This window comes from Paroedura picta, chromosome 8 (genome assembly GCF_049243985.1).
Source record: "Paroedura picta isolate Pp20150507F chromosome 8, Ppicta_v3.0, whole genome shotgun sequence".
In the NCBI taxonomy this organism is placed as follows: Eukaryota; Metazoa; Chordata; class Lepidosauria; order Squamata; family Gekkonidae; genus Paroedura; species Paroedura picta.
The window spans coordinates 764,462-1,041,671 of NC_135376.1; the positions used below are offsets into that span (position 1 = coordinate 764,462).

The window sequence follows — 277,210 nt, forward strand, 5'->3', positions numbered from 1 at the left end:
CTGGCGGGGAAGGGAGTGGCTCAGAGGGCAGATGCATCTGCATGCCAAGAAGCACAGCCACCTGAGGGGTCAGCGCATGGCCAAGGAGTGCCCTGTGCTCGTTGAGGTCTGCCTCTTGCCATATACATGACATCCCTTTGCTCTTCTCTCCTGACGGCTACCCTAATCCCAGCTTCCTAAAATAACTGTCCCGCTTGGTCATGAGTGGGCAGAATGTGCTCCTCCACACTGCCGCCCCCTTTGTGTTTGGGCCCTGCCTTCCCTTCCATTGGCCCAGCGGAGTCGGTCTCCCATGGTTGTCTTCTTCCACCAGCACACCCCCACTCAGCCCAAAGGGCCATGCCAGTTCCACAAAGAGTTGCGCTGTGGCAGCTTTGCCAAGACGGGGCCGAACCATGCAAGCATTTGTGGTCAGCAGTTTGAGGAGGGCCCCACAGGTGCTTAGCCCCCCTCTAGCCAGCAGAAACGCAGGAGGGGACTGGTTTGGCATAGCTCCAGATGTTGGGTGGCCCAGGCCCAGGAAGGGGTGGGCATACCTTGCTGTGGGCAACAAAACACCTGCTCTGAACATTCCCTGCTCAAAGCACAATACTCTCCGCATTTCATGTTTAACTCTCCTTCCCCCCCGGGTCTTTCCCACGCACCTGAGGAATTGCTGCCTACAGCAATACGTACAAAATCCGGTACAGACTGGCCTGTCCATAATAGGAGCATTCAGAAGAACAAATTCCGTTGGACAGCTGAGTCCCGAGAAGCAAAACATGGTGCAGGACTGTGAAATCCACGGAACACGAGATCGAGAGGCCTAAGCCAGGCGGATAAGAGACCTTTCCTCTATCCCTCCCTGCGGAGCCTGTGAGAGATTCGGGGTCTGCTCTCCACGTATTCTTGGGGCCGATTTAGAATCTGGATCCTGCTGGGATCAGAGCAATCCCCAGTCTCAGCGGGGATACAGAACAGAAGGGAGATGGGACACCCCCCCCCGGCTCCTTAAAGGCGCAGTGGGAGACACAGAAAAGCCCCCTGTGCTGGAGGCACCGCAGGGCCCCATTCTGCGTGGATGAGCCCCAGGCCTGTCCTGCTGCCTGCTGCAGAAGGGGAACCTTGGCAAGCCGCGGACGAGGGAGGGCGGTGAAAGCGGCAGGGGTGGAGCAGAGCCAGCCGTAAAAACGCACCTGCCCAGGTGGGGACGGCCCATTTCCATTCCGCAGCCACCTGCTTTTGTCCCTGTGATCCCAGAGTGAGGGTCCAAATACGGAGCGGATGGGGAGCTAGATCTCAAGGGCCCCCTCGCGCCTTGGCTGAAGGCCTCCAGCTGGGCTTCTTGCAAGAGTCCAAGTCCTGAAGGGCTTTTGGGTCAAGTAAAATTACTTTTTAAAAAACAGCCTTTTTACTTTGCTGACTGAGGAGTTTCAGGGCCAGTTACTGAATTGACATACTGTCCTAACCGGCAAACCAACTCAGGATGGTGAACATCATGTTATCCAGCAACAACCGTTAAAATTCGGCTATAAAATCTGAAATAAATGGATTTAAAAGCCAAATGGCAGTTTAATTTAACATGCAGTGTCAAAAACAGAATAGCTGCATCAACAGTCTCGGTTTACTTTCTGTTCTTCTGGAACTAGAGTTTGGGGCTCCTGCCGCCACCTGCTTGGGGGGCTTGGGAGGGCCCTTTGCAGCCCACCTGGCTCTGCTCCTCGTGGTTCTTGTTGTCTCTGAGCCCTCGTGCAAGGGGGTCCTTGGCACACGCTCAGTGGAATCAGGCAGGCAGGAACTAGCTCCACCTTCCTCACCCTTTTTACATCAAGCAACCTCTGAAACATTCTCCAGGCCTCAAGAAACCCAGCAGTGGCACCATCATGCAGAAGATGGTTGGGAAGCAGAGCTGTGGACACGCCCACTAGGGCCCCTCCCCTTCCCACCCCCTTAAAGGCCACTGGCCATTTGGGGGGGAGGTCAACATGACCACATATGGTCATATCACCCAACAGATGTTTAAAGGTAAAGGTATCCCCTGTGCAAGCACCGAGTCATGCCTGACCCTTGGGGTGACGCCCTCCAGCGTTTTCAGGGTGGTTTGCCAGGGCCTTCCCCAGTCATTACCGTTTACCCCCCAGCAAGCAAGCTGGGTTCTCATTTTACCAACCTCGGGAGGATGGAAGGCTGAGTCAACCTTGAGCCGGCTGCTGGGATTGAACTCCCAGGCTCATGGGCAGAGCTTTCAGACTGCATGTCTGCTGCCTTACCACTCTGCGCCACAAGAGGCTCTTAATAGATGTGTAACCAGTTTTAAATATATATTACAAATTAATGTACTCCCACCCATTCAGGAAAGCCTTCCAGGGCCATCAGGAAACCCTGGTTAGGAAAGGAAGATCCTTGTTTTGTTTAAAGGCTGTTTGTACTGTGGCTGCATTTGCTCCTGGAAGTGCCCTTGGATCTCTTCAAGCAGAAAAGAGGTGCATAAGCAGCCTACGCATGTTGTTGTTGTTAGGGGCGAAGTCGTGTCCGACCCATTGCGACCCCATGGACAATAATCCTCCAGCCCTTCCTGTCCTCTGCCATTCCCCGGAGTCCATTTAAGTTTGCACCGACTGCTTCAGTGACTCCATCCAGCCACCTCATTCTCTGTCGTCCCCTTCTTCTTTTGCCCTCGATCGCTCCCAGCATTAGGCTCTTCTCCAGGGAGTCCTTCCTTCTCACGAGGTGGCCAAAGTATTTGAGTTTCATCTTCCTGAAGATGCAACTCAAATCCTAAGTTAGAGGGTGACAATTTTGCCCCTCAAATGCTGCGAAGGTCACGCCACACATGCTCACGGGGACAGCTCCACAGTTAGTCTGGTGGTTCTCTTCTTGGTCCATCCGGCTGTTCTCTTTGCATCCAGGAAAGCCCACTCTGCAGATCCAGGAGGGCCCCCTCGGGGAGAGAAGATCTGAAGAAAGACGGAATGTGCAGCGAAGAAATCACCCAGTTGCTGCCTGCACCCATTAGGGCTGGAACAGGACAGGAAGGCCGGGTTGTGTCCCACTGGAGTTAGGACGGGACGGACAGAGCCGTTGGTGGGAGGTGCAGCAGCCCCCTCACAGAAGAATGGGGTGGGGGCGGGGGTTGAAACAGAGCGTGACTGAATGTCCACCCTCCCCCCCCCCCACGCAACGCAGTGCATGCTCCAGCTGCAAAACGGATCCACGACAAGTCTGCCAACGTCACCTAAGAATCTCCGCCAGGTCCTGATTGGGCTGTCAAACCAGTCTGTAAACCAACCCGAGCCGGCTTAGCTGGGAGGGGGGAGTATAAAAATCAATCAATCAATCAATCAATCAATCAATCAATCAATCAATCAATCAATCAAGAGAAAGGATGCTTTGATTGACTTTTTGCATCCGCTGTATACAGCAGCTCAGGCTAACAGAGGTTCCTTTTTGCATTGGGGGAGCACAGATTACCCACTGCTGTGCAGCTGTCGAAGGGATCTCTTTGGTGTGGATCCCACCCAGCCCAGCTGTGATCCAGGCCTTGAGAAATGATGGACGGTGTGCCCGGGTGCCCCATGACAGGCTCCCTGGGACTACCTCTCCGGCAGGGGTCTGCGTGGACCAGGCCCCCTTCTTGGAAGGCAGACCCAAGTGCCCCCTCCCCCGTCATGCTGGCCCCATGCAGCTCCCTTTGATCACAACCCCCCACCCCAGTCTTGTGAGCAGTGAAGGACTAGAAGGAGGGGAGTGAATAGAAACTGACTCCAGACAAGATAGGTCAAGTTGGCATGGAGATGGGGGCCTAACCTTTCCGAGAGGGGGAGGGGGCACCCACCCTGAAAGCGCCGATCCACCGCATGGGGAAGGGGGTGGTGGGCTGCACCCTGGTTGCCTTGGCTGGAGAACCACGCAGAGTGGGACCCCAAAGGCGACCCCCTGAAGGGCACTTCTCCACACCGGCCTCCTCCAGCCCACTCCTGGGCAGGGGTCTCCTGGGGGTCCGCCGGGACAGGGGTTGTCAGGGAGGCGAGGGCAGAGGGGGGGGTGCTCTTTGGGGGCTTCTGCCATCAGTGTGACCCAACCTGGGCATGGGGGGGGGGCTGCCGGGAGGGCATGTGACTTCTGGGCCTGAACCGCAGACTGCAGCTCAATACTTCCCTTCCTTTGGTGGCCGGGGGTCTTCCCACCGTCTCAGTGCTTCAGTTAGTGGCTGAGCAGAGCGGCCGTCCTCTTTTGAGGTGCCATAGCTTTCTGTTGCAAGACAAAAGCCCGAGAATAAATAATTCTGTGGGGTTCTTCATTATTCTAGGATCAGCCTCGAGGTTGCCATGGCAGCCGAGAAGTCCTGGCCTGCTCCCATTTCGGCAGGGCTCCAAGACCGAAGGGAAGACCCCCCTCCCAGCAGCAGCCATTCCGCAGGGACCCTCAAGCTCCACGGAGCTGCCCCCCCCCGTAGGCAGAGGCTGCCTGTGCCGCCTCCCCGGCCGCTCGTGCTCTGCCCCACTGGCTCACCCCTGAAGCATTTCCTGCCCTGCAGCGCTCTCTAATGGGGGCTCAGGGGGCCACACCGTGTGCCGCCTTGGCTGGCTGCCAGAGCTGCGTGGCCAGAGGAGAGGCTTGCTGGCCATTGGGCCTTCTCCGCAGCGCAAGGGGGCAGGCGGGCCAGGACTGAGGCTCAGTGGCTGGTTCACCTGGAGGCACCTGGGAGGGCTGCAGGCACATCCCAGCATCTCGCCCCCTGCAGGCGGCTCCTGCAAACACTTGCTGCTGCTTCCTGGTTTCCCAGTGCCTGTCTTATAGGAACAGACCGGGCCAGAAACGGGTATCCGTTACTCCTGCCGTGCCCAAAGGTGAGCGTCCTGTCCCCAGGTCCCTCTGTTGCTCTCCTCTCGCCTTTGCAGGATCCCAGCCAGGCCAACCCCCCCCCCCAGCCCCTCCCCTCCAGGCTGAGACCGCCCCTGCCTTAGGAAAGGCTCTCGTTTTTCATGCAGAAGTCAGAGGCAGGATCTGCTCTTGGGGCTTTCCCAAGCCAAGATGGAAGGGAGGCAGCCAGGTCAGGTGACTGATTGAAGACACCGGGCTCCAGGTGCGGCATGACATTTCTGAGCAGGTGAGAATCCCCCCTCCCCCACCAGCCTCCCCAAAATCCTGGGATGACCGGAGGAACGGTACACCTCCTTTCCTCTTGCAGACCCTGCCGCACATCAGCACAGGCCCCAGCAGAACCATCGAGGTCAGTCTAGTCTACTGACTGGGCCAAAGGGGCCTTTCCCGTCCCTGGAGGTGCCGGAGACGCTGCGGGGGATTGAACCAGAGACCTTCTGCCTGCCAAGCTACTGACTCATAGCCCAGCAGGCTTGGTCTAAGGTGCCCCCTTCTGGGCTGCCACCAGAGTCCATCCAGGGACAGTGGTTGCTGGCTCATGACTGTAGCTCCTGGCTCCCTCCGGGGGCAGGCAAGAGCAGCTGTGGGTGTGATTCTTGTGTGTGTGGGGGGGGGGAGTGGGATGACGCCACGGAGGGTCCTTCACCTGCAGGGGGAGCCCCTCTTCAGCGCTGGCTTTAGATACCACTTGGCTAAGGAGTAGGACAAGGGTAGTCAAACTGCGGCCCACCAGATGTCCATGGACTACAATTCCCATGAGCCCCTGCCAGCGAATGCTGGCAGGGGCTCATGGGAATTGTAGTCCATGGGCATCTGGAGGGCCGCAGTTTGACTACCCCTGGAGTAGTAGGACTTCGGACTTTACGCTTCAGGAGGCTAGTCCAAGAATTCAGAAAAAGCAAGATGTACCCTCACCCTTCAGTTAACAAATAAAATTAATTTTTAAAAGTTGCAAAGATGTCTTAAGAATGGGGGGATGGAGGAGTGCACAGATAGCATGAAGGACAGGAGCTAATAGACGCCATGCATGGCCAGCTTCCCCCCCTCCCTTCAAACCATGCAAAGAAAACAGAGAGAAGGCTCTTTTCGACTGTCCCCAAAATGTCACTCCTGTTTCTTCACTTAAACCAAGGACGGAACTGAAAATGTGGATCTGGACAGTATGAATATAGACAAAGAGTAAAACGTAGCTCTCAGCTGTCTTTCGACCCGTCCTGGAAGAGCTGGAGAAGTAGGGAAGAGAAGCAGCTGGGCTCTCCCACCCCAAGAGCCTTCAGTGATGGCAAGAAAGCTTTGCTCTGTTTTAAGGGAGCCGGCTTGGCCTTGTGGTTAAGAGCTGAGGCTCCTAATCCGGGGAGCCAAGGCTGGTTCCCTGCTCCTCCATATGAAGCCAGCTGGGTGACCTGCCAGAGCTCTCTCAGCCTCCCCTCCCTCCCAGGGTGTCTGTTGTGGGGAGAGGAAGGGAAGGCGACTGGAAACCTCTTTGAGACTCCTTTGGGTACTGAAAAGTGAGGTACAAAAAACAACTCTTCTTGTTCTTCTTCAATGTTCAGGGCAAAACAAAACCCTTCATTTGTAAAAGCTGCTCCCTAGGCAGGCTGGGTGTTACGGCACAGTACACTTTGCACATGGCCAGGGACACTTGGATAATGGCGACCTTGGATGTCCACACATAATGACGAGGGTGGCCCAGGGATGGATCGGGCTGTCCTTGGCCAGGCAGGCTCCATCTTGTTTTGTCTGCAACAGAGAAGCCACACAGATGGTGCCCCTCCCCTCCCACCTGCAAGAGCCACCTGGCACAGGAATGGTTGCCAGAAGGAGGTGCCAAGGGGGACAGGGACTCATCTGCAGGGCTTCACGCTGCCTCAGACCCCTGCCTGCCGAGGGACCCTTGTTATCCCAGGCACAGCTGGGGCAAAGGAGGTTTTCATGGTCTCTTGCGACATAAAAGAGGTTAAAGCCCCCCACCCCCACCCCGCATTTGAGGAAAGCCGAAAACTGATTCTGTCTCCACAAGCCGGCAGGAGGACTGGCTAAGCAGCCCCTTTTCCTCCTTTCCAGCCTGAGGGGCCCCAGCCCTTTTGAGGCCCCAGGTCCCTCTGGAATTTTTAAACAAGCTGGTGGCTTCAACTGCAAAATGGCTGCTAGAAGAGGCAGAGCCAAACACAAAATGGCTCCAGCAGGAGGTGGAGCCAATCAGAAAACAGCTCTGACGGCACCCCTTTGACGTTTCAGGCCGACACTCCCTTAAGAGGACACCTTTTAGAACGGTTCTTTCAGCCACACACAGGACTGGCATAAAAAGGGTTGTTGTTACCCCCTCCGACTCTGCAGGGGGGGTCTACAAGAAGAAAGTTTATTATTAAGATTCTGGGTTAATCTTCCTTCCTTCCTTCCTTTCAGTCTTTTCCTTCCTTCCTTCCTTCCCCCCCATCCCCCCACCGCCTTTCTGACCGGCCCGTTTCAGGGCATGAGGACAACTGACTGGCCTGGAGACAGACAGACAGACCCTGTGCAGAGGCTCTTCTGATGGGTTCCATTCTGTCACGTTTGCGGCTCCATCACTCCGTGCTCCCCAGCCCAGGAAGCTTCCTTGTGGGGGGGGGCGACCTCCTTTGTGGGTCTCCTCAATGAAGAGACTTCGCAGTCTACTGGCCAGCTCCAAAGCTGATCTTGCACCTGGTGGCCAAGAAGACACCACTGGGTGGAACTGGAGTTACCTGGGGCAAAGGTAGAAGAATTGATTTTTTATACCCTGCTTTTCTCTACCTGAAGAAGACTCAAAGCGGCTTCCAATTGCCTTCCCTTTCTTCCCGGTGAGGTGGGTGAGGCTGAGAGAGCCCTGAGATTCTTGCTCGGTCACACCAGCTCTATCAGGGCTGTGGCGAGCCCAAGGTCACACTGCTGGCTGCATGTGGAGGAGAAGCCGGAAATCCAACCTGGCTTGCCAGATTAGAAACCACCAGTGTAAACCACTATACCAAGCTGGCTCTTTGGGTGTGTGTCCATGGGATTTGATTCCTCTTCCACGTGCAGGCAGCTGGGTGACCCTGAACTAGTCCCAGGGCTATTCTCACAGAGCAGTTCTTTCCGAGCTCCCTCAACCCCATCTACCTCACAGGGTGCCTGTCGTGAGAAGGCAAGGTGATTGTAAGCCACTTTGCAACACTTTTGTGTGGTGAAAAGCAGGGTACAAAGCAAACTCTTCTGTGTGTGAGCCTTTTCCAGTAAACACACATAGGATCAGGTTCCAATCAAAATGTGTTTGCCGACAGATTGTAGAAACCATTTCCCACTGTTAGCGCACTGCATGCATTTTCCCATGGAAACAAGGCAGGAGCAGCTGCACACCCTCCCCTCCCATCCGATTAATGTGGGATTAAGAAAATTACCAGCCGGAGTGGAGACCATCTTATCACATCTTTGGACAAGCTGTTTCTAGTGCCCTGACGAGAATTTGGGACATGGGTTTCAGAAGCCACAATAGCAGGTGGATGCTGATGAGGGAACACTATTGATGTACCTTACATCAGTGGCCCCCAACCCCCAGTCTGGGGACCGGGACCGGTCCGTAGATCAGTTGGTACCGGGCCGTGCCTCATCCTCCTCCCCGGCTGCTGCCCTGCCACTCTGCCACCGGCTCACCTTTGGTGCTCTGCAGCGGCCGCCATGGCTGGGGCTCCCCCTCGGCCTGGCACTGCGCAGCTGCTTCTGGCAGCACCCCCCCCCCAGTGGGCGGCGGGAAGTCAGGGGTGCTGGCAGGAAAGAAAGCGGAGCAGGGGCTCAGGCGGCAGCAACATCCCTCGGAAAAAGAATACCCCCCCCCTCCGGGCCTCAGTAAAATTGTCAAGCGTTGACCAGTCCCTGGTGATAAAAAGGTTGGGGACCACTGCCTTACATGGCCAAGCCCTGCCTGCCTACCCTGGGGGTGGGGGGGACCCACCTCTGCCCATTCTGGCTTTTCAGGAGACACGGCCTGACCCAGAATTTCTTGACCAGGGTTTTGTGAAGCCTTAGGGCTTTTTGACAGCCCTGGAAGGGTTTCCTGAATGGGTGGATGTTAATTAATTTTTAATATATTTTTAACTTTGTTAAAACATTTATTGGGTGATATGACCATAAATGCTCAGATTAACTCCTCCCTCTCTCCCAAAATGGCCCATGATGGGCCTGGAGGGGGTGGGCAAGGGAGGGGCCCCGGGTGGGCGTGTCCACAGCTCTGCTTCCCAGCCACATTCTGCAGGGGCTTCTCGAAGCTGAAGGAGGGTTCAGGGAGGTCTCCACGGTCAAAAGTGGGGAAAGGCCGGTCCGAGCACAGGAGAGGCGCTTTTCGTCCGGCTAGGCCCGCTCCAGCCCTGTCTGTAAGGAGGGGCCGCCCCCTGTGCTCAACGATCTTTCTCTGTTCATTCCGAGGAGCATTTTACCTTTGGAGATGGGGGGGGGGGTGATGTGTCACCCTGGTTGGAGTGGGTTTAATACGGCTGCACATGGCTCTCATGGTAGTTGGAGGAGACAGGACTGAGCTGGCTGGGCCCAGAGCACGGTGCAGTGGAAGACCCTTGCAGGCCTGCGGGCATCAGAGTCCTTGGAGGGCCCTTAACTATGAGAAACAGGGAGGGAGCCAGACTACCTGTGGGGCCCTGGGGCTGCCTGGCGCCCTCTGGATGGGTCGTCTCTTGCTAGCAGAAGGGGCCTCCCTGTGTGGAGCCAGTCCCCCTCGCCCATGCCAGTCACTGCCAGGCACAGCCTGCTTTAGGCCCAGCGGCAGAGGTCTGGGGAAGGGGCTCCAGAGGCAGCCGAGCCGCTGGGTGGGGGTGGGCCACCCCATGGGCAGGCCCAGCTCCCGGTGTGGTGGCCAGAGCTGCTTGGGCGCCTCTCCTGCCCATTCCAGGCTGGGGAAACCCCGGAGGTTGGGAGCAATGCCTGGGCAGGGCAGGGCTTAAGGGCTGCAGGGGGGCCCCAGAATCCCCTCTCCACTAGGACGGGGGTGGGGGTGGGTCAGAATGCAGGCCCTGCGGTTCCCAGGGCGGGAGGGCGGGGGAAGTGAGATGGCCAAGAGGGGCCAGGTAGCTACGGCTGCCAGCTTCCCGGGGGAGGTGGGGCGGGGGAACGCCTGCCTCCAGCGCAGAGATCCATTTCCCCGGAGCAAAGGGCGGCATCGGGGGGGGGGGCGCTGTAACGCCCAAAGCCCTCCCTCCCGAGCGGGCGATGGTTGTCATTCCGGGAGATGTCCCGGCTCTACCCTGGTGCCAGCGCCCTCGTCCTGCTGCGCCCCGCGGCCTCCTTTCCGCAGCGGCCCGGCCGGCGGGGCGGGGTCGGGGGCGCGGCCGTACCTGGCGCGGGGAGGGAGGGAGGGAAGGAAGGGAGGGGGGCGGCGCGGCGCGGGGGGCGGCCTGTGCGGGCGCGCGCCGGGCTGGTCGTGCGCGGTCCGGGCGAGGCGGGCGGGTCGGCCGCTTGTTGCTGGCTGGCTGGCGGGCCGGGCGGCGGCGGCGGGGGCCGGGCGGGGCGCGGAGGAAGATGGCCGCGCCGCCGCTGGGCAGCAAGGGCGGGGTGGGCGGCGGGGGGGCTCCTGGCGTCGGGGGGGTCCCTGGCGCCGCTCGCCCGCCGCCCTCCTCCTCCTCGTCGTCGTCGTCGGCCGCCTGCTTGCCGGAGCTGGACTTCCGCTCGGGCGCGCGCGTCGAGGAGCTCAACCGGCTCATCCACGAGTTCGGCCGCCACGACCAGCGCGAGTACGACGACCAGCGCGCCCTCGAGATCCACACCGCCAAGGACTTCATCTTCTCCATGCTCGGTGCGGCCGCAGGGCAGGGCACGGGAGGGCCGGACGCCACAAAGGCCGCGGGGGCGGGGGCGGGGGCGGGGGCGGGGGCGGGGGCCTGCTCGCCGGGGGAGGGGAGGGGCGGGGAGGGGGAGACGCGGGACTTAAGCCCCCTGCCGCCCCCTCTCCTGCCTGCCCGGGGCTCTTGCCGGCCCCCCGCCCCGCCGGGCCTAGGGCGCTCCTCTCCAGCGGCGCTCCCCTGGGCCCCAACCGGGGGGGGGGCGCCCTGGGGAGGCGGGGCCTGGGCCCGGCGGGGCTGTCCTGGGGCGCCACACCCCTTCCCCTCCCCTCCCCTCCCCCGCCCGGTTGGGCAAGCGCGAGGGCCGGCCTGGTGCGCGTGGCCGTCCGCGGGGTCCCCCATCCGCGCTCCCTCCTCGCACCCCGGGGGGGCCCCTGCTGCTCCCAGCGCCTGAGGGCGCCCAGCACGCTCGGCTCCCGGCCTTCCGGCGGCCCTGCTCGGGGCCTCCCCGCTGGAGAGCATGGAGGGCCGGGGCCCGTGGGGACACTTTGGCCTTGCTGGGGCTTCTTGCCTCTCTTGCGCACGGAGAAAGGAGCTTATGGAGAAAAGAGCTTACAGAGGTGACCTACTTAGGACAAATAATCTGCGTGTGCTTGAGAGGGGAGGGGAGGGGAGGGGGAGTCCCGGGGGAGTCCCGGCAGAGCCTCTCAGACGCTGGCCAAGCCCCATGCCGCCTCTGGGCTCCTGTTGGGCGCCTGGTCCTCGCCATCCCGGAGCCCCAGCTGACCCAAACGTGGCCCCCCCTTTGACTGCAGTCCAGAAGTCGGGGTCCTTGGTCCCCCCCACGCTGCCTGCCCACCTTCCCCATCCCCCCCTCTTGCTTAAGTGCTTAGTTAAGTGCAGAAGCCTTTGATCTAGAGAACCGGCTTTGATTCCCCACTCCTCCTCCACACACAGTTCTGTTAGAGCCATTCTGACAGAGGAGTTCTGTCAGAGCTCTTTCAGCCCCACCTCGCTCACAGAGTGGTTGTTGCAGAGAGGGGAGGGGAAGGGAAGGTAATTGTAAGCCGCTCTGAGACTCCTCAGGGGAGTGAAAGGGGGGTATAAAGCCCACCTCTTCTTCTTGCCAGCCCTTTTGCCTCCCTCCGGCATTTCTTGATATCCGCTGGTGCCAGCCAGGGCTTGCCTCCGGTGGGGATGGCAGGGAGGCTTCTGGGAGGGTGGGGGGAGAACAACAGGGGCCAGGAGCAGTGACCCCGTGGAAACCCTGGGCCTTGGCAGCTGCCACCTTTTGCCCTGTTGGTTTCTCGTGCCCCCCGTCTTCTCACGGGGTACCCTCCTGTATGTCCGGATGGCTCCTTCCTTCCTCTCCTACTTGGCAATCAATCAGGTTCCCTGAAAGAGCAGCCCCCCCCCCCAGTGAGTGAGTTTGGCACAGCAGCTCCTGCTGGGGTCCCCGTGTGGGTCTTTGTGGGGCTGGAGGGCCTTGCCTTGCATCGCACAGTGAGACCCAGCCCCCCCTTCCCCAGAGGGCTCTCCAGCCGCTGAGGCTTGATGGTGGGAAGGAGCCAGTCGATAAGTGAGGAGCTGCTTGACCGTCTTCTTCAGGCCATCCCTGCACACTCCTGGGCGAGTGGAGGGGCAGAGGGGGGGGCAGGGATGAGGCAGCCTGGCCCTTCTCTGTAGGGAGGGGTGGCTTGGGAGAAGATTTGGGAGACCTGTCTTCCTGTCCCGTCATTATGCTCTCCACTAGGGCCTGCCTCATAGGGCTGGCTTGGGGAAGGGCCACATGCGCTGCCACGAACGCCTTGGCAGGAGGCGCAAGAAGGCAGAGGGGCTGCACGTTCCCTCTGTGAGGCCTTGGAATTGCTGCAGGCCTCAGAGGGCAGGGGGGTCCTGGGGGGGGTGGAGGGGCCGGATTCCAGGGAGGGCTGCAGCTCCCCAGAGCAAGAAACAGGCCTGTCCTTTTGCAAGAGGCTTTCTGGAACTCTGTTTGAGCAGCTCTTTGGTGCGGGCTGATGCTTCTGAGAGCCAGTGATTCTGCTGCATCCCCGCCCTGGAACTCTCCTCTACCCAGAAACTCCTGCAGAGAGGCAGCGATTCTGCCATCCCAAGGAGTGTGGGGTCTTGTTGAACCCGCTGACCCCAGTGGGATTAGAAGGGGGCAGCTCTGTTGTTGTTTTTTTTGGGGGGGGGCACAGTGAATATTTGCTTCCGCACCGGTGACCTGCAGTGACGCCTTGTGCAAGCTTGACCCTTTGGAGTGCCGGTGTGCCTTGGAAGCGGCCGAGAGGCTGGTGCTGGCGGAAGAAGTGCGGCTCTTTTTGTGCTCCTTGGTCTTGTGGAGGCCTGTGAAGGCAGGCAGGCTGGCCGGCTGCTCCTGCAGGCAACCTCTGCTCTTGGTTCCGCTTCTGGCTTTCCTTCCCGTGGAAGGAGGGACTTTTGATCTGCCTCTCTCTCCCCTGCGCACAAAGGCACATCGGGAGTCTGTCTGTGGGGGTGGGGGTGGGGGCTGTGGCACCAGGGCTTTGCAGTGTCCTGGAGAAATACGACTTAAGCCCTGCTGGGGGGGGGGGCTGGGGTGGGGTGGGGCGAGCATGGGACATGCTGCCTGGAATTCTCTTGCATGGGGGCAGATGCTGATGTTAACGGCCAAAGCAGAACCAAAGAAAGCCTCAAATGTTTCCTCCTGGAAAAGCAAAAACACTTGCTTGTTGGTAACATATTAGCTGGATTTAGTGTGACTACAAAGTTACCTGGGTTTTCTTCTCTGACTTATAGCTCCCCACCCCCACTGCAGGCAGGGCGCCTGGGGCGCTGACAGTAAGATATCAACAACAAACCATCATTTAAAAACATTATAGTTTGACATTAGTGCATCACCAGTGTATTATATTCTACATACCACCCCTGATTCCTTGGGGAATGCACGGGAATGCTATGCAGGGTCACCCCTGGCTAGATGTTGGTGGAAGACCAAGGAAGACCACCTAGGAAGTTTCTGTTCCTAGAGGAGACACAGGAGGGGCCTTCAGGTCAGACTGGGGGAAGAGGGGCTGCTTTGCAAGGGGCCTGGTGCCTCCCAGTGATTCAGTCGCCTTTGACTCTGCGGGGAGGAGAGGATACTTGGCTTGTGCCCGCCCCTCCCAAGAGCGTGCCAGCGCCTGTGCCCTCGGCCACTTGACGTCAAGGGTCTGTGGAGCCCCAGGACGGGATTAGCCCTGCCGTTGTGTTGTGGTTTTGCACCACACAGAGTAAACACCGGCGGCCACCCATTCAGGGCTTCTCCTCCTCGGCTTTGTGTCGAGGGGCAAACGGGGCCAGGTCCATTCAGTGACTTTGGCAGGCTGACTGGGCAGGGGAGGGTGCCAAGATGGAACAGGAATGGGCCTCTGGCAGCGTGGCAGGAGTGGGGTTGTCGCCTCGCTCGGGCCTTGCCAGGCGAGGGTCTGGTGTCAGTCCTCCCCTTCGGGTGCTTGAAAACCTCCTTGGCCAGAAATGGGGGATGCGGCCACACTCCAGCATGGGGGAAGCTTGATTGGTCACAGCTGTGATGCTCCAAAGACGCCCAAGTCGTCTTGGTCTCTGAGGTGCCAGTGGATGCCGGTTCAGCTGTTCTGCAGCAGATCAGGCCAGTACCCAATGGCACCGCCTGGCACCGTAGATGGGGCTGGGTTGGAGATCTCTGGCCGGATGCCAGCGCGTTGCACTCCCTGTCTGTGAATGCAAGGAAGTCATTGCAAAGCGGCCAAGGCAGGCCAAGTGGCCAAATGGGGCACAGTCAGGGGCTGGCCACAGGCACGGACTGTGCTCCTGGCCGAAAAAGGAACGCCCGCAGCTGTGGGCAGAGCAGGGAGACAATAGCCGTGCCTGCTGCTCAGGGGCATGCCTGTGTCTTTGTGGCGCATGCACAGTTGGAGGAGAGGCAGCAGCAGCTGGCAGGGTTTTGCTCTGGCGTGTCCAGCATTCACGGCCTGCCTCTCCTACGCTTCTGTGTGTGTGTGTGTGTGGGGGGGGGGATTCTCACCTGGCTTGCTCAACTCAGGTGCAGCAGGTCTGTGGGAGTGCTTACTTCCAGGAATCTAGCCTCAGGCAACAATACAAGAGAAGAACCCTACGGTTGGATGGGGTCATACCGGCCACCTAGTTTGACCCCCTGTTCAGTGCAGGACCAGCCTCAAGCATCCAGGATAGAGATCTGTCCAGCAGCTGCTTGAAGACCCCCAGTGAGGGGGGGCTGCCAATCTCCAGGCGTAGTCCATTCCCTGGGTCCAATAGCTTCCGCAGGCCCTGCCCTGGCTCTGGGCTGGGAAACCCTGGCTGTCAGGATGGAGCCTGTGGGGGGCCGGAGGGGCAGGAGGTGCTCAGGGAAGCTCGGGTCAGACTTGTGGTCCGTCTTGTCTGCTCAGACTGGCCGCAGGTCTCACTGCCACGGGGAGGGAGGCCCTTCACATCCCTCGTGACCCGATGCCTTCTCACTGGTGCTGCCTGGAATTGAACTTTCTTCCTGCTGCACACAAAGCAGAGGCAGGAACGCTCTGAGATGCCGCAGCAGCTGCTCCTGGCAGTCTAGAGTTCACACGTCGTTCTGGGAGATCTCCAGACCCAACCTGGAGGCTGGCAACCCTACAGTGGGCCCGGGGCAGTGAAGAGAGGGTGATACGGGATGGGCCCCTTAGCCAGCCCAGCTCCCGGCAGCTCTATGGCCCCCTTCGGCGTCCCGCCCCTCTTGTGCCCGGGGCCCCTGCTGGCTAAGGAGAGCACAGGGACCCCTTTCTGGGGAGCACAGGGATTGCCCCATGGAGCCCCCCAAGAGGAAGGGGAAGGCCTCACTGGACCAGAGCGTCTCATTCTCCGGTTTCTGCGGTGGGAGGGGGATGCCTGGTGGGAGCAAGACGATGAATATTTGGAGGTCACCTAAGATGGCGGCCCCCCTCCCTGCCTGTGCCCTGGGACATGTCCCGCCATGTGGAGCCCCCACCAGGCAGAGGGATTAGAGATGGCATCCGGCTGGCTGGCTGGCTGGCTGGCTGGCTGGCTGGCTGGCTGGCTGGCTGGCACTGGGGCCCCGTCCTGGGAGGGGGGGGGTCACTGAATGTGCCCTGCTTGCGGGGAAGACTGTCTTGGTTCATTGGGAAAGGGAAAGGGGGAAAGGCCTCTTTTTTTGGTCTGCCTTCTCAAGGGGGAAACAGGAGTCTGTATGGGACATTATTCCAGCATTTGGATAAGGAACTGTTTGCTGTACCCTGACCCTCACTTTTGCAGGAGGGCCAGCCCAGTTGCCGGATGTAGGTTGCAGGAGGGGTTGAGCTGCCCCTGTGATTCCGTCTGGCCTTTTGGTGCGTTCCTTTTAATCTTCTTCTCCTTCTTCCAATCACCTTTAATCCACTCCTAAGTCCTGCCGCGTTCAGAGGCAGCTTTGGGACTGCGGGGGGGGGGGGGGGGAGACGGACAAGCCGCTGGGGCATTGGGGGATTCTGTTCTGGGGTTGTGAGGAGAGGAGCAGCTGGGGGCTCTGGAGAGGTGACGTAGACAAAAAATCACTCCACTGCCTTTGGTAGCACAAGATTTGTTCTGCTTTCTCTTTAGGTGGGGGCAAAATTAGAAGTGGTTCCCACTAGCATAAAATTAACGGCCACTTGGAAGTCTTCCCCAGGAGTCACAGGAGCCTGAACAGAGCATCGTCTGCACATGCTGCAGGGTTGGCCCCATGAGCTGTAGCCCCCTCTGATCATTGCCCCTTTTCCCACCCCGTTCTGGGGCAGATGGAGACCCGGCCTTGTTTCTCAGAGACGCTCGAATGATCAGTGCTTTTCATTGGTGGTCTAAAATACCCCTGGCCCTTCTTGACCTTCAATTCAGTTGACTGTAATGTAATATTTAGCAACGTTAACCAGCTGGTTCACTGACTCACCAGTTGCACCTCTTCGGTGAGGAGAAAGGCCTGGCCAAAGCCATTATCTCCAGGCTTGGTTACTGTTGGACACCCTACATGGGCCTGCCCTTGAAGACAGTTCTGATTTATTTAGATGGCATCTGCAAAGCTAGCTGGGTAGACCACAAACCCTTTCCACCAGGGGACCCACTGGCCCATGTATGGTCCTCCGTAGATGTGGGGTCCTTACCCACTGCCCTGCCTTTGGGTTTCTGCCAGTGGGTGGCCATGGAGGGTCCCGCATCTCAGCTTTGGAATACCCTTGCCCCACCCCCAGTGTTGTGAGATCAGTCAGCTGTTAATTAGGCGATAATTTATCCACTCTTTCTGGGGACTTTTGCCTGGGGCGTTCCTTGGTTGTGGTTTCCAGGACTTCTGTCCTGTTGTGTTCTCGGTTATTAATTTGCTCTGTGTCATGGTAGAGTGAGCCCCACTGGTTGAGAATGCAGAAAGGAGAGTTATTGAAAATTCCTTTGGACAATTTTTCTTTTAAACGTAGGCTTGTTAAAAATACTTGGTCTGCCTTTTATTGAGACCAGAACTCTCTAGAACTTCTGTCAGGCTTCAAAATGTTAGCGAAGATTGGGGAGTGGGGGTGGGAAGCGAATGTTTCAGGCAGAGCTGTTGTGGCCTGAGGGCCAATTCCTGTCTCTGCCCACCTGGCTTTGTCACTCTTGCTCTGCCTTTCACCTCCTCTGGCAAATTCCCTGCAGTGAAGATGCTTTTACAGGCCCCGCAGTTGGAGCAGATGCAGCTTCCCTGGGCCTGGATGAGTCAGCAAATTCGGCTGCCCCCAGAATGTCCCTCACCCGCTGGCCAGGAAGGAGCTGGTGCCAGGGGCGGGGGGTCTCATTGCAGTAGCAGAATTTGCAGCTTCCCTATTAAAAATGTGCGTTCTTCTCTGCCTTCTTCCCATCCCCTCCAAAATCTGAGCAATGCTATCTTCAAGTGGTGCGCCTATTAGCTTTGCTGTGTTGCTCTGGCAACCAGAAGGCAGACCCCTTGGTGAAGGAGCAGGCAAAAAGTGAGTTGGGTGGAGGCACTTTTGCTTGGGTTTTCCCCCAGGAGGTGTGCTGCCCTGCTGGGCTGCGCCTGCACGGCTGGGTGGTTGTGCCAGAGCAGAGAACTTGTCAAAGTTCAGAGTCCAGTCTGGAAGCTGAGAGTCAAGCCAGTCAGAGGTCACAGCAAGCGGGGCGGGGAGCGAAGTCAAGTGAGCCAGGGTCAAGAGCCAGAGAAACAGTCAAAGCCAACCCGTAGTCAGAAGCCAAGCCGCAGGTCTAGAGCTGGGAGTGTAGTCAGGAACCAAAGCCAAGGGAGTCAGGCCGAAGTCAGGAACTGGGAGTCAGTCAAGCAGAGCTCGTCCAAAGTGAACTGGAACAAGGAGTTGTCTGGGAAGACAGGCAGGTAACGCACGCGTTGCACCCACCTTGCCTCAAGGCCCTTCTGAAAGGCAGCCAAGCCGCGCGGGGCAGCCTCAGCCAGGGGGCTTGCAGCTGATCCTTCCCCTCATCCGAAGAAGCAGGTACAGGTGAGCCCCGTCTACTCTGACAGCTGTCAGAGTGGATCACCTCCTGATGCTGCAGTGAGGGCCTTGCTGGGGTCTTCGCCTGGGGCCCGTGGTGCCGTTCCCCTGGCCTACGCGGGCACGTCCGGGCTGGGTGCTGGTCTGGCTGGGACCAGGTGGTTCAGCCTCTGGGCATCGGGCTGGTTTTCACTGGCCAGATCTCCAGGTGGAGCCAAGAGTGGTGGACCCAGGCAATGGATCAGGACCAGCCGCAGCCCCTGCAGCGCCCTCTGGAGGCTCAGCCGGTGGTGCAGCAGGGGGCCGGGCACGTGGGGAGCATGCCAGCTCAGCTGGGCCTTTCACCGCACAAATCAGGGGGGTGAATGGCCTGGTGCTTGTGGCACAGGCTGAGATCTGCCCTTCTCCCTTACAAGCCCCAGAGCCAGATGCTCCCATCTTCAGCATCTTCCTTTCATGCCTTTTTTGGAAGGTGGGGCGGGGCGGCAGGTGTGCATGGAATCTGTGCAAAAACATGGCACTGTGGAATCAAAGGCAAATACAGCGCGGGATCAATCTGCAAGTGGGGGGGGGGGAATCTCACTTCCAAATTCAATTCAGGTGATCCCCTTGTTTGTGTAAAGTACAGCTAAACAACAGCCAACTTGTGGCAAACCGAGCAAGGGGCTCTCAAGGCAGAGGTGGTTCCCCCATTCATTTATTTGAAGATAGATTTATTGGCTGCCCCTCCCTAGAATAGAAGAGCCTCTTGTGGCGCAGAGTGGTAAGGCAGCCGTCTGAAAGCTTTGCCCATGAGGTTGGGAGTTCAATCCCAGCAGCCGGCTCAAGGTTGACTCATCCTTCCATCCTTCCGAGGTCGGTAAAATGAGTACCCAGCTTGCTGGGGGGTAAACGGTAATGACTGGGGAAGGCACTGGCAAACCACCCCGTATTGAGTCTGCCATGAAAACGCTAGAGGGCGTCACCCCAAGGGTCAGACATGACTTGGTGCTTGCACAGGGGATACCTTTACCTTTACCCTAGAATAGGCTTGGTTAGCATCAAGAAAATGCATATACCAAGTAAGTAGAAAAATGTTCAACAATAGTTCTAAAAATTCTAACCTAAAAGCACCTGCCAATTACCATGAGCCCCTGCTAGTTGTAGTCCTTGGACATCTGGACAGCCCTGCTAACCTTATTCAGCTACAGTTTAGCCTCCTGAATAGTGAGATAAAAAACCAATATCCCTGTTGAGGCCCGGGGGTTCCATTTTTTTTTTTTAGTATTGTAATAACTTTCAGTTCCGCCGTTTCCCTTTCTAGTCTGTTCTTGAAGTTCCTTTGTGATAAAACTTTTGTGAAGTTCCTTTGAAGTCCCCTGTTTTATGCTGGCAGTGCTCTGCCATGTGTGCCCCAGGCGTGTGTTTTTTCTTGCTGTTTGCCAGCAAGCAAGGCCAGGCATGTCTGGGAGCCGCTTATGCTGCCTGAATCCCTTTCCACCCCCCCCCCCACCCCCTGCCTTCTGCACATCAGCTGGCTGAGCCTGTTGCCGGCAGGCAGGTTGGGCTGGGCTCCCTTGCCCTGCCTGAGCACTTGGTGAGTGGCCTCCAGCCTCATGTTGACAGAGACCAGCTGGAGGGAGCGCCTGCCGACCCTGAGCAAGCGCAGATGGCCCTAGACACTCTCCGGAAGGGAGGGAGGGAGGGAATAGGGAGAGGAGAGGAGAGGAGGAGCCAGCGGGCAGCTGCCTTGTGGGGAGGGGGGGGGGGCGTGCTTCCTCCTTGGCTCTTACAGCTCAAGCTATAAATGGACTTTGGGACTGGCTCTAGGGAAACGTCTGCTGGCGTGCAGCCTTCTTTCTCTTCTTGTTCTGGCCAGGGAAGCAGCCCACAGCCTGGGCAGCTCAAGCAGAGCGAAAGAAAGAAAGGACAAGCTAACAAACTGGGCAATGGCTGGGGAGGGGGGGGTCCAAGGTCTTGGAGCAGATCAGACTTCAGCTTTCAGTGGCGAGGCCAGCGCTTCCTGGTGGCTTTTCTTGGCCTGGCGGGCCAGCTCGGCCTTCTTGCAGACCCCTTTTGGCAGAGCACTGCCCTGGGCTGGGGCCAGGCCAAAGGGGTTCTGCCCCTGGCTGAGGCCCATCTTAGTTCCCGTGGGCTGGGGATCCTGAGCCAACGTTGACCTGAGAAAGAACGTTAAGTTCTTTAGGGGGGGCACAAGGGAAGTTGTTGCAAGTGTCTAGGGCAGGGGTAGTCAAACTGCGGCCCTCCAGATGTCCATGGACTACAATTCCCAGGAGCCCCTGCCAGCGAATGCTGGCAGGGGCTCCTGGGAATTGTAGTCCATGGACATCTGGAGGGCCGCAGTTTGACTACCCCTGGTCTAGGGCCTGGGCCTGCCCCCAGATTCCTGTAATCAGAGTCCTGGTTAATTGCTTCTTAGCTGCACTGAGTCTCAGTGCAAAAGGCAAACGACCAAGGATGTGCCTCTTCCGGGGGGGGGGGGTCTTGTGAAACCCCCGCACTTCCTTCCCCGGGTTCCTTCCCCGGGTGCTGCAGTACCCAGGAATCGATTTCACAAGTGGAAATGCAAAGGGGGTTGGGGGGTGGGGTGGGATCCCGTAGAACTAGCTCGGCAGGAGCAGCGACCCCAATCGCCCGCCGGCTTGTAGTTCCCCTTTGGGAGGAGCCCTGAAGCAAGGGGACATTCTGCTGGGCCTCCATCTTGCTGCCTGGAGTGGTGGCAGGAGTGGGCTCACCTGCAAAATGGGTTGCTTTCCCCAGCAGGCAGCTCGAGGATCGGTGCAACATGATGAGCACTTTATAAATGCTGGGCGTGAAGGGAAGGGAGGGATTTCATTTGTGGCCCTGCAGCCACCCTCCTTGGCTTGGGCCCCAGAGTCGCCTTTCTGCCCAAGTTCCCCTTCCCGATGCCCTCACTTCCCCCCTGTTGGCCGTCTCCCTCATCTGTCTCCATGCTTGCCCTGCTTGACATCCCTGCAGGAAGCAGCTCTCCCCCTGCGAGCCCTGCTTGCTGAGCCCCTGCTGCTGCTTGGGTGGGGCGGGGAAGCGTGGCATCCCGGACGGCGACACCATGTAACGTGGTGCTGGTTTGAGGAGGCCCGGCTTCAAATTGCTGCTCATTGTGAATCTTTCTGAGTGACTTTGGGCCGGCCTCTCTCACTTCTCCTTTCTCTTTCCGCCCTTCCTTCCTCTCCCTAGCCTGCCTCACAGGGTTGTTGTGAAGATAAAAGTGTTGACACGTGGTGAATGAGGCAAAAGTTACACAGTAGGATCCTAGTTTCAGCAAAGGCCACCAGTAGCCACCGGGCATGTAGCTGGCCCCCAGGTGTGTGTGCTACGGTAGCTGAGGATACATTGGCATATTGCAATTTTGTTTGTACACAACTAAGGCATGCATAATTTTGAAGTCCCATAAATGTGTCAGATATTGCAGTTGTATAGGCTAAATGAGTTTGAAATGATGCATTTTGTGTTGCTAAAAAGCTGTAAAATTAGTTCATGCTTGATAGGATGGTAAATGTTGCCTTTAGTTCAATTTTCTCTGAGATTTCAATTTTTCCCTGGGGGAAAAACTCCCCCCCCCAAAAAAAAATGACTGGCTGTTGTCTCTGTCCTGGGTGTATCTGGGGGAGGGAGGCCCGTGGCGAGGACGGAGCTTGTGCTGTCCCTCTGGTCGAGAATTCAGGTTGGTGACGGTCCCTTTTGGGTGGAGCCCTGCTGCCTCCTGGCTCCAGAGCCCCCCGCTGGCCTGTGGCCTTCCCTGCCGGCAGAGTCAGTGCGTTTGTGTCCCGATGGGGAGACCGGGCTGGATGCCGCAGCGTCAGGCTACAGGGGCTCTTCTTCGGGGAGGGGGGCAGCACAGGGAAAGGGGGAGCTGCCTGGAACGCCCCCAGACAGAGAGGTTTGGCGGGCGGCCCTCCCAGACGGATGCTTCTGGCCGCCTGCTGCCTCCCTGCCCCCCAGGGCTGGATGGGAGAGGCCCATGGCTCTAGGGCTGCCCAGTCCACGCTGGGGAACTCCTTCGGAAGAGCATTCGGTTCTGGCTGCTGCCTTCCAAGGAGGTTGCTGAAGAGCTGCGGGGAGGTGCAACCAGCAGCAGCCAAAATGATCACTGTGTGTGTGTGTGTGTGTGTGTGTGTGTGTGTGTGTGTGTGTGTAAGCAAGCCAAGAGCATTTAGGGATGCCAGCCTCCAGGGGGAACCTGGGGATCCTCCAGCATCATCCTCTCCAGGCAACAGAGACCAGTTCCCCTGAGGAAATGGGTGTTTTGCAGGGTGGGGGCTCCGTGGCCCTGGGCCCCACTGTCCTCCCGCAAGCCATTCTGTCCCCTGCCTTGTTCCAGGGTCTGACTTGACTCCCCCACAAGCGTTCTTGCTGAACCTCATTTTGTGGCCGCGATCCCTGGAGTTTCCCAGCCTGGATCTGCCCACCTCCCCAATCTCCTGCTGGGGGCCAGGGTGGGGGTGGGGTGGCTGTCAGTTAGGATTGCCAACCCATCTGGAGATTTGGAGGGGGAGCGGGGGGGGGGCTTCAGCTCAGCACCCCGGCAATGTCCACCCGGCAAAGCGGCCGTTTTCTCCCAAGGAGCCGATCTCCGTTGCCTGGAGAGACCGGTCCTGATTCTGGAAGGTCTCCAGTCTCTGCGATAGCCTTTTGTGAAATAAATAGCCTTTTTTGAGAAGCCCAGGATGGCTGCAGCGTTCAGGGAGGCCCGCACTCGCTTTGGGGAAGGCCGGGACTGATCCGCTTCCATAGCGGCACTTAATGAAGACCTTGGGGGAGGGTGGATGGGGAGGGGAGGGGAGCCGGAGGAGAAAACGTTCCCTCCGAGCAGCTCCGGACTCCTCCTCTGCAGGCCACAAGTCTTCTGTGCGGGAAGAGAGAGGCCTTGAACCCCGGGAGTGTCCCAACGAAGCCAGGCTCCTTCTGCAGCGAAGTGACCCTCCTGCAAGGTGGGCTGGGGGGGGGGAGGAGTGTGGGCTTTCCGCAGGGGACCCTGCTGCTTCGGGTCCGTCTGGTGTGCGTTTGCAGGAGCAACTGCCGAAGTGTGAGCCACTGGGCTTAATGAAGACGTTTCCCTTTAAACTGGCGTGCAAACCGCTTGCAAAGAGCTCTCACGCTTGCCTGGCAGATAATGGTGCAGCTTAACAACTCAATGTGGCTGTTAACACGTATAGATTTCACCGGGAGGGAAGGCTGCCACTCATCTGTCAGTCAGCAGTTCTGCTGGCCGCTTGGTCGGGGGCCTTTGCCCGGCAGACTGGCCGGATCTCCTCTGTTCCGTAGTTCAAGGGCCTTTGAGAGGCCGGGAGGGGCAGGGTGCCCGGCGGCCAGAACTGGCTCTGTGCCCGCCTTGGAGACTAGCGGCCAGCATCTGACTTGAAGCCTGCCGGGGGGGGGGGGGGGGGGCAGCGAACCAGATGGGGCCCTGCCTGTGCTTGGGTGGTGCTTTGCTCTCATCACGGTGAATGTGTGGCAGCTTCAGGCATCCTGCCTCACTGCGCTTGATGACGTTCCAGATGGGGGGCTGGGGGCTGGTCTGCAGGAGAGCAGGGAGATGCCAGGGATTCTGCCTTTGGCAGGGGGGGGGCATCCTCTGGGCATGAAATTGGGGTCAGTGTGGGTGGCCAGGGGGTTGTGGTTTCCCTGCACCAGCATGTCAGGGAAGGAGCTTCGGAGAGGCTAAGCAGGTTGGTCTCGAAGGTGCTCCTGGACGTGAATCCCGCTGCCCTTGATTAAGTTCTTGCAGCCTCTGTCAGGGGAGGGAGAGTGCAGGACAGAAGCCACCAGCCGGGCTCCCTTGCGCGGATCGCAGTTCAAGGAGATGTTTGCAGCTCCCCAGCATCTGCTCTCGAGCCCTGGAGTTCGGGTGGTGGGGAGAGGCGTGGAGGTTTTGGCCAGTCCACAGTGGTGCCTCTGTGCTCCGGTGGTGTTGCTGAGGGCTGCGGTGGGACTGAGCCTGGACTTCTGCCCTCGGGCGTCACGACCAGCCTGAATGAGGCAAGTCGTGCCTCTGGTTTGCCTTCCTAGCCAGGGTGGGCTGGGGAGGGGGCAGCATTCCACCATGACCCCCCCCCCCATGACCCTGGGTTGGAGGTGAATCAAACTGCGGCCTGTAAATTGAGGCTGAAGGCAGCTGAAATAAGTCAGTTGGGACTGCAAATCTAAAACGTGGCTTTATTTCCAAACCTGCTCTGGGCTAAGGCAGATGCCCTGTCCTGAAATGGGCGTGTTGTGGAGAGAGGGGGAGGCTGTCAAACTGTCAATAGAACAGAGTTGGATTCCAGGGGCACCTTTAGGCCAACTAGGGTTTGATTCAAGGAATGAGCTTTCAGGTGAACACAGATCCCCAGAGGCCCACCTGGATCTGTAGGTTGAGCTGTTAGTGCCACCACATGACTGGCCTGGGAATGGCAGGGGCTGGGGATGCTGTGGGCAGGAGGTCCTGGTTCATGCCGTTAAAAGGGCAGTGGCTGGATGGTTGCAGAGGGAAAGTGCAGGGAGTGATGTGTTTCAACTACCTGTAGAACAGGAGCAGCTGGGCCTCAGGAAAACCTTTTTCACAGTCTGAGTATTTCAGCACTGGAATGGGCTCCCTGAGGAGGTGGGGAGCTCCCCCTCACTGGCCGTCTTCAGGCAGAGGCTGGACAGATCCTTCTCCTGGATGCTTGAGGCTGATCCTGCACTGAGCAGGGGGTGGGACTAGATGGCCTGCATGGCCCCTTCCCACTCTAGGATTCTAGGAGTCTAGTTCAGCAGTGGAAGGGGCTGCCTAAGGAGGTGGGGAGCTCCCCCTCACTGGCCGTCTTCAGGCAGAGGCTGGACAGATCCTTCTCCTGGATGCTTGAGGCTGATCCTGCACTGAGCAGGGGGTGGGACTGGATGGCCTGCATGGCCCCTTCCCACTCTAGGAATCTAGGAGTCTAGTTCAGCAGAGGAAGGGGCTACCTAAGGAGGTGGGGAGCTCCTCCTCACTGGCCCTCTTCAAGCAGCGGCTGGACAGATCCTTCTCCTGGATGCTGGAGGCTGATCCTGCACTGATCAGGGGGTGGGACTGGGTGGCCTGCATGGACCCTTCCCACTCTAGGATTCTAGGAGTCTAGTTCAGCAGGGGAAGGGGCTGCCTGAGGAGGTGGGGAGCTCCCCCTCACTGGCCGTCTTCAAGCAGAGGCTGGACAGATCCTTCTCCTGGATGCTTGAGGCTGAACCTGCACTGAGCAGGGGGTGGAGCTAGATGGCCTGCATGGCCCCTTCCCACTCTGGGATTCTAGGAATCCAGTTCAGCAGTGGAAGGGGCTGCCTCAGGAGGTGGGGAGCTCCCCCTCACTGGCCTTCTTCAAGCAGCGGCTGGACAGATCCTTCTCCTGGATGCCTGAGGCTGAACCTGCACTGAGCAGGGGGTGGAGCTAGATGGCCTGCATGGCCCCTTCCCATTCTAGGAGTCTAGTTCAGCAGTGGAATGGGCTGCCTAAGGAGGTGGGGAGCTCCCCCTCACTGGCTGGACAGATCCTTCCCCTGGATGCTTGAGGCTGATCCTGCCCTGAGCAGGGGGTGGGACTAGATGGCCTGCATGGCCCCTTCCCACTCTGGGATTCTAGGAGTCTAGTTCAGCAGGGGAAGGGGCTGCCTCAGGAGGTGGGGAGCTCCCCCTCACTTGAAGCAGCGGCTGGACAGATCCTTCTCCTGGATGCTTGAGGCTGGTTCTGCACTGAGCAGGGGGTGGGACTAGATGGCCTGCATGGCCCCTTCCCACTCTAGGATTCTAGGAGTCTAGTTCAACCGTGGAAGGGGCTGCCTAAGGAGGTGGGGAGCTCCCCCTCACTGGTGGTCTCCAAGCGGCGGCTGGACAGATCCTTCTCCTGGATGCTGGAGGCTGATCCTGCACTGAGCAGGAGGTGGGACCAAAGGGGGCAGAAGGGGGGTGGTTGTGCCTGGCCGGTGGCAAACAGGAGCCCTTCTCCTCCACAAAATCCCCTCCGCACCAGCTTTGAAATCTTCCTGGCATCCTGGAGCCCCCCAAGAGGCATAAAGGCATAAATGTAGGTGTGGGGGGGAGGGGGAGGGATCGGTGGACATCCCTTCCATGTCCTCACCTCAGCTTCTCTGAGAGCCAGGGGGAGTCCAAACCGGCTCCCTCAGAGCAAGCAAAGAGGAGGCATCGGCCTTCCTCAGAGTGGGCCGGGGGCAGTTCTCCCCCCCCCCCCGTCTTGCAGGCTCTGGGGTATGCGATTGAATTTCTTAAATGAAATAAATATCCCCCCCCCAAAGTGAAATGTCCTCAAGGTGAGGCCCCACCTCCCAAGACAGGTCATTCAGTTTGGGACTCCCCCCTCCCAATTGCAGCTTCTTCTGATATCGAACAGAAAAATGGTTTCAGAGTTTTGGAGAACTCTCCTCCTGGACCCCTGGCACAGGGCCTGTTGGGAAGAGACGGGTTGCCCTGGACCGAAAGTGCCCCCTGGGGAGCCCTGGGGCACGCTGCTGCAGGAGGGTCTGGTGCCCGTTGGTGCAGTAATATCCCCCTGCCCTTGGAGGAAAGGTGGCCGCCCTCTTCTTCCCCTCCTGGGGCATGTTCTGCCCAGGGGGTTGGGGGAGGGAGACAGACCCCAGCCTCTTGCACAAGGGCCCTGGGAGCCCGCAGCCCGGCAGGGCCTGTTCCCCGTAATGAGGCTTCCTAAAGCTGCTCATCAGGCAGCCCTCAGGCCGCTTTTGCTATTTTAGGAAGAATTACTGCGGAGCCTTGCGGGGCACAATGTGGAGGGAGTTGGGTCGGGGTGGGGGGTGGGAGGATTTATTTTCCTCCCTCAAGACATTTCTGTTCCTCCTCGGAAGGCCTCACCTTCACGCAGCATGCGATTTTAAAAATAGTTTCCCCAAAATAACTCCGACCCTCCCTTCCCGTTGGGCTCTTTCTCCCAGGCAGGCTATTGAGCGATCCAGTTCTAAAAGGGAAGCAGGATCCTGGGGGGGGGGCACCTTCCCCTCTCCCCCCCTCCTTGCTCAGCCACACATCCTCCGGGGGCGCCTTTTCATCTGGGGCTCGTGGGGGGAAAGTCTCCTCCGTGGGAAGTGCTGACAAGGCGGATGCCCAGACGTCCCTTTGCTTGTCTTGTGGGCGACGCTGCTGACGGTTGACTCCAGACTGGTTCACTGCAGAGGGGGGGGGGGGGGGTCAGTCCGCAGTAGAAGAATCCAGAGAACAACCAGGTTTCTTGGGGGGGGGGGAGATGAGCTTTGGGAGTCAGCCCCTTCCTTATCGTGCTGGCCCCCCACCCTCCCGGCACACCTCCTCCCCCGCTGAGAAGGGTGATGAGCTTCCTGCCCCTTTGCAGAGGGCAGCTCCGGACTCCGCTGCAGTCCGGCACAGAACACAGTCCAGGCTCCTGGGCTGGAGAATTTGAAGTGTCCATGCTGCCTGGCCCTGACCTCTCAAGTTAGACGCCGCCCATCTGTCTTGGGCACAGGAGCCTCAAATCGCTCCAGTGTCGGAGATGAAATTCCCTACAAATTGGTGAAGTGGGGGGGGAAGCCTTCCTTGGGGACCCGTTGACTGCCTTTGCCCAGAAGTTTCCATTTCCAGTGGCTCACCAGTCATGCCCCAGTGGTGGCTTCCGAGTCCAACCGTGGTCCGGCTGTTCTGGGCATCCTCCCTCCTTTCTCTCTGGCAAACGGAGTCTTTGCGTTGACTTGTGTGCACAGAGTTCTCCTGTTCCCCTCCCAGCTGTCCTGAACTTCCCTTTCTTTGTCTCTGCAGGCATGGTTCAGAAGCTTGACCAAAAACTGCCCGTAGCCAATGAGTACCTGCTGCTTTCCGGTGGGGTCCGAGAAGGCGTGGTGGACCTGGACCTGGACGAGCTGAACATCTATGCTCGGGGGACCGACTACGACATGGACTTCACCCTCCTGGTGCCGGCCCTGAAGCTCCACGACCGGAACCAGCCCGTCACGCTGGACATGCGCCACTCGGCCTTGTGCCACTCGTGGCTGAGCTTGCGGCTCTTTGACGAAGGGACCATCAGCAAGTGGAAGGACTGCTGCACCATCGTGGACCATATCAACGGGGCCACCAATTACTTCTTTTCCCCCACAAAAGTGGCAGACTGGTTCTACGACTCCATCAGCGTGGTCCTCTCCGAGATCCAGAAGAAGCCTCAGCGGGGGATGCCGAAGGTGGAGAAGGTGGAGAAGAACGGGACGATCATCTCCATCATCTTGGGGGTGGGCAGCAGCCGCATGCTGTATGACATTGTGCCGGTGGTGTCTTTCAAGGGCTGGCCAGCAGTAGCCCAGAGCTGGCTGATGGAGAACCACTTCTGGGACGGGAAGATCACGGAGGAAGAGGTCATCAGCGGGTTCTACCTGGTCCCCGCCTGCTCCTACAAAGGCCGGAAGGACAACGAGTGGCGTCTCTCCTTTGCCCGGAGCGAAGTGCAGCTGAAGAAGTGCATCTCGGGCAGCCTCATGCAGGCCTACCAGGCCTGCAAAGCCATCATCATCAAGCTGCTCTCGCGGCCCAAGGCCATCAGCCCCTACCACTTGCGCAGCATGATGCTCTGGGCCTGCGACCGGCTGCCCGCCGGCTACCTGGCCCAGGAGGACTACGCCGCCCACTTCCTCCTGGGCCTCATCGACGACCTGCAGCACTGCCTGGTCAACAAGATGTGCCCCAACTACTTCATCCCCCAGTGCAACATGCTGGAGCACCTGTCGGAGGAGACCGCCCTGCTCCACGCGCGGAAGCTCTCCTCTGTGCGCTCCGACCCCGCCGAGCACCTCCGGACCGCCATCGAGCACGTCAAGGCGGCCAACCGGCTGACGCTCGAGCTTCAGAGGAGGGGCAGCACCACGAGCATCCCATCCCCCCAGTCGGATGGGGGGGACGTCAGCCAGCCCGATGACCGGCTGGCCAAGAAGCTGCAGCAGCTGGTGACGGAGAACCCGGGGAAGTCCATCTCGGTCTTCATTAACCCCGACGACGTCACCCGGCCCCACTTCAGGATCGATGACAAATTCTTCTGAAAGCGGACCCTCCCTCGGACTCTGCCAACGGCTCCCCTCGGCCCACCTCTCAGGCGGTTTCGACCTCTCTGCCTTTCTGCTGGACGGGCCGAGAAGGACCCAAAGGGCCCCCAGGCTCAGACGGGTCAGGCGCGCTTGGAAACGGGGAATCCCCGGGGTTCTTGGCTGCTTGTACCCTCCCACCGGAATTTTTGGTGAGCCTGAACTTTTGGGTGATGACCTGGACACCGACACAGGTGCCTCCTCGCCCCCCCCCCCCCGGTATTTTCCACACTTCCTTGATGCCGGTCTTTTCCCAGCCCCCCCCCCGCCCCTCCCCCTCACCGGATGTCCTTCTGCTTTTCTCCTCTTGGTCGGAGAGGGCGAGAAAGGCCAGCCGAGAACGTTGACCGGTGCCCGTTTCCTTGGCCGTCACGCCTTCTCTTTTCTCTTTCACTTTCCTCTTCTGGACGACCACGTTGGCATTAAAAGGAGGCAGCCAGCTTCTTTAAAGCCCCCCCTCCCCCCCCCAGTCACCTCTTCTTGAATGTAATTTTGTACCATGCAGAGGAGGCTCTTTCTGCCGCCCTTCCCTGCAGAAGAAGGTTCTGGAATGTTAGTTTTTAGTGTGTGTAATTATTCAAAGCCTTATTTAAATGCGATTAAAGACCATGCTGTTATAAACGTTAATTTGCACTAATCAAACCTTCTGCCGCTCTGGCCTCTCCTTTGGCTTTGTGCTTCTTGTCAGGAGGGGTGCGGGCGAGGCCCCCGGCGCTGCCCCCCCTGTGTCCCTGGGGCTGCCCCTGAGCACATGTGCTGGTGGGGGTTTCTGCCTTGGGGGAGAAGCAGCCCTTTCTCTGGCTTCATTTTGCCAGGGCAGAAGGCCTGTCGCCACCAGCGCGAGAGACTCATCTGAGACAACATCAGTCCAGCAGCCTGAGTGGTCAGCCGAGGGCTCCTCTGGCCCTCCTGCACTGATCCTGGCCCCCCACCCTGCCCTCCTTTCCAGTGAGGCTTGTGCTGGGCCACCTTCTAGGCTCTCCCTTCTGGCTCCCAGTGGGGGATGCAGAGAGAGCCGGCTGCACAGCTGGGGGGGGGGGGGACAGTCTGTTTGGTAGGGTGGTTAGCATACTGGTTAAAATCTGGGGGATCCCCAGTTAGAATCCCTGCTCTGCCCTGAGACTCACTTGGTGATCTGCATCCGGCCACACGCTCTCAGCCCAGCCTACCTCACAGGGAGGTTGTCGGGAGGATATAACGGAGGACAGGAGATTGATGTATACCCAGTTGGTATTTCCACTGGGGAGAAAAGCAGGGTCTCTGTCTATGAAGCACGTAAATCCCACCCCCAGCCTGGTAACATTTGTCTTTTCACTTCTCTGGCTAAGAGGGGAGGGAATTTGGAACTCCCGGGCACCATCCCCTGCCGTCTCTTTCCGTGGGCAAAAACTGGCTCCCCCTGCAGCCTTGGGGAGATGAAGAAGAAGAAGAAGAGTTGGTTCTTATGCTGCTTTTCTCTCCCTGAAGGAGTCTCACAGTGGCTTTCAATCGGCTTCCCTTCCTCTCCCCACAACAGACACCCTGTGAGGGAGCTTATGGCCGAGGGGCAGGAGTCGGTTCCCAAATGTGGAAGGAGGTGCTTTGTAGGTGGGGGGTGGGGGTGGGGGTGGGGGGTGGGGGTGGAGAGCTCATAAGTATCAAGAAGAAGGAGGGGGAAGAGGGCAGTTTCTATACCTGCTTTTCTCTCCCTGGAGGAGTCTCAAAGCAGCTTCCAGTCACCTTCCCTTCCTTCCCCCAGACAGACACCCGGGGAGGGAGGGGAGAGCTCTGACAGAACTGCTCTGTGAGAACAGCTCTCACAGGATTGTGACTGGCCTAAGGTCACCCGGCCGGCTGCCTGTCAGGGAGTGGTGGGTGAAATGTGGCTCTCCAGAGTGGAGGCTGCTGCTCCTGACAAGCTGGCTCCTCATAAGCATTGTTCTGAAAAGGGGGAGGAAGGCAGCTGGGGAGATTGCCCCCCCACACACACACCCATGACCAAAGCCCACCTTTTCCCATCCTCCGAGGCAGAAGCCGTTGGTACACGAAGGTGCCAGCAGGGGGCAGCACAGATTCTGCCTGGGAACCAATAAGGGACGTCCTTCTCAATTTCTGAACCTCATTAATGACAGGTCTTTCAGCTTTGCTCTTTTTATTCTCATTTTAATTGGGGAGAGCTCTTCTGGACACTTCTGGATTTTTCCTCTCCGAAGTCTTCAGTGATTGGATTCGGCTTAATTAACGTGCTTAGCGGGAGGGGCTGGGACCAGGAATGGTCCTGGCTGGGTCTGGCGGTTCCAGCCAATTCGCCCAGGCGAGGGCAGCCCAGAGCTGCCCCCTCGATCCTGCCCACTGCAGGCTGCCGGTCCGTGTCTTTCTCCGTCCCGGACATCCCCGAGGGTGGCCAAGGCTGCCGGGCAGCACCAGGAAGCAGCGTGGGGAGACTGGCCGGCCCGGCCAGCGGAAGAGCCTGTGAGATGCGAGGAGGCGACGGGCCCGTGGCCAGCTGGCTAGTCACACGGCGGGAGAGTCATTATTTCCATCTACCGGTTTTGGTCAAATGTATTTTGAAGCATTAACTTTATTAGAACAACAGAAAAGATAAATTTAAGCATCAACAGTGTTGTTAGTGCCAATTAAAAGTGTTCACGGTGGCTAAATAATGGAATGGATTTTTCTGGCTGAGCAGCGAGGCAAAGGGGCTCTGCCTGGCTGCTCAGCTGACCCCTCATTGCGGTAGGACTTGGCAGGGCAGGCACCCCCCTCCCCCCGGTCACAAAATGGGAGCAGGGCCTGCCACCTTCCAGGGCAATCTACTCCAGGCAGGGGGGCCGCATTGCAGAACTGGAGAGCTGGGGGGTGGAAATGCTGAACGGCACACGGTGAGCAGCCGAGAAGCAGTGCAGCAGGCTAAGGCAACACAACCTCTGCCACACGGGAGGCTTTCAAAGCCGCAGAGATTGACAGCAGCCCTGCTTAACGGATGCCCATGCCCTCCTGGGCATCTTGTGCTGCCCAATGCCACCCTGCTTCAGGTGGGCTCCTGAGTCTGCGCCCAGTGCTCCCAGGAAGACCAGCAGCCGTTCATTCTGGGGAGAAGCTTTTGGGTGGGCATAGAAGCGTACTCCTTGGGTGAGACTCTGGGGGTCGTAAAGGGGCCCCTGGACTCAAACTCTGTCCTGCAATTTAACACAGGCAGTTTGTTTTAAAGCATATTTTATTCTGCTTGGCCATAATTGACCCAGTTGCTGCAGCTCAGGGGCAGAAAGCAAGCAAAATGTTCAGAGAAGTGAAAATTCTCCCATTTATTTGGGGGGGGGGAGTCAGTTTTTTTCCTGCTTGACCCATCACTAGATCCACATGGCTTTCCAGCTGCTGAGCCAAGCGGCCAGTTCTTCAGCCTCAGAAGAAGCAAAAGCGGTCAAATATACTCACAACAGCACAGGGAAGCTTCCGGAGAGTTGGTGGAGATGCTGGGCCCCAATCCGATGGCAAAGCCAGGGAAAGGAGCAGGAGTCTTGTAAAGATGCTTCCAGTTCAACCCAATTGGATAGAAACAGCAGCATGTCTTTTGGCAAGTCTGTCTCCCCTCCTTCAGGAGCCGTTCAAGACCTAGAAATAATATCAGGAAGGAAAAGAGCTGGTTTTTGTACCCTGCTTTTCAAAGGAGTCTCAAAGGAGCTTACAAACACCTTTCCATTCCTCTCCCCACAACAGACACCCTGGGAGGTAGGAGAGGTGGAGGGAGCTCTGAGAGAACTGTGACTGGCCCCAGGCCACCCATGTGGAGGAATCATAGAATCCTAGAGTTGGAAGGGTCCATACAGGCCATCTAGTCCAACCCCCTGCTCTACGCAGGATCATAGAATCATAGAATCATAGAGTTGGAAGGGGCCATGCAGGCCATCTAGTCCAACCCCCTGCTCAACGCAGGATCAGCCCAAAGCATCCTAAAGCATCCAAGAAAAGTGTGTATCCAACCTTTGCGTGAAGACTGCCAGTGAGGGGGAGCTCACCACCTCCTTAGGCAGCCTATTCCACTGCTGAACTACTCTGACTGTGAAAAATATTTTCCTGATATCTAGCCTATATCGTTGTACTTGTAGTTCAAACCCATTACTGCGCATCCTCTCCTCTGCAGCCAATGGGAACAGCATCCTTTCCATATGGCCCCCTCAGTTTACTAGTCGAAGTTGGTGATTATATTCCACCGAGAGAGCTCTGACAGAACTGCTCTGTGAGAACAGCTTTTAACGACTGTGACTCGTCCGAGGTCATACAGCTGGCTGCATGTGGAGGAGGAGCGGGGAATCAAGCCTGACTGTCCGGATTAGAAGCGGCACCAGCTGGCTCCAAAGTTCCTCTTAAAGAGGAGGCCTCCATAAGCCCGGCACAAAGTGGATTACTTTTTAAACTCTTATAATTAATTTTAACATTTAAAGGCATCAGTGAATACTTATTAAGTATTTTAAACTTTTCTGTCAGCGGCCCCGAGCCTCCCAGGAAGGGCAGGGTAGAAACGAATCCCAAATTGAAAGAAATCCTCGGGGATCTGTGTTTGCAGCATCCGAGCCGGCCGCCAGAGGGAGCCAGAGCTGTCCGCTTTCTTCCCTCGCCAGCGGGAGGCAACAGGTAGGCTCAGGCCGGCCCAGTCCCCGCCCATCTCGGAAGCGAGGTCAGGAGGCCGCCCAGGAGGGAGGCCAGGCACCCGGAGGGCTCTCTCCAGGCTCCGGACGGGAGGAAGGCAGGCCGTGGCAGAGCACCCCTCGCCACCAGGGGCATCTGAGGTCTTTGGTTGCCCACTGCAGTGTGTGCTTATCCCATCCCTGGTCCCAGCTGCTCTCGATGGGGGCCCCGGGGTGGCAGATCCTCCCCTTCATGTGGCCTTCGCCTCTTCCTTGCTCAAGGCACCCCTTGTGTATTCTGACACATGCCTTGCAGTTAGCAGAGCCCTGTCCCCTGTCCTCCTGGGGACTAGGGGAAGGGGATGAAGAAAGCAGTCGGCCCAAAGTGCAGGAAGGTTTGGGACCGGTCCGTCTGCCTCAGATGCAACTGCAGGGGACATTCCTGGACTTCTTGGAAGAGAAAGTTCTTGCAAAACAGTGAAGATGCTCCAGCTCCAGGTTTTCCGGATGCCCTGATCTGCCCTCCCAGGGAGCACTGACCTGGCATGTTCAGACGGTTGGCTTGTACTGCTAAAACACAGGATGGCCCAGACCTGGCGTCCTCCATGGACACACTGGGCAAGTTGCAGTCGGTCCTGCAGGGGTGGATGCAGATCTGATGGCAACCAAGCCCAGCCCATGGTCAGACCACTTTGCCCTGAGGGCCCAGCTTCATACAGTGCCCACTCCTGGTGGAGGCAGAGGGCACATTCTGGATCTGGATAGTTTCCTGAATGCTCCCAGGGACCTCCTGGTGACTTATTAGATGATCTGGTGGATCACTGGAACACCTGGAGGTTGATCACCATCTATGAGATTGCACCTCAAGGCCCTCCCCACCCCATGTGAACCCCCTGGGATGCTGAGGAGCTGCATGGGAGGGTGCGGGAGCTGAGGTGCTTGGAGTGAGTCTGGAGGGAGACTCACAACGAAGGTCCAGGAACATCTCAGAGACGCTTGTGAGAGCCCCCGAGATGCCTGGTGGACGTGGTTCAGCATTCGCTTCATGCAGCTTCCATAGAGTTTGTGACTTTATGCCTAGAACAATACTCCAAGGTAATTTGGTCTGTTACCACCCTTCTGTGGGTAAATTCTCATTGCTCTGCCCTGACCTCCCACTAGTCCTTGATGCACTAAAAGAAAAGGAGGGTACCTTAGATGGCTCCAGCCAGCTCTCACTGAGCAGAGGTCAGGGTGCCAACTTCAGTGAGGCCGACCACTTGGCCACTAGACCCTGCCCTTCTTGACTGCTCAGACAGAGTGCCCAGAGGACAGGAGGTTCCCTCTGGGGGGCCATAAGCCTCTCCCTGTCCACAGGGATGTTTCCAGAGGCAATGGAAGAGGCAGTGGCAAGACTTCTGCTGAAGAAGCTACCACCGGATCCCACCAATAGGCTGCCTGGGGAGGTGGTGAGCTCCCCCTCACTGGCAGTCTTTAAGCAAAGGTTGGATACACACTTTTCTTGGATGCTTTAGGATGCTCTGGGCTGATCCTGCATTGAGCAGGGGGTTGGAGTAGATGGCCTGCATGGCCCCTTCCAACTCTATGATTCTATGATTCTATAGAATCACAGAATCCTAGAGTTGGAAGGGGTCATATAGGCCATCTAGTCCAACCCCCTGCTCAACGCAGGATCAGCCCAGAGCATCCTAAAGCCTGCTAGGTCCCAGCCACCTACCTCCCCCTCTCGCATCTGGCCTTTCTGGGGAGGGCTGCTGCGGACCATCTTCCGGCATCCCTAGATGAGGTTTGGTCCTCAGCCCATCCCAGTCTGGTTTCCAGTCTGGCCATGAGGTAGAAATGGTTCTGGTTGTCCTGACGCCAACCAGATTTCTGACGCCGTTGGACGGAGGCAAGTCGGCATTAGGGTTGTGTGCTCTGGCACGCTCCGCCCGCTTCAGCAAGCACCGAGGCCTGAGGCACCATTGACTTGAATGGGCCGAACTGAAGCCGAATCGGTCCGGACCGGGTCCTGGTGCACGAGCCAACTGGCCTCCTTGTGCAAAGTCAGGGGCAACTGAACACTTTGCAAGGGGGAGATGCACGTCTGACGGGCTGTGGGCCTTTTTAGAGGAAAGGCCCTGGTTTTGGTCCAGCACCAGAAGACAACAGGCGGCTCAGGCGATGTGGGGCTGGAGAAGGTAGGCTCCGGAAAGTTCAGGCACACAGGAAGCTGCTCCTTGGCCTGCCACGGTTGGCATTGTCTACTCTGACTGGTAGCAACTCTCCCATCCCGGATCTCAAGCAGAGGTTTTTGCCATCACCCCATAGTTGGTCCTTCTCCCTGGAGATGCCCCTGGGGATTGAACCCGGGACCTTCTGCCTGCCACGCAGAGTCTCTGCCACTGAACGATGTGCAAGTGACAGATTACTTCCAGAGGTTCGCACATGCTAGGCTAGGGGGGGAAATGGCAAAGAACAACCTTGACCTGCAGGCAGATTCAAAAATAAAGTCATGCACTAGGTTTTCTTTGTACCAAGAACAAGATCACAGTATAACAAAGACGGAGCCCAGTGGCACCTTTAAGACCAACAAAGTGGTTTCAGTGTTGGGCAGAGGGTGCCTGCCCAGGGAGGCTTCTACCTGGAATAAAGCTCTGTTGGCCTTCTGCCGCTTCAGACCCACCCACCTGAATCTAACATCCCAGGACACGGTGGGAGGCGGGCACACCTGCAGCGCCTGAAGCACAAGATAACCCGGTGAGCCCAAACAAATTAAATTAAGAAAGGACAAAAATATTTTCCAGAACAACAATGTTTACAACTGGTTTCAGAGTAATTGGCTTAAAATACAATACTTAGCAATGATTAAATAAGCCACCAGTTTTCTGCTTGTTTTTGGCAGAAAGCCTTCTTCTAAGAATCCTTTAGAAGATGTAACAGGACTAGGCTGGAGACTCCAAGAGGCTCAGCTAGGCCTCCCAGGTGTAAGGAGGTCACCAGGAGGGTTGCTTGTTTGCACCTTCTAATCAAAGGGGATTGTAAACACCTGGACAGGAGGAAGGGGCCGGGAGCCTGGGAGGGAATGCCCAACACCTGAGGGCAGATCGAGGAGGACTGAAGGGGACAGATGCATCCTCTTGAGGAGGAGCTGCGCCTTGGGAAGAGGGTCTGCTCGGCATGCAGAAGGTCCCAGATTCCATCCCTGGCTGTGTCTCCAGTTAAAAGGACCTGGTGGGAGGGGAGGGGAGGGGAGGGGAAAGACCTAGGCAGGACTGACCAGGATCCAGGATTTGATTATAGGAAGGGTGAGACTTATCTTGACAGTAGGACACATGAAAAGGATCTGGGGGCATTTAAAAAGCTGCCATGTAGAAGATGGAACAGAGTTGTTCTCTCTTGCCCTGGTGGGACGGACCAGAACCAACGGGATAAAATTAATTCAAAAGAATTTTTGGCAAAACATCAGTAGGCAGTGGGTTCCTCTTCCTTGGGAGTTTTTAAGCAGAGGCTGGACAGTCATCTGACAGAAATGCTGATTTCTATAGATGGGGAGTGGGTGGGCAGGGAGGGATGTGCCCGTGTTTGTCTCTTGTGGCCATTTCCTGCATTCTGCAGGGGGCTGGACTAGATGACCCCGGAGGGCCCCTCCAACTCTATGATTCTGTGATTCTACGTGTTTGTTTGAGGGGAATCCTTAACTTGGTGCCACATCCAGGGAGACAGGTTGTGGCCCGGTGGCAGGGCAGTCAAAGCAGGGCCTCCGAAGATGCCTGTTTGGGTCATGTTGGCTCATAGGGAAGCAGGTGGCCCTTCAGGTATGCAGCTGGCAAGCCACGGAGAGCTTTGGAGGTCGATAACGCCAGCTTGAATTCAGCTTGGAAGGCATTTGTGTGCTGGGGCCCTTTTGTGGCTGTTAAAGAGCGGGTTGGCCATCAGGTGAAACAGGTGCCAGGTGCCCCCCCTACCCCCCCTCCCAACTAGGCCTGGCTGCCCTGGGAGGTTTGCCTCCCACCTGCTCCCACCCTTTGCCATGGAAATGTCCTCCTGCTGTCTTGCTAGAGGCTTGTCTTGCATCTGGGCCCTTCCCTCTCCCCTCTTTGTTCTCACCTGCCAAAGGAAGAGATAAAAGGGTGGAAATTCCTGGCAGCTGTTCCAAACACCTGTTCCCTTGATGCGCAGCCTGTGTTTTTGCCTCTGCCTTCCTGCTGAGCGGCTGCTGCTGCTGAGGTTTTTTTTTGGGGGGGGGAGTGTTATTTACACTGAATCTGCCTTTCCTGCCGAGACTCAGGCTGGGCTGTGGAATGGAGCCAAGCTTCTCGCCCAGCACAAGACAGCCGGTGAGCAAGGCTCCAGCCCTGAGCCACAGGACAAGGCGGGCCACAAGGCGCTGGAGGCCGGGGGAGGGGGCTAGGCCAGGGGTCCCAGAGGTGGGATTCCCAGGGGAGAAGACGATGCAGCCTGCACCAGCTGGGATGGTCTTGCAGAGGACTGCATTCCTAGTGCTCCTCGCCTCGTCCTCTGATCCCTCCCAAAAAGGGCCCCCTCCTGGACATTTCTGCAGAATGGCCCAAGTGGGGGAGGTCCTTGTGACCTCATGGGGCAGGCCAGCCCACCCACGGGTTGACTCTTCTGATGGGTGGCACCCCCCACCCCCCCGGAGGCCCCGGCTGGCCTGATCTTGCCCAATCTGGGAAGCGGAGCAGACTCAGCCCGGGTCGGGGAAGGCCAGAGGTGCTGTGCAGAGGCAGCCGAGGGAACGTTCCCTGCAGGGTTGCTGTGCGTTGGCTGCAACTTCATGGCCCTGTGCACTCTCTCTCTCAGACTCTCTCTCAGACTCTCTCTCGGACTCTCACGCACACACCCCCCCTCCTACTTTCAGGAGGTTTTGTCCAGCCAGCCCAGCAGGGAAGGTCCCCTTGGTGGGATTTATGGCACCCGGCCTGCAGGACGGGTGCCATAAACATCCTCTGCCGCTGGTTGCTTTTGATAGACAGTGATTTCAGGGGGGGGGGGGCTTCCCCATGGCTGGTCTGTGCATTGGGGTGTAGGCTGCAGACACCCTTCCTCCGAGGAGACCTCCCACGAGGGGCTAGTTTGAGGTTGCGTGGCAGTCCAAGCAAGGCCCCCCCCACATACCCCTCCCACCCCCTGCCCCCTGCGCTGTCTCCCTGGCTGGGAATGCCTCCCTGGCCGGTGGCCCTGCTGGCTGTAGGGAGAGGCCATGCTCATCCCCCCCTCTGGGTTGGTCAGGAGGGAGCTGAGCCCCTGAAGGAGGTCACCTGCACGCCACCCTCTATGAAACCCCTGCTTTTTTCACCGCAGATCCTCCGGCCTTCCAAAGGTGGCCGAATCCATCTGTCTTTGATTTTGCGTCTGGGAGTCTCCCTTGAGGCAGGCAGGGTGGCTCTTTTTAAGCATTCAGAGGTGGGAAAGGCTCTTTACTGGGGATGGTGGGGGGAGACTCACACCGGTGGGTTTACTTTATGGGTGAGGAGATATCGGTGGGATACTAGGAATTTTTTGAGGCATTTAAGCGGAGACCTGGTGATCATTTGCCAGGGGTGGTCACAAATGGAGAAAATTTGAATGCAAAATGCAAATCAATATTCAAGAGGGTAGCCATGTTGGTCTGAAGCAGCAGAACAAATTTTGACTCCAAATAACTTTGTTGGTCTTAAAGGTGCCACTGGACTCAAATCAAAGAGTTATGTAGAAGCTCAAATTCAAATGAATTCTCGGCTAAACACCTGGAAGTTCTTTCTTGGTGGGTTCTCCATCTTTGGGAGTTTTTAAGTAGAGGCTACAGAGTCATCTGGCAGAAATGCTGATTTCATGAACTTAGGCAGAGGGTGAGTGGGTGGGCAGGGAGGGATGTGCCCGTGTTTGTCTCTTGTGGCCCTTCCTGGCAGACCCAGGGAACTGCTGATCGAGGCCAGGCTGGATTCTGGAGATTTTAGGTGGTGGTGGGGATCACTTGGGTTTGAAATTGGGGTCACCATGGTTGGGCAGTTAGGTGTTTCCTGCATTGTGCAAGGGGTTGGACTAGATGACCACAGAGGTGCCTTCCAACTCTATGATTCTACAACAACCTTTCTCAACCTTTTTACTGTTGAGAAACCCCTGAAACGTTCTTCAGCTCTGAGAAACCCAAGAAGTGGTCTGGTCAGGCAGGAACATGCCCACATGGCCCCTCCCCTCCCCTCCCCCCTCCCCTCCCCTCCCATCCCGGCATTGGGGGGTGGGGGGTGGGCTGGGTCAACATGTTGTAAGCCGCCACAGGGTAGCTGGGTAGCATAAAAGCTTAATGACTGAATTAATTATCATTCAATACATGTTTGGCATGTTTAAAAAATATATACAAAATTAATTAACTGCCACCCATTCAGGCCGCCCTTCCAGGGCAAGTTCCTGTTATCCTCACAACGGATATTCCTTTGTGTGTCTGGGCTTCCCTATGGAAGTGCTTTCCTGGCGCATGCAATGTTGCATCAAGAGGAGTGCAGCAATGCCTTTAAAAGCCTGTATTAACTGCAAGCACCTGCCTGGTGTCCTCCTCTTGGACCTGCTGCAGCCTGCGGGTGCCCAACAGCTCCTGCTTGCTCTTCAAGGGACAGCGGGACGTGGCCTTTGTTCTCTCTCTCTCTCTCCCCCCCCCATCTTGGTGGGCTGCGGGCCCACATCTGCCCTTTGTCACATCCCACAGCCTTGTCAGATGGACCCGGAGAGGACAAGATTCATTCCCTCCTGCTCTTATCGTGCCTCCGGTCCCTGTGAGGCTCATTCTTGTTTCTCTCCTGTGTCTGCCACGAAGTCCCTGGGCCTTGAACAAAGGGAGGCCTGCGCATCTGCTGTCTGCTCTGCCATTATTTGGAGAATGCGTCTGCCGGGGATCCATCCTTTCATGGTGGGTTTTCTATTCCCTCCCCTCCTCCCTCTGGCATTGTCTTTCTGTGATTAGCTGTTACAGGGTTAACTCAGGCCACCTGTGCCTGCCCCCCCCTCCCTAGACATGCCCCCCTCCCTCCAGACATTTGTTGCACAGGGGCTTGCCTGTAGGAGACTGATCCCTTTTCCTGCACGGCCTCTCCCAACCAAATGCTCAGCCAGACCCTAATATTTGCATGGGTCTTTTTGTGCAAACTTATGTATGGTGGTTGGCATAAGAAAACTGGAACTGCTTGGATAAGATGAATTGCATCTCTCTCTCTCTCTCTCTCTCTCTCTCTCTCTCTCTCTCTCTCTCTCTCTCTCTCTCTCTCTCTCTCTCTCTCTCTCTCTCTCTCTCGCACATGCGCACGCACACACGCACACACACTCACAGCCCCTTGGCTCAGAAGAACGCCCAGACATAAAGCAGTACCCAGCTCAATAGCCAGAGTCCCAACATGTTGAGAGGAAAAGACATCTCCCCCCCCCCCACACACACACACACATCCTGCAGCCCTGACACTTGGGTTTTGTCTGTATTGTTGTGTGTGAGTGTGTGAAGTGCTGCCCAGTAGCTTCTGACGTACAGTGACCCAACGGACTGATTCGGGGTTCAGCTGTGTTGGCCTGAAGCAACAGAACAAAGTTCGGACCCAATCAGCCACCTGGAAGACCAGCGAAATGTCAGCCTTTGTGTATGTCGGCATCCGAAGGAGAAGAAGGCCATGCGCACGAAAGCTTATTAGACTTGGTTGGACTTCAAAATGCCTGTCTGGATTCAAACTTTGTGCCCATGAGTTAATGTTCTCCAGATGCCGGATTGGTGGCATCCAGCCTCGGGTCTTGCAGACAGGAGCCCCCTCGAGGTTTCTTTGAGGGAGTCCCCCACTGCCAGGTGGATCTTCCTCTTCTCTGGCGGCCCTCAGCTCTCTTGTCTTCCCAGGATGAGGCCAAAGTACCATAAACTCAGTTTTGGCATCTGAGCATTTCTAGGGAGGGGTCAGGCTTGATTTGGTCTAGAAACAAGAAAAAAGAAGGGAAAAAGGAAAACCCAGCCTGAAAAACAGGTGAGAACCAAAGAGGTTGAGGGACAAAAATGTGTACAGAGGTATTAAATCAACAGTTTAATTGACAGAACTCAAAGTAGTTTAGAAATAGTAAAGAACATAAAAAGGGACCACTTCTTTTCTCTATGGGTCACATGCCTATCAGTCTAACATGTCCATCATACAGCCTTCAGGGAGAGGGGAGTAAGAAATCCAAATAATAAATAAAATAAATAAGTACAAGCAACTTTGACCTAACCCGTTTCATTCTGTAAGATCTTCGGCAGAGGTCAGTACAATCACATACAGCAACAAATATAAATATAAAAATACTTTCTTTTCAACTGGGGTGTCTGTATAAAAATCTGTCCATGGTAGACTGGTCTGCATTTGACCCAGAGGGAAAAGACCTGTTTCCTCTTTATGGTTTTAAAAAATATGTTTGAATGCCCTTGAGTAATTCTGATTGGTCTTTTTGATGGTCTGCGGGATCCTTAAACCCTCCTCCGACAGGATGTTCCCAACGACTCCGTCTTCTTCCTGTCAGCTGACTTCCCTGCCCAGTTTTCATGCCCAGGCATAGTAAGGGCACCAGCAACACATTTAAGGATCTCTCCTAGCTCGTCCCGGGCTCCCTGCCCGCCCCAGCCTCAGCCCCCTCCTGGTTCTCAGCTGCAGCCTCCCATTGCTGAGGGCGATTTACCTTCATGGGACAGGGAGCTCTGGCCAGCTTTTCCACAGGGGCCTCCAGGGGCAAAGAGAAGCCAGTTTGGGATGAGGCCAGCTGGAATCTGTATGATGAGGGGCAGGCCATGCCGTTGATCCTTGTCACTGTCTGCTGCCTTGGGCAGGAGGGGGAAAGACCAGGAAGCGCCTTTACCCAGCCTGGCTGGGGTGCGACTTCACATTGCCCCCCTCCGCCTGGAATGTGGGTGTGGTCTTGGATACCTCCTTATCGATGGAGGCCCAGGTCACAAAAGCAGTCGGACAACTATGCCAAGTCAGGCTACTTGAGCCCTGCCTGTCCTCGGAGCACCTGGCCACGGTGATCCATGCAACGGTCACTTCCAGGCTAGACTTCTGTAACTCGCTCTACATGGGCCTACCCTTTTCCTTGACACGGATATTGCAGCTGGTGCAAAATGCAGCTGTGAGGGTCCTCATGGGGACCCATGCCTGAGAGAGTGGAAGAAGACGATGGGCGTGCTGCTACCCGAGAACTGCTAACCCCTCCCTCCCTCCCTCCCTCCGGAGGGGTGCCCATGAGATTGCTTTCATTGATGCGGATTTGGGGGGCACCCGAAGGCCAGCAGTAACGGGAGCCTGCTGTGGCCACTCACCCAGCATTGTGTTCCAGGCCCAATCTAAATTGGGAGAGAAAACGGAAGCCTGGAGTCACAACGAATGCCATCTGATACTCGTCTGGTGTGCCTCAGAAGGTGACCTGCCCTCCACAAAGGCAAGGGGGTCATTTCTCTGGATCAAGGATCATTGCGATGCACAGCGATTCAGGATCACTGGTGGGGCTGGTTGTGTAAAAAAAAAAAAAGATAAAACCTGATTAAAATCAGATTGTCAGGAAGGTACCCTTGGGGGTTCATAAGAGGTCCATTTGATGCCCTTTCTCCATCTCTGTCTCTCGTGAGGACTCTCTGGCGGTGTCAACACTGGGTCTACGCAAGGGGGCTACGGACAGGAGGCCAGAAAGGGCTTTGCACTTAAGGCCAGAAGGCAATTTCCATCTCAGAATCAGGGGGACTATCTGAGAAGACGATTGGGGCGAATATATAAGTACCTGTTAAAATTGGAGACAGAAACCAAGCAGGGCTGATTCTGCACTTCCTTTATTTTTTCCGTTGTGGATCCTGCTGAATTCAGATCGATTTGAACTCAGGTCTTCCTCTACCCCCCCCCCCCCCACCCATTGAAACAGAAAGTGTTCTGCACTTGATTGGGGGAGCTCAGAGTGGGGAGGGGGAGCCAAGCGCAGCAGGAGTCTCTTTCTTCTCTTGAACAAGGGGCGAGGGGAGAGGATTGAAGACTGCAGGGGAGGGAGAATAAATCCAAGAGGCCAATTTCTGCTGAGAGAAGTTAGCACTTCTGGAGCACAGTCACTTTAAGATAAGCCTTGCAGTTGGGAACCAGGAAGTCTTTGAACTGACACCCTGGCCAATCAGGGAAGACTGCTTTGCTCCTGTGAGTTAATTTGAAAAAAGCAAAAAATCTGCTCATTTACTTATGTCATTTACTTATGGCAGTTTTTGAAATATCGAGACTTATAATGTGGGAGAGAGGCAGGGTAACCACGAATTAATCATGCTTGTTGCAGAGAGGGAATTGAAAGTGCCCAAAATCAAAATGGAAATTGAATTCAGTGTAGATGGGAGGGATTTAGTCGATCTGGGAGTGGGTAAAAAGCCCCTAGCAGACTACACCCAGGAGAAGTCCTGCAAGGTAAAATGGATGCAAAATATTAGTGTGAATATTTTATTTGATGAGTAGGAACAATTATGGGGTAAGGAGGACAAAATGTCAAATATTGTATGAAAACTGGAATAAAATGTCTTATAGCTGTGCAGGTCATAGAATCATAGAATCAAAGAGTTGGAAGGGGCCATACAGGCCATCTAGTCCAACCCCCTGATCAATGCAGGATCAGCCCTAAGCATCCTAAAGCATCAAGAATCAACAGTGAGAACCGGGCATGGAATCACTGATAGGTTCAAAATTGAGAAAGGAGTTCGGCAAAGCTGCATACTGTCGCCTTGCCTATTTAACTTGTATGCGGAGCACATAATGAAAAAGGTGGGATTACAGGAGTCACAAATTGGGGTCATGATTGCAGGGAGAAATATCAACAACCTCAGTTGGCTTGAAACTCAACATCAAGAAAACAAAGATCATGGCATCCGGCCCTCTCAATTCCTGGCAAATAGATGTGGAAGAAATGGAGGTAGTGACAGAATTTATTTTCCTGGGCTCCAAGATCACTGCAGATGGGGACTGCAGCAAAGAAATTAAAAGACGCTTGCTCCTGGGGAGGAAAGCTATGGAAAATCTAGACAGCATCCTCAAAAGCAGAAACATCACCCTGCCAAAGAAGGTGCGTCTAGTCAAGGCTATGGTCTTCCCAGTTGCAATGTATGGCTGCGAAAATTGGACCATAAGGAAGGCCGAACGTCAAAGAATTGAGGCTTTTGAACCCTGGTGCTGGAGAAGACTCTTGCGAGTCCCTTGGACTGCAAGGAGAACAAACCGGTCAGTCCTAGAGGAGATCAGCCCTGACTGCTCCTTAGAAGGCCAGATCCTGAAGATGAAACTCAAATACTTTGGCCACCTCATGAGGAGGAAGGACTCCCTGGAGAAGAGCCTAATGCTGGGAGCGATCGAGGGCAAAAGAAGAAGGGGACGACAGAGAATGAGGTGGCTGGATGGAGTCACTGAAGCAGTAGGTGCAAACTTAAACAGACTCCAGGGAATGGTAGAGGACAGGAAGGCCTGGAGGATCCTTGTCCATGGGGTCCCCTCTGGGGAATTTGGCCTGGGTGGACCAGGAGAGATTAGCACGAGGGTGGTGCCCTCTCCCTTCCCTAGGCATACTTTGAGCTTGCAGTCTCCGGGAGTTCTGAGCCTTCCTGCCCTTTCTGGGGTGGGCTCCAGCCATTTCCTCCCCTTGTGGGGTCAGCTGCCCCTGCAGGCAGAGCTGGAAGGCCACCTCCCCCTGCAAGCTACCTCAGTCCAGTCCTGCGCCCCCCCCCCCCCACGCCGTTTCCTGGAGGAAGGGGGGGAATCCACTCCCGGCTTTCCCTCCGGCGCTCCCCCGGCTTGGCTTTGGCTGCGGGGTAAGTCCGGCGGCGGGGATTCGGCCGCGCATGCGTCCTGCCGGCCCCCGTGCGAATGCAAATCCGCCGCCCGTACAACAGAGGCAGCCGAGGCGCCGAGCGGCCACTTCCACCTTCAGCACCGGCGCCGCTGGACAGCTCCCGCCCGCCCAGGTAAGTGGGCGCCTCCTCCCCCGCCCCCGCCCCCGCCCCCGCGCATCGCCCCCGGCCTGACCGCGGCCCTCTCCCCCTGCAGCCTCCGGCGCCCCCGCGGGAGGGAGCGAGCGAGCGAGCGAGAGAAGCAAGCAAGCAAGGAGGCGGCGGCGGCGGCGGCGAAGGAGGCGGAGGCGGCCCAGCTGCCCCGAGGCCGCGCTCTCGCTCCCGGGCTGGAGAGGGCCAGGCGACGACGCAGCCGCGCGGGACTTCGCTGCAACTTGCCGGCGCTCGGCGGAGGCGGCCATGGAAGGTAAAGGTAGGTGGCGCGGGAGGGAGGGCGGCTCCGGGCGCCGCAGTGCTCCGGCAGGGAGCCGGGTCGACGGCTGGGGCGCCGGGCGGGCAGAGGCCCCGCGCTCCGGGGTTGGCTGCTGGCTCGCCCCCGCAGAGGGCGCAGAGAGCAAGGCGGGCGCCTCCGCGGCTCTCGTGGGAGGGCGGCCTCGGCGGCGGCGATTAGGACCAGGGCCGGAGGTGCGGGCCTGCCTCGGGGAGGGGGCGCCTGGCACGGGGCTCTGGGCTTGCCCTCCCGGGGTGCCGGGCCCGAGCGGCGGGCGCTCTAGCGGGGAGGGGGTGGCGGTGCGTCTCCTGGCCCCGGACCCGCCGCGTCTCTCTCCCTCTCGCCGCCGTCCCCGCCGTCCCCGCCGTCCGTCCGTGGGCATCCGCGCCTGGCCCCGCACACGCGTCCCCCGCCCCGCCAGGCCGGCTGCGTCTCCACGCCCGAGCCCAGCCCAGCGCAGCGCAGCCGGCGCGCCCTTCCATCGCCTTGCGCCGCCGCCGACCTCGGGGGACGCGGCGCCCCTTCCGCCCGCCGGGCCGTCTGGGCAGGGGCTGGGCTCCCAGGGCGGGAGCGGGACGAGGCGGCGGGCCCGAGCGCTGCGGTGGCGGCCAGGGCCGAGCCGGGCCGGCTGTTGTCGCTGGGGCTGCGAGGCAAAGGAGCGGGGGAGCCGCGCCAGCCAGGCACGCTCCGCGCAGAGCCCGCCCGATCTGCACCGTCATGCCTCCCCGGAGCCGCGCCGGCGGGGCGAGGCACGGGCCCAGGACCTGGACTGCGGGCCGGGCCGCCCGAGGCCCTTCTCTCCTGCGGCGAAGGTCTTGTGGGGGCGGCTGGAGCCTTGCGGAACGGAGACGCCGCCGGCTGCTGACGGGCTGGCTCGCCCGTCCTCCCCCCCCCCCCCCGCAAAGCATGTCCGGAGGGACCTTCTCCGAGGCGACCCCGAGAGCCCCCCCCCCCCGGGAAGCAGGGCTGGTTCTGCAAACGACTCTCTGCCGGGACCCGGGGCACTGCCCCCCCCCCCCCCCCCGTTCCCCAGAGGCGCCGTGCCCTTAGGAGAGGCCAGTTGTGTGGAGCAGCCTGCGCGGCTTGGCCAGGGACGGGAGAAGGCGGCCTGCTGCTGCTGCTGCTGCTGCTGCTGTGAGGGTTTTCTGCTGCGCAGCCCCCTCCAGGAACGCAACCGGGGGGGAGGGGCTGGCTGCTCTAGATTCGAGTCCCCCCCCCCCCCGGGCAGAACCTGGGTGGCAGCTCCCCAGAGCCAAAGGCCGTCCCTGAGGAAGGGGGCGTCCACCGCGGGCAGCTCACAGCCCCCGAGACCTTGTTAGTCTGGGAGGGGCTCCTGGGCTCGAATCCAGCTCCTCCCAAGGAAGTGCTCTGAGTCGGCCACGCTAGGCAGGACTGCCCAGATGTCTCTCTACACAGCCCTGAGTGCTAGCGACTTGAAAAGCACAGAATGCCTTAGCGGGACCTGAGGACTCTCTGGTGAGGACCTTGGCATTGCCTCTGGGGGCTGCTGCTGCTGCTGCTTCTGAGATACCAAATCTCTGGGAAGTGTCCCCGTGGATCTGAGCAGTGGCCCAAGCGCTGTCTCTAAAATGTTAGGGCCACCGTAATGTGGAGGGGTGGGCGATTTTATGGTGCATCGATGAAAGCCCCCCCCCGGATCTGGGCCCAGCAGTGTCCTGTGAACGGCCACTTTTGTGACCAACCCCTCCCAGTCTCCAGGCTGCCCCAACTGGCCGGGCCTCCTTCACTGAGTCAAGTTGCCTTTGGCCGCCCCGTGAATGGCTGACCCCCCTGCAACCCTCCCCTTTGCCCCTGGCTCAGGTCCTGCCAGTTTCCTGATGGAGTCTGTCCCCCCCCCTCCCAGAGGGTCTCCCCCCCCCCGCCTTCCCCTTTGTCTGGCTGCCTTTTTGAGTGAGTCTCTTTCCATTCTTAGTGGAGGCAAATAATTCTCATTTGTCATCATGATTGTTGTTTAAGTGAAACAAGCAGCCCCAGATCTAAGCTGGGGATCCTTCTCCACCCGGCATCGGCACTGGCTGGTTTGGGGCAGAGGGGGGCTGCCCCACTGATTTCACTAGCTGGGGTGAATGTTGAGCTGGTGGGGTGACAGAAGACATAGCTGGTCTCCTATGGGTCAGGCCAACGGTGGAGACATAGGGCAATTTGGGCAGCTGGCAGTGTAGGGAGGAGGTGCTGGATCCTCCCCATGAGCTGGGCAGAGAGATTTTCCCTTGGGGGACCTTTACCGCTCTTAAAGTGGTTCTTTGCATTAGGCGATTGTGCTTTAGAGATGCCCTTGTCTTTTACAGGATGTAGTTGCTGGAAAGGCAGTTGAAAAGAAAAGGCAGGGGAGGGGAGGGGAGGGGAGGGGGGAAGCCTTTCACCCTCTGCTCCCCAGAGAGTTCCCTGCTGAACATGGCCTCTGACTCCCCCACCCCCTGGTTTAGTGTTGACATTTTCCCTTGTCTCTCCTTGAAGGAGCTCAGAGCAGCAGGCCAGCCCCCACCCCCATTTTGTTCCTCTTGGGTCGACAACATCATAATCATCTCCTTTTTTCTGGAAGTGAGGATTATCAGCAGACAATTGCCTTAATAATATGAATAATAATCTAAAGAATAAAGCACAGCACTTATCTCCTTAGTACAGATTCACAAAACAGATATGTCCAATCACAACAAACAGCTCTGCAATTATCAGTGATCCATAAGTGCGAAAGGAAGGATCCGTGGAGGGCCTCGGGATCTGTCCTGGGCTCTGGGGTGCTCAGCATGTTTATAAATGGTTTGGATGAAGGCCTGGGGGGGGGGCTTATTAAATTTGCAGATGACACTAAACTGGGAGGGGCAGCAAACACAGCAGAAGACTGAATCAGGATACAGGATGGTCTTGACAGGCTGGAAAACTGGGCTAAAATGGATTTCAATAGTGAAAAATGTAATGTTCTGTATTTAGGTAGGAAAAGGGACAAGCATCATTATAGGATGGGCGAGACTTGTCTTGGCAGCAGTACATGTGAAAAGGATCTGGGGGTCTTAGTAGACCAGATACTGAACAGGAGTCAGCAGTGTGACTCGGTGGCTAAAAAGGCAAATGGGATTTGGGGCTGTATCAAACGGAGTATCGTGTCCAGATCATGGGAGGTGATGGTACCACTTTACTCTGCTCTCGTAAGGCCTCAGTTGTTCAGTTTAGGGCACCACATTTGAAGATGGATGCTGAAGTGACCAGTGGAGGGCAACCAAGATGGTGAGGGGTTTGGAGACCAAGTGATATGAGGAAAGGTTGGAGAGCTTGGTCCGTTTAGCCTGGAGAGAAGGTGACTAAGAGATGACATGATAATCATTTTCAAATACTTGAAGGGCTGTTAAACAGAAGATGGAGCAGAGTTGTTTTCTGTTGCCCCAATGGATTGAAATGAATTCAAAAGAATTTTTGGCTGAACATCCAGAAGAAGTTCGTGACGGTCAGAGCGGTTTCTCAGTGGGACAGGCTTCCTTGGGAGGTGGGGGGTTCTCCTTCTTTGGAGATTTTTAAACAGAGGCTGGAGAGCCATCTGACAGAGAGGCTGATTCTGTGAAGGTTCAAGGGGGGTGGCAGGTGACGGTGGGTGAGTGAGAGGGTTGTGAGTGTCCTGCATAGTGCAGGGGTGCGGGGGTTGGACTACCTTCCAACTCTATGATTCTATGACTCTATGATTCTGTGACCCTCAAGATCCCTTCCAGCTCTCTGATTCTATGATATTCAGAGGGTTCTGCAGCCTGTGAGTTGCCTTGCGCTTGGGGCTGTCTTTTGAGCAACAATGGTCTACACTCCGAAGCTTCACAAGAGTTGTATTCACCCTCTGCAATGTGAGTGACCAGTCCAGGGAAGAGGTGAGAGTCACAGCCCTGATGAGCTCTCCGGACCATATTTGGAACTGGTGAACCAAATCCAGGTCCTTCCTCTCTAGTGACAGAGGGTGTGCAACATTCTGGGCTAGTTTTGGTGACATCTGCTCAACCCCTGCACAGCAGGGCACACTCAGCACCCTGGGCCACCCAGGGCCAAATCTGCCATGAAGGCTGGCTGGGTAACCCTGGCCTTATCAGAAACTCTCCACCTGGCCTACCCCACAGGATTGTTGTTATGAGGAAATAGAGGAGCAGGAGAGCAATGCTTTGGGTAGTCTCAAATGGGGAGAAAAGTGGGACAGAAATGCAAATGGAATAGGGAATTGGTTAGAGAACCGCACTCAAAGAGTTGTTGTCAATGGTGTTTCATCAGACTGGAGAGAGGTGAGTAGCGGGGTACCTCAGGGCTCGGTGCTCGGCCCGGTACTTTTTAACATATTTATTAATGATCTAGATGAGGGGGTGGAGGGACTACTCATCAAGTTTGCAGATGACACCAAATTGGGAGGACTGGCAAATACTCCGGAAGATAGAGACAGAGTTCAACGAGATCTGAACACAATGGAAAAATGGGCAAATGAGAACAAGATGCAATTTAATAAAGATAAGTGTAAAGTTCTGCATCTGGGTCAGAAAAATGAAAAGCATGCCTACTGGATGGGGGATACGCTTCTAGGTAGCACTGTGTGTGAACGAGACCTTGGGGTACTTGTGGATTGTAAACTAAACATGAGCAGGCAGTGTGATGCAGCGGTAAAAAAGGCAAATGCCATTTTGGGCTGTATCAACAGAGGCATCACATCAAAATCACAAGATGTCATAGTCCCATTGTATACGGCACTGGTCAGACCACACCTGGAGTACTGTGTGCAGTTCTGGAGGCCTCACTTCAAGAAGGACGTAGATAAAATTGAAAGGGTACAGAGGAGAGCGACGAAGATGATCTGGGGCCAAGGGACCAAGCCCTATGAAGATAGGTTGAGGAACTTGGGAATGTTCAGCCTGGAGAAAAGGAGGTTGAGAGGGGACATGATAGCCCTCTTTAAGTATTTGAAAGGTTGTCACTTGGAGGAGGGCAGGATGCTGTTTCTGCTGGCTGCAGAGGAGAGGACACGCAGTAATGGGTTTAAACTTCAAGTACAACGATATAGGCTAGATATCAGGAAAAAGTTTTTCACAGTCAGAGTAGTTCAGCAGTGGAATAGACTGCCTAAGGAGGTGGTGAGCTCCCTCTCACTGGAAGTCTTCAAGCAAAGGCTGGATACACACTTTTCTTGGATGCTTTAGGATGCTTAGGGCTAATCCTGCGTTGAGCAGGGGGTTGGACTAGATGGCCTGTATGGCCCCTTCCAACTCTATGATTCTATGATTCTATGAAGTTGGATGGATTGGATGCTGACCCCACACTGCCTCGGTGTGGGAGACCATGGGGTAGTGTTGCCCCCCCCAACCAGGCAAAATGGCCGTGACAGAGGAGCCGGCCTTCTCTGCAGGAGCCGTCTGGCCTGTCATTGGCTCAGGATTCCTTGGTCAGCTTCATGCGCTTCCCTTGGCTGAGCCTCATTTCCCTCCTCCTCCTCCTCTTTTTTAGCCTACGTTCCCCCTTTCTCCGGTGTGGTGGGGGTGGGGGTGGGGGTGGGGGTGCAGCCCTGCCTGCAGGACTTTGCTCTTGGCCCAGTGTGCAGGTGCCGAGCCCAACGCATGAGGGACCCGGTCCCTGCCAAGAAGGTGTCCATGCTGGACTAAGATGGACAAGAACAGGGTAGAATTGGGGCCCTGCTTTGCTGGCAGCCTGCTGGGATGAGTTGGCTGATTTTTGTAAAGGTTCCTGTGGACTGTGCAGATAGGCCTTGTCCTGCCCCCTCCCCCGGCCGAGGCTGTGGGGTGGAAAGTCGCATCAAGTCACAACCGACTTCATGGCGCTTCCAGGCAAGCGACCCCCAGAGGTGGCCCACCTTTACTCCCCCCCCCACAGAGGTGCCGAGTTGTGATGAGGGGGGCTAGCTGGGCCATTCAGTTCAGGGCAGGTGAGCAGAGGTGGTTGGCCACTGCTGGCCTTTGGCTTTCTTGGGGCCTCCCATCCACATACGTACCAGGGCTGGTCCTGCTGGACTGAGAGCAGCCTGGGCCATGAGGTACATCTGGGCCAGCATCCCAGCCACAATCCCCTGATAGGCCAGTGGCCCTTCCAGAACCTGGCCAAAGGTCCAACTTCAGCCTCTCCAAGAGAGGCAGCAGATGAATTGGAGTGTGTGTGTGAGTGAGAGGGAAAGAGAGAGAGAGGGCCAGAGCTGAGCAGGGAAGGAAGCAAGGGGGAGAGGAGAGATGCATCCTAGAATCATAGAATAATAGAGTTGGAAGGGACCTCCTGGGTCATCTAGTCCAGCCCCCTGCACTATGCAGGACACTCACATCCCAATCGCTCATCTACTGTCACCTGCCACCCCCTTGAGCCTTCACAGAATTAGCCTCTCTGTCAGATGGCTATCTAGCCTCTGTTTAAAGATTTCCAAAGATGGAGAACCTACCACCTCCCGAGGAAGCCTGTTCCACTGAGAAACCACTCTCACTGTCAGGAACTTCTTCTGGGTGTTTAGACAGAATTTCTTTTGAATTAATTTCATCCCATTCGTTCTGGTCTGTCCCTCTGGGACAAGAGAGAACAATTCTGCTCCATCCTCCATATGGCACCCTTTTAAATACTTAAAGATGGTTGTCAGATCCCCTCTCAGTCGCCTCCTTTCCAGACCAAGCTCCCCCAACCTTTCCTCATACGTCTTGGTCTCCTAACCCCTCACCATCTTCGTTGCCCTCCTCTGGACACGCTCCAGTTTCTCAACATCCCTCTTCAATTGGGGTGCCCAAAACTGAACTCCAAGTGAGGCCGAACCGGAGCAGAGTACAGCGGTACCATCACCTCCCGGGATCTGGACACGATACTCTGTTTGATGCAGCCCCAAATCCTGTTCACCTTCTTAGCCACTGAGTCACACTGCTGACTCATGTTCAATGTACGGTCTACCAAGACCCCCAGCTCCTTTTCACACGTACTACTGCCAAGACAGGTTTCTCCCATCCTTAGTGATGCACATCATTTTCCCACCTAGATGCAGAACTTTACATTTTTTTGGTATTAAAATTCATTTTTTTCATTGTAGCCCAGCTTTGCAGCCTGTCAAGATCATCCTGTATTCTGACTCTGTCTTCTGGCATGTTTGCTACCCCTCCCAGTTTAGCATCATCTGCAAATGTAATAAGCACCCCCTCTTGGCCTTTCTCGAAATCATTTATGAATGTGTTGAATAACACAGTCCATGTGTGGTGGGGCTTGGCGAGGTCCCCGTGGTTCTCCTCTCTCCCCACAGAGCTTTGTGTGGGGAAAAGGGGCTGCGTCTTCCTCTCTCCCCCTTTTGTCGGCACTTCTCGGGCCCTTTATCCCCGTCTCCCTTGCCACGGATTTGATAGATGGAGCTAATTTTCGGGATACCTCAGCCCAAAGGATTTATGAGGAACCTTCCACACAGCCCCGAAGGTTCTCTTGCCATAACCGCGCAGTGGGTCCTGGGCAAGGGTGTTCCTTCTCCGTCTAAATCATTACGAATACATTATTAATGCAAAACGTTTTCCCAGACGTCATGACTGTGAGGGGGAGGAGGAGCAGCAGGATGCCGCTTGGTCTCCTCCGTGCACATTTGGAAACGGGCAAGCCAGCTGCCTGCGCTGTTTGGGGCTTCTGGGGTCAGACCCAAGGGCCGCATGCCACAAACCACCTTTAGATATCAGGATTGTTATTATACTTGTTACCTGCCCTTCCTCCACAGACTCGGGGCGGGGTCCATCCAAATAACATATAACAAGATGAAATGTATACAAATATAATCGACAATCAGTAATTAAGATCTTAACGGCAGAATCTGTTCTGCCCTCGTTGTCCTCCGGTGGCTGGTGGGGAGAGGCAGAGACGTTTTGTCAGCCCCAGAGGGAGAGAAGGGCCCATGAGGAGCACCGTCATCCCTGGCAGGGACGGAGCTACCCTTGCATTCAGGTGAGCTTGCACCTGCTGGCCAGTTAGGCTTCCCAACCTCCAGGCAGTGACTGGAGGTCTCCTGGGATTGCAACTGATGTCCAGGTGACGGAGGTGAGGTCCCCTGGAGAAAATGATTGCCTCGGAAGGGGGACTCTTTAGCATAGTAACCCCCCTGTAGTCCTTTCCAAACCCAGATTTTTCTCCACCCCCCAGATGTCCAGGTATTTTTCAGCCTGGAGCTGGCAAGCCAATTGCCAGGGGCTCAGTGGAGCCGAGGATGACCAGAAATCCCCCCCCTGCAGTCAAGGATCTGCCCTGTGCCTGCTCTTGAGCTCTGTGCACTGGAGTCGTCAGGACAAAGCCCACCTCCTCTAGGGCTGGCTGCAGTCTGGCAATTTAGGGAGGGCAGAGCTTGGGCAGAAGAGGAGCTTTCTTTCTTTCTTTCTTTCTTTCTTCCTTTCTTCCTTTCTTCCTTTCTTCCTTTCTTCCTTTCTTCCTTTCTTCCTTTCTCCCTTCCCTACCCTACCCTACCCTACCCTACCCTACCCTACCCTACCCTACCCTACCCTACCCTACCCTACCCTACCCTACCCTACCCTACCCTACCCTACCCGAAAGAATGATAGATCTGTCTTCTGGTGCTAGAAAGAAGGAATTAAAGAGAGAGAGAGAAATGGGAGAGCGCATGGAAAATTCCTGAATAAGCAGCCCAGAAATCAGTGTGCAAAAGAGGGGATCGTGCTTAGCCTCCCACCATAGTTGCATGAGCTGCAAAACCCACGCCAGAACCCACGCCTGGCCTGGCCCTGCATTGTCTCCATCGGCCCCTGCAGCACCCCGCTGGTCTCCACAGGCCACCCTCCTTAGTGGGCTCCCCGGAGTCCTTTTTGGCGGATCCGTCGGTCCCTGACTTGAGAGTGCAGAGCTGAGGAAGCCTCCCAGGGCTCTTCTTGCTGGATCATCACCCTCTCTCTTCCTGCAGCAGAACTCTTGAGCTCGCTGGCTGGCATTTTTTCTAACCCTTTTCTTAGGTTGAGCAAAGCCTGACTTGTCATTTGAAGGAGGAGCTGCATCCCACGGTCTGCTCATGTTTGGCTTGCAGGCCACAAGTACCCCAAGATCACGTTCACACACAGGGCTCCCCAGGAGAGTGTCTCCCCTCCGGTATGCCTGCTGCTCTTTTCTGTGACCCAGGTGTAGAGCTCTGCACTTCTCCTTATGCAGTTGCATCTTGTTCTCGTTGGCCCACTTTCCAGCGTGTTCAGATCCCATTGAACTCTGTCCCTGCCTTCTGGGGGTGTTTGCCACTCCTCCCAGTTTAGTGTCATCTGCAGATTTAATAAGGAGTCCCCCCACCCCCCTATCCATCACTGATAGAAATGCTGAAAAGTACCGGACCCAATCCCGACTCCTCTGGAGCTTCACTGTTCACCTCCCTCCACTGATAAAATCCCACTGGCCGCCCATCCTTGGGTGCAGTTTTGAAGCCACACCACCCTCTGAGAATCTAGTCTGCACTCCTCCAGTTTACTTATCAGATCAGCCCTTCACTCAGGCAAAGAAGGAAAGGAGGTTGGTCTGGCAGGACCCTTGCGGGCAAATCCATGCTGGCTGATACCAGAAGACTGTTTTAAAGTGTAGAATTCCTGACATGCTCCCGCATTCCACTCCTCTGCCATGTTGCTCTGATATCCACTGGGGGTAGTAGGCAGCGGGTGCAGAGTCTGCAGCGAGGGGAAAGATCAGGCCAGGGGAAGAGAATTAAAAAAAGGGGGGTGTTCTGATGTCGTTCTTAGGAACTAGAAGGCCCCTGGGTTCACATCCCCACCTCCAAACTGGGCTTTGGAACTCCCTCCCTGCTTTGCTTCTCCTGGCCCCTGCGCTTCTGAAATTCGGAAAAGGCCTTTCCCTCCTCGGAGACCTTCCTTTGTCAGCTTCTCTCCACTCCTGTGGGCTTCCAGGGCTCCATCCCCCCTCTCTCGCCCGCTCTGTCCTCCTCCTCCTCCTCCTCCTGGCTGTGCTGCTGATGCTGCAGGGTCCTTCCCCTCTTTTCACTTCCTGCAGCAAGATGCCCAGACAGCTTTTAGCAGAGCAGGTGAGACAGAAATGTTTGCAATAGAGAGGGGCATTACAGTGCAGCGTCTTGCCAAGGCCTGAGCCAAGGTGTGGGAGGCAGGCCTTGGCAGGAGACTGCTGGGTGCGGAGACCACTGGGTGGGCAAAGGTATGGGGGGGGCTCTGCAGGGAGTGTGCCCCACCCCACAACTTCAGAGCCTTTGAGGGCATTCCTGCCAAAGCATTCGGGCCCAAAATGAGTGTTTATAATTGGGGAGGGGTTCTTAGCCAGCTGACGTGTCACTGATTTCCCTGCCCTGGCCACAGGGCTTGGGCTTTTCTGGTCCTGAAGTCAGTACTAGAGAGATCTGCATGACGCATAGGGCAGATGTGGGGAGTGTCTTTGGGAAGGCCATTTGGACAAGCTGCTAGAGCCAGAACTCCTCCAGCTGGACGGCGGCTCAGCAATCGAGTGAAGAGGCTGTGCTTGAAGGCAGCTGCCCTTAGTAGCATCCCACCACCAGGTGTGTTCCCCAACGTGGTGCACCTGGGCACCATGACACCCGGGTACATGTCTCCTGGCACCCACCAAGTGCCTTAAGACAGTGTGTGGGGGCAGATGGGGCTTCTACTTAGCCGGGCTTCTGACTGCCTGAGCAGGGTACAATGGCCCAGGGCTGGCTTCGTTCTCCCTCGCTCTTTCCCAGTGTGTTTTGAACATGGCTCCTCTTGTTCCCTGTGGCTGCATTGCCCGTGTGTGTGTGGTTCTTCTTCCTGTGGAGGCTGCTGTGGGGCTGTGCATAGGCCCACGGTGCTCTTCTTGCACCAGCAGTGCTGGAAGACCTGACTGAGTTTGGAGCCCCTTTTCTTCTGGGCCTGTGAATGTGGCGAAGGGAGCCAGGGAAGCTGGGGTCAGCCGATTTAATTCGAGGGGCCCAGAGGGCGGGGGGTGCCTTTCCCTTGGGTCTGCGCACGGGGTGGCCAGGCGGCAGGACCCCTGGCTGGGCAAGGGGACCTCCAGGGAGCCATGGGCAGTGAAATGGGGGCCAGAGCAGGGGGTGCAGGGGCTGGCGAGGGCGGGGCTCCTCTGGGTCCAGCATTTTGTAGCAGCCAAGGTGACAGAGGAGAGCTCAGCAGGAGGGCGGGTCCAGCCAGGGGCAGGAAGAGTGTGTGTATGTGTGTGTGTGGAGGGGGGGGGGGCTCTGAATCCACTCCAGAAAGTTGGCTTCGTAGTTTCGGGGGATGCAAAACAGTCGGAAGAGACTCTGGCAGGCTTTGTGGGCAGAGGGAGCGGCATGGCTGAAGGCGGGTGAGGGAGGGGGGGGAGAGGCAATGGGGCGGGGGGGGGAGCTAGCGGGCGGCAAATGGGGTGTGTGCCAACGAAGCGCGTGGCAAAGATGTGAGCGATGTTCAGGGGGCCAGCCGCAAGGCCAAGGGCAGATGGGTGGGGAGGCAGCGTCTGGAAAGGGGGGGGGGTGGCCAGAGCTTTCCTGGGCACAGGGGAGGGGGAGGGCAGGAAAGCAGCTCCTGGAGGCAGGGGGGGGAGGGCATTGCTGCACCTTGGCCTGAGTCATTCTTTGGGGCAGGGCTCCAATGATCTGCGGTGTGTGTGTGTGTGTGTGTGGGGGGGTCCTACTGCTGTGGACTTGGGGGCTCCACAATGTCCAGGGATGGCTCCCCTCTGTGCGAAGCCCTTGGGAGCAACCCTTCGTGGGTCAGGACTGGGGTGGCCTCAATATGCCAATGACGACCAGCCCTACATTCTGAAATCCCAATTCCCTTGAAATGCTCTAGAGCAGGGGTAGGCAAACTGTGGCCCTCCAGATGTCCATTGACTACAATTCCCATGAGCCCCTGCCAGTATTTGCTGGCAGGTGCTCATGGGAATTGTCGTTCATGGACATCTGGAGGGCCGCAGTTTGGCCACCCCTGCTCTAGAGTCTCTGGGCCAGTGATGGAAGTGACAGATCTGCCACCCAAGCCACAAGCAGGGTGGTATTTCCTGTCCCCTGGGAAAGGGGTCTGGGGTCATACCTAGGTGGCGTTGGGGTCCTAGGTAAGACGAAGAAGAAGAGTGGGTTTTCATACCCTGCTTTTCACTGCCTGAAGGAGTCTCCAAGCGGCTGACAGTCTCAAAGCAGATCCAATCACCTTCCCTTCCTCTCCCTACAACAGACACGCTGGGAAGGAAGTTAAGCTGAGAGAGCTCAGAGAGAACTGCTCTGTGAGACTAGCTCTAACAGGACTGTGACTGGCTGTAGGTCACCCAGCTGGCTGCATGCAGCGGAAGAGATGGGGAATCCAGCCTGGCCCTCCAGAGTAGAGCCTGCCACTCTAAACCTACACCATGCTGACTCGCTTGGGCCAAGGGATCCCACCAAGCCCTTCCCCTGGCCACGTCTATCCAGAAGACAGGCAGATGGAAGCCCAGCCCTTTCTCCCTCTGCACCTGTCCTGGTCCCCCAAGCCTACGTCGTTCCTGATGATGCACCCACAGCTCAAGACGGGGCGTCCCAAAGACCCACAACCACCGCAGGCCCATCACAAGGGGGTGGGTGGGGCCCCTGGAGGGCTGGGTGAGGCTGCAGCCTCTGGGTGAGTCCCGTCCTGTGTGGTTCCTTTTGGCACAGACTGCGGCGATTCCTGGCTCCCTCTTCCCCCACTTGTAAAACTCTTGTTTGGACAGGCAAATGCGACTCCTGCAAAAGCCAGTGCAAGCCTTGGCTGGGGCTGTGCTGGTTGCTGCTGGCCAAGGAGGGAGTGGCCGTCTCTCGCGTGGAAAAGGCATGGGGCTGGGGGCGGGGCAGAGCCAGGGGAGAGGGGGATTTGGGGATGGGAAGGAACCCAGCGAGGGTAGGACGTCATCGCATCCCCCTCTGAAGGCACCTTTTCTCTCCAGGGAAACTGTAGTCTGGAGATTAGTTGTCATTCCAGGATCTCCAGGTCCCTCCTGGAGGCTGGCATCGCTAAATGATCCAGATTTGGAGATCAGCTTTTGCTCAGAGCTTTCAAAGGGGGTCAGTAGAGAGAGTCGTTCTCTACCTTTCTGCATGAAATTTTAAAAAGGCAGATCTGAAGAAGGGCCCTGAGTGGCCCCAAGTCATTGGCCAGCATCTTCAGGCAATTCATAAACGCAGAGACCCCGCCGTGTCTCTGATGGGTTTCCGGAGCAGGCAGCCTCCTGCCTTCAGCCTGGCCCTTTCTCCATTGGCAGCCCTTCTCATCACAGCAGGCCCAAACACTGAAGCAACCCACAGCCCCGCATGCAAGGCTCCCTCTTGGTTGGCCTCCCAGGGCATTTGGTTTGGGATTGTTCTGTGCAATCAGCACAACTACCTGAGACATTTCTGGCTGTGGCTTCTTGGCTTCCTGTCCGATTTGGAGGAGGGGGCTTGACTTTGTACCCCTCAGCCAAGTAATCATCTCTGTCAGATTTCCAGAGAATAGGGGCTGTGGTTTCAAGGCAAGACCGAAGGAGAGAAGCGGAATGAGTGGCCTTGTCCTCTCCCTTTTGCCCATTCAAATGAGTATCAGGTGAACCCCCAGAAGACTACTGAGAAAGCCTCCATCTCGGAGGCTGGTTGTGGATCAGAAGAGGCTGCTGGAGAGGATTCGGCCGGGATGATCAGGGATGCAGTTGTGGGGCTTGATGTCTTTAATGTTTTGTTGTTGCTGGGAGAGGCGGCCTAAAAGCACGACAAACAAACAAACACTAATGAAGGAATTGAAATTGGTCAGGAATTCCTGTTCCTTGGCAGCAAACTCAACCCAAAGGGAGGGAGGTTGCAGCCAAGAATCCAGAGGCAGACGGAGCCCTGGAGCAGCTAGAAAAGGGCCTCAAGTATAAGGAGCAGATCCATCGAGATCTGGCCATCGAGATCTGTCCCGCTAGAACAGGGATTCCCAAACAGGGGCCCAGGGGCCCCTGGGGGTCTGCCGGCACTCCAGAGGGAGTCCACAGCTTCCCCCCCCACCTTAATGGACTCAGCCACAAGCTAGAATACCATCTGCTTCCTTTGCTCCCCCTTTCACCCCCTCCTTAGTGTGAGGGAGTTCTCTTGTGCTTCCCGTGCGTGGGAGGGGGCAGAGTCTGCACTTATACTACCTTAAACCCCCTGCTCCCCCCCCCAAAGTACTCCTTGAGTCTGCCTATTAACATGGGTGTTTCTGGGGGTGTGGTAGGGTGGTGTGGCCAGTTGACCACTTCTGGGGCTCCTCAAAACCTGAGACATTATTTTAGGGGCTCCTCCATGGTCAAAGGGCTGAAAAGGGCTGTGCTGGGGATTCCTCATTACTAGGCAGGCGTGTGGAAGTTGGACAGTGAAGAAGGCTAACAGGAAGAAAGGTGTCCCTTTGGAAATGTGCTGCTGGCGGAGGGTCCTTGGCCAAACCCAGCCCGCCTCTCCCTGGAAGCTCAAATGGCTAAACTGAGGCTCCTGTACTTGGTCACATGACGAGAGCACAAGGGTCATCAGAAAAGACAACCATACTAGGAGAAGTGGAAGGCAGCAGGAGAAGAGGGAGACCCAGCAGGAGGTGGATGTCAAGGAAGCCATGAAGGAAGGCTCTCCCTTTGCAAGACCTGGGCAAGGGGGTTAACAGTCGAATGTTTGGGAGGTCCTTAATCCATATGGTTGGAAGCGACATGATGGCACTCTAACACACACACACACACACACAATGGGCATTACACATGGTGTAATGGAAGTCAGCATGGATTTGTCTCCAACAGGTCCTGCCAGACCAACCTGGTTTCCTTTTTTGACCAAGTAACAGGTTTGCTGGATCGGGGAAATTCGGTTGATGTCATTTACTTGGATTTTAGTAAAGCTTTTGACAAGGTTCCCCATGATGTTCTGATGGATAAATTGAAGGACTGCAATCTGGATTTTCAGATCGTTAGGTGGATAGGGAATTGGTTAGAGAACCGCACTTAAAGAGTTGTTGTCAATGGTGTTTCATCAGACTGGAGGGAGGTGAGTAGCGGGGTACCTCAGGGCTCGGCCCGGTACTTTTTAACATATTTATTAATGATCTAGATGAGGGGGTGGAGGGACTACTCATCAAGTTTGCAGATGACACCAAATGGGGAGGACTGGCAAATACTCCGGAAGATAGAGACAGAGTTCAACGAGATCTGAACACAATGGAAAAATGGGCAAATGAGAACAAGATGCAATTTAATAAAGATAAGTGTAAAGTTCTGCATCTGGGTCAGAAAAATGAAAAGCATGCCTACTGGATGGGGGATACGAGACCTTGGGGTCCTTGTGGATTGTAAACTAAACATGAGCAGGCAGTGTGATGCAGCGGTAAAAAGGGCAAATGCCATTTTGGGCTGTATCAACAGGGGCATCACATCAAAATCACAAGATGTCATAGTCCCATTGTATACGGCACTGGTCAGACCACACCTGGAGTACTGTGTGCAGTTCTGGAGGCCTCACTTCAAGAAGGACGTAGATAAAATTGAAAGGGTACAGAGGAGAGCGACGAAGATGATCAGAGCAAGCAAGGTTCCTCGACAACACCTTGTCTAAACTAAGGCACAGGCAAACAGGTCTAGCCTACAACCCCTCAGCCAACACACACCCTCTCCACAAGAACCCGTGGTACGTGGGAAGACTTCAGACAGTCACAACAGCCAGGGAGGCTGAGCCAGGTGAAGGGAGATGGATGGGGGAAAGGTGGGAAAGGGAAAACCTGGACCGGACCAAAGCAATGAAGCATGGCCAAATGGCCTGCTAGCAGATCTAAAAGGCTACTACCAACCAGGGCAGAAGCAAAGCATCCTGACACCTGGGTAGCAGTGGGCAGATCTAGGGGAACTGGACTCCCCAACGTGGGGGGGGGGGGAGCAAGTGCAAAGTGTAGGGCTGGGGAAATTATGGACATTTGGGGGTGGAGCTAGAGAAAGGCGGGGCTTGTGCTGTCCTTTTCTCCAGGGGAACCGATGTCTGTAGTGCAGAGATGAGCTGCCACTCTGGGAGCTCTCCAGGCCCCGCCTAATTTGTGGCTTTGTAATGTCCACAGGCAAGGCATGAAGAGCTGTGTAAGTGTGTGTGTGTGTGTGTGTGGCATTGTGCCGAGGATGCATGGGCTTAATCTCTGCCTGGCCAGGCTGAAATGGCTCCTGCTGCAGAAATCCCTGACTCATGGGGAGTGAACCTGATAATGCTGTGTCCGGGGCTGCCACGGGGTGAATCGTAGCTGGCCACCACACCGAAGGGTGGAAGGGCAGCGTCTAAGTGCAGGTCCTCCCAGGGAGACTCTGAGGACCTCTGGAGTGAAGAAAGTAAGTGGCCAGGTGCTTGGGCATACCTTCATGCGCATCATGAATTACAGATCGTGCTTTCTGGTGCTAGAGCTTGTGCCGGGTTGAGACCATGCCTGTATCTGCTGTCTCTTGATCTGGATAGCCCAGATCAGGGGCAGTCAAACTGCGGCCCTCCAGATGTCCATGGACTACAATTCCCATGAGCCCCTTGTGGCTCCCCCACAAGTGGCACAGAGCCTGCGTTTGCTGGGACCTAGAGAAGAGCTATCTCCCGTGGAAAACTCCTCCTTTCTCTTCCTTCACTGTTTCAGGCATTCTCGCAGGTGTTCAGTTCCCCCCCCCCATCCCGCCCCACGGGCAAAGATTTTTGCACAACTGAGAGCCTGCGCCTGTCAACAGAGGCCCAAACTGGCCTAAAAAACCCTCCTGGCTCTCCTGAGGGACTAACAAGGCAACAAGGATTGACCCCACCCCTCGTTGCAGAAATGCATTTTGAGCAAACTCTGACCGCCCAGGGAGCGGGAAAAGGGTTTCCGGGCCTTCTTCTTGCCATCCTGCCTGATTTTCCGGCTCGCTGCCCGCTGTGTAATTAGAGAGCTTCGTCATGAAAGCCATTCCTTTTAATGGGCCAATTTTTAATTGGGCTTTTGTTGCGAACTCCCTGTGGTTCTCCTCGTCGGAATGTGAGCTGACACAGGGCTGGGATTCCACAAGAGCTTTGCCCCATCAGGCCGGGCAGGTGGGGGATGGACAGGATGGGCGGGGAAGGCCAAAGTGGCTTCCTTGGGCACTTATGGGGGTGCGATCCCCCCCCAGCTGAGTCTCCTGAACTTGCTTTGACTAGAAAGACAAATCAACGCTTTTCTGACCCTCTGCAGAGAAAGGGGGGCTCCGAAGGGACTTTAGGAGAGTTGAGGATGTCGGGCACTATCGGATGCCCCTGGTCAGAAAGTTGCCTGGCTGCAGCTCAGGGGCAGAGCATCTCCATGGCACAAGGGGGCTCCAAGCTGAATCCTGGGCACCCCCAGGCAAAGGGATCATGTGACACAGAATGGGGGAGCCGTCTGCCCCACCCAGTCAGGGATGACAAGATCCTGGCCCAGCAGGACAATGTGAACGGGACACGGAGGCACCAAGGTCACCTCCCCATTCAGTGGGGCGGGGCCACAGCTCAGGGGGAGAGCTCTTGCTCAGCATGTGAAGGAGGAGTCAGATTAGAAGGCCGCACTGCTAACCACCACACCAAGCTGGCACCAAGATGGGAAAGGCCCCAACCGGAGACCCCGTTGAAGAGCTGCCAGTCTGAGTACATGAGACTGACTCTTGATGGGCACAGGGTCCGAGTCAGTAAAAGGGGGCTTCATGGGTTCAGTCCCGTCTTTGGAGGAGGGGCTGTGGCTGAGCGGCAGAGCCTCCACTTGCTGTACAGAAGGCCTCCGGCTCAGTCCCCAACAACTTGAGTTGAAAATATCTGGCAGCTGGTGATGAGAGCAACCTCAGCCGTGGCCCCTGGAGAGCGGCTGAGCAGACAGGACTGACCTGCATGGGCTTCCAGGGGCTTCCTGAGTCCTGCTCAAATTGCCCTGCTGAGTCAGATCCCTTGGTCCATCAAGGTCAGTCTTGACTGGGGGAGGGGGATGAGGACTTCCCCAATCCATGTCACATGATCACTTTGACTAGAGGGGCCCAGGGTGGGTCACTGTGGGTGGGCAGGTAGTTGTGAGTGTCCTGCATGGTGCAGGGGGCTGGACTAGATGACCTGTGAGGTCCTTTCCTTCCAATCCCATGACTCTGTGCTTCAGTGAAAGTATTGCTGGAAACGTCTGTGGGCCACGAGGGACAGAGAGCTCCTGGACTCTGGGCCCCAAAGGGGTGAGAAAAGCAAATACTGCTGACCCCCAATTCACTTCGACCACAAAGGATTACATTTTCCAGCTCCCAGTTTTAATGAGAAGTATTTATCTCAAACTGGCTGGGCTGGGCGAACCCCCAATGGCAAGACAAATATGGCAAAAAGGAAACACCGAGAAACTTCGTCTCAGGGGAGCCCCACATTGTACTGAGTAATCTGCTTCTGTTTTGCTGTAAAAATGTTTGCTTCAGGAAAACGGCTTCGTAGTTGAGTGACATTCCTGCCATTCATTTAATTGTAATTCTGCCATGAACATTGTTTATGTGAACACAGTTGACTTCTGCTCCTTATGCAGCGGGGCGGGGCGGGGCGGGGCGGGGCGGGGCAGGCTGGCTCAGCTACCCCAGCATAGAACTTCATAACCCAGCAGAAACCGGAACACGAGTCTCTGGCGTCGCCCTGGCTCTTCTTGGACAGGGGCTTTGAGATGTCGATTTGAGGCCTTCTTGAGACGCTTCTGGGGATTCCTCAGTGAAGAGACCAGTGACCAGGGACAGATCTGCTTGTCACAATCCATCGTCCCCCTCACTCCACAGCTTCAGCCAAGCGAAATTATTATTTTATGGATTTTAATATCCGGGTATTCAGGACACGAGGGAAAGAACCAGAGCTAGAAAAACTGTATTGCTTATTAGGACCTTTTGAAGGGGGCAGCCCTTCTTCTTAACCTGGGAGGGAGGGAGATACCTGCCTTCCCCCAGGGCAGCCGCTCTGCTGCTGCTGTCCTGCCCGCCGGTGCTGAAGTAAGGCTGCCTGGAAGGGGTTGGGATTGTGCTGTCTGCCTAGAGGTCCTGTAAGCAGGAGGCCCCCTCCCCTCCCCCCCCCGCTTGGGGGTCAGGGTCTGGGAAATGCTCGGTGTGGAGCGCCTGCTCTACTCTGGGGGCGGCTGGGCCCTCTGGCTCTCCTGAGGCCTGGCTGGGCTTCTGCCATCCAGAATCGCTCTCATCTTTTCTGGCAGCGGCGCTCTGGCTGGCTGCTGATGCATCTCCAGGCAAATGCAGCCCTGGCAGCAGGGAAGGGACTCTTAGCAGGCCCACGGCTGTCTGCTGAAAGGCCCCGCTTAATATTTCATGCCGCAGCATCTCCCGGCACGGCGGAGGAACCGGAGGCCTCACCGAGGCAGGGAAGACACTGCCGGCCCTCAGATCCTGTGCGGGAAATGGAGGCTTCCTAATGATGCTCTTGAGAGGGACCCTGGGATCACAGGGCCAAGCCTGCCGCTGGAGGACTGGGACACCAATCAGACAGACACCCAGTTCTCCTTTGGCATGTCAAAGGGCTCATACGGGAGCAGGTCTGCTAAGCCAGCTCCAAGTGTGAACGGGCAACTTTCCCCTGTAGGCCTTTTTTCGTGCTCCCATTCCCTCCCCCCCCACCCCCACGGCCTCAGAGGCGGGGTTTACAGTCTACGCACCCACCTGGGGGGGAGGGGGGAGGGGGTTGATGCCTACGTGAAAAAAAAGGACATCGTTTTTACTTTGCACCTCCCTGGTTGTGGTTTTGCTTCCAGAGCACTTGTGGTGAGCCTGTTTCTAGCTTATCATCTTCTTGAACTTTTAAACTCGTATTTCTAAGAAACATCTGAGTCCTCCGACTTGCAGTTTGGGCAGGTACCCGGGGGGGGGGGGAGAAGGGGGCCCCTTAGCAAAAAGGCAGGCATGGCGAAGCTTGCCTCGCCCACCTGCCCCAATACGAGCCGGGCCTCGGAGTAACACGTGGTTTCCTCTCCGGGAGCCTTTTGCTTGTATGGAGACAGTAAACGGTGTGTGTGTGTGTGGGGGGGGGGGGGAGGGAGCCATTGACAGTTTTATTTCTCATGTGTTTTTATGAACTACAACTGAATTCAAGGAGTCTGATGGGCTAGTTTAGCAAAGAATTATCCTATGGCTGTATATGGATGTTGTGACACAGTTTACGAATTTAACAGGATTAACTTTTGCTTATATATTCCCACTGCCATGATGGTAGTTCATCGTCTGACGAAGAGTGCTTGCCCTGGAAGCCTCCCGCCCTGAATAAATCTTTGTTGGTCTTCAAGGTGCCCCTGCTGGACTCTGATTTCGTTTTGCTTGTCTTGTTTGTCTAGACTATGTCAGATTATCCACTGGTTATTTCTTCATGGTTATCACAAGCAAAGTGAATTTCATTTGTTCTGATCGAGGCTGCTGAGCCTTCAGCCTGCTGGTCGTGGTAGGGCAGGCAGCAAAGCCAGTCAGAGTAGTTCAGCAGTGGAATAGGCTGCCCAAGGAGGTGGTGAGCTCCCCCTCACTGGCAGTCTTCAAGCAAAGGTTGGATACACACTTTTCTTGGATGCTTTAGGATGCTTCGGGCTGATCCTGCGTTGAGCAGGGGGTTGGACTAGATGGCCTGTATGGCCCCTTCCAACTCTATGATTCTATGATTCTATCCTGTGTAGAGCAGGGGGTTGGACTAGATGGCCTGTATGGCTCCTTCCAACTCTATGATTCTATGATTCTGGGCTTCTATGAAAGCTCAGCAAAGCAAAGCTTCTGGCTCCGGCAGGCAGGAGGGGACTCTTCGGCCTGAGCAGGGGGGAGGGGGCAAGGGAGCCTCTCACTGTGGCTAGAAGGAGGCCGATGGTGAGACAGGAGCCCAGGCAGAGAGGCGGCACAGGGAGAAACAACCTTGCAACCTCCAGCACTGTGGCCCACCAGGGGAGACCAGGGCTCTGTGTGGCCTGCTGTGTGTGGAGGGCCACCCTCAGGCTGTCCCTGGAGATTGCCTGGACTCACAACTGATCGCATCGGCCAGGACCAGGTGGCCCCTAGAGCCATCAAGGCTGCAGACCCAGGCGGGAAGTGTGAGTCATTCTGGCTGCAGCACCCCCCCCACCCCTTTCTTTTGCCCTCCATGCCACTGAGGAGCCTGCCCTGGCCTACAGGCAGGAGCAGGAGAGGAGACAGGGGAGGGAAGCGTAACTGCGTGGAAAATTAGGAATTATTTGGCAAGTAGAGAGGGATATTTTACTGAGATAAAATTTCAAATGTATGTGAAATTAATAAAATAGGTTTGCATTTTAACAGGCTGTAAACCACCTCAAGCTCCAAAGAAATACTTTCTGTTTCTCAAAGTCAATTGAGGCACGTCCTCAAACGCTCAAAGGTTTTCTTAAAATGGGTCCAGCTTATTATTTTTGTGATTTTTTTAAAAGTGTGGACAGCTGTAGACAGCCTTGCGTTAGAGCCATTTGGAGGGTTCCTACAGCTCATATAACTGGACAATTATCATTCTTGCCTTCTAGAACCAAACAGCCCAATTGCTCTGAGGTCCTTGATGACACACCGCCTGACCCTCAGGCATCTTTCCCTCTTGCTCCATTGTGCCCTGTTCCGTGGCTTCGGTGGGGAAGAACTGATCTACGGCCTCTCTGTGGGTGCAGCACTTGCTTACTGGTGGGGCTGGTTTTCATGGTTCTTAAAGATGGAGTTTTATAATGTATGGCTTTGTTGGCCACTTTGATGACCCATGTGAGAGCTTAGAATCCTAGAGTTGGCAGGGTCCATAGAGACCATCTAGTCCCACCCCTGCTCAATGCAGGTTCAGCCAAAAGCATCCAGGAGAAGGATCTGAGAGAGAGAGAGAAATGGGAGAGCACATGGAAAATTCCTGAATAAGCAGCCCAGAAATCAGTGTGCAAAAGAGGGGATCGTGCTTAGCCTCCCACCATAGTTGCATGAGCCACAAAACCCACGCCAGAACCCACGCCTGGCCTGGCCCTGCATTGTCTCCATCGGCCCCTGCAGCACCCCGCTGGTCTCCACAGGCCACCCTCCTTAGTGGGCTCCCCGGAGTCCTTTTTGGCGGATCCGTCGGTCCCTGACTTGAGAGTGCAGAGCTGAGGAAGCCTCCCAGGGCTCTTCTTGCTGGATCATCACCCTCTCTCTTCCTGCAGCAGAACTCTTGAGCTCGCTGGCTGGCATTTTTTCTAACCCTTTTCTTAGGTCGAGCAAAACCTGACTTGTCATTTGAAGGATGAGGCACTATGGATATTGATTATCCTTGATGGGCTTTTGAAGTCCCCTCACTTTGGTCTCCTTTTGTCCCTTGCTGATTATTCAGTAGAGATGATGATCAAATTCATTCCTCCTATTTGTTAGTCTCTCTTTCCCAAACTCAAGACTGCAAAGTTTAGCCCCGCTGAAGGCTTCCGTCCAAAGAACTGGAACCGGGAACAAGCTCTTCTTTGAACTCTCAAGTCTTGGGCGTTTCCGCACGGGCGGGGGCCTTGGCCATCCTAACAGCAGGAAGAGATCAAGCAGAAATCGCTTTTTGAGCATGAGAATTCGCCTACCTGCCTGTATTTCAGCCTGGCTCATCATCTGCACTTCCTTGTATGGCTGTTGTCAGATTTGTACTTGCTAGTACAATGACCTGGGGCGAGTCCCAGTTCTCTCAGGGCTCTCTCAATCCCACCTGCCTCACAAGGTGTCTGTGGTGACAGAAGGAAGGGGAAGGGCCTTATAAGCTGCTTTGGGCCGGGAAGAACCAACGCTCCTTCGGTAGGACACATCGGCTCCCTCAGTGGCTTGCAAATCTTGTCCCTTCATGCCAAGCGTCCCTGGGTGCTCTTTGTTTGCAAACCGCAGGATCCTTCCCGATTCAAAGGAGCCCCAGTGTGGGACCTCCAGGTGAGGCCCAGGGACACTGCAGTTCCAGGCCTCACTCGGAAGTGGAGCAGTCCAAGAGTCCTCAGGCCGAGCCTGCGGGGGAGGGAGGCGGTAAGGGCAAACGTGGAGGAGGAGAGCTGCTTTTTCTCTGCTCAAAGGAGTCTCAGAGCGGCTGACAATCGAGACACCTGTGAGGTGGGGTGCTGAGAGAGCCCTAAGAGAACTGCTCTACAAGAACAGCTTTAAGGGAGTTGTGACTGGCCCAAGGTCCCCCAGCTGGCTGCCTGTGGGGGATCAACCCCTGTTCTCCAGGTGAGAGGACACCACAAGCAGGTCCCCAGGGCTGAGCTGCCGTGAGGGAGGGAAGGTCACTGCCTTGACTTAGAGAGGCTCTGCTAGCTTGGGGGTCTCGCTGTCAGCCTCAAGGAATGGTGCGGGGGGGGAGGGGGAGAATGGGGCCTCCCCACCTGGCCGTGTGCAGAGATATCTCAGGGCTGAAGCATAACTGGTAGACAAACAAGGGCCTCTTTATTGCCTTAATTTGCTCTCCTGCTGAGACAGGCAAAGCGTCCCACCCCCTCCCTGCGTTCTTTCCCTCCTCAGATTCCTTCACTGAAGGTTCCCCCGAGCAGAGCAAGCAGGGGGGAAAGGCTTGCTGACATATTGTTGTTTTCTGCAAACCACACAGAATCAGCTGGCAAAGTTAACCCTCAGTTTTTCATATTACAATGTTTGCACATTATTAGCCAGCACTGCAAATTGAAAGAGGCAGTGCAGAAAATATTTGGGGAAGAAACTTTCCTTCTGCTCTTCCTTCGCTCCCGCTGGGCAAAGCACAAGAAGGCAGGAAGCTGAATCAGACGAGGGTCCAGCAAAGTCCCTCTTGTGTTCTCCGGCCTCCTCTGACTGGCAGCCGCTCCGCAGGGTCTCAGGGACACCCTTTCACACCCTCTTCTGCCTTGTTCTGCTCACTGGGGCTGAAGTGGCTGGGGATGGAACCAGGGCCTTCTGTGTGCCAAGCAGAGGCTCCTTCACGCAGCCCCAGTGAGGAGGTTTCGTCATTTTGCGCAGGAAAACCCGCTGGCCGAGTGCCTGGAGGGTGGGTTGGAAGTGCGTTGTTCAGTGCAGCTCTCTTTGACTCCCCTGGGAGCCTGGCCCCTTCCCGAGAGCTGTAAAGAACTGTCCTCCAACTCTCTGGCCCTGAAAGCAGCCAGCCTCCTGGCCCACCGGGCAACTCCCACGGCCTGGCACTCACAGAGCTGCCCACAGCGAGAGGGCATCGCCGAGGCCCCCAGGATACGCTGCTCTCTTGGCTGGGGCTGAGCCTGAGACCCTGGATAGCCCTGGAGACCCTCTGGAGCACGATGGACCCACCCTGAGGGCGTTCTGGCCCCGGGGCTGGAAAGGAGCCCTTGCGGTCTGCGACTCCAAATCCGAATCGGCCCTGCTGGGCCCAACGGGTCAGTTGTCCGGCTGAGTTCCACTTCGTGCACTTAGTTTTATTACTTTATCATTTCTGTGTCTAGACGGCCCCGTTGAGTCTTTTCTCACCAGGACTCAAGGCGGATTGCACAGAGTGAGTTGATCCAAAAGAGAGAACCGATGCGTAGCATGTGAAGGCAGGAGAGCCAACAGGGCAGGGTGGTTAAGAGACCCATTGCAGAGAGCAAACGTGCCTTCAGAGTCTATGTACCAGCAGCCGTGCATGGCCTGCAGCCCCTCTCCTCGAGCCAAGTAATTCGGGGAACCAGGCTGTGCAGTGCGACCGGGGTGACCTGTGCAGAAAAGCCCACCTGAATCGTTCGGTTTTGCACCCTTTGCAGCAGGCCAGGTGGGTGGGAGCCTTCCCAACCGCCTTGGGGGTGGGGGACAGAAACACCGCCAGGGAAGCAAAAGCAGGGTGTTAGAAGCCTCGCCACGCCCCCATCTCGCCGTGGTTTCTGTGGCGCTTTGGAGAAGCCATGAATGGGTGCCCAGTTAGCATTAGCTGCCTGCCTGTCTGCTTGCCCACATTCGTCTGTGAGCGATGGGGAAGACTGCTGGGCCACAGTTCTGGGCAGGGACGGGCCCCAAGAGGGGCGGGCTCTTTTCGAACGATCCATCTGGCAGAGACATGCCAGAGACCAGGAACACCTTAGTGACCAAAGGAGTTTTGGGGAATGAGGCTTGGAAAATCTAGCTGGGTGACCTTGGGCTCATTGCAGCCTTGATAGAGCTGTTCTCACAAAGCAGTTTTCTCAGAGCTCTCTCTGAGGTGTCTGTTGTGGGGAGAGGAAGGGAAGGCGATTGGATCTGCTTCGAGACTCCTTCGTGCAGTGAACTGCTGGGCATAAAAACAAACTCCTCTTCCTCCTCCTCCTCCTCCTCTCCTTGAAGGTGAGGCTGGGAGGCTGAGCTGCCTTCCGATGGGCAGCGGGGCCAGAATGACGAGGCTTCGTTTCCCGCTGGCTTTCATGGGCCTGGCCTCTTGGCTCTCTGCCTCTGAAGGGGAGGCATCTGTCCCTTGTTTGCTTTTTACAAAATGCTGCTGTTACAAACTTGACCTACAAATTGAGCTGTCTTTAAATGCCTCCCCCCCCACTCCAGTGTGCCATGAGAGGCTCTTCCTAAATTAGCATGATATGTTTTTTCATTATTCTAATTACTGTTACAATCCTGTGAAAAAAGGGTTTCCAGAGCCAGGCGCTTGCTGAAGATGCAGGACGTCTTGGGTCAGAGCGGGAGGGGCTCGCTTCTTGTGGGGCTCAGTTCCACTTACCACGGGGGGGGGGGAGTGGGGGGGTAGAGCCACGGAGGGCTCTGGGAAGGCAGGTGATGGGGCGGCTTTCACCTTCCGGGGAGGGTAAGAGGAGCAAGATCTCTGCCCGTTTGCGGCCTTTCTAGGAGACACAAAGAGGTGGGGTGGGAGTGGCTGGAATGGTCCCATCCGTTACCCCAAAAGGATGTTTGGCAGCTGCAGATGTGCCCTCCCCTTCCCTCCCTCCCTCCCGCCTGCTGGCCTGGGCAGCGCTGCCAGTGTCCTCTGCCCTTGAGTCAGAGCCCCTGCTGCTCAGGCTGGGCAGGGAGGGGGTTGTGTCCTTCTGGCTGTCCTCTGCAGCCATTAGCCCCCTCCCCCCATACCAGTTTGGGAGCTGGGTCTCCTCAATCCTTCAAAGAAGAAGAAAAAGAAGAAATTGCTTTTTATACCCCCGCCCCTTTCACTACCTGCCCGCCAACCCTTTTCACTACAGTCTCAAAGCAGCTCCCAATCACCTTCCTTTCCTCTCCCCACCATAAATGGCCCGTGAGGGAGGTGGGGCTGAGAGAACAGAGAATGGCTCTGTGAGAACAGCCCTAACAGAACTGTGACTGGTCCCACGTGGCCCAGCTGGCTGCATGTGGAGGAGCGAGGAATCAAACCCAGCCCTCCAGGTGAGAAGCCGCCGCTCCTTCCGCTCCACCCTGCTGGCGCTCCTAAACTCCGGATGGGGACGGGGCAGGCGGGCAGCCTCAGCCGGGAGGGGCTCTGCGGTCCCTGCTCCTTCCAGCCAGGCCTGCTGAGTTCACTGACTTTGGAGAGGCTGCAGGGCTTCAGCGCCTGCCTTCTGCTGGAGGGGCCAAACTAATTAATAGCGACACGGAGGGAGAAAAGACAGAATCTAAGCTGCCACATTGATTAGCGGGAACAAGCAAAAGAAATCGGACTAATTAGGCCTCTTGACATGGAGGATCTTGCCCTGGGTTTCCACTCCAGGTTCGTCTGCCTAATGGGGGGTGGGAAGTGCCGGGGGCCTGATCCTGCCCCCCACTTAGAGGAAGCAGGGCTTGGGCAGAGGGGGGGGAGGGAGGGAGGGAGGGAGGGGGCCGCTGTCTTTGGTCCCTGACCCCCGTAGCCCCATCAGGCCTCGGAGGCTCAGCAGGGTCAGCCTTCCGTTCCCTCCCCCTGGGCGAGAGAGCATCAGGGACGTCCTGGCTGCCGCGTGGAGGGAGACAATGGATGAGCCCAGTACCCTGGCTTGGGAGAGCACTCAGAGAGCTCTCTGGACAGCTTGCAAAGCTCTTCTGGAGACACTGGAGGAGCTGCCCAGAAGTAGTTCCTGACCAGAGGCTGTGCAATGGACCAGAGGCCGGCACGGGGGGGGGGGGAGAGGCTGCGACTGGGACGGAGGAGGAGAGAGCCCTGCTTCTTTCTGCCTCCTGCCTCAGCCCTGTGGGAGCAGCCCCTGACACGGAGCCATGGCTGAGACCAGGAGAGATCCCACGTGCCCCTCTGCCCCCTCCTTTCCCCAGAGGGCAGGCAGGGCGGATGTGGGCAGCCTCAGGCAGAGACGGGCAAGAAGCTTCTGCTTCTCCAGGCTGGACCTTCCCAGGTTCCTCAGCCTTTCCTCACAGGGCTTGGTCCCCTTGCTTTGGATTATCCCACCCGCTGTCCTCGGCCCGTCTCCGCTTTGTCCACGTCCTTTTTGTAGGGAGGCCTGCAGAACTGCCCCCAGGACTCCCGGTGGGGTCTGACCAACTAGTATACAGGACAGGGCCGATGACATCCTGTGAGTTGGATACGATGCCTCCGTAGACACAGCCCAGGACTGCATTTTCCTTCCTTCCTACCTGCCGCACCGTCTGCTCCCATGCTGAGCTTGCAGTCCCCCCAGATGCTACAAGAGTGTGTCACCCCCTGGTCACTTCCAGAGCACCATTTTTTCCCCTGGAGATGAGGTGTAATTCTGGGAGAGCTCCCAGTCCCACCAGGCGGCTGGCATCTCCATTGTGATGGGGGGGGGGGGAGATGTTAACTTCCTGCTGTGTAAAGGGGTTTGGCTTAGAAAGTGATTGGGGTCCCTTTCAGCCCCTCAGCCTCTCCTCACAGGGCTTGGCCCCCAGGTCCTGGATCATCCTTGTTGCTCTCCTCGGCCCCCTCTCCATTTCCCCCCACTCCTTTTTCACAGCAGCCAGTCGGGTGACCTTGGGCTATTCATAGTTCTTTTAGACCTATTCGTTGACAGCAGTTCCCTTAGAGCTCTCTCGGTCCCACCTCCCTCACAGGGTGTCTGTTGTGGGGAGAGGGGAAGAGTGGGGTGTAAAGAACCAGCTTTTCTTTGAATTCTTTGCCCCTCCCAAGGGGAGAGCTCTGCAGTTTGTTTCCACTTTGCAGAAATGTCCCTCTGGGTGTATGTTGGGGGGGGGGGGGACCCATGGAAAGAGATCCGCTGATTTCCTTTCCTTTCCCATAGTTCTAGATGACGGTGAGGTCTCCGGATTGAGGGTGTTCTATTTTGGGTTCTGAGGCGGCTGGTGCTGACTGGGGCTGAGTGAGGGAACCGGGCGGCTGGAGGGGCGGAGCGTCATCGCCTTGCCCCAAAAGTGCCATTTCAGCATCGCCGTGCAGTGGAGTCAGGCGGCTTGCCCTCTGCTCGGGCCAAGGGTATGCGACTGCCGGCGCAGTTCCAGGCTGTGCAAGCACATGAGTAGCGCAGGATGTGGCGCCAGAGGGAAGATCCGCTGTGGCAGCTTCCTTCATCCCAAGGGCCGAGTTTCCAGATTTGCGGCTGCTCTTGAGGTTTGTGGCAGAAATCCCAGAGAGAGGAGGAGTTACAGCATAGGGTCTTCATTGCAGGGCCGGTTTTCCAAACAAGCCACCAAATTCCTTGGCTGAGGCACGCCATGAAGAATAAGAACACCCCCCCCCCCCGCTTTTCTCTACCCAAAGGAGTGCCAAAGTGTTTGGCAACCGCCTTTCCTTCCTCTCCCCACAACAGACACCCTGCGTAGTGCCTACAACAGCAAGGGGGCGTTTATAAAATGGATATGCGACGCCCAGCCTGGACCCCGCCTGGACAATCAGATCTGGGGGGGCCGAGAGAGTTCTGTCTCCCGCCAGATCGAATTAACGTCCCCTTATGTGGCCTGCAAAGGGAAGGGGGAAAGTTCTCTTACTGCTCTGATAAATCAGGAGGGACATTAACTCCCCTCAGTCTAAGCCAACTGGAGAGGGGAGACCAAGATGGACAAATAAAGGGGGAGGGGAGAAATGCTATAGCTTGAAAGAAAACAAATGGAGAGAAGTGAATAAGAGTTGTTTTTATGCCCCACTTTACCAGCAGGAGTCTCCGGGTGGGTTACTGTCATCTTCCTCGCCCCACAACAGACGCCCTGTGGGGGAGGTGGGGCTCAGAGAGGTCATCTGGCTGGCTGCCTGTGGAGGAGGGGGAGAATTAGAGGCAGCCTCTCTTAATCACTACAGGCTGGGTGTTTAATGTCCTACAACACGTTAGCAGGGAAGATTTGGCTGAGCAGACCAAGCCTAAGGAGGCAGGAAACTGCTGAGAGCAGGAGTACTGTGTGCAGTTCTGGAGGCCTCACTTCAAGAAGGACGTCGATAAAATTGAAAGGGTACAGAGGAGAACGACGAAGATGATCTGGGGCCAAGGGACCAAGCCCTATGAAGATAGGTTGAGGGACTTGGGAATGTTCAGCCTGGAGAAAAGGAGGTTGAGAGGGGACATGATAGCCCTCTTTAAGTATTTGAAAGGTTGTCACGTGGAGGAGGGCAGGATGCTGTTTCTGCTGGCTGCAGAGGAGAGGACACGCAGTAATGGGTTTAAACTACAAGTACAACGATATAGGCTAGATATCAGGAAAAAGTTTTTCACAGTCAGAGTAGTTCAGCAGTGGAATAGGCTGCCTAAGGAGGTGGTGAGCTCCCCCTCACTGGCAGTCTTCAAGCAAAGGCTGGATACACACTTTTCTTGGATGCTTTAGGATGCTTAGGGCTGATCCTGCGTTGAGCAGGGGGTTGGACTAGATGGCCTCTATGGCCCCTTCCAACTCTGATTCTAGGATTCTAGGATTCTAGGATTCTAGGATTCTAGGAACCTTGGTAGGAGGCTACAGCCTGGCCCTGATTGCAGCAGCCGGGGGCCGCAGCGTCTGGTGTTGCCCTGGGGGATGGGTACAGCAGGACAAGCCAGCATGTGCCCCCTTGTAGTAACCTCTGCAAAAAGGGTTAGGGTTGGGGTTGGGATTTACTATGCTCTGCCTCCCTTGCGCCCCTAGTGCCTGCTGTGCAGAACTGCATGAGGCGTAAAATAAATCGGATGAACAGCAGGAGCTTCCCAAAACAGGATGAGACCCTTGGAGGGGTGGGGGGGGGGGTCCCTCAAAGTCAGACTCCTCTCTTCAGACTGGCAGCAGCTCTCCAGGGTCCCAGGCAGAGCTCTTTCACAGTCCCTGTCTGCCTGGTCTGGGGATTGAACTCGGGACCTTCTGCATGCCAAGCGAGGGTCTGCCGCATGCCTTCTGGACGCTGGCTTAAGGGGCCCCGTGGCTGACATGGGCCCCCGTGGGGTTTTGTCCTCCCAGGTCCCCCTTCCCGGTGGCCTTTCCTGCAGCTGCCCTGCCTGCGTCCCTCTGTGTCCTCCCACATCCCAGCGGCCTGGAGCCTTTTGAGGGGGCCTGAGAAATGCTGTGCCCTGGGCCAGGCGGAGGTGCTGGGAGCGTTTCCCACAGTGCATCAACGCAGGAGGGGGAGGTGGGCCATAGGAAGGCCCGGCGGTGGTTGCTGAGGGTGAGGTCTCTTTGCTTTACATGGTTTGTGTGTTTGATAGAACTGCTCTGGGGACAGTGTAGCCCTTAAGTGCCATGACATTTGCGGGGTGGGGGAAAGCGAACTGAAAACCTCTCCCCACCCCTTCCCCATTGGCATTGTGCCTGTCAATCCTGCAAGTGAAGATTTGGAATCTTTTTCTTTATGACGTAGCTAAAGACTCCATGCAGCGTTAGCATATTGAATCCTACCGGGAAACAACATCTTACAGACAAAGCCATTGTGCAGGCGTCACATTGGGCTCTTCCTCGGGTGGGGGGTGGGGTGAGGGTCTAGGCAGAGGCGTCCCAGGCCCCACACACGGAAGGCAGCCCCCAAAAGGCGTCCGCCTGAATCTCCCACAGACGCTCAAATGCGGCTTCTGCTCAAGGAAGGTGTGTGATAACCAAGCCTTTTTTTTAACGGGCAAGCAGCCTGTTTACCAACAGATGCAAAAAGCGTGGAGATCATTTGAGCGGGACAAGAGGCAACCGGCGTGAGGGATGGGAGGGCCTTCCGTTGGCCTCAGGAGGCCCCACTCTCTCTTTAGATCATGAAAGGCCCGGCCTTGAGGTCTGCTGTGGCTCTGGAGGGTCCTGCAGACCTCTCCTGCTAGCGGAGCTGGGGTCCTCTGGGGCAGGGGTAGCCAACCTGTGCTCTTCCAGATGTCCATGGACTACAATTCTCATGGGGATTGTAGTCCATGGACATCTGGAGGACCACAGATTGACTACCCCTGCTGTGTGGGACCACGCCTTCCCCTGAGGTTTCTGCAGGAAATCTGCCTTTGGCGGCAACGTCTCAGGAGTGGGGTGGGGGTGGCAAGAAGATCCCTGTGAGGTGGTTTGTCCCAGAAGGACACACAGTAGACAACTGAATTCTCGCTATAAATAGGTTTTCTGCTATTTATAATTTTCCTAAGGTTGGATTTTTTAAATTCTATTTATACAATTGTTATTTCATCCATCCATCCCGTGAGCTTTCGAGAGCAAGGTCTGAGGAAGAGTGGTTGCCCTTGAAAGCTCCCTCCTTGAATAAATCTTTGTTGGCCTTAAAGGTGCTACTGGACTCTGACTTTATTATTCCACATTTAAAACCATTTATACTTTCACATTTACAGCATAATTTACAATTATTACAGTCAAAACCAGCTAGCGTTAAAACCTTTTGAATGAATTGTTGTGCGTGTACATTTATATCAGCTCCTTCTTCTTTGTCTTCTTCAAATTAATATTTTTGAACTCTCTTCTGGGCTAAAGGAGCCTCTTGACTCAAGCGTTGTAGGCAGTTTCTTTTAGAGAGGGCCCGTAAGTGGGGAAGAGCCCCTGTGTGGCCTGCAGAAGGCTCCAAGTTCAGCCTCTGGGCTCTCCAGCCAAAGGGTGGGGTGGGGTGGGGCCCTCTGCCTGGGGCCCTGGAGGGCAGCTGCCGGTCAGAGCAGGGAAGACCAGCCTTGCACACTCCAGGGCCTGGCTCTGTGACCCCCAGAGGGGCTGGGGCAGAGGGCAGGCAGAGGGGGCGGAGGGATGGCCCTTGCTCGTAGCTCCTGAGGCTCAAGGCCCAGGCCCGCCCTCTCAGCAGGTAATCACAAATCCATGAAATCAGTACTGCCCGCTTCTTCCTGCCTGGCGCAGGCGGGTGGATTTCTGGGAGTCTGAGATGGAGCCAAGTGCCCCTCTGCTCCGCAGGGTAGCCAGACTGCTCAGGCTCCCTTGAGCTTCCTTTGGAGGGGGGGGGATGCCTCCTACAGCACCTGGATGAGAAGGGAAGTTCAGGGGCAGGGCAGAGACTACGGGTCTCCCCCTCCCCCCCGCCCCAGCCCCCCAGACTGGGAGAGATTCGGTGGGGAATGACCAAGCTGCCAGTTCGGCTCACTGCCTGGGGTAATTAATTACGTCTAATGACAATTAATCCTCCCGACCACATCCAGGTTGCTTGCAGGGGGCTGGAGGAAGGTGATGAAGGTCTCTGGCCAAAGTCAGCAGGGCGGGATCTTTCCTGCCCGGAGCCTGGGTTGCCACCCTGCCCTGGATATCCTGATGGGACGGGGGGGGGAGTGCCTTTTTCAGTCCAGGAGGCTCGAGCTGCAAATGGCCCTACTGACCCCTTTAAAGTCCAGAACGAACAACCGGCCCCGTGGGTCACGTTTTCTTAGCTTCTGAATGCATCAGAGCCTTTCCCCTGGAGATGCTACCAACTTTTTGAATGGAGGGAGAAGGAAGACTCTCGTGCCCGCTGTGCAGGTTTAGGGTGCTGACGGGCACATATGTCAGTTCAGGTGCTGTGGGGGGCGATTCCAGGACCTAGAATTGCAGAATCATGGAGTCAGAAGGGGTCGCAGAGGCCATCCAGTTCAACCCCTTGCTCAGTGCAGGATCAGTTGAGAGCATTTCTGTCAAGTCTTTGTCCAACTGCTGCTTGAAGACTACCAGTGTGTGTGGGGGGAACTCACCCCCCCCCAGGCAGCCGATCCACTGCTGACCTACCCATCGACCAAATTGGTGTAGTGGCTAAGAGGGGTGGCCTCTAACCAGGAGAACCGGGTTTGATTCCCCATTCCTCCTCCACACACAGCCAGCTGGGTGACCTTGGGCCAGTCGCAGTTCTCTCAGAGCTCTCTTAGCTCCACCTACCTCACAGGGGGTCTGTTGTGGGGAGAGGAAAGGAAAGGCAAATGGAAGCTGCTTTGAGACTCCTTCGGGTAGAGAAATGTGGCATCTAAGAACCAACTCTTCTTCAGTTCTCTCAGAGCTCTCTCAGCTCCACCTACCTCACAGGGGGTTCTGCTCTTGGGAATCATCTCCCTGTTTAAAGAAGAGACACAAAGTGCCTCAACAGTCTGCCCTGCACTCAGGTGTCTCTTAGGGAGGCTTCGTTGCTTCTTAAAAGACCTGGAGGAGGAGACGCAGAACGCTTCTGCCACAGGCTGTCTAGGGTTGTCAGCTCTGGGTTGGGCAGAACCTGGAGAATTTAGGGTGTTATTCCCTGATAAGGTCCCATCTGGAGACCCCCAGCCCCACCTTCCTCCAGCTCTGCCTCGAGAATCCCCAGCCATTTCCTGACCTTGAGTTGGCAACCCTGGCATGGCCCTTAAAGCCTTGTGCCCGTGCACCTGCCAAGGAGGGGCGGAGGGAGGGAGGGGGGAGGAGGGCTCCTGCCCAGGTGCGCTTTTGGAATTCAGCATTTATCAAGGAAAAAAATTAAAAGCACAAGCTTGCAATTCCAGGAGGAGGAGGTCTGTGTGCTCGGAAATGTGCGAGGCGGCAGATGGGATGTCAGGGTCAGCCATCGAGGGCTGAGGCAAAAACCCCACTCGGCTTTGTCCGTCTGCTGATGAGCGGGGACTGGCCGGGAGGAAGATCTGGGGTCAGAGCGGACAGCAGCCCGGTGCAAGCCCTGCCGGCTCAGGGGGCAGGAGGGGGGGGAGAAGACAAATGCCAGGCGGGGGGAGGAGTCATGGGAAGGGAGCGGAACATAAAGAAGCAGCTACTGCAAAGCCCACTCGTTCCAGGGACGTGCATAAATGGACCCAGGGTCACAGGGAGGGCTTAGTGGAGCCCTCTGTCTGGGGAAGGGAAGCTCTGTCTTCTTGGTGCTTGGGGGGCCCCCAGAGGGCGGGCTCCTGGGGTTCTGCCTCTGCTGGTGGACCTCATGATGACCCTTGGGTTTTGTCCCCTGTGTGTCTCAGAGAGGTGGACCACCTCCGTAGGCAGCCTATTCCACTGCTGAACTACTCTGACTGTGAATTTCCCCCCCCCCCCTGATATTTAGCCTATATGGACAGATCCTTCTCCTGGACACTTGAGGCTGATCCTGCATTGAGCAGGGGGTGCCATGAGATGTGGGGAAGCCCCTTCCCCTGTTCGACTACTTTGAGTTGGGTTCGGACTCATTCCTGGAAGAGAGGCCTGTTAAGGATTGCACAGGGGCCCCTCCCTGCCCCAGATCCTGCCCGCTGCCAGCTCCACCCCACCCCCCACGGTCTCCATCTGCCTCCCCCCCTGAGAGAAGCTGCCCACTCCTCTGGGGGTGGATACCTTCCCTGGGCCGGCCTGGAGGCTGGCTGCAGAGGAAAGGACACGCAGTAATGGGTTTAAACTTCAAGTACAACGATATAGGCTAGATATCAGGAAAAAGTTTTTCTCAGTCAGAGTAGTTCAGCAGTGGAATAGGCTGCCTAAGGAGGTGGTGAGCTCCCCCTCACTGGCAGTCTTCAAGCAAAGGTTGGATACACACTTTTCTTGGATGCTTTAGGATGCTTAGGGCTAATCCTGCGTTGAGCAGGGGGTTGGACTAGATGGCCTGTATGGCCCCTTCCAACTCTATGATTCTATGATTCTATGATTCTATGATTCTATTCTTTTGGCGAGGCCATTCTGCTGTGGGGAGGGGTGAGTGTGGGTGGGGGGGACCAAGGGTGCTGTGGACCGGGACTGGATCGGGCCAGTGGGGATGGCTTCCAGAGCGGCCCTTCTGACTGTGGCTGCATTCCCCCCCCCCCAGTTGACCGCCGGCCGCTGCCACGGAGCTGCAGTCCAAGAGCCGTCCATTTTCTGGAGCCAAACAGAATCAATTTGAGGGAAATCGTAAAATCAAACCTCGCTTATAAATAAAATCCAGGCCAGCTCCAGGCTTGGCGTTTGCCTTACAAATAAATTCCCATCGACTCCACTCCGTGCTTGGCTGTTTCGGTTTGTCATTGAGACGAAGGGAGAGTTCAAAAATGTTCCCGCCTGCCCAGCTCTGTGGAAAGATCCTGAATAGGGTTGCCAGCTCTGAGTGGAGCAGCACCTGGAGACCTTGGGGGTGGGTCTGGGGGGGGTCCTCAGGGGTGTCTAACACTATGGGGGGCACCCTCCCAAGCAGCCATTTTCTTTAGGGGACCTGACCTATGTTGTCTGGAGAGGAGCTATAATCCCAGGAGATCCTCAGATCACACCTGGAGGTTGGCATCCTTAAGGCTTCCGTCTTTGCCGTGTCCTGGTTGGGCCCTCACTGGGGAGAAAAGCGGGACATAAATAAAGAGGAGACAGAAATGCGGACTGAGGTCCTGAATGCGCTTGTGCAGCCCTCTTCCTAAGCAAAGTTGTGCCACTTGGAGGAGGGCCTAACTAGGTTTAGGACTGCACCACTGAGCATTCCCTTCTCAGATTCCCCATCAACCTTTCCAGGGAATTCACTTGGCCTCTATTAGCAAGAGCAGTTTGTTGAAGTGGCGAAGTGAAGCTCATGGTTATTCTTGCTGAAACTGACTCGATGGGCAATACATTGATCAATATATCCCCGGCACGGCCTGCCCTGGGCTCAGTGCTGCTCAACATATTCATAAATGAGTTGGGTGAAGGAATAGAGGGGGCGCTTATTAAACCTGCAGACGATACTAAACTGGGAAGGGTGGCAAACAGTCCAGAAGACAGCAGCAGAATACAGGATGATCTTGAGAGGCTCGAGAAGTGAGCTAAACTGAATAAAATGAAGTTCAATAGGGACAAATGTAAAGTTCTGCATTTAGGTAGGAAAAACCAAATACACCAATATAAGATGGGGGAGACTTGTCTTGGCAGTAGCATGTGCAAAAAGGATCTAGGAGTCTTAGTAGACCATACATTGAACATGAGTCAGCAGTGTGACTCAGTGGCTAAAAAGGCAAACGGGATTTGGGGCTATTTTAAAAGAAGTATCGTGTCCAGATCGCGTGTGATGATATTAACACTTTACTCCCCTCTGGGAAGCCTCCGTTTTGGGCACCACAATTGAAGACTGATGTAGATGAACTGGAGTGACTCTAGAGGAGGACTACAAAGATGCTGATGTGTTTGGAGACCAAGTCGTATGAGGGAAGGTTGAGGGAGCTTGGTCTGTTCAGCCTGGAGAGGAGGGGACTAAGTGCTGATATGATATTTAGGCTCAGGGTGGTTATATGAAACAGCAAAATGGTACAGATAACATAATTCTGTTAACAGTAAGGGGTAACAACAATAAAATTAACATAATAACGATATCGATTAAAGGATGGTGAAACTGCAAAGAGCTTTAGCTCACCTTGTCCTGAGCCCCAGGGGTTGGGTGGGGGTTGGGTGGGTTTGTTAACAGTCCTGGTAGGAGGGGAGGGCTTGGGGGGCCGATGGGGAGCGGTGATTCAGGTCGACCTCAACCCAATGCCTGCTGGAGGAGCTCCCTTTGGCAGGCCCGGTGGAACTGCTTCAGATATCCATCTTCAAATACTTGAGCCAGGCTCACCCAGTCTTTTCAGCAGCCAAGCAGGGATGGCCCTGGGGTGTGTTTGGCGCGAGACCCCCCAAGGAGGTCCAGGGTCACCACGCCAAGGCAGGGGAGGCACCTTGGGACGTCTGTTGCTGTGACACCCGTAGGAGGACTGCCCTGAGAGAAGAGTGAGGGGCAGGCACCTAAAATTCACCTTCAACCCACCGTCAGGAATCCTGCTTCACTCAAGGGCCTTTACTGGGGGGGGGGGCTGAAGAGTTGGAGAGCGCTCTGCTGACTGACAGTCCGCCCAGAAGGCCTCCGGGGGTGGGCACTTGCAGACTGAGTGGCAGAGGGGCTAGGGAGGGGCACGCCAGTTTCCGGCTCTAATGAGCTCCCCTGCAGCTGCCAGCTCCGCTCTCCGTGGCTGGCGTGGCTCTCTGCCACCAAAGCCATTTGAGCTGCTTTCCTGCAAACGGGCTCTGCTCCGTCCCCCGACCTCATGCAGACCCAGGCAGGAGAGAGGCCGAGGGGCAGGGAGTCCTTTCCCACCATTTCTTAAACCCAGCTTCTCTCCTGCCTTGTGTGGGGGTGGGGGCCACAGGCTGTCCAGAGCTTCACGCAAGCAGGGCCTTCCTCATGGCCTGTGGGGGACGGTTCTAGGCAGGCAGGCAGGCATCTGCGGCAGTGAAGTGGCACATTGCATTAGTACTACTTATAAAACTGCAAAAGCAGCTGGGCAGGGAGAAGGAGAAAGTGCCAGCTCAGGAGCTACTGGTGACCGTTGCTTTCTTCCTTACAGTGTGTGAGGGTTGCAAGGGAGTGGGGGCTGTTTGAGAGTGTTTTGTGTGTTGGTCTGTTCTTTGGGTGGTGGGGATCCGCATCTGATTGCATTAGCCGATTTGCATTATTGGCAGTTTTGCCTGGGGCTGACTGCTAGCTCCACCCTCTACTGGGTGGGCCTTTGTGCTATAAATTTTATAGTATAAAAGGCTCTTTGTTGCCAAAGCTGCACACCAAAGTACAAAAGCTAAAGGACATTTGGCTTGTGGATCTAGCCAGAAGGCTCTAAAAGTGTTCCAGAGTTTTCAGAAGGGGCCTGCATCTTCCAGAAATGGATTGAAACAGGATAGCGGGTGATGGGCCTCAGGCTGTGCCTTGCTCTGTCTGTGGCCTGTTTGTATTTTTACCTCAGGGTAACTTTAAATACACCTGCACCAAGGGCAAGTTAGCAGGGCTTCTGGAGGAGAAGGTACAGAAGCTAGAAGAACACCTGTCCAAGGGAGTGGGGGCCAGTTTGGTGTAGTGGTTAGGAGTGCAGACTTCTAATCTGGCAGGCCGGGTTCGATTCTGTGCTCCCCCACATGCAGCCAGCTGGGTGACCTTGGGCTCGCCACGGCACTGATAAAACTACTACTACTACTACTACTACTTCTAAAAGGGAGAATGAAGAGTTCTTGGAAAGAACTCATGGAGCACTTTTGGAATGGCAATTGGGAGAGGTGGGAAAGGTGTCCCACCAATCAGAGGAGAACCCAAGACAAGAGGACAGCAGATGGAAGAGGAGAGGGAGTCGAAAGATCAGGAGATATTCTGCCCCTCTGACGCTCAGAACTTGTTTCCAGGATCTGCCTGTCGTCTCTGGGCCACAGTGACAAGGGCTATTCCCCCAGCTCCCCCAAAGCTCAGAAGATGTTTCTCAGGCCCCTGTGGATGAGAGGACGACCTCTTCTGCTCCCCGATGAGTTAGGACAAGGAGATGCCTGCTGGTAATGGGGGATTCCCTGTTGAGAGGAGTAGAGGCCAAAGTGTGTCATTCAGAGTGCTGTCTACCTGGCGTGAGAATCAAGGATTCAGGAGCCCAGGTTGTGTTTTCATTAGTTCTTCCTCTTAACAGCTGAGGCTTAGGAAGGGAGAGACAAATAATGCAGATGAATGGCTGGCTACGCCATTGGTGTCATCTGGAAAGGATTGGGTTTTTGGACCAAGGGCCATGCTACTGTGACTCCTCAGTATCGGGAGATGGCTTCTATCTTCTATCGGGAGATGGCTTGCACCTCACGAAGGTGGGGAAAATGTCTTTGCAAAGAGTCTTGCAGATCTGGGCCGGTTCTGCACTTACCTTGTGTTTTCGTTGTCGATCCTGCTGAATTCAGATCAATTTGAAACCGGGTCTTCCTCCTTCCTACCCCCCCCCCCCACAAATTGAAACAGAGTTCTGCACTTGGTTGGGGAAGCTCAGAGGGGGGAGGAGAGTGGTGGTCATGAGGCTACTTGTTTACTTTTCTTTTCCTGAACAAGTATGTGTGTATAGGGGGGGGGGGTGAAGTCCCGCCGTTAAAGACTGCTTGATTAGCCAGAGCAATCCGGGGGAGGAGCCAAGTGCAGCCGAGGCTGTTTGTTCTTTCTTTTCACGAAGGGGCGGGGTGGGGTGGGGGAGCCAGCAGCGGCCTCACAGAGAAGGAGGCTAATCTCTGCTGAGAGAAGTGTGGGCTTCTGAAGCACAGTCACTTTAAAACAGGGCAAAAATAAGTCTTTGGAAGTGAAGTCTTGCTACCGGAAAGAAGGAAGTCTTTGAACTGATGCCCAGCCAATCAGGGACAGTCTGCTTCTCTATGTCGGCACTGCAGGAAGTTAATCTGGCAAAACATAGAAGATCTATACTATACTGGGGGATTTCAAAGGTGGTTTTCAAAATACTGCAACTTATATCCACTCCTGGATATTGCGGGGGAAAGGGAGGGTCACTGCAGATCAATCATGGATGTTGCAGAGGGAAAATTTAAATCCCGAATTCATGCTTGCATGTGAGTTTGGCGGATTCAGTCCCCAATCCCGTCTCCAAGAGAAGCCTTTTGGGTGGGCATCAGCGGGAAAAGTAGCCTCACGATCTGCCCGGGCAGGCCCTTTCTCCTGCCAGCCGCCATTTTTCTCCCTCCCTCCATTTCCAAAAGCTGCCGTGATGTGGCTGGAAAGGATAATGACTGACTTGGCTTGTAGCCCGGTGGGCTGCTTCAAATATTTATGCCCATTTTGGTCTCCTGGCCAACTCAGGGCACGAGGTCTGGAACACTATAAAATACCATGAGGCTGTCTCAAAACCACATAATTACAACATTTAAACAAACACATTACATCTGAAATTACAAGAAAGTTTCCTTTCTCAAAAAAAAAGACAAGACAAGAAAAGACAAGACAAGAAAAAGCACAAGAACGGTGCAGGGCTCAGGCTGCCCCTAAAGCTCCTCATGGAATCCTTCTATTTAAAAGCTGGACTGGAAAGCCAGGAGGATGGAAGTGTGCCCCCCCCATCCCCTCCCCTCCCCTCGGGAGGCTTTCCACAACCATTTCCTTTGAAAAACCCAAACCTGGACAGTTGGGGAGCGCACCCCAGGCAAAGAGGGGCAGGCAGGATCCTGGGAAGGTGCAGGGAGGGAAGTGTTTGGGCCCCAGACTGGAACATAAGAGCAGGAGAGAAGCTGCATTGGATCAGGCCGGCGGCTCATCCAGTCAGACACTCTGTGCCATGCAGTGGCCAAGACTCGGGTGCCACCAGGAGGTCCCTCAGCTGGGCCAGAACTCCAGAGACCTGCCCAATGTGCCCCCCCCTCCCCAAGTACCAAGAAGCCGGAGCATCAATGCCCTGGAAAGAGCGTTCCCTCCACCCCTTGTGGCTGAGAGCCACAGACGGAGCCCTGCTCCAGAGGTTTGTCCAATGCCCGCTTGATGCTGACACTTCCTGTGGCAGGCAGTTCCAGGTGTGAATAACTCTTTGGGTGAAGGAGGACTTCCTTTTCTCTGTTCTAAGCCTCCTGCTCATCAATTTGATGGAGCACCCATGGATTCTTGTGCTGTGAAAAACAGCAAAGAAGTTCTTTCTCTGCCATGCGCCATTTTATAGCCTCAGCTGTCCTTTCTCCATGCCTGAGAGCCCCAGCCTCTTTGGCCTTCCCCGGCATAGCAGCCCTGGGCTTTCCTGGTGGCCTCCCGTCCACACGTGGGCCAGGCCCCCCGGGGAGCATCAGGACAGGAGAAGCCTTCTTGTAGGATAGCCCACGCATCCCCCCACTCATCCTTTCCCACCACTGCTCTTTCGTGAGTGGTCTGGGGGTGCATCCTGAAGGTGCTTGGCCTGCCCCCTTTCTGGGGGGTCCTCCTGTGCCAGCTGGTCCTAAATATGGGGGCAATTCTTCTTGTCTATATCCACTCCCCACCGTTCCTGTTCCATCCCTCCTCCCTCTCAAAACCAGAACGGACAGGGGTGAGACAGGACAAGCAACAAATTCCAAGCCCCCTTTTGAAGAAAGGGTCCTTTTCAGCCTAAAATGCTGGTTGCCGAACGGCCGTCTGGTTGGGGGGGGGGCCTCGGCAGAGTCTGAGAAGCAAGGCATTGTGGAAGGACGCCCCCCCCCCCCCCCGGGGTTGTGTCGGAGTCCAAGGGCCACCTTCAGGCACCGATTTCCATGCGGTGAGATGCAGAGAGGAGCGACCGAGGGGCTCCAAAAGGCCCCCTAGAAAGTTTCTTGCCGCTTTTCACCGTTCCCGGGGCTGGCAGGCGGGTTGGCTTAGCAGCCGGCTGGAAACGCTTTGCTGCCCTCTGGCGGCTCCATGGGGGCTGAGCCGCCCACTTGGAGCCACGTGGAGCGAAAGGGCCAGGCGTGCTGCCGCCTTCCGGAGAGCGGGGAGGGGGGGGGGGCGCGGAGGGGCAAAAGAGCGATGCTGTCAGCCTCACCCCACCCGCAGTTATTGGGGGGAGCAGCCACGGAAACGTGGCCGCTGTCCTGTCAGTCAGCATGAAGGCAACATGCAAATGGCGAATGGCTGATGATGGCGATCTGTCCCACAACCCACGTGCCACGCAGGCAGGGGACCTGAGGATGGCCGGGCAGCCAGGCAAGGGCTGCTGGAGGTGGCCTGGCGTTGCCTGCCTCCTAGTGGTCCTTGCAGGTCTCCCATCCAAATACTAGTTAAAGGTGGCCTTGCTTAGCTGCCGGGAGCCAGCCAGGTGCAGCGTGGCAATTCGGGTTGGGACGGCTCCTTGGCTTGGGATATCTTTATTTAGGCACACCGATGTCCATGGCTCTTTGCCAAAAGATGTTCTTGCCCTGAGAAATTTACAGTATCAGGAACCTGAAGGGAATCTATTTATTTATGGTATGGCAGAGAAGCATATAATGATATCAAATATGTAGCCAGGTAGGTACAAGGGGGGGTGTGCAGTTGGGGCGATCCCCCTAAATACTCATGTCTAAGTTTTCCATCCACTGTATTGCAGCTGGGGAGATTGCAAAGAGCTCTGTCACATCTCCCGGGAAAGCATGACTCTCACATTCCTGAGGCCGATGGGAAACAGTTTGGCAGGCTGCAGCATCTCCTTTAGGGGCCCACACCCCAGAGAAGGAATGCTCGGCCTTGCTCTTGAGAGGCCTTCTCCTGCTGTTGCCTCCTGGCTCTAGGATTCAAGGGCTCAGTGCTTCTGAATGTGGAGGCTCATTTATTTATTTATTTTATTAGGTTTATATACTGCCACTCTTGGCCCAGCTGGCTCATGGAGGTTTACATTAAAATAAAATTGACCTTAAAACCCCCATTCAATCTATAATTTATGGCTCCAACCATCCATACTCTGCTCTCCCCTGCGGACCCCCGACTCTTCTGCTCAGTCGTGGTGCCCCACTAGGTGACCCCCGGGGATGTGAGCCTGAGGGGGGTACAGATCAAAAAAAGAGGGAGGGAGGCTTTGGGGAAGGGGAGGGCCGTGCCAGTGTCGAGTGCCAGGGAAACTGACCCCATGGTCTGGAGATCCCTTCCAATTCTGCAGAATACCCAGGCCCCACCTGGAGGTTGGGAACCTGGGGAAATGCTTCTGCTTGTGCTCAAGGCATGGGCCTTCCCTCCATGGTGGGTGTGGACGAGCTGCGGGGGCCACGGGGTGGGCCTCCAGCTGACCTGTGGCACTCAGGACAGGAACGGCCTGCAGTGTCCCCTCTTGACCCGTGCGCTGCTGCTGGGGGACCCTGGCTGAGGGGCAGGGGCCAGTGGGGATGGCTGTGCTGAGCCACGGAGGGCCGGGGGAGGGCGGGGGGCTCAATGACCAGGATGCTGCCCGCCCAGGAGAAGCTGGAGTTTGCACCGGGCTGGATGCCCCCAACGCCCGGCACCAGAAGGGGGTGGCCGGAGGGGCCATCGCTGCTCCCAGGTGGGCTCTGCGCAGGGCCTCTCGGGCTCGGGGTGCGGAGCGGCCAGGGTCGCTTGGAGGAGCCGCTTCGGGAGGGGAAAGCGGCGGTCCGCTGAGCCCCCCTGCCCTACTCGGCGTTGAAGACGCGCTGGCCACGACAAGGGACCCCGAGGAGACCGGGATCCCCCGGGGCGGGGCGGGGCGGGGGGGGGTCGCTTAAGCTCCTTAGTCCCCTGCCGGGGACAGTTGCGAAAGACGCCCCCCTCCTCCCCCCCCCCGCCCGCGGGCTAATCCGCCCAGAGGAGGCGGGAAGGGCAGCAGGCAGCGGAGGGACCGGCTCAAGGGCGCGCCCTCCTCTGGGGCGGGGCGGGGCGTGGCGGGCGGCGCTCTGCCCGAGCTCAGAGGCTTTGCGCTGAGGGCGGCTCTCGCGGGGGAGAGGCTGGAGGCGTCGAGGCGGGCGGGGGAGGGTCTGCGCGCGGAGCCGGAGAGCGCCGCTTCTCCCGCGCGCCTCTCTGGGCGTGGCCGGCAGGGGGCAGCACTCCCGCCTCGGGCGCCGCCTCCTCGCTGCCTGGCTGCCTGGGCCGAGCGCGCCCGGCCAAGTGCCCCAAGCGGCGGCGGCGGTGGGTGCGGGGCTCGGGGGCTTCGTTCCCGATGCGGATCGCGGGGCTGCTGCGGACCAAAGGCTCGCATATGCTGCACTGCCTCTGCGGGAGGCGCCTCAGCTCCAGCCACAGTCCAGGTGGGCAGCGCGCGCGGCGGCACCAGGGGCCAGCAGGGGCCAGGCCGGGCCAGGGGACACGGGGCCACCACGGGCTCTGCTCGCCCGCCCGCCCGCCCGCCCGCGCTCTGGCTGCGGGAGACCGGGCGGCCGGGCGCTGTCCGGGGTGCCGGCGGGACAGCTGGGGCTGCGGCCTCGTGGCTGGCAGGTGGATCTTGCGGGGCTCAGAGGCAGCTCCCCAGTGGGTGCCCCCCCCAGGGCCTCCTGGCCTCCCCAGGGCCCCCCTCCCTCCCCAGGGGCGTGCTCCTCTGACCCTCCAAGTACTGGGGGGGGGGGAGTCTGCCCATGCTCATGCACACAGCCCTTCATTCCTCATTGTCCAGGGGAGAAATCCGGACTCCACTTGCAGATTCTTTGCCCTCGGAGAAGTGCCCCGGATGAGCACGCTGTCAAGTGACACGGCAGCCTGTCAGGAACCAGTTTTGCTCCGGGCTTCGTGTAACCGAGTGGAAGCTGGTTCAGTGAAAATAGTTCCCCTGCTTGTTTTGGTCTCTTCTTCCTAAGCAGGAAGCAGCTCCTTCCTGGGCCCGGCTTCCTCAGTGAGGGGTCTCGAGGCTCTGGGGCTGAGGCCAGCCTCAGGGAACAAGGGGTCTTGGCTTACCCGGCTGGAGGGAGGGGGCCTGGGCCGGCAGGCAGGGAGAGAGGCTGCCCCTGAGGCATACGGCCTCCGCAGCGCACCCATCGCCTCAACATGCTTGTCTGTGAGACCACGTGAAGCAGCGCATTGCCCGCCTGAGTTCCACTTGGTTTCCTTTGGGGGCACCCTGGAGAAGGGGGGGGATATGTGCGCATGGGAGGATCCAGGCCAGGCCTCTCTGCAGCATTTGCTGTCCTGTTTATTTACATGAGTTCTATCCCACTTGTGTGCGGAGAACAAGCAAGGAACAGCCACTCCACAGCACAAAACAGCAGCAAGGAAGCCCAATAAAATCAGAGTCCAGGAGCACCTTTAAGAAGGTGTGAATAGATCTTTGTTGGCCTTAAAGGTGCTCCTGGACTCCGATTTTATTGTGCTACTTCAGACCAACACGGCAACCCAGCTGAATCTAGCAGCAAGGAAAGTTATTTAAGTGACAGTTTTGCCCAGCTGCAGGTGGAGAGATCAAGTCATTGAAAATATTTCCAAATATAGAGCAACTAATATGGACAGAAACAAATCAGGAAAGAAAGAAGTCACCATAATGTAACACAAAGATACCGAAGGGTGGCCTGGGCAAAATCCAATCACAAAATGTTTGTTTTCTTCTGGCCCCTAAAACTGAGCCAAGGGAGTGCTGGGGGCCTTCTAGGGCGGAAGGATTTCTAGGTGCAGAAAAGTGAACGGAGGCAGGGGCCAAGAGGTCTTTGTGGGAAGGCTTGTGGGGAGCCCCCCAAGGCCTTTCCATAGCACAGATCCCAAAAAAGAACACCACTTTGGCTTCGCGATGCCTGGGGCGTTCAAATAACCAAATCCTTGCATATCAACTGCCCTGGCCATCTGCAGCTGGTGGTCATGTAAGTCCGTGAATAAGAGGAGCAAACAGTCAGGAATATTTGGCCAACTCATAGAATCCTAGAATGGGAAGGGGCCATACAGGCCGTCTAGTCCAACCCCCTGCTCAACGCAGGATCAGCCCATAGAATCACAGAATCCTAGAGTGGGAAGGGGCCATGAAGGCCATCTAGTCCCACCCCCTGCTCAACGCAGGATCAGCCCATAGAATCACAGAATCCTAGAGTGGGAAGGGGCCATGCAGGCCATCTAGTCCAACCCCCTGCTCAACGCAGGATCAGCCCATAGAATCACAGAATCCTAGAGCTGGAAGGGGCCACACAGGCCATCTAGTCCAACCCCCTGCTCAACGCAGGATCAGCCCATAGAATCACAGAATCCTAGAGCTGGAAGGGGCCACACAGGCCATCTAGTCCAACCCCCTGCTCTACGCAGGATCAGCCCATAGAATCACAGAATCCTAGAGTGGGAAGGGGCCATGCAGGCCATCTAGTCCAACCCCCTGCTCAACGCAGGATCAGCCCATAGAATCACAGAATCCTAGAGCCGGAAGGGGCCACACAGGCCATCTAGTCCAACCCCCTGCTCAACGCAGGATCAGCCCATAGAATCACAGAATCCTAGAGCTGGAAGGGGCCACACAGGCCATCTAGTCCAACCCCCTGCTCAACACAGGATCAGCCCTAAGCTCCTCTTCAGCTTCAGAGTTTTCAAGCTGCAGAGCTTCTCCCTCTGCCAGACGAGGCGTTCTGAGCCACACCAAGGCCTGTGGGATGTCGCACAAGTAGCATTTTTGCTTCAGAGGACCCAGCACAATCTTGTTGCAAAAGGTTAAGGGCCAAATAATGGGTTAACTTTAAAGGCCCAATTACGCATGGAGCGTTACACGGCTAAAACACCAACACGTGTCCTTTCCCCCTACACAGCTATGAGCAGTGTGTTTGTGTCCGTTCCTGTATGTGTGGTTGGAACCACATTGCCAGAGAAGGCTTCGTTTATTGAATGGAAGTATTTATCCCCACCCGCAGGCTCAGTGGTGGCTTTTGGTGGCCAATTTGGGTTGGTGGCCCCAGGAGCATCTTCTTCACAGGAATAAGAGGGACAGCCCACCCAAGGCTTCTTGCCCTGCAGATCTTACTTGTGGCATTTGGACGGTCTTGCATTTCTTCCCCAGGCTAGGCAAATATTGATCAGGAAGACGGGGGGGGGGGTATAAAAGATGCTTGTAAAGCTGCGTCTGCTGTTTCCACAGGCCCCCTAAGGGAGCATGGGGTGTCCTTGTGCTTGGACAGGATCCAGTGGATCTCAGAGTCCGACCACTCAAGGAGGGGCTGTCAGTCATTTCCTAAGTAGCTATAAGCTTTTTCTTCTTTAACAGCCAGTGAAACAGCTGAAATCTACGTCTGAAAAAAATGCCCGGGGGGGGGGGGGCTAGGAATGGAAAGATGGTCATCCTCCCTGCCCCCCATTCTGCCTTCTTTTACTCCTTCAATCCGTGGGGGAAAGCATGGGATATGAACAGGGGTGAACCGGCCCCTTCAGCTGCTGGGCTTGGAGGGTGGCCAGGAGCCTGGCCTCGGGCTCTCTCGGGCCGGGCTGGGCTGGACTCTGAGGCTCCCTGCGGGTGTCCTCGCAGCACCCTTCTGGTGCATCACATGGACTTCTGTAGGGCCCCGTGGCTGGCCTCTCTGACCATCGCTGGGCTTTCAATTACGTGCCTGCTCCCCCCACCCCACCCCACCCCACCCCCCGCAAAGAGGGGGGCAGACCCGGCTTTGCTGGCCTGGCCGCTTGACTTGCTGCACAGGGAAATGGGCTCCATCTCTGGCAGCAGCTCCAGTTCGCAGCTCTCTGAAGGCAAATGTTGAGGAAGGCGGTGCTCTGCTGGAGGCCCGGGGGAGATCCTGCTGGGCCGAGGAGCCATACGGAGCAGCCGTCGGACTGGGGGGGAAGGGCAGCAAAGAGACAGGCAGGCAGAAGGCGGGGGGGGGGGCCTGAGTGGGCAAAGCGTGGGTGTGTGTGGGAGTGGGTGTGTGGAACAGACAGGAGGAGGGGAGGTTAGTGGTCCTCAGCGGGGAGGAGGAATGGGTTTTAAAGTGGTGGGGGGGGATGACCTCGGAGGTCCCTTCCAACTGTATGATTCTGTGAAGTCACTAGTCCCACCCACCCTTTTGTAAAGGCAAACCGAAATGCTGGGGGAACCTGTTTGCTGCTTCAGCAACCTCTTGTGCTCCATGGTTCTCAGAGCTGATCCAGCTGGGCCAAAGGATCCAGGTTCACACTCAGGGCAAGAGAGCTCCGGAGATTTGGGGCCCTGTTTTCAGGTATCTCCAAGGCTAGGGGGGCTGCAGCAGGCCGTGGGAAGGCCCCTTTTTAACTTTGCAAGACTGGCTTTGACACTGCCTCCAAAAGTGAAGATTCAAGGGGGTGGCAGGTGACAGTGGGTGAGCAAGAGGGTGGTGGGTGTCCTGCATGGTGCAGGGGGTTGGACTAGATGACCCAGGAGGTCCCTTCCAGCTCTGTGATTCTAGGATTCTGTGCTGCGAAACTTGGTGTAGATTGGCCCCTTTAGGTAGGAGGTACATCCTGTAGGGCGCAGCAGTTAGATCAGGAGCAGGACAGCTGAGGTTTGAACTGCTGCTCGGTCATGGCAGCTAGCTGGGTGAGCTTTGGGCTCATCACACAGTCTCTGCCTTTCCTACCTCGCAGGGTCATTGTGAGGATATCAGCAGGGCAGAGGAGAGCAATGTGAGCCCCTCCATTTTGGGGAAAGGCAGGAGATACATAGAGAAATGTGAGGATCCCTTCCAGCTGGTGGCAGGGAAAAAGCATTTTGTGGCCAGCCTTTGTTGCTCTGGTAGCCACTGGGAAGGGATTTCGCTGGGGGGTGAGCAGTGGCAGAGCGTCCGCCTTGTGGCCTGGCAACAGTGGCCCCGGGGCCCAAACACGAGGCTCTGGAGGGAGGGCTCCTTGTCCCTCGACAGCAAACTCCTCCTGGTTTTCCACAGGAAGAAAAAGGTGCGCTTGGCTGCAAAAGGCGCCCTGGGGGGTTTCCTTGGCAGAGAAGGAGAGCTCGTTAGGCAGAGGCACTCGCTCAATTAGATGCTGCTGCTGCTGCCGCTGCTGCTGCTGCTGACGCAGGTGGAGAGGCCATTGGCAGGAGCATCGCTGGAAAACAGGAGGCATGCGCTCTGCGCAGGCCCCTCCTTTCCCCTCCTGATGGAGCAGGTGCTGCCAGGATGGGACCACCGTGGCCATGCAGACTTGGTGGGGGTGGGTGGGCGGGCGGGCAGGGAGGCCCGCACCCTGCCAGGAGCACAGGCTTCTGGTTATGCCGGTTGCCTTCAGCTGGGAACAGACCACGGGAGGGAGCACTCAGATATGCCCCAGGGAGCTTCTTGTGCTCTCGCCCAGCCGTTTGCTCAAGACGGCTTCTGCCGGTGCAGCTACAGCCGCCTGCTCTCGAGCAACCTCTCGGCTGGACCGCTGTGACCTCCTGGGTCTGGGACACCTTGGAAGACGGCTGGGGGTGGGGTGGGGGCTGGAGACGCAGGGTCTGCCTCCTGCAGTCATCGGTGCAGCACCCACTGCCTGGGTGCCGCTTGCACTGTGCGTCTCTGGCCGAGTGCTGCTGGGTTTGTCTTTCCATTCCGTTCTCTCTAAAGCTTTTGTTCAGGTTGTTAACATGCAGCGTAGCTAAGAAAAAGACAGGAGACCTGCTTTCTAGCTCCGTCTCTCCCACCAAGGTCAGGTGGGTGGCAACCAGGGGCGCAGGGGCTTTTCCGTGGTGGCCCCTGGCTTGTGTTACGCCAACCCCCCAAGGCTCACCTGGGGCTACCTCACTTCCCTTTTGGCACCAGGCTAAAACACTCCTGTTTTAAAACTCTGGCTTCTAATGGAGGGTTTTTAAGCATCGTCTTTTTGAAAGGTTCTTTTACGGTCTGTTTCTGGCCTGATGACGGTTTTAGCAATGTTTGTTTAGGGGGCTCACCATGTCTGTTGTGTGTTTTGGTTTTGCTCTGATTTCCTTTCAGGGCTTTGGTGTGTCTTTTGTCTTTGTTGCCTGGCCTGTATTCCTGGCTCTGCCTCTGACCCTTTCGGAGCAGAAATGGAGCAAGGCCAAATGTCCCTGGAAGGCAGAGTCACGGTGGCGAAAAGGACAACCCTCAGGAGCTAGGTTGAAGACCCCAGGCAGAGGCCGACAGATTCCCTCTCTCTGAGGGTGGCCAATCACCAGGCAGGGCCTGGAGATCTCCTGGCATCACAGCTGATCTCCAGGTGGCACAGATCCCTCCATTCCCCTGGAGAAACGGGCTGCTTCAGAGGGTGGACCTCTCAGGCTCTGTGCCCCACTGAGGTCCCCAGGCCCACCCTCAAATCTCTAAGCATTTCCCCGCCTGGATCCGGCAGCCTGCCTCACTCGGAGGCCGAGGGCTGATGATGTGGGTCAAACTGGGTCTTACGGGGAACACCAGGGACCCCACTGTGCCCCCAGAAGAGGTCCAGAAGTCTAGATTCTGCAAGCAGCCAAGCTTCCTGTCTCTGCAGGTGAAGGCCTATAAATAAGCTGTCCCTCAGGAGATGCGTAAGGTTCAGTGATCCAAGCCATCTCCTCTCTGCAGCCTCAAATCCACAGAGAGCCCGTTTCCTTGGCGGTCCAGGCCTGCAATTGGCCACCAGTCCTGCTGGAGATGGGGAAACGCAGGCTGCTCCGGGGGTGTGAGGAAACCCCCTCCAGGATGAAGGCTGGCCTCTGCTGGGAGCTGGGGAGGGGCTGCTAATTTGAGGCTAGCTCCCCCACCCTGCAAGACATGCAGAGGCCTGTGCTCTTCCAATAGCTGAGGTTCCTCTAGGAAGGGTGTGTGTGTGTGTGGGGGGGGATGTTGCTTGCCAGCCTCTCTGCCACGTGCCTGGAAGGAAGCTCTTGAGGTTGTCGGTGATTTGGGGACCTGCACCCTCTCCCCCCAGGCTCGGCAGGCCATCCTGAGTCAGAGGGGCCACCTAAAGGCCAGGCATTACTGGGGGGCTCAGCCCCAGCTCCTGGCTGTTTCTTTGGGGCTTCCATCTCCCGGTGTGGCTGGAGAGAACTGCGGCCTCCGGGGAAGACTGCCAGGCCCTTGGCTTCCCTGCCGGCATCGTCCTGCGACCGGGTGAGACGTCCAGCATGGTTGGTAGCCGTTGGCAGCCCGCTCCTCCAGGAATTTGGCCACCCCCCTTGGGGCATCTAAGGGCAGTCTGGGATATTTGGAAGCAGCCCCCAGGCAGCCCTTTCCCGTGGCAGCTTCCAAAAGGTGGGGAGAGAGATCTTGACTTTGCCACCTCAGCAAGCTGTGCAAGGACCAGAAGTCAGCAAGGGCTGTTGGATCCTGCCCATTTCTCCAGGGAGAATAAATTCCACCTGTGCATATTGCCCCAGAAGCCAGAGGGTATCTTTGTGCTGCGTGTCCCGTTCCAGACATGTTGAAAGAAATCTATATTAATTTTATTTCAGTTTATTACCCACCACTCCCCATTACTTACTGGCTCGAGGCGGGTTAAGAAGCTGACAATAAAATACAGAAAAAATCCCCTCCCTTGAAACCCTGGCAGCATTTGATCTAGCCCACCCCCGCCCACGCCCACTTCCCATAGCTTGAGCCCCCCTCCCACCCACCCACCCCGTGCGCCTCAAGGGAAAGACAGTATATATGGGGGTCAGCACGTTGTCCCAGCGGAGACAAGGAGGGGCCGTGGATCTTAATCGCCCCAGCCTCAACCAAACACCTGGCGGAAGAGCTCCGTCTTACAGGCCTTGCGGAACTGACAGCTCCTGCAGAGCCCTTAGCTCTTTGGGGAGCTCCTTCTACCAGGTCGGGCCGGGGCCTCAGGCACGCTTCCCTTGGGCTGGGAACCGACAACAGATTTGCACCCGCAGAGCAAAGGGCCTTGTGGCGGGGGGGGGGGGGGCATAAGGTATGTGGGGCCCAGACCGCGGATGACCTTGAAGGTCAAGACCAAAACCTTAAACCTGATCTGGGCTGCAGCCGGCAATCAATGCAGCTGCCTCAGCACAGGCTGGATGTGGGCCCTCCAAGATGTGCCTGCGAGGACCCTGGGAGCTGCATTCTGCACCAGCTGCAGTTTCCGGATCAAGGCTAAGGGCAGGCCTGTGTAGAGCGAGTTACAGAAGTCCAGCCTAGAGGTGACCGTCGCCTGCATCGCTGTGGCCAGGTGTTCAGCGGACAGAGAGGGCACCAGTGGACATGAGGGGGAAGGGTGGGGCTTCCCTTGCTGTCTAATCCGGAAGGCACGAGAAGCTGGCTTCATTCTGGAGAGTGTCAGGGGGAGGATGAGCTTCCCTAACCCCAAATTTAGCAGCTGTCTGCATCTTTGTTTTTTTTAATCTCTGCATTTTTTAAATCTCTGTGCCCTTATTTTGTTAATGGACTCTTGCATATGTGTGTCCTTGTGGCATGCTGTGACTTGTGATGCCATTAGCCTCCTCTGGGCAGAGTAAGGAGGGGAAGAGATAAACAAAGCCCCTTGGGGAACCGGCAGGAAGAAAGGAAGGGAAGAGGGGAAGCGCAGGGGGGAAGGGACGGTCTGCAGGGCCCTCGCAGAGGGAGGGGACAGGAGGGGCCTTAGCAGAGGGCCAACCAGAGGGAGCCCCAGCTGGGAGTTGCAGTCTGCAGCTCAGTACCCCCCCCCCTTCCTGGGCCCACCTACTGAATGAGTGCTGAATGAGTAGCAGCCATGGGGGATTTCCAGTGGAAGCCAGCCCCAGAGATTCACCCCTGGGGGTGTGGGGGATGTGTGTTTTCTCCACGGGGAGCAACTGGGCCCAACGTGTCCCCTCCTCCCCTCGGACTGCAGCCCTCCCCTCACAGCTGCTTTTGGAAACCCCACCTCTGCTTGGGCCTGAGCCCCATATCAACCTGAGCTGGGGCTGGGGTCTGCAGGCCCATCCCAGCCGCCACCTTCCTTGGGGACGATCCCAGCTCCTGATCACTTATAGAAGGGGGGGTATTTTTTTTGGGGGGGGGGAGATCTTTCCTTGGCTCTTAGGGTCAGAGAGAAAGAGAAGAGGGAGCACAGAAGTGGGAGGGGATTGGTCAGAGCTAGAAAGATGAACCAGTTGGGCTCTGTCCGTGCAAACATTTCCCTAATTTTGAAGTAAACTGTTCCTTACAGACCCAAGACACCTGTTTCCGTGCTGCTTTCTCCACAGCCTGAAAGCTAAATTTTTCCAACAGAATGCCCCTTGGAACAATTCCGTTTTGCATAGCTGGCAGGAAGCCGGAGGTGGGGGAGCCCCTCCCTGGGGCCACAGTGGAGAAGGTTCTGGTTGCAGGGCGGCACCCCCAGAGCGCTCTGCTGTGATTTGTGTCCCTGGCATTCCTGCCTCTGGGAAGGCATGTGCTTAGTATAGATTTAAATAATGGGGGTCAAGCCACCCTGGAGCGGTCAGCCACCTCCCTCCCCCATTGTCTGTGACCCTCTTAGCCATATCACATCCGGGGTGTCCCAGGACATCAAGAGGCAAGCTCCTTTTGAATGGAAGTGGGGGGGGGGCACCCCACACATCACCCCCAGATGTCCCAGGTGACTGGTCCCCCACCCAGCATCAAAAGGCCCCTTGCTGGAGGCGCATTTGTCACATGCTGTCTGTGAAGATACTAAGGTTACCAACTCCAGGCAGGGAAATCCCTGGAGAGCAGGGGGCGGGACCTAACTGGGGTACGATTTCATAGCGCCCCCCCGAGAAATTGGTCTCTGCAGTCTGGAGAGGAACTGCAATAGTTGGCCATCTCCTGGTGTCCCATGGAGGTTGGCAACCTGCCTCTCAGCTCAAAGCAGAGGATAGCGGCTCCACTTCCCAGGGCTTCCTCCTGGCGCCTGAAGGGCTGCAGAAAAGCCGGGGTGGAAAAGCCGAGGCGGCTCCTCGTCCTCCTGGCTCTGGGCTCCGGTTGGCAAGGAAGGAGGGGCCCCCAGCCTCCCCCCCCCCCCCGAGAGCCGGGAGAAGCTGCGCATGGCTTTGGTGCCCCCCTGAGGCCAGCCTGGAGCACTGCTGGCGACTTCTGTGCTGTGCATCCCTCCGGCCAGACACCCCCCCCCCCCCCCGGTCGCCAGAATCCCTCCATGCAGCGGAGGAGCCCCTGTGGTCCCCACCCCCAGGAGAGGCCCAAGAGCCTCCTGCAGTCTCATCGGACTTCCTTTTGCTCGAACGGCAGGCTGATCCAGGGCGCCTCTAAGACCAACCCAGTTTCATTCGAGGCCTGATCCTGGACACAATGAAATGGGCATTCTGACCAGGCCGTGCATAGATGGGGGGGCAGGGAATTAAGGCACACTCAGAAAAGAGGCGGTCAGGCCTTCGTAGCTTCAAGGACGTTCCTTGTTGTTACTTGTTTAATTCTTGCTTATTTTTTGTTCACTATTTATTTATTATATATTTCTATATGGCCGTCCCATGAACAGCAGCTGTGTTTGCATTTTCATTTCGGGTATATGTTGCAGCATATTTGCAGAGCAGGTAACTTAGTAGTTGTAAACAGTCACCATGCAGGGATGACAATAGAACTGGGTGCTGGAACAGAAGAACCATGGTGAGAAGAGTAGTTTAACCACCGCCAAATGCCTGACGAGGAGCTTCCTTTAGCAGGCCCTGAGGAATTGGTCAAGCTCCCTTTGGACGTAATCTTGGTTGCCAACCCCCCCCCCCTTTGCAAGAACTTTTTGTTGCCAGTTTTTCATGCTTTCAGCTTGTATATGAGCTTTGTATGAGTTTCAGTGATTTATGTCATCTTTATTCCTTCAGATCATCATCATATCATATCATCATCACCATCACCATCACCAAAACTAAAGTTGGAGTTGCCTGCAGACAACTCACTCCCTACCTGACTGGTCCTGGGGGCTGCTGCCCATAGGGAGATTCCACTCTGCCAAATAGAGCCAAGCAGTGCAAATTGCACTCTATCAGTGAGGGCCAATCAGTTCAAATTGCATACAGACAACTCAATAGCTACCGGATTGGCCCTTCCTGGGAGTGTGCAGCCAATAGGGAAAGAACACTCTGCCAACGAGGGCCAATCAGTGCAAATTGCCTGCAGACAACTCAATCCTACCTGATTGGCCCTCTCTGGGGGTGTGCCACCAATAATCACTCCTCAAATGAGGGCCCATTGTGGGGCTTATTTGTCCTTTTCTTCCACTTCCTGCTCTTTGCCGGATGGAAGAGGTGCTGGCCTTTCTGAAAGGTGCTGCTGCTGGTAAGTTGCTCCATTCTTAGCCTCCTCTTCCCACCCTCCATCTCCCAAGGGCAAGGCAAGGAAGCCAGGTGCTTCTTTTACCTGCTGTGTTGGTCTCACAGGTATCCACTCTCTGTTGGAAGGAAGCACAGATGAGTTACAATAACCAGTATTTCAAAAACAGGATGTCAAGGGGCAGACAGAATGCAATGAATGTCTTAACTCAGTCCAGTGAGTCAAGGGTTCCTTCAGACAGTCCAAGGGCATCAGCAGAAGAAGCAGGTCACAGGTTATACCCACAGCCCAGGCCTCCCAGCCTCCAGTTAATATAGGTTGTCAACAGCCTCAGTCCTCATTCTGTGATGACTCACAGTTGTCTGCAGTCAGCAAATGTCTTGCTAACATGAGGTGGTCCCTTTTAGACTGGAGCTCTCTTCCAGCACATAGCAGGCCTTGCTTAATTGGTTTAGCCAGCTGGGCTGACAAAGCAGGGAACTACAGCTGGAGGCTGGGCAGAGGAATGAAGAGCTCCTGCAACAACTTTGGAATTTAAGCCCTGATTTGTTTGTAGCTCCATTCCCTCCTTCAGATCAGTGCTCTGTCTGTTGAATATCTGACTGGACTAAGCTCTCATATACCTGAGGCTCAGGTGAAGCTGGGAGCTCCTGGCAAGGCTTTTCCTCTGTGGAATCCTCCCTAACAGGACCTGGGCTCACAACATCTTCCCATGGCCCTGCAGCTGGCCATTGCTTTCCCCCACCCTCCTGCTCCTCAGAGGGGCTGGTGGGACCCAGCGGCCTTCCCTACCCATCCTGGCCCTTGAGAGATGAGGGGGGATGGGAAGGAGGCAGCCCCCCCCCAAAGCCTTACCTATCCAACCTGTCCTTTGGGGAATGGGAGGGGTGGGAAGGAGGCAGCCCACCCTAGATGGCCAGGCCCAGCCTTTGTGAGATGTGGGGTTGGATGAGACGGTGGGGAGAGTGGTGACCTATATCGACCCTGTTGTTTGGGGTGGAGGTGTGAGAGCCAGTGCCCCTCCAAAGCAGCTGTTTTCCTCAGGAGAACTGATTCCTCCCTCCTTCCCTCTTCTCTCTCTGTCTTCCTCTCTCCTTTGCTCATCTTCCTGAAGGTTTCCAGGCCATGCCTGGAATTTGGCAACTCAGGTGGCTGCCTATGGAGGAGACAGGAATCAAGCCCAGCTCTTGAGCTCTCAATACGCATGTGGAGCAGGGGGGGGGAGGGCCAGAACCCAGGAAGTTCACAGGGCAGGGGTATGCGTGAGTGCCTCTTGTGTTTCCGGGTAAAACGGACTTTGCCCCTAGTCATTTCAATATTTTTGGAAACATCGTTTGAATGGGCATCTCTTTTCTTTGTTTGGCTTGATTCTGCATTGAGGTTCCCTTTCCCCCTGGATTGGTCTATTTTGAGCAGTTAATTAGCATGTAGCATAACAAGGATGTGCAACAGATGCAAGGAACAAGCTGTCATGAACCCCGATTTCTGACCCAGGTTTTGGAGGTTGTTTCCCGGGCACTCCCTGGATGTTGGTCCCCTTTTTGACCTCATGGCCATAAAACCATCAACCCCCCCTGTTGCCTTCCCCCCTCCCTTTGCATTCCAGAGCATCCCCTTCCTGACCTTGCAGGGCTCTGCGAAGAAGTCTCAACACTTGTAAGTTTTAGATCAAAGTGTACTCCCGGTTGCTCCCTTGAGAACTGTTGCTTTTCGCACCTTGAGAATCCATCTGTACCCCCCCCCCCAATCTTCCCAGGTATAAAACCCCTTAGGTAATATTGGTCCTTTGTCTCTGCCAAAGAGTTTGTCCATCAAATTGTTCCTGTTGATGCATGTTTGCCTTAGTCTCCTGAATAAATATTCCTTTTCAATTTCACTACAACATGATCGTGAGGAAGTGATTCTTCTAGTGACCTTGCAGGGGTGTCTTCTGCCTGGTTCATGACAGAAACAGGAATAACCACCTTTAGAAGCTGGTCGTTTGTTTGGGTTTAATTCTGCGGGAAAGTGTAGTGAAGGGAATTGGAGATTAGGGCAGGATGCTGTTTCTGTTGGCTGCAGAGGAGAGGACACGCAGTAATGGGTTTAAACTACAAGTACAACGATATAGGCTAGATATCAGGAAAAAGTTTTTCTCAGTCAGAGTAGTTCAGCAGTGGAATAGGCTGCCTAAGGAGGTGGTGAGCTCCCCCTCACTGGCAGTCTTCAAGCAAAGGTTGGATACACACTTTTCTTGGATGCTTTAGGATGCTTAGGGCTGATCCTGCGTTGAGCAGGGGGTTGGACTAGATGGCCCCTACGGCCCCTTCCCACTCTAGGATTCTAATATTCGGCTGGGTCCGGCCTGTGTTTGGGCATCTCCCTGTCATGCAGGGTTTTTACGACCCGTTGCTTAGTTTGCCTTTGAAGCTGAGCAGGGGATTTAAGTGCTGAGAAATAAAAGACTCCTACGGGGGCTTTAAAAATTAATATCTCTTTACCTCTTTGGCCCCTTCCAACTCTATGATTCTATGATTAATGGGCAGATGTATCCTTAACTGTGAAATGCTGACAGTGATTGTCTGAGACCCGGCCATGATGCCCCTCGCAAGCATGGAGGCCCTCTTACAGCACCTTCTTCCTGGATGCAGGGGTGACTGGCCGCACAGGGTCCTCTCCCCTGTCCTCTGACCAGAGAAATACATCCCAGTCTACCATTCCAAATTTCATGGCAATAGCCTGTTCTAGTGTATTATTCCAATTAAGAGAGAAAATAAAGTGGCTGAATGGGGTTGTTTGGAATGAGGTATGAGAGCTGGCTGAGGTGAGCATATGAAGTGAGGTAAGAGACCAATCTCTCTGTTCAGAACAGAGGAAGAGGGGCTTATTGCTAGCTCCAGTGACTGTGTTGTCGGGGTGGATGTGGCAAAGAACAAGCCCAGAGCCGTGGTAGGTAGACAACGGAAATATACACAGCACAGCGGCTGTGTTTGCATGTTCGTTTTGGGTGGATGTGGCAGCAGAGTTGGCATCTGGGTTTATTGCAAGCTCTGGTTCCAGTGCCCTTGTTTGTATTAGATGTTGCATTGTGGTGGGTGTGGAGTTGTTGGCGCTTGGGAGACTGTCTGTGGGCAAGAAAAGGTTCCCCCCCCCAGTGCTTGTGCAAGAGAACTGCCAATATCCAGTCGCAGCTGTAAGTTGCTGAGGATGCACTAAACTGTTTTGAGATAGGAGTCGTAATAGAGGAAGGGGGCTGTGACCTCATAGGAATCCCAGAAACAGATCAGGTGTAACAATGTATGTTAAGAATCTTTATACTTGTGAAGAAATTCAGGTACCCGAGCATGGAAGTTCGGTTGAGTGTATTTGGGTAAATATAAAAGGAGTAGGAAATGAGAGGGGTATTATTGTGGGGGTCTGCTGTAGACCACCAAGCCAGTCAGAGGACTTGAATGAGATCCTGCAAGACCAAATTACACAATTTTCAAAAAAGGGGGAAACCGTGGTCATGGGTGACTTCAGTTACCCAGATATCTGTTGGAAGACCAACTCTGCTAAAAATGCAAACTCCGTTAAATTCTTAACTTGTCTTGCCGACGGCTTTATTTCCCAGAAAGTAGAAAGGGGAACCAGGGGCTCTGCTATTTTAGACATGATCCTCATCATTAGGGAAGAACTGGTAGATGAGGTGGAAGTAGTGGGCACACTTGGTAGCAGTGACCATGTGCTTTTGGAATTTTCAGTCGTGGGAAAGAGAAAACCTTTACGTAGTCGTACGTATAGACTGGACTTCACAGACTTAAAGGTATGTTGTGTAGAGTCCCGTGGTCAGAAAGACTTAAAGAGATGGGCGTCCAAGAGGGCTGGGAGTTTCTTAAAAGTGAAATACTGAAGGCTCAATCACAATCAATTCCCTTGAGAAGAAAAGATGGAAGGAGCCTAAGGAAGCCAAGTTGGCTCCATAAGCCGTTGTCAAAAGATTTGAGGAATAAAAAAAGAGTCATTTAGGAATTGGAAGGAAGGCCTTATTACCAAGGATGAGTATAAACAAATAACCAATAATTTTAGGGGGAGTGTTAGAAAAGCTAAAGCTCAATATGAGCTTAGGCTAGCAAGAAGTGCTAAACATAGCAAAAAAAGGCTTCTTTAGTTATATTTCAAGCAAGAAAAAAGATCACTGCGAGGACAAGTGGTCCAATTATAACATGATGAAGAGAGGGCTGAACTGCTTAACTCCTATTTCTCCTCGGTCTTCTCTTGTGAGGGAAATAGTGATCAATGTGGCAAAAACGTAACACAACATGGGGGACGGGAATGCTGGCCTGGGGTCCCTGTTGGAGCAGGCCACAAACACCCAGTTTCTACTGCGCCTGATTCGGGTCACCCGGTCTGGTCTTTGGTCCTTTCCGGCCACCAGATGGCGCAGCTGCACCTCCCGGGAAGCACCGAACTGGCTCTGGGCAGGGCCTTCCCAAAGAGCAAGGAATCCTTGGGATTTCTGCACAGTCCCAGGGGTAATCAAACTGCGGCCCTCCAGATGTCCGTGGACTACAATTCCCAGAAGCCCCTGCCAGCGAATGCTGGCAGGGGCTCATGGGAATTGTAGTCCACGGACATCTGGAGGGCCGCAGTTTGACTACCTCTGGTCCAGAGCAAGCCTCATTCTCCCAGAAATGCACGCTCATTTCTCTGAGATCTTATTTCCGGGGGGGGGGGGGTGTCAGTTTGTTGCCTGGGAAGGAGGGGTGTGCGGTGGGACCTTTCCCTACCCAACAGCTCCTTCCGTTCAACTCAATCTCTAGCGAGAATTTGGTGGTGGCATCACTTGGGCATGGAATTAGGGTCACCCTGGGTGGGCAGGTAGTTGTGAGTTCCTGTATTGCGCTGCGGGTTGGACTAGATGACCCTGGGTGTCCCTTCAAACTCCATGATTCTATGGGGCAATCTGTGCCTGTGCACAGACTGGGGGGGCCCTGACTCAAGCAGCAGAGGTCTGCTCTGAAGGAGGGGGAGCTGAATGCGGAGCTGGCTGGCCAACTTCCAGGTGGGGCCTGGAGATCTCTCTCTAGGCGGCAGAGGTCTGGCCCTCCCGGAGGAAAGAGTGCTGTAGGGCAGGGAGTGCCCGGCATCACACCCTCCGGAGGGCCCTCCCTTCTAGAAGGGGCAGACACCAAATGTGCCCGGAGGCCCCCTGCCCATCCTGGCTCCTGCTCTTGAGCTTGGGTCCAGCTGTTCAGGAGGGTTCCAGCAATATAAATCCACAGTCTGTGAATCCTTTCCAAGCAGAACTCAGCAGCAGCACCCTCTGAAGACACCCGTGGGCCCTTCCGTGTGTCGGGGTGGCAAGTCTGCCTTCTGGCCTTTAGCAGAAGAGCTCTTGAAAGCAGCCTCTCTGCCGACACAAGGGAGGGGCCAGGTGGCTTCCTTGAACTTCTGCCGGCCGGCCTGCCATGGTCCTCCTGGCCTCTAGGGCCGGAGCCGCAGGGAGGCACAGTGGCACCCACCCTCCAAAGCATCCCTCCCCCCAGGGGACAGGCTGGAGGTGAGCTGTAATGCAGGGGGATCCCCAGGTCCCCCCTGGAGGCTGGCACCCCTTGCCTGGTGGGAAGGCCTTTTCGATGGGCCACAAAGTAGGCCTGGATTGTGAACACAGATGACGCTGCTTGCTATTGAATCAGGCCCCAGGTCCAGCCAGGGCAGGTGCTCTCCAGGGCCTTTGGGATGGAGATGTCTGGGAAGGAACCGGTGGCCTTCCGCATGCTAGGCCAATGCTCCCCCCCCCCCGAGCCACACCCCCGACCCTGCCCTGCGCTGGCTGGCTTCAAGGGCCCGCTTGCACAGAAGCTGACGCACTGCAGGAATCGGATTCCTTTCCAGAGGGAACAGCCTGTGTCATTCAACAGGCACAAACACAAAGGACTTGTTGAGTCACTGAGCCCAAAACAGAGGAGCCGAAGGCAGCAGAGAGGGGTGGCTGGCAGGAACCACACAGGGGGGGGGGGCGGCTGTGGAACTGCCACTGAAAGTTGCACAGGAACCAACTCAAGGGGCACAAATGTTTCCAGAAAGCACAAAGAAAGGCCCAAGAAGCTGTCTAAAGGCCAATCAAGGTACAATGAAGGGTGGGCAGTGCAGGGGTTGGATCACAGAATCCCAGAGTGGGAAGGGTCCATGGAGGCCATCTAGTCCCACCCCCTGCTCAGTGCAGGATCAGCCTCCAGCATCCAGGAGAAGGATCTGTCCAGCCGCTGCTTGAAGACGGCCAGTGAGGGGGAGCTCCCCACCTCCTTAGGTAGCCCATTCCACTGCTGAACTAGACTCACAGAATCCTAGAGTGGGAAGGGTCCATGGAGGCCATCTAGTCCCACCCCCTGCTCAGTGCAGGATCAGCCTCCAGCATCCAGGAGAAGGATCTGTCCAGCCACTGCTTGAAGACCACCAGTGAGGGGGAGCCCTCTTTGACTGTGAAAATGTTTTTCCTGCTATCTAGCTGGTTCTGTTTTCCATGTAGTTTAAGCCTGTTCCTGTGGGTCCCCCTGTCCTCTGCTGCCAAGAGGAACCTTTCCCTGCCCTCCCCTAACTGGTAACCTTTCAGCTTCTTCCAGAGAGCCCCCCTGCCCCGAATCCCTCAGCGTTCCCTCCTAGGGCTTGTTCCCCTGGCCCCGAATCATTCTCGTCCCTCTCCTCTGCCTCCCCCCCCCCGTTTTGTCCACGTCATCACTGAGGGGGGGGGGACAGGGCCTTCTCCCCTGGGGTTGGGCTCTTGAACCCTGCTCAAGCCGCCGTGAGGGAAGCACAGAGTCTTTCATAGGACCTCTACACCCCCAGCCCCCGCCCGGCCATGCCCTGGTCCCGTCCACATGGCCCCCCCGGCCACGCAAAGCCCAGGGCCAGTCAGCCTGTGCAGAAAGTGGGGCCTGAGTTCGCTTAGCAAAGGACCCAAAGCTCTTCTCCTCCGCTCAGTCAGGAGGGCGCCCTGTGCATGGCCCCGCACTCCCTCCAAAGGGCAAGCGGGTCGCCCAGCAGGACCCCCCTGTCTACACCCCCCCACCCCCCCGCGGTGTGTTCTCTGCTCTTTGAGCGATCCCGAGCCCGGGGGGGGGGGGCTTCTGCTGCCTCCGGGCCCGCCGTGGGCGCCTTCAGATGTGGCCGGAGAATCTCCGTCCGAGGCTGGGGCGGATTTCTCGGGGAAGCCTGCGCAGTCCCTCCCTTGGCCACGCGAGGGCAGCACGGCCCTTCCTCTCGCGCTTTCGCTCCTGCTTTCCCGGCCGGGGCTGCCTGCAGGAGGGGCCGCCGACGCCCTCCGGGAGCCCTGCTGGGCCTTGGGGGCCGGAGACGCGGGGCTGGCGGGGGCTGCTCCGCACTTGCACAGCGAGCTTCTCCCAGGATGGGACGGGCGCGTGGCCGCCCGGGGCCAAGGCAGAGGCGGGCCGAGGGGGCTGGCCTCCGTCTGGTCCTTTTGGGGTCTCCCAGCCTAGTCTCAACCCGGGCCGTCCGGCTTCTCCTCTGCGGCTGGATCCGGGCAGTCCAGCCTGGGCCAGGCAGCGCAGGAGGCATCCAGCAGACCGGACTGGCTCTTTATGCACTTCGCCTTAAAGCAGGGCGGCAGGGGGGGGGGGGCAGTGGCACAGAGTTAATCCGAAATCAAGCGAACTTCCATGTCCCGAGGTCTTCAGACTTCGAATCCCAGAGCCGGGATCTGGCTGGCCTGATCCAGCAAGGCCAAACTGCTCTTCTTATCTCAAATGGCTCACCTGCTGAATTCCCTCCAGGCCAGGCTGGATTCTGGAGGTCTCTGGATTCTGGGCATGGAATTCGGATCACCCTGCATGGGCAGGCCCTTGTGAGTGTCCTGCCTAGTGCAGGGGGTAGGACTAGATGACCCTGGAGGTCTCTTCCAACACTAGGATTCTGTGATTCTAAATTCCATCTCAACCTCCGGAAGAAGTTCCTGACGGTCAGAGCAGTTTCTCAGTGGAACAGGCTTCCTCGGGAGGCGGTGGGTTCTCCATCTTTGGAGGTTTTTAAACAGAGGCTGGAGAGCCATCTGACGGAGAGGCTGATTCTGTGAAGGCTCAAGGGGGTGGCAGGTGGCAGTGGAGGAGTGAGAGGGTGGTGAGTGTCCTGCATAGTGCAGGGGGTTGGACTAGATGACCCAGGAGGGGCCTTCCAGCTATAGGATTCTGATTCACTGAATGTACTGAGGGCCGCAGGCATAGAAAGTCTTAAAAGGGGATTAAACAGATACAGGGGGAGAGTTCCATCCGCAGCTACCACCAGGGTGACTGAGGGGAAGTTCCATGTTCAGAAGTTGGCAAAATCAGGGGAGCTCTTGGCCTCTCTCTGCCCTCCTTGTTGGCTCTCTGGAGGAACTGGCTGGCCCCTGTGTGGGACAGGATGCTGGACTGGAGGGACCCTCCCTGGTCTGACCCAACAGGGCTCTTCTGAGGGTCTTCTCAGGGGAAGGCCTCGGCCTCTCTGCCCTGTGGCTGGCCCTGCAGAGGAACTGGCTGGCCCCTGGGTGAGACGGGAGGCTGGACTGGAGGGACCCTCCCTGGCCTGACCCAGCAGGGCTCTTCTGAGGTCCTTATCAGGGGAAGGCCTCGGCCTCTCTGCCCTGTGGCTGGCCCTGCAGAGGAACTGGCTGGCCCCTGGGTGAGACGGGAGGCTGGACTGGAGGGACCCTCCCTGGCCTGACCCAGCAGGGCTCTTCTGAGGGTCTTCTCAGGGGAAGGCCTCGGCCTCTCTGCCCTGTGCCTGGCCCTGCAGAGGAACTGGCTGGCCCCTGGGTGAGACGGGAGGCTGGACTGGAGGGACCCTCCCTGGCCTGACCCAGCAGGGCTCTTCTGAGGGTCTTCTCAGGGGACGGCCTCGGCCTCTCTGCCCTGTGGCTGGCCCTGCAGAGGAACTGGCTGGCCCCTGGGTGAGAAGGGAGGCTGGACTGGAGGGACCCTCCCTGGCCTGACCCAGCAGGGCTCTTCTGAGGGTCTTCTCAGGGGAAGGCCTTGGCCTCTCTGCCCTGTGCCTGGCCCTGCAGAGGAACTGGCTGGCCCCTGGGTGAGACGGGAGGCTGGACTGGAGGGACCCTCCCTGGCCTGACCCAGCAGGGCTCTTCTGAGGGTCTTCTCAGGGGAGGCCTCGGCCTCCCTGCCCTGTGGCTGGCCCTGCAGAGGAACTGGCTGGCCCCTGGGTGAGACGGGAGGCTGGACTGGAGGGACCCTCCCTGGCCTGACCCAGCAGGGCTCTTCTGAGGGTCTTCTCAGGGGACGGCCACGGCCTCCCTGCCCTGTGACTGGCCCTGCAGAGGAACTGGCTGGCCCCTGGGTGAGACGGGAGGCTGGACTGGAGGGACCCTCCCTGGCCTGACCCAGCAGGGCTCTTCTGAGGGTCTTCTCAGGGGACGGCCTCGGCCTCTCTGCCCTGTGGCTGGCCCTGCAGAGGAACTGACTGGCGCCTGGGTGAGACGGGAGGCTGGACTGGAGGGACCCTCCCTGGCCTGACCCAGCAGGGCTCCTCTGAGGATCTTCTAAGGGGAAGGCCTCGGCCTCTCTGCCCTGTGGCTGGCCCTGCAGAGGAACTGGCTGGCCCCTGGGTGAGACGGGAGGCTGGACTGGAGGGACCCTCCCTGGCCTGACCCAGCAGGGCTCTTCTGAGGGTCTTCTCAGGGGAAGGCCTCGGCCTCTCTGCCCTGTGGCTGGCCCTGCAGAGGAACTGGCTGGCCCCTGGGTGAGACGGGAGGCTGGACTGGAGGACCCTCTGTGATCTGACCCAGCAGGGCTCTTCTGAGGGTCTTCTCAGGGGAAGGCCTCGGCCTCTCTGCCCTGTGGCTGGCCCTGCAGAGGAACTGGCTGGCCCCTGGCTGAGACGGGGGACTGGACTAGAAGGATCCAGCTGGGCTCTTCTGAGGTTCTTATGTTCTTATGAATGAGACTCCATTGGATCAGCTCCACTCCTGGAGTTCTCAGTAAGCGGACCTTGATGTATGAAGCCTCAGAAATGCAGAGTTCAAGGGACTGTGATCTGGAGCCAGCTGTGAGACGTAATGGAGTGAAATCCTGATGTGGTGAATTAAGGGCAGAGAGGAGCAGGGCTAATGGGCTGCCAGGGTCGCTTTGGGAAGCTCTTTCCCTGAGCTGCTGCCCATTTTGTCCCCGGATTGCCCACCTCTTGTCCTTCCCCTCTCTGGCCGCCACCTTTCTAGAAAGGTCACAGCCAAAGGAGGGTGGGGGGTTGCGGAGTGGCTTGCAGTGTGGTGTTTGCAGCCACCTCCCTCCCTCCCCCCCCCCCCCCGTGGGCCCAGGGCGCTGCTTTGGCCAGCTGGGGGCTCCAATGCTGAGTGGTTTTGTTAAGCTGGAAGGAAGCTTTCCGTGTGTGTGTGTGTGTGTGTGTGGGGGAGGGTTTCAGGCTGGGGGTCGCAGTGCACAGAGGGACGAGGACCCAAGAAGTCCCACATGGAGGCTCTACAGCCCCTCCCGCTGCCTTTGCATTTGCAGGGCCACAAATCTTTGTGCCACGTGAAGTGGGCTATGTCAGAGCGGCCCCCGTGGACACTGTCACGACTGAAGACCCCAAAATGCTTCTTACGCCTTTGAGGAGAGGGTGTCAGAGGCCTTGATGAATTCCTGTGTTCTGGCTTCATGCTGGAAAAAGTTGTTGAGGGGCCCCTTCAGAATTCCCTCTAGGGCTGGCCCAGTGCAAATTGCGGTTTTGATTTCTGCAGCCCCAAATCTCCCTTCCTAAAGTCAGCCTTTCAGGGCAGCTCCTGGATAAAAGAATCCGGAGATCTGGAGGTCTTGGGATCGATCGATGCTGGAGGAACAGCTTTGTGGCCTGGGCCGGCTTGTGCATGTCTTGTGAGCCCCCAAAGCCTCCCTGCTGACTCCCCCCCCCACCCCCAAGGGGCTCCTTCCAGCCCCCCCAGCCCCCCTTGGCGCCGATGGCCCTTGTTGGCAGAGACACGGCCCCTCTCCTGGCAAGGCGGGTAGTTTCCAGGCCAAGGCTCCTGCAGGCAGGAGAAAGCGAGACCTCCAGGAGCAGCTGGGATCACTTGAGTCATGGGTTTAAACTACGATATAGGCTAGATATCAGGGGAAAAATTTCACAGTCAGAGTAGTTCAGCAGTGGAATAGGCTGCCTAAGGAGGTGGTGAGCTCCCCCTCACTGGCAGTCTTCAAGCAAAGGTTGGATACACACTTTTCTTGGATGCTTTAGGATGCTTAGGGCTGATCCTGCGTTGAGCAGGGGGTTGGACTAGATGGCCTGTATGGCCCCTTCCAACTCTAGGATTCTTTGACAGCACCAAGATGGGGGGCATGTTTCATTTGGGCAGACACGTCCTCTGGAAGGAAATATCTCCTGAAGGGATGGATGGTGGTATGTGAGTGCTCTTCAACTCCCCCCCCCCCCCAAGTGGGTGCTTGAAGTGCAGGCTGGGAGGGGGAGGGGAGTGCTGCCGTTTCCTCTGCTCAGGGGTCTCTCAAGGGTCAGGCACAACTTTGGCCTATTTAGGGTCCCAGAACCCCTGAGCCGTTTTTCTTCAGCTGGCAAAGGGCTCCTGCAAAGCCCAAGTGAGGGTGCTCAAGGGCAGGGGGACCCAGTTGAGATGCCGGGAAGTCAGGGCTCACCCCGGCCTGGGCCTGCTTGCAAACCCACGGCCCCTGGAGCACCCTGGCAGCCTGCCTGTGGCTTGCACCCTGAGATGTGCGAGAGGACGAAAGATCCAGAGAGCATCATGCCCTGGCCTTCTTCCCGCTTAATACGCCTCCGTGGCGTGGCGGAGGGGCTCCCACACAAGCAGAGCAAGCAGGGCCAGGGAGGAGGGGAGCACGGGCTGCCCCTCTGCAGAAACCCGCCTGTGGAGAGAAAGGCTGGATCGATGCCTGCCGCTGCTGCGTGACACACGGGTGGGGGTGGGGGCTCCTTTTCTGCTTTCGTGGCCACGGCCATTTATTGCTGAACTGGTGCTGAAACCCCTCCGGCTGTTTGGGAGGGCTGAGTTGACTCAGTGGCCCGGCTGGGAGCTCGTTCTTGGGCCTCTATCCGGAGCCCATTTCTGGCTTGCATCCTCCCCCCTTCCCGGGTAGAAGCAAGTTCAGGGGCGAACGTAGGGTGGATGGAGACTTTCCAGTTTGCAAGAAGAGACTCTGCTGACAAACCAGAGCAAGTCCCTGGGACTGAAAGATGGAGGCTGATCTTGGCCCCCAGCAGGAGAGAATGGGGGGCTTTCCAGGGACTGAGCCCCAGCGCAGGAGGGGCTGCACAAAACCTGCAGGGCTGTCTGGTCGCTCTAGAGTTGGGGTCCTGGCCAGTAGTCTAGCTGCAGCTTCTGTGGTTAAGGAACAAGGTGGGGCAACAGAACAGATCCAGAGTCCAGGAGCACATTCACGACTAACTAAATTTGGGGACAGGGGAGGGGCTTTCGGGAGTCCCGGCTCACTTCTTCAGAGACCTGGATTCCTGTTCTATTTGGCTGAATGTGGTGCCTTCCATGGGGAAATAGAGGGGGTGCTTATTAAATTTGCAGATGACACTAAAGTGGAAAGGGTAGCACACACCCCAGGGGACAGAATCAGGATACAGGATGATCTTGACAGGCTGGAAAACTGGGCTAAATTGAGTAAAATGAATTTTAATAATGAAAATGTAAAGTTTTGCGTTTTGGTAGGAAAATTCAAATGCATCACTATAGGGTGGGGGAGACTTGTCTTGGCAGTAGTTGGGCTGTATGAAAAGAAGTATCACGTCCAGATTACGGGAGGTGATGGTACCGCTTTGCTCTGCTCTGGTTCGGCCTCACAGATTTGGGCAGCCCAGTTGAAGAGGGATGTTGAGAAACTGGAGCGTGTCCAGAGGGGGCAACGAAGATGGGGAGGGGTTTGGAGACCGACATATGAGGAAAGGTTGGGGGAGCTTGTTCTGTTTAGCCTGGAGAGAAGATGACCAAGAGGTTATATGATAACCATCTTTAAATACTGGAAGGGCTGTCATAGAGAAGACGGGGCAGAATTGTTCTCTCTTGCCCCAGAGGGATGAACCAGAACCACTGGGATGAAATGAATTCAAAAGAAATTCTGTCTCAACATCCGGAAGAAGTTCCGGACAGTCAGAGTGGTTTCTCAGTGGAAAAGGCTTCCTCGGGAGTTCTTGAGCAGAGGCTGGACAGACATCTGACAGAAATGCTGGTTCTGTGGACTTAGGCAGAGCAGCTGGGCAGGGAGGGGGGTTGAACTAGGTGATCCTGGAGGTCCCTTCCAGCTCTAGGATTCTGTGATTCCGCCTGGGTGGGGGGCCCTGGGAGTCTGTCTGCAGCCGCAGAAGAGAGCCACAGTGCAGGAGCACCTGAAAGATTCACCTAACTGTTGGCGGGGATGGAGCTTTCCGGAGCAGGGATTCCCCAAATTTGGTGCCCCTTGTATGTAGATGGTCTGATGGCCTGTCTGCTGGGTCTCCCTATGGCGTGTAATTTCCATGTCAGATGCAGGCAACACATGAAGCGGATCTCACTTGTGGAGGGGGCCGGGGGGGGGGGGAGCCACTCGGTTTTTGCTCATGCCTAAACTGCACCCAGGTCCCAACAGTTGAGCGGGAAGGGTGAGGCTACTTTGCCTTTAGTCACCACCCTCTCCTCCCTGTGAGGGATGCAGTTTGGCTCACTTTCTTGAGCCATCTGGAATGCTTAGCTCCAAAGCATTTTCTGTTTCTGCACCATTTTGCTCCTCTTGAACACTGCTGGGGGGGGGAAGGGAAGGGGTCGTGCTGGGCCACTTGGTTGTTTGACCTTTGCCATAGCTTCTCCTGCCCCCGGGAAAGAATGGCACAGGCTCTGGCCCCACGGCTTCATCTGTTGCTGGGCGACGACCCAGCAGAGGAGAACGAAGTAAGCCATTCCTTTATTAACAGTGGGCAGAAGTTGCCTGTGATTTGGAGGGAAAGGGGGCACCAACCGGGCCGGGCCGTGGCTCAGGAAGGAGCAGCCGCCCTGAGGAGGCTGTGCTGAAGGGTCACGTCCCCAGGGGAAGGCTTGTCCTTCAGCATCAAGAGGGGCCTCTCTGCCTTCTCCGGGGTCTCGGGCCAGATGGGCCGGGGGTCTCTGTTTCCAGATGGGTTTAGAAGGCTGGGGGGGGGAGGTCAGAGTGTGGGTGCTCAAAGGGAGGTGTCCCAGGCACATCACCAGAAGCCGACAACCTCCCTCCCCCCCCCAGGCACCTTGACTTAGAGCACAAGTCCTGGCCAGAGTCTGGCAGGAGGCCCCATATCCCTCCCCCCACACTGCCTCTCAGTTCCCCAAGGGGTCTGGACCTGTTTGTGGGTCTGTGTGCCCTCAGGGTGGGAGGGGGGGCTTTCAAGGTGGTGGGCTTCCTGGACCGCATCCCCCAGGGTGGTCTCCGCCCTGAGTTCGGAGCCTGCTTGCTCCCAGGCCTGCCAAGATGGGGCGACGCCTTGCCCCCTTCCCTGGGACACGGTTGACCCCCCCTCTTGAAGGGGAGATGCTGAGGACGCAGGTAATGCAAACATCTGCTTATTACATTGGGGGAGAGGGCTGATTTGCAAGCGCCCCGTGGGAAGCCGGGCTGCCTCCTCTCTCTGCCGTGAACCTTAATTATTGGAAAGTGGATGGGGAAGTTGTCAGCATGGGAGCACTGTGCCCCCCCCCCACCATCCGCTCGCTTTGTGTTTGGGCCAGCAGGGCAGGTTGAGAGGGAGGGGGGAGGGGGGAGGGGGGTGTCTAAATGGGCTCTGCTTATTCCTATCCTTCGTGATACCCCCCCGTGAGAACCCCCCCGCCTTCTCCTCCCTTTGGGCTGCAGGGAGCGAGAATGCCCTGCCTGTGGCACGGGGTTGGACTGGATGACCCTTCCGCGCCCAGGGGCTGCAGCCGAGCCGAATGCGGAGCGCCGGAGCGTTGCTTCCTGGGCTGCCAAGGGGGTGGTCGCCGCCCGGACTCCCCCTCCGGCGCGGCAGGACGCCCCGCTCTGCACCTCCTCAGAGGCACCGTCTTCCGGCGCCCCCTTGGCCCGGAGCGCCGTCTCCAGCGGGGCCTGCAGCTCTCCGGCCGCCCCTGCCGCCGCCGCCGCCGCCTCTCATCCGCACCTCGGTCACGTAGGATTGCGTAGAGGCGGGAGGGAGCGCGGGAGGCGAGGCGAGGCGGCCGGCTCGGTGGCTGCACAATCCCGGCCACGGGCCCGCCGCCGCCTCCTCCTCCGACGGCACCCCAGCCGAGCCGCAGCCGGGCGGCGCCACTCCTCCTCCTCCTCCTCCGCGGGCGGCGCACCCGGGAAGGGAAGGCCGTGGCGGGAGGGGGCGGCCGCCGGGCGGGGAGGCGGCGCCGCTGAGGCCGGCGCGGGACGATGTGGCGGGGGCCGCCTCTGGGCGGGGGCCGCCAGGCAGCAGCAGCACCAGCACCAGCAGCCGCAGCAGCGCCGGAGGAGGAGGAGGCGGCGGCGGCGAAGGGCGCGCATGTGAGCCCCAGCCCCAGCCAGAGCCCCCGCCAGAGCCCGGCCGCGTGCAGACGGCGCCGGGAGCAGGGAGCGCGGCGGGAGGGGCCCGGGCGGGAGGCCATGAGGCCTGGCCTCACCGCGCTCCTCCGGCCCGGCACCTCGCCCCGCCGGACACCGCTGCGCCCAGCCCGCGCCCACCGGCCCACCCACACGACGCCGCCGCCGCCGCCGCCGCCGCCGGGCCCCGCTGCGCCCCGGGCGGGCATCGCCGCCGCCTTCTGCTGCTGAGGCTCGTGCGAAAGCCCTGCCCTGCCCTGCCCTGCCCGCCTGGGATCTGCCCGCCGGGGATCTGCCGACAGCCCTGCGCGGCGCTCGGCGGCGACGCTTCTCTCCCCCCCCCCCCCAGCCTGCGGGCTCCGGACTCTGGGCTGGGGGGGCCGGGCGGGCGGGCCGTGGCCGATGGGGTCCCTCCGCGGGGCGCCGCCGCCGCCTCCTCCTCCTCCTCCTCCTCCGCCTGGCGGTGCTGCGGCTAGGGGCCAGTGAGCGGGCCCGGGCCCGGGGCCGGGGGGGCCATGGCGGCGGCCATCGCGAGCTCGCTGATCCGGCAGAAGCGGCAGGCGCGCGAGTCCAACAGCGAGCGCGTCTCGGCCTCCAAGCGCCGCACGAGCCCCAGCAAGGACGGCCGCTCCCTGTGCGAGAGACACGTCCTGGGCGTCTTCAGCAAGGTGCGCTTCTGCAGCGGCAGGAAGAGGCACGTCCGGCGGAGACCAGGTCAGTGGACGCCCCACGCCCGGCCCGGCTGGCGGACCTCTTGGGGACCCCTAAGCTCCCGCCGCCCCAAGCGGGCTGCCTTTGTCACGCTCGGTGTGCTTGGTGCTTGGGGCCCACCGACGGGCCTCCCGACGGCTCCTGGGGATGGACCATTGGCTTCTCCTATGTCCTTATGCCTGCGGCACGGATGCTCTGTGTAGTGCATAAGAGCCCACGTGGCTTCTACCCTGGATGGCCAGATTGATTCCCCACTCCTCCACATGCAGCTGGCCGGGTGACCTGGGGCCAATCACAGTCCTGATAGTGCTGTTCTCACAAAGCAGTCCTGTCAGAGTTCTCTCACTCCTACCGCCCTCACAGGGTGCATGTTGTGGGGAGAGGAAGGGAAGGTGACTGGAAGCCGCGTTGAGACTCCTTCGGGCAGAGAAAAGCGGCATCTAAGAACCAACTCTTTTTCTTTATTGTTGGGTGGGGAGGCACAGTAGGGGGCTTCTGGAATTCTGTCCCCGCTGGTACACCTCCTGAGGGGCCTGGGTTTTTGGCCACTGTGTGTTGCATGCTGTTGTGGTGTGGCAGGCACTGGCCTGATCCACCCTGGCTTCTCTTGTGTTCCTGCGTCCGTGGGCCAAGGATCTGACAGGGCACCCTTGCAGAGTTTGGGTTGGGGGATAGAGAGGGGCAGAACCCCCCCCCCCCCCCGCCCCAGTTGCCTTTGCATGTGAACCATGGAGCCGGTCCATCGGCCACCTCCGTGTGCCTCGTCTGAGAGGGAGTTAGAGGCGATTCTTGCTGTGATTTTGTTTGCAGTTCCAGCATGGAATAGATGGCACCACCAGTAATGTTCCTGAGCACATGCAGAGTGTTTCTAAGAAACCACTGGAGAGAGCTTAACCCTCTTTTTGGAGCGCCTGCGTGGTAGTGGTGTAGTGGTTAGGAGGGAGGACTTCTAATCTGGCAACTCGGGTTTGAATCTGTGCTCCCCCACATGCAGCCAGCTGGGTGACCGTGAGCTCGCCATGGCACTGATAAAACTGTTCTGACCGAGCAGGAATCTCAGGGCTCTCTCAGCCTCCCCTCCCTCACAGGGTGTCTGTTGTGGGGAGAGGAAAGGGAAGACGACTGTAAGCTGCTTTGAGCCTCCTTTGGGTAGAGAAAAGCGGCATATAAGAACCAACTCTTCTTCTTCTCCAGTAATCTCAGGGCTCTCTCAGCCTCCCGTCCCTCACAGGGTGCTTGTTGTGGGGAGAGGAAAGCCGCTTGGAGACTCCTTCAGGTAGAGAAAAACGGCATATAAGAACCAACTCCTCCTCTTCCTCCTCGGATAGTGTAGTGTGTGACTCTCAGGTGTGGATTAGGGTCACTTCGGTTGCACCTTTTCGTTGTTTGCAGTATTTCAGGGGTCTGCCCCCAAACGTAATGTGGGGATGTGGTTTGCCTGCTGGCGGGGGCATGCCCCCCAGGAGCCGGGGAGGGTGGCAGGCTCAGGGCAGGGGGTTGCGGGATGGGTGCCACCCTGGAGCTGCCCCTCCGAGTCAGGCTCCTGCCCTGGGCAACGAAGGAAAATGTGGGGCCACTTTCCAGCGGGCCGCCCTGTGTCTCTGCGCCATTTCCAAACAAACATATCAGTGGGAGAGATCCAGGTGGAGCACCAGAAACGAGGCCAAGTCCAGGAGCCCCTGGAAGACCCACAGAATCTGGCAGGAGCCCCCGGGAGTCACCGCTCAGTTCTTCAGAGGAAGCAAGACGGGTGGCCGGGGGGGGGGGGTCTGTCTGGCACAGACAAGAAGAGCCGGAGCCCAGGAGGCCCTGGAAGAGGGACAAAACGGGTGGCAGCTCACACCCGGACGCCCGAGAGCTCCTCCCTGTTCCAAATGTTGTCAGTCTTAAGACACTCCTGGACTGTGGCCCTTTGCTTTCTTGAAATCCCTGTTGCTCCACTCATTGCCCTGACTCTGCGGGGCCAGTCTGGTGGGCTTCTTTGGGGGTCCCATCCGGCTACTTGCTCAGCAGGGCCGAGATGAGGCTGGCCTGGCCCACACAGGCCAGGGCGTGGGGTGACTTTAAGCCGCCTGGAGAGGGCCTGTGCTGCTGGGCCAGTCCTCCAGTCGAGCCACGGAGGGGAGGGGGCTGCCATGCACAGCCCCGTTCCTTGACTGGCCCCGTTGGGCCTGGGCTCTGCCCTCTGGGCCTCAGGGCCGGTGCTTTAGTGCTGGTTCTCCCCCACTGTCTGCAGACAGTCAGGCCAGGCACAGATAGGGAGGGGGGGGACACCCACCGGAGGGCCGTGGCTGTCCGCAGGCTGTTGAAGGGCTTCCGTGAGGCGTTTCCTGCATTACAGATCCAGATCTAGAAGCCGCTTTGTCTCCCCGGAGCCCGGGTGCTCCTGTTGGCATAAGAACAGAGGACTCTGTGTTGGGAGGGCAGACGGGGGGGGGGCTGGGGGGGCACACAAAGGACTCCCACATCTGCAGGCCGGGCAAGAGCATTAGGGCTGCCGGGGTCGGCCTCTCTTCTGCAGCGAGACGGTCAGGCCCATTCGATGGCTCTTCCGGAGCACGAATTGGGAAAGCCCCGCCTGTGCCCAGGGGCCGGATCCAGCCCGCGTGGAGCACAGGGGCGAGGTTGACCGCGGTTGACCGAGGATCGGGGCCCGTACCAGGCAGCATCAGACAGTCATGTTTACATCCTCAGCAGCCTTGTGGTGGCTCCCGGGCCCCTGAGCCAAAGCACGGCTTTCTTGTCCTATGGAAGTTGGCCAGCTTCTCTCTGCGTGTGTGTGTGTGTGGGGGGGGGGGTGCCATCCTTGAGGGCTGCCCCTTTGCAACCAACCAGGCCCAGGCTCCTGCCAAGCGAAGGACACCCTGCCTGCCTCAGCTGCCGGGCACACCCCGGGGCTCTCCCCATAGCTCTCTGCCCATGCCCAGGACCTTTCCCCAGGTTTGAAGGGGTCGTGGCACCGGCTGCCCCCAAGCCCTGCTCCTGGGCCGGCCCTCAGCCCTCTCTTCGAGGCACAGCTGTGGCCATCGATATCCCAGAGGCAGGAATCTCTCTTGGCTCCACCGGCATCAGTAGTCGGGCGTGGCGGCAGCAGTGAGAAAGCAGCTCGATCGGCCCCCGAAGGCTGGGCTTCCTCTGGGCAGCATTGCCTGTCTCCGTGTGGCATCCATGCACAGTGCTGCGGGGCTGCTCCTCTCATTTCATGTATTTCCCCTCCACGGGGGTGGGTGGGGGGGGGCATGTTTCAGCAGCCATGCTGCTGGCCCTCCTATCGGAAAGGGCAGATTCAAGTGGGCGGCCGTGTGGGTCTGAAGGAGCACAACGAAACCAGAGTCCAAGAGCACCTTTAAGGCCAACAAAGGTTTATTCAGGGCGGGAGCTTTCGAGGGCAAGCACTCTACGTCTGAGGAAGCACTCAGTCTGAGGAAGCACTCGGAAGCCCCCGCCTTGAATAAACCTTTGTTGGCCTCAAAGGTGCCTGACTGGACTCTGGTTTTATTGGAAAGGGTGCATATTGTGCCCCTGTCCGGAGGCACGCTCCGTTCTGCACACACGCACAAAGGGGCTGTGTGCTATAGGCAGCCGTCCTGTCTCTCCGTGGCTGGCCCCCCTCCCCTCACTGCTAACCCCCCAGGGGCAGTGCTCTGATGCTGGGAAGGGGGAAGTGAGAGGGGAGGGGCTTCTCCTCTGCCCTGGCATGGCTGGCCCAGACTAGCCTCATCTCGTTGCTTCTCAGGAGTCCGGGGGAGGGGGGGGGGTTACGCGGAGGCCGGCAAGGGCACCCCCACCCTTGGAAACCTTACGCGGTCGCCAGAAGGGGCCGAGGACAGGGCAGCCCTTTCCCCTGACCCGGAAGGGCCAGGCTAGCCCCAACTTCTCAGATTCTGGACGCTAAGCGCCCTGGTCAGTCCTCGGAAGGGAGGGTCCAGGTGCAAAGGCAGGAAGGACAAGCCCCTCCCCACAGCTCTTGCCTTGAACAGTCCCCTGAGGTCTGGCAACCCCAGACTGCCTTTTCCACCTCCCCCCCCCCTTTGGTTTCCACCGTCCACTCAGTGCTCGGCCAGGAAGATGGCTGGGGGTGGGCCAGTGTGGGCTGAGGGGCGCAAATAATACAGCACCCATACATGGCCCCCTGGAAGGGACCGAACCAGCGGAAGGCCACTCCCCTGGCTGTGAGGTTGTGTGGAGTGGGAACCTGGCCGTGGATGCTGCAGTGGGGGGGGGGCTTGCCTACCCCATGGTGGGTTGGGGGGTCAGGTGGCTAGAGGTGCAATGCCTGACAGGGCTGGGTGGGCCACAGAGAATGGGGCTTTGGAGCAACACCCTCTGTGACCTTGGGGGGGGGGAGGGAGGAGAAGTGTGAACAGGATGTGGACAAAATGGAGAGGGTGCAGAGGAGAATGACGAGGAAGACCCGGGGCCTGTGAGGAAAGGCTGAGGGACCTGGGCAGGTTCTGTCTGGAGAAGAGGAGGCTGAGAGGGGACAGGAGGGCTGAAAGGCTGACCCTTGGAGGAGGGCAGGGAGCAGTTCCTGTGGGCAGCAGAGGAGGGGACACGCAGTCATGGGATTAAACTGTGTGGAGAATGATATTGGCTAGAGATTAGGAAAAGGTACCTGCACTGCTCCTTCCCCCTCTAGGATTCTGTGGGGCCAGTTGGTCCTTGCCGCTGCCTGCCCTTCTCCTTCGTGTGGATGGCCTGCTGGGGAGCGCCAGGTGCCCTTCAGAGCTGCCCACTGCTGTGACCTTAGCTGCAGGGCTTGTGCTTCAAGGGGGGGGGGGGCAGGGCGAATACGTGGAGCTGCCTCCTGTTGAATCGGGCCCTCGGTCCAAACGGATCAGTCGTGTCTACCCAGGCTGGGGCCTTCCACATGGCCTCCTCCCCGCTCCAGCTGGACCTGCTGGGGATTGAACCGGGGGCCTTCCGCGTGCCTTGGAGAGTGGGGAGGGAGACGGGGGCTCCGTGGGTTCTGTGGCCGGCCCTGCGGAGGGGGCGGTTTCACCGCCAGGCCCTGCTGTGCAGAGTGAGCCTTGTGCCGCTCGGTTTATGGCCTGCGGTTTATGGCCTGCGATGACTGGAGTGAGGCTTCCAATTTGCAAAGTGCTTCTGGCAGCCTGGCTAATGGATTGGGCCCTCCCCGGCCAAGGCGGCGGCTGCCGGTGCCGCAGGGCAGATGGGCCGCGGGGCGGAGGGCCCGATTCGCTCGCGGTGGAGGGCGGCCCCCGGCCCGCAGGGGCCCCCTTCAAGGGGAACCTGCCGGAGCTCTTGGAGAGTTGCTGCCAGTCCCAGGACACAGGTGTGGGGCCGGGGGGCCGCGGAGGGCCTGGCTCGGTGGCGGGCGGGCTTCCTTGGCAAGAGGCTGGGGGCTTATTGCCTCACTCCCCCCCCCCCTTGTGCTCTGGGGCTCAAATGGCCGGCCTGCTCAGCTTCCTTTTGGTTGACTGGCCCACCTGAAATGGCCCAAGGCACAGAGGCAGGAGAGGAGGAAAGGGAGGGGCGAGTCCTTTGGCGGTGCCAAACGGAGAGACTGCCCCCCCCCCCGGCATGCAGCCCTGATCGTGGGGGGCGGGGATCGGGGATCGGCAGACTCCAGGGGTGCAGGCAGGCTCCAGACTGAATCTCTCCTTGCAGCATTGCACAGATGGTGCTGACTCCAGGCCAACTTGAGTTGCCAGCTCCAGGTTTGGAAATTCCTGGAGGTTTGGGGGGTGGAGTCTGGGAGGTGTTGGGTTTGGGGGTGGGTGGGAGGGGAGGGAGGGAGGGAGGGAGGGAGGGAGGGAGGTCAACGGGCATGTGATGCCAGAGAGGCACCCCTCTGAAGCTGCCCTTTTCTCCAAGGGAAATGGTTTCTGTCACCTGGAGATTGGTTAGGATCCACAGAGTTCTTCGGATCCCACCTGGAGGTTGGCAGCCTCATAACCCGCCCTAGCTCTGGTTCTCCAAAAAGAGCAAGAGAGAGAAAGAGAGCTGTTATGAGGAGCCTAGACAGTGAGTCAAAAGGACAGGCTCTGCAGGGAGCAGAATTAGAACCTGCGTCTTCTGTTTCACAAGGTGGTCCTCTAAGATGCTAGGTTTAGAGCATGTCTTTTGGCCTCCCTGAAAATGCAGGTTTGTTGACCATTTGTTCTGTTAAATATTTATCTCCTCCGGTCCTTTGTGTCCCGCGATTTCAAAGCGTTTGGACTGACTGATCTTATAAAGTGGTCAACCAAACAGTTGAGACTCCCTGGAAGGAGAACATTTTCTTTCCAGAAGTGTTATGTCATCAGGTTCTTTTGCCTTTCAGGGGGGTGGGTTGCATGGTGAAGGATACTTTGCCCCCCCCCTGCAGCTGCCTGGACGGTTGGGTTGACCGTGGCCCCTCCACCTGTCCCTCTGCGCAGAGCCCCTCCTTTTGGGGAGCCTGCTTTGGGAGTGGCCCCAGCTTCCCCATGCGCCTTGGGTGGGGCCAGGGCCAGGCTCTCTGTGCATGTGGAGCAGCTCAGCCCCCCCCCACCCCACCCCCCCCCTGCCCATCAGCCTTTCTCTGCACTCTCCTTTGGCAGGTCTGGAGAGGAAGATTTGACTCCAAACATCTCGGAAAGGGCTCAGAAGTTCCGTGGAAACGGTTCCCTTTCATCTCAGGCTTGAATTTTTAGCAGGCTGCTTTGTGCATCCCATGTTGGGCATGAGGGCCTGGGGCGGATGAAGAAATCCTTGTGCGGAAAGTGGGGGTTCTGTTTGTAGCCAGGCTTCCCTCTGTCAGAGAGCCTTTCCCTGCAGGAGAGAAAAGCTGCCTGCTGGGCTCGTGGGGAGGGCGCCCCATACGAAGGCACGCCAGATTTGGGCCGGGGGGAGGGGGTAGATGCAGTTTTTGTAGAGCTCTTTCCGTGAGCCTCTGCAGTTTCCTCTCCGTGCACTTTTGGAGTTGTGGGAACAGGTCATGAGAGTAAAGGCTGGAGAGGGAAATATTTACGGCTGGAAACAGCACATTTCTGGATCCGTAGCGTACCTTTGCATGCTAAAGTATCTCTGCCACCATCACTAGCGCATTTCCTACGAGGAGGACGGCTCCCCATTCCATGTACACGTGGAGTGTCTTTTGCTGCATTTACGGAGCACTTGGGTGTTCTCTTCCAGTTGCCACTGTGCCCGGGCTGGCATTTGGTGTCATCAACGGCAGGGGGTGTGGAGTGGTGAAGAGGGGAGAAGGGAAGGCAGGTGGGAAGGGACCACCACAGTAGCTCAGAGGCAAAGCATCCCCTTGGCCTGCAGAAGGTGCCTGGTTCAGTCCCCGGCATCTTTGAGTTTTCTAAACATTCTGCTAGTAGGTGATGGAGAACAGCTTTCTCTGAGAGATGGGGAGACACGGCCAGTCTGAGGAAAGGCCTGCGTGGACCAAGGGTCTGCTTTTGTATCGGGCAGCTTCACGTGTGTGGGCCTGTGGGGGAGGGGCTGTGGCTCAGTGGCAGAGCCTCTGCTTGGCACGCACAAGGTCCCCGGTTCAATCCCCAACAGTTGTCGCCATGAAAGACTTCCGTCCCGGAGAGCCGCAGCAGATCTGAGTAGACAGAACTGACTTGGATGGACGGAGGGTCGGATGCGGCACCAGGCAGCTTTGTGCGTTCCTGTGCTTTCTTTGTTCAGCCCTGGATCCTGCAGCGGCCCCTTCTCTTTCTGAGCCCTGTCTATACCTCCACAGTCTCAAAATGGTAGGAGAATAAGTTGGAGGGTTTTTCCTAGTGGAGAAAAAAAATCCAGATTTCCCCTTTTGTTTGCTGCCTTGACTTTCTCTGGTGGGGGTGGGAGGAGAGGTGGGCATGAGCTAGCCCTTGGCTGCCTGGCAGCTGACCTTGGGAAGGCCTCGCCCACGGGCCATACAGCAGTTTCTCCCCCCCCCCCACAGGTGGGTAACAGCAGCTCATGAGAGCCAGTATGGTCTAGTAGTTGGCATATCAGACTAGAATCTGGGAGACTCGGATTCAAATCCTGCTCCTCCATGGACACTCTGTAGGTGACCTTAGGCCAATCTAGGGAGCCCTGTGCTCATGAGTGGGCTGGTCTTGCTTTTGGTTGCCAGCTGTGTGCAGAGGCATCCATATTAGGGATGAGCATGAACGGTTCAAAATCCACCATGGATTTGGCCCAGCTTGTGTCCCCCAAACTGAGGCACCTTCCTGGGACGTTTCCCAGACTTTACGTGGAATCCTAGTGTTGGAAGGGGCCTCCAAGGTCATCCAGTCCGGTTCTGTTCAGGGGTTTGGGCCATTTAAACCAGGCAGCTAGGCGGGGGGTGGGGGGGTGACCACCCATCAGCTGTTAGGTTTCAATGGCTTGTAGCCCTTTCAGTGGTCAGTTTTCCTTCTCCTTCCTTCTAAGCAGCCCGTTCATTTGGGGGCTTTCGGTACATTCTCGTTTGGGGGTTCAGTTTGAGAATATCCTGAACAGGAAGTTTCTGGTTTGTGCCCATCCCAGTCTCTTTATATGCCCCTTCCCAGGGCTCAGCAATGTTCTTAAACGGTGTTCTTGGACGTGGGTGGGGAGCGCAGGGGTGGACATGTCTCCCATCTGTTTGTGCCTTGTAGGCGACCGGGGGGCTGCCTGGGGGCCAGGGCTGGGTGGGAGAGCACTGAAAGCTGCGGACTCTTTCCACTGGCAGGCTGGCACCTGCAAAGCCCCTGCTGGGAGGAGCTGCCGCGGTGGAGCAAGGCCTGGGGGGGGGGGCGGTCCACAGATAAGTGGGGCCGAGACTGTGAAGGACATCGCTTGTGATACCTGCCATTCAAATTTTCAAATTGGTGCCTCCTGTGTATTGGTGCAGGGGAAATGCACATGTGCCGTATTAATGGCAATACACGCCTCACTTGTCTGCGCATTCATGCTCACAGTCAGCCGCACAGGAGCCTCTTGAAAAACCCGGCTCTCGGAGGTTGCTGTCCTCAGCGCCCCCGTCGGCCTCAGGGACACAGCAGGGGCCATTCTGTGGCAGGGATCGCACGGAGGTTGCTCCCGATGGGCATTGCGGCCGCCCATTCAGCAGGTTGTCCCGTTGCCGTTCATCCCGAGGAGCCCTGTGATGTCTCTGGCAGGAAATGCACCTTCCTCCCCTCCCGTGCTGCCCTGTGGCTGCTTTCTCCCTCCCAGGGGTGTGGTGGGTGAAGGTTTCCCTGCTTCTGGGAACAGATGTTGAAATGCAAATTGCACAAGAAGTCTACTTGTGCCCAAAATGCTGCCCAGGTGGAGGAACACCAAAAGCTGTCGGGTAGTGAATCCGGCCCCTGGCCCCTCAGAGCCAGTCTGGCCCACCCAGCAAGGCAGCGGAGCTCCAGGGCCTCCGGCAGAGGTCTGTCCCAGCACCAGAGCCAGCGTGGCTAAGAGCGGCAGCTTCTAATCTGGGCCCCTCCTCCACACACAGCCAGCTGGGGGGCCTTGGGCTAGTCACAGTCACCTTAGAGCTCTCTCAGCTCTTCCTATCTCACAAGGTGTCTGTTGCGAGGAGAGGAAGGGAAAGGGGTGCGTGAGTTGCTTTGGGACTCCTTTGGGTAGAGAAAAGCAGAGTGTAAAACCCTGATCCTCTTCATCATCAGCAAAAACCTACTCTTTGTTCTTCTTGTAACACAGGACTAGTATTATATTTTACTGTGATTGTGGGGTTTTAATATATCCCTTGGTGAGAGCCAGCATGTTGAGAGCGGTGGGGAACAAATCTATGTGTGTAAACAAACTAATAAAATCAACTTCAGCTCTGATCCTTACTGGAGATGTTGGGAATTGAACCTGGGACAGGCTGCCTGCCAAGCAGAGGCTCTGCCACTGAGCCAGGGCCTCAGGTCGAGATCTTTCCCATCCCCTCCTGCCTGGTCCTTTTAACTAATGGGGATTGAACCTGGGACCTTCTGCCTGCCAAGCAGAGGCTCTGCCACTGAGCCAGGGTCTCAGGTCGAGGTCTTTCCCATCCCCTCCTGCCTGGTCCTTTTCACTGGAGATGCCACTGGGGATTGAACCGGGGACCTCCTGCATGCCAAGTGGAGGCTCTGCCACTGAGTCATGGCCCATTGTGCATCTCTTGAAGGCATCCCTTGAAAGCCAAGCCAGTGAATTTTGAAAGTAGGGGAAGGGGAACAGAGGAAGAAGGGGGAATGTTTTTTTTTACCTTGCTTTTCTCTACCCAAAGAAGTCCCAAAGTAGATGACAAACACTTTTCCCTTCCTCTCCCCACAACAGACACTCTGTGAGATAGGTGGGGCTGAAAGAGCTCTGAGAGAACTGCTTTGCGAGAACATGCCTGAGAGGACTGTGACTAGCCGAAGGTCACCCAGCTAGCTGCATGTGGAGAAGGGAAAAAAACAACCAAAACCATGAGGCACACAAAGGATGGATTACGATGTCTCTACACTAATGCACAGAGTATGGGAAACAAGCAGGAGGAACTAGTAGTCATAATAGAGGATGGGGGCTATGACCTAATAGGAATCACAGAAACTTGGTGGGATAATACTCACAATTGGAACACTAGAATTGAGGGGTACAATCTATTCAAAAGGGACAGAAAAGAAAAGAAGGGGGGAGGTGTAGCAATATATGTTAGGAATCTTTATACTTGTGAAGTCAGAAGACTTGAATGAGATACTGCTAGATCAAATTACGCAATTTTCAAAAAAGGGGGAAACAGTGGTCATGGGTGACTTCAGTTACCCAGATATCTGTTGGAGGCCCAACTCTGCTAAAAATGCAAACTCCGTTAAATTCTTGTCTTGCCGACGGCTTTATTTCCCAGAAAGTAGAGAGGGGAACCAGGGGCTCTGCTATTTTAGACTTGATCCTCATCATTAGGGAAGAACTGGTAGAAGGTGGAAGTAGTGGGCACACTTGGTAGCAGTGACCATGTGCTTTTGGAATTTTCAGTCGTGGGAAAGAGAAAACCTTTACGTAGTCAGACGTATAGACTGGACTTCACAGACTTAAAGGTATGCTGCGTAGAGTCCCGTGGTCAGAAAGACTTAAAGAGATGAGAGTCCAAGAGGGCTGGGAGTTTCTTAAAAGTGAAATACTGAAGGCTCAGTCACAATCAATTCCCTTGAGTAGAAAAGATGGAAGGAGCCTAAGGAAGCCAAGTTGGCTCCATAAGCAGTTGTCAAAAGATTTGAGGAATAAAAAAAAGTCATTTAGGAATTGGAAGGAAGGCCTTATTACCAAGGATGAGTATAAACAAATAACCAATAATTGTAGGGGGAGTGTTAGAAAAGCTAAAGCTCAATATGAGCTTAGGCTAGTAAGAAATGCTAAACATAGCAAAAAAAGGCTTCTTTAGTTATATTTCAAGCAAGAAAAAGAGTAGGGATACCGTAGGACCACTGCGAGGCCAAGAAAGTGAAATGATAAAAGCTGATGATGAAGAGAGGGCTGAACTGCTTAACTCCTATTTCTCCTTGGTCTTCTCTTGTGAGGGAAATAGTGACCAATGTGGCAAAATCCTAACGCAGTTGTCTAGAAGATTGGCCGATTGTGCCTGAAACCACAGCTGCCTTGCTGTCAGCCAGCCGCTAAAATTAAAAGGGACGGCCAAGCTCAAAGCAAATAATCATATCAGCAATAAACTCCTCTGTCAGAAGAAGCCAAGGTGGAGAGTGGACTGTTAACTGATTCCGCAAATCCTGGGACCAACCCTGTCTGGGGGAAGCCGCCTTCTTCCCCGGGGCCTGCCTGGCTTCCATGGAGAGCTGAGCCAGAGTCCAAGGCTGGGCCCTCAGCCTGCGAGTGGCATGCCAGTCTCGTGCCTGCCCGCGGTCCCTGTCTGAGCGGTGAGGCGTTGACCTTGGCCCTGTTTGGAGCCTGGCCTGGAGGACGGTGGGAGGCCCGTAGCTGAGCCTTCCTTGCAGGGCTCCCCAGGCAGCCTTTATGTCCAGGTTCCTCCCCTTGGACCGAGCGGGATCCCAACACAGTAAGAAGGTCCAAGGACAGGAAAACAACAAAGGGGTCCACGTAGGAGACCCAAATGCTGCATAACCCACCCAAATCCCCTGGTGAGTGATCCTGGAGAGCTGGGGAGGGAGGGGATTCAGTGACCCCCCTCCCTGTATTTGACACAAAGGAACTGCTCTTTCTCGCTTTCGGGGAGGGGGGGGGTCTTTGGAACAGGCTCTGCAGCTGCTGGCAGCCCCGTCTGGTGCATGGGCTGCCCCTGCAGGCATATCCCATTCCTGTTCCCCCTTGCAACCAAAAGTGGGGCGGGTCCCCTCTGCCCGCTGCAGCAGAGGCCTTGCACTAGTGAACAGCGTGGCTCCTGCCGTTGCAGCTGTCAGCTGGCCTCTCTGCTGCCTCTGGTGACGCACCGGACTGGAGCTGCCAGTGGGGGTGGAGGAAATGGGGCTTCTCCGGGCAAGCGCAGGAGAGCGCTTCCCTGCTTGGGGGGAGGGGAGGGAGATGAGGCTGCCCGCCCCCCAGCCCCGGGGCTGGCTGAGCTTTTGGAGAGGCCAATGTTGGGGATACTGTAGGTTCCCAATCTGGCCCCCTTTGACAAGCCACAGGGAGCTGTTTTTGCACTTGGGGGCCTCGGAAAACCATCATTGGCAAAATGGTGCCGTAGAGATGGCGGTCAGGGTGGGGCACTGAGGAGCATGTGGAGACTTCTGAGCAGGGGGCCAGGAGGGACATTGGTGTTGCAGGCCGGAGGAAGAGGACTTCCCATCTGCCGTGTCCTTGGGCAGGATGGGCACAGGGGCCCCTTTCGTCTCCAGTGCTATTTGTCAAGGAGAAAGGTGGGGGGGGGGATGTGCAGTCAGATGGCAGCTGGCACCCAGTGACCTCCCCTCCCTCCCCCACTGGGTTTCCAAGGTGAGAGACGTTGAGGGAGGGTCTGCCCTGCCCTGCCTGCTCTGCATAGGGCTTCCTTGGGGGTCTCCCACCCAAGCACTCGCCAGGGCTGTCCCTGCTTGGCTTCTGGGATCGGATGAGGCCGGGGCCACCCAGGGCAGGGCTCAGGGGACGTGGGAGCCCTCAAAGGAAGGGCGTGCCCCTCTTGGATGGGAGGGAAGCCTCAGCCTGGGGAGGCCCTGAGGGTGCCCCCCCCCCGTTTCCAAGGCCTGAGAGGGGCAGAGGGGGCTTGCCGTTGCTACTGCGGGGTGGAAAGGATTTCAGGGGTCACCCGTCCAGCATTCCCTCCCAAGCCAGCGGGCCTCAAGGTTGTCCAACAGCAGCGAGGGAGGCCGATGGCCGGTCCCTTCCGCAGAGATTCCAGATGCCGGACTGGGCAGAGCGGACTCCTTGAGTCACCTGATGGCTGCTGCAGATCAGACTCCTAATCAGGAGACCCCGCAGGGACCGGCGTAAAAGCCAGAGACTCTTTGAAGATGGCAGCCTCTCCCCCTCCCCCCCCCCACTGACAGAAAAAACGGGTTTTACGAATCTGCTGTGGAGATCAAATCCGACTGCAAAGTCGCAGCGTGGGGGGAGGGGGTAGAACTGAGCAGGTGGCCCCCGAGGTCCTCAGGATCCCCCTGAGTTCCCAAAGCAACAGAGAAGCAGCCAAGGATCTTAGGGCTGATCCTGCACTGAGCAGGGGGTGGGACTAGATGGCCTGTATGGCCCCTTCCCACTCTAGGATCCATCTGCAAACAGGGGATTCTGCCCATTTCAACACCCCGGAAGCCACAGGGATGTCAAGAAGGTAGAGGAATAGGAGGAGGAGTACACTGGAGGGGACGGAAACCAGTCCTTTGCGCATCCGCCCCCTGGCCGCCCCTTCCCCACCCCCTTTGTGGGGCCAGGGGGCCCTGATGGACAAATGGAGCCAGATGCTGCAGGCCCCAAGCAGCGCCCTCTCCCCTCGCAGCCACCCAAATGGGGCTGCTGCATGAACTTGGAGTGGGGGGGGGCTCTCTTTCACCCACTTTGGATGCGGCTGTGCCCCTCTGGAGACCTTCCCCGCCCCGAGCCAATTCCGAGTAAACGAGAAGCCATTTGCCCTCCGGTTTGGATGGCGGCTTTGGTGCCTTCCTGGTTGCCCGGCTGAGTCATAAATCAACTCCCCCCGTCTGACAGCTTCAGTTTGAACGTGGAGAAAGGAGAGGAATCAACAGCGACAAATATTGCAACCTCATTTTGGCAGCGCCTTCCCTTCCTGGCAGCGGACGCGCCACCCATGAGCCAGGGGGAGCTCTGCCTTCAGGAAAATGCATGCCTGGCAGGCCCTCTTGGCCAATTCGTGCCGCTGCTGGGGGGAGACGGGGGTGCTGCTTGTCCGTCCCGGGTTCAGAGGCCCGCTGTCCATCCCCTGACTGGCCCAGGTGCCGTTCTGCAGGTCTCACTCCCAAATGACCAGCAGGGAACGTGGGCTGGGACCCAGAATGCCAGCTCGTGGCTGGGAAGGGTCAATCCAGGGGCTTCCCTCTGGGAAATGCCAGGGAAACCAGAGAAGTCACGGAGCTGGACTGGAGGGGCAGAGACGCAAACAGGCCTGCCGTGGGCTGAGCTTGGGCACTGACTGCCTCGTGGGGCAATGAAGTTCAACAGGGACAAATGTAAAGTTCTGAATTTAGGTAGGAAAAGCCAAATACACCAATATAAGATGGGGGAGACTGGTCTTGGCAGAAGCATGTGCAAAAAGGATCTAGGAGTCTTAGTAGACCATCCATTGAACATGAGTCAGCAGTGTGACTCAGTGGCTAAAAAGGCAAATGGGATTTGGGGCTGTATCAAACGGAGTATCGTGTCCAGATCATGGGAGGTGATGGTACCGCTTTGCTCTGCTCTGGTTCGGCCTCGCTTGGAGTCCTGTGTTCAGTTTTGGTCACCCCAATTGAAGAGGGGTGTTGACAAACTGGAGTGTGTCCAGAGGAGGGCAACAAAGATGGGGAGGGGTTTGGAGACCAAGACGTATGAAGAAAGTTTGGGGGAGCTTGGTCTGTTTAGCCTGGAGAGGAGACGCCTGAGAGGGGATCTGATAACCATCTTCAAGTATTTAAAAGGGTGCCACATGGAGGATGCAGCAGAGTTGTTCTCTCTTGCACCAGAGGGACAGATCAGAACAAATGGGATGAAATTAATTCAAAAGAAATTCCGTCTGAACATCCGGAAGAAGTTCCTGACAGAGCGGTTTCTCAGTGGAACAGGCTTCCTCGGGAGGTGGTGGGTTCTCCATCTTTGGAGATTTTTAAGCAGAGGCTAGATATCCATCTGATTCTGTGAAGGCTCAAGGGGGTGGCAGGTGACAGAGGGGATCTGATAGCCATCTCCAGGTACTTGGAGGGCTGTCGCAAAGAGCAGTGGTCTCCAGTCCTCTCAGATCTCGGAAGTTAAGTCCTGGCTCGTATTTGGATGGGACACCTCCAAGGAACATGAGGGTCTCAGTGCCAGGCAGGTAGCCCTGTCGATCTCAAGCCACAGAGCAAAGTTTGAGTCGGATAGAAGAACAGCTGCTAAAAATGGTTGAACCGACAGAGATGGCCAAGCGGACCTCTCTCACTAGAGAAAGGCAATTGCAGTATTTGTTGCGACTGGAAACCTTCGGTGGGCTTTTTGCAGGATACAAACAAAACCAAAACCATCATGTATGGTGGGAAAACATGAGTGTACAGAAGAAAGAGGGGTTTTAATTCTTTTGAGCCAGTTTGGTGTAGTGGTTAGGAGTGTGGACTTCTAATCTGGCATGCCGGGTTCGATTCTGCACTCCCCCACATGCAGCCAGCTGGGTGACCTTGGGCTCACCATGGCACTCATAAAACTCTTCTGACTGGGCAGTGATATCAGGGCTCTCTCAGCCTCACCCACCCCACAGGGTGTCTGTTGTGGGGAGAGGAAGAAATGGTGATTTTAACCCTGACCAAGTTAGGCGTAGGGCAGGTGCGGAGAGCAGGCTGCAGGTGTATGAAGCATAAGAAGGTCGAACAGATAAACAGGCAAGAAAAGGGCCATTTCCCCTGAACAATGATAAAAAGAAACGGTGGTAATAATGCAGACCTCTAAACCCAGACTCATCCCAGATGATGTTAGATTCAATCTTAAATCTCTTGTGCCAGGAGAAGGCGGAGGGCCCAGCGTCAGATGGAGGGGCTCAGGCAGTGAAGCCAGGCCCTTCACTTGCAAACCCTGAGTGTGGGGGGGGGGGAAATGAACCGGTCTGAAGCAAATTGGGCCACATCTGATTCGTCCAGATCATCCTTGGGTTTCTTGGATTTGGATGAATCGGTTTGGTAGATCATCACTGTTCATTCTACGAATGGCTGCATAGATTTCCGGGGCTCTGGCAGGATTAGAACACAAGACCAGGGGTTTCTTGATAACCCTGGAAGGGTTTCCCAAGTAGGTGGGGGGGGTAGGTAATTTTTAATATGGCCTTTACATTTGTTAAACATTTATGTGGGGATACGACCATTTATGGTCATGTCAGCCTCCCCCCCCCTCCCCAAATGGCCCATGATGGGCCTGGAGGGGGTGGGAAGGGGAGGGGCTCCGCGGGGGGGTCATGGACACAGCTCTGCTTCCCAACCATGTTCTACACCAGGGGTAGTCAAACTGCGGCCCTCCAGATGTCCATGGACTACAATTCCCAGGAGTCCCCTGCCAGCGAATGCTGGCAGGGGCTCCTGGGAATTGTAGTCCACGGACATCTGGAGGGCCGCAGTTTGACTACCCCATTGTACATGATGGTGCCACTGCTGGGGTTTCTGGAAGCCGGAAGGGTGTTCGGGGGGGCTCTCAAGGGTAACAAAGTTGACAAAGGCTAGGGGAGACATAAGAAGCAGCTGGAAAACAGAAGCAGCCCATTGCAAAGCTGGTGAAAGGCGAGGCCGGGCAATTGCCCTCCCCATTCAAGAAGGTTGCCCACCACTGGCTTAGAGACTCCTTGTGAGTGGGTGGGCAGGAAGGGAGGTGCTAGGGCTTGTCCCTTGTGGCCCTTCCGGGCAGACCCAGGGAATTACTGATTGCCACAGTGGGATGGAAGGGGAATTTCCTCCAGGCCAGGCTGCAGTCTGGAGACTTTTGGTGGGGGGGGGGGGGGAGGATCACTTGGGCATGAAATTGGGGTCACTGTGGGTGGGTTGGTAGTTGTAAGGGTCCTGCATAGTGCAGGGCGTTGGACTAGATGACCCTGGAGATCCCTCCCAACTCGGTGATTCTGCGATTCCTTTCGATAAAGAGGAGCAGCGAAGGAAAACTTCCTCTTTGCAGCAATACCAGCCAATGATTTCAGAGGAAGAGCTGCCTTAGATCTGTGGCCCACCAAGTCCCCCGTCCGAAGCCCACCCCAGTCCCTGATCTCAGCCTTGGGGAGATGACCCTGCAGGGCCCTCATGTGACCTAAGCCCCTCCGTGCCCAGAGGTTGCAGCTGCCTGAGGGTGCCCCACAGCAAGGGGCCTTCAGGGCTATTGAGAAGCAGATGTGGTTGGCCGTGGCCTTCCTTGCAAGACTTCTGTCCAAGGACTGACCTTGCGTAGCTGGTGATGCCATCAGGCTGCACCCTCCAGAGAGCCAGCGTGGTGTGGTGGTTAAGAGTGGCAGTTTCTAATCTGGCAGGTGGGTTTGATTCCCCGCTCTTCCACATGCAGCCAGCTGGGTGACCTTGGGCCAGACACAGTCCTGATAGCACTGTTCTCAGAGTAGTCCTGACAGAGCTCTCTCAGCCTCCCCTCCCCTCCCTCCCTTGTGGGGAGAGGAAAGGAAAGGCGATTGGAAGCCTCCTTCGGGTAGAGAAAAGCGGCATCTAAGAACCAGCTCTTCTTTGTCCATCTTGAATAAGGGGGAAATGCATACCGTCTTGACCATTACTCAGATGATGTCTGATGCAGCTTCCTACAGAGGCCAGGAGGCCGTAAATAAGCCATGGCTACGTTCTGGTTCTTGCTGTGTGCGAAAGCCGCCGTGAGCCCCTGTCGTGACGCTTCCGTGGACTCTGGTCTCTCAGTCTTGTTCCGGCTCCGTCCACTGGTGCCTCCTGTGCAGTCCATGTGCCGTGGGCATTTCCCCCGTGGGAGGGCCCTGCCTGGGCAGGCTGTTGGGCTCTCCGGCGGCTGACCCAGGGGTGGATTGCTGTGGGCGAGACCTTGTGCCTGGGCGTGAGGGAGGAAGGGGGAGCGGACTCCCAGGGTCCTGGCGGTGTCAACACAGAGACACGGGTCCATGTTTCCCAGTCCATGTTTCCAAGCACTGCATGAATGTCCTCCGAAGGAGAAACGTCCGGGGCTCAGCTCGGGGCCTACTTGGGGGGCCAAGTGCAAGTGGGTGGGGCCTGGGGAGGACGTGGGCTCCACCCTCAAGAGCAGCCATTTTCTCCAAGAGAACCCCCAACTGGAGATGGCGAGGGATTCCAGCCGATCTCCAGGCTCCCGGGGGTGGGGGGTGGGGGGGGGACTCTCTGGGCACGGCCTGCCCCAGCCGCCTTGTGGGCGGAGACGTCCATGCCGGTGTGTCTGTTCTTCCTTTGCAGAGCCCCAGCTCAAAGGGATTGTGACTCGGTTATTCAGCCAGCAGGATTTCTTCCTGCAGATGCACCCGGATGGGACCATTGATGGGACCAAGGACGAAAACAGCGACTACAGTGAGTGTGGCCCTCCCTCCCTCCCTCCCTCCCTCCCTCCTCCTCGCTGCCTGGAGATCCGTCCGGCTCTTCGCCTCGGCTGGGCTGGGCGGGGCTGGGCTGCTTCTTTTGGGCAGGGAAGGTGCTGAGATTCAGCCCAGGCGGGGCCGGCCCCCCTGCTGCCGCTGCACCCCCTTGGCTGCACATCCCTTCCTGTCGCTTTCGCACTCCCACTGCCGCCGCTGCCATCTGGATACAGCTCTCACCTCCCAGGGAGGGGCTCTGAGACAGCGGAGGTGCGATTGAGCCCAGCGGAGGTTTGTCTGGGCTGGCGCAGAGCAGAGGAGGCTGGCTGGCAGGCGGCGGGTGGCATGGCAGTGGCAAAAGTTGCAAGAGCTCAGGGGCAGAGCCTCTGCTCAGCATGCAGAGGGACCCCGGTTCAATCCCAGGCAGCATCTCCAGCTAAAAGGACCAGGCAGGAGGGGCTGGGAAAGACCTTGGCCTGAGACCCTGGCTCAGTGGCAGAGCCTGTGCTGGGCAGGCAGAATGTCCCAGGTTCAACTCCCGGCATCTCCAGTTAAAAGGGCCAGGCAGGAGGGGCTGGGAAAGACCTTGGCCTGAGACCCTGGCTCAGTGGCAGAGCCTCTGCTGGGCAGGCAGAATGTCCCAGGTTCAACTCCCGGCATCTCCAGTTAAAAGGACCAGGCAGGAGGGGCTGGGAAAGACCTTGGCCTGAGACCCTGGCTCAGCGGCATGCAGGAGGTCCCAGGTTCAATCCCCGGCAGCATCTCCAGTGAAAAGGGCCAGGCGGGAGGGGAGGGGAAAGGCCTCTACGTGAGACCCTCAAGAACCCTGCAGAGGGGCTGTGGCTCAGTAGAAAAACCTCTGCCCTGGTTCCACCCCCAGCAGCATGTCCAGTTGAAAGGGCCAAGCGGGAGGCCTGGTGAAGGGCCCCTGCCTGGAGGTGCTGCTGCCAGTGGGCAGGGCTGACCTTGATGGGTCAGAATTAGGCGGCTTCACGTGAGCCCTGGAACCAGATTGTTTGTATCGCTTTGCCGAGCAACGAGATCGGTGCCGCTTCCTGCTTTGAGGAGCAAGGGTGCTGTTGGGGCTGGATCACGCCGGCCAGCCCTGCTGGGGCCCAGTTCCTTGGGCTTCATCCCTGGTGCTCAGCACTCAGCGCTTGGGGCCGAATCAGGCCGTGTTCCGGTTGCTCGCCATTTTCCAGAGTGGTCGGAGGCAGGAAGGGGAGGCAGGCAGAGGCGCATGCTCATCTCTAAAGTGGGACCTGCCTCGATTTAGAAGCCTCCTCTGCCCCCCCTGCCGGCCCAGGTTCAGTTCCCATCATCTCCATTCAAGGGCCCTGGTAGGCAGGGGCCTGGCCTTGGCACCATTTTCATTTGCTCTCCAGGCTCCTGCTTGGCCATTTTGGGGGGCAGGCTCCTGGACACGTCTGGTCCAGCCTGGCATTCGGCCCCTTTAGTTTCTTCTGCCGACAGGATCCTCCGAGAAGGGTGCCCAGTGGCCCAGCCAGCAGCCCTCAGACTCTCTCTGTTTCCCCGCAGAGATTGACTGAAGGGAGACTTTGGACTTTGGGCTGATCCTGCACTGAGCAGGGGGCTGGACTAGATGGCCTTTGTGGCCCCTTCCCACTCTAGGATTCCCTGATTCTATGAGACGTGTGTGTCCTTGACAGGGACCCCCTCCACGAGTGTTTCTGGGGCCTCCCTTTCTCCGGGAAGGGCAGCTGCCGGTTGACTCTGCCTGCGCGGCCGCAGGATCCGGCCCCTTGGATGAGGTGCAGACTTTAAATGAAAAGGCCATCCTTCCAAGAGGGGAACCGCTGATACTTAAGTGGCTGGGAAATCAATCAGAGGCCGGGTGTGCCCGGGAACGCTTCTCCTCTTCAGAGGCTTGTGGGATCCGTCCGGGAAATAAGGCCCGGGCCCAGAGCTGCACATCCCTGATGCCTTTTGCTCTTGAAGTGACCGGGGGGGGGGGGTGGGGGGAGCGGATCGGCTGAGCCTGCAAAGGCATTATCTGCCGTAAGTCTCCCATAATTGGTGTTCTGCTGGGAGAAGCCGCTGGCTGCCTGGGCTGGAGGCGGTCGCTTCCCTGGAAAGCAGAAACCAGGACTAGGGCCTGCCCAGAGACAGTTGGCATCCTGGCCCTTCTGGCTTTGCAGGAGGCAGAAGGTGCTTGGGCAGACCTGCCCCGTTCCTGGCGATTCTCTCTGGACTCTTTGCAGAGCTCCTGTCCTTCCTGGCTTGCGGATTCAGTCTGCCTTGCCTCTGGAGAGGTCTCCCTTTGCTCTGCGCTGACGTCGCCATGGCCAGTTTTTTTAAAAAGCCAGAAAAAAAAGCAGGGGGGGGGCTGGAGAAGGAAGGTGGGGCCCGCGAAAGGCGGCCATGAAAGGAGACCTCCCCTCCCTTCCACACCCCCTGCGGAGGCCCTTCCTGAGCAGATTGTCTCCAACCGGGTGTGGGAAGGGCTGCCCCCCTGGGAGGGGATGCTTCGGAGTGGAGGCTTTGGGGTGGCTGCAAACGGCCCCCTCCCCTCTCCCCAGTTTTGCATGCGCCAAACCCGAGGAGAACCTCCGTGGGAGGCGAGGGCTGAGCTGAGCGGGGGCCGCTCCTGGCTCTCGGGTGCCGTGGGGAGTCGTGCAGCAAACAGGCCTCGTTAGCTGTCAAACGAACGAGGAGTCCCGCGTTGCTGAGTTGAGGCAGGCGAGATCTATTTCGGTAGCCCCCCGAAGAATTAGCTGAACCCCTCGGCTTGAAGCAGCGGCAGCCAGACAGGCCCCGCCTGACGCTCAGGGTCTTGCTTGAACCTGGGGAGGAAGAGATCTGGACGGGAACGACCCATTCGCACGGAAACTGGGCACACGTGGAGCGGCCTTCTACTAAATCAGACCCTCCCCCCCCTCCCCCCGGTCCATCTGAATCAGCCCTGTCTGCTCAGACTGGCAGAGGCTCTCCGGCGACTTGGGTGGAAGGACTTCCACATCACCTGGTCACGCTGGGGATTGAACCGGAGACCTCCCACCTGCCGAGCAGAGGTTCTTCTGCCAAGCCACAGCCTGAGCCACGAAGAAGTTCTGTTTGCTGATCTTGAGTCGCTGTGCCCTTCCCTCTTTTCCGCACCCCCCACAGCTTTCCGCCAGAAGACAGATGAGTGGTGGAGGCTGACATGGATGGCAGACATTTGCCTCCATTATCTCTCGCGAGGGGCTCCACCCCCCCCCCTCAAAAGTGCTTATAAATAGACCTGTTAATTGCCGGGTTTTGCACACAGGAGTGGCCTGGGCTGACCGGGGAAGAAGACGGCTGCTCTTCCAGGGGTCCATATCAGGCTCTTACTCCTGCACAGCCCCCTAACCCCCAATTAGACATTGTTTGGAATCTCCCAGGGACCCCAGGAGCCAGAATTTATTTATTGGCTTCATTTATACCTGGCTTGTCTCCCAACGGAAACCCGTAGTGGCTTATGCCCACCATAGCCTCACAACAACCCTGTGAGGGAGGTTAGAGCATGACCAACCCAAAGTCACCAGAGTGAGGATCTGACCCTGGGTCTCCTGGGTCTAAAGTCTAAATGGTCAAGTGGGATCCTAGGTTAAGTAACCCGCTTTCTGTTCGATCTTTGTCAGTGGTTGCTCTGCAGAATGAATAGACAAGTAGAAAATATATACATGTAAACTTTCTGGGGATGAGCTGTCATTCTGGAGAAGGGGGGTCCCCAGGTCCCACCTCGAGATTGGCATCCCTGGTGTCTTGCTGGAAGCTGGGCACACTTGGTGAGCGAAATGAGCGGGCAGGAAGCCTCTGGCTGCTGACCGAAGTTGGCAAGCAGGGGGGAGGGGGAAGGGGGTCCCTTGGGCCGTGTCCACTTTGGCACCTCCCTCCAGAAAGCCCAGGGGACCCGATTTTCACAGGCTCTGCTTTGAGGAGACCTGGGGGCTTCTCTGCCCCCCTCCCCAGCCTTGGGCACGCTTGCCCCTCTCTGCAGGGCAGCGGCCTGTTCAACAGGTGGGGCACAGAGAGCACATGGTCTCCTGGCGGCCAGCCTCAGAGCGGGAGAGGACAGACTCTCTGCTGGAGGGGAGGGGGATCGTGGCCTTTCCTTTCTGTTGTGTAAGGGAAAACATGCCCTGATCCGGATAACTCAGCCTCGGCACGGCCCATGGTAGGAACTGGATGGGAGGCCAGCAAGCAATACGAACCTCGCTGTGCAGTGTCTCTTGCTGGACCCAGACGGCCCAGGCTGGCCTGATCCAGCAGATCTCAGGAGTTGGCGGGACTGGCCCTGGTTACGCCTAGGATGGGGGACTGCCACGGAGGCCAGGGGTCACCATGCAGAGGCAGTCAGGGACGGCCACCTGCCAACGTCCTCCGCCTTGGAAGCCCACGAGGGGCTGTAGTAAGTCAGCGCCTTGAAGGCCAAGACGACACACCTTCCGGGCTGGCTCCATTGGGAGACCCTGGGACACACGAGAGGCGAGCCCACGGCCAGCACAGGCCCCTCTGGCTCCAGAGGCGCCGCATGGAGGAGAGGCCCCTTTCCGGGCTGTGGGTCCGAGAGACGCCATGCGGGTGCTGCCTTGGGGGCTCACGTCTTGCCTTGCTTGGGATAACTGGGCCTCTGGCTCAGGCAGAGGAAACGAGGGGGAGGGCTGACGAGGGAGGGGCGGCATGGCTTCCTCTCCCCTTCCGGCCTCATCTTGCCCTCTTCTCTCCCCCCCCCCAGCCCTCTTCAACCTAATCCCGGTGGGCCTGCGTGTCGTGGCCATCCAGGGCGTGAAGGCGGGCCTCTACGTGGCCATGAATGCCGAGGGCTACCTCTACAGCTCAGTAAGTCAAGCTCTTGGTTTTCGGGCCTTGATCCGTCATAGTTTCCCCCCTGCAGGCTGCCCAGCTGGAACCGGTCCTGAGCTTTCTCTGTGGGGTGCTCCCCCCCCCAGTTGGAATCGCCTCCCCACGCTCCGTGGGACTTTGGGGGGCACACCTGGTGGCTGCCTTCCTGCAGGGTGTTTTATTGGGTGGGGCGTCGTTGGAGTCTTTGTGGTTGTCGGATGTTTTAGTTGCTCATAGAGGGCAGGCGATGCAGGTTTTAACAAAGAGAAATCGACAAGCAGAGGAGAGCAAGGCCAAGATCCGCTTGCCAGTGACACACGAGCAAATCTGTTGGAGGCTGAGAATTGGTTCTTGCCGGACTTCAGATAAGACGCTGGGATTGGCACATGCCGGTTTTGCAGCCTGGTCTGGTTTGTTTACTTAAAGACAGAAGCCAAAGGGAACAACACCAGCAACAGCCGATAAATACCCTTCCAGGTTTACGCGTTTCAAACCGTGCTGAACACCCTTTTGGGCCTCTGTGGGCCTCTGCTGCTGCTGGATGGCCACTCTCTGAGACAGGATGCTGGGCAAGGGGGACCACTGGCCTGATCCAGCAGGGGACCTCGACTGCTGGGCATAAGCGAGAGCATTTTTTCTGGGTCAGAGAAATGAAAAGCATGCCTACTGGAGGGGGGATACGCTTCTAGGTAACACTGTGTGTGAACGAGACCTTGGGGTACTTGTGGACTGTAAACTAAACATGAGCAGGCAGTGTGATGCAGCGGTAAAAAAGGCAAATGCCATTTTGGCCTGTATCAACAGGGGCATCACATCAAAATCACAAGATGTCATAGTCCCATTGTATACGGCACTGGTCAGACCACACCTGGAGTCCTGTGTGCAGTTCTGGAGGCCTCACTTCAAGAAGGACGTAGATAAAATTGAAAGGGTACAGAGGAGAGTGACGAAGATGATCTGGGGCCAAGGGACCAAGCCCTATGAAGATAGGTTGAGGGACTTGGGAATGTTCAGCCTGGAGAAAAGGAGGTTGAGAGGGGACATGATAGCCCTCTTTAAGGATTTGAAAGGTTGTCACTTGGAGGAGGGCAGGATGCTGTTTCTGCTGGCTGCAGAGGAAAGGACACGCAGTAATGGGTTTAAACTTCAAGTACAACGATATAGGCTAGATATCAGGAAAAAGGTTTTCACAGTCAGAGTAGTTCAGCAGTGGAATAGGCTGCCTAAGGAGATGGTGAGTTCCCCCTCACTGGCAGTCTTCAAGCAAAGGCTGGATACACCCTTTTCTTGGATGCTTTAGGATGCTTAGGGCTAATCCTGCGTTGAGCAGGGGGTTGGACTAGATGGCCTGTATGGCCCCTTCCAACTCTATGATGATTCGTCTTCGTCTTCGTCTTCTTTGTCTTCTTCTTCTTCTTCTATGTTTAGAAGCAGTAACCCTCAGAGTTTCAGGCCCAGGAACCAAACTCTGCTGGATCCCTGGTCTGACCTACCAGGGCTCTTCTGATGTCCTTAGGAAGTCCTCGGCCTCCTTGTCCTGTGGCTGGCCCTGCAGAGGAACTTGCTGGCTCCTGGGTGAAATGGGAGGCTGGACTGGATGGACCCTCCCTGGTCTTACCCAGCAGGGCTCTCCTGGTGTTCTTAGGAAGGCCTCGGCCTCTCGGTTGCTGGCCCTTCAGGGGAACTGGTTGGCCCCTGGGTGACACACAATGCTGGAGACATAGGCGTTGGTCTGAGCAGGGCTCTTCTGCTGTTCTTATGAGGGCCTTGGTCTCTCTGCCGTGCTGTTGACTGTCCAGAAGGACTGTTTGGACACTGTGTTAGACAGGAGGCTGGACTAGATGGACCCTCCCTGGTCTGACCCAGCAGGGCTCTTCTGAGGGTCTTAACCTGGAAGGGGTAAGCTGTGTCCTCACCAACAGGCCTGGCCTGAAACTTTCCTCTTTCTGTAGCTTATGTTGTGGTGACTTGCAGCCCTGTGTGGTTGTGAGCCGGGAGTCCCCCAGGAGCTTCCAAGGGGGGGGGGATTCAGACCTCTTCTTGTTCAGACTGAACCTTCCCAAGTCCTTCGGCCTTTCCTTGTAGCACAAGTTCTCTCCTCTGCACGCCCTCCATTCGGTCTCCATCCCTTCTGAAGTGACGCCTGTTGTCACCCCCCCCCCACACACACACACACATGCTGACTGTCGCTAACGTGGGCTGTGCAAGCCCAGGGGTTGGTGTGGCTTGAGCAACCTGTGACAATGCTGCGGTTCACGCTGAGACAAAACCAGCCCACCCGGTCTTTCATTCTGGGAGTCACCCCTGGTAGTTTCCAGGCCAAATTCACTGATTTGCAGCTCCTTGCGGTTTGCCTCTGAGCCCCTTTTCCGTGGTAAGCTGCAACTATTCTTTAGTGGAAGTAGTGTGGTCGATGGACAGCACATTTTCCAGCTTTCGGGCACCCGGCTCTCTTTTCTGAGGGAGGGGGGCGAGTTCGGGGCCCCTAAAGTGAATCCGGGGAGGGGGAGGGGGAGCCGGGTTGGTTGTGTTCCGCTTCTGTGTTCTTGATTTTTTTTAAAGGCAAGGAATGATCTTGCTTCTTTTAAAGCCCCAAATAATATTTACAAAATAAAGCCAGGAAGTTGGCTGTGTCCGTGAAGGTGACTGAGCTGCTGCATTTTGTCCCTCCCCCCGCCTTCTGCCCCCTCCCTTTGCCTCACGACGGATGTGCACCCGGGATCCAGCGGTCAATTAGCAGGGGGCTTTCCCTCTCCGATTCCTGCTGCTGCCCCCCAGGGCTCCCTACAGATTCATCATCTGTCATTCAAGGCTGCTGGCCTGAATCGGGCATCTGGTGCTGCGTTGGTGTGGCTCAGGGGCAGACCTTCTGCTTGGCCTGCAGAAGCTCCCAGGTTCCATCCCCAGCAGCATCTCCAGGTCAAAGGGCCAGGCAGGAGGGGAGGGGAAAGACCTTGGCCTGAGAGCCTGGCCCAGTGGCAGAGCCTCTGCTTGGCCTGCAGAAGCTCCCAGGTTCCATCCCCAGCAGCATCTCCAGGTCAAAGGGCCAGGCAGGAGGGGAGGGGAAAGACCTTGGCCTGAGAGCCTGGCCCAGTGGCAGAGCCTCTGCTTGGCCTGCAGAAGCTCCCAGGTTCCATCCCCAGCAGCATCTCCAGGTCAAAGGGCCAGGCAGGAGGGGAGGGGAAAGACCTTGGCCTGAGAGCCTGGCCCAGTGGCAGAGCCTCTGCTTGGCCTGCAGAAGCTCCCAGGTTCCATCCCCAGCAGCATCTCCAGGTCAAAGGGCCAGGCAGGAGGGGAGGGGAAAGACCTTGGCCTGAGAGCCTGGCCCAGTGGCAGAGCCTCTGCTTGGCCTGCAGAAGCTCCCAGGTTCCATCCCCAGCAGCATCTCCAGGTCAAAGGGCCAGGCAGGAGGGGAGGGGAAAGACCTTGGCCTGAGACCCTGGCTCAGTGGCAGAGCCTCTGCTTGGCCTGCAGAAGCTCCCAGGTTCCATCCCCAGCAGCATCTCCAGGTCAAAGGGCCAGGCAGGAGGGGAGGGGAAAGACCTTGGCCTGAGACCCTGGCTCAGTGGCAGAGCCTCTGCTTGGCCTGCAGAAGCTCCCAGGTTCCATCCCCAGCAGCATCTCCAGGTCAAAGGGCCAGGCAGGAGGGGAGGGGAAAGACCTTGGCCTGAGAGCCTCTGCTTGACATGCGGAAGGTCCCAGGAAGAGAAGGGTACGAGAGCATCCCCTGCTCTCTGGAGACGATGGTCCTAGCAGGGCAGCCTAATATCGCATTTGACTGCTCTATTGCACTGTGGGCTCATAGTCAACTTTTTGTCCACCAGGACTCCTAATTCCCTTTCATATGTACTTCCATCAAGCCAGGTTCCCCCCATCTTATATTGATGCAGGCCTGACGGGGGTGGACCAAAGCTCTGATATTGGGGGTTCTTCTCTCAACTGGCAGATCCAGTGTTGCCCTGATGTTTCTGGGACCAGCGCAGGCGGCCTTCAGAAGGCCACGAATTCAGCGGTGTCCACCTCAAATGTGCCTTCTCTGGACTGCCCTGGGGCGAGGGAGGCAGAGCCCTCGGGGCTGCCGGGGACGGCTCGGCCGGCCCAGGAATGAACATCCTGCGATGTCCTTCTAAGGCTTTTAATGGCGTGGCAGGATTCATATTGGGTAGGCCCATTTTCACATGCGAAATTAACACGGTGGGACAATCTGGATTTTAAAAATGGCAAAAAAAGAAAAACCTTTGCGAGGAAAGCTTGCCTAGATAGTGGGATGTTTCTTTTTCTTTTTACTTTGGACTAATTAATAGGCAAAGATGACAATTTTTAATTTCTCTCTGAGTTTTAGATGAGATGGGTTGACCTCAGTAGAATGGCCGTCCTTACAGCCCTGAGTTGGCAGTCCTGAAAGGGGCGGAATGTAGATGCAATAATAAATAAAATAAATACATGAAACATCTGTTGGCCTATGAACATGGCCCCAATACGCAAACTCGTTAATGAGAGGCTTCTTTATTAAGAGAAATGGTGAACAGAAGCAGGGGCTTTCCTTGCTGATGCTGAAAAAGCAATTGTGCCAGCCGGCCTTGAGGCTCCCCCTGCGACCCCTTCCCCCGGTTTGAGTCTGGGCACCTGACGCAGCACCCCAGGCCTGGATTCCCATGCAGAGGCACACACAGCACCCCAAACTCCTCAAACATCCCTCAATGGATATCTCAGCCAAGCAAGGGCCAGATAACGAAACAAAACCTCCACAGGTATAACCAGAAGGAGGCCTCCTAATCTAAAAAGACTCCTTCCCAATTGAGTAAGGCCAAGGACAGACTAAGGGGAATGCACAGCAACCAGGAAGACGGGTTAAAGAAACATTCCATGGCAAGATCATGAGGGCAAGAGACGTGGGAACAGGGTCTTGAAACCTGCCCTGCTACTTGGATCAGAGTCTCCCCTACTCTTGGAAACTCTCATTGAGTCTGTGCAGAAAACGGAAGCTACAATATTTCTATAGAAAGATTTGTTTTCAATGAATAAAGATGACAGGCAGATTCTCAGAAATGAATGGAGTAAAACTCTAGAGTGGCCTGTTTTGCCAGCTTGGGGTATTGGTTCAGAGCAGCGGCTTCTAATCTGGTGAGCCTCCACGTGCAGCCAGCGGGATGACCTTGACCACGTCACAGTCCTGATAGTCATGTTCTCACAGAGCAGTTCTGTCAGAGCTCTCTCAGCCCCACCTACGTCACAGGGGTGTCTTCTGTGGGGACAGGAAAGGAAGGCAATTGGAAACCGCTAGTGAAAAATGGAGTGTAAGAACCAAATCTTCTTCTTCATATGGTCCTTAATTTTATACAATTGTTTACAGGGTCTTTAAGATGTTATTTATTCAGTAAAAAATTATGGCTGGGACATATATATTTTAGTAAAGGACTAAATTAACACATCTAATTGCTGCTGGTCTCTCTTAAATAAATGCTTTGGCCCTGTTCAGTTATTTGGGGTTTTTTGGAAGCCAAAAATTACTCATATCAATTTTATGCTGGAACACTGGTGATTGATCTTTGAAGATGTTCAAGCAGTTTTCAGCTAATTGCCTGTCTCCTGGAGACTAACTGATGGCCAATGAAAAGGGGACTTCTGTGCCCCTCACGGCACCAGAGGGAGGCGCCCACCCCCCCATATCCGATAGAGAAGCCCCCCCTCCACAGCCAGAGCCACATTTGAGCGTATGACAAATACACAACAATTGGCCGCGATCAAAATTCCAGATCTCTAAAAGCCTTTTATTTTTCGGTAGACCTGGCGCCAAGGTTGTCGTAGCCTTTCTGTTTGGAGGTTGCAAGAAGCATTTTAAAAAGGGAACAAATTAAAAATGGGAAGACATATTTCCAAAGGCAATTGCAGCATAAATTATTGGAGAGAGGCTTTTACTCCGCGTATGCTGCTTCAGAAGAGAAACGTCTTTCTGGCTTTGTGGCTTCCTACACTCTTCTGTCTTCCACTTGAGAGGTTCACACACACACAGCCCCTTCTGCTTGTGGAAGGGAATGGGCGGCGTTGTGGCTCAGTCCGGGCAGATCTACCTGGTGCCAGGATGCAGGTGAATCTGATGGTGCTTTATACCGTTCCGTGATCAGACCACTGAGCCCTGATGGCCCAGCCGTGAGGCCCCCCCTCCCGCTGCAGTTTGGGCAGGGGGGGTATTTTGGCCCGTCCGTGGAGAACCAGCAGTCTGAGCCTTGATTTTGCCAGCTTGCCAGTTGGCACTGGCAGACAGCCCTGCTCAAATGAGGGGACCTGCTCTGGCCCCCCCACAGATACGAGGGTCCAAGGCCATGAAGGGCTTTGCATGCATGCAGAGGTTGCCCTTGGTGATGATGCTGGCCAAGCAATCCCTTCCCCCATTGGTGCCCTCCCGCCTTGGTAAGGCACACTGGCGAACTGGGCCAAGGGGGTGTCATGGAGGGTCCCACCTGGGTCCTGAAGGGCAGCAGCTTGCCTCCCCCCCCCAGTACCTCATCGGAATCCAGTTCTTCAAAAGGCCCGTTCTGATCCACCTGCTGGCCACCCACCCGGCCCCTTCTGCTCCTCCCCTGTTCTGTTCTTGCCAGTCTTTCCCCAGGAAGAAAAAGAAAAAAAAATCTGTTGCGTTCCCAATTTAAGATTTTAAATTTTTTGACAATGCAGATGGGAAGAGAGAGAAATGGGAGTCTTACAAGTTCCCTTCTTCCCTTTCCCCGTCTTTATCTGGCCGGGGAAGAAGCCTCTCTGCATGTTAATTGGTGCCGTGCTTTGCTGTGCGGCGGGCATAAAACTCCGCCAAGTGCCAGCCGTGGCATTTTGCAGCGCCATTCCGCGTCTGCCGTCTCTGCTGACAGGTATTTGAGAGGCAGAATTACCTGCTGGAGCTCTGGCGGGGCTCTACACACACCGCTGCTAACTGAACTTTAAGCAAGAGCAGTTGTATAATGGATCGCTGGGGAGGCCGCCCGCTTTCCCCTTTCCTCTGCGCTGAAATAACACCAGAGAGGGGAAATGTGACAACAAGGGGCGCAAACGTGGAACTGGCTGTCAGAGGATCGCCACGGAGAGAGGCAGCTTTAAAGGGGGATTAGAGGGATTCCTGGGAGAGAGTCTTTCAGGGGGGGACTACAGAGACCCTCCTCATTCGAAGACAACCCACCTCTGACGCCCCGTGCCAGGAGGCAATTTCAGGGGAATTAATGTCTCAGCCTCTCTGCCCTGTGGCTGGCCCTGCAGAGGAACTGGCTGGCCCCTGGGTGAGAAGAGAGGCTGGACTGGAGGGACCCTCCCTGGCCTGACCCAGCAGGGCTCTTCTGAGGGTCTTCTCAGGGGAAGGCCTCGGCCTCTCTGCCCTGTGGCTGGCCCTGCAGAGGAACTGGCTGGCCCCTGGGTGAGACGGGAGGCTGGACTGGAGGGACCCTCCCTGGCCTGACCCAGCAGGGCTCTTCTGAGGGTCTTCTCAGGGAAAGGCCTCGGCCTCTCTGCCCTGTGGCTGGCCCCTGGGTGAGACGGGAGGCTGGACTGGAGGGACCCTCCCTGGCCTGACCCAGCAGGGCTCTTCTGGGGGTCTTCTCAGGGGAAGGCCTCGGCCTCTCTGCCCTGTGGCTGGCCCTGCAGAGGGACTGGCTGGCCCCTGGGTGAGACGGGAGGCTGGACTGGAGGGACCCTCACTGGCCTGACCCAGCAGGGCTCTTCTGAGGGTCTTCTCAGGGGAAGGCCTCGGCCCCTCTGCCCGTGGCTGGCCCTGCAGAGGAACTGGCTGGCCCCTGGGTGAGACGGGAGGCTGGACTGGAGGGACCCTCCCTGGCCTGACCCAGCAGGGCTCTTCTGGGGGTCTTCTCAGGGGAAGCCCTCGGCCTCTCTGCCCTGTGGCTGGCCCTGCAGAGGAACTGGCTGGCCCCTGGGTGAGATGGGAGGCTGGACTGGAGGAACCCTCCCTGGCCTGACCCAGCAGGGCTCTTCTGAGGGTTTTCTCAGGGGAAGGGCTCGGCCTCTCTGCCCTGTGGCTGGCCCTGCAGAGGAACTGGCTGGCCCCTGGGTGAGATGGGAGGCTGGACCGGAGGGACCCTCCCTGGCCTGACCCAGCAGGGCTCTTCTGAGGGTCTTCTCAGGGGAAGGCCTCGGCCTCTCTGCCCTGTGGCTGGCCCTGCAGAGGAACTGGCTGGCCCCTGGGTGAGACGGGAGGCTGGACTGGAGGGACCCTCCCTGGCCTGACCCAGCAGGGCTCTTCTGAGGGTCTTCTCAGGGGAAGGCCTCGGCCTCTCTGCCCTGTGGCTGGCCCTGCAGAGGAACTGGCTGGCCCCTGGGTGAGACGGGAGGCTGGACTGGAGGGACCCTCCCTGGCCTACCCAGCAGGGCTCTTCTGATATGAAGGCCTTAGCCTCTCTGCCCTGTGGCTGGCCCTGCAGAGGAACTGGCTGGCCCCTGGGTGAGACGGGAGGCTGGACTGGAGGGACCCTCCCTGGCCTGACCCAGCAGGGCTCTTCTGGGGGTCTTCTCAGGGGAAGCCCTCGGCCTCTCTGCCCTGTGGCTGGCCCTGCAGAGGAACTGGCTGGCCCCTGGGTGAGATGGGAGGCTGGATTGGAGGGACCCTCCCTGGCCTGACCCAGCAGGGCTCTTCTGAGGGTCTTCTCAGGGGAAGGCCTCGGCCTCTCTGCCCTGTGGCTGGCCCTGCAGAGGAACTGGCTGGCCCCTGGGTGAGATGGGAGGCTGGACCGGAGGGACCCTCCCTGGCCTGACCCAGCAGGGCTCTTCTGAGGGTCTTCTCAGGGGAAGGCCTCGGCCTCTCTGCCCTGTGGCTGGCCCTGCAGAGGAACTGGCTGGCCCCTGGGTGAGACGGGAGGCTGGACCGGAGGGACCCTCCCTGGCCTGACCCAGCAGGGCTCTTCTGAGGGTCTTCTCAGGGGAAGGCCTCGGCCTCTCTGCCCTGTGGCTGGCCCTGCAGAGGAACTGGCTGGCCCCTGGGTGAGACGGGAGGCTGGACTCGAGGGACCCTCCCTGGCCTGACCCAGCAGGGCTCTTCTGAGGGTCTTCTCAGGGGAAGGCCTCGGCCTCTCTGCCCTGTGGCTGGCCCTGCAGAGGAACTGGCTGGCCCCTGGGAGAGACGGGAGGCTGGACTGGAGGGACCCTCCCTGGCCTGACCCAGCAGGGCTCTTCTGAGGGTCTTCTCAGGGGAAGGCCTCGGCCTCCCTGCCCTGTGGCTGGCCCTGCAGAGGAACTGGCTGGCCCCTGGGTGAGACGAGAGGCTGGACTGGAGGGACCCTCCCTGGCCTGACCCAGCAGGGCTCTTCTGAGGGTCTTCTCAGGGGAAGGCCTCGGCCTCTCTGCCCTGTGGCTGGCCCTGCAGAGGAACTGGTTGGCCCTTGAGTGAGCCAGGATGATGGACTGGAGGGACCCTCCCTGGTCTGACCCAGCAAGGCTCTTCTGAGGGTCTTCTCAGGGGACGGCCTCGGCCTCTCTGCCCTGTGGCTGGCCCTGCAGAGGAACTGGTTGGCCCTTGAGTGAGCCAGGATGATGGACTGGAGGGACCCTCCCTGGTCTGACCCAGCAGGGCTCTTTTGAGGGTCTTCTCAGGGGAAGGCCTCGGCCTCTCTGCCCTGTGGCTGGCCCTGCAGAGGAACTGGGTGGCCCCTGGGTGAGACGGGAGGCTGGACTGGAGGGACCCTCCCTGGCCTGACCCAGCAGGGCTCTCCTGAGGGTCTTCTCAGGGGAAGGCCTCGGCCTCTCTGCCCTGTGGCTGGCCCTGCAGAGGAATTGGCTGGCCCCTGGGTGAGACGGGAGGCTGGACTGGAGGGACCCTCCCTGGTCTGACCCAGCAGGGCTCTTCTGAGGGTCTTCTCAGGGGAAGGCCTCGGCCTCCCTGCCATGTGGCTGGCCCTGCAGAGGAACTGGCTGGCCCCTGGGTGAGATGGGAGGCTGGACTGGAGGGACCCTCCCTGGCCTGACCCAGCAGGGCTCTTCTGAGGGTCTTCTCAGGGGAAGGCCTCGGCCTCCCTGCCCTGTGGCTGGCCCTGCAGAGGAACTGTCTGGCCCCTGGGTGAGAAGAGAGGCTGGACTGGAGGGACCCTCCCTGGCCTGGCCCATCAGGACTCTTTTTACATTCTTAAAGCTGTCTGCCCCAACAGGGCTTGCTCAGGAGAACATCCCCGTGGCCGGAAGCCAAAATGTGCTCAGCTAGAGGGGCTGTGTGGCAGAGCGGTTGACTCAGCAGAGGCAGCAGGTGGGTCCCCCTGAGTCTCTGAGGCAGGACAGCAAGCAGAGAGATGCTTTGCCTGAAAAGAGCCAAGTGATTACAAATGTGGGGTAATATATTTTGCAATTAAAAGGCACATTTACCGAAGGCGGCTTAGACCTCATTACTTTCGCCTCTGATGGATGGCGGCTGTCAGAAATGAAGCAGGTCACCTTCAAGAGCCAAGATGGATCACAACACAGACCCAGACAGGTGGAGGGAGTCACCCGGCTCACCCGTCCCGCTCAGAGTCAAGGTGACCAGGAGCTACGGCAGGCGGACGACACTCGGAACGAGACTCCGGGAACATCTTCAAGATGAACTAATTTGTTCCAGGGTCTTGAAAGCTCCTAAAGATAAAGTTCCTGTAGCTTCTCCCCTTTTCCTGCTTGCTTCTCTCCATCCCTTGCACCAATCAGTCTAGCTTTATCTGCCCCTCCCCAGTTTCTGGCTACATTTACAATTTATATGCAGCAACTGCACCCCACCTTCCTTCCTGGGAAGTCCCAAAGCAGCTTCCATCCTTCTCCTCCCCTCCATTACATTCTCTCTACAAACCTTCAAGGCTGAGATGATGTGTCTGGCCCAGTGAGCTTCTGCAGCAGGACAGGGATTCGAACCGGGGTCTTTCAGATCTTCTAAGCCACTGCCTTGGCTGTAGAGGGGTGGCTGCTGTTGAACAGCAGCAAGCAGATGGGCCAGGGTAAGATGAACAAGTTGTATGGTAGTAAATCACCTGGTGGTTGCTTCTGACCTTGGCCCCAAGAACTCCTCCCTCAAAGGCCAAAACAGCCCTTAAAAGCCTCAACCCCCCCCCTAGCCTTTAATGGCAGAAACCAAAGCTTGAAGGCTAGCAATACTGTTGTGGTTGCCTAGCAGTTGCCACTGAGGGCATCAGTTGCTTACAAACACCTTCCCTTCCTCTCCCCACAACAGACACCCTGTGGGGTGGGTGAGGCTGAGAGAGCCCTGATATTATTGCTCGGTCAGAACAGCTTTATCAGTGCTTTGACTAGCCCAAGGTCACCCAGCTGGCTGCATATGGGGGAGGACGGGGGGGGGGGGGGGTGAAACCCAGCTTAGAAGTTGGTGCTCCTATCAACTATACCATGCTGACTCTCAGGTGCTCCTCCTGTCATCCATGGAGGTTACTCCTCCACCCACTTTTTTGCTTGTTTTTAGATTTGAGAAAAAGCTGGGACTTTTTTGGGTTTGAAGAAAGATCAGTCTTGTCTGTTCATGCCTTCACTCTAGATTTTAAGTATCCACAAATCTGGCCATGTTGTGAATTAGATGTATCAGTGAGGATATACACATCCCACTTTTGGAGCAGTGCAGAAGGCAGGGGGGTAGACTAGTTGGCCTCTATGGCCGTTCCAACGCTGGGATTCTAGCTATATACATTGTTAAAGTGCAGCTGTGTTACGTGTGCAGAAAGCCCTCTTCAGTTTTGCATTTCCTGTGGAGGGTGGGGGGCTCTCTTGACCACCTCCGGCAGGCCATTCCGTGTGTGTGTGTGGGGGGGCCCTGCAGGGGCCACTGAGCCAGGGCCCCGTTCCTTGCCGCCTTGAACGCTTCCTCGCATCATTGTCTTTCTTCTCGTCATGTGACCGAGCCTCAGTTTAGCTTCTGGGGGGAGTCCAGGTGCCTCCCACTCTCCTCCTGCCTGCTCTGTGGCCTCCCCCCTCCAGCCCCCGCCAAGGGCTTGTCCCTGAAATGATTCTGCCCTTTCTCCCCCCTGCTGCTCCTCCCACCCAGAAGTGCCCTGCTTGGAAACTTCTCCTCTTGCTTCTTTCAGAATGAACCAGAAAGATCCCCAGGGAATCCGCAAGCATCCTTTTAAAAGGGGGTTTGCAAGGGCAGGTAGGAAAGGCCTGGGTGGGGGAGGGGAATGTGGACAATGGGCCAGAGCCAGTGTGCTTCCCTGCGGGGCCACGAGCTGCACAGCAGGGCCAGGTGAGGTTGGGAAGCAGCAGGAGGGAGCCTCCAGGGCAGTCTATCCTTGGGAAGCCTGCAGAAGGTCACGGAACACTCCGCACTTAAGCTAGTGTGGACCCCAGAAGGGACCTGGACCCGGATTGCCCACTAGAGACCCCCAGACCCCGGAACGGCCCAGAATGTGCCTTCAGCACGGCAGGCCTGGGAAGGTTCCCTCGCGATGGGCGGCCTTTTGCTCTTCCCTCCCTTGGCTGCGGCTACTGCTGTTCCTGTGCATGCCAGGCAACAAAAAGCGCCCTCCCTGCCCCCCCCCCTGCACGCCCTGCTCCTCAACTCCTGCGGCACGGGGATCGGCACTGCCCTGGCCGGGGCTCTTGCCCACAACCCCCGAAGACCCCCTCCAGAAGCCGGGAGCGGCCGTGTTTTGCGCCAGCTGCAGCAACCACCCAGCTGGGTTTGGAGCCGGCGGAGTGGGCATATGCGCTCGCAGTGCTGACGCCCACACGGCACTATCAATAATGCATCCTGCACACAGCCTTCCGCTCCGCAGAAGGGGGAAGCCTCACTTTGCCCACGCAGTAAAAGCCCCCCGTCTTCCTGTCGCTTTGCATTTGCATCCAGAGAGTGGATTCTGCACTCCGGAAGGCTTTTAATGTGACGGCACAAAGATCTGGGGCAGAGCCGGAGAGGGAGGTCTCCTTGGTGCGTCCCAAGAGCTCCTCCGCTGCCAGAAGCCTGCGGGGAGGAGAAAGGAGAAAGGAGCCAAGGTCTGGGCAGGCACACCCCCAAACCAGGAGGCCCAGCTTAAGAAGGGACAGACCCCTTCCCTGCAGCGGGGACGCTCTGGCTTCCTGGTTTTATGTACCCCGCTCACTTTTCACTACCCAAAGGACTCCCAAAGTAGCTTCCTTCCACTTTCCCTTCCTCTCCCCACAACAGATACCGTGTGAGGGAGGTGAGGTTGAGAGAGCTCTGACAGAGCTGTGACTGGCCCAAGGTCACCCAGCTGCCTGCATGTGGAGGAGGGAATCAAACCTGGCTCTCCAGGTGACAGGCTGCCGCTCTTAACCACGACACCACGGTGGCTCTCCAAGGCTGTGGCTCTCCTGGCCTGAGAATGCGCTCTTTGCTGAGAGGCCCAGCCAGGCCCTGGAACACACACACAGCCTGCTTCAGAGAGATGCCTCCCTGCTCCCTTTAAATCCTCCCCCCAAGTCACTCCTAAACGCACCGGGCTTTACTTCGAGTAGGGACCTCAGAAGAGCCCTGCTGGATCCCTCTAGTTCAGCCTCCTCTCTCACACAGGAGCCAACCAGAGGGGTCCATCAACAGGGCATAGCGTTCGAGGCCTTCCCCTAAGGTTGCCTCCTGAATCTAGGTTTCAGCGGTTGACTGCCTGTGCATGTGGAGGTTCCCTTGATTCACCATGGCCAGTAGCCCCTGGTAGACCCCTCCTCCATGAATCTGCCTGATCCCCTTTTAAAGCCACCCGTGCTGGTGACTGTCACTGCAAATCCTGTGTTTTAGTCAAGAAGTATTTCCCTTTGCCTGTCCTGAATCTACTGCCCATGAGCTTCACTGGATGCTTGGGCCAGTTCTGCCTCCACAAGCTCTGGCCGTGGTGGCCGCATTCTGTCCTCCTTGACAAAGACCCTTTGGGGAAGCAAGGGGGAAGCCGTGGGGGCAGGCCGCTTGAGAAGCTGTACCCCTCCAGATGCCCACGGTGGGTGATGGGCTTTTAGGGGATGAATGATGGAGAATTATTTTTCTGTATCGAGCCCATTTCTTCACCACCCGTAACAATTTCTTTGAAATGGCTGTGCGGCATTTTGCAAACCTGCATTTGATAAAAGGGTGGGAATTTGCTGATGGCTGGGCATTTTGCGAAGGCTGATGAACACTCACACAGTCAGAGGGGTGCGTGGGGCAGCCCTGAGGGGGATGGGCTCTTGCATTTTCTCCCTGCCTCTTGCTTTACCTCTGAAGAAATGTCGACCTTCTTTTTGCAATCTACGAATGCGCCGGTTCCTGCATTTCCTGCCCAACTCTTGCCTTATCGCTGAGAAAACGTTGACCCTCTTTTTGCAATCTGCAGTTCATAGCTGCATGTCTTGGTGGGCAGCTGGTCCCCTTTGCACCTTCTGTGGAAGTGAGAATTTATGTGTGAAAGCATAAACAGAGGTGTGGACAGAAGATCGTCTTTGGAGGGTTGTGTGTATGTGTTTGTGGGCGTGTGTGGGTGTATATGTGTGTGTGTGTGGTTTAATACTGTGCCACTTCCTGTTTTGTTTTATCTCAAAGAGGTAAAGAGCTATTAATTTTTAAAGCCCCCGTAGGAGTCTTTTATTTCTCAGCACTTAAATCCCCTGCTCAGCTTCAAAGGCAAACTAAGCAACGGGTCGTAAAAACCCTGCATGATAGGGAGATGCCCAAACACAGGCCGGACCCAGCCGAATATTAGAATCATAGAGTTGGAAGGGGCCACACAGGCCATCTAGTCCCACCCCCTGCTCAACGCAGGATCAGCCCAGAGCATCCAAAAGCATCCAACCTTTGCTTGAAGACTGCCAGTGAGGGGGAGCTCACCACCTCCTTAGGCAGCCTATTCCACTGCTGAACTACTCTGACTGTGAAGAATTTTTTCCTGATATCTAGCCTATATCGTTGTAGAATCATAGAATCATAGAACAATAGAGTTGGAAGGGGCCATACAGGCCATCTAGTCCAACCCACTGCTCAATGCAGGATCAGCCCTAAGCATCCTAAAGCATCCAAGAAAAGTGTGTATCCAACCTTTGCTTGAAGACGGCCAGTGAGGGGGAGCTCACCACCTCCTTAGGCAGCCTATTCCACTGCTGAACTACTCTGACTGTGAAGAATTTTTTCCTGATATCTAGCCTATATCGTTGTAGAATCATAGAATCATAGAACAATAGAGTTGGAAGGGGCCATACAGGCCATCTAGTCCAACCCACTGCTCAATGCAGGATCAGCCCTAAGCATCCTAAAGCATCCAAGAAAAGTGTGTATCCAACCTTTGCTTGAAGACTTCCAGTGAGGGGGAGCTCACCACCTCCTTAGGCAGCCTATTCCACTGCTGAACTACTCCGACTGTGAATTTTTTTTCCTGATATCTAGCCTGTATCATTGTATTCAACACAAGGATCATCTCTACCCACATTACGAGTGACTCACAACAACAAAAAATGGGGAGGTGGGTTAGTTTTGTGGGTCCCAACAATGCACTCATGTTTAATGTAGATTCAGATGGGTGGCGTGTTGGGCTGAAGCAAGAGAACAGGGCTGGAGTCCAGGGGCACCTGGAAGGCCAACCTGTGCAGGAAGGTTTATTCCCAGGCTGGCTGTTGTGGTTTCCTGGGCTGTGTGGCTATCACAAAATTTTTGCACACGGAGATATGTTTGTATGAAAAAACAAGGCCAGAAGGGTATCCCTTTGTGCCACAGTGGATCAGAACTGATCTTTGTGGGCCTGGAAGATGCCGCTGGGCTCCAGCTTGGTCTGAGCCATGGCTGGGGCCCTTTCCAGGCCGTCTCCTGGGGGGTGGTGCCCTCGGACTTTGTGTGGCCGAGAATGAAACTGCCCGCAGCTTCCTTCTGCCTCTTCCCCCTGACAGCAGGGAGCTGTCTGACTGGCCGGGGAGACCCAGGGACAAGTCCCCGCTCTGCCGTGTTGGGCAATGGTTGACCAGCCACGTGCTCTCAGCTGGACCTTCCTCACAGGGCTGCTGTGAGGAGGAGAGGAGGTTGACCTAAGCCACTTTGGGTCCTCACCGAGGAGAAGGAATGGCCTAGAGGAAACCAGTGAGTGGATCTCACGGTTCCCCCTTCCCCCCTTTTGTTGCCGTGAGGTAGCCAGGGCTGAGGGCAGGCATGCCTTTATGGCTTTATATCCCACTTGTCTTTGCAGCTGAGACTCAAAGCGACTTAGCACAGTGGTTCTCAACCTTCCTAATGCCGCAACCCTTTAATCCAGTTCCTCATGTTGTGGGGACCCCCAGCCATAAAATTACGCAAGGGTTCTTTCACAGAAATGAAACCAAAACTGACCAATGGCCTAAGATCCATTGTTCATGACTGTATATAAATTGTTTTTTTTTCTGGGGTTTCTCAGTTCAGTTCTGCCTCTTGTCCCACCAGGCCAATCCCACTCTTTCCCACCGCTCCAGACAGACGAACACTATTTCAATCTACCCCACAAGGCTGTTGTGTAGCTGCGACCCCCTCCCGGCCACGTTGCTTGCCCTGCCACAACCCCCGTGAAAGGGTCATTTGACTCACAAAGGGGTCCTGACCTCCAGGTTGAGAACCACAGGCTTAGAACCTTATTCTGCCCTCCCCCATCCTCTTGCTACAGCCCTGTGGGGAAGGCCAGGCAGTAAGCTTCCATGGCAGAAGTGGGGATTTGAACCTGGCTCTTCCAAGATTCTAGTCCAGCCTTTCTCAGCCATTGAGAAATCCCTGAAACATTCGCGAGGCTTTGAAAAACCCCAGAAGTGGCGTCATAGGGCAGAATATGGGTGGGAAGCAGAGGTGTGGACACGCCCACCCGGGGTCCCTCCTGGAATCATGGAATCATAGAGTTGGAAGGGACCTCATGGGTCATCTAGTCCAGCCCCCTGCACTATGCAGGACACTCACAACCCTCTCGCTCACCCACTGTCACCTGCCACCCCCTTGAGCCTTCACAGAATCAGCCTCTCCATCAGATGGCTATCCAGCCTCTGTTTAAAAATTTCAAAGATGGAGAACCCACCACCTCCCGAGGAAGCCACTGAGAAACCACTCTGACTGTCAGGAACTTCTTCCGGATGTTTAGATGGAATTTCTTTTGAATTCATTTCATCCCATTCCTTTTGGTCCGTCCCTCTGGGGCAAGAGAGAACAACTCTGCTCCATCCTCTACATGGCAGCCTTTTAAATACTTGAAGATGGTTATCAGATCCCCTCTCAGTCATCTCCTCTCCCAGCTAAACAGACCAAACTCCCCCAAACTTTCTTCATTCATACGTCTTGGTCTCCAAACCCCTCACCATCTTTGTTGCCCTCCTCTGGACATGATCCATTTTGTCAACATCCCTCTTCCACTGGGGTGCCCAAAACTGAACACAGGACTCCAAGTGAGGCCGAACCAGAGCAGAGTAAAGCGGTACCATCACCTCCCGTAATCTGGACACGATACTCTGTTTGATACAGCCCAAAATCCCATTTGCCTTTTAAGCCACTGAGTCACACTGCTGACTCATGTTCAATGTATGGTCTACTAAGACTCCCAGATCCTTTTTGCACATGCTACTGCCAAGACAAGTCTCCCCCATCTTACATTGGTGTATTTGGTTTTTCCTACCTAAATGCAGAACTTTCCATTTGTCTCTATTTATTCAGTTTAGCCCACTTCTCGAGCCTATCAAGATCATGATGTATTCTGTTGCTGTCTCCAGTTGTGTTTGCTACCCTTCCCAGTTTAGTATCATCTGCAAATTTAATAAGTATCCCCTCTAATCCCTCATCCAAAGCATTTATAAATATGTTGGACAACAGAGGCCCCAGGACAGATCCTTGGGGCACTCCACTTGTCACTCTTCTCCAAAAAGATGCTGAACCATTAACAAGGACCCCCTGGGGACGATTTGTCAACCAGTTATTGATCCATCTGACAGAATTAGGATCCATACCGCATTTCTCCTCCTCTTCCCACCCCCTAACATTATTCATATTTATATTTATTAACCGCCACTCCCAGTCCAAGCCAGCTTGTGGCAGTTCACAGCTTTGATCAAATAATAAACTCCCAGGCAGTAGAACCCACCTGTCCCGTCCCCCCCGCCCCCACTGCCAGTCTGCCTCGGGAGAGGGGGGCTATCTGCCCTGGATGTCCAGGGCGTCTTGAGTGGCTGTTGGCGGAGGGTCCCTCCTGGTCCCGGAGCACCAACTCCTGGCTGGAGAAGCACCGGGTTGCTGAGCCAGGGATAGTTGCCAGCTCCTGCTAGCAGAGGAGAGCTTAATGGCCGCTGAGCACAGGAAACTGCCTCATACTGAATTGGAGCCTCGGTCCGTCACGGTCCGTATTGCCCACACAGGCTGGCAGCTGCTCTCCAGGGTCTCGGGTGGAGGTCTCTCACCTGCCTGGTCCTTGAGATGCCAGGGACTGAACCTGGGGTCTCCCACATGCCGGGCAGGTGCTCTGCCACTGAGCCACGGCCCCTCCCCAGTTCAGTCTTGCCTGCTCTGACTGGCAGCTGCATAGAGAGGTCTTTCCCGTCCGCTCCTGCCTGGCCCTTTGGGATGGATCTGCTGCCAGGGACGGAACGGCAGGCCTTCTGCACGGCAAGCGGGAGCTCTGCCACTGAGCCAAGCCAAGGAAAGCTCCCCCTTCCCATCTGGCACCCTTTTGTCTACTGAGCACCTCTTGTTGGCCATTTAAGGGGTGGGGAGATAAAACACTCCACAACTGTGGGCATTTATGTCCTTCTGTGTCCCCCTGGCCTGCGGAAGGAGGAGATTCATTGGTGCAGGAAGATAATGGGATTACGAACCAGTCATGCTGCTAATATTTCAGTTTGCATAAAATCCCCCTGGGGACAACTCACTCCGCCTCCCTTTGAAATATGAAAACAGCTAGTAAGACACAGCTCTGTCTCTGCACCACGAGAACTTCAGAGGCCGCCCCCCCCCCCCCGGAGCACAAAATATAGCAGCTGGAGTGCTCGTAAGCCCCTGGATTAATCTCAAAGTCAACCTAGGTTAGCATGTGGAGCCAGAGCAGATAGCACTGCTTATACAGCCACATTTCACAAAGGCCTCGTGTCCAGCCCTGGAGACTGTTTGCAAAGAAGAAGGAGGAAGAAGAGTTGGTTCTTAGATGCCGCTTTTGTCTACCAGAAGGAGTCTCAAAGTGGCTTCCAATCGCCTTCCCTTTCCTCTCCCCACCACAGACACCCTGTGGGGTGGGTGAGGCTGAGAGAGCCCTGAGATTCCTGCTCGGTCAGAACAGCTTTATCAGTGCCGTGGCCAGCCCAAGGTCACCCAGCTGGCTGCATGTGGGGGAGCGCAGAATCGAACCTGGCTTGCCAGATTAGAAGTCTGCACTCCTAACCACTACACCAAGCTGAAGGTCAGCATGAAGTACTGAAAGGCCTGGGACCGGTCCATGCGGAAGGCTGTTGGGGCTGGGGATCAGGACCCTCAGCTGGGCAGTGGGGTTAAAGAAGCCTATGGCAGGGGAGGGGCTGTAGCTCAGTGGCAGAGCTTCTGCTTGTCATGCAGAAGGTCCCAGGGTCAATCCGAGCAACTCCAGTTTAAAATCAACAGGTGGGAGGTGATGGGAAAGACCTCGACCTGAGACTCCTACCAGTCTGAGCAGACAAGACTGATCTTAATGAACCCTGATGTCCATAAAGGCCATCTAGTCCCACCCCTGCTCAGGGCAGGATCAGCCTCAAGCATCCAGGAGAAGGATCTGTCCAGCCGCTGCTTGAAGACTGCCAGTGAGGGGGAGCTCCCCACCTCCTTAGACAGCCCCTTCCACTGCTGAACTGGACTCCTAGAATCCTAGAGTGGGAAGGGGCCATGGGGCCATCTAGTCCCACCCCCTGCTCCGTGTAGGATCAGCCTCCAGCATCCAGGAGAAGGATCTGTCCAGCCGCTGCTTGAAGATGGCCAGTGAGAGAGAGCTCCCCACCTCCTCAGGCAGCCCCTTCCACTGCTGAGCTAGACTCCTAGAATCCTAGAGTGGGAAAGTGTCCATGAAAGCCATCTAGTCCACCCCCTGCTCAGTGTAGGATCAGCCTCCAGCATCCAGGAGAAGGATCTGTCCAGCCGCTGCTTGAAGATGGCCAGTGAGAGAGAGCTCCCCACCTCCTCAGGCAGCCCCTTCCACTGCTGAGCTAGACTCCTAGAATCCTAGAGTGGGAAAGTGTCCATGAAAGCCATCTAGTCCACCCCCTGCTCAGTGCAGGATCAGCCTCAAGCATCCAGGAGAAGGATCTGTCCAGCCGCTGCTTGAAGACTGCCAGTGAGGGGGAGCTCCCCACCTCCTTAGGCAGCCCCTTCCACTGCTGAACTGGACTCCTAGAATCCTAGAGTGGGAAGGGGCCATGGGGCCATCTAGTCCCACCCCCTGCTCCGTGTAGGATCAGCCTCCAGCATCCAGGAGAAGGATCTGTCCAGCCGCTGCTTGAAGATGGCCAGTGAGAGAGAGCTCCCCACCTCCTCAGGCAGCCCCTTCCACTGCTGAGCTAGACTCCTAGAATCCTAGAGTGGGAAAGTGTCCATGAAAGCCATCTAGTCCACCCCCTGCTCAGGGCAGGGTCAGCCTCCAGCGTCCAGGAGAAGGATCTGTCCAGCCGCTGCTTGAAGACTGCCAGTGAGGGGGAGCTCCCCACCTCCTGAGGCAGCCCATTCCACTGCTGTACCTCTCTGGCTGTGAAGTGCCCCCCCTCCATTATCTAGCTAATTTTGTTCTAGATATATTCTGGGATATTGTAATTTATCCCATTACTGTGGGTCCTGTCTTCTGCTGGCAACAGGAACCTTTCCCTGCCCTCCTTCAAGGGACAACCTTTCAGATAATTCAAGAGAGCCATCCTGTCCCCTCTCAGCCTCCTCTTCTCCAGGCTGAACCTTCCCAGGTCTTTCCACTTTTCCTCATTGGGTTTGGTCCCCAGGCCCCGGATCAACCTCATCCCCCTCTTCTGCACCCTCTCCATTTTGTCCTTTTTGAAATGGGGCCTCCAGAACTGCACAGAGGACTCCCGGTGGGGTGTGACCCATGTGCCATACAGGACAGGGACGATGACATTTGCGATTTGGATGTGATGCCTCTCTTGATACAGCCTCGGCCTTCTTTCCTCTCTGCTTGCACATTGAGCTGGCGGCCGGTTTTCTTCCTCTGGGCTTTTCTATTGTCCTCTCTGGCACTGGGCGGGGCTTGCCTAAATTTGAGAGACAGTTTTGGATAGCATTTAGGATGTCAGTGTAGGACCTGGGAGACTCTGCCATGGTTTCTCTCCACCCACCTTCCAAGTTGTGCGGGGACAGATGCCATGCAATGCTGTGTTTTTAATCTCCACCTTTCAAACAAGAGAGCTAATATCTCCCCCCCCCCCCACCTCCAATCTGTGCCAGGAGAGAAGCAAAGCTTTTAATCTCTGCCTTGAGAAGGAGAGACAGGAAAGGGCTCCTGTCTCTCTTCTTTTTCTCTGCAGCCCAACTGGGCTTCTGAGCCCCCACCCCACCCAAAATTGCTGCATCTCAGCAAGTCAGGAGGGGGGAAGGAAAGATCCGCAGAACTGGAACTCGGCCCTCAAGTCCCCTGAACAATTGGAGGGGGGGTGGAGGAGGAGAAGGCCAGGGGGGCTCCGGATGTTCCTGGAATTGCATTGCTGCAGAAGCACAACAGCAGCAGCACAGCAGAAAGCAGGGAGAGGAGAGGAGAGGAGAGGAGAGGAGAGGAGAGGAGAGGAGAGGAGAGGAGAGGAGAGGAGAGGAGAGGAGAGGAGAGGAGAGGAGAGGAGCCGCGCACTCAGGAGCGAAGCAGGATGGCAGGCGGGTCTCCAGGCAGACTTTATGTTCCACTGTGGAGTTAATTTTGACATGAGAACAGCGTGGGGAGGGGGGGCAGAGGGAGAAATGTGCAGTTGGTGCCAAAGGACAGGTGGCTCCAAAGCTGGGACCGAGAGCCAGACGCGAGTGGAGGCAGCCAAATTCGGAGCCATCTGAAAAATACCGCGGAGGCATCCGGCTGGCTGGTGGCAGCAGAGGCGTGGGGGCAGTCCGTGGCCACCTGCTTCTCCACGGCCAGCGAGGCTCTCCTGGGGCAGGCGGGGGCAGAGAGGCCGGCTGCAGTCCAGCCCCAGCAGCAGGGGACGGGAGAGGGAGCGGCCAGGGGCCACACTGCAAGGAGGAGGAGAGCAGCAGCAGGAGGAGCTGGAGTTTTGTACCCTGCTTTTCACTAGCCAGGGGACTCCCAAAGCGGCCTGCAATCACCTTCCCTTCCTCTCTCTGTCTCTCTCTCTTTTCTGCACAGGGGGGGGAGATGGGGAGGTGTGGGAGCCATTCAGATAAGGTCGAAAGGGTGATTTATCCCAGCCATGGGCCAGTGAAATGACAGGCAGGAGTGATTAATTGGCCACAAATAAAAAATAGCTCTGGGGGGGACACCAGTCGCTGCAAGGAGAGCCAGCTGTGCAAATGAAGCTGTTTCTTTGACTTATTATGGAATCTAACTGATCACGAAGGATTCATGTGATCTCTCTGGAGGAAACATTCCGGGAGACACGGAAGACAGATTGTCTGAGAACAAGATCCTTTGAAAGCATGAAAAGAGCCAGCTTGGCACAGTGGTTAGGAGTGTGGATGTCTAATCTGGTGAGCCGGCTTTGATTCCCCACTCCTCCTCCACATGAAGCCAGCTGGGTGACCTTGGGCTCCCCACAGCACTGATGAAGCTGTTCTCACTGAGCAGTGATGGCTCTCTCAGCCTCACCCACCTCACTGGGTGTCTGTTGTGGGGAGAGGAAGGGAAGGCAAATGGAAGCCGCTTTGAGACTCCTTCGGGTAGAGAAAAGCGGCATCTAAAAACCAACTCTTCTTCTTCTTCAGTAATCTCAGGGCTCCCTCACCCTCACCCACCTCATAGGGTGTCTGTTGTGGGGAGAGGAAGGGAAGGCAAATGGAAGCCGCTTTGAGACTCCTTCGGGTAGAGAAAAGCGGCCTATAAGAACCAACTCTTCTTCTTCTTCAGTAATCTCAGGGCTCCCTCACCCTCACCCACCTCATAGGGTGTCTGTTGTGGGGAGAGGAAGGGAAGGCAAATGGAAGCCGCTTTGAGACTCCTTCGGGTAGAGAAAAGCGGCATATAAGAACCAACTCTTCTTCTTCTTCAGTAATCTCAGGGCTCTCTCAGCCTCACCCACCTCACAGGGTGTCTGTTGTGGGGAGAGGAAAGGGAAGGCGATTGGAAACCACTTTGAGCCTCCTTCGGGTAGAGAAAAGCAGCATATAAGAATCAACTCTTCCTCTTCTTATTCAGTAATCTCAGGGCTCTCTCAGCCTCACCCACCTCACAGGGTGTCTGTTGGGGGGAGAGGAAGGGAAGGCGAATGGAAGCCGCTCTGAGACTCCTTGGTAGAGAAAAAGGCATTTAAGAACCAGCTCTCTCTCAGACAGCACCTGTCTGTGTTTGCCCCCCACCCCTCCCGCCGCTGGCCTTTGGCACACAGTTGCAGCCCCTCAGAGCTGAGGGTGCCATGCAGCCTGAGCCAGGGGGGTTGGGGGGGGGGGCAGCAGCGCCTTTCATAAGTGATGTCATCTGGGCCCTGCAGCATGTCCTTCCTTTGCCGGCTGGCCCCATTTCAGAAACTGGATTCTCCGGGGGGGGGGGGCTTCCGAACAGGCCGTGCCCAGGACAGGAGGCAAGAGCCAGAGCCCCTTTAGTTCCCTCTCCCAGGCCCCCCCATCCGTCCCCCCCCCTGCAGTCTATTAACATGAGATACGACCCACACGCTCTCCTCTGCAGGCACAGCTAGGGAGGCCGTTGTATTAATGCAGCCCCGGGGGCTTCTTCCAAGGGCTTGGATTCCAATTATCCCCGTTGACACCCTGTGCTTTATTAGCCTTGTCTTCCGCGCAGGGCAGGCGGTGGGCTACGGACTGGGATAAATCCTTCCCCGTGGAAGGTGCCCCCCCCCCAGGCTGCTGCTGGCCACGCTGCTCAGATCGGCGGCTTACAGAGCCAAAGGCCCACAATATCCCTGCTAAGGTTGCAAGGGCCGGAAAGGAAACGCTGTGTGCGTTCGAGTGTGGGAAGGGGATCAGAATCCTGCCTCCAGAAAAGCAGCATTGCATTGTGGCCTCATTCTGCATTTCCTGGTTAGGGGAGCGACACTCAGACCGGCCTCCCCAGCCCAGGAGTTCCTGCTCAGAAGCCGAGTCAGGCATTTGGCCCACCCTGTCTCCCCTGCCCAACATTCCGCTCTGTTTTGCAGTAGGTGCCGTGCCGGGATGCCCCAAGCGCTCAGGGGCTGTGGCTCCTGGGACATCCTTGCATCACAAAGGGACTTTACGTGCCTGCTCCAGCCCACCTGGGTCACAGCAGGCAGCAGCCGAAACCAACAGGGAACCAGAGCTCTTCTAATGGGATATTTAGTAAGGAGCAATAAACAAGTTATTTACCCGTGCAAATGTTCAATCAGGAGGCAATGTTCACCTTCATTTTAAACTGCTCAGGTTACCTGATAACACCTGTGAAGGCACGGGTTGGACCCGGCCATGTTTTCCGGCCCATTTCTCCAGAGCCCCCTCCTTCCTACAGCCCCACACCCTAATTGTCCTTGTTCTGCAGGAGATCAATCCCTGCTGGCCCTTCGGCCAGTGGGAAGGTTGGCCAGAAGCCCCCTCCGTCCGATTATTGTTCATGAACAAGATCGATAGTCCCCCCCCCTCACTGACGCTCAGAGCCGATTGCATGAATTAGAAGCAAAGCCGTAAGCGGACTATAAGACGTGGCGTGAACCATGTAGTCCAGTTCTTAACGATCCCACAAAACTAGATTAGAAATGTGTGAAAGAGTCCAGCGGTAAGAAAGGCAGCGGCAGCTTCCTGAGGTTTCTCAGTCAGAAGCACGTCCCGATTGGGCCCTGCCGAAGTTTCCGCCCCAGTGAATGGGCTGGCCCCTGGGTCCCTGTGCCAGTTTGGTGTAGTGGTTAGGAGTGTGGACTTCTAATCTGGCATGCCGGGTTCGATTCTGCACTCCCCCACATGCAGCCAGCTGGGTGACCTTGGGCTCGCCACGGCACTGATAAAACTGTTCTGACTGGGCAGTGATATCAGGGCTCTCTCAGCCTCACCCACCTCACAGGGTGTCTGTTGTGGGGAGAGGAAAGGGAAGGCAACTGGAAGCCGCTTTGAGCCTCCTTCGGGTAGGGAAAAGCGGCATATAAGAACCAACTCTTCTTCTTCTTCTTCTCTCCCAGAGGCTCCTTCCTGCCAGGGACCCTCGAGTGACCTGGGCAGGGCAGCCCTGCCCGGCGGCTCTGGCACTGATCCGTCTGCTACAGCCCTTCCCCTTGCCACAGAACAGACACCTCCAGGTGCGCCCAGGTTCCTGCGGCAGGAAACAGCAATCCAGGAGTGGCTCAGAGCCCTCATGTCCAAGTCCCCTGGGCAGTCTCTAGTCAAGCACGGCAGGCCCGTCTGCAGATCTGCAGCTCTCTCATCTTGTGAAATTCTCATGAAACGAAGTCCTGTTAACTGGGACAGTGCTGGAGAGTCGAGAGGGCCAGGGAGGTGCTTCCAAGCGAAACAGAGCTGGCTCCCCTGGGGCTGTGGGAGAGAGAGGCCTGGGCTGTGTTTTGCTTCACTTTGCACCCTGTTCCCACCACTCCTGGGGACTTTTCTGGGACCACCAGCCTCCAGGAATTACAGCTGAACTCTAGTTGGCAGAGATCAGCCCCCCCCCGGAGCACAACAGCTGCTTTGGGAGGGGATGCTGTGGGCCTTACACCATGCCAAGGTCCCTGCTGCACCCCCAAGCTCCACCCCCCCATCCCCAGACAGGCCCTGATCCCAGTGGGCCATGCTGTGCCCTCCATCCCTGCACTGGTCCCTCGGGAATAGCCTGAAGGGGGTGCGGCCAGGACCCGTCCCCGGGTTTGGTGCAGCTTGCATTGCCCTTGGAGGGGCCTCTGGATCTAGGCCTTTGCATGGGGCCTGTTTTTTTTTTGTGAACAGAAAGATGTTGTAGGCTTGGGGAGGAAGTTGATTTGCCCTGGAGATCTTGCAGAATTACGACCGATCCCAGAACTACAGAGATCCGCTCTTCCAGAGCAAATGGTTGCTTCGGAGGGGGGGCCGCTATGATGGTTGCTCCTCAAAGCTCCACCCCCCCCTTGCTCAGAGCAGGCAACCATTGCAGGGAGGCAATTTGGAAAGCAGCATTGGGGGGGGGGGCATTGAGATGACTTTTGAAGCTAATCTTGTTTATTCATCCCCTCCCCCATCTCTCCAGTCACATCTGGAACTGATGTGAACCTCCAGCTGTGCTGAAATCTTACTCTGCATTCATTTCGTGGTGCTGTGGGGTGTCTCCAAGGAGGTTTTCACCTTGGAAAGTCAGACACTTTTCTAGCTCCTGATGCCACCGTTTCGTGGGCTGTTCCTTAAATTAGCCAAGCCCCCGGCATTTTCCCTTGGCTTGGGTGAGCTAGGGACTCTTGGGTGACACTGGGCCAAGGAGTTGTGCAGGGGGGTCGGCTAGATGACTCTGGAGGTCCCTTCCAACTCTGTGATTCTAGAAGAGAGCTAGAATTTGTAACTTGCTGCATCTTGTAGAGCTGATGTGAAGGGGAGCACCACAGCTCTGCCTGGTGTGTCCCTATGCTTGCTGTGGTTAAAGGGTACTGGACTCTAATCTGGAGAACTGGGTTCTGTTCCCCACTCCTCCTCTTCTACATGCAGCCAGCTGGGTGACCTTGGGCAGGTCACAGCTCTCTCAGAGCTCTCTCAGCCCCAACTACTTCACAGATGCCTGTTGTAGGAAGAAAAAGGGAAGGATATTGTAATCCACTTTGAGACTCCTTTGGGTAGTGCAAAAGCAGGTTACAAAACCCAACTCTTCTTTTCAGGGGTTTCTCAGTGCTAAAATGGTAAACCCTAAAGGGACCTCCAGGGCCATCTAGCTCAACCCCCTGCAGAAAGCAGGAAATCAAATAAAACCTCTAGATGAATATCATTGAAATCATTTTAAACATTATTGGAAACAGTATTGGAGTTAAAATACAAAATAGTTTAAAATTGGAGTTAAAACATTGGTTAGGAAGCAGGGATCGAGGGCTCTCTGGCTGGGGAGCTCCGGGAAGTAGGAAAGAGCTCGAGAGGTTGGGGATCCGTCTCCCCCAACCCCCCCCCCCCAGCATGCAACTGCCTTGGAGGGGAGCGAGATTGATGTCCTTAGGCCAGTCTGAGCCCCCCCCCCCCCCGCAGCTCTGCCTCTCAACTCCCCAGGACTTTCCTCCTCACCCAGAGCTGGCCCTCCCAGCCCGCACCTCATTTGAGCCGGGCCCCTGGGAACGCTGGTGGGGTGACCTTTGGCCACGCGGCTGATCAAGCTGCAGCTGTGAAGATAGACAAGGAAAGCGTGTGTGTGTGTGGGGGGGGGGGTTGCAGGGTGACCCCTCTGGTGCAGGAGGGCCGGGCTTCTCTAACCCATTTCCCCACAACCCCCCATTGCATGCCCACACACATCCCACGCCCCAGCTAAGGACAAATTCATGACTGCAGCTTTCCCTCAAAGATTAAAAACGGAGCCAAGAATCCATTCAAGTTTGATGACAAAAAGGACTTTGTGCTGATGCTGCCCACAAGGCAGCCAAGATGGGATTCCTCGGCCTCCTCGCGGGGAGTGGGAATTGGCTCTACAGGAGGCTGCCCAGGACGCCTGCCTGCCTGCCTGCCTGCCTCCTGTGCCTTCTTGGATTTGCTGGGCGGGGGGGGGGGTTGCTACTCAGAATCCCTTCCCCCCCTTCCCCCCTGTGAGATCAGGCTATCCCCCTGCCAGCCCCCCCTACCCCAAGAGCAACCCATGGAGGCCACGAGAGGCAACATGACCCCCGGGACATGGAGGCAAGGAGGTGCCCCCACCCCCAAGAGGGCAAGAACAAATGCTGAGTCAGCCTCAGACAAAATCCATCTGGCCCTCTTGTATGCCTGACAGGTCCTCACCCCTCTTCCTGCTTTCATAGAAACATAGAATCATAGAGTTGGAAGGGGCCATACAGGCCATCTAGTCCAACCCCCTGCTCAATGCAGGATTAGCCCTAAGCATCCTGACTCACTTGTCAGTGATCTCAGGGGCAGAGCCTCTGCTTGGCGGGCAGAAGGTCCCCGGTTCAATCCCCAGTGGCATCTCCAGTGAAAAGGGCCAGGCAGGAGGGGATGGGAAAGACCTTGGCCTGAGACCTGGCTCAGTGGCAGAGCCTCTGCTGGGCACACAGGAGGTCCCAGGTTCAATCCCTGCAATTTCCAGTGAAAATGGCCAGGTGGGAGGGGAAGGGAAAGACCTTGACTGGAGACCCTGGACCCCGATTTCACTCCCCAATGGCATCTCCAGTTGAACAGGCCAGGTGGGAAGTGTGGGGAAAAGCCAGGCCTCAGGCCCTGGTGAGCCACGGTTAAGAACCAAAGGCCTGGGTCAGCAGAAGCCAGCCAAAGCCCCTGCAGCCCCTTGGAAAGCGGGTTCTGTGCTGCCTCTGCTTTTCACATCCTCGGGGTGGGGCTGGCCCCAGCAATGCTCAGCCTGGGCGATCCAAGCCAAGGCGCGCACCTTTGAACATGTTCTGAAAAGCTCAGAGCTCTGCGTTGACAAGGCCTGGCCAATGCCCGAGGGAAGGGAGACCCTGGCTGGGTGGAAAGGGGGCTCCGAAATGTGAGGGCAGGAGAGCTTCGGGCCCCATCCGAAGGTGGAAACAGCAACCGTGTGTCAGGACAGGCCGTTGGAACTCGGGGAAAAGCCTGTCTGTCGGCACACTGCCGGGAGAAAAGAGCCACCACCAGGCAGAGACCCGGGCCAGGCCTTGCGCATGCTGCGTGTAGCATGACAGGCAGGCTTCCCTTCCCGACCCCTCCAAACCGGCCCGTCATTGGAGAAGCTCTCCTTGGGAAACTGGAGCTCTCCAGCGCCCGGCGCTTCCTTTCATCTTCCCTGCTGGGGATGCAGCTGTTAAAATGCTAAAATGCGATCTGCAAACTCCACAGAAGGGGGAGGGGGCTGGGGAGGAAGAGGAATGGCTCAGGGGGGGGGGTGGACTGTGGAGCAGCTCTGGGCCGAGGAGAAGCAGCCGTGGTCAGGATCCAGGGTGTCATAGGGAAGCATTGCGGGATGATGCACTTTTGGGCCGAGCCAGCCGGGGCCCCCTGCTTTGGTTAGGGTCAGTTGAGAAGACCACCCTCCCCGGCGGCCGGAAGAGGCGAGTATTTCTTGGGGAGACCTGAGCCTTGGCCTGCCCTCCCCCCTCCCAAGGTCTGGCCAGAATCCTCCTGCATGCGCAGCTGTCATCCATCTCTGCGGGGCTCAAGCAGGGAAGCTTTGTGGCGGATCGTGGCCTCGCTCTCTTGCCAGCCTGCCTTTAGCTCCCACCAAAAGCATGCAGCTGTTACTCGCACGCGGAGCAGTGTTCCGGGGTCTCCCCTTCCAGCCCTGGGGGGCTTCTTCTCAAACGGGGACGCCTCCCCCTCCTCTGTGGCTGAGCGCTTGTCTTCTGCTCCTGGTGGAAGTCCTGCCTAGTGTTGTCCTCCGGGGCCCCCTGGGTTCGGTCTCCTCGGACGCTCTGGAGACCACGTCCTCCTCGTGCAACTTCTCTCTGAAGCGAGGGCAGTAGGTGGTTCTCACAGGGCTGTTGTCCGTGAGTTTCATATCAGTTGTTTTTGCAGGCAGGTCCCCAAGCAGCATTATAGGATGCAAAGGAATCATCTGTCAAAGCCAGTCAAATCCAGGGTGGGGAAAAGGGGTGGAGCTCAGACCTCTAGCCCCCCAGTCCCACCAGACCCCAATTCTCCCCATGGATGCCAGCAGCTGGAGTCTTTTCTGAAGCAGCCCCAGTTCTGCCCCCCCCCCCCATATCCCAGCCCCATTTCTGAGCCTTGGAGTTGTGGCTGTAGGGGCAGCATCTCCCCATGCCAACAGCATGACCCTCACCTCCTCAGCCATCTGGCTCCCTCCTCCTCACCCAAGCGGCAGAATTAATGGTCAGGGAGCGGACGGGAGGCAATTGGGGGGGGGGGGTGGATTGCATACTGCATTTGGCATTGATTGATAATGCTGGCCCATTTCTGGTCTGGAAGGGCTTCCTGGAAGGGGGAGATACAAATGGGTAGCCCTGTTGGCCTGAAGTAAAATCAGAGTCCAGGAGCACCTTTAAGACCAACAAAGATTTATTCAGGGCACTCGAAAGCTCACACCCTGAATAAATCTTTGTTGGTCTTAAAGGTGTTCCTAGAAGGCGGGGGGGGGGGGACCTTTGGCGGCAGGGACATGTTCCAGCTGTCCTGCGCCCTTGGCTCTGGGGTTGCAGGCAGACTCTTTGCAGCTTTGAGGCCTTTCCATCACACCCTTGGATGCCTTCGAGCTGGTGCCTGCAATCCAGAGGCAGCTGCCCGGACCCTGCTGCCTCCGCCTGGCCCCTCCCCATCCCCTTGAGCTGGCCGCCCTCTCTAAAGAGCACTGCTGACTGTGCCGGGGAATGACTACCCCAAGAGACCAGAGCTAATCCACAGCTTTGCAAGACCTCATTCTCTCAAGAAAACTTGGTCCCCCTAAGTGCGGACTGTCTCCTGTGACTGGCAGCACACCTCAGGGGTCTAGAGCAGAGACGGGTCTTTCCTCTCCCCTAATGCCTGGCCCTTTTGAATTGGAGATGCCGGGGATAGAACCTGGGACCTTCTGCTTGCCAAGCAGAGGCTCCACCAACTGAGTCCTGGTGCCTTGCAGGCATCAGGCTGGCAGTGTCTCTCCAGGGTATCAGGCCGAGGCCTTTCCCATCCCCTCCCACTTGATTCTTTCACCTGGAGACCTTCTGCAGGAGGATTTGCTCCTGAGCCCCGGCCCCTCCCTGTTCTTCACAAAAGCCACCAGAGTAAATGCTAATTCCAAGAACCCCCGCAGGGTTCTGCACTGCCCAGGGATCCTAGAATGATAGAATAGGAAGGGCCCTCCAGGGTCATCTAATCCAACCCCCTGCACTATGCAGGACACTCACATCCCAATCGCTCATCTACTGTCACCTGCCACCCCCTTGAACCTTCACAGAATCAGCCTCTCCATAAGATGGCTCTCCAGCCTCTGCCTAAGAATCTCCAAAGTAGGAGAACCCACCACCTCCCGAGGAAGCCTGTTCCACTGAGAAACCGCTCTGACTGTCAGGAACTTCTTCCTTGATGTTTAGATGGAATTTCTTTTGAATTAATTTCATCCCACTCGTTCAGGTCTGTCCCTCTGGGGCAAGAGAGAACAACTCTGCTCCATCCTCCATATGGCACCCTCTTAAATACTTGAAGCTATAGGCTCGCTTCACCCTGTCGAAAATGTTGCTTCGCTGGTCCTGCAGCAGGACCTCCAGGGGGCATGTCTCTCTTCAGCCCCCCCCCCCCAGCAGCTGGCCCATCTGATGGCCAGCCAAATATCTGTGCCACGATTGGGATCCGTGGCCTTTGAAGCCACTCTGGCACAAATGTTCTGCCCAGGCAATAGCTGAATTTCTCCTGGGACTATAAACCAAAGAGCTTGTTATCTTAGAGAGGGAGGGAGCTGCTGGGACTTGATGGACTGCAGGGCAAAAGGAATTTTAAACAGTGTCACTTTCCCAGTGGTCTCTGACCGTAAACTTTCATTGCCAAGGGGGGCCTTTAAATCATCAAGGGAGATAAAACAATCTCGGTCTCTCTTTGCATCCTGTTCTTTGTAATGGCGAATTCTGCGCTCCTCACCCAACAAACACATCTTGGCCTGAGGTGTTTGCTGTTTCTCACCTTTTTTTGCATGATCTTTGCTGGTGTCCCTGGTCTGTCTGCATTGCTCATGAGGCATCTTATTATGCCTATTCTAGCCCCATTCACAAGTTCCACTGAGTGCACATGCCAGTCTGTACACTGTGCCTGCTAGGTAGCTCTGGGTATTGATTTAGGGCAGGGGTGGCCAAACTGGTTCTCCAGATGTCCATGGACTACAAGAGCCACAGTTTGGCCACTCCTCATTCAGGGCACGGGTAGTCAACCTGTGGTCCTCCAGATGTCCATGGACATCTGGACATCTGCAAATGCTGGCAGGGGCTCATGGGAATTGTAGTCCATGGACATCTGGAGGACCACAGGTTGACTATCCCTGATTTAGGATATTTTTCATCTGCCTTTCTTGCAGAGAGGCAAGGCAGATTATAATCTATAGGGTGGCTGGATTTCTTTCCAGTCCGAGACCATCTAGATCATTGGGCTGTGATCTCGCGAGGGTCTCCCTTCCTGATGGAAGGAGCGCTGATTCTCGGAAGCTCACGGCCCCCAAACTCTTGCCGGTCTTGAAGGTATGCCTGGGCGTCTCCTGCAGCTCCTGGTGAACTTCCATGGACAGCCACTCTATGGGTGGGGTTTGCTAGCCAGTGCCCTGTCCACCTGAGCTGTTGCTTAAATGGGGCAAAATAGCAGGCCCAGAATGCGACTGTGCTGCAGCCCGCCCAGCCATTTTCCATCTCTCACGGGTGGGTGAACGTCCTGCTTTCCAGGGAGATGTGACAGAGCTCTTTGCACTCACCCCAGCTGCGACGGAGTGGGTTGAGCGCTTCAGTCTGCGCTTCAGTCTGAGTATTTAGGAGCATTGCCCAGTCGGTCTGCATCGCTGCTGTACCTACTTGGCCGCAACCTTGCATCATTATGTGCTTCCTGTGCGTAACTCTGTCACAGGACAAACAAATAGATGGGGTTTTCCATCCCGCCCTCCAGGAACCGTCTCTCCTTCTGCGCATCCGTAATGCCCTTCCCTGTCCCTGCCTAGCTGAGGGTGGGCACGAAAGGAGGCACGGGACCCCAGGGAGACCACCCAGGGCAGGCAGCGAGAAGCAGGCGTGCCAGTGAAGATGCCCGTCCGTGCCAGGAGAAAAACTGGCGGGGGCTCAAGCCATTGGGAAATATGCAGATCCATGCCTGCTTCCACGATGAGCGATTTGAATAAGAACCACGCCATTAATTGATTCAATATTTTCTTTCCGCTTGGCTTTCTGTGCAAATATTTCGGTCAAGAAATAAGAGAGCCGCATTGATCCACAGCAGAAAAGGGGAGGGAAATATCTACTGTCACTGTGGGAAATTGATTTTATTTCTAGAAAACGGCCCAATATATGTTGAGGTCTTCTTTAAAGGGCAGGATCATGCAACAAGGGAAGCCTCAACATGGAGAAATTGCTCCCCTTGGCTCTTCTGTCCGAGGCATTCTGTGCTGTGTGGGGTAGTCAAATCTGGCAGGGGCATTCTGTGGCAGGGGCTCATGGGAATTGTAGTCCATGGACATCTGGAGGGCCGCAGTTTGACTACCCCTGGTGTACACCATACAAGAATTAAATTTACAGTGCAAGACTTGGGGTTGAAGCACCAGAGTCCTCTGGAGAGGGAGGCAGCAGGAATAGGCCGGCCCCCTTCCCAGCCACCGTCTGGCAGGCAGGCCCAGCTTGTTTCCCAGGACTCGGGGGGGGGGGGGGAAGCTTTGTATCTTGCCACACATTTGGGGAAGCGACCGCCTTTTGCAGACGCTGGAGACGGGTCTGCTGATTGCATCCTGTTCTGTGGGACCCCACTGGGGTGGAAAGTGGGGCATCAATGCAGTCGGTAAGGAAAGAATAGGCGCGTGGTAGAAACCGTTTCCAGAAGGGGAGCGGAGTATCCTCCTGCTGCCAAGACTGCCAGGGTGTGGGAAGCCACCCTGCGGCTCTGGCTTCAGAAGGAAGGGGGCTCGAAATAAGGACGCGGAAGGGCGGCTTGAGAGACTCCCCGATTCTCTGGGCCCGGCCGGGCCTGTCTGCTTCACGCTGAGCCTCCAGCTTCCCCTGCAGACCTGCCAGGCGTTGTGCCCACCCTGGCCTCTGGGTGTCAGCCTGGCAGAGTCCCTGTTCCTTGGGCAGGATCCCCGCAGCTGTGGCCATGGCGGAGTCTGCAGACAGAGAGGCCGTCCCTGAAAGCCCTGCGGGAGCACTTGGGAGGAGGGCATCCAGGCCCTCGGGACGCCCGCAGGAGAACTCAGCAGGATGGGGCTGCCGGAGAGACTGCCGCTTCCCTCCTGGAGGCCAGTCTTGTGCTGATGGAGAAACCTACCAGGAATGCGGGCTTTTTGCAGCCCCTCACCATGAAAGACCGCGCATTTCTCTGCAAGACGTCCTGCAGAGGTCTGGGGAGGCTCAGGGCTCCCCACTTCGGATGGGGCCCGGGTGATTCTTGCGGACGAGAGTGAGAGCCCCGGGGTCTCCGGCCTCCTTGCGGGAGAAACAAGCCGACACAGCTGCATGCAGGCATTCTGCCAGCCCCTCGCGGCCCAGGAGAGGGTCCACTGCCTTGACTCTGCAGGACCCGGCCACATGGACCCGTGGCCCTAGACTCCTGTCAAGCAGGGGGAGTCAACCTGTGGTCCTCCAGATGGCCATGGACTACAATTCCCAGGAGCCCCTGCCAGCGAATGCTGGCAGGGGCTCCTGGGAATTGTAGTCCATGGCCATCTGGAGGACCACAGGTTGACTCCCCCTGCTGTAAAGGACCATGCCGGTAGCTGCCCTCAGAGACAGGTACAGGACGCTGCAGTCTGGCCGCTGCTCAGCCCCTCGCTGCCCCCCTTCCGCTGCTGATCCAGGCCCAGGTGCACTTCAGGGGGCTCCACCCACCCAGCCCTTTGTGGCCCCGGGCCAAGCGCTGCAGGACCGGCTCTCCCGCTGTCTTCTGCTGCGACAGCTCCACTCGTCTGAGGAAAGCCCTCGCGGAGCGCTGCCCTGCAAGCAGGTGAAACTGGCAGCTGACCGTCCCCGTGCATTCTCTGCGGAGGCTGCTGCAGCGTGAAATGGCAAGCGGGCGGCGGCGGCTAGGAAGGCCCCCGCAGGGTGGTGCTTTCGGATCCTTGCAGAAGGGGCAGGGGGGGCAGAAGCATGGATCTGCTCGGGAGAGGGCTGCTTTTTAGGAGGGGCGTTTCCCAGCACGGATTTCTTTGCTGCCTGTTAACAGATGCGTTTGTGGGCCTCCGTCCTCCGATCCCAGCTGAGCCGCATTATTTTCTCTCCCAGTCAACTGGTATCAGGTCTCACAATCTGCTCCTGGCCTGGCCATTATCCTGTTTCGTAATCTCCTTACTGACTGACCAACCGGGAGGCTTTTATGGCACTTGCAGGCCGCCCTGGAGGCGCGGGGGCAGGGGGGAGGCTCCGCAGAAAGACAAACACGGAAGAAGGCTTGCTTAGCCAGCCGGTGGCAAACTCAGCCCCACCCAATGGGGCAGAGGGGACAGCAAGGACAGTTGGGCATGAGGGGCACTGGGAATGGCCCCGGTCCCCCTCCTCCCCATCGGTCTCCCCTCCCCTCCATTGCTTAGCATGGGGAAAGTGTGCAGGAAAAGCCATCCCAGCAGGGTTGAGTGGGGATCTTGGGTGCCCCCCAGCCCAGCCCAGCCCAGCCTTGGCTTGCCTTCCCTTAGTGTAGAGCAAGCACAGGTAGCCATGTTGGTCTCTGGCTCAGGATCACCAGGGGACTACGACGGGGGCTGGAGTTTGGGCCCCTTCCCCAAACTGGCAGGTCAAGGAGCTCCCCCTTTTGGCACAGGAGCCCGGCCGGCAGGCCTTTGGGCACACAGGAAATGGGACAGCCAAAAGAAGACCACATTTCGGGGACAGAGCAAGAGGGGTGGCGACGGGAGCCTGTCTGGAGCAACAGGAAGGAGCCAGAATCCTGGAGCACCTTCCAGGCTCACAGAACTGGGGCCCGGGGAGTCCCTGCTCTCTCCTCCAGAGGTGTAGCCAAGTCAGAGCACAGCAGCCCCCTCCAAACGGATTTGTGGCGGGGGGGGGAGCCTTTGGGGGACACGTCCATCCTGTACAGCGAAATGTGCCTGCCTCGAATTAGTCTATACCAGACCGGGGTAGATCACGGAGTTGGAAGCTCACTTGGCCTGGGAAGAGCCCCAGTCAGAGGGAAATCCCAAGATTTCCCGGCCAGGCCGCTGTTCCATAGAAGGCCGTGAAGGGCTCCAGGCTGGCCCAGCCTGATTTCATGTCATGGAAAGAGACGGGCTGCCTCTTGGCTTGCAAGTGACTCCCCCTTAGCCCCTCTTTGTTCTCTCTTCCTCTCCCTCCCTGCAGGACATCTTCACACCAGAGTGCAAATTTAAGGAGTCTGTCTTTGAAAACTACTACGTTATATATTCCTCCACGCTGTACCGGCAGCAGGAATCCGGCAGAGCCTGGTTCTTGGGACTCAATAAAGAAGGGCAGATCATGAAGGGGAACCGGGTGAAAAAGACCAAACCATCTTCACATTTTGTACCCAAGCCCATAGAAGGTAAGGGGAGCTCTGAGGGGGGACGGAAGAGGGGCCATCACAGCAGGCACATGGAGGGCATGTGTGTGTGGAGCCCCACCCCCAAAATTCACGCCTTCCTGACAGCCCCCTGGTCAGTCAGCAGGGCCATGGGCAGAGGGCACCTAGATTTATCCCTCTGGGCAAGTTGCTGATTTCTTGGCGTGTTTTAGCCTCAAAACAGAACAGCCAAAGAGGGTCTCCTGGTGCCTGGCAGATCCTTGGAGCTGATCCAACCCCCAGACTGGGATGGGGTCTGTTTTGCTTTGAGCGGGGCCTCAGCCATTTGTGGTTATCAGCAAAGGGGTTTCTGCTCCTCTTAGTGGGGGTGAGCAGTCGTGACCTCTGAACCACAGGGAGCAAAGTCTGTTTCGAAGATATCTGCAGAAATAGGACAGCCTAGAGAAGACAACAAGATCTGTTGGGTCTTCGGCTTCCCCAGATCTGCTTTCTGGCATTGACTTTTGAGACCAGCAGAGCCAGCTTGGTGTTGCCGTTAAGAGGACGCACGAGCCATTCGTTTTGGAGAGTCCAAAAAGTACTCAAATAAATGGTGATTTGGACACTTGAAGGACAAACCCAATCTGAATCGCACTTGCCCCGTAGTTAAATTGCTCGAATCTGCATTAGCCAAATTGCCAAACTGAGTTTTGGGGGCGATTCGGCCATGTGGAGATCAGGCAGTTTAAAGGACCAAAATAGCCCTTTCTGTCGATTCCATGATGGGGGGGGGGGGGCGAGGTGTGAGGTGGAGGCACCAAATGTGCAGCATAGCTGTGGGAGCCTCTCCTCAAAAAACCCCTAAAGCTTTTTGCTGTCCAGTGAGCCTTGGCTCAATTCCCAGATCCATCTGAAAAGTTCTCTCGGCTTTTTCTTGGATCAATCTGTTGTCTTGATGGGGCTGCAGATCTCCTTTGGGCACCTCTTCTGTTCCAGATATCAGCTCTTGGCACCCAGGAGGTGGATGGTGTGGTCCTGATCTAGAAAAGGGTAGTTGGGTAGGGGGTAGGGTCCCTGCTGGACCGGGGGGGGGGGCACCGGATTCCAAGAGATTTGGGTTGTGCTCCAGCCGTCGAATCAGGTATAGAGTTATGTTTGCTGGGGAGCTGAAGAGAAAGTACAGATTAAATTTCAGTGTTTTTGGAATCCAGGCATGAAGCTTTTTCTTCCTTGGGGAGTCCATTTTTGAAAAAGAGACTGATGAATCAGATTCTTAATTCCTGATGATTAATTCTAAGGCCACCGCAGCCGTTTGCCAAATTCTGTGCTGCTTTCAGTCAGTCAGCTGTCTCTGGAAGAGCAGGGGCCAGTGGCTGCCCACGGGATATTCAGGAATAAGTTAACATTGGCGGCATTTGCCAGAAAAGGACTTCTGCAGATTTGCATGAAACGGCTCTCTCCTGATCCAGGCCTTTGGTCTCCCTGGCAGCTTCCCTGCTGGGCCTTTGACAGAGCAGAATATTCCTCCCTGAGATCTTTTAAGTGGAGATGCCGGGACTGTGTGCCATAGCCTCCCCCCCCCCCCCGGATAGTGACAGCTGGAATCAAGTCCATTGGTGCCCCTGAGACTGACAAGATTGAAGGGGGGGGGGAGCCTTGGAGAGTCAACGCTTCCTTCGTCTGGCCTGACAACAAGGACTTTGCCTTTGGCTCTTGGGTGCTCCTACTTCCTCTGCCCCCCCCACCCTCCTGCCACTCATCATGTCGGTCTCTGAGGTGCATCTGGGTGCGAATCTTACTCTTCGGCTGCAGACCTACGTAGCTGCTCCCCGCAGCTGCCTCGTGACACAGGTTCATCCATGTCCTCTGAGGCTCAGTGGCTTCCCAAGGCATCAGGCCAGGGTCCTCCTGAGTCCTGCTAGCCGGGAGACGCCAGGGAGGAAACGGGGGGTGGTTTAGACCTGTAGCGTTTGAGTCCAGGGGCCCAGCTCAATTGGGGGTAGAAGCTTTCCTGCACATGCACGAAATGCCCAGAGTGAAACTTGCTCGGTCTTCAAGGGGCCCCTGGACTCCATCTTCGCTCTGTTGCTTCAGACCCACATGGCCTGGCCCACCTGCCTTCCTTTGCAAAGTTCTTCGTTCTGCATGGTTGGGGGGGGGGGCTCTGGCCCCTGCATCTCTGCGGCAGTCCTGCAGTCCTCCGGTTTAATGCCCGCTGACCTTGTTTCCTTGCAGTCTGCATGTACAGAGAGCCTTCACTGCATGAAATCGGAGAGAAGCAAGGCCGCTCCAGGAAAAGCTCGGGGACGCCCACCATGAACGGAGGCAAAGTCGCCAACCAGGACTCCACATAGCTGAGAGAAGAGCCACCCGCCCCTGCACCCGACTTCTCCCCAGCCCGCCCGCCCGCCCACCCAGGGCACCCTCACGGAGCCATTAAGAAGCTGAGCCAGGCAGGAGCTCCTCGTAGCAGCTGGGAGCCTGAACTCTTTCTTTTGTGTAGGATGAGGAGATCTTGCCTGTTGCCACGTTTTAGAGTACAATTACACACGCACACACACACACACACACAGACCCATACACGAAGCAAAGCGGGGGGAGGGGGGAGAAACAAATGCCTGTTTTCAATCAGGACTCCATTAACATTTTAAGAAATACAGCAACACTCTTTGCTCTCGTGATCGAGGGGGGGAACTGTTCATCTCTGCATAAATAATAATACTAAAAATAAAATTATAAATTATCTAACAACAACAGTAATAAAGGATACTCATAATAAAGGTGTTATCTTTAAAACAAATAAAGAGAGATTTGCTTTTGGAGAAGTGAACTCTGTCGGTGATGTGGAAGTGGAGGCCAATGCCGGCGTGGGCGGGGTGCTGGGTGGGCGTGAGGTGTGCCGGTCCCTTGCGCACCCGCATTCCCCGCAGGTGAGCTTTCTAAAATCAGAACGCTCTGCTCACACCTCTGAGTGTGCGGGGGGAGGGGGGAGCCTTGCTTTCATGGCCTCCTTTGGGGCCTTTTCCAGGCTGTCCCTGCAGCCCACCCCAGGCCTACAGAGAGTCCCTCAGGCCCAGGGGGGCCAGTTGGGGTCTGGGGGCTGCAGCCCTAGACCCCATGGCTACTTAAGCAGTGACTGCTGGGCTGAAGGCCCCAAGGCAGCCTGCCAGGAGGAATCTGCTCCCTGCACCGTGACTTGCTTCCCCCCCCCCCCCTGCACTGGAGCAGCAGCAGCAGCAGCAGCCTCCGTGCTGAGAAACAGCCTGTATCTTGCACAGCTTTAGAAATCCCTGCCTCTATCTGACAAAGGGAGCTCTGGCTCCCAAAACCTTGGATCTCTCTGAGGCTGACCTTGAAGGTGCTCCTGGATTCAGATCTAGCGGATAAGCCAAGAGCGAGTGGGACATGTGGCCGAACGGGCCTCCTTCCCTGGGATTTTCAGGGCGGAGGGGGGGATCTGTTAGCCCTGGGGATCTGGGCCAGAAAGGGGGCCACCTACCCCCAGGCCCTGCTCTGAGCTGTGCTGCATACGCTGGAGGGCACCACTTCTGTTGAACAGCTGCATGAAATGATGAGCTTTATTTCTAAATCCACTGACGAAAGTCCAGGGGACACCCAGGCACTGATGTTGGGCCCTAACTCCAGCAGTGGTGGCTTCAGCCCCGGACCTGGACAACTGAAATCCCTTGTAGCTTCGTCATAGACTTAGGCCCACTTAGGGCTCACAGAAGACGTCTGACCACTACTGCATGCTTGCCTGTGGCTTCCTCCCCTCCCAAGGAAATGTCCCACCCCCTGCTTTTAATGCAGGATCAGCATCCAGCATCCAGGAGAAGGATCTTTCCATCCGCTGCTTGAAGACAGCCAGTGACAGGGAGCCCCCCACCTCCTTAGGCAGCCCCTTCCACTGCTGAACTAGACTCCTAGAATCCTAGAGTGGGAAGGGGCCACACAGGCCATCTAGTCCCACCCCCTGCTCAGTGCAGGATCAGCCTCCAGCATCCAGGAGAAGCATCTGTCCAGCTGTTGCTTGAAGACCCCCAGTGAGGGGGAGCTCCCCACCTCCTAAGGCAGCCCCTTCCACTGCTGAACTGGACTCCTAGAATCCTAGAGTGGGAAGGGGCCATAGAGGCCATCCAGTCCCACCCCCTGCTCAGTGCAGGATCAGCCTCAGGCATCCAGGAGAAGGATCTGTCCAGCCGCTGCTTGAAGTGGGCCAGTGAGGGGGAGCTCCCCACCTCCTGAGGCAGCCCCTTCCACTGCTGAACTAGACTCCTAGAATCCTAGAGTGGGAAGGGGCCATGCAGGCCATCTAGTCCCACCCCCTGCTCAGTGCAGGATCAGACTCAAGCATCCAGGAGAAGGATCTGTCCTGCCGCTGCTTGAAGACAGCCAGTGACAGGGAGCCCCCCACCTCCTTAGGCAGCCCCTCCCACTGCTGAACTAGACTCCTAGAATCCTAGAGTGGGAAGGGGCCATGCAGGCCATCTAGTCCCACCCCCTGCTCAGTGCAGGATCAGCCTCCAGCATCCAGGAGAAGGATCTGCCCAGCCGCTGCTTGAAGTGGGCCAGTGAGGGGGAGCTCCCCACCTCCTGAGGCAGCCCCTTCATCTGCTGAACTAGACTCCTAGAATCCTAGAGTGGGAAGGGGCCATGCAGGCCATCTAGTCCACCCCCTGCTCAGTGCAGGATCAGCTTCAAGCATCCAGGATAAGGATCTGTCCAGCCGCTGCTTGAAGACAGCCAGTGAGGGGGAGCTCCCCACCTCCTTAGGCAGCCCCTTCCACGGCTGAACTAGACTCCTAGAATCCTAGAGTGAGAAGGGGCCATGCAGGCCATCTAGTCCACCCCCTGCTCAGTGCAGGATCAGCCTCCAGCATCCAGGAGAAGGATCTGTCCAGCCGCTGCTTGAAGACGGCCAGTGAGGGGGAGCTCCCCACCTCCTTAGGCAGCCCCTTCCATTGCTGAACTAGACTCCTAGAATCCTAGAGTGGGAAGGGGCCATGCAGGCCATATAGTCCCACCCTCTGCTCAGTGCAGGATCAGCCTCCAGCATCCAGGAGAAGGATCTGTCCAGCCGCTGCTTGAGGACGGCCAGTGAGGGGGAGCTCCCCACCTCCTGAGGCAGCCCCTTCCCCTGCTGAACTAGACTCCTAGAATCCTAGGGTGGGAAGGGGCCTTAAAGGCCATCTAGTCCCACCCCCTGCTCAGTGCAGGATCAGCTTCAAGCATCCAGGAGAAGGATCTGTCCAGCCGCTGCTTGAAGATGGCCAGTGAGGGGGAGCTCCCCACCTCCTTAGGCAGCCCCTTCCCCTGCTGAACTAGACTCCTAGAATCCTAGAGTGGGAAGGGGCCATGCAGGCCATCTAGTCCCACCCCCTGCTCAGGGCAGGATCAGCCTCCAGCATCTAGGATAAGGATCTGTCCAGCCGCTGCTTGAAGACGGCCAGTGAGGGGGAGCTCCCCACCTCCTTAGGCAGCCCCTTCCACTGCTGAACTAGACTCCTAGAATCCCAGAGTGGGAAGGGGCCATGCAGGCCATCTAGTCCCACCCCCTGCTCAGGGCAGGATCAGCCTCCAGCATCTAGGATAAGGATCTGTCCAGCCGCTGCTTGAAGACGGCCAGTGAGGGGGAACTCCCCACCTCCTTAGGCAGCCCCTTCCACTGCTGAACTAGACTCCTAGAATCCCAGAGTGGGAAGGGGCCATGCAGGCCATCTAGTCCCACCCCCTGCTCAGGGCAGGATCAGCCTCCAGCATCTAGGATAAGGATCTGTCCAGCCGCTGCTTGAAGACGGCCAGTGAGGGGGAGCTCCCCACCTCCTTAGGCAGCCCCTTCCACTGCTGAACTAGACTCCTAGAATCCCAGAGTGGGAAGGGGCCATGCAGGCCACCTAGTCCCACCCCCTGCTCTGTGCAGGATCAGCCTCCAGCATCCAGGAGAAGGATCTGTCCAGCCGCTGCTTGAAGACGGCCAGTGAGGGGGAGCTCCCCACCTCCTGAGGCAGCCCCTTCCACGGCTGAACTGGACTCCTGGACTCCTAGAATCCCAGAGTGGGAGGCAGATTTTGGGTGCAGACCTCCTGGGAGTGCAGCCGTGCGCTGTCCAGAGGCTCTTTGAGCGGCACAATGCAGAGAGATGAAGCCATCCTGCCCCCCCCCCCCCACCTCCCAGGCCGGCCTGCCTTGTCATGCCTCTGAAAGGCCTTGGCGGCCAAGAGTTCGCCTTCATCAATAGCGAGGCAGCAAGACGGATGAACTGGGCCCTCCGGAGCAAGCAGGACCGAGAGGCCATTTCTCACCCCGTCCCTTGGCCCTTTGGGACAGATTCCTTTCTGAGGGATTGTCTGTGCCTGAGCACAAACCACCTCCTTCTCCTCACTAAGCGCAGGGAGAGGAAATCCCTCACTTTGGAGAGGGCTCTGAGCCCCAGGAAAGGCACAGAGGATGGCTGAGAGGCGTTTCTCTTTTTCTGCTCTTTTCTTTCTGCACCAGTTGCCGGTTCAAGGTCTTGGGCTTGACCTTCAAGGCCTTGCACTGTCTGAGACCCACGTGTCTGAGGGACCGCCTGTCGCCTTATGCCCCCTGCAGAGCTTTCCTCTCTACAGATACCTGCCCCCTGGCCCCAACCTGCTGGGAGCAGTTCCCAGAAGAGCCGAGGAGGGCCCTGCAGGAGCTCTCTGTGTTCCCCAGGGCTCACCCGCTGGGTCTCTGGTTGAGGGCCCAGGAGGTCAAATAGGCCCTCTCACCCAGAGCATCGTCATCAGTGGGGGGCTGTGGGCACCCATAGATTGCCCCATGAGGGAGTCGTCTGATTTGGGAGGGGGCAGGATATCATGTTTTAACGGGGTTTTATGTATCTTTATGGGGGGAGATCTCTTGGGGATCTCTTGGGGTTGCGTGGGGGTTAAGAGGGGCTGCCTTGATTCACGGTGATTCCCCCCCTCCTCCACCACAGTGGGGTGACCTGGGGCCCGGCCCGTTCTCTCAGAGCTCTCTCAACCCACCCGCCTCACAGACTGCTTGTTTTGGGGAGGGGGAGGGAAGGCGATTGGAAGCTGGGCACAAAACCCCAGCTCTTTTCACCCGTCAAAGGACCCGCCGGGGCTGACCAGGCTTTTCTTCCGAGACCTTCTAATGCTGACTTGCCATTGATTGTTTCCCTGCCGTGGCCGTGGCCTTTCTCGGTGGTCTCCCATGCAAACACAAAGCATAGCCGTAGCAGTAGGAGTTCCTCCACACAGACCGTCTTGGAAGAGGCTCTGAGGCTGAAGCCCTTGGATGCCGGGGCTCTGGGCTCATCTCCTAACGCTGTGTGGCCCCTGAGGACTCACCTGCCCGGCCTCTGCAGGACGGGAAAGAACGAGGAGGAGGAGGAGGAGGAGAAGGAGGAGGAGCAGGAGGCCCCATCAAGTCACAAGCGATGAGTGGGGGGCTGCTTTCACTTGCCTCCGTGTTGCAATCATGGACAACCTCAGTGGCCTCACGCATGGTCAGCCCTCCTTTGATGCCTTTAGGCCGGTCCGCACTGTCCGGGTCCAGACGCCGGAGGTCCCCTGCCGCTGGAGCCCCCCCCCCACTTCTCAGGCACATCCCATGAACGGCGTCTGGCAAAGCAAATTCAGGAACGGTTTGTCTTCAGGGTGTTCCTGGGCCCCCACCAGGAGTAGCTTCCCCCTCTGAATGTCCTGCCCTCCCCCCCTCTTCCTTCGTGCTCAGCCGGGGAAGGTCTGGGGGGGGGCATCTTCCAGCCTGGCACCCCCCCTTTTCCCCCTGGCAGCGAGATTTGGGCGGGGCGGGGTGGGGGGAGAGTTCTGGTACACAAACAAATATTGGAACGGGCTCTAAGGATCCTTTTCACTTGCAGTGATTAATCTGCCGGGGCTTTGGGCTAATTCCCTTGCTCTGTCACTGGGCTGCCTTAAAAGAGCCATCAAGAGGCTCCGAGCGCCAAGCGGGTCCCAGGGAGACCTTCGTCCCGACCGACCGACGAGCATTCCCTGACAAAGCAGCTTTCCTCGGGCCGTTCCTTCCCATTGGCTTTAATTGATCAGAGAAGGCATTAAGTTCTGCTTTGGGAAGCCTTTCCTTCTCAGCTCTGGGGTTTTTCACAAAAGCAGGTTCAGCCAACGGGATCTCGGGAGCAAAGGGCCCGTCCTCTTCTTCCCCTCGGAGGCCGGGAGGTGGCCGGACACCGGAGGACAGGGGGCCCCACCGGGGGAGGCGGGGAGCAGCCCCAGCCCACGGGGACTCTTCTCCAAGCAGCTCCGGGCCCTGGAAGCAGGAGGGAGAAGACCTCTCGGGCCCCTGGCCAGCCTGGCGGAGAACCTCACGGGAAATCTCACACGGTCCTGCTTGAGAGGAACTGGGAACTGCCCGGCTGGAAAGCGAAGGACATGAAGGGAAAAGCGTTGCCCTTCTTGGGCGGGTGGAAAACGCCATCAAATCACAGCGCAGTGACGGCCCTCAAGGCAGGGGCTGTGGTGGAGTGACGGCCCTCCAGGCAGGGGCTGTGGCTCGGAGGCAGAGCTTCTCCTCAGCAGGCAGAAGGCCCCGGGTTCAATCCCTGCTGTTTCCAGCTGAAAGGCTCAGGCTGTGAAGCCTCGTGCCCTACCCAGCGGACGGCCACTGCCAGCCTGGGGAGACCTAGACCGACCTTGGTGGACCAGGCCAGGGGGAGGCTCTGATTCAGCGGGCAGCTTCAGGGGGTCCCGTTTGTCGGGAGACACACCAGCTTGTGGCTTCCCTGGACCGGCTTGTGGCTTCCCTCTGGCATCTGACAGGCCCACGATGAAAACAGAAGCGGGAACAAGAGGGACCTGAGCGCTGATGCGGGAGGCCATGCGCACACCGGCCATCTGCAGGCACGAGAGGGAAGGGGCTCCGGACTGCCGAGCCCTGTGAAGACACCAAGGGAACCCCTCAGAGTGATACATGAGATGCCCCCCCCACCCCCTGATTCCTGCTGAGGACTTCCTCGGTGGAAGAGGGAGAGGTTATTACCGTTTCGCGTGGGACAAATCCCTGGACTGACCTTACAGGCCATTAACTCGGCCTCCTTGTTTTGCGCATTCGCTTTCATCATCTCTGGCAGGGTTTCGGAGGAGATATTGTCCTCGCTAAACTATTTTTTCCTGCCCTCGGCAAAAGGGACGGCGTCCTGGGTGGGCGCTTGGAGGAATGTCTTCCCAGCCGTCCCGCTCTGTGGCCTTCCCGACCCCCAGGCGAGCTGACCAGGGAGAAGGGGGGAGGCCAAGCAGGGCGGCCAGGGCCACCCCCCCCCACCCTGTGGCTTGCCAGGCCTTCCCACCACTGGTGCCCCACGGCATTCTTCTGGCCCCCTCCCTTGGCGTCCCTGCTCTGCCCGCCCCACGGTGGATGCTGCAAGGCTGCCCAGCAGTGCAGGAGCCACCACGTTGGGCAGGGACACAAAGGGGGGGGTGCATAGAGAAGCCTCCCCCTGCCCCCCAGGAGCGGGTCGGCATCTCGTCTTGATGGCCTTCATGGAAATGCTGCCTTTCCCCCCAGCAGGGACCCCAAACGGTCCAGGCAGAGCAGGGATCCGAACCCGGGTCTGCCAGACTGTATGTGGTGGGTTTATTCTCCCAGACGGAACCGTGGCCCCTCGAGTTGCAGCTGGGTTCACACCCAAAACTGCACCCTCCATGCCCTCCTCTGGAGAGCTGCCGGATTGAGTCCCCAATAGGCTTGCCAACCTCCAGGGGGTGTCTGGAGATCTCCTGGACTCTTTTCCCCTGGTGACAAAGACTGTTTTGGAGGGAGGTCACTGTGGCATTATGCCGTGCTAAGGACCCTCCCCTTCCCCAAGGCCCGCCCCAGATAGCCCTCCCCCAAACCCCAGGGATCTCCCAGCCCAGAACGGCAGCCCTAGTCCCCGATGCCGTCCGATGCAGCAAGACCCAGAGACCCCCTTATGCCCACGCAAGGATGGCCAGGGAGGCGCCGCCAGCACCCGTCAGCTCCTGGATCCGGCCCAAGCGCTTTACCCCCAGCGTGGGAAGGTGATGAAGAGCTCAGGAGACAGATTCTCCCCCCAGAAAGGCAGGAAGTGCTGATCATGTTTAGGCCCCAGGACAGATGAAGGCAGACGTGCTGGAAGACCTCCAAGGAGTAATGGGGTGTCAGGAAGATGAACGGGCTTCGCTCCATCCCCTCCTCGGGAACAGGCTGGGGGAGGGGAGAGATCTTGGGGGGACACGATGCTGTTTTCTCCAGAAGAACCAAGCTCTGTAGTCTGGAGTCCAGCCCTAAGCTCTGGAAACAGGCTTGCCAACCTCCTGGTGGGACCTGAAGATCTCCTGGAACAGAGTGCCAAACGAGCTGGATTCTCCTGCCACAGGGTCCCCCTCCAAAGCAGCCCTTTTCTCCAGGGAAAGTGACCTCTGCCCTCCGACCCCGGTTGTCATCCTGGGAGACCTCCAGGGAACCTTCAACTTCCAGAGTGCCCCTGGGCAGGGCTTCCCCAGAGAGCTCCCCGGAGGTCACCTCTAGATGTAGCGATGGGACTGATCAGGAGAGCAACAACATGGGCGATGCGCATTTCCCCTCCCCCCTCCCCGTCCGTCTCCAATGTGTTCCACGGGGCTTCTCGCTGTTTATCTCTGAGGAGGCCGGCGTGGCCCTCGTGGAGGCCCGCTCATTACCACGTCGCAAGCCCTTGCCGCAGGAAGCCACGGCCACATCTCCTTCCTGCACATTTTGCTATGCGCCGTGTCGGTATTTTGTAATCCGAGGATTACCGACCGAGAAATCCAATACAAATAAAGCTGAGGGGAGATATCCGGCATTAATTCGGGCCTCCACACAGCCCGCTGCCTCTCTGCCCTTCCCTCTCCAGGGTCATCTCGGAACGGTCCGGATTCTGTTCTGCGCAGGGCCTCTAGGAGTCACCTGGGGAGGAGGAGGCTCCTGCTCAGCTCAGCAGAGGCCCTGCCAGCCGTGCAGCCGATCCATCAGCCAGCTAAGTGAATGCCCCGTGGCTTCCACGGCCCGTCACCAGGGAGCCCCTGAGGGTCCCCAAAGCCCCTCGGTGCAACTCAGTCAAAGTCCAGGGAATTCTCCTGCCTCCCCGGCAGCACCTGGGACGACTTGCCCCCCTCGGCCTTCCTGTGGAGGCCAAGCCAGGGACAGAGTCTGGCCAAGGTCTCTTTCCATTCCCATGAACACAGGAGGCTGCCTGAGGCCCATCCAGGGCAGGCTGGCAGAGGCTCTCAGTTCCTGAGGCAGAAAAGGGCCTTTCGCATCACCTCCTACTTGGAGCCCTGGCCTGGGTGGTCCCTGCCTAATATTTGGATGGGAGACCTCCCAGGAACACTAAGGTCATGATGCAGAGGCAGGCAAGGCCAGCCGCCTCCAGATCATTCCTGCTGGAATTCGCTGCCACAGGCAGTTTGGCGTCTTCCAGGGAAGGCTGGAGAAACATACGGAGTCAAGGCCCATGAGTGGCTTTTCGCCCCAAGGTCTAGGGGGGCAGCGATGCTCTGCCTTCTTGGGGCTTGGGGGACATGGGAGGGCTTCTGGAGGCCCCGCTGGTGGACCTCCTGGTGGCCCCTGGGTTTGGGCTGCTGTGTGATGAAGGGCGCTGGGCTGGGTGGGCCATTGCCATGATGCAACCAAACAGGCCCTTGCCACCCCAACACTTCATGAACTTCCGAGGGCTGGAGGGGAGCGGCCAAGCAAGAGTTAAGCAGCGTGGCTTGTCTGGTCCCAGAGGAGCGCTGGAGAAAGATTGATCCCCACGTGTGTCTGTCTGTCTGCGGGGAGCCCTGCAGGGAGGTGTTTGCTCTGAGCCTGGGCACCAGAGCCTCCCCCAGTTGCAGCCTTCTCATTAGGACCTGTTGGTGCTCATTAACCACGGGGGGGGGGATGCCTTTGCCCGGAAGGAGATGTCCGGAAGGAGCCTGTGAGCTGCCCTGTCCTGAGCCACGTGTGGCCTTCAGCCTGGACATTCAACTGACAATTTAAAAAAAAAAAAACCTTCCAAAATGATCTAGATTGTGAGTGCCTTTCCTGACTTTGAATTCAGGCCCAGCAACGCCTGCATTTAGCATTTATAAAGCACTTTGGAAACACCAGGGAGTTTGCATTCATTAGCTTCCTCGCACCCTTTGCCACAGCCCTGCAGGGTAGGCTGGAATAATTGTTCTCCCTACTACAGGCAAAGAGCGACTGAGGAAACCTGACAGAGGCCAAATCCACGCCCAGAAGGATGAGCTGGGGGTTGGGAGTCAAATAGGGCCACCAGCCCTGTCTGAGGGTCTCCCGCTTTTACAGCTCATCTCCAGAAACAGCCAGAGCAATCCCCCTGGAGACAAGGGTTGCTTTGGAGGGTCGACGTCTGAGGCCCCTCCCCAAACCCTGCCCCCCCAGTCTTCACCCCCCCCCCCAAATGTCCAGGTATTTCCCAATTCAAATGACTGTCCCCTAGGCCAGGGGTAGTCATAGAATCACAGAATCCTATGACTTGGAAGGGGCCCTACAGGCCATCTAGTCCAACCCCCTGCTCAACACAGGATCAGCCCGAAGCATCCTAAAGCATGCAAGCGCTGGCAGGGGCTTATGAGAACTGTAGTCCATGAACATCTGGAGGACCACAGGCTGACTACCTCTGCCTCAAGCCATATTTGGGTTTTTCTGAGGGGCCAAACCAGACCTGAAGGCATGAGATCTCCCAGCACGTCCGCTGTTTTTTTAAAAATAATAATAATATTTATTATTTTTAAAAAGCATTCATTGCAATTTCTGCACCTGCGTGCTTGTGCTTAATTTGGAATTAGGATTCTTGTGCTGAATTCCACCCGTACTATTTTCTTGGTGCAAATGCCTCCCCCCTAACCTTGCCCCTGTTTGCCCCACTGTGGAAGGGTGCAGGGGGAAGCGGGTTCCCCTGAGCTGGACCCAAAGACAAATCTCACCCCTGCCCCCCCTCCAGCCTCGGAAGTCTTCACATGTCCCGTTGATACCACGCTCCACCCTGGCCTCTTCCGCTGTCCCGGTTGTGCCCCCCCTGGCTTTGTGCTTGAAACGGCCCCCCCTGGTGCTCTTGCTGGACTTCAGCTGAAGGCAGCTTTGCTTGGGAAGGGCCGTGGCCCAGTGGTAGAGCCTCTGCTTGGCTTGCAGAAGGTCCCCGGTTCAATCCCCGGCAGCATCTCCAGTTTAGGGCCAGGCAGCAGGTGGTGGGAAGAGACCTCTGCCTGAGACCCTGGAGAGGGAGAGTTCATTGATGTTATTTCTAGTCCCCCTTCCTCACTGGGACTCGAGGCGGATTACACAGAGCGAGTCAAGACGACCGCGGAATGGGCATTCGAGGAACCATGAAAGAGGACTGGGGATGTCAAACCAACCAGGAGCCGAAAACACAGAACTGTAGCCAAGCAGAAGGATCAACGACACAATGGAAGCGCAGTCCTAGAGGCCACAGGCCTCATCACTCCCCCAGGTAGGTTTGAGCCTGCCCAGAGAAGTCCTTCTGAAGAATGCCCTCGTGCAGAGCAGGTGGGAAGCCGGGAGACTGGGGACCTCACTTCCTGCTCCTCCTTCAGCAGGCCATTCCACGAGAGGCCAAGACAGGTGGGTGGCTTGATGCAACGTCAGGGGTTGTCTTCCACCATCCCAGCTCTGCCGCTGAGCACTCTGCTGGCTGCCTTTACAGGTGCCAACTCCACACTCACCAACTGGAGCAGAATGTCCTGGGATCAGGAGTGAGGTGGCAGGAGAACGTGTGTGTCCTTTTTTCTTCTCCCAGAAAGGACTGGCATGGTGCACGCATTAGAATGACTGTGGCCTGCTTGCTGGGCATGGCGTGTTTAGCCATGCCGGTCCAGCTTTTGACCTCCCCGAGGGTGATACATTGGAGACATTTTGAGCGGGTTTCCTCCAAGAATGGCTGCCTATTTGCCCATCTGCACCAGGCAGGAGACCGGAGCGCCAGGCTGTACACAGAAGCCGCAGCATGAAGCAGCCGCTGGTGCAGGGAAATCTGCAGTCCTCTCCCTGCCGGCGGCAGCCTGAGAGAGGCAGCTGCTGTGCTCTTGGGAAGGATTGCAGCAGAAGGTCGCCCCGTGGCATGGACGCAAGGGGCAGCCCTTCCACTTTCACCCCAAGGTCAGGCCGCCTCCCCCTGGGGTCAAGTCAGCCCTCTGCCCCACGTGGGACCTGCTGCAGGAGGGGGAGCCAGCCTCCAAAGGGCTGCCACAGCTCACCTTCAGTTGCACAACGGAGATCTCGGGCTGTGCTGGTGGCTCCTGCCAAAGTCACGTGTGAGCATAATCCTTCCTCACCATGTGCAGCACCCGGAGGGGGAGCCACTCCCCAAGCCTGACTGGGAGCCAACGCCTCACAGAATCCCAGAATCCTAGAGTTGGAAGGGGCCATACAGGCCATCTAGTCCAACCCCTCTGCTCAACGCAGGATCAGCCCTAAGCATCCTAAAGCATCCAAGAAAAGTGTGTATCCAACCTTTGCTTGAAGACTTCCAGTGAGGGGGCGCTCACCACCTCCTTAGGCAGCCTATTCCACTGCTGAACGACTCTGACTGAGAAAAACTTTTTCCTGATATCTAGCCTATATCGTTGTACTTGAAGTTTAAACCCATTACTGCGTGTCCTCTCCTCTGCAGCCAGCAGAAACAGCATCCTGCCCTCCTCCAAGTGACAACCTTTCAAATACTTAAAGAGGGCTATCATGTCCCCTCTCAACCTCCTATTCTCCAGGTTGAACATTCCCAAGCCATAGAATCATAGAATCATTTGTTGTTGTTGTTATGTGCGAAGTCGTGTCCGACCCATCGCGACCCCATGGACAATGATCCTCCAGGCCTTCCTGTCCTCTACCATTCCCTGGAGTCCTTTTAAGTTTGCACCTACTGCTTCAGTGACTCCATCCATCCACCTCATTCTCTGTTGTCCCCTTCTTCTTTTGTCCTCGATCGCTCCCAGCATCAGGCTCTTCTCCAGGGAGTCCTTCCTTCTCATGAGGTGGCCAAAGTATTTGAGTTTCATCTTCAGGATCTGGCCTTCTAAAGAGCAGTCAGGGCTGATCTCCTCTAGGACTGACCGGTTTGTTCGCCTTGCAGTCCAAGGGACTCGCAAGAGACTTCTCCAGCACCAGAGTTCAAAAGCCTCAATTCTTTGACGCTCGGCCTTCCTTATGGTCCAACTTTCGCAGCCATACATTGCAACTGGGAATACCATAGCCTTGACTAAACGCACTTTTGTTGATAGGGTGATGTCTCTGCTTTTTAGGATGCTGTCTAGATTTGCCATAGCTTTCCTCCCTAGGAGCAAGCGTCTTTTAATTTCTTTGCTGCAGTCCCCATCTGCAGTGATCTTGGAGCCGAGGAAAATAAAATCTGTCACTATCTCCATTTCTTCTCCATCTATTTGCCAGGAATTGAGAGGGCCGGATGCCATGATCTTTGTTTTCTTGATGTTGAGTTTCAAGCCAACTTTTGCACTCTCCTCCTTCACCCGCATCAACAGGCTCTTTAGTTCCTCTTCACTTTCTGCCATTAGAGTGGTATCATCTGCATATCTGAGGTTGTTGATATTTCTCCCTGCAATCTTGATCCCAATTTGTGACTCCTCTAATCCCGCCTTTCTCATGATATGCTCCGCATACAAGTTAAATAGGCAAGGCGACAGTATACAGCCTTGCCGAACTCCTTTCTCAATTTTGAACCAATCCGTGATTCCATGTTCAGTTCTCACTTTTGCTTCTTGACCTGCATATAAATTTCTCAAGAGACAAATAAGATGCTCTGGTATTCCCATCTCTTTAAGAACTTGCCACAATTTGTTGTGCTCCACACAATCAAAGGCTTTAGCATAGTCAATGAAGCAGAAGTAGATGTTCTTCTGGAACTCCCTAGCCTTTTCCATGATCCAGCGTATGTTGGCAATTTGATCTCTAGTTCCTCTACCTCTTCGAAATCCTGCCTGTACTTCTGGAAGTTCTCGGTCCACATATTGCTGGAGCCTAGCTTGTAGGATTTTGAGCATAACTTTGCTAGCATGAGAAATGAGTGCAATGGTGCGGTAGTTTGAACATTCTTTGGCATTGCCCTTCTTTGGGATTGGAATGTAAACTGACCTTTTCCAATCCTGTGGCCATTGCTGAGTTTTCCAAATTTGCTGGCATATTGAGTGTAGCACTTTTACTGCATCGTCCTTTAAGATTTTGAATAGTTCAACTGGAATGCTGTCACCACCACTAGCTTTATTGTTGCTCAGACTTCCTAAGGCCCATTTGACTTCACATTCCAGGATGTCTGGCTCCAGGTCAGTAACTACCCCACTGTGGTCATCAGGGATGTTAAGCTCGCTCTTGAATCATAGAATCATAGAATCATAGAATCATAGAATCATAGAATCATAGAATCATAGAATCATAGAATCATAGAATCATAGAATCATAGAATCATAGAATCATAGAATCATAGTTGGAAGGGGCCATACAGGCCATCTAGTCCAACCCCCTGCTCTACGCAGGATCAGCCCTAAGCATCCTAAAGCATCCAAGAAAAGTGTGTATCCAACCTTTGCTTGAATACTGCCAGTGAGGGGGAGCTCACCACCTCCTTAGACAGCCTATTCCACTGAATGTGAATTTCCCCCCCCCCCCTGATATCTAGCCTATATCGTTGTCCTTGAAGGCAGAACTGGTGCCAGTTCTGCTTTCATTCTGCAGCCCTGCCTGCAGCAAGAGCCATGCCCAGAGCCCAGGTGTGAAACCGCCTTCCCAGGCCCAGGTGGTGCTCTTTGGCAATGCCTTCCTGTATCTTTGGATGGATCCTGCTGCTCTTCAGCCGCAGAGCCATTTCCTCGGAATAGACGGAGGGAGGGGAACCAGCGCCACAAGCACGTCTGGTCGGAATGGGCAGGGGGCCCTCGGCTTGGCCCCCTTCCCTTCCCTTCCCCCAGGGTGACCCCTCTCCCCTCAAGGGCACGGTGCCCACGCAGTGCCATCTCCACGGATAACAAAGCTCTAATCCCCACGGAAAATGACAGGTTTTAAATTGCCTGATGTTCCCAGACTTGCCACTTGGCCGTGAGCCAGGCCCATAAATACGGCTGTCCGGATCCAGGCGGGTCCTGGCTCCCTCCTGGCGGGCTCTCCAAGCACAGGCGGTGCGGGCACAAACACCAGGGCGGGCCTCCCCAGCAAGCCTCGAAGGGTTGCCAGGCTCCAGGCGGGGACTGGAGTTTTCCTGGGATCACAGCTGATCTCCAGACTAGAAAGGGCAGTACCCCTGGAGCGAATGGCTGCTTGGGGGGGGCCTGCCCCGTGGGGCTCCCTCCTCTCTCCCCACCCAGCTCTCCCCAGTCCTGACCCTCCAACATCCCTCTCTACAGGCTCCCTGCCCAGGGCTGGCTGTCGCAGCATTCCCCCCCCCCCACCCCAAGGGTGTCCAGGGGAAGAAACCAACAGAGGAGGTTCCCCCTTGCTCCCCTCCAAGCACTCCCCAGCACTGACCCTGCTTTGCCTAGGAAATCTGGGACGGAAAACGGGGGCAGAGAGCAGCAGGCAAAGCAAGGCCCAAAGGGCTGAAATCCAGCTAGCCCTGAGGCCCAAAGGACCCCACTGACCTCCCCACATGCATCAAAAGAGAGCTCCGTGTGGGGCTGTTCAGCACCAGGATAGTGGTGGATGGCTGCCGAGGATGCTTTCCCTGCCTGGGTTGCTGGTTCCATTCAGCAAAAACAACCAAGACTCCTGCAGCTGCTAGAGCAGCACTAGCTGTCCAGTGGCACTCAGGGCGCTTCATCAGGTGGCAGGACGGGGAGCCCTCAGCTGCCGCAGCGGTCTTTGCTTCAGTCTGCCAGCAGGGTGTCGTGGGTAAGAAAGGCGGGCTCTAATCCAGAGAACTGGGTTCAGTCCCCCCGCCCACCCCCCATGCAGCCAGCTGGGTGACCTTGGGCCAGTCTCAGTTCTCTCTTGAGCTCACTAAGCCCTCCCTCCCTCCCAGGGTGCCTGTTTTGGGGAGAGAAAAGGAAGGCCATTGGACGCTACTTTGAGACTCCTTCAGGTAGGGAAAAGGTATGTGAAAGACCAGCTCTTCTGATCTGTTCGTGGCCGCCCTGTCTTGCCGAGGCCCAACATGGATGGCAGAATAGGAGCAGGGCCCTTGAACAGCGTAAGGCAGCCAGAGAGCCATGCCATCGAGGTGCCAGGATCCCTGTGGACACCCGTGGGGACTGCGGGGGGGGGGGGGGGGAAGGGAGCCAGGTCCAGATTGGGAAACTTCTGGAGATTCAGAGGCGCTGGCTGGCCATTCTGTACGATGGGATGCTGGCCTAGATGGACCCTCACTGGTCTGACCCAGCAGGCATCACTTACGTTCTCTTGGCCTCGTGTTCATAGGATTCCAACCCATCATCCCAGGAAAGGAGGAGGACGGTTTGGGTACAGCTAAATTCATACCAGCGATTTTATGGCATTTGTGCGGTTCCAGAGAGTAGCGGGTGAGACTCAGTTTAGCATCTTCCTTGGCGTGGGAGAAAGTGACCATCTGTCTCCAGCTGAATGCCAAGAACTTCTGAAGCCCCCAAGTCCATATCTGCAGCTTCCCGAGTCCATATCTGCAGCTGCCCTTTTCTCTCTGATTCTCATCTGTGAGCTGTTCGATGGCAATGCAATGTCGAAAAATTAAAATAATAAACCGAGGCCTGAGCCAGTCGCACACAGAGGTGGCTTTTCTCCTCTGCTCCTTGGAGTAAACTGGCGGGCCAGCATCTGGGTCCGGTTAATTGTTCGTTGGCCTGTCAGTCAAAAATGCCAGTGCAAAGAGAGTTCAAATATTAGCTCAGGCGAGTCGTGGAGGTGGAGGAGCGGAGCGGCCACGACTGGGGCTGATTTTGAGCGGAAGAAGGCTGCTGCGACCTCTGAGGGGTCCTCTTGGGTTTGTAAGGAAGCTGCAATGGAGTTTGCAAAAGAAGACGGTGAGCGACAGGAGGCAGCCAATAAAGACTGTGACACGTATTGGGCACAATCCCAGGGCAGGGAGGCCGAGGCCTTCCCCCGAGAAGAACCTCAGGAGGACCCTGCTGGGTCAGACTAGAAGTCCATTTGAGCCAGCCTCCCATCTCCCACAGTGGCCAGCTGGTTCCTCTGGAGGGTCAACAACAGGGCCCAGAAGTCAGGGGCTTCAGAAGAACATGAGAACTGCTGGATCAGCCCAGGGGTCCATCTAGTCCAGCATCATGTCTCCAGTTTGACTGGAGGGCCTGGAGCAACAGGACAGAGAGGCCGAGGCCTTCAAATCCTCCCATTTTCCTTTCCCAAAATACTTGAACTCGAGATATGCCCAGTGAAACTGATGCGCAGGGCATCCACGCTGCAGAAAAGGGAACACTTCTGGTTGAAATGTGGGATTTGCTCCTAGAGAATGCCGTAATGGGTGTAGACATGGAGAGCTTTAAATGGGGATTACTCTGATCAAGGGAGGAGATAGATCAGTGGCTTCTGACCATGGTTACTAAAGGGAAAATCCCCATTCAGAGGCACTACTCCTCTGAATCTCAGAGCCAGGAGGTAACAGCAGGGCAGGCCTTGGCCTTGGTGCCCTGTGGCTGGCCCTCCAGTGGAACCCATTGGCCACTGTGGTCAGACCAAGCAGGGCTCAGCTGATGTCTTTATGAAGGCCTCAGCCTCTGAATGGTAGAGGACAGGAAGGCCTGGAGGATCATTGTCCATGGGGTCACGATGGGACGGACACGACTTTGCACCTAACAACAGCCTCTATGTCCTCCAGAAGAACTGACTGGACTTTACGTGAGACAGGAGGCTGGACTGGATGGACCCTGCCTGGTCTGCTCCAGCAGGGCTCTTCTGAGGTTCTTATGAAGGCCTTTATCCCTCTCTGCCCTGTGGCTGGCCCTCCAGTGGAACCCATTGGCCACTGTGGTCAGACCAAGCAGGGCTCAGCTGATGTCTTTATGAAGGCCTCAGCCTCTGAATGGTAGAGGACAGGAAGGCCTGGAGGATCATTGTCCATGGGGTCACGATGGGACGGACACGACTTTGCACCTAACAACAGCCTCTATGTCCTCCAGAAGAACTGACTGGACTTTACGTGAGACAGGAGGCTGGACTGGATGGACCCTGCCTGGTCTGCTCCAGCAGGGCTCTTCTGAGGTTCTTATGAAGGCCTTTATCCCTCTCTGCCCTGTGGCTGGCCCTCCAGAGGAATCCATTGGCCACTGTGGTCAGACCAAGCAGGGCTCAGCTGATGTCTTTATGAAGGCCTCAGCCTCTGAATGGTAGAGGACAGGAAGGCCTGGAGGATCATTGTCCATGGGGTCACGATGGGACGGACACGACTTCGCACCTAACAACAGCCTCTATGTCCTCCAGAAGAACTGACTGGACTATGTGAGACAGGAGGCTGGAGTGGAGGGACCCTCCCTGGCCTGACCCAGCAGGGCTCTTCTGAGGGTCTTATGAAGGCCTTTATCCCTCTCTGCCCTGTGGCTGGCCCTCCAGAGGAACTGGTTGGCCACTGGGTGAGACGTGATGCAGCCTAGAGGGATCACTGGTTGGATCCAGCAGGGCTCTCCTGAGGTTCTTACCTGAAATTCAGACCTGGCTGCTGGAGACAGATCTGGGACCTAGGAGGAATGCAGATTGGGGAACTGCAGGCCTGCCAAATGTCTGCTGGAGAGGAATTCCTCTTTTCTATCTCTATAATGGTTTGTCTGCTGGCTCTGTCTGTTCTCTACTTGTTGAGGTCTGAACATTACTGGAGATGAATGGAACAATGCGCTGCAAATTAATTATGTCGGTTTCCCGGGCCAGTCCTCCTCTCCCCCGCCCCTCCCGACTGAATCTGTGGCCATTTTTCATTAGGGGATGGAGTCACACTCTTTGCAATCCAGTTAACATACATCTTCTTCCTTTACACATCTGGTCACATCTGGACATGCAACACTTCTCTTCTTTCTCTTCAGACTTGGGGAAGAGTTCTGTGAGCGTCTTAAACATCTTCCACAACCCACCCCCAATGCCGAAGCACCCAGCTGTGCTGTGATTCATGGAGAATCCACAGTTCAGATCTGATTGGGTTTTTCCTGCTCAAGGCAACGGGAGTCGTGCTCAAATTCCAGCTCCCCATGAATTCGGGCTTCCACCGTTCAGGTGGGGCCTGATCTCCAAATAACAGGGGGAAATGGCACCTTTGGCCCTGAAAGTACTCAAAGCCACACAGGTCTCTCCTCCCCGCAAAACCCTCTCTTCAGACTGTACCCCAAAATCTCCAAGAATTTCCTAACCTGCAGTTGGCACTTTTATTGTTGTTGTTGTTGTTGTTGTTGTTATATTAGCCATGATGCTGTTGCCTGCCCTGGAGAAATAGGCTTCTTTTGGCTTCGGCGCTTTGACTGTAAAAACGTCACCTATTTCCAAAGACATCCACAGGGGAGACTAACAGACCTGGCATAGTTTAGTGCTTAAGAGCGGCAGCTTCGTGTTTGATTCCCTGCTCCTCCTCCACATGCAGCCAGCTGGGCGACCTTGGGCTAGTCCAGGTCCTGTTAGAGCTGCTCTCATGGAGCTCTTTCAGCCCCCCATACCCTACAGAGTGTCTGCTGCAGGGAGAGGAAGGGAAGGCCACTGGAGATTCCTTCAGGCAGCGAAAACCTTCTGCTTCTTCGAATAAGGAGAGACCCACCATGCCACACGCGCACACACACACAAAAACATAAAAAGGAAAGGGACATTTTGGTGCTACGATACATCTCCATTATTTTTATTGGGATGGGATGGCAAAATATAGGCTCCCTGCTTCCTAAGAGGAAACTTGGTGGCCAAGAAGGGCACAGAGTCCAGGCCCAGCATAGGCAGTAAAACTCTCCGGACTGGCCTTCAGCCTTCAGGGAAGTCCTAAAGCAGGCCCTGAGTGAGGGTCTCAGAGGCCTTCTCTATCGCGGCTGCTGGGGTGGGGGGTGGGGGGTGGGGGGCTCTGTCCCTTCTCATGCATTCCTTCCTTGCACAGTTTTTATCTCCTGATCCCTCTTTTATTCTCCCCCCCCCCCTGAAGTAGTGTATAATTTGCCTCTTTTAACTTCTTCCCTCTAATCTGGGCACCGGCAGGTCTTCCTGGCTTGTCAGATTGCCTGAGTCGTCCCTCCCCCCCCCCCCGCAGTGTCTTATCTGCCCTCCTCATCTCTCCCGCCCCAGAACAATCACAGTTATTTATGCCGCTGCTCAGAAAAATGTATCTCTATATTTCTGGATTTGCAGAAGGCAGATAAAGAGAGAGAGAAGTGGCTGCTTTCCCTGGCTCAGGGTGCCTTTGGAGAATTCTGCCTCGGGTGGCCTGAGGGAGGGGGGAAGGACCTTCAGCGCTGGAGATGCCGGAGGGCAAGGCTGGGGGACACCTCCTTGGGCCCCAGACCCTGGGGAGCCCCTGCCACAAGAAACGCAGAGCAGCGGAGAGGTCAAAGAGAGGACGTGAAGGTTCCATCCAGGAGACACACACACATCAACACACCAAGAGGTCCCTTCTACTGAATCAGGACCCGCTAATCAAGATCAGTATTGTTTACTCTGACTGGCAGCTGCTCTCCAGGGTCCCAGGAGAGACCCTCCTGCCTGGCCCTTTTCACCGGAGATGCCGCTGGGGATTGAACCGAGGACCTTCTGCAGGCCAAGCAGAGGCTCTGCCACGGAGCCAGGGTCTCAGGCCGTTCCCATCCACTCCTGACGGTCCTTTAAGTGGAGACCCTGCTGGGGATTGAACCGGGGACCTTGTGCCTGCCGAGCAGAGGCTCTGCCCCTGAGCCGTGGCCCCTCCTCTTGCCAGGCTGAGGCCCGGCCTTATTCATTGGCCTCAAGGCCTGTTTTGCATCTGCGCATGGGGCAGCCTCCCAGTCGTGGCAGCTCCCGTTAAAAGGGTCGCGGTGACAGGCCAGGGCAGGAGGGGTGCCTGAGGCGCTGGAGAGACTCTCCCCATCATGCTGGGCCAGCAGGCCAGGGTCGGACTCAGGGCAAAGCAAAGAGGCTGCTTGCCAGGTCTGCTTGCTGGGGAGGGAGGGAGGGAGGGAGGGAGGGAGGGAGGGAGCCACACAGGCGGGAATCGCAAAATCGCGTCCCCCCCCCCCAGCCATTAATGCGATTCCTGCTCCCTCAGTCACCGAAGGCCCTCGGAAGCAGCTCCCTGCAGGCAGCCAGAAAAAAATGGCATTTTCCTGCTTCCTTTGCCAGGGCGGCCGAGGACCGGGTGGGCTTCTCCCCACTAGAGCTCTGCTGGATAAAAGGCGGGGTCCGCGGCAGAGGGAGTGGGTGCTACTGCAGAGCTGCTCACAGCCCCTCCTTTCTGCTCTCTTTCCAGCCCCCCCCCCCCCCCAGGGAGACGCTCCGGGATCTAAGGGGGAATTGACTGATTGTCTGATTGGATTTCTCTCCCGCCACTTTCCGTAGACTCGGAACGGTAACACTGGAACAAATCCATGTGCTCTGGAAGAACGAGGGCTGCTTTCTTATGTCTGCCTTCCTCCACCCGAAGGGGCCTCCCTTCCGCTCCCCACAGAAGGGCCACGTGAGGCAGGAGGGGCCGAGAGAGCGGAGAGCCCAAGGTCGCCCAGCAGGCCTCATGTGCAAGAGGTCACCCAGCTGGCTGCAGGTGGAGAAGGCGTGGGAAGCAAACCCGGCACGCTCCAGGTCAGAGTCTGCCACTCTTAAGCACCACACCCAACGGGCTGCCAGCCAAAGCAGACTACAGACCAGTAGCCTGACTCAGCAGGAAGCAGCACCACCTGAGCTCCCCAGGCCTCCAACCTGGGCACTGCTTGTTCTTGTGCTCTCCTGAGGTCACCTGTGTGGCCAAGAAGAGAAGCCACCCTGAAGCCGTGACCCCAAAATGTGCCCGCGTCTGCCCTGCCTCCTTGCCCTACCTCTGCTCCCTGTGCCCCACCCCTTCGGAGCAGGGAATGGAGATCATCCAGCCGGGTTGGGCAGTGCCTGGAGATTTGGGGGGTGGGGGAGGGCCCTCAGCCAGGTCCAATGCCCTTAGGCCCTTAGCCTACTCTCCCAAATAGCCCTTCATCCCAGGGGAACTGACTCGGTCACCTGGAGCACAATCGTCACAGCAGGAGCTCTCCAGGTGGCCCCTGGAGGTTGGCCACCCTCCTCCAGCGGCCCATTTTGCCCTGCTGCAGAGCTCCTTCCTTCAAGCTGGGGGGGGGGATGCACAGGCAAGGTCCACACCAGAGCGGCCGTCCACCGTGCTGGATCTTCGCAGGGGCCTTCAAAACACCCTTGGTGGGATGAAAGGGCTGAGCCAAAGTGGCGGCCCCAGGAGGGGGGTAGCGGCATGGGAGAGTGCAGCCGCCAGGCCCTTTGAAGGGGAGAGCCACAACCGAGGCCTTTGCCGTGCCTTGGTCCCTGGAGCAAAGATCTGCCTCTCAGAGCATGGGGGGGTGCATGGGGGGGGGAGGGCTCAGCTCTTGCAGGCACCAACCTGGAAGTTCAGAGGCATTCCCCCTCCCCCTCCCAAGGCAGAGCGTTCTGCACAAAACAAAGCCAAAGCTACGGTCTCTTGGGAAGAAAGATTTCCCCAAGTGCAGATGGAGATGGAGGCCCATTCTGTAGGTTTTCAGTCCACCCTGACGACTAACAGATGCTTGACTGCAATTCACACTCCTCCCGTGAAGCTGCTCCTAGTTTCCGTTCGATCCACGATGTCAGTTCTCGGGCATGTTTTCCTGGTCCCGATTTTCTGAGAGGCTGTGGCAGAGCCTCGTCCTGGCATGCAGTGGGGGCCCCGGTTCAATCCCCAGTGGCATCTCCGTCAAAAGGACCAGGCAGGGGGGGGGGGGATGTGAGACCCTGGAAAGAGGCTGCCAGCCTGCAGCCAAGACTGGCCCTGGTCGAAGGCAGCTTTGGGGGTCCCTCCCTGTCGGTGCCTCTTTCGTGTCCCTCACTCCAGCGGCACAGGCACCCTCCACATTTGGAGTGCTTCCTTCCTGCATCCTGCGAAATCCGCCCATTCTGGATAGCGTCAGAGGGCTTTGGAGGCGAGGCAGGTAGCGACCTGAGCAAGCGCCTCCTCAGTCGTGGTGCCACAGCTCCTGTGCCCTGAGCCACAGAGTCGGAAGGGACCTCACAGTGCCTTGGGAGAATAACAAGAAGGGCAGAATTAGGATCGGATCTCTGTGACAAGTAGCACCTTCATTTCATTGCTTTTCACTACCCGGAGGAGTCCCAAAGCATCTTACAAACACCCTTCCCTTTTTCTCCCCTCAACAGGCACCCTGAGAGAGCTGAGAGAGCTCTAAGAGAACTGCCCTCAAAGAACCATGACTGTCCCAAGGTCACCCAGCGGGCTGCATGTGGAGGAGGAGCGGGGGATGGAACCGGCTTCTCCACATTAGAGGCTGCTGATCGTTAACCAGGACGCCACCCTGGCTCCTCCGTGGCAGAGTTTAGGCCTGCGGAGCTTGTCCCGGCAGGGAGTCGCGGTCCTCCTTGTCACGTCATCCACCAGGTGCCACTTGGCTGCCAGTCCTGCATTGCAGGCTGCTCTTCGAGGCAGCAGGGGGCAGGTCCAGCAGGAAAGGTGGGAGACATCCCTCCCGCCCGCCCAAAGATACAGTCCCAAGGAGCAGCCGAAATGCTGCTGTCGATTGGTGTCTCCGCGGGGAACACGTTACACAACTAACCATTCAAAACAAACGAGCATTAATGAGCTGCAGCTCCCGGCACAGGAAGCCACAGGGGAGCCCAGCCGGAGGGAGAGGGGGCCGCGCATGAAAACCCTCCTGAAACGGCACCCGCTGGGTCAGCGCCCTTGAGGGACACAAGAGAGCAGCTCAAGCGGTGAGAGGAAAACAGCCCCGAGAACTTTGGCCTCTCCCCTCAAGGAGGCTCTCGCGGAGGAACAGAGATCTCTCCCCCCAAGATAATCCTTGTTGTTATTATTATTAGACTACATACAGACTGACTAAACAGCACTGCAGAAGGAGGAACAGCACCGGAAAACTTTAAGGCCTGGAAACAAAAAGAAAAGACAAAGTACAACAAAGCGAGACCAACACAGCTCAGCTTGCAAAGGTCTTGACACAGCTGGAGCCAGAACTCCACCCTGTCCAAAGCTCTTTTCATACAATGAAAGAAGAAAACACCCCCCTTAATAGGAAAAGGAATGTGGAACTTGCATGGGCTGCAATCCCATTCCTCCCCCCTGCAGCCCCCACCAGGCCCCTGGGCAGCTCCCCCACCCTCACTGCTGGGCCTGTGGGAGCTCCTGGGCTCCCCCACGCTGAAGGTGGAAACGCTGGCAGGGGCTCATGGGAATTGTAGTCCATGGACATCTGGAGGACCACAGGTGGACTACCCCTGCCTTCGAGACGCTTTCTACAACAGCTGATCACTTTAACAACAACACATTTGCATTTCCTGTCCTCCTCCCCGTCCCATGTCTCCTCCCCCCCCCCACCCCCAGAGAAGATGGCTAATTGGTGTGAGCCATCCATTTTTGGTGCTGTAGAGACGAACCATCGTCTTGTAAAAATCCAGTCCATCCCGGGCCCCTGCCTCCCCTGAGAGATGGACACTTTGAGCTAAAACTCAGCCGCCGTTCTGTGGCCTTCCAAGTGCCAGCCTGGAGATTCCACACATGCGGCTGGATCATGCGCTTTCAATGTGCTTTTGCAGCTGGATCTTCCTGGGCGTAGCAGGAAAGTTTGCTTCGAAAGGTCATTGCGTGGTGCGTGTGGAGCGGGCCAGGATACCCCCTTGAGGGTCAAGGACCGGATCTCCCTTCTTGCCTTTCGGGAGCCGGGGAAGGGCCTCGTCTCCCACCTGGTGGCCAGAAAGGGAGCTGCTGCTTTCACTCCCTGCCTGGTAGGAGCGGCGTTTCCCTCGCGTGGCATTACAGCCAGTCCGGGCTGCCTCTGGATGGGTGCCCCCCCCCCCGCCACAAACACAGCAGCTGCAGCACGTGGCCCCACTCCTGCTGACCCAAATCCTTGCCATTTGTTCACCTGGACATGCCAGGAGCACAGTCGGGGGCAGAACAGGCTGCCAGTTCTGCAGGTGGACCAAGGTCCAAAGCTCTGGGGAGAGGCTGCTCAAGGAAGCCTCAGGGAAGCCCTCAGTGGCCAGTTCTTTCCGTGGACTGAAGCTCTGGGGGAATCCGCAGGGCGAATTAGCTGCCTCCTGTGGTGCCTGTTTGGCAGAACTTGTGCAACAGCAGCGGCGTAACTTTTCTCTTAGGACGAGGATTGAGCCCGGTGGCAGGGCCTGCATAGCCCAGGCAAACGGATCCTGTTGGATCTCGGCAGCAAAGCGGGGTTGGCCCTGGCTGGCAGTCGGAAGGGGACCTCCAAGGAATAGCAGGGCCGGACCATGCGTGCTTGCCTTGGGCTAGCCGGGCTGGGTCAGAGAAGGAGACCGTGCGGAATTCCCTGCCGGGTGATGCAGTGAGGGCCACGGGGATAGCTTCACGAGGGGGTGGGATAGATTCAAGGAGGGCTACTGGCCTCAAGGACTGAGGGGAACCTCCACATTCAGAGGCACTAGACCTCTGAATCCCAGAGCCAGGAGGCAACATCGTGGCTTCTGTGCCCCGTTGTTGACCCTCCCGAAGAGCTGGTTGGCCCCTGTGTAAGATAGGGTGCTGGCCCAGATGGTCCCGCAGGGCTCTTCTGATTTTGCCCCACTGCCCACTTGTGCAGGGCCTGGGCTACGATCTTGCGGAGTGGGGGGGGGAGGGGCATACCCTCTGCATGGCATCGAGCGCTCAGTCCCCAAATCTCAAGTAGGTGGTGGGGAAGACTCAGCCTGAGACCCTGCAGAGCCGCTGCCAGTCTGAATACACAAGACGGATTTGGGGAGGGATTGTGGCTGAGCATCTGCTGAGCAGGCAGTTTGGGGAGGGTGGGGTCTGGGTCTGGGAGGGGCCTTATCGGGGTACGATGCCCGAGCCCACCCCGCAAAGCCCCCCCTTCCTCCAGGGCCGCTGGTCTCCATTCCAGGAGACCTTCAGGCCCCAGTTGGAGGTTGTCAACACTTGACCGAATGCCCTCCCCTGAATGTCATCTCTGATTTTTACTTCCATGCTGTGTTGTGTTGTGTGAATGTTAATTTTCATGGGTTTTAATGCGGTTTTATTGTGCAACTCACAACAAGCCAGCTGGCCAAGAGTGGCAGGAAATAAGCCTAAACAATAAATAAATAGATAATTAAATAGAAACTCTGTATTTTTGTTGCCTTTATATACACCACAGCTTATAGACCCGGAATGCGCCCTATTAATGCAATCAAACTTCTTAACTTTTGGACCCAAGCAGAGGCCGAAGTCACCCCCCCACCCCCGCCCCCCCTGCAGCATTGCACAAAAGCAGAGCTCACTTCCGACACAGATGACAGGCCGAGGAAGAGAATTGTCCCTCCCGGTTAGGTGACAATTTGTTAAGGTCTCCCAACCCAGCGGAAATGGCCAACGGATGATGGATGGAGCCGAGCGGCTGAACCGTCACTCCCCAGCGGAGACATTCATCAGCTGCCGGCCTGCTGGATGGGACAGCCTGGGAAGCCTGGGGGGGGCAGGGGGGGCTTTCCGGAAGAACAGCCTTCACTCCCCCTCCCGGGTGGAAAACCGGCCAGCGGGGATTTGGGGAGCCTGTTCCTTTCTTTCAGGACTGCCAGCTTTGGGTTCCAGGGTTCTGAGTTGCCCCCCCCCCCTGCAGTCTCCAGCAGCACAGACTAACCCAGGAGGTCCCTCAACCTGCTTGGCCACTGCCTGCCATGACCTTGGTACTCCCTGGAGGTCGGCCTTCCGAGGGCTAGCCAGGGCCCTCCCTGCTTAGCTTCTGAGGTCTGGCGGGACTGGGGTGGGGGCTGGGTGCGGCTGGAGGCCTCTCGGCTGGCTGCCAGACACTCCTGGGATCTCCTGCGCTGGGCAGGCGGAGCAGCAGAGATCAGGAGCTGGCTCTGTGGGACAGCGGCATAAAACCTACCCCCCAACGCTGCCATTTTCCCCAGGTGAACTACTATCTGCCCCCTGGAGACCAGTGGTGATCCTGACAGCGGCGGATAACACCTGGAGGCTGGCAGCAACCCTACAGAGCAGAGGTTTCATGCTCAGCTCTCTGGTGCCTGGTGTGGAGAGCCAGCCAGGAAGAAGGGTGGCCTCTCCTGGCTGCAGGATCAGGGCCCCTGGGTGGCCCTGCTGTGAAGGAGCACCCGCTCTTCCCTGTGGAATGTGGTTGGAGTCCATTCTTTCGTCATACCTGAGGGAGGGGGCGTCCTCTGGAATTGGGGTCCCTGGGGGTGGGTAGGCAGCTGTGAATTTCCTGCATCCTGCAGGGGGTGGGGCTAGAGGACCCTGGACAGTTCCTTTCCAGCTGTGGGATTCTATGGCACTAAAGCTGAAACCCAGAAGAAACATGTTTGTTGGTGTTAACGGTGGCTGACTGGACTCAAATTCTGTTTTGCTGCTTCTGAGGAACACAGAGTCCCACCTGAGACTCTGAGGTAATGAGAGATGCAGAGGGGTCTCTGCCAAGGGCTGCGTTTTCTCTGCCCTGCCCAGTCCTCCTCCTGCCCCCCCCCCAGGCCCTTGGGGCATCTTGCACTCCTGGCTCATCCCCCCTCCCCTCTAAGCTCCCCTTATCTGCTTTCTCTTTCCCACCAAGATGAAAGGACTCCTTCAGAGAGAGATCGATCGAATTTGATCTCCCTCTGAGTGATTCAGGGCCAGGCTCCCTGCGAAATGTCATGAAGAACCCTCACTCCCCGCTTTTCCTGCCCCCCGCCCCCCCTCTGCATCCCTTTCCAACAGAGATAACCCCACTTCTGAGATGTCTCTTGGGAGGGAGAAGAGCCCCCCCCCCCCCCCCGCTGTTTGCTCCCTGGGTGAGAAGTCCGGAGCCTGTCCGTTCACACCAGGGCCCATGCCACCAACTGCAGGGGCACAGGGATGGAGGGTTGCCCCCAAGTGCTGCAGGCTGGCGACAAATTCCACGGCTGCCAACTCTTGGTGCAGAAGGCCCTGGAGGTTTTTATTGATTTCCTTAGATCTCTAAGCTGTCCCTCTTCCCAAAGGTCTCGGGTGGAGCTTGGCAATGGGCACTGAGGGGGGGACTTCAGTGGGGCACAGTGCTGTAGAATCCACTCCAAGGGGAACGGATCTCTGTTGCCTGGAGATCAGGTGTAATTCCAGGAATCTCCAGCCCCCCCCTGGAGGCTGGCAACCCCCATTGACAACCCGGACTCTGAGACGTCCTTTCTGTTCTCAAAGGCAGCCCAGCAGCTCAACCGCCAGCATGCTTTGCTTCTTACATCCCATCCCATTCCTGACTTCCTTCTTTCAGAACATTGTAGGATTCATCTGTTTAGTTATCCTGTGGCAGAGCTGCACACAGCAAGTAGGCAAGAATGCCAAGGAGGCAGCCAACGAGGTCATGCAGACCTCTTTCAGCAGGACTCGGTCCCAAGCACACCTGCTCTCAGGTGAAAGCCCTGGCGTTTGGGCAGGAGGGGCTGGGGAGGGTGCTGGTTGGGGAAGCCTGGGACTCAGCAGGGTAGAGCGCCAGAGAGCCTGCCCTGCACAGCAGCCCTTTTCTCCAGGAGAACTGCTCTCCGACATCTGGAGATCAACTGGAATAGCGGGAGAGCGGAGGTGCCCCCCTGGAGGCTGGTGTTGGAATGCAATCAGCTAGGTATTTGGTCCAGGCCTACCCTGAAGGGTTGGTCTTTCTGCACTGCAAGGGCCTGGTCATATGCTCAGGAGAGACACCTGGCTGCAGCCCAGGCATGGCAGACTCTACCAAGAAGCCAGTTTGAGCTGGTCCAGCCACGGAGAAGCTCAGGGTTTTTGTTCAGACTTAGAGTCTCCATTTTGCAGTATTTTGGAACTTCTTAAGTTCTGTGGCCCTGATCTGGTGAGAGACCCGATCAGAGAGAATTGCAGAGGTTTAAGTAAATATAAGCAAGTAAACTTATTTTTATCCTCTGTGTCTCCTTGAAGCGTCCTTCTGGATTCCAAGATGAAAGCTTAGGCGTCACTCTCTCAAAGGGCGCCAAAGAGCGGGAAAGGCAGATCTCTCTCTCTCTCTGCAGATTTCGTCCATCCGCCACACATGTGGTGCCCCTGAGAGGACGGCAAAAGTGGGTGCGGAGCTTGGTTGGGATCCACTGAGCTCTTCCCACCTCAACAGTTTGCACACCCCCCCCCCTCCACAACAGCCCTTCTCTGAAGAGGGATGGGTCTCTGCCCTCTGCCGCTCAGTGGCAATTACGGGAGACCCCCAGGGCCCAGCTCCGGCTGTGTGGGTGGCCCTAGGAAAGAGCTCCCGGCCCTGGGCAGAAAGAAGCAGCAGCAGGAGCAGGAGGAGTTTATCCCCCGCCTGCTTCAAACGGCTTCCCTCCCGGGAGGCTGGCTGATTGCCAGGCCCTTGGCTGAACGGCTTCCAGCTCCGGCACGTCCTGCGTGGGCACAGAGCTCAGGAGACACCCCGTGCCGTTGAGCCTTCGCTGCAGCGCCCACGACCCAAGGAGTCTCCGCCATCCAGAGCTTCAGGTGCATTTCGGACGCGCTGCCCAGGATGCACCACGGCGGATGCGCCTGGAATCCTTTCTCCGCTGCGCGCAAGCCACAGACCAGCAGCCAGAGGCCAGGGAGCAGTCAGGACACCATCCCTCGGGCTCCAGTTGTAGTGTCCAAGTTGCCAACCACCAGGTGTCGCCTGGAGGTCTCCCAGATTTGCAGATCTCCAAGCTGGAGAGATCAGCTCCCCTGGAGAAAAGGGCTGCTTTGGAGGGCAGGATCCATAACCGTATCCCCTACCGAGATCCCTCTGCAAACTCTGCCCTTCCCTGGCTCCACCCCCCCAAATCACCAGGAACTTCCCAAATCAGAACTGGCAAGCCTTGTGGGGAGAGGGACAGACGGGGGGGGGGGGGGAGGCAGGGCAGGGAGAACCCGCTCAGCACAGCCCAGGAACGATTGGGGCCGTTCAGCTGGCTGGACCTCTTTAACCAGGCCAGAACTTGGCTCGCCAGAGCAGAGGCGGCTGCTCCTAACCGCGACACCGCGCTGGCATTAATCCCGCCCTCCAGGGCTGCCATTTTCTCTCTGGAACCTGGAGGCCAGTTGGAATTCTGGGAGATCGCCTGGCCCACCCGGTAGCCGGCCACCCCCCATGCAGCCGTGGGGGACAGGGCCTGCCTTCCACACCAGGAACCAAAGAACTCCCCAAAACTAACCGCCTTGCCCTTAAATCACAGCCCTGGGATTCAAATGTGCCATCGGTCCCAATGAGCCCCAGTGGCCAACCCGTGCCCAGAGACTGAAACAGCTGCCCTCTCGCTCTCCTCTGGGCCTTCCGGGGTGGGGGGTGGGGGGCTGGGCCTGAACAAAGAATTGCGTGATGCCCAGGGCCCTCCTCACACGGGTGGGCAGGTAGCGGGACACTAGTCACCCCAAGGGCGTCTCTCGGATCCCAAAGTGTCCCTTCCATCTCGAGGCGGCAGAGGGCGGGCAGGGCACAGGGCACCACGAGCTACATCCAGCCCACAGGCAATAGCTGTCCAGCCAGCTGTCCAGCCACCCACGGGCAATGGGTGGACAGGGGGCGGAGAGTGCTGGCCTCTCTTGCGAGAAGCAGCACAGAGGGCAAGAGGGTCTCCGCCAGACAACAGCCTGGGGGTGGGGCCATGGGGGCCTCATCAGCATAATGGCACTGCATCATTTCCTGGGAAAACCTGGAAGGGATGTGGTGTCTCTCTAGGAGTCACCAGAAACTCTATGGTAAACCCAAAGAGGCATGATGTCGATTCTGGAAATGCCTCTGGGCAGCAGGCAGGTTTTTTGTCTGCTTCCTTCCCTCTGGCTGACAGAGGGCAGGGGGGATGCTGGGGGAGAGCTGTCGCCCTAGCCCCCCACCCCACCCCCTTTGCTCCACCCAGAGCCCTCCAGAGCGAGCGGAGTCCAGGAGACGGCCCTGGCACCGAACATTTGCCCACCCCCATCTCCGACCTTCCCGTCCTGTTTCCTGGGTCTCGTTCGGAATGGGCAGAGAAGAAGAACGCACCTGCCCTTTCAGGAGGCCCGGCTTGCTTCCGAGGGTCTTTTGGAGACGGGAACAGCCTCGGGTGAAGAGGGAACCTGGAATATTCATTGGCCTTTCTGCCAAGGACCCCACGCACAGCTCGCTTTCCTGCCGACACCCCCTTCTTCCAAATGTGGGCTTTCTTCAACACCGCAGGTCCCAGCGCACAGCCGAGGAGACCTCTGACTCATTTTATTTGCTCAAACAGAGGCCACTGAGTCCCGCGGCTTCCTTGGATGAGATTTGGATCATGAATTTCCCTTGAGGCTTATAAACCGCTTTCCATTCACAGCAAATTCCAGCAGGCTTGCCAGGCATGGGAAACACTTTACTACCAACCGTGGGCCTTCTAGGTTAGGGTTGCCAACCTCCAGGAGGCACCTGGAGACTTCCCGCTGTCACCGTTGATCTCCCGAGGACCCAGATCAGCTCTCCTAGAGAAAATGGCCACTTTGGGAGGTGGATTCTATGGCAAAATATCCCACTGAGATCCCTCCCCATACCCTGTCCCCCTTAGCCAGTTGGGCATCCAGTAGAACTGCCTGGCCACTGTGTGAGGGAGGAGGCTGGACTGGAGGGACCCTCCCTGGCCTGACCCAGCAAGGCTCTTCTGAGGGTCTTCTCAGGGGAAGGCCTCGGCCTCTCTGCCCTGTGGCTGGCTCTGCAGAGGAACTGGCTGGCCCCTGGGTGAGACGGGAGGCTGGACTGGAGGGACCCTCCCTGGCCTGACCCAGCAGGGCTCTTCTGAGGGTCTTCTCAGGGGAAGGCCTCGGCCTCTCTGCACTGTGGCCCCTGGGTGAGACGGGAGGCTGGACTGGAGGGACCCTCCCTGGCCTGACCCAGCAGGGCTCTTCTGAGGGTCTTCTCAGGGGAAGGCCTTGGCCTCTCTGCCCTGTGGCTGGCCCTGCAGAGGAACTGGCTGGCCCCTGGGTGAGACGGGAGGCTGGACTGGAGGGACTCTCCCTGGTCTGACCCAGCAGGGCTCTTCTGAGGGTCTTCTCAGGGGAAGGCCTCGGCCTCTCTGCCCTGTGGCTGGCCCTGCAGAGGAACTGGCAGGCCCTGGGGGAGACGGGAGGCTGGACTGGAGGGACCCTCCCTGGCCTGACCCAACAGGGCTCTTCTGAGGGTCTTCTCAGGAGAAGGCCTCGGCCTCTCTGCCCTGTGGCTGGCCCTGCAGAGGAACTGGCTGGCCCCTGGGTGAGACGGGAGGCTGGACTGGAGGGACCCTCCCTGGCCTGAGCCAGCAGGGCTCTTCTGAGGGTCTTCTCAGGGGAAGGCCTCGGCCTCTCTGCCCTGTGGCTGGCCCTGCAGAGGAACTGGCAGGCCCTGGGAGAGACGGGGGGCTGGACTGGAGGGACCCTCCCTGGCCTGACCCAGCAGGGCTCTTCTGAGGGTCTTCTCAGGGGAAGGCCTCGGCCTCTCTGCACTGTGGCTGGCCCTGCAGAGGAACTGGCTGGCCCCTGGGTGAGACGGGAGGCTGGACTGGAGGGACCCTCCCTGGTCTGACCCAGCAGGGCTCTTCTGAGGGTCTTCTCAGGGGAAGGCCTCGGCCTCTCTGCACTGTGGCTGGCCCTGCAGAGGAACTGGCTGGCCCCTGGGTGAGACGGGAGGCTGGACTGGAGGGACCCTCCCTGGTCTGACCCAGCAGGGCTCTTCTGAGGGTCTTCTCAGGGGAAGGCCTCGGCCTCTCTGCCCTGTGGCTGGCCCTGCAGAGGAACTGGCTGGCCCCTGGGAGAGACGGGAGGCTGGACTGGAGGGACCCTCCCTGGCCTGACCCAGCAGGGCTCTTCTGAGGGTCTTCTCAGCGGAAGGCCTCGGCCTCTCTGCCCTGTGGCTGGCCCTGCAGAGGGACTGGCTGGCCCCTGGGTGAGATGGGAGGCTGGACTGGAGGGACCCTCCCTGGCCTGACCCAGCAGGGCTCTTCTGAGGGTCTTCTCAGGGGAAGGCCTCGGCCTCTCTGCCCTGTGGCTGGCCCTGCAGAGGAACTGGCTGGCCCCTGGGTGAGACGGGAGGCTGGACTGGAGGGACCCTCCCTGGCCTGACCCAGCAGGGCTCTTCTGAGGGTCTTCTCAGGGGAAGGCCTCGGCCTCTCTGGCCTGTGGCTGGCCCTGCAGAGGAACTGGCTGGCCCCTGGGTGAGACGGGAGGCTGGACTGGAGGGACCCTCCCTGGCCTGGCCCAGCAGGGCTCTTCTGAGGGTCTTCTCAGCGGAAGGCCTTGGCCTCTCTGCCCTGTGGCTGGCCCTGCAGAGGAACTGGCTGGCCCCTGAGTGAGATGGGAGGCTGGACTGGAGGGACCCTCCCTGGCCTGACCCAGCAGGGCTCTTCTGAGGGTCTTCTCAGGGGAAGGCCTCGGCCTCTCTGGCCTGTGGCTGGCCCTGCAGAGGAACTGGCTGGCCCCTGGGTGAGACGGGAGGCTGGACTAGAGGGACCCTCCCTGGCCTGACCCAGCAGGGCTCTTCTGAGGGTCTTCTCAGGGGAAGGCCTCGGCCTCTCTGCCCTATGGCTGGCCCTGCAGAGGAACTGGCTGGCCCCTGGGTGAGACGGGAGGCTGGACTGGAGGGACCCTCCCTGGCCTGACCCAGCAGGGCTCTTCTGAGGGTCTTCTCAGGGGAAGGCCTCGGCCTCTCTGCCCTGTGGCTGGCCCTGCAGAGGAACTGGCTGGCCCCTGGGTGAGACGGGAGGCTGGACTGGAGGGACCCTCCCTGGCCTGACCCAGCAGGGCTCTTCTGAGGGTCTTCTCAGGGGAAGGCCTCGGCCTCTCTGCCCTGTGGCTGGCCCTGCAGAGGAACTGGCTGGCCCCTGGGTGAGACGGGAGGCTGGACTGGAGGGACCCTCCCTGGCCTGACCCAGCAGGGCTCTTCTGAGGGTCTTTTCAGGGGAAGGCCTCGGCCTCTCTGCCCTGTGGCTGGCCCTGCAGAGGAACTGGCTGGCCCCTGGGTGAGACGGGAGGCTGGACTGGAGGGACCCTCCCTGGCCTGACCCAGCAGGGCTCTTCTGAGGGTCTTCTCAGGGGAAGGCCTCGGCCTCTCTGCCCTGTGGCTGGCCCTGCAGAGGAACTGGCTGGCCCCTGGGTGAGATGGGAGGCTGGACTGGAGGGACCCTCCCTGGCCTGACCCAGCAGGGCTCCTCTGAGGGTCTTCTCAGGGGAAGGCCTCGGCCTCTCTGCCCTGTGGCTGGCCCTGCAGAGGAACTGGCTGGCCCCTGGGTGAGACGGGAGGCTGGACTGGAGGGACCCTCCCTGGCCTGACCCAGCAGGGCTCCTCTGAGGGTCTTCTCAGGGGAAGGCCTCGGCCTCTCTGCCCTGTGGCTGGCCCTGCAGAGGAACTGGCTGGCCCCTGGGTGAGACGGGAGGCTGGACTGGAGGGACCCTCCCTGGCCTGACCCAGCAGGGCTCTTCTGAGGGTCTTCTCAGGGGAAGTCCTTGGCCTCTCTGCCCTGTGGCTGGCCCTGCAGAGGAACTGGGTGGCCCCTGGGTGAGACGGGAGGCTGGACTGGAGGGACCCTCCCTGGCCTGACCCAGCAGGGCTCTTCTGAGGGTCTTCTCAGGGGAAGTCCTTGGCCTCTCTGCCCTGTGGCTGGCCCTGCAGAGGAACTGGCTGGCCCCTGGGTGAGACGGGAGGCTGGACTGGAGGGACCCTCCCTGGCCTGACCCAGCAGGGCTCTTCTGAGGGTCTTCTCAGGGGAAGGCCTCGGCCTCTCTGCCCTGTGGCTGGCCCTGCAGAGGAACTGGCTGGCCCCTGGGTGAGACGGGAGGCTGGACTGGAGGGACCCTCCCTGGCCTGACCCAGCAGGGCTCTTCTGAGGGTCTTCTCAGGGGAAGGCCGAGGCCTCTCTGCCCTGCTCCTCCAGTGTTCTTAGCTCTCTCCCAAAATCTCTGGATTATTCCTGGCCTTGAGCTGGAAATCGTGTGCTCGGCCCCTCTGGGTCCACTTGGCAACAGGGCTTGGCTGCTCCCCCCCCCCCCCCGGCGTGGAGGGGACGGATGTGGTTGTGAAAGGCTGTGATCAGCTCCTCAGCAGAGTGCCTCTGAAGACTGCCACTTAATTTTGTTTCATTTATTAGGTTGGCATTGATTGGGTTCTTAATTTTTATAAGCTGTCTTGTACTTAAACTTAATTGTTTTGCATTTACTTCATATTATTAAAGGGGGGAAATGGGAAAACGGGAGAGAGCAACACAGTCCGTTCCATTTGTAACAAAACAGCTCTTGTTTGTCAGGGAGACAAGGATCTGGGCTGTGGCCCAGTGGCAGAGCCTCTGCTTGGCCTGCAGAAGGTCCCCGGTTCAATCCCCAGCAGCATCTCCAGGTACAGAGACCAGGCAGGAGGGGATGGGGAAGACCTGGGCCTGGGACTTTGGACAGTCACTGCCTGTCTCTTGTAGACAGCACTGGCCTTGGCGTAGGGCCTGACTCCGTGTGAGGCAGCTTCACATGTTCACTGCAGGATCACAGACTTTAGGAAACAAAGCGAAGTGAAAATAGTGTAAAGCACAACATACCGGAAACAATGTAGAGAGTGGATTGCACAGGTACAAGACGCTGCAGTAGGAGTCAGGTAAGAGCACACATGCAGTGGGAACATGCAAGAAAGAGTGAAGAGGACCATGGCAGCGGTTCTCAGCCTTCCTGATGCCACAACCCTTTAATCCAGTTCCTCCTGTTGTGATGACCCCCAGCCATAAAATGATGTTGATGGACCCAGGGCCAGAGCCAGCGCAAGGCAGCTTCCTGGTGGGTGAGAGACATCTGGGGCACCCAAAGTAAGCCTCGGCTGGAATGGGGAGAGTCCCCCCCCCCATGGACATTCCTGCAAGGCAGGCACCAGCTACAGAGCATCCCCTGGCCAGGCAGAGCCCCCCCCCTCTCTCTCCCTCTCCCTTTCCCTCTCTCTCTCTCCCTCTCCCTCCTCCCTCGGGGAGACTTGCCTTTGTGATTTGCTGCCCCACCAAGCAAATCCCATCTCCCAGGTGGCAGCAGCACGGAAGAACCGGGACAGAAATTGCAAGGAAAATCGCCTTGAGAGCCAAAAGACACCTGCATGAATTAGAATTTTTCCATTTGAGGAGTTACTTAACCGAAAGGTAAATCTTGGCTTGGAGTCTGATGGGGAGGTGACAGAACTAAGCTCTTGGTCTGCTTAGCCTGGAGAGGAGACGACTGAGAGGCGATCTGAGAACCATCTTCAAGTATTTAAAAGGGTGCCATATGGAGGATGGAGCAGAATTGTTCTCTCTTGCCCCGGAGGGACGGACCAGAACCAATGGGATGAAATTAATTGCAAAGAAATTCCATCTAAACATCCGGAAGAAGTTCCTGACAGTTCAAGCGGTTCCTCAGTGGAACAGGCTTCCTCGGGAGGTGGTGGCTTCTCCATCTTTGGAGATTTTTAAACAGAGGCTGGATCTGACAGAGAGGCTGATTCTGTGAAGGCTCAAGGGGGTGGAAGGTGGGAGCTAGCAGAAATAGCAGGAGGGTCTGCTCCCTGCAGGTTCAAGGAGAACATCCCCAGGAAAGGGAGACGTCCCTCACAACTTTAAGAACTTGTGCATGGAGGTCACTGACCCAGAAGCTAAGCAGGGTCAGCCGTGACTAGCATTTGGAGGGGAGACCTCCAAGGACGCCCAGGGCCATGCCGCAAAGGCAGGCAAGGGCAAACCACCCCCAAGGTCTCTTTCCTGGAAAACCACCATAAGTCAGCTCAAGTCGGATTAAATGGGCAGTTTGCACAGGGGGGGGGGGAGTGAGCTGTGAGGAGCCCCAAATATTGGTCTTGGGACCAGTGCTAATTATTAAATATGTCCGTAGAGCCGACTTCTTGCTTTTGAGGCAGTGAGGGGGGCAGATCGCCCCCCCCCCTGCTGCTTCTGCCCACCCGGAGAATGCCTTGCCCCTTGGCAGACCGTTGCTCTCCAGCGGCAGAGCTCCGGCCCAGGAGGCAAGAAGACATGAGCAGCATGCCACAGAGAATGTGCAGAGTGTATCCCTCCTTACTAGGACAAAGGCGGAGGCCGGGGGGACCTTCAAGACCAACAAAGTTTCATTCAAGATACAAGGTTTGTGTGCAGGCCAAAGTGGCTTACAATGTTCTTCAGGTAACTTAAAGGTGCACCTGGGTCTACACTTTGTTCTGCTGCTTCAGATCAACCCACCTGAATCTTCCTTCTTGTTAGAAAGTCACCTTGGCCAGCCTCTCTCTCTCATTGTTGGTCTGTCTGCCCATCTGTCTGTGCCTGACTTATTTTATACCTTGTTTTCTGCCCCAATATGGCTTCCGCCATTCTCCTCTCCTTACAACATCCCTTTGAGGTAGGTTCATCCTAAAGTGTGTGACTGGCCCAAGGTCATGGCACAAGTGGGGAATTTGAACCTGGGTCTCCCCACTATAACCACTACCCTGTCCTAAATTGGGGAGGCAGATATGGGGCCAGTTTCTAGAAGGACTTTCAGCCGTGCCTTCAGAGTGGCATTTGCTTCTTGGCATTTTGGAGGGTTTGGAGGCCTGGATCCAAGCGGAGGGTGGGGGGTGGGGGGTGGGAGCTGATCGGAGCCCCTCAGAGAGAGACCTGCTCTCTTGTGCTGCTCTGAGCCTGCTTTCTGCCCCATTAGCTGCGGAAGGTGTAATGCAAACCGACGGCTGGAGATGATGGCTGGGTGATTTCAGATGAGAAAGAAGGCCAGAAGGGGGAAAGTGCAGATAATTAACTCTCTGCAGGGGGTGAATCTTCCCATCTTCCCAGTCCTGCAGTTCAGTCTGAGAGACAGATTTAGAAGAAGAGTTGGTTCTTAGATGCTGCTTTTCTCTACCCAAAGGAGTCTCAAAGTGGCTTACAGTCACCTTCTCTTTCCTCTCCCCACAACAGACACCCTGTGAGGGAGGGGAGGCTGAGAGAGCCCTGAGATTACTGAAGAAGAAGAAGAGTTGGTTCTTATATGCCGCTTTTCCCTACCCGAAGGAGGCTCAAAGCGGCTTACAGTCGCCTTCCCATTCCTCTCCCCACAACAGACACCCTGTGAGGTGGGTGAGGCTGAGAGAGCACTCATATCACTGCCCGGTCAGAACAGTTTTATCAGTGCCGTGGGGAGCCCAAGGTCACCCAGCTGGTTGCATGTGGGGGAGCGCAGAATCAAACCCGGCTCACCAGATTAGAAGTCCGCACTCCTAACCACTACACCAAACTGGTTGGCCAGCATGGTGCAGTGGTTAAGAATGGCAGCCTCTAATCTGGAAAACCGGGTTTAATTCCCCACTCCTCCTCCCCACGCAGCCAGCTGGGTGACCTTGGGCCAGTCTTAGTTATGTCAGAGCTCTCTCAGCCCACCTCCCTCACAGGGTGTCTGTTGTGAGGAGAGGAAGGGAAGGCGATTGGAAGCTCTTTTGGGTAGTGAAAAATGGGGTATCAAAACCAACCGTTCTTCTTTGTGTGAGGCAGGATGGTCTGACCCAGAAGGCCTCTTCTTTTGTTCTTATCTCTGTTGTCTGAAAAGCCATTGTAAATTTGGGAGATCTCCAGGGCCAGCCTGGAAGCTGGCAACCCTATGATGACTTCAACCCTTGGCTGGCAGAGCTCCTCGAAACCTTGATTAGAGAGATCTCCCCCTGCCCTGAGATCTCCTGTCCCCTGAACCCAGAGAGAGTGCAGGGATTGCAACATCATCTGCAGGCTCGTGGGGGCTTCTCAGCTCCTCCCTACGTGTAAGGAGGGGGGCATTCTCCACTGGACCAAGCCCCATCCCTTCCCCTGTTTCCAAGGAGGCCAGAGAGGGGCAATTGAAACAAAGGGGACACGATAGCCCTCTTTACGTATTTGAAAGGTTGTCACTTGGAGGAGGGCAGGGTGCTGTTTCTGCTGGCGGCAGAGGAGAGGACGCGCAGTAATGGGTTTAAACTTCAAGTACAACGATATAGGCTAGATATCAGGAAGAAATTTTCACAGTCAGAGTAGTTCAGCAGTGGAATAGGCTGCCTAAGGAGGTGGTGAGCTCCCCCTCACTGGAAGTCTTCAAGCAAAGGTTGGATACACACTTTTCTTGGATGCTTTAGGATGCTCTGGGCTGATCCTGCGTTGAGCAGGGGGTTGGATTAGACGGCCTGCATGGCCCCTCCCAACTCTATGATTCTGTGATTCTGTGAGGCGTTGGCTCCCAGTCAGGCTTGGGGAGCGGCTCCCCCTCCGGGTGCTGCACATGGGAGAGGCCTTGGTGAGGAAGGATCATGCTCACACGCCCTGTGCGAAATCAGCAGAGTGCAAGGCCAGTTCAGGAAAGCAGTCCCTGCCAGGCCTGGGGGCGCCATAGATGGACGGAGAACAGGAGGCAGCAGAGGCCTTTCCTGGGATCCTCCGCCAGCCCCTCCTTCCTGCCCTGCCATCAGCTGCAGCCGAGCAGCTTGCCATGATAATTCCTTCAATTAAAGGAACTGCAGGAGCCCGGCGCAGGAGGGGAATTGTTCAGGGCAGAGAGACGCCCACGCCTGGCAAGACTGCAGCATCTGTGGGGATCTTATCCCTCTAAGCTGCTGGGCTCGACTCCCCCCCCCCCTTCCTCCACCAGCAGCTCCCTGGGTGACCTTGGGCGAGGCCCAGTTCTCTTCAGAGCCCTCTCAGCCCCACCTCCCTCACAGGGTGTCTGTTGTGGGGAGAGGAAGAGAAAAGGTGTTTGCAAGCCGCTTGGAGACTCCTTTGGGGAGAGAAAAGCAGGGTGCGAAGAGCCAGCTCCCCTTTGTTTTTGTTTAGATGCAAGTGGGTCGCCGTGTGGGTCTGAAGGAGCACGACACAAATAGAGTCCAAGAGCACCTTGAAGACCAACAAAGCTCGCGCCTTGAATAAATCTTGGTTGCTCTTAGGGTGCTCTTGGACTCTTGTTATTTTTGTTTATTTGGATTGTGATTTCTCCCCACCACTCCCCAAACCAGTCCTGCTCATGGTGGTTTACAACAAAAGAATAAAATACCATATGACGTAATAAAAAGACCACATGAGCCCTCAAGAATAACAACAACCAAGATGGTGGGAAAACAATCTAAAAACCCACCCCCTCCCCAGCCCACCCCCAATAGCCCCTGTCCTCCTTGGGAGAGAGGTTGGGCCTGATCTTTAGGATGCTTTGGGCTAATCCTGCGTTGAGCAGGGGGTTGGACTAGATGGCCTGTATGGCCCCTTCCAACTCTATGATTCTGTGATTCTATGATTCTATGATCTATAGAGGGAGGAGGGACCCGGTCTTCATCCTCTTGCTACTTGACCCCCGCAGGGGCTGTTTCTTCTCCTTGGGGGTCAAGCACGTGACCTGCTGCTCACCACCTCTGGAAAGATCCCGCCCCCCCCCCCAAAGCATGTGGAAGAAGGCCGGGATGCGTTCTTGCCTCCTGTTTCCCACCATCTGGAGTGTGGACCAGGTGAAGCAGAGACTGTGGCCCAGGGTGGCCTGGAAGGATTTCCTGAATGGGTGGGCATTCATTGACATTTTAAAATGTGTTAAACATTTATTGAGTGACACGATCCACCCCCTCCCAAAATGGCCCAGGATGGGCCTGGAGGGGGTGGGAAGGGGTGGGGCCCCAGTCCGGCCTGCATACAGCTCTGCTTCCCAACCAGATCCTGCACCATCGTGCCCCTTCTGGGGTTCCTCAAAGCTAAGAGGGTGGAGAAGGGCTGGCCAAGGGGCTGGGGCAAGAGGCTGGTGTCTGAGCCCTGCATGTTTCACCCAGGTGTGGCCCAGCTGAAGAACACCAGAATCAGCAAAGGGGCAGCCTCCAGGTGGGGACCAAAGATCTCCTGGGATGGCAACAGACCTGCAGACCACAAGGGCTGAGTTATAACGTTTTGAAACTGCTGCTTTCTAATGATATGGGCTGGCTCAGAGCCAGTTTGGTGCAGTGGTTAGGAGGGACGACTTCTAATCTGGCATGCCGGGTTCGATTCTGCGCTCCCCCACATGCAACCAGCTGGGTGACCCTGGGCTCAAAACTGTTCTGACTGAGCAGTGATATCAGCGCTTTCTCAGCCTCACCCACCCCACAGGGTGTCTGTTGTGGGGAGAGGAAAGGGAAGGTGACTGTAAGCCGCTTTGAGCCTCCGTCGGGTAGAGAAAAGCAGCATATAAGAACCAACTCTTCTTCTTCTTCTTCTTCTTCTTCTGAATGCTCTTACTGAATTTCTTGCACATCTTTTAAACAGACATAATATTCATAGAATCCTAGAGTTGGAAGGGGCCTCCAAGGTCATCCAATCCAGCCCCTTGCAGAATGCAGGAAACTCACAACTACAACGATTCATTTCTTTGGGTTTCCCCCCTCTTCTTCCCTTCCCTCCCGAATCATATGAACCTGTAGTTGAAAGGACAAGAAATAAGTAAAAGTGCTCATGAACCTACAATCCGGTCTCCGGAAGGAAATGGCAGCTTTGAAGGACGGCGCTGATGGCCTTATGCCCGGCCAAGTTCCCTCTCCAAGTGCCACCCCCCCCCCAAATCTCCAGGAATTGGCCAATCTTAAATTGCCCCGCCTCTTTCTCTCTCGTGCCACCCCCTCCACCTCCTGCTTTCGGCCTTCTCTTTCTGCTTTGGACAGCTGAGGGACCCCCCCCTCCCCATCTGCCAGGGGTCTTGTGCCCTCCCAGGGGGAGACGGGAGCCAACTGCAAAGGCACGTCTGTTGATTCATCTCCAGCCAGGCTGCTGAGTCCTCCGAGTGCTTTGTGCCTGACCATAAATTACCACTGATGCTGACAAGGATGAGGCCATAACTAAACACAGCTGTGTCCCCCCCCCCTCCCCCAGGGACCCTCGCCTGTGATTACCTGGCCTGCAGATCTCTCCAGCATTCAGGACGCTGATGGGGGGGGGATGGGGGTCACTTGGAGATGCCCCTTCTTTAGGCGGGTGATTCCTTGCTGTCAACAGAAATGGGATAGATTCAAGTGGGTCTGAAGTAGCACAACAAAATCAGAGTCCAGCAGCACCTTTAAGACCAACAAAGATTTATTCAAGGCGGGAGCTTTCGAGTGCATGCACAGAGTGCATGCACTCAAAAGCTCCCGCCTTGAATAAATCTTTGTTGGCCTTAAAGGTGCTACAGGACTCTAAGAGAACTGGGGGATTTGATGGCCAAAGAGTGCCTGGGACCAGAGAGGGGCTCTTCTCTCTCTTGGCAGCAGTGGGGTGCAGAAGGCTTCCAAGGGGGGACTTGATGAGAGGCAGAAGCTGTTCTGTCTCTGGGCTGCACAGCAATTCTTCGTTGATGGATGATTTAAAGGCAGACAATTAATCATTATGCTAACCTGGGCTTTTTGTGAGGCTGCTGGAGGGAAGAGTATGGAAGGTGAACCAGTTGAAAAAGGGGAGAAAACCAACGACTTCCACCCATGGTTAGAAAGATGGCTGCAAACCCAGGCCGTTTTATTGCCCTCCTTCCAGGCAGGACAGGCAGATGTTTGTGCTTGAGAGAGTCCACTGCTGCATCTTCCCCTTTCTCCACAATCTTTTCCAGGGCCACTCAAGATGCCAGGCTGCCCGTTATGACAATTTGGAGTCTGGGGAGGGGAAGGACCTCTGGCCATATGATGCCAGAGATCCCCCCCCCCCTTCTGAAGCAGCCATTCCTCTGGGGAACTGATTTCTGGCCTCAGGACCCCAACTAAGACTCCAAGCCTCACCTGGTGGGGAGGTGCTCAGTGGCCTGCAGAAGGTCCCTGGTTCCACCCCCAGCAGCTCCAGTCAAAAGGTCTTGCAGTGGGTGACGGGAAAGACCCTTTTCTGCCTGAGACGCGGGAGAGCTGCTGACAGTCTGAGCAGACAAGACTCACCTGGATGGCAGCCCCAAACATGCCCTGCTCCAGATGGACATTCCAGGAGGGGAATTCCCAGCCATGGCCCTCGCTCCAGTCCTGTCCGGGGCAGCCGTTTGGGTTTGCAGCACCTCAAGCAACATTTGAGACGAGGAGCCCCTGAGAGGAGAGCAAGATTTTCGGGAGGGGGGGAGCTTTTGAGAGCAAAGTGCCCTTTGCAAAGAGGCCCCACGTCCTCGGAGAGCCCAGCCCGGCAGAGGGAGCCGCTTCTGCTTTCCAAAACGGGCAGCCTGGCTCAGGGTTGGTGGCGAAGGGGCAGGAACCGCACAGGGCAGGTGAGCCAGGAAAACGGAGCCGGTGGGGCTGAAGGACGTTTCAGGGGTTTCTCAGCGGTAAAAAGGTGGAGAACGGCTGCTCTAGTCTCCAGCACCGCTGCCTCTCCTTGGCATGCCCGAAGGGAGACTTTTGGATTATCCCATGTTGAAAATGCACGTATGCATGTCTGAACTATGTTAACACAGGATCGGAAGCAGGAAGGAGACAGGATTATACGGAATGCACCTTCTCGGATGGGACAGCAAAGCTCTCTGAGACACCCTCATTGGGCATTGGGTTTTCCGTTCACTCTGCCTCGTCCGAATGCTTGGGGGATGTGCAGGGCTGCCACAGCTTTGCTTGCTCACCTACCATTTCAGTGGGGCCTGCAGAAGCGGAGAATGTGCCTGTGGGTCAGATGCAGCGTGCACCAGGATGCCCCCAGGGCTCTCATGAAGAGGACCCCACAGCCGAGAGGCCGGCAGGCCCCTTGTCCCAGCTGACCTTGTCCCGAGGACCCATCTCTGACCCCCATGGCCTCCCCCTGTGATACAAACATGCCCATTTTGAACCCCCCCCCACACACACATCTTCCCAAATCCCTGGCTTTCAGCCCAGAGCATCCTAAAGCATCCAAGAAAAGTGTGTATCCAGCCTTTGCTTGAAGACGGCCAGTGAGGGGGAGCTCTTAGGCCGCCTATTCCACTGCTTTGCAGCTGTCCTTTCAAACACTGGGGCGTGAATAGGCATTCATTATTTAGGATTCCAAAGGAAACATTAACTGGCTCTTATTTGTTCCAGCTGAACATCTTTTTGTGGAACCTGCTCCCCCCCCCATGCATTTTCAAGGGGAGACCTTCTCCCAGCCAGGCAATTCAGAATTAGCCCTTGGCTGCAAACGACGGAGTCTTGTTCTTTTCCGATTCCCCCGTCCTACACACAAAATTATTCTTCCAGACTGAGTGCTGTGTCTAAGGCTGACTTGGAAAACTCTCTCTCTCTCCCCCCTCCCCCGCATTTCCTGAGCAGCTGTGCAGGTTGACATTGAGCTTCAGGCACTCGGCCAGGAGACGCAGCTGAGGGGGCTCTTGGAATGCCCCCCCTCCCCTTGGAAGCCAAAGATTTCAGGGTGGCAACTCTGGGGGTTGTGCCCACCAGTCCCTTTGGACTGCTGCTGCTGCTGCTGCTGCTGCCAGCCCATCCTGGGAAATGCCCATGATGCCATCCTGCCCTTGGTGGCTGGCAGAGGGGCCTGTGCAGTCGAGGCTGCAAAGAAACAAGCGGAGGCCCACGGAGAGGCTCCCCCCCAGCTCAGAATGATGATGCTGGAACCAGGGCTGCCAGCTCCAGGGTGGGAAATCCCTGGAGATTCAAGGGGACGGGAGGGGAGGGACCTCCGCAGGGTTCAGTGCTCCAAGGAGGCCACTGTCTCCTGGGGAACGGATTTCTGTTGTTGATCCATTGTAATAGCTGGAGAGCTCCAGGCCCCACCGGGAGGTTGGCTACCCTGACTGCCTGTTTTATCCTCAGGACTGCAGTGTGAGGAAGTTCTGGGGGAGAGAGTGTGTTTGGCCCAGGTTCCACCACCAAACTTCTATGGGTGCATTTGGACAGGGGTCTCTCAATTCCAATGCAATGCGTTCACCACCACCCCACCCTGCCACAGTGGAACCTCCACGTTCAGAGGCAGTGCACCTCTGAATTCCACAAGCTGGAGCCCAGCAGGGCAGGAAGCCATTGGTTAGATACACACTTTTCTTGGATGCTTTAGGATGCTTAGGGCTAATCCTGCATTGAGCAGGGGGTTGGACTAGATGGCCTGTGTGGCCCCTTCCAACTCTATGATTCTGTGATTCTATGATTCATTGCTTTCTGGTGAGCTTTCCAGAGACCTTAGACCCAGTCCCTGAAGCCCGGAAGCTGGTTTGGCACCCCCTGCCCTTCCAGCCTGGGAATTCTTTAAAGCTCTCTGAGATGCTTTCCAAGCATTGGTCTCAGCTGCATTCAATTTTGCAGCATGCCCTCTTCCTGCTTCCCTGCAGGGTTTGTGTGGAAAGCTGCTAGGGCCTGTCACTTCTTTGTTCTTAGAGGAAGCCTCTCCGGTATCCTTCCCCTTCTTGCAGAGCTCCGTAGTGCTTGGCGCTGAGTGCTGAAGGAGGCCTGAGCCGGGCTTCCCTTCCGCCAGGAGCCTGTCAGGCCGCCCAGCTGGGACTGACTGCAGCCTGCCTTTAATTACATCCCGTCCACCATCGACAGAGAGGTGATTAAAGTGTCTCCGGTTATGACACAGACACCGGGTGGCCTGGCGCCTCCCCCCCCCCCACCGCCTGCCGGCACACAGAGCCGAGCCCACCCCGTCCAGTTGGTGCGAGCACAGCTGCAGCCTTAGAGGAGACCCGGATGGAAGGGGCTTTCCTTGCATTCAGGCTGAAAATGCCCCCCCCCCAGTTCTGCTTGTTTCTGGGGTAGCCGGCAGTGGAGGGCTGAGAAACACAGAACTGGGAAGGGAACCCAAGGGTCATCTAGTCCAACCCCCTGCCCTGCACAGGAAAATCGCAGCTGCTCCCCCAGTGACCCCTGCTCTAGGCAAAACCCCTCCAGGGCCCCTGGGCCAATCTGGCCAGGAGGAACAGTTCTTCCTGACCCCAACGTCACAACTCACCTGACCTGGGCAGGCAAGAGCAGAGCCTTGGCTCATCCCTTCCTGCTGCCCGTCTGAACATCAGAATCGCTGTGGCTGACTCAGGTGCCCATGGCCTCTGCTCAGAAATGTCCAAGGAGGAGGGGCCACCACCACCTCCCACCGTCCACCGTCCCAAGGCGCCTCTTGGCCAGTGCTCGGGACCTCACGGACTCCCTCCAGAACCTTTGCCACTCTTGCTGCTGATGTTGTTGGGGGGACTGGAGGAAGGCGGGTTGGCCGGACTCAGGTGCCGCTTCGAAGGGCAGGCGGTGCTTAAAAAGGCGCCCGGCACACGAAGGAAGGGGCAGAGAGCGCCAGTTTTTACGGCTACAAGGGAATAATTCTGGAGCAGCAGTAAAATTCTTCTGCTGTGACCAATAAGCCGGAGCCCTGAGGCACTCCTCAGCCCCCCAGCCTGTATCCGAGGGGAGGCTCTTGGGAACTCCTCCTGGCTCTAATCCTCAGCCCTTTGCGCCCATATCAGGATCAACCTCCAGCATCCAGGAGAAGGATCTGTCCAGCCGCTGCTTGAAGACGGCCAGTGAGGGGGAGCTCCCCACCTCCTTAGGCAGCCCCTTCCATGGCTGAACTAGACTCCTAGAATCCTAGAGTGGGAAGGGAACACAGAGGCCATCTAGTCCCACCCCCTGCTCAAGGCAGGATCAGCCTGAAGCATCCAGGAGAAGGGTCTGTCCAGCCGCTGCTTGAAGACAGCCAGTGAGGGGGAGCTCCCCACCTCCTTAGGCAGCCCCTTCCACTGCTGAACTAGACTCCTAGAATCCTAGAGTGGGAAGGGGCCATGCAGGCCATCTAGTCCCACCCCCTGCTCAGTGCAGGATCAGCCTCCAGCATCCAGGAGAAGGATCTGTCCAGCCGCTGCTTGAAGACCCCCAGTGAGGGGGAGCTCCCCACCTCCTGAGGCAGCCCCTTCCACTGCTGAACTAGACTCCTAGAATCCTAGAGTGGGAAGGGGCCATGGAGGCCATCTAGTCACATCCCCTGCTCAGTGCAGGATCAGCCTCAAGCATCCAGGAGAAGGATCTGTCCAGCCGCTGCTTGAAGACGGCCAGTGAGGGGGAGCTCCCCACCTCCTTAGGCAGCCCCTTCCACTGCTGAACTAGACTCCTAGAATCCTAGAGTGGGAAGGGGCCATGCAGGCCATCTAGTCCCACCCCCTGCTCAGTGTAGGATCAGCATCCAGCATCCAGGAGAAGGATCTGTCCAGCCGCTGCTTGAAGACGGCCAGTGAGGGGGAGCTCCCCACCTCCTTAGGCAGCCCCTTCCACGGCTGAACTAGACTCCTAGAATCCTAGAGTGGGAAGGGGCCATGCAGGCCATCTAGTCCCACCCCCTGCTCAGTGCAGGATCAACCTCCAGCATCCAGGAGAAGGATCTGTCCAGCCGCTGCTTGAAGACGGCCAGTGAGGGGGAGCTCCCCACCTCCTTAGGCAGCCCCTTCCACTGCTGAACTAGACTCCTAGAATCCCAGAGTGGGAAGGGGCCATGCAGGCCATCTAGTCCCACCGCCTGCTCAGTGTAGGATCAGCCTCCAGCATCCAGGAGAAGGACCTGTCCAGCCGCTGCTTGAAGACCGCCAGTGAGGGGGAGCTCCCCACCTCCTTAGGCAGCCCCTTCCACGGCTGAATCCTAGAGTGGGAAGGGGCCATGCAGGCCATCTAGTCCCACCCCCTGCTCAGTGCAGGATCATCCTCAAGCATCCAGGAGAAGGATCTGTCCAGCCGCTGCTTGAAGAGGGCCAGTGAGGGGGAGCTCCCCACCTCCTGAGGCAGCCCCTTCCACTGCTGAATCCTAGAGTGGGAAGGGGCCATGCAGGCCATCTAGTCTCACCCCCTGCTCAGGGCAGGATCAGCCTCCAGCATCCAGGAGAAGGATCTGTCCAGCCGCTGCTTGAAGACGGCCAGTGAGGGGGAGCTCCCCACCTCCTCAGGCAGCCCCTTCCACTGCTGGTATCTAGGCAGTACCATCCTACCTGTAGTTTAAACCCTTTACTGTGGGTCCTCTCCTCTGCTGCCCACAGGACCCTCTCCCTGCCCTCCTCCAAGGGACAGCCTTTCAGATCCCTCAAGAGAGCCCTCCTGTCCCCTCTCAGCCTCCTCTTCTCCAGGCTGAACCTTCCCAGGTCCCTCAACCTTCCCTCCCAGGTCTCCTGGTCCCGAATCATTCTGGTCTCTGTGCTCTGCCCCTGCTCCATTTTGTCAATTTTGTCCATTTTGAAGGCCTCCAGAACTGCCCGGTGGGGTCTGCTGTGTGCCGCATGCATTGCAGGACACAAGGGATGTCTTGCTTGATTTTCAGACAGTCCCCTTGGGCTGCCCTTGATGCTGCTCAGGGCCTGGGGGGCACGAAACCATCCTGGCAGTGAGCGGGGGGGGGGGGCTTTTGTCCCCCCGAGTCTGGCAAATGGATTCTGATCCGTTCCCGTTCGCACGAAGGCCTTGCTGTTGTCTGGACTAATAAGGAGATTTTTCACAGTGTCATTTCTGAAGTCGAAGGAGCTGTCAAACGAGTCTCCTGACAAATAGCCACTCTGCAGAGTTCCCGAATTTGTCATTGCACAGACCAGGCTATTAACCCCTCCCCCCCCATCAGGGAGGAAGGAGCAGCGCTTGTGACGGATCCAGCCCAGGGCGGCTCTTTCAGCCCCGGTGAGCGTTGAAATAGCCAGCAGGCCCCTAACAAGGAAAGGCTGGCTCCTGCCACCCATCTCAGAAGAGTATTCCCTGCCCTCCCTTTACACCTCCCTCGCCCTCCCTGGTGAGGAACACCCGAAGCAGCTCATCCCATTTGCCCTCTGCCTTTCTGTCTTCACCACAACAACCCTCCGAGGTAGGCTAGGCCCAGAGAGTGTATGGGTCTCATGTCACCCAGTTAAGTGTCTGTGGCAGAGCAGGGATTTGAATCTGGGTCTCCCTGCCATTAAATCATAACTCTGGGAAGCAACAGTGGCCGTTTCAAATCGCAGGGCCTTTCTGGTTTCCGACTGGGAAATGCTGCAAATCCCCCTTGCGCTTGTGTTGAGGCCAAGCACCCTCCTCCGAGCAGGGCCCTTCCTTTGCTCCACTGGAGTCCCTCGACAAATGCCGCCTGTGCCCCGAGGGGATGGTGAGAAAGGGGCAGCCTGAGTGGCCCCCCGGAACGGCCAAGCTCACTCCCGGTGATGGCCGAAGGCCGGCCAGAGCCGAAACTGGGGCCCCTGTCGGTCACCTTCTCAGACTCTTGCCCTTGAGATGGCAGCCGGGATACCAGGAGCAGGCGTGCGTTTTAAGGGTGGGCAGGTAAAATGTGTAACATGTGATATACAAAAGGTATCACATTTTTCACCTGATGCAGAGTTTCATGCTGGGCTGCAGTACAAAGTTGGCGTCAGGAGCACCGTCAAGGCCGACACGACTTGCAGGGTGAGCGTTTCCTGGAGTCTACGCTCAGATCCCAGCTGATATCCTGGAAAACATCTGGGTCTCTTGTAGATGCTCAGGGACCCCATTTCATAGATGTTCTGGGTGCATTTCGAGAAGAAGACAGGATGGGTTTTCTACACACCGGTTCTCTCCTCCCAAAGGAGTCTCAAAGCGGCTTCCGCACTGTGCTCAGGAGGATTGCCAAGATCCAGGTGGAGATCTCCTGGGATTACCACTGACCCCCAGGTGGCAGAGATCAGCTCACCTGGAGAAAATAGTACTTTGGCATTCTGACCGCTGAAGTCCCTCTCAACCCCCAACTTTCCAGGTGCTCCCTAACCTGGAGTTGACACCCCTAAATGCCCCGCAGAACCTCTGGCATCAGGCCAGCTTTGAAATCAGATGAATCCTGAGCAAAAGGTTGCCAACTCCAGGCTGAGAAATTCCTGGGAGATATTTTGGGAGAGGGAGGGGCCTGAGGAAGGCACAGACACAAAAGGAGCCCTTTTCTTCAGAGGAACTGATCTCTGCTGTCCAGATCCCAGCTGCAATCCCAGGAGAGCAACAGACTTTGCACCCAGAGCTGGGACTGTGGGGAGGGGAGGGGAGGGGGGGCTTCAGGGCCCATCTGGGCCTCCTGCTGCTGCTGCCGGGTGAGCTGCCTTCTGCAGGCACAAGACCACGGCCATCTCCGTGGCACCTCCTTCCCCGAGGAGGGACTCATTTGTCTGCCGGAATAAATTCTCTAACAAAGCGATGAATCACCAGGAATAAATCTGAAATACTGTGAGAGGAGAGAGCGGGATGCTGCTGATTTATAGCCAGCGAGGGCCGTGTGTCTTCCTGGGCCAGCGAGGGGGGGGGGGGCGGTGGTGTCAGTGCCAATGAGGTCTGAATCCGGCCCCCTGCTCCCTCAGTCTGACATGGGTGGCTCTCGAGGGGGGGGGCAGGACAGCTCTTTTGGCCTCCCTCCCCCCCTCCCCCCCTGCACTCTTGGCTGTCCTTTGCAGCCCGGAGTAGGATATTCTCCCAGCACCAACTGGCCAACCAACAGACGATCTGTGCCCACCTCCCATTTTGGTCTCCACCCCCCTGCTCCAGGGCCCAGCCCCAACAGCCCTTTCCCACCCCAGAGGTGGAAACCCTCCCTGTGGGGGCAGGAACACATTTGTGATCTACCCACAGATGGGGCTTGTGTGGCCCAGGACAGGCAGGGTCCCCAAGCCCAGGGGAGATTCCCCCACACCCGGTCTAGGCCTGGACCTCAGGGATCACCAGCCTGAGGAGGACTCAAAGTACTTTCAAAGTACCACAAAGTACTCAAAGAACTTTCCAGAGAACTTGCACAGCCCTTGTCCATCATCTTGGGAACCTCTTTAAGGACTGGAGATGTCCCGGAGGACTGGAAAAGAGTAAACGTTATTCCGATCTTCAAAAAAGGGAGGAAGATTATCCGGGAAACTACAGACCAGTGAGTCTGATCTCTGTTGTGGGGAAGATAATGGAGCAGATATTAAAGGGAGCGATCTGCAAACATCTGGAGGACAATTTGGTGATCCAAGGAAGTCAGCATGGATTTGTCTCCAACAGGTCCTGCCAGACCAACCTAGTTTCCTTTTTTGACAAAGTAACAGGTTTGCTGGATCGGGGAAATTCGGTTGATGTCATTTACTTGGATTTTAGTAAAGCTTTTGACAAGGTTCCCCATGATGTTCTGATGGATAAATTGAAGGACTGCAATCTGGATTTTCAGATAGTCAGGTGGATAGGGAATTGGTTTGAGAACCGCACTCAAAGAGTTGTTGTCAATGGTGTTTCATCAGACTGGAGAGAGGTGAGTAGCGGGGTACCTCAGGGCTCGGTTCTCGGCCTGGTACTTTTTAACAAATTTATTAATGATCTAGATGAGGGGGTGGAGGGACTACTCATCAAGTTTGCAGATGACACCAAATCGGGAGGACTGGCAAATACTCCGGAAGATAGAGACAGAGTTCAACGAGATCTGAACACAATGGAAAAATGGGCAAATGAGAACAAGATGCAATTTAATAAAGATAAGTGTAAAGTTCTGCATCTGGATCAAAAAAATGAAAAGCATGCCTACTGGATGGGGGATACGCTTCTAGGTAGCACTGTGTGTGAACGAGACCTTGGGGTACTTGTGGATTGTAAACTAAACATGAGCAGGCAGTGTGATGCAGCGGTAAAAAAGGCAAATGCCATTTTGGGCTGTATCAACAGAGGCATCACATCAAAATCGCAAGATGTCATAGTCCCATTGTATACGGCACTGGTCAGACCACACCTGGAGTACTGTGTGCAGTTCTGGAGGCCTCACTTCAAGAAGGACGTCGATAAAATTGAAAGGGTACAGAGGAGAGCGACGAAGATAATCTGGGGCCAAGGGACCAAGCCCTATGAAGATAGGTTGAGGGACTTGGGAATGTTCAGCCTGGAGAAAAGGAGGTTGAGAGGGGACATGATAGCCCTCTTTAAGTATTTGAAAGGTTGTCACTTGGAGGAGGGCAGGATGCTGTTTCTGCTGGCTGCAGAGGAGAGGACACGCAGTAATGGGTTTAAACTTCAAGTACAACGATATAGGCTAGATATCAGGAAAAAGTTTTTCACAGTCAGAGTAGTTCAGCAGTGGAATAGGCTGCCTAAGGAGGTGGTGAGTGCCCCCTCACTGGAAGTCTTCAAGCAAAGGTTGGATACACACTTTTCTTGGATGCTTTGGGCTGATCCTGCGTGGAGCAGGGGGTTGGACTAGATGGCCTGTATGGCCCCTTCCAACTCTATGATTCTATGACTCTTCTCTCTCCGCTTTCAAGCATCGGCTGCGGCGCAAGGCCCGGGAATGCCGCCAGCTGCCCCCAGCCCCCCAAGCAGCATTTCCCTTCCGTACCCGACTGTCTCTTTGCCCAGGAATTCTGCAGCCAGCCCTCCAAAGCCACCTGGTGGGGACACTGAGAACGCCGCTGATCCAGAAGGAGCACAGAGATTTGCACCTCGGGGCCGCTGACTCCGGCAGCGTGGCTGTTGTCGTCCCCTTTCACGAGGTCCTGGCCTTTGGCTTTGTTTAAAAATGTGGGCAACAAACATTGTCCATTACAGACCCCTGAGGGATTCACCATTTCCTAAAAGGATGGACACAAAGGGAGCCGTCCTCCTTGCTCAAGGTCACCGAGCCTGGAATCATCCCGAGCGGAGATTCTCTCGAACAATAATTCACCCACATCTTTGTCCAGGGGCAGCCGGAAGACCCACAAAGGGGCCACTGCGAGAAGAACCAGCGCAGGCACTTGGCCTCACCCTCGCCCGGTGGCAGCCGGCTCCTCTGGGGGCCCCCAAGCACGGCAGCGAGTGAGGACGGGGGGAGACATCGCCCTGGGGAGGCCGCACCAGTCTTTCGGTGCCAGCAGGTGACATCCTGGTTTGTCAGCCTCCTACAGCCATGATGAAAAGTGGGCGAGAGACACATTTAGAGAAAGTAAACTTCCCATCTGTCCTTGGGCAGAGACAGCTGGCGTGCCGATAAACAAGAGGCAATTCCGGGAATAGCAGGCAGAAAGAGAAAGGGAACCTCCTCAACACTCTCGCCAAGCCAGGGGGATCCCTCACGAGCAGCAATCACGATAGCCTTATTACATCCCTTAGGATGCCAACCTCCAGGTGGCAGCTGGAAACCTCCCAGAATTACAGCCAGACTCCAGCAGGTGACAAAGGTGGATGCTTGGGAAAGCATTTGGCAGCACTGGGCTCCTTCCCTCCCCCCTCCCCCAATCTCCAGGAATTCCCAAACTGGCAGGAGGATCTCCTCCTTCTAGAACCAGTTAAAAGGACATTTCCAACCCTGCCCCATTCCTGCCCCCTCACCCTGGGTCCTGAGATACCGGAGGAAAAGGAGAGCATCTCAGCACTCCAAATAAACAAATACAGCTGCCAGAAGGGCTATGGCTGACCACTGGAGAAATGCTGAAAATCTGGTGGAACAAACTAAAACAACTTGTGATACTAGAAAAAATAACTTACGAATACTTCAAGGAGTCTGCCAAGGGAATGGATATGTTTTGGTTTGGAAAAATATAGGTAAAGGTAAAGGTATCCCCTGTGCAAGCACCGAGTCATGTCTGACCCTTGGGGTGACGCCCTCTAGCGTTTTCATGGCAGACTCAATATGGGGTGGTTTGCCAGTGCCTTCCCCAGTCATGACCGTTTACCCCCCAGCAAGCTGGGTACTCATTTTACCGACCTCGGAAGGATGGAAGGCTGAGTCAACCTTGAGCCGGCTGCTGGGATTGAACTCCCAACCTTATGGGCAAAGCTTTCAGACGGCTGCCTTACCACTCTGCGCCACAAGAGGCTCTTTGGAAAAATATAGCAGAGTACAAAAAGAAATCTTTAAATGTCAATGTTTGGGAATTAATTATGCAAATATGTTACTTTGTGTATTTAATCATATTGTGTTTGTTTTTGTGGTGGTGGTTGGGGTTTTATTTTTCCACACAGTATTTGTGACAACACTGTTATATTTTTCTAATAATAATAATAATAATAATAATAATAATAATAATAATAATAATAATAATAATAATAATAATAATAATTTTTTAAAAATTAAAAAAGCTGGCAGGCAGATCTCAGGGCCGCTGCCTGGAGATGCCCCCTCACCCAAAGGCCTCGTCCTGAAACGCTGCCAGCAGAGGGGGGAAAGGGTCTCCTTTCCACGGGCCATGAGACTTCTCCTTGCAGAGGGGTTCAAGAAGGTGGGTGGGTGGGTGGGGGGCACTGGTTGAGTGTGGGGAGGGCTGGGGGCTGACAGTTCCCTGCTGGCCTTTGCAGTCGAGGGCTCCACGTCATGGGCCAGCTGGGACTTCGGCTGCTGGGTAGAGTCCTGCAGTCCCAGAGGACCTCGCAGCAGAAATGGCCCCAAGGCCGGGAAGTCCAGGGTCTTCCTCCCCACCTCCTGCCCCTCGCAACCTGGAAGGGCTCACTTCTCTCATCAAGGCCACTGTTGCTGCTGGGGTGTAATTCCACATATCCACACCTCTCTCTCTCAGTGGAAAGAGCGGGCACCAGGGAACCATTTAACCTGGATGCCTGACGGGGGAGGGGGGCTCCTAAAGGCTCCCTTGTCCAGCATTGGTGGGTTTCCAGGGGACTGTATCGGCGAAAGAACATTCGAGTCCACTTGCCCCTTTAAGACCCACAAAGATTCATTCAAGGCATGAGCCTTCGGGTGTCGGCACGCTTCATGAGTAGCTCTGGGGCTTGAATTCTGCTGCGCTGCTTCAGACCAACACGGCCCCCCACGGCTGAAATGATCTTGGCCTTTCTGTACCCTTGAAGGTGGAGCTCCTTGAGATTTCTCACACCCCCAACTAAAAATAGCTTGTAAAGAATCCGTCATTCCTGTTCTACTACTTTGCCCACTATAGGAACGCACGAGGGCTGAACTCCTACGGCCACTCCTGCTTGGGGGACGGGAGGCTGCTGGCAAACGCCAGGTGCTTTCCCGGCTGAACAGCCAGAACCCTGTTCTGACGGGCTCCTGCCACAAGCAACAACGAGAGCACGGGCATTGTGTGTTCAATGCTGCACTTCCTCCTGGCCCCTGCTTTGCTCATCTATAGTCTTTTGCATGCCCATAAAGGTGCCGCCGCTGCTTCTAACACACCAACACCCCTCATTTGAAGTCTTAACTCTATTTAAGAGTCACGCGGGTTCAGAGAACCTGTGCCGTGGTCCCTGGACGTCCGTTGTTAGTTCATTCAGTTCAGCCTGCAGGGGAGGAACGGGGAATCAAACCCGGCTCTCCAGATCAGAGGCTGCTTCTCTGAACCACAACGCCAGAAGATACGCAATTCTTGCAAACATTTCCGGCTTCCGCTCAAGGGACCAGCGGTTTCACGGTGATCGGCAGGGGTCTGCCGGACGAGGACTGTGCCATCATCTCCTTGTCTGAGGTGCCCCCTCCCCAAAAATCTCCATCTGCTCATGGGGACATTTCGAACCTTCCTCTCTCCCCACCAGGAACTACCAGAAGTGGATCTCTTCACCATAACAAAAGACATTCACTTTTGGTAAATAAAATGCTGAGACTTTATTTCCTGTTCCAGCATCGGTCTCTGAAAGACCGCCTCTCTCCCACCCCAAACCCACCCCAACAAGGAAGAGCTCTCTCTCATCCCCCTGCACAGAGAGCACAGAGAGGAGGTCCATGCAGGGCCCACTGGGAGAGCCGAGGCACCTGGGGCCACTAGCAAGGGTCAAGGACGGAGCCCAGGCGTCGGGGGGGGGGGGGGGGGGCGGGACGGGAGGCCCCGGCCAGCCAGTCCTCACAGAGAACCACCAGGGCAACCAACAGAAAGGGAGCTACGGTCTTGGCCAAGGGCTTCCGGCCGGTCAGGGCAGGCACACCTGCAATCGGTTGCTTTGGGAGCTGGTCATCTTCCCCCCGATGAAGCCCCATCAAACCGTCCCTGGCGGCACACGGGCAAGCAAGAGCAGGCTGGGCCACTTGGCTGCATTCTCCCCCTGGCTCCTCAGGCCCTGGGCTCACAGCCAAGCGGTCCCAAGACCTTCTGCGGGACTCTCCAACCCACATTCTCCGTGAGGAAAGGCCAAGGAGTCGGGACTTTCCAGTTTAGAAAAGAGACGACTAAGAGGTGACACAAGAGAGGCTTCTAAGCCAAGAGTTGAGCAAGAGAACATTCCCTCCCAATCGCCACAGAGGACTCCCCCAGAAGACTAGGAGCCAAGAGCATCCAATGGTCCAATGAGAGGTCGCGGGGTCAGGACGGACTAAAGGAGACATTTCTCTACACTGAGGGACTGAAGGGGAAGGATTTGCTGCAGGGAATGCAGAGATGGCCACAGGCAGAGCCTGCCCTCAGGGGACGGCCTCGGCCTCCCTGCCCTGCCGCTGAACCCTGCCGCTGGGCCACCCTCTGAGACACACCTAGCCAGTTCTCTCGGGTCAGTACCCCGCGCACAGTGCACACCAAACCCTACCTCAGCGCAGGGGAGACCCGGGTTCAAATTCCCACTCTGTCACAGAAGCTTGCTGGGTGGCTTGGAGCCAGCCACACACGCTCAGCCTAACCTACCCCACAGGGTTGTTGTGGGGATATGACAGAAGAAAGGAGAATGTAAGAACAACTTTGGTTCCCCGTGGGGGAGAAAGGCAGGGTGTAAAATGAATAAATTAAAACTCCTTTAAAATGGAAACCTGCCCACCTAGTCTTCCTCCATCCCCCCCCCCCCCAACGGAAATGTCCTTTTCTTCCGGAGTAGCAACATGGGCCGCACCAAGACACAGGAGCTGCAAGCCCCCTCTGCTCCTGGGAATGTGGACGGGGTTTCCGTGGAGGCCGGCGGGCGGCCTTTGGGGGCCAGGAACTGCTGACTGGACCTGGATGGGGAAGGCCGCTCTGGGCATCCGGCGGCACAAGGACCCTCCCTCGGCCAGCCTGGTCCTCGAAAGGCACTAGGGACAGTGTGCTCTGCACCAAGGGCACCCTCCCCCCCCCCGCCCAGGAAAGGATGTCGCCTGTGTTTGCTCCCCTCGGGCAGAGCCGGCAGTGTGGAAGAGCCAGGCAGCCAGAACGGGAAGGGCTCCAGCGGCACCTGGGGAAGGCCAGGGCTTGGGGCACGCGGAGGAGCTTCTGCCGGCCGGAAGGGACTCCTGTGTGCCCTGCAAGCGCAGAGGGCGTCCTGGGGAGGCACCCCTTTCTCTGCCAGCCCGTGCTGGAAATCCAGAGGGTCAGGTTTGCTCAATAAGACTTAACCAGCCGTGCTAGAAGTGGGGAAGGTGCATTTTATTGGCTCCCCCTGTGAAGGCCGCCAGCACTTTCTGCCCAGGACTGGACTCAGAAGAACTTGGACCGTGGCCACTCCCTGGGGAACCCCGGGCAGCCTCTAAGGAGAAGTCCTCCTGCCTGGCCTCTCTTTGCCCCCAGCCAGGAGGCTCTCTCAGACCAAAGGCTGCCAGCAAGTTAAACTTCTGGCAAGATGCGATCCGTGGCTCCAAGGTTCTTCTTGGCTTCTACGGGAACATGTCCAGAGTCGCCCAGTCCGTCTGGCACACCAGAAAGTAGCTGGAAGCCAGAGACGTCTGGCCACGGGAGGGAGGGCGCGACTGCCCACCTGGACCCTCCTGTCTACAGGGAAGGGGAGGCACCTGGGGCCGGGGCTGGTTGTCCCTTCCTGAGCCAAACTGACCGGCCACCTGCTCACCAGTGCAAAGGGAAAAAACGCAGAGAGCTTTTGGGTTCCCCCCGAGCACTTTGCCCAGGGGTGCAGCCAGACAGAGCGGACGGGGGCTCCAGGATGCAGCCGAGCCTTCCGCAACCCCAGAGCCTGGAGCGAGAATAAGTACAGAGCTGACAGGGCACGAACCACAGAGGAGGTGGGAACGGCAGCTTCATTAGTAAAAAATAATTAACATTTGACTATTCCATGTCATATAAAAACAAACATATATAAAACCCAACGGCTGGATCATGGCACTGCAGGGGTTGTGGACACAGGAGAGCGAAGCAAGGGTGGGGGTGGCAGGAGGGATGTTTTACACTGTGCCCTTTGGAGGGGGGGGGCGGGGAGAGAGAGGGAGAGCAGGAAAAGGGAAATGGCTCGAGGGGAGGGCAGTGAAATCTTGGCCAAGTCAGGGCTGAAGTTTGGGGAAAGGGCAGGTGGACGATTCCTTCCTGGGGGCTCTTGAAACTGACAGAGGGGCAGCATACCTGAGAGGAGGGGGGGCAGTGGGATTCTGCCCCCCCACCCGAGGCACTTTTGTCCACCAGTGGGATTTTAACACCCCCACAACTCTCAGAAATAGGCTTCTGGACCTCCCCGTTTCACCCAGAAATGGCACCGGCTGTTGGGCTTCCAGCAGAGCAGGGAAGGAACAGTCAGTGGGATTTTCCGCCCGCAGCACTTCCAAGCCTCAAATCCAGCTCAGGCTGGACAGGCGAGTGAGGGGCAGCCGTTCCGGAGCTCAGGATCTGCTCTGCAGCCCCCCCCCCCTGTTGATGAAAATTACCCCCAAATCAGATCAGGGAGGCAAATAACGCCATGAGAGGTTTCCAGACTGAGCATCCGATTTCAGGCTCCCTCCACCGCTCCTCCGATAGGAACGACACAGGGCATGAACTGGTGTGTGAACCTATAATGGGGAAATTCCCACAACTGCTCAGGTGAGGTCCCCGACAGCCAATCAGGACATTTACAGGAAGAGCCCCCCCCCCCCCGCCCAGGACTCCATCTACAAGGACCACCTGCCAATGCCTCCTCCCTCCCTCTGAGTCTCAAGGGAAAAGCAACAAAGGCTCTACAAAAGGGCCTGCAAAATCCTACAGGGCGGGGGGGGGGAGGGGGAGGGGGGGCCACATCCACGCCAGATTCCACTGCCCTGCCCAAGGGAGGAGACACAAGGAAGAAAGAGTCCCACAGGCGGAAGAAAAAGAGGCACTGCTCAAGGGTGGGGGCCAACCAGCTTTCGGGACCCCCGGAAAAGGGCCTCCACGGTCTCCCGGACACATCCCAGGTACGGCTGCTACAGAAGAGAGTCAGTATCAGCACAAAGTCTAGCTGGCCTACTGCTTGTAGTGGGAACCTGTGGGAAGAAAGGAACATGGACTGTGTCAGCCAGGGGGGCATTACACATCGGACTCACACAGAGCTGGAAGGGGCCACCGAGGGCCCTCCAGCCCACCCCCCACCTCCTCGGGGCCTTAAAAGTCTCCCACTCCTGATGGCTGCTCCTCCAGTCTCCTCCTAAAGCGGCTGCCAAAGGAGCCTCCCCCACCCTCCGGGGCAGCAGGTCCCACCCACCCACGCCTGCACCTCCAGATGAGGCTTCCCCATATTCAAGTGGAGCCTCCTTCCCCGTGATTGGAACCCATGGCTCCTCGCCCTCCTCTCTAAAGCTGCAGGCAACAAGTTGCCCCCCACCCCTCTGCCAGAGGTCTCTCTTTGATGTAGTTAAACCCACAGCCGTCCTCCCCCCCCCCTTCTCCAAGCGACCCAGGCCCAACTCTCTCCGCCCCCCTCCTCCTCGTAAGGCACGGAGTCCGGCCCCTCGGCCATCCCAGTGGCCGTCCCTGAACATGCTCCAGCCGGTCCAGATCCCCCTTGAACTGTGGTGCCCAGAACGGGACACAATATCCCCCCTGGGGCCTCCCCAGTGCAGAGGAGAGGGGCAGGAGGACTCCCCTGGCCCTGGGTCCTGTACTCCTAGTTGTTGTTGTTGTTATGTGCGAAGTCGTGTCCGACCCATCGTGACCCCATGGACAATTATCCTCCAGGCCTTCCTGTCCTCTACCATTCCCCGGAGTCCATTTAAGTTTGCAGTGCTCCTAGTAGGGCAGCCCAATCTCCCCTCCCCCTTCTCAGCTGCCCTATTGCTCTGGGGACCCATAATCCCCTTGGGGCTCCTAAGGCCCTTCCCCGTGCCCTCCTATCAAGCCAGGTGCCCCCGTCTGACACTGGTGCATCGCATTATTATTCCCCAAATGCAAGACTTTACACTTCTCCCCATTAAAACTCATTTTGTTGGCCATGGCCCGATGGTCCAGCCTCTCCTGATCATCAGGGTGTTAGCACCCCAGTGCAGATCTGTGCCCTGGAGCTCCAGGCCAGGCCAGGCGTAAGGGGGAAATGGAGACCAGGAGGCTGTCGTGTGTTGCCCTGGCCCTGACTGGGGGGAACAGGACGGGATCAATGATGCCCATCAGCCAAGGAGCAAGCCCTCTGCCAAGGCCTCAGTCTCCTTTGGGATTCTGCCCTGGACATTTCCCCCACTGGGATGCCTGCCAGGGGCCAGGGTGGGGCTGCCCGTATTTCAGGTCCAGATTTGCTGCCCCTCCCCCTCCCCCACCCCTCCCGGCCCCAGTCCTCTGCTGGCTCTCTTCAGGCCACGTCCCACCAGCGCTCCCCCCCTCCCAAGCCACCGCTGAGCCCCTGAGCCCCTGCATGGCCTCCAGCCACCCCACGCCCTGCGAAGGAGGCCCATTGGGTGAACTGTCCCTGCCCTCTTGGCCTGCAGGAGCCGCCCAGCCTGGTTTGGCTGGTTTTAACCCCGTCCGCACAAGCTCCAACCCCCTCCGGCAACTGACTGCGGAAGGAGGCACAAAAACAGGGCTGCCAGCCAGCACCAGCCTCCCGCTCAGCCCCTTCCTGCTTTGGCATCCCACACACAGGCTCCTCCTCACCTCTATGTGAAGACTCCGGCTTGGAGCTTTGATGAGCCGAGAGCTGGGGGCCGACAAGACCACCCAGGGGCCCGAGGTCCTCAGTGGGAGGCGGAGGGGGCCTGGCAGAGAGACCACAAGGAGCCATGAAGGAGACGCACAAGGCAGCGGCCCACCCCCACCCCCTCCGCCTGCCTCATGATGCACTGGGTGGACTTGCACATGTTGCATGCGGAGGGATCTAGGAGGGCTGCGGTGGAAGAGCTGAATGCAAATCCACAAGATCCTCGAGAGGGAGAGGAGTTCCCTTGTCAGATCCCCAAAATCCTTTGGAACTCTAAGGTGCTACAGGCTTGAATTTAGCCCCTTTTCAAGAACCGTTCAGCACAGGACCAAATGGCTGAGGAAGCAGGACTGATTCAGTCCCAGCATGGAGGGCAAAGCTCACGCAGAGGTGGTGGTGACTGAAACATGACAGCCAAGACGGCCTTATTCCGTCCCCACTCCTGGCAGAATGCTGGATCCCAGGAAACCAGATTGGCTTATATGTTCTGTCCAAGCTCCACCTCCTCAACTGTGATTGGCTTATATGTTCTGTCCAAGCTCCACCTCCTCAACTGTGATTGGCTTATATGTTGTCCAAGCTCCACCTCCTCAACAGTGATTGGCTTATATGTTCTGTCCAAGCTCCACCTCCTCAACAGTGATTGGCTTATATGTTCTGTCCAAGCTCCACCTCCTCAACAGTGATTGGTTTATATGTTCTGTCCAAGCTCCACCTCCTCAACAGTGATTGGCTTATATGTTCTGTCCAAGCTCCACCTCCTCAACTGTGATTGGCTTATATGTTCTGTCCAAGCTCCACCTCCTCAACTGTGATTGGCTTATATGTTCTGTCCAAGCTCCACCTCCTCAACTGTGATTGGCTTCTGCTTGTCTCTCCATTCCTGCCTTGGGTTGGAGTAGATGACCCTGGAGGTCCCTCTATGATTCTATGATTCCATTGTCTCCCTAGCCCACTCCAATGGTTTGAAGGACACCTGGGAACTGAAGAGCTCTCTGTGGAAGAATGGCTCCCTGAATCCTAAAGGCGACTCTTTTTAGGGTTTCCAAAGTCCGGGTAGGGCCTGGAGATGTCCTGGGATTATGACTGCTCCCCAGACAACAGAGGTCAGTTCACACCGAGAAGACAGAGGGTTGGCCTCATAGCATCTTCCCCCACTGAGGTCTCACCAACCCTCCCAAGCCTCCAGGAATTTCCAGCACAGAGTTAGCACCTCCAGGCTGAGGCCCAGGGTCATGACAAGTTCATTTACCACCTTTACCAGCTCTGAGAGAACAACACTCTGGGACATGGAGATCTCCTAGAATTACAGCAGACTGACTCAAAGTTTCCCCCCAGCCTGAGCAGCCAGGGGCCTCTGATGAGGGGGCTTCCATGGACCCCCCTCCTCTTACCGCGTTGGTTTGTCGCTCCTGTATCTGTGGCCTTCGTGACCTTCCCTGGACCGCGGGTGCACCAATTCATGTGTGTCCTGCTTGGCAGAGAGAAGAGAGAAGGCCCTCAGAAGGACCACCAGCAAGGACCACCCTTTTGCTGCAGGACAAAGTTTGCGTCCAGGGGCACCTTCAAGACCCACAGAGTTTGAGTCTGGGGACCAGCTTTTGTGGGCAGGCACACGTTGCTAACAGCAGGAGCATCACATTTTAAAGAATGAATCGCCATTATTAAAAACAAACAAGTTAGGAAAAATCCAGAGATGGAGGGAGACCAGCGTCAGCCCAGCAGCATAAAGAGAGACACAAATGATGCCCCTTGAGCAGAACTCCCGGAAATCCCCAGAGAGGTGTGAAAAATAAGGGGGGCCGATCCAGGCACACGCTAACTGCCTGCCTGCAGGGCAGATGGGTGGCCAGGGCCCCTCCTTGCTTGCCTGGCGCTTCACCCGCCTACCTTCCAGTCTTGGTCCTGCCTCCTCTTGTCCAAAGCCGCCTTCTCTCGCTCCTTGGCCTTCCTGTACGCCGCCTTCTCCTCTGCCATCAGGAGGCGAGCAATTTCCTAAGAAGGAGCACACAGGGGGGGCTGGGCCACAGGCACGGCCGTCGGGAGCCCCAGGCCAGGCCCAGAGGGCCCACCCAGAACAGCTGGGCCATGGCCCAGGAGGCAGAGCAGGGCGGAAGCAACCCTAGCCCTTGACCTGCTCCCAGCAGCTGCTCTCTCCCTGCAGCGGTTTGTCCATACGCCCCCAGCCCCCGGGGGACTGCCAGCATCCAGGTGGGGCCTGGAGATCTCCCAGAATTGAACCTGCTCCTGGAAAAAAACGGTTCCTTTGGAGGCTTCATCCCTGCCCAGCCCCCACCCTCCAATCTGGCAACCACGTTCCAAAGCACAAGCCCCGCGAGACCCCCTGGAGCAGAGCAGGCATCAGCTCAGGAGAAAATGCAGAATCTATTTTACCCCCCCCCCCCCACACACACCACCTGTCTTATTTTGGGCACAAATGCCTATGGCAACCTGCCTGCCACCAGAATCCTGCAAGGGAGGCTAGAAATGCGCCTAAATGAGGCACCGAATCTGTCCCCCACGTGAGCTTCCAGGTTCTCCCTAGAGTCAGGAGGGCCAGAAGGCGGCTGGAGAAGCACACGGTGGCACACACGCAGTTGGGAGTGGCATGGCGACATCAGCCCCCAGACTCAGCACTTTGGGCTCAAGTGTGTGTGTGTGTGTGTGTGTGTGGGGGGGGTGCCTCCAGGGCTCCGGCTTCTCCACAGATCCTGCTGGGCAGCCCTGGGAAGCCGGCGCAGAGCAGAATCTCCACCACAGAACCTCCCTAAAGGTCAGTCAAGGGCCCTAAGATGTGAGCCGGGAACCTAGGGACCAGGGGGAGCAACTCGGGCAGGGGGGCTTCGGAGGGTGAGAATTGACGCGGGGGGGGGGATGCAGTGGCAGGACCGGAAGAGCCCCAGGCAAGGAGGCCAGAGGAAGCCGAAGGAGGAATTTAAGGAGGGGAAGCGCCAAGAGGGAGGGGAGGGACAAGGGCAGCAGAAGGGGGAGAGAAGCCCAAAGTGAGGCATCCCTGTCTTTCCGGCGGTGGAAACGGTGCCCCCGCAGCAGCAACAGAACTGGGGGGGGGGCAGCCCACAGGCAACGACCGAGGCCGGCAGGGTTAGCCATCTTTGCAAACCTGCGTGAAGGGCAAGGGAGGCGCAGAGAAGAGCCAACAAGTGCTGAAGTGGAATCCGCACGAGGCCCCCCTGCTCTCCTTCCCCTTTCTCCGCTCTGCCCTGTCCTTGGCAAGGCCCCCCCTCCGATGCCTACCTCGTCCTGGGCCACCTGGGCTGCCCTCTTGTCCACGTGGCTGGCCTAGAGCAAACACACACACACACAGAGGCCACGGTTAAAATCAGGTGTACCTGGTCAGGCCCATCAACACCCAGGATTTGACCACACCAGGCAGACCCTGCACAGAGCAGAGACTCCCTGCGGGGCGGACTCATCCGGACACTCCCTAAACTTCATGGATGACGGGAGTCTCTTCATGACGGGAGCCAGGAAGGCGGCAGAGGAGGGCGGGACGCGGGGAGGCTCTACCGTCCTGCCTTGCCGGACAAGACAAAGCAGCACAAGCAAGAATCCGGGAGGCCTCCTGGAGGCAGAGGGGCCTCTTCCGGTCCAGGCCTGGCTGGGGCCGAGGCTAGCAAGGCCCTTCCCTCTCAGCCCTGCAATAAAAGCCAACTGAAGCTCTCTGGAAGCACAGTAGGCAAGGGCCATGACTCCAGCACAGCCAGGATGCCGGGGGGGGGGGGGGGAGCCGCGCTGGAGGGCCAGAGAACGGCCAGGCCAGGAGCCCCTTCAGGACCCCAAAGTCTGTGGCAAAGGGGGCTCGCCTCCCAGCAGCCCTGCAAACCGTGTCCACCTTTAGGAGGCCACCAGACTCTCCTCTGGCTCTCGCACAATACGGAGTCCCCAATATCCAGGCCAAACTCCCGGGAGCACACCTTGAGAGACCCCCGCGCGTGACAGGGGGCTGCTGACCTATGTGCAGCACACGACTCTCAGAGCATGCAAAGGCCCTGCAGCCTCCCTGGCTCACCCCCCCTGCCCCCCTGCAATCCCTCCTCCTCACCAGCAGCTCTTCCTCTTGCATCTGGCGGGCTACCTCCGCGTCGCAGAATGCCGGAGCATGGCCAGCCCCTCGGGGTTTCTGGTAGGTGGCTTCTTTCGAGCCTTGTGCTTTCAGTCCTACAAAGCCAACAGGCGGGGGGGAGTCAGAGTCCTCACTCTCGTGCCCACGGTCACCAAGGAATCCAGATGGGGGGGGGGGAGCCACAAATCTGCCTGTGGATCATCCCATTCCACAGACCTCTGGAGCAAAACCGAGCACCCCCCTGCAAATAACACCCAGCCGCCCCCAGCCCCTCTAGCCGCTCCCAGCTGACTTTCCAGCGGAGCCTGGCCTTGGGGGTTTGCTCCCAACATCTGGAAGGGCAGCCAGGCCCCCGTGGGCACAGAGGTGGCACCAGGAGAGCCGGACTAGTTTAGTGCCTGGAGAGTCAGACTGGGATCTGGGGGGCCCAGGTGCAGATTGCCCCCCTTCCTACTTACTTATTCAAGGAGCTGAAGCAAGGCAGATGTGCTCGCATCACGCACTAAACGTGCCCAGCCACCCAAGGGACCCAGCCCACAGCACATGATGCGGAGGAGGCCAGGCCACAGGCCCCACAGTCATCCAAGTAACTTGGGGAAGTCCTTTGTGCATGGCACCCCTAGGGCCTGCGTGGAAAAGCTTTCCGGAATAATCTGAGTTGGCATCATTTGCAGAAAGTGGAGAGAGCAGCCCACCCCATGGGAGGGGGGGCCCAGCGGAGAGGGTGGCTCATGTGCAGGCAGTTGCTGAGTTGGCCCATTTGCAGGAAACGCACTGGGTGACCTCAAGCCAGTCACACCCATTCAAGCAGCCTACCCCGCAGGGCTGCTGTGATAAAACAGTGGAGAGGAGAATGTGGCAAGCCATTTGAGGCCCCCAGTGAAAGGGTGGAAACACAGGAAATGAAGGAATGGTGAGTTCGGCTTTGTAATCTTTTGACTTTAAAACAAAGCGAGCGGCTTGAAATTCCCTGCCCAAAGCAGAAGTGCTCATGGCAGGGTCAGAAGTTTTGATACTCCACTTTCCTCTACCAGGAGGAGTCTCAAAGTGGCTTACACCCACCCTCCCTTTCCTCTCCCCACAACACCCTGTGAGGCAGGTGGGGCTGAGAGAGCTCTGACAGGACTGCTCTGTGAGAACAGCCCTATCAGGGCTGTGACTAGACCAAGGTCATTCATCCGGCTGCATGTGGAGGAGGAGTGGGCAATTAAACCCAGCGTGCCAGATTAGATGCCGCCACTCTTAACCACAACATCTAGCTAACTCCCAACCAATCTTACATCGTACCATCCTCCAAGCCCCAGGACCGCCCCTCCCACCGCACCCAAAAGTCCTCCGCAGAGATCAGCTCCAAGGGGCCTGGGCTGGCACCCCTGGCATCTGGCCCTAGTGCCACCCCACACGGAAGGGCCACCCCACACGGCTAAGGGGCCTGCTGGAATGCAAGAGAAAGAGGCCAGCTCTGCGGTTGCAGGAGTATGAAGGCAGCCCCCCACCCCCACCCCAGTGGGCGAGTGCCAACAGTTCAGCATTTGGGGAGGTCTCACTCCCTGCCCCCACCAGCCTCATTATGTTCCTGACCGTTGGTCCCCCCCGTGCCCAGCCCCCTCCCCGGCCCCCACAGGGAGCTCCCAGCCGGCCAGACCTGCTGGGGGAGGGGGGGGAGTGTAACCTTTCTGCCTGGCAGCCCGTCCCCCTCCCTCCTACCCACGCCTGGCCGAGGCTGCCGCTGACGGGAGCCGGCTATGATTAGCGCCCTCAGGAAGGGGATGGACCCTCCGCTTATAGACCCTGGAGCTGTATCCAGCCGCACAGCAGAACTGCAGGGGGGGGGGGAGACGACCACAGATCTCAGGGGAACTTGACTGAGGCAACCCAATGACCCATTCGGGTGGGTGGGTCTGAAGCTGCAGAGCCCAGCCTGAGTCTGGGGGCACAGCTCCGAACAGCCAGGCTTTATCCACGGGGCAGGCTGCCGTGTGCAAGGGGGTGCAAACGGAGGGTCACACCGTGAACAAAGCTTCACTGGTCTCCATGGTGCCCCTGCCGGACCGGAATGAATGGGCAGCACAAGCAAAGGGCATCTTTATAGGCAACAGAGCCATGCCCAAGCCCCACGTCTTGTTCTGCCCGCCGTCCTGCAGCCACATCGCTCTGAGCACCTCCCTGGACCCGGTTTATGAGGCTGCCACAGAGCGAGAGGGAGCACAGAGGGAGCTCCAGCAGAGCTGTGCCAGCAGCCCTCCTGGTCCCGGGCAGAGGAGGCAGTTCTCCAGGGAGAACCTTTGACTGGAAATGTCTGGACTTGAACCCGGGCCCCTGCGGAAACCAAGCAGGCGCTTGCCCACTGGACACAGGGAGCAGGGCATCCGCTGGGCATGCAGAAGGCCACAGGGTCAGGCCTGAGCATCTTGAGCTAAGAGGACCAGCCAGTCGGGTGAGGGGAAAGCCTGACACCACGGAAAGCTGGTGCCCCTCTGAAAAGACAATGTTGACCTTGATGGACCCCAAAGGTCTGATCCAGGATACAGCAGCTTCATAGGGAGTGTGCGTTTGTGTGTGTTTGGGGGGGGGATGGTTTAGTGGAAGACCCTCTGCTTAGCATGCAGACGTTCAATCCCCAGCATTGCTAGTTGAAAGGCCCGGGTGGGAGGGGACGGGAACAACCTGGAAGACCCTGGAAGGCTGCCTGAACAGACAATAACCTTGAAGGACCAGGGGGCTGACATGGGATGCAGCAGCCTCGAGTGGAGTGTGTGTGTGTGGAAGGGCCGGGTTTCACATGCAGAAGGTCGCCAGCTCAATCCCCGGCCTCTCCAGTTCAAAAGGACCAGTGAGCAGGTGATGCAGAATTCCTCCGCCTGAAACCAGGGGGAGCTTCTGTCAATAGCCTGGTTCCGGATAAGGCAGCTCCAGGCGTGCATGCGACCACATCCTTGGGGCCAAGTTGCTTCCCCCGGTCTAACCACACCCCACGCCACAAAGGGCATGCCTAGCCACACCACGCAATCCGGGAGAAGATCCCTTGCGATGCTCCAGGAGAATCTGGCACGCCACCGGCAGCTGCCCTGGAAGACCACACAGGCTGCCTGCGGAGCCAGGCCGGCTTGGGAACCCTCCCAAACACACCGCCCGGAGCACTTTCAAGCAACACGGCAGCCTCTCCTTACAGACCCACGGCTGACAGCCGCACAGGAAGGGTCTGAAACAACAGCCAGCCGCTTCGGGCTGCCCCTGGAAAGCCGTCAGATGCAGAGTCGAAATAACACGGCAATTAAATGCCATTTCACACCTCGGAGGAGGAAGAGGAGGAGGCCTCTGGCAGGACAGGCCGTCCAAGCTGCCCGCATTTGCAGGCCCACATCCAAAGCCCATTGTGATCACCCCCCCTCCCCTTTAGGGTAAACGTCCCCATCGGCCTGAAATGAACTTCTTTCTCTCCAAGAAAGACCCGGCAGGTCCCCAGGTCAACCTGGAGGGGGCTGGAGAGAGGGCAGCCCAGCAGAGAGAGATTCAAAGACCAAAGGGAGAAAAACTTTCAGCTGAAATGCAACTGTCTTTCCCCAGAAAACTAATTTAAAAGGACTGGCTGGTCCAAAGTCAGAAATTGCTATTCTGGGAAACAATAAGCTAACTAATGAATTGGCACAGATATTTCTAACACATTTCACCTGCGTGTTTCAGGTGAAAGCACCCCCCCCCCCTCTCTCTCTCTCTCTCTCTCTCTCCTTTCTTGAACCTGTGGGCACCAGGGGACTTCTGACAACGGAAAGGGGGGGGGCACAACCATAAAGGACCACCACGGGAGGCCGAGCCAACCACGACATGCCAGAGACCGAGGTTATATGCAGCCCCAATAACACCACTGCAGCAGGGCAGGCAGAAGTGCAGTTTGACAGGATGCCCGGCCAATCAGAAGCCCTGCTGGGCAAAAGCCCACCCAATGTCTAAAGGCTCCCGGTGGCCCCTGGCCAGCCCCGGCCTGCCCAGGAATCGGCTCAGCATGGTTGTGGTGCAGATTGTTTCCCAAGCGCCGGGGCCCCTCTGCCATCGAGGGTTACCTGGAATCTGACGGCGTCCTCGGACCGTTTCCCGGCCCTCCCTGTGAGGTGAGGAGGGAGCTGCTCGTGCCCCATGACTGGCTCCTTCAAATGCTCTTTCTCCCTCCCTCCTGTGGCCCACCCACCGGGAGGCATCGGAGTCCTGGATCCGGGGGTCATGGGAGGCCGACGGTGAACAGCGGCCCTCCCGCGGCAGCCTGTAATAAGCCGGGTTTGGAGAACGGCTCGTGCCGTCCCTCCGTTCCAAAGGCCTGTCCTCCTGGCCTGGGGGTCTCAGGGACTTCTCCACACTGGGCGAGTGGCTCTCGGGCTGCCCACGACGTCTCCGGCCACGCTCCTCGGCTTCCCAGTCCCGGAGGCGAGGGGGTGACCGCTGGGGCCTCTCTTGGCTTCGTGTCTGCCTCTCACGCGCCCCCCTGCTGCCCCACGGAGCATGGTCCTCCTCCCCGTCCAGGATCAGGGAGGCTGAGCCCTTTGCTCTCTCCCGGCTGCCTGCCCGTCTTTCCCTGGACTCTCGGCTTCCGCTGCAGCCCCGGCCGACGTCTCCATCCTCTTCCTCGTCCAGAGGAGGCCTGCGAGGTTTGTCCCGGTGGCCTGGCTTCCTCCGGCCGTCTCTGGCCTTGCTCACTTCTGAAGAGCTCCCCAGAACCTCCAAGTCAAGGCCCTCCGACACGAGAGGAGGCCCCCTTCGGCGGTCCCGTGGCTGCTGGGGGGGCCGAGGCCTGGCCAGCTCAGGGGCCTGCTCCCATGGGCCCCCACTTATTTCCTCTAAGCGACAAATGGAGGAGATAAACAAGAAGGGGTGGGGGAGTTAGTGACACATGCAAATGGTGTGTGTGTGTGTGGGGGGGAGAGGCTGACACGGCAGTGCACAATTGGGGAGGGGGGGCACCATGGCAAAGAAGAAGCAGAGAAAGACGGGACAGGCGGGCAAGGAGACTGCAAGCCGTCAGAGGGGAACTGCAGACGCAAGGAAAGCACCAGAGGGGCAATGTGGGCCTCCATGCAGGCAGAACAAGGTCATAAGACCCTCAGAAGAACCCTGCTGGGTCAGGCCAGGGAGGGTCCCTCCAGTCCAGCCTCCCGTCTCACGCAGGGGCCAGCCAGTTCCTCTGCAGGGCCAGCCACAGGGCAGAGAGGCCGAGGCCTTCCCCTGAGAAGACCCTCAGAAGAGCCCTGCTGGGTCAGGCCAGGGAGGGTCCCTCCAGTCCGGCCTCCCCTCTCACCCAGGGGCCAGCCAGTTCCTCTGCAGGGCCAGCCACAGGGCAGAGAGGCCGAGGCCTTCCCCTGAGAAGACCCTCAGAAGAGCCCTGCTGGGTCAGGCCAGGGAGGGTCCCTCCAGTCCGGCCTCCCCTCTCACCCAGGGGCCAGCCAGTTCCTCTGCAGGGCCAGCCACAGGGCAGAGAGGCCGAGGCCTTCCCCTGAGAAGACCCTCAGAAGAGCCCTGCTGGGTCAGGCCAGGGAGGGTCCCTCCAGTCCAGCCTCCCGTCTCACACAAGGGCCAGCCAGTTCCTCTGCAGGGCCAGCCACAGGGCAGAGAGGCCGAGGCCTTCTTAAGGACATCAGGAGAGCCCTGCTGGGTCAGGCCAGGGAGGTTCCTCTCTAGGGCCAGCATAGAGGCCACTGGTTGGGTCCAGCAGGGCTCTTGCTATGTTCTTATAGCGTCCTTGGCCTCTATGTCCTGCTGTTGGCCCTCCAGTGGAACTGACTGTCCACCTTGTGGGACAGGAGGCTGGACAAGATGGGCCCCGTTGGTGTCATCCAGCAGGCCCCTTCTGATGTTGCTGGGAATTGCTGGCTGGGGTAGCCTTCGAGAGTAAAGGAAAGATCACCTAGGCATGCGGGGGAAGGGGAAGGACACAGGCCAGCGACCCCCTGGAGATTTCTGCACAGGGGCTGGAAAGGCCTGGGGAAGGCGGCCAGAGGCCAGAGCAGAGGCTGCAGTTAGCCCCACCTTGCAGAGCTCCCACCCTCTTTCGGCAACTAAGGAGGATTGTAATAGGTTGGGGTTAATGTATTTTAACGTGGCTTATTGTGGGGGTTTTTATTCTGTAACTTGCCACGAGCCAGCGAGTCCGGCTCTGCATGGCAACCTGTCATTCCACGGTGGTCTCCCATTCAATCGTTAATCCCGAGGAGATTCGGAGGTCTGAGGAGCTCAGATGAGCCTCATCCTGATCAGAGTAGGGCGATAAGGACCAAGCCCAAGGGCATGGCTGGCAGACACCGCAGGGCCCCTGGACACTTCCCGCCCAAGAATCGACCTGGGCCGACCCTGCCTGGCTGCCGAGGCCTGACGGGGTGACCAAACTGACCCTGAGAGGCCCAGAGGACCTGATTTCCCGCAAGGCAGCCTCTGTGGGTTCCCGGCAGACAGGCTCACTCAGTCGGGCGTGGTGTGATCAGGAAGATCTCTCCTGCAACTCCGGAAAAGGGCAAGGGGGGCTGGGACACGCCACCGTTTTGCGGGGGAAAGCGGAGACCCAGGAAGCCGGAGGGCCCCCAAAAGGCACCCCCTGCAAGCTATAGAGGAAGCCTTCGGATCCAAAGCGGTGCGAAGCTGGGGAGGCCACCAGCGCAGGCGGCGAAGGCAAAGGAGCTGCCCCATTTCGTGCGTCATGAAAGACCTTGCGGCCGGAGCTCCCTTCATCCCAAAGCGATCCCGGAGGAGCAAAGGCGGGTCAGAGCGCATCGCGGCTCCTTGCAGGTTCCAGTCTCGTGACACAATCTTCCCAAAGACGACGGCAGGCGGTGAACGGAGACGCATTTCGGCATCTCGGGAGCCCCTGGGCCCATGCTGCGTGCCAGAGCTGCTCTTCGGACCCCTTCCGGAGCACGGCCGCTCAGTTCCTGAGGCACCCCCAAGGCCTGACGAAAGCAAGCTGCCCAGTCTGCGCCACTGACCGGCCTCTGTGGCCACTTCGCCCACCACCGCGGTATGCGCTCCCAAGCAAGCCTTCCACCAGCAGCACAACTCCAGCAAGCCCCGAGAGGCCAGACCCCAAAGACCTCAAGAAAGGCAGAAGCAGCAGCAGCAGCTGCAGAAGAGCTCCGCCCGACACGGGGGCCCAGCAGCCAGGAGCCCCCCCTCCCCCCCCCCCCCGGAGGCAGCCTTCAGCACCCCCTCCCCCTGCTGCAGGGCTTCCGGAGAAGGCCCCCTCTGCTCAGAGGCCTCACCCCGCAGCGAGGGGGGCTGCAGACCTCCCGCTGCCCACATGAAGGACTGCGGGGCTGAACTCAGAGCTTCTTGCCCCTGGAGCCGCACGCTCACCTCTGCTGTCTTGGTAGAAACCTTCCTCGTAAGGGCTGGGCCTCAAGGGCTCTGCGGATGGGGTCGGCTTCTTCCGCCTCTTTTCTTCCCGGAGTTCCTTCTGTTGGAGAATCCGGGCAATGTCCTACAGAAGGAAAAGGGAGGCATGGAGCAGGAAGGGACCACGAGGACCATCTAGTCCAACCCCCTGATCAATGCAGGAAACTCACAACGGCCTGCCCCCCTCCACTTCCCCCATGACCCCAATTTAGGTCCAGAGGAAACCCAAAAGCCTCCTCAATCCCTGGCCCAATCCCACCCGTGGGAAGATTCCTTCCAGCGTTAGATCCACGCGTGGGTTCGCCCCTTCCTGCCCTCCCTCTCGCCATCTGCCGAAATCCACAGGAGCTTTGCTGCTGCATCTAGCCTCTGCTGAGAAACCTTCCAGGAAGGGAGCCCCCCACCTCCCGAGGAAGCCTGTTCTAGGGGTGTGCTTCGGCTGGGTTCGGCCCCCTCGGCCACCACAGAAACCCGAGGGGGTGAGCTCCTGCCGAAGCACACCTCCCTCCCCCTGCACCAATGAGCTCGCTGGCAGGAAGTTCTCCCCAAGGGGTAGCTGAAAACCTCTGCCTTAACTCCCATCTGTGGGTTCTCCTCTGGGATGGCAGAAAACAACTCCCCTCCACCCTTGACAGGACGGCCCACCCCCGTTGCTAGCGCTGCCCCTCCTGCCCCCCTCCGTGCTCCACCCCACCTTCTGGGACCTGCCAAGATGTCCAGGCTGACCTGTGGCCGGCCGGCTCCCTCCAGCCACGTCCCCCTGGGGAACCCGGCCTGCCTTTCTGCGACTGTGTAACGGGCAGGGCCAGGGTGCCCTTCTGCAAGACCCCTCCAGGTCACTTGGAACCATCTCAGCCTCTGCCATTAGAAGCAGGGCTGCGTTTGGGAGGGGGGCAGAGCGCCCCAAACGTAAACGGCCTCGCTCAGGTGTCTTCCTTAACCTGCCGTTTTCCATGTTGTTCGATTTCTCAGTACAATCTTTCAAAGGACACATTACTCCCGTGCCCGTCCCCCCCCCCCCCCCGCCTATTCGTTTTGCAGCCACCCGGTGGAGTGTAGAAAGTGTCGGACTGGGACCCAGGTTCGAATTCTCACTTTTGCCATGGGAGCTGGCCGGGTGACCTGAGGCCAGTCACAGACACTCCACCTCACCTCCCTCACAAGGGTGTTCTCGGGAGAACATGGAGGAGTGATGGGAGCCTCTTTGGAAAAATGGGAGATCAATAAGTAATTTGTTTTTGGCAGGAAGGAGAACAATCTGATCTGTGTCCAGCGGGACAAAACAGTGGCCAGCTCTGGCAGCTGGGCAGCTGCGGAGGCACCGCTCCCCTAAGCGAGGGGAGCCGCAGGGGATGCCCACGAACATCGTCACATCCCCCCAGATCCTGCCCCAAGCCCGGCAAGCGGCCGGCAGCAAATGTCTCCCTGCAGCGGGAGCTGGAGCAGCTACAGGATGGTGCGTGGCCGCCTCCTCCTTCCCGGCTCCCGAAATAGTCTCGTTTGACCTTTTGCAGCAGCTTCCGGATGGGGCTCTCTCCGCTCTACGCCACCCACAGCAGCCGGCCCTGCCTCTGCGCTCACCTCGTCGTCTTCCTCCTGCCGCCGCCTCTGCTCTGCTTCGAAGACCAGCTTGACTTGAATTTCCTGAGCAATCTCACAGTCCTGCTGCTCTCTGGGGGACGCAAAGCGGGGGGGGGGGGTGGAGAGGTCAGGAGGGGCTCCAGCATGCGGATGGGAAGGAACATGCAGAGACAGAGACAGAGACAGAGAGAGAGAGAGAGAGAGAGAGAGAGAGAGAGAAGCATCTCCAGCTCAGCCGGCAGGAGAGGAGGCGGAGAGGGGACAGGAGGCTCTCCTGGAGTAGCTGAAAGGCTGTCCCTGGGAGGAGGGCAGGGAAAGGTTCCTGGGAAGACCTGCAGGAAGGGGCTTAAAAGTATGTGGAGAACGATATCGGCTAGATACCAGGGGAAAGGTTTCACAGTCAGAGTAGTTCAGCCGTGGAAGGGGCTGCCTCAGGAGGTGGGGAGCTCCCCCTCTCTGGCCGCCTTCAAGCAGCGGCTGGACAGACCCCTTTCATAGACCCCCCCGCCCTCGATATTTAGGTGGTCCTATTCTACGAGTGGCTTAGAGCCATCCCTGCGGGTCCTCTGCTCTGCTGCCAACAGGGAGAAGATGGGCCTCCGTGTGAGTCTGCCTGGGGCAGCAGGAAAGAGCCGGAGTCCAGGAGTACCTGAATGAGGAACCAAATTTGTGCCAGGAGAGGAGCTTCTGTGAGTCACAGCTCACTCCTTCAGAAAGCTCACTTCTCCCGAGAGCTCCTCCCGTGCCCCAGACTGTGTGAGTCTCTCGGGTGCTGCTGGGCTCTGGCCCTCTCCTCCTCTGCAGACAGACTCACTCAGGCACCCCTCTTGACCCGTCTCCAGGGAAGGCTCCCCACTGAGTCGCACAGAATGGGAATCCAGGTGAAGACGTGAGCCGCGACTCGCAAAAACTTCCCCCCGGCCCTAAATCTGTGTCGCCTTTAAGGTGCTGCTGGCCTCTGGCTCTTTGCTAAAGGGAAAGGCCCCTCCAGAAGGCCCCTCCAGAGGTTCAAGCAGAGCTTCTGCCGGCTCCGTGGCCCCTGCCCGGACATCCTGCAGCAGCCACCCAGCCTGGGGCTGCTCCCATCTCCTTGTGACGAATTCCAGAGATGCTCACATGCTCAGAAAGGCAGAGAAGCACCGCCTTAAGCAAACCAGGAGCTCAGCACAGGGGGAGAGCATGCAGAAGGGGCAGTGTGCAGACTGCCATGCAGTGGCTGCCCCCCGCCCCACTCACATGTTTTTGTGGTGTTCCTGGACGCGGCTGTGCGCCTTGCGGTTCTCTTCTTCCTGCAGCTGCTTTGCTACCTGCAGGTCATTCTGCACCAGGCGGTTGCGCTGGATGTTGGTCGCCAAGTGATGCTCGACTGCAAGGGAAGGAGAACATGGGCAATGAGGCCATGGGTCCAGGAGGGCCCTCAGCACCTCTGCCGGCATCCCAAGGGAGGCCCTGCTCTGCCTGTGGCTGCTTTGGGGGGGGGCAGAGGGGGGAGACCACTGGCTAAGACCCCACTCTCCTCAGTGGCCGCTTTGGTCTTGAGCACTTTCGCAGGGTGGTGTCTGAACAACATTTGGCAGCACAACAGAAGAGACGGCGCATGAACGCTGGCAGCTGCCCTCTTCTGCCTTCTCAGGGGGGCAGTGGCCCTCCCGGGTCTCAGGCAGAGAAGGGTCTTCCCCATCACCTCCTGCCTGGTCCCTTTCAACTGGGAAGAACAGGGATTGAATCTGAAATCTTCGGCAGGACAAGCAGGTGCTCTGCCACTGAGCCACCCCCTCCCCAAGCCCCCCAACCACAACCCCCTGGCCAGGAAAAATGACAAAAAGCACCTAGAAGGAAACAGCTCCCCAGTCACTGATGCGCATCCCCAGTCACTCTGCATCCAAAGCGCACATCATGCTCCAGTCATTAGGAGCAGCACTAGAGTCTGCGCACTTCTCTGCCATCCAGTCTTAGGGACAGGGCCACACCTCGGCTAAAGCGTTCCCAGGACAGGAGGCAGCTCCACCGGAAGCTCGGTTTTATAAAAAGGGAAAAAATCCACCCCTTGGGCTGCAGAGCGACCCCCAAATGAAAGGTGGCCATGCCCACTGCAGCACTGGAGGGCAGCTGAAGCCGTTTTCCCGGGTGCGTGGGTGGGGATCAGGGCCTTCCGTGCTTCCCCTCGTGACAGGCTCAATTAGAACCCTGCAGAGCACATGGAGCTACAATAGGAAACATCACTTGCTACAGGCGGGAAATCCAGCTTCTGCAGCTTGGTGGGACGTACTTTCCTGTTCTTGCAGGTTGTGGGCCAACGTGTGATCCTCCAGGATGGCAAAGTCCCGGCAAACTGTGGGAGGAAAGCAGAGAGAGGGCGGCTGGTCAGGAGAAGGGAACACAAAGCAACCAGATGTCTCGTGTGTGTGTGTGTGTGTGTGTGTGTGCTTCCTTCCCAGTATCCCCTCCCTGCCTGCACCAGGCCTTCACTGTGGCGGGAGCTCAGTGCATCTTCTCCCATATGCAGCCAGCTGCATGAGATAGGGCCAGTCCCCGTTCTCTCAGAGCTCTCTCACCCCACTTCCCTCACAAGATGTCCGTCGTGGGGAGAGGAAGGGAAGGCGAACGTCAGCCGCTCGGAGACTCCTTCAGGTAGTAGAAAGCAGGGGACAAAAAAACAACTCTTGAGAGCCAGCTCAGTTAAGAGTGGCCGCCCCTCATCTGGAGAACCGAGTTCAATTCACCACTCCCCTCCTCCACGTGCAGGCAGCTAGATGACCTTGGCCTAGTCACAGTTCTCTCGGGGCTCTCTCAGCCCCACCTGCCTCACAGGGTGCCTGTCTACTGTGGGGAGAGGAATGGCGAGCCACTTGGAGACTCCTCTGGGGAGAGAAAAGCGGGATGCAAAAAGCCAGCTCTTCTTCTCCTTCCTTTCTAGAGCCCACAAGGGGAACGTGCAGAACGGAAAGAGGGACCAGCCATTCCGCTGTGCAACTTAATTACGTAGATGAGCCCCAATTTCCCCTCAGAGCGCCTGTTGAAGCACATTCTTTCAAATGGGCAAGAGGTCGCTGTTGGCAGGAGGGCTGCCCTCTGTGCCCCCCGCCCTCTGAAGGCCGGCAGCCAGCAGCCACCAAAAGAGCCTGTCCTCAGGCGCCCCTTGGCCGGGGGCTGGCCTCCCAAACAGAGCTTTTAAATATGTTTATCTCCCACCTTCTCCCTCACTGAGATCCAAGGTGGCCTTCTCACCCTGCACCCTCCCTCCCCTTGATCAGCACAGGAAAAGCCGAGGGAGAGCGGCAGGCCCCAGGTCATCTGGAGAGCTTCCATGCCATAGCGGGAATTTGAACTCAGCTCTCCTACGCTTCAGTTTGACACCCCAGCTTTCTCAACAAGGCCTTCATGAACCCTGGGGTTTCTGGATGGCCCCGAGGGGTTTCCTGAGTGCGTGGGAGTAATTGATTTTTTTTACATATTTTTAGAATTTGTTAAGCATTTATCGTGCGATGAGACCACGTATGGGCATGTCCACCTGCAGCTCCCAAAACGTCCACTGATGGGCCTGGAAGGGGCAGGAAGGGGAGGGGTCCCGGGTGGGCATTTCCTCAGCTCTGCTTCCCACCCATGTTCTGCAGGATGGAGCCACTGCTGGGGTTTCGTGAGGCCCGAAGAACGTTTCGGGGGTTTCTCAGCAGTCGAAAAAGCTCAGAAAGGCTGCTCTAACCTCTACGCCCCCCCAGCAGCGGCTTCCCTGGCAGCAGCATCTCAAGGTGCAGGGAGGAAATGCTGTCTCCAGCCCAGGTCTGCAGTCAACAATGTGCAAATGACTATTCTGTGGCTAAATTTTCAGAACTTGCAATTGCATCCTCCTTCTGCAGGGACCCTGCTCAGCCTCCAAGATTGGACTAGACGGACTGCGGCAGGCAGAAGAGGTGGGCTGCCCTCCCCTGCCCCTTTGCAGCAGCTCTGGGGCTCCTGGGGCTCCCTGTACAGAAGCTTCCTTGCTGGCTTCCCACCCAAGTGCTGACCAGGCCCCCGGCTGCTTGGCTTCTGAGCGCTGGTGCTGCTGGGCCGGCCTGGGCTCTCTGGGTCTCGTCCCGTTTGGCGTTCCAGGGGCCTGCGATGGGCCCCAAGGGCTGCTACCCCCAGAGAAACAGGGGGCCTGCCTCCCAGCCCAACCCACAAGTCACCCCACTGGGGACGGGGAGGCCGCCTGGCAGCTGCCCACAACCTTCGTAGCCAAGCCAGGCGGGGAAAGAAGGCGGCCCTTGTATTTGCTCAGTGAGCACGGAGCACATTCCCTCCTGGGCCCGCACGTCCTCACGCTGTCCTAGCCGGCCTGCGCGGGGGGAGCCCTGGCTGGGTGCCCCAAAGCCCCCCAGAGGACCTTCCTGGAGTCCTGCGCTCGGGACAAGGAGCCCATGGATGGGCACTCTCGCCTGGACCCTCGCACCCGTGCCTCCTGGGAGGCCTCGGCCGAGGAACGTCGGAAAAGCCCTGCCGGGTCAGACCAGAACTCGTGGGCCCTCCGTGGAAATGATGAGCAGCAGGCTCAGAGCAGGTCTCAGGCAGGCCTTCTTCGCCCACGTGGAACTCACGGGCCCAGGCAATGGGGCAGCGTCAAGAGGGGAGGGGCCTGGATGAACATCTGGAGCAGAGGCCACAAGGTCTAGCCAGGGGTGGCCAAACGCTGGCTCTCCACATGTCCACGGATGGGTTCATGGTTGAACACCCTGTTTGGGGAAGAGGAGATCCGTATTCTTGGTGCCGGGGGTGGGGGGACCACCACAGTTCTGGTCCTGCAGGTGGATCTCCTGAGGGCACCTGGGGTGTGGCCATGTGGGACTGGGTGGGCCAAGGGCCTGATCCAACATGGCTTCTCTAATGCTCTTGTGTCTGGGGCAGGGATGCTCTGCCTTCTTGGTGCTTGGGGGGGCCTCAGTGGGGGGGGGGCTTCTGGACTTCTGGCCCCACTGGTGGACCTCCTGATGGCCCCTGGGGTTTGGCCACTGGAAGCAGGAAGACTCGCCAAGGTAGACTGAGCTGAAAAGCTGCTTGAGGACAGCAGGGCCTACAGACCGGGGTGGAAAGGGCAGGCCCAGGCACAAGTTCCTTCATCTCAGCTGCGTTATTTACAGTCCGCCCTGGCCTGGATGGCCCGATCCCACCGGAAGGTCAGGAGGGTCAGCCCTGGTTAGGACCTGGATGGGAGGCCACCGAGGAAGTCTGGGGGACACTGTGAAGAGGTCGGCACCGGCAAGCCCCCCCCCGGCCTTGAAAACCCCACAGGGTCACGGACCCGGCTGTAATCCAAGGACACTTTAGAACAGGAGTAGTCAAAGTGTGGCCCTCCAGATGTCCATGGACTACAATTCCCATGAGCCCCTGCCAGTGAATGGGCAGTGAATGCTGGCAGGGGCTCATGGGAATTGTAGTCCATGGACATCTGGAGGGCCGCACTTTGACTACCCCTGCTTTAGAAGAAGACTTGGCTTTTATACCCTGCTTCTCACTGCCCAAAGCGGCTTCCAATCGCCTTCCCTTCCTCTCCCCACAACAGGCACCTTCTGAGGGCTGAGAGCTCTGACAGGACTGACGTGTGAGAGCAGCTCTAACAGGACCATGACTGGCCCAAGGTCACCCAGCTGGCTGCATGTGGAGGAGCAGAGAATCCACCCCGGCTGGCCAGATTAGGAGCTGCCCCTCTGAACCACGATACCAAGCGTTGCAGCCCGCCTTCTGTCTCTGCCGCCAAGGAAGCATCCCCAGAACAGGCCACTGCGATCCACAGGAGGGGACCCCGAGCAGACGGAGCCAGCGGAATTGCCGTGCAGCTGCCCTTCCGCTTCAGGAGGCCAGAGGCTGTGAAGGGCCGGGCCAGGATCCCACCCGCAGGCCTGCTCCAAAGGGCAGGAGAGACACGGCAGAAAGAGCCTTCCCTGCCAAGCCCGCCTCTGAGCCCTGCCAGCCACAGCTTCACCCGTGCCAACTTGGCCTTGATGGGAGAAGCATTTCTGTTCTCGGCGGCCGTGAGAAACAACCTGCCGGCATCAGCCCGGCCTGGCCCGTGGGGGTGGGGCGCTGCAGCACACGGACCCTGCAGCGGGCCAAGGCCCAGGGGGCAAGGACTCTGTGCCAGGGGGCTTGGCCCTCTCTCCACGGCAGGGCCTTCCCCAGCTCATTGACGGGCCGGGGGACCACCCAGCTTCCCTGCCCCTCTGCCATTGCTCCAGCCACGAGGCGCTCCCTTTGGCCCAAGAGCTGGGTGAAAAGTCAGAGGCGCCAGGCAGGGCAGGGCCGGGCCACGATTCTGGAGACGGGAGGCAGGAAGAAAGAGGAGCTTTCCCAAGTGCAGCTGAGCACTGCTGCCGCTCCACACCGGAACTGCAAATGAGTCAGCCCACATTCTTTGGCAGGCAGCATCTGGCCGCCCTCGGGGCTGGCTTCCGCGACAGACGTGAGCTTGAAGACCTGCCGCCCGCCTGCTGCAAGGAGAGATGACAAATGTCTTTCCTGCGCCACCAAGACAGACCGGCTTCTTCCTCCCTCTCTGGGCAGCAACCGCAGGGCGAGGGGCAGATGCAACCGCAGCATCTTCAGGAGGATCATGCTGGCCCTGCCAAGAGCTGGAAGGACTCCTTTCTCGTGCCGGGGGCTGGCTGCCGGTCTTTCACAGCGGGACTGGCTCTCTCAGGCACGGCTTTGGGCCTCCTTATCTCAGGAGGCAGCAGCCAGCTCCCCTCCCGAAAATGCTGTCCAGGAAGTCACCAGCTTCCTTTGTAGCGGCAGCGAGATCCACTCATAGGGGTGGGAGGCCGACTTCCCTTCCTGTTGGTAAACTCCTGGCCTGGGAAGCATAAACTGTGCAAAACCATGAGAGGAACAATGCCCTCCTGGAAGCCCCCCCCCCCAGCCCCCCATCAGAAGGGAGTCTGGCAACAAGACCGTGCCCAAGACAAGCCACGGAGGGGGATTCATCCAGCCACACAATCCTTCTGCCTCCTGTCACGGGCAAGCCGGTCACCAGGCCGGATCATTTGTGCCTTACTTACGGATCCAATCCACGTCTTTGAACAAGAGGTTCTCAAAGCAAAACACCCAGAAGTCAATTCTAAAGATCCAAACCACTGAGACAGGCCTGGATGCAACCTGATTATGTCCATGCAACATGGCTGCAATGCTACGCTCAAGACTGCCTTAGCAATGGGGTGCAGTTGCCACACTGCAGTTAAGAACATCAGAAGAACCCTGATGCATCACAGAATCCTCACAACCCTATCGCTGTTCCACTGTCACCTGCCACCCCCTTGAACCTTCACAGAATCAGCCTCTCCATCAGATGGCTCTCCAGCCTCACACCAGTGAAGGTACATCGGCATCTAGTCCAGCCCCCCGTCTCACCCAGGGGCCAGCCAGGTCCCCTGGAGGGCCAACAAAAGAGTGGGGAGGCCAGGGCCTTCTCCTGATGCTGCCCCTGTATAGGGGGGTTCAGAGGCGCATGGCCTCGGACTGACTAATCTGATTGCACTTGCTGGTGTGGGGGAGGACTCTGCAGTGGGTTCCCTCAGGCCTCCTCAGCCCAGGGCTGGTTTGGTTTAAAAGCAGCTTAAAGTCAAGCCTGGGAACACCAGACTAAATCAGCCTGACGCCAAAAGCACACAAGGCATCTTAAAGACCAACAAAGTTTTATCCGAGTTATAAGCTTATCTGCAGGCTTAAGAATACCCAATTGCTGTGCTGACGGCACAACAAGTAACTGGCCCTGCATGAGGGAGTGGGCACTCCCCCACTGAGGGCCAATCGCGGGATTTCCTCCTGGGCCGCCTCCTTCTTCCTGCCACTTTTAGGCACTTAGGAGGGTGGAAGAAGAGGGGGCCTCGCTCTGTGGCCCCGCTGATGGGAAGCCTTCCTGCCCCCGCAGGGCACCTCGACCGGCTGTGCCCCTGCTCTTCCGCCCCCTCCGGCCAGTGGGGGGGGGCAGAGACCTCCTGCTTACTGCCCCTTTGGGGGCCCATTCATAAAATGGGCTTTGATACCAGCACCTTGACTAAAACTGGTCTTCAAGTTTGTTCTGCTGATTCAGATCAAGAGGGCCCCCCCCCCCGCCTGAATCGATGCAAACAAAATGCTGCTTTGTTTCCGCCCAGCCCTGGGATGGACGGTCCACGGGGGCCGGCAGACCCCCTTTCTCTCTCAAGGACGTGCTCCTCGCTAGGCCTCTCCGCAGACTCCCGCTCGGGAATCAGCACTGCAAAGGCAGAGGTCGATAGGAGTATTTACCGACTGCCTTGCTCCTGCTGTTGGCCACCAGGCCTCATCTGCAGTGAGAGGCTCCTTCCTGGGCAGCCGGGCTGGCTTCCCGTCCGACTGGGGGACGCTCTGGGTTGCCTTCCTCCCCCACCCCTGCAACATCCCCCAAACAGGCCGGCAGCCGCCTGCGTCACAAACACACTTGGACAGCAGTGAGGCCAGAGCAGGGATCCCAGCCGGGGGTCAGTGAGCCCTGGGGGACCGCGGGAGTTCTGAGGGGGGCCCAGGAGCTCTGGAGGGCATGGTATGGGGCACGGGGTGGGGTGGGGGGTCTGGGCTGCCTTCTCGGCTCCAACTCTTCTTTCCGGCCTACGTAAACATGCAAACACCGCAGCCGGCAAAGACATAAACTGAGTGTCTGTGAAACAAACCTTGTTTCCAATAATACAAACTACCACGACCAACAATGGCTAGAAAACACACCACGTGTAAACAATCCATTAAAAAGCCTCCGGTTCGAGGTCTTTCTCAGCCAGAGGAGCCTGCTTAGGAAGTTCATGGACAGCAATCCAGGGCTACGTTTGCCCCACCGCGCCCCACTGGAGGTCCCGCTCCCCTTGGGACGGATCCCCCATGCTCCATCCGCAGAGCCATGCCTGCCAGAAGCGCAACCTGGGGCCTCGGAGGGTGCCAGCCCCCTCTTTGCAGACCCCCGAGGCTGGTGGAGGCCAGGCAGGATTTCAGCCCAGACCAGGCTGAGAGGCTGGCCAAGAGACCCCCAGCCCCACGGGGGCTTCCAGGGCAGGCACAAAGGGAGCCCTCCCTCCCTCCCTCCCTCCCCTCGGCCAGGCTCTGAAGGGAGGGACAGCTGCCGAGTGCCCGGCTGCTCTGCCCCACGGGGAGGACTCCAGTGCCCTTTGCCCGCACAAACAAAGAGGCAGGGAGGCAGGGAGGGAGGGAGGGGAGACTCCCGCCGCTGCCTGCACCAGAGGGTTGCCCTGGTGACGGCCATGACTCCACGCCGCCGGCTGGCTCCTTGGCCCATTGTTTGGCCTCAGGGGCCTGCTGGCAAGTGGGCCTCCCGGCCTCCAGGTCTGCAGGACTCCCAGGCTGATTCAAGCACCATGAAACCCCCTTTCCCACCATTGCAGGGGGAAGCAATCAGCTGGAAGGGCAAAAGGTACTTTTCTGCACAGGCCCCAAATCTCCCTGGCCCATGGGACCGGGGGAGATTTCCTTGCTTGATGCAGAGTTCAGAATACACGCCAAGCCCCCTCCCAAGAAACCCCCTGGCTTCAGCTAAACCTTCTGGCTTCCCTCGCAAGAACTCAGCAGTGACTCGGGGCTCACAGCTGTGGGGTGTGCCAGTCTCCGGAGGAGTGGTCTGAGGGTAGCCCCCCCCCTCCCCCGTCTGACTGGACTCAAAGTTGGTCCTGATGCTTCCAGCCAACAAGCCGACCCCCCTGAATCTTATGCCTCTTTGGGGGGGGGGGATTTCTAGGCGTGCTCAGGAGGGAGGAGGGATGCTGCCATCGTAGTAATTTGGGGATTAATGCTGATTTCGGGTTGGGATTTACGGGGATATTTTTATATGTCACCTGCCTGGAGTCCCAGGAGGAAGGCGGGCTGTAAATCTAATTAATCAGTGATGAGACCTAAACTCTCCCAGGTGTGCTGCTACTGATCCCTGCAACACACCCACATTCTGGAACTAGTCTGGGGCCTGGTTTGGACTCCCCCCCCCCCGAAAAAAAAACAAACCCCTCCCCTTGGGTGAGTTGAGGAAGCAAAAAAGCCAAATGATCCAGTTATTAGAACACAAAGAAAACATTAAAGTGCCTGCCTTTTTGATGAATGCCGGCCTCCGGGTGGGGCCTGGAGATCTCCCAAAGCTGCAGCTCCTCTCCGGGCAAAGGAGACCGGCTCCCCTGGAGAAGACCCTGGCCTCACATACGGAAAGAGCCCCCTCCCCACAGCCTCCGTCCCCAAATCTGCAGGGATTTCCAGCTCAGGGGTGACCATTGAGCCATTCGGACGTTCTGGGGCCCTGCAGTGAATTCTGTGGCAGGCCAGCAGGACTTGGGCTGGCTACTGGGGGGGGGGGTGTTTCTGCAAACAAAGAACCATCCCCAGCAGGAGAAGAAGCTCCCGGGCACAGGCCCTTCGGGGGGGGGGGGGCTCGATCCACAGCTTTGATGAAAGCCAGGAGTCCTCCTGCTCCTCCTCGTGGTCCTGCCACAGATGCTTCATGGCAACCCCGTGGGGCTTTCAAGGAAAGAGGCCTTCCCACCCCCCACCCCCCCAGGCTTCAAGGCCTTTCCCTCCAGCTCAGCAGCAGCTTGAGGAGGGCACCTTCTAAGAGCCTCCCGGCCTTTTTGCAATGGGGCGGGGAGGGCGGGGCCAAGGAACAGCTGAGGCTTTGTGCCCTCTCTGGGGGCCTCTGCAGCCCCCCCCCCCAGACACACACACACACAGAGGACACAAGGCGGGATCACTGAGACACACAATGGCCCCACTGCCACTTCCCTCCTGCCTCCCAGGAAAGAGAAATTTGGGCAGCTCCCTTTGTCAGAGCCGGGCAGGGGGGGAGGGAGCCCAGTGCCTTCCCCACTGGTGTTCATAGAAATATGGAATTGTTAAAACAAAGTGGGATGGGGTCATCTGGTCCCAACCCCTTGCTCAGTGCAGGATCAGCCTCCAGCATCCAGAAGGATCTGTCCAGCTGCTGCTTGAAGACCGCCAGTGAGGGGGAGCTCCCCACCTCCTTAGGCAGCCCCTTCCACTGCTGAACTAGACTCCTAGAATCCTAGAGTGGGAAGGGGCCATGGAGGCCATCTAGTCTAACCCCCTGCTCAAGGCAGCATCAGCCTCAGGCATCCAGGAGAAGGATCTATCCAACCCCTGCATGAAGACCGCCAGTGAGGGGGAGCTCCCCACCTCCTCAGGCAGCCCCTTCCACTGCTGAACTAGACTCCTAGAGTGGGAAGGGGCAAAAGAGGCCATCTAGTCCACCCCCTGCTCAATGCAGGATCAGCCTGAAGCATCCAGGAGAAGGATCTGTCCAGCCGCTGCTTGAAGACGACCAGTGAGGGGGATTGTAGGAGTCCAGTTCAGCAGGGGAAGGGGCTGCCTAAGGAGGTGGGGAGCTCCCCCTCACTGGCTGGGCAGATGCTGGGGGCTGATCCTGGGACTGCATGGCCTGCCTGGCCCCTTCCTGCTAGCCCCCCAGTGACTTGGAGAGGAGCAACTGCATCTAGTATAAACAAATGACCTTCCTCTTGCATTTCTGCAACGCACCACAGTTTTGCAACACGCCCCGGTGTCCTTCCAGACCGGCCCCAGAACAGGTTGCTGCCAGGAAGCCCAGGCCGGCCCCCCCTCTTTGCCCAGCAGCGGGGTCCAGGCAGGCAGGCAGGCAGGCGGCCGGCGGGGCTCTGGGCGGGGAGGGGGGGCAGGGCCACCCGGCCCAGGCAGAAGGGCCAAGCCCCACCGTGGACCCCCGGATGGGCACAGACCCCCCCCCCCCCGCGCCAGGCGTCGGGCTTCTGCGCTGCAGGAAAAGCCTTGTGCCTTCGTCGTCGCGGAGGGGGGGGGGGCGGAACCAGCGACTGGCCAGTGGGGACAAAGCCAGGGGACCCGGGGCCACCGCGGGCCGGGGGGGGGCTGCGACCAGGGAGCCCCCGAGGGAGGCGGCCGGGCCAGGGGCGGGGTCTCCCGAGGCGCCCCCTCGAGCGCTGCCTTCGCCTTCGCCCCCGCCCCCCTTCGTTGCCTTGTGCAGAGGACAGCGGGAGGCGGCGCGCCACCCCCCCCCCGGGACGCCCGTCCAGCTGCCCTCCGGGGTGCCCCCCGCCCGCCCCCCCCCTCCGCCCCCTCCTCACCCTCCTTGACGCCGGGCAGCTTGGACTGGTCGATGCCGATCTCGGCCATGGCGCCGCCGCCGCCCCGCGCGGGGTCTCCTCCCGAGCAAGCCCGCCGGACGCTCCTCCCTCCCTCCCTCCCTCCTCCCGAGCAGGGGGCGGGGCCGACAGGTGCTCGCCCGCCCTCCCTTCCCCGCGGCATTCTGGGAAACTGAGTCCGGCGCTACTCTGGGCTCGCCCGCCCCCCCCCCATCCCGAATGGCATCCAGGCCAGGCCGCCGGAGTCCCCCCCCCCCTCCTCCCAGCCCCTTTCTCTTCCTCTCCCCCAACAGGCGCCCGGTGAAGTGGGTGGGGCTGAGAGAGCCCGGAGAGAACTGCTCCGTCCCAACAGCGCTAACAGGACTGGGACTGGCCCAAGGTCACCCCGCTGGCTGCAGGAGGAGGAGGAGGGGCGCCCTCCGCTCTTAGCCGCGCCGGCCCCGCTCTGCCCTCCGTGGCTGGCCTTGCTGGGGCCCGGCGGGAGGGGAGGACCCGCCCCCGCCCCGCCCCGCAGCCGCCCCGCGTGCCCAGCGCCCTCCCGACCCATCTCCAGCCAAGCCCTTGGCCGGACCCGCAGGCCTCCCAGCCACAGACCAGACCAGGAAGGACGGCGGTGCCCAGGGCGCTGCCACCCTCCCTGCCACTCATCAAGGGACATGTGCTGCCTCTGGCCCGACACAGAGAGAGAGAGAGGTCCAAGGCCCTGGCCGGGGGGGGGGGGTCTTGACCTCCCCAAAGGGTTGAAGGACGGCCAGCCTCCCAGGGGCCCTGCGATTATAATGGACCTCCAGACTCTTTTCCCCAGAGGAAATGCTGATCGCAGTCCTTTTGTGAAGAAGGCCAGTCCTGGAGCTAGTGCTGGCAGAGTCTGTCAAGGGCAGAGCACCGGCTGCTTCCAGAATAACTTAGCGTCTGTCATGAAGAGAAACAACTACCTACAGGGAGAGGAGAGAAGAGACAGCACTGTTAGCTGTGGTAGGCAGTCATTCTCCTGCGCAACTGCTGTTCTGGAGGCAAGCAGGGAGGAAGTGGGCTCCGAAAGCAGAAGGTCTCCTGCCGAGCCCATCAGGATACAGGAGGAGACGGTTTGAAAATCGTCAGGAAGTTCCTATCCTATCTATGCTAATTATGCATCTCTTTCGGTGCTCCCTGCAGGGCTTAGGAGGGGATAGAGACTGTTCATCCTGGCCCTGCCTTGGCAGGACCCCTTGGCGGGCCAAGAGGCAGGCAGGACCCTTGTGCGCACCTTTGCCCTTTCCCCGCTCCGCCTGTTCTGCATTTTCCAGCGGAAGTGGCATCTCACTCTCCTGCGCCTTCCGCAGGGTCTGGATTTAGAAAGCGCCGTCACAGTCCGGAAAGGAAGCGTGCCTTCAAGGAGGCTTGGCAGAAGCTTATGAAGCTGGAGGGTTTAATGGCTTAATCGGTGCAAATAATCGGCTCAAGCCCTTCCCCGGATTAAGGCCTCCCCCCCCCCTCCAGCTCAGGGTGCCACCAGGTTCACTGCCCTCCCTGCCCTCTGAGCTTTCTGGGGGATTGAAGTGTCTGGGGAGAGGAGCAAGCCTTAAAGTTGCCAAGAGACGGGCTGGGATTTTCAGAGGGAGGCATCCGTGCTGCATCAAACGTGTCTTTTCGGATGCATTTTGCATGAACAATGGCAGAGCATCTCCTCGGCATGCAGAAGGTCCCAGGTTCTATTCCTGGCATCTCTAGTTAGAAGGATCCGGTAGTAGGTGAGGGGAAAGACCTCGCTCTGCCTGAGACCTTGGGGAACGATGCTTTAGGATGCTTTGGGCTGATCCTGTGTTGAGCAGGGGGTTGGACTAGATGGCCTGTATGGCCCCTTCCAACTCCATGATTCTATGAGAGGCTGCGGTCCAGGGGCTGAGCCTCTGCTTGGCCTGCAGAAGGTCCCAAGGTCAATTCCTTGCATCTCCAAGTAAAAAGGACCAGGCAGGAGGGGATGGGAAAGACCATGGAGAGCAGCTGCCGGTCTGAATAGACTAGACTGATTTTGGGAGGGGCCCTGGCTCTGCTTGGCATGCAGAGGTCCCAGGCTCCATCCCCGGCAGCATCTCCATTCCCAAGGACCAGGCAGGAGGGGATGGGGGGAAAACCTTTCTCTGCCCGAGTCCCTGGAGAGCTGCTTCCAGTCTGAGTAGGCGGGGTAGATCTTGATGGACAGATGGTCTGAGCCAGTGGGTGCTCATGTGGCCTTCCAATGTGGGCACCTCCAGAAAGGGCCGTCTGTGTCTTTCCTCCTCGCTGGGATTCTGCCCTTGGAGAGAGCCCCAGCCCAGGCACCCCCAACCATGTTCATCCCAGGAAGGCGCTTAGGCCCGGCAGCGGTTTGTCCATCCCCACATCTGGGACTCAGAAGGCTGAAAGGCCTCTCTGCCCGGAAGACACCCTGTCTTATTTCAGCTTTGGCAAAGGACTTTTCGTTGGAGAGCCAGCTTGCAAAACACATTTGTTGCACTTTCCTAGAGAGGTCACTCAGCCGGCTTCATCCAGGTTCTGTTTCTCTCAGTGGGGAATGTACAACTTGTTGGCAGAGCTGGAATATGCAGAGAGGGCGAAGCACCACTCTGCCTGAAGGAATAAATCAGCTTTGTTTATGGAGGGAAACAACTACGTATAGGAAGTGACAGAGACCAAACCAGCTAGCTAGTTCTTGTCTGCATTCAGTTCAACCACTGTTCTGGAGGCAAGCAGAGAGGAAATGGGTTCAAAATGCAGGAAGTCTCCTGTTGAGCCAATCAAGGCACTGGAGGAGAAGATTTGAAAATCATCAGGAAGTTCCAATCCTACCTATATGCATCTCCTCTGATGCCCCCTGCAGGACGCCCTTGGTATTCTGCTCAGCGATGCTCCTGGCAGATCTGGCAAATCTCAGCTTGGACCATCAGGGTGACTGGCCTCCTCACATGCACAAGAACATGTAGTGATAGACGACAAAACAAGATCTAGTTGCCACAAAAACATCCTCTGGGCACTTCATTCTTTTTCCTCCTCACATGAGAAGGGCGACAAACTCCTAAACTAAAGCAAACAGTGCCTGAATCTGTCAGCTAAAATTTAAAACCTGTAATTTTAACAATTGCAATATTTTATTAATAGTAGCAAATTGTTTTTTTTATTAGATTATTAGATTAGATGGCTGTCTATGATTGTGTACTTTATAGAATATGTTATAAATCGCCCTGAGCCCCTGGGGAGGGTGGTATAAAAATTTAACAACAACAAAAACACAACAAAAACAAAGTCCAATAGCACCTTTAAGAACAAACAAGGTTTATTCAAGGTGGGAGCTTTCGAGTGCTTCCTCAGACTGAGTGCTTCCTCAGACTGAGTGCTTGCACGCGAAAGCTCCCACCTTGAATGAATCTTGGTTGGCCTTAAAGGAGCTACAGGACTCTATTATTGTTGTGCTACTTCAGACCAACATGGCAACGCACTTGAATCTAACAACAATAACAAGAATTTACTTGTAGCCTGCTCTTCCAACAGGGTCGGTAATATCAGTAAAAACATCATGCGGTATAAAAACTCCTGAGCACTTAGAAGCCGCAGTCAGCCAGAGACGGGGGCCCCTCTTCCAGTTCCTCCTCCTCCTCGTGGTGAGGCCAGCTGTTTGGCGGGTGAAGTTAGGCCTCCGTCTTGCAGGCCCTGCAAAACTCCCACCGGGCCCTGATCTCCGCTGGGAGCTCAATCCTCCAGGCGGGGCCTGGGCCCATTTCACCTCTCCTGGGCAGGTGACCCTCAGCAGGTCCTAATCCGAGGGTCGTAGCACTCGTGGGGGACTATAAGGCGAAAGGCGGCCCTGGAGACCTGCTGGTCCCAGTTTAATAGATAAATATAAAACAGAAGAAGAAGAAGAATCGGTTCTTATATGAACCCACAATTAAAACAAAATCAGAAATGGTGCTAATTCACCAGGGGACCGTTGTCACTCCTGCTGTTCAGATGGCAGCTCCAGCAGCACAGCCAAATCCAAAGTGACCAGATTAGAATAATCTCTCCCTGACCCTACAGGGCAGTCCTTGCTTGGTCACGGAAAATTAAATGAAACACGTGCAGTCTAAAACCCGGGTGTGAAAACTGGAATTCAGGAGGGCACATGACGAGGTGACCTGTCCCTTAAACCTCAAATCCGCCATCTGCCTCAGCCCTGACTCTGGATGTTCAAACTGCGCCTCTTCTGACCAAGACTTTTTGCCAGGCCTGGACACCGTTGTGCTGCGCATGATGCGGTGCCTTCCCAGGCTGCGCTGTCCTGAAGCATTCAGCACCAGTCTGACTGTGGAAAAGCTCTCGAAACTTCAACCGGCCCAAAATACGGATCCCTGGTTCAGAGAGGCAGACCCTGAAGTGTTGGTGTGGAAGTCATCTGAAATTTCGCATTACGGAATGTCAGAGATGCCATGTTGGACCAGGCCAATGCCCCCCCTCCCCCCCCCAGGCCAACACTCGGTCTCACACAGTGGCCAAAACCCCGGGGCCATCAGGAGGTCCAGCAGTGGGCCAGCATTCCAGAAGCCCTCCTACTCTGCCCCCACCCAAGCAGTGAATTCCCCCGATTAGTATAAAGCGTTCATGACTGCGGCCTCTTGAACACAGAGCCTTCCCCCCCTCTCCCTCCTGCTCCCCTCCTTGCTAGCTGCCTCCCTCCCTCCCTCCCACCTTCCTTGTACCTGCCAGGTCTGGTTCCAGGGCATTATAAAAGGAGGAGGTGGCCGCAGGGGGCCATCCAAGCAGAGACCCACAAGGCTGCTTTTGATGTGGGACACATCTTCTGGCGCGCCTCATCAGACGGAACGGGGGTGGCCAGAACCATGTGGGGCCCTGCCATGAAATCGTTGCATCCCCGGCCACCCTAGTTCGACCCCTCCTCCCCCATGCAGGTGGCCCCATTCTCTGTTTCTGCAGGGAGTCAAGTCAGGGCTTTGATGTGGCTTGAATCCAGTTGGGATCTCTCTCCCTGGGTCACTGCAAGCCCTGCCCCATCAGCGGACCACCCGACATGCCGGCCTCCCACCCAGACCATTGTTTCCCCGGGACCCTTCTCTGGAAGAAAGGAGTGTGTGTCTGTGCATGGGGGATCCTCATGTTCTGCAGAACATTCTTTCCCCAAAAGCCTCCCACCGCAAGCCATCCCTTCTGGACATTTTAACACGGTGTCATCATGTGGCATCCAGATTCCTAGTCTGGTGAACAGTCCCCCCCCCCAAGACAGAGGCCCACCTCCTGCCTTGAGCTTCCTGTGACTGCAAAGAAAGCCAGACAGCTGCAGCTGGTTGATTTCTCTGCAGAGTTTTCCTAAAAAGGTTCAGGTTGCTGAACAGAATAAGAGTTCATAGGGACCAAGCCCTATGAAGATAGGTTGAGGGACTTGGGAATGTTCAGCCTGGAGAAAAGGAGGTTGAGAGGGGACATGATAGCCCTCTTTAAGTATTTGAAAGGTTGTCACTTGGAGGAGGGCAGGATGCTGTTTCTGCTGGCTGCAGAGGAAAGGACACACAGTAATGGGTTTAAACTTCAAGTACAACGATATAGGCTAGATATCAGGAAAAAGTTTTTCACAGTCAGAGTAGTTCAGCAGTGGAATAGGCTGCCTAAGGAGGTGGTGAGCGCCCCCTCACTGGAAATCTTCAAGCAAAGGTTGGATACACACTTTTCTTGGATGCTTTAGGATGCTTAGGGCTGATCCTGCGTTGAGCAGGGGGTTGGACTAGATGGCCTGTATGGCCCCTTCCAACTCTATGATTCTATGATTCTAAGAGTTGATTTTTATACCCCGTGTTTTACTACCCAGGGTCTCAAAGCAGCTCACAAACACCTTTCCTCTCCCCTGTGAGGTCAGTAGGTCTGAGAAAACTCTAAGAGAACTGCATTGTGAGAACTCTAAGAGAACTGTAACTGGCATAAGGTCACCGAGCTGGCTGCATGTGGAGAAGCAGGAAATCCAACCCAGTTCTCCAGATTCAAGGCTGCCGCTCTTAACCACGACAACACGCTGCGTGCATCTTGCAGACTTTTGGCACCTCCGAGGCTGGTTTTCCTTCTGAAAGTGCAGCCAGATAATGTCTCTGTGGGCGACTTGTGTTCTCTCGTCTTGCTGGGCGTGCTTGCTGGCCCTGAGGAGAGACGTCCTCCAGGTGAGAAAGCAAGCCTCTCGCACACAATTTCAACCTTTGGTTTAATAGTGAAGGATGCGTCAAACCAATCGTGAACACCAACCATCTGGGCTCTATGGCCAATGACCTTTTAAAGCACTTCGTAGGGTTAAGGAAGCTTCACGTATCATCAAAATGCCACTCGCATTTCTTGCGCCCCACCCAAAGCCATTAATTCAACATTATCCACTATCAGGATTCAACGAGGCAAAAACAAACAAACAAAAAATTATAAAACTCCAAACATGACATTTCACAGGCCTGGGACTCAGTCCCTTTTCTGCTTGCTCCACCAAGGAAACCCCCACGAACCACAGCATGTGGCTCCTTCCTCCTTTCCTCTGCAGCAGAGAAAGCCAGAAATGAGCCAGGAGCAGCGGGGAAAGGGAAAGAACGGGCAGGCCTCTCCCAAATGGCGGGGTTGCCAACTCTGGGCTGGAAGATTCCTGGAGATTTCGGGATGGAAGCTAAGGGGGGAGGGGGAGCTTTCGGAAGCCTTGAGCAGGTTACACTCCTTTCAGTTTCGGGGGGGGGGGGAAAGGAGGGGAGGGTGTTTGGGGCGGAGAGGGGGGTGGCCAGCACCAGAACAGGCAGAAATGGGAGAATCATAGAATATAACCCTAGAGTTGGAAGGGAAGCCCTCGAGTCACCCAAGCCTTTTGCTCTCCCCAGGATCAAGCATGCATGAAGCAGCAGCGGAGAAAGGCTAACCCTGCTGGGTTGGATCCTGGGGCTGTCACGAGGCAGAAGGCGCCATGCCCTGAAGCATCTCCCGCCCTAGCAGAGCACAGCCTGTGGCATCCGGTCCTCCAGATCCTCAAGCTGGCTCCCTGTCTTCATTCCTGCAGGCTGCTCACCTGGCACTTGCTGTGAGTCACCTGCAGTCTTTCCCTCCCCCCCCCTGCACTGGAGTTGCCAAGTCCTGGAGATTTGGGGGGGGGGGGTTGGGGGGTGGAGCCTGAGGAGAGCAGGGCATGGGGGTGATGCCATGGAGCACAACTTCTGGAGCAGCTGTTTTCTCTGGGGAACGGATCTCTGTCACCTGGAGTGCAGCTGGCGTGGCGAGAGAGCCCGACCCTCAAACGGTATTTGGGAGGCCGGCACCCTTCCCTGGCATGCTCCTGTGTAGCTCACACTGCCTGGAGGAAGCCTTTCCAGAGTGGAAGAACCCCAGGGAGACGGAGGAGGCAGAGGAGGGAGGACCAGAGAGCAAGAGGCCCGCTTGCTGGAACAGGCAGGCAGAGAGGTCTGCCCCTGGAGCTACAGGCCAAGAGCACCTCTGGGCTGCGGGTGAAAGGCTAGGAAATCCCTGGCACTTTGGAGGTGGAGCTTGGGGAGGGGAGGGGAGGGGAGGGCCCTCAGGGTGCTCTGATGCCTTAGTGGGTGGCCCACTGTGGCTCTGCAGATGCCCATGGACTACAACTCCCATAAGCCCATGCCAGCAGGGACTCAAGGGAATTATGGTCCTTGGACATCTGGGGTGCCAGTTTGGCCACCCCTGCCACAGCGTCTGCTGCTCTCCGAAGCAGCCGTGTCCTTTGTATTCTGGGGGTCAAGAGTAATTCTGGGAGATCCAGATCTTGCTCCCTTCCCCCTCCCCAGAGCTGGCAACCCGGCTTCAGGGCCTCAACCGGCCCTCCCTTTGCCAACACTGCCCCACAGGTCTTGGACAAAGGGGCCCTTTCTCTTCCTGCCCATCAACAGGACAGAGCGTCCGTGAAAGAAAGTCCCGATCCAGCGGACTGAAGCCGCTCTCGTTGATACAAGATTACATAACGGGGGGGGGGGGGGCACGTTTCAGAAGGACAGTTCTTCCATGCCAAAGTCTGCAGTCCAGGACGGGGGTGGGAGGATTGCATCCTGAAGGCCAGGCGGGTGTTGCGGGAGACGGCTGCAAAGGGTCCGACCAATCTGGAGCAGAAAGAAAAGGCAGGACCCGTTAACTGGAACCCAAATTCTCCGGCTAGGCATGCAGGTGTGCAGAGCAGACAAACTTCCCTTAGGACTGACGGGAAGCTCCTTGCAGAAGAAAGGAAAATATAAATGTCCAGATAATGTTCATTTAAAGAAGTCATTTTGGTATAAATTGATAATTTGGAATCATAGGCGACAGTTTATGGACTGGTTGACTGGAAACTCAAGCACTTATTGCAATTAAGTGATGTCTGTTTTTGGGCGTTATGCCCCATGGGGTCCCTCCTGCCCTCCCCAGATTCTGCCCCTTCCAGACTTCACCCCCAAAGCTTCCGGGCCTTGCCCAGCCTCCGGGGCTTGCAACTACCCTCCCCAGCAGGGATGCCTCAGCTCTCAGGTCAACAGACAGCCCTTCCCCCTGGACTGACTGTAGTGGGGCTTTCCAGCTTCTGCCCAATTCTGGGGGGATTGGGGACTCCCCCTGCCCCCCCCTTCTTATTCTAGGCAGCCTGGTAGTCGACTCCACCAACGGGACGATGCCTGAGCCTTGATTTCCCGGACTCTCACTCTTGAGCCGCCAACCAGCGTCCGATGGCGTTACTCAGTAGTAATCCCACTTGCTGTCTGTTTCAAATCCTGAAAGGGCAGCTGTCTTGGGGGCTCTCATACGAGTGGCAGATAGTTGCACGGAATAATGAAAGGGAAAACAAATCCACCCAGAGAGCAGAAGCCCAGAAGACCAAACAGGTGGCTACAGATATAAACGGTTGCAAAGAAGGAAGCAAGCTTGGGTGCCACCAAAAGCCACCACATCTCCCTGGCTCCCTCCCCCCCCCATCTGCACTGGTCCGTTTCCGTCCCTATCCAGCTCCCTCCCCCCCCATCTTGTCTGCACAGGTCCGTTTCCGTCCCTATCCAGCTCCCTCCCCCCCCATCTTGTCTGCAGAGGTCCGTTTCCGTCCCTATCCAGCTCCCTCCTCCCATCTTGTCTGCAGAGGTCCGTTTCCGTCCCTATCCAGCTCCCTCCCCCCATCTTGTCTGCAGAGGTCCGTTTCCGTCCCTATCTAGCTCCCTCCCCCCATCTTGTCTGCAGAGGTCCGTTTCCGTCCCTATCCAGCTCCCTCCTCCCATCTTGTCTGCAGAGGTCCGTTTCCATCCCTATCCAGCTCCCTCCCCCCCATCTTGTCTGCACAGGTCCGTTTCCGTCCCTATCCAGCTCCCTCCCCCCATCTTGTCTGCAGAGGTCCGTTTCCGTCCCTATCCAGCTCCCTCCTCCCATCTTGTCTGCAGAGGTCCGTTTCCGTCCCTATCCAGCTCCCTCCCCACCATCTTCTCTGCAGAGGTCCGTTTCCGTCCTTATCTAGCTCCCTCCCCCCATCTTGTCTGCACAGGTCCGTTTCCGTCCCTATCCAGCTCCCTCCCCCCATCTTGTCTGCACTGGTCCGTTTCCATCCCTATCCAGCTCCCTCCTCCCATCTTGTCTGCAGAGGTCCGTTTCCATCCCTATCCAGCTCCCTCCCCCCCATCTTGTCTGCACAGGTCCGTTTCCGTCCCTATCCAGCTCCCTCCCCCCATCTTGTCTGCAGAGGTCCGTTTCCGTCCCTATCCAGCTCCCTCCTCCCATCTTGTCTGCAGAGGTCCGTTTCCGTCCCTAACCAGCTCCCTCCCCACCATCTTCTCTGCAGAGGTCCGTTTCCGTCCCTATCTAGCTCCCTCCCCCCATCTTGTCTGCACAGGTCCGTTTCCGTCCCTATCCAGCTCCCTCCCCCCATCTTGTCTGCACTGGTCCGTTTCCATCCCTATCCAGCTCCCTCCTCCCATCTTGTCTGCAGAGGTCCGTTTCCATCCCTATCCAGCTCCCTCCCCCCCATCTTGTCTGCACAGGTCCGTTTCCGTCCCTATCCAGCTCCCTCCCCCCATCTTGTCTGCAGAGGTCCGTTTCCGTCCCTATCCAGCTCCCTCCTCCCATCTTGTCTGCAGAGGTCCGTTTCCGTCCCTATCCAGCTCCCTCCCCACCATCTTCTCTGCAGAGGTCCATTTCCGTCCCTATCTAGCTCCCTCCCCCCATCTTGTCTGCACAGGTCCGTTTCCGTCCCTATCCAGCTCCCTCCCCCCATCTTGTCTGCACAGGTCCGTTTCCGTCCCTACCCAGCTCTCTTCCCCCATCTTGTCTATACAAGTCTGTTTCCGTCCCTATCCAGCTCCCTCCCCCCCCCCCCATCTTGTCTGCACAGGTACATTTCCGTCCCTATCCAGCCCCCTCCCTCCCGCCCGGGCTCAGTCCCTGCAGGGCAAGGGGGCTCTCGGTGGGCGGCTCTTACCTGCCCCTGCTAGCCCCTGGAATGACTCAAACGGCTCACCCCGATCCGGTCTAGGGGGATCCCCAGCCGCCGTTTGGCCGCCTCCTCCACTTTCCTGCAAGGGGGGGGGAGAATCAGCAGTTACCATTACGTACGTGTAGGGGAAGGGGATCGGTATTTCTCGGGGTTGGGTATTTCAGATTTGGCTGAAGCTCCATCTCCAGTTAATATTTTTGAAGAATCTGTCCCCCCAAACACTCTGCATGCATCACCCCCTGGGATAGAGGTTAGAAGTGTGGGCGTGGACAGGACACTTTAGGGGAATGCTCCTTCTCAGTCTAAATCTCCACCTGCATGATTTATTCATGGACTAAGATTCTGCGAGGTGACATCCGCTCGTCTAGGAAACTTTCAGAGGAGAAGAGGCAGGTGTCTGGGCAAATAAAGGTCCATGGGTGACCAGTAACTAAATGAAACCTCCATGTTCAGGGGCAGTATATGTTCTTGAATGTCAGGGGTTTTATTTGGGGGGAGGATACAACTGTTGCCCTTTCCCCCTGCTGATGGGATTCCAGGGGACTGCCTAGGTAGTGTGGGAAGAAGGACACTGGACTAGAGAGGCCTCTGGTGTGAAATGGCCACTCTCTTGTTATAGTCTTAAGAAAGGGACACAAAACACGTGACTCTCCTGCCTTCATTTTGGCTCAGGGAAGAAGACCATAGACCTCCCTGCCCAGAAGGGTCAGAGGTCTGGCTTGCAATAAGGCAGCTTGGAGGAAAGGCAACTGACATGTTTAGGGGGGTTGGAGGACCTTCCCTGCCAGAAGGCTGAAGAGTCGGGGACTTTTCACGTTAGAGAGAGAGATGCAAATGCCTCGGCCTCCCTACCCTGTGGCTGGCCCTGCAGAGGAACTGGCTGGCCCCTGGGTGAGACGGGAGGCTGGACTGGAGGGACCCTCCCTGGCCTGACCCAGCAGGGCTCTTCTGAGGGTCTTCTCAGGGGAAGGCCTCGGCCTCCCTGCCCTGTGGCTGGCCCTGCAGAGGAACTGGCTGGCCCCTGGGTGAGACGGGAGGCTGGACTGGAGGGACCCTCCCTGGCCTGACCCAGCAGGGCTCTTCTGAGGGTCTTCTCAGGGGAAGGCCTCGGCCTCTCTGCCCTGTGGCTGGCCCTGCAGAGGAACTGGCTGGCCCCTGGGTGAGACGGGAGGCTGGACTAGATGGACCCTCCTTGGCCTGGCCCAGCAGGGCTCTTCTGAGGGTCTCCTCAGGGGAAGGCCTCGGCCTCTCTGCCCTGTGGCTGGCCCTGCAGAGGAACTGGCTGGCCCCTGGGTGAGACGGGAGGCTGGACTGGAGGGACCCTCCCTGGCCTGACCCAGCAGGGCTCTTCTGAGGGTCTTCTCAGGGGAAGGCCTCGGCCTCTCTGCCCTGTGGCTGGACCTGCAGAGGAACTGGCTGGCCCCTGGGTGAGACGGGAGGCTGGACTGGAGGGACCCTCCCTGGCCTGACCCAGCAGGGCTCTTCTGAGGGTCTTCTCAGGGGAAGGCCTCGGCCTCTCTGCCCTGTGGCTGGCCCTGCAGAGGAACTGGCTGGCCCCTGAGTGAGACGGGAGGCTGGACTGGAGGGACCCTCCCTGGCCTGACCCAGCAGGGCTCTTCTGAGGGTCTTCTCAGGGGAAGGCCTCGGCCTCTCTGCCCTGTGGCTGGCCCTGCAGAGGAACTGGCTGGCCCCTGGGTGAGACGGGAGGCTGGACTGGAGGGACCCTCCCTGGCCTGACCCAGCAGGGCTCTTCTGAGGGTCTTCTCAGGGGAAGGCCTCAGCCTCTCTGCCCTGTGGCTGGCCCTGCAGAGGAACTGGCTGGCCCCTAGGAGAGAAGGGAGGCTGGACTGGAGGGACCCTCCCTGGCCTGACCCAGCAGGGCTCTTCTGAGGGTCTTCTCAGGGGAAGGCCTCGGCCTCTCTGCCCTGTGGCTGGCCCTGCAGAGGAACTGGCTGGCCCCTGGGTGAGACGGGATTCTGGACTGGAGGGACTCTCCCTGGCCTGACCCAGCAGGGCTCTTCTGAGGGTCTTCTCAGGGGAAGGCCTCGGCCTCTCTGCCCCGTGGCTGGCCCTGCAGAGGAACTGGCTGGCCCCTGGGTGAGACGGGAGGCTGGACTGGAGGGACCCTCCCTGGCCTGACCCAGCAGGGCTCTTCTGAGGGTCTTCTCAGGGGAAGGCCTCGGCCTCCCTGCCCTGTGGCTGGCCCTGCAGAGGAACTGGCTGGCCCCTGGGTGAGATGGGAGGCTGGACTGGATGGACCCTCCCTGGCCTGACCCAGCAGGGCTCTTCTGAGGGTCTTCTCAGGGGAAGGCCTCGGCCTCTCTGCCCCGTGGCTGGCCCTGCAGAGGAACTGGCTGGCCCCTGGGTGAGACGGGAGGCTGGACTGGAGGGACCCTCCCTGGCCTGACCCAGCAGGGCTCTTCTGAGAGTCTTCTCAGGGGAAGGCCTCGGCCTCCCTGCCCTGTGGCTGGCCCTGCAGAGGAACTGGCTGGCCCCTGGGTGAGACGGGAGCCTGGACTGGAGGGACCCTCCCTGGTCTGACCCAGCAGGGTCATTAGCATCTGGAGCTGCATCAGCTGTTCCCAGAAGACCTTTAAAAGTCCCACTCTGTGGAATGATCTCTGTCCACAAAAGTTCAGCAGACTGAGCAATGCAAAGCCAACAGGAACCCAGCCCAGCCTCTGGTGAGGGGAACGTGCCCTCTAGAGACCGTCTTGAGCTACAGCAATAAGGGCTCCCTTTCCTGTGAACAGCACGATTCACGGAGCCACTCAGGAGGGCTGTTCCCCGAACCCCTCTTGTCCATTATGCAAATCAGTTTGCACAATAATGCTCACAGCATCCGTTTTATGTGCCAATAAAGGATTTTCAATTCTTCCGATTCTCAATGTTCACAGCCTACAAATGATGCTACCCCTCAAACCAGCCTCTCAGCGTCCCTGACCGGTAGTTGAGTCTACTCTTGTGGGGAGTGGAGTTGGTTATAACTGGGAAGGAGGAGAGCTCCCTTAGTGGACTGAATTCAGCTTGAGTTAGAAGAGGAAGGAGGGTCTTCTGGGCCTGGCCTCTT

The 277,210-nt window shown here is 57.3% G+C and overlaps 4 protein-coding genes across 10 annotated transcripts in view; 2 read left to right on the plus strand and 2 right to left on the minus strand.

Annotated features, from left to right (window-relative positions):
- The first annotated feature begins 10,351 nt into the window (after positions 1-10,351).
- Positions 10,352-29,803, plus strand: MB21D2 (Mab-21 domain containing 2). 2 transcript variants are annotated; one of them, XM_077347988.1, is made up of 2 exons: positions 10,352-10,657; positions 27,855-29,803. In XM_077347988.1, the coding sequence occupies exons 1-2, from the start codon at positions 10,384-10,386 to the stop codon at positions 29,117-29,119; spliced, it is 1,539 nt and encodes a 512-aa protein (XP_077204103.1). In that variant the 5' UTR covers positions 10,352-10,383; the 3' UTR covers positions 29,120-29,803. The 2 variants fall into 2 exon arrangements, with proteins under 2 accessions (XP_077204103.1, XP_077204104.1); XM_077347989.1 differs by lacking the exon at positions 10,352-10,657 and adding an exon at positions 11,023-11,263.
- Positions 29,804-45,572: 15,769 nt separating this feature from the next.
- Positions 45,573-178,853, plus strand: FGF12 (fibroblast growth factor 12). 4 transcript variants are annotated; one of them, XM_077347992.1, is made up of 6 exons: positions 45,573-45,715; positions 45,798-46,013; positions 134,863-134,973; positions 139,699-139,802; positions 175,872-176,070; positions 178,264-178,853. In XM_077347992.1, the coding sequence occupies exons 2-6, from the start codon at positions 46,001-46,003 to the stop codon at positions 178,380-178,382; spliced, it is 546 nt and encodes a 181-aa protein (XP_077204107.1). In that variant the 5' UTR covers positions 45,573-45,715; positions 45,798-46,000; the 3' UTR covers positions 178,383-178,853. The 4 variants fall into 4 exon arrangements, with proteins under 4 accessions (XP_077204107.1, XP_077204109.1, XP_077204106.1 ...); XM_077347994.1 differs by having other exon boundaries at positions 45,798-46,007; XM_077347991.1 differs by lacking the exons at positions 45,573-45,715; positions 45,798-46,013 and adding an exon at positions 89,375-89,498.
- A 56,851-nt stretch (positions 178,854-235,704) lies between these two features.
- On the minus strand, positions 235,705-263,821 carry CCDC50 (coiled-coil domain containing 50). Of its 2 annotated transcripts, XM_077347996.1 has the most exons (12): positions 263,700-263,821; positions 253,862-253,924; positions 252,829-252,958; positions 251,593-251,683; positions 249,973-250,096; positions 246,702-247,469; positions 242,620-242,735; positions 241,812-241,856; positions 240,447-240,551; positions 239,951-240,027; positions 238,514-238,614; positions 236,676-236,916 (listed from the first exon to the last, which is right to left on the minus strand). In XM_077347996.1, exons 1-12 carry the CDS (start codon positions 263,746-263,748, stop codon positions 236,897-236,899), a joined length of 1,689 nt encoding a protein of 562 aa, XP_077204111.1. In that variant the 5' UTR covers positions 263,749-263,821; the 3' UTR covers positions 236,676-236,896. The 2 variants fall into 2 exon arrangements, with proteins under 2 accessions (XP_077204110.1, XP_077204111.1); XM_077347995.1 differs by lacking the exon at positions 238,514-238,614 and having other exon boundaries at positions 235,705-236,916.
- A 6,094-nt stretch (positions 263,822-269,915) lies between these two features.
- The window catches only part of OSTN (osteocrin), a 16,434-nt gene continuing 9,139 nt past the window's right edge, over positions 269,916-277,210 (minus strand). Inside the window, exons 4-5 of one of the 2 annotated variants that reach the window (XM_077347802.1) lie at positions 274,126-274,219; positions 271,644-271,801 (exon numbers count right to left, since the gene is read on the minus strand). In XM_077347802.1, the coding sequence (XP_077203917.1) occupies positions 274,135-274,219 (85 nt within the window). In that variant the 3' untranslated portion in view covers positions 271,644-271,801; positions 274,126-274,134. Of the gene's footprint in view, positions 271,802-274,125; positions 274,220-277,210 lie in introns of both variants that reach the window. The other variant, XM_077347801.1, reaches the window with a different exon arrangement.

What these genes read in the sequence shown, in the direction of transcription:
- FGF12 (XM_077347990.1), top strand. Translation starts at nt 116,263, where the DNA reads ATGGCGGCGGCCATCGCGAGCTCGCTGATCCGGCAGAAGCGGCAGGCG. An exon ending in GCACGTCCGGCGGAGACCAG is followed by an intron (nt 116,462 to 134,862) that starts GTCAGTGGACGC and finishes CTTCCTTTGCAG; the next exon opens with AGCCCCAGCTCAAAGGGATT. An exon ending in AGGGCTACCTCTACAGCTCA is followed by an intron (nt 139,803 to 175,871) that starts GTAAGTCAAGCT and finishes CCCTCCCTGCAG; the next exon opens with GACATCTTCACACCAGAGTG.
- MB21D2 (XM_077347988.1), top strand. Translation starts at nt 10,384, where the DNA reads ATGGCCGCGCCGCCGCTGGGCAGCAAGGGCGGGGTGGGCGGCGGGGGG. An exon ending in CTTCATCTTCTCCATGCTCG is followed by an intron (nt 10,658 to 27,854) that starts GTGCGGCCGCAG and finishes TTGTCTCTGCAG; the next exon opens with GCATGGTTCAGAAGCTTGAC.
- CCDC50 (XM_077347995.1), bottom strand. Translation starts at nt 263,748, where the DNA reads ATGGCCGAGATCGGCATCGACCAGTCCAAGCTGCCCGGCGTCAAGGAG. An exon ending in CAGGAACACCACAAAAACAT is followed by an intron (nt 251,684 to 252,828) that starts GTGAGTGGGGCG and finishes TGCGTCCCCCAG; the next exon opens with AGAGCAGCAGGACTGTGAGA. An exon ending in GGCAGGAGGAAGACGACGAG is followed by an intron (nt 250,097 to 251,592) that starts GTGAGCGCAGAG and finishes TTCCTTCTGTAG; the next exon opens with GACATTGCCCGGATTCTCCA.